The sequence below is a fragment of the Callithrix jacchus genome, chromosome 1 (assembly GCF_049354715.1).
Source record: "Callithrix jacchus isolate 240 chromosome 1, calJac240_pri, whole genome shotgun sequence".
Lineage (NCBI taxonomy): Eukaryota > Metazoa > Chordata > Mammalia > Primates > Cebidae > Callithrix > Callithrix jacchus.
In genome coordinates this window covers 74,764,703-75,053,060 of record NC_133502.1, presented here as the reverse complement: position 1 = coordinate 75,053,060, position 288,358 = coordinate 74,764,703, and the positions used below count along the sequence as shown (strand labels likewise).

Genomic DNA, 288,358 nt, shown 5'->3' with positions numbered 1-288,358 from the left:
ATTTTACGATCCAAAACAAAAACTGTCTTTTATGATAGTAACTTTTTTTTCTGCTTTTAATTTCCACAGAGAATTTCTATTAGCTATTTCCTTTCCGTCAGTTCTTATTCTTTTCTAGGTTTTTATCCCATAACAGTGAACTCACAGTCCTTTCTCACAAGGTGATCCATGACACCCTAATTGCTAAATTTAAAATGTTAAACATTGGCTGACTATTTTTACCATTCATAATACGCTCTCATTTGAAATTTCCACTTACCTTAACCAGTCAGACTTTCATCCAAAAAAGTCCACCCTAAGTACTCTATTTAACATCATCAACTTACTTTTTGCCAAATATAATAGATTCTTTTTAAATTTATTGTCATTGTTGGGGAAAAAAATTTGGAATCTACCCATAAGACGAAGGGGTATCCTGCAATCTACCCATAAAATGAAGGGATATCTCACAATATCCAGAATCTATGGAGAACTTAAAAAAATTTACAAGAAGAAAACGAAGAACCCCATCGAAAAGTTGACAAAGGATACGAACAGATACTTTTCAAATGAACACATTTATGTAGCCAACAAACATGAAAAAGTGCTCATCATCACTGGTCATTAGAGAAATGCAAATCAATACCACATTGAGATACCATCTCACACCAGTTAGAATGGTGGTCATTAAAAAATCAGGAGGCAACAGATGTTGGAGACGATGTGGAGAAATAGGAACACTTTTACACTGCTGGTGTGACTGTAAATTAATTCAACCATTGTGGAAGACAGTGTGGCAGTTCCTCAAAGATCTAGAAATAGAAATATTATTTGACCCAGCAATCCCATTACTAGGTACATACTCAACTGATTATGAGTCATTCTATTATAGAGATGCATGCACACATATGTTTAGTGTGGCACTGTTCACAAATTCCCATCAATGAGAGACTGGATAAAGAAAATGTGGCACATATACACCATGGAATACTATGCAGTCATAGAAAAGACCACCACACTTGGTTAAACATAACAGTTATTTCTTAGTCTGTCTCTTACTTGAATTATTCCTGATGCATTTAATCTTAATCTCCTGGTTATCTCTTCCTCTACAATGCATTTTTGAATGGTATGATGAGTCCCAAATTTATATCTCCAGTCTCTTACCAAAGCCCATACCATATATGACTCTATTGTACATACTCATGTTTAATAGGCAATTTGAACTCAAGGTGGTTTTACTATAGAATATATGGATTTGCATCCATTATTAAATATATGTTAAGTGAATATATGATGCAAATCCACTTCAACGGTATCATCATCGACCTTGGCCCACCTCCACACCAGTTGATGAAAACATTTATATTATGAATAATGCTGGTCTACTAACATTCGTATACAAATTAGCATAAATATACCTTAATTTTAGAGACCTGGGGTGAATGTATGTCCAATCTTATGGGTAACTACCACAGTACATTTTCTTTCTCTTTTTTCTTTCTTTCTTTCTCTTTCTTTCTTTCTTTCTTTCTTTCTTTCTTTCTTTCTTTCTTTCTTTCTTTCTCTCTTTCTTTTTTTGTCTTTTCTTTTTCTTCCCTCCTTCCTTCCCTCCTTCTTTCCCTCCCTCCCTCCTTCCTTCCTTCTGCTTCCTTCCTTCCTTCATTCCTTCCTTCCTTCTTTGTTTTTTAAAAGCAGTCTCACTGTATCACCAACCTGGAGTGCAATGGCATGATCTAGGTTCACTGCAACCTCCACCTCCTGGGTTCAAACAACTGTCCTGCCTCAGCCTCCCCAATAGCTGCGACTACATGCCCATATCACCACACCCAGGCAATTTGTGTACTTTTAGCAGAGACAAGGTTTTATAAAGAAGTCACCTGGGAATGCTAAAGACTTAATTGAAGCTGTAGGTCAAATGCGGAGGGTTGTTATCCAATCCATGAATATTAGATATCTTTTCATTGATTTTGGTGTTCTTAAATTTATTTCAGCAATACTTTTGCAAATTTGTTAAATTTACTCCTAAGTATTTAATTCTTCTGCTGTCTTTGTAATATAATTTTTAAATCTCATTTAGTTTCTGCTTTATGCAAAACACTTTCCTGATATTAGGAGATCTTTGTGGTCTCTATCACTCAGGATTCAGTGTTCTTTTTTTTTATTGCATTTTAGGTTTTGGGGTACATGTGCAAAACGTGCAAAATAGTTGCATAGGTACACACATGGCAGTGTGTTTTGCTGCCTTCCTGCCCTTCACCCACATTTGGCATTTCTCCCCAGGCTATCCCTCCCCAGCTCCCCCCTCCGCTGTCCCTCCCCATTCCCCCCAATAGACCCCAATGTGTAGTACTCCCTTCCCTGTGTCCATGTGTAATCATTTTTCCTCACCCGCCTATGAGTGAGAATATGTGGTATTTCATTTTCTGTTCTTGTGTCAGTTTGCTGAGAATGATGTTCTCCAGATTCAACCATGTCCCTACAAAGGATGCAAAGTCATCGTTTTTGATTGCTGCATAGTATTCCATGGTGTATATGTGCCACATTTTCCAAGTCCAGTCTATCATTGACGGGCATCTGGGTTGGTTCCAGGTCTTTGCTATTGTAAACAGTGCTGCAATGAACATTCGCGTGCATGTGTCCTTATAGTAGAAGGATTTATAGTCCTTTGGATATATACCCAGAAATGGGATTGCTGGGTCAAATGGAATTTCTATTTCTAAGGCCTTGAGGAATCGCCACACTGTCTTCCACAATGGTTGAGCTAATTTACACTCCCACTAACAGTGTAAAAGTGTTCCTATTTCTCCACATCCTCTCCAGCATCTGCTGTCTCCAGATTTTTTAATGATCGCCATTCTAACTGGCGTGAGATGGTATCTCAGTGTGGTTTTGATTTGCATTTCTCTAATGACCAGTGATGATGAGCATTTTTTCATATGTTTGTTGGCCTCATGTATGTCTTCTTTGTAAAGTGTCTATTCATATCCTTTGCCCATTTTTGAATGGGCTTGTTTGTTTTTTTCCTGTAAATCTGTTTGAGTTCTTTGTAAATTCTGGATATCAGCCCTTTGTCAGATGGGTAAACTGCAAAAATTTTTGCCCATTCTGTTGGTTGCCGATTCACTCTAGTGACTGTTTGTTTTGCCATGCAGAAGCTGTGGAGTTTCATTAGGTCCCATTTGTCTATTTTGGCTTTTGTTGCCAATGCTTTTGGTGTTTTGGTCATGAAGTCCTTGCCTATTCCTATGTCCTGAATGGTTTTGCCTAGATTTTCTTCTAGGGTTTTTATGGTGCTAGGTCTTATGTTTAAGTCTTTAATCCATCTGGAGTTAATTTTAGTGTAAGGTGTCAGGAAGGGGTCCAGTTTCTGCTTTCTGCACATGGCTAGCAAGTTTTCCAAACACCATTTATTAAACGGGGAATCCTTTCCCCATTGCTTGTTTTTGTCAGGTTTATCAAAGACTGTATGGTTGTAGGTATGTTGTGTTGCCTCCAATGCCTCTGTTCTGGTCCATTGGTCTATATCTCTGTTTTGGTACCAGTACCATGCTGTTTTGATTACTGTAGCCTTGTAGTATAGTTTGAAGTCCGGTAGTGTGATGCCCCCTGCTGTGTTCTTTTTGCTTAGAATTGACTTGGCTATGCGGGCTCTCTTTTGGTTCCATATGAAGTTCATGGTGGATTTTTCCAGTTCTGTGAAAAAAGTCAATGGTAGCTTGATGGGGATAGCATTGATTCTGTAAATTACTTTGGGCAGTATAGCCATTTTCATGATATTGATTCTTCCTAACCATGAACATGGAATGTTTCTCCATCTGTTTGTGTCCTCTCTTATTTCATTGAACAGTGGTTTGTAGTTTTCTTTGAAGAGGTCCCTTACGTTCTTTGTAAGTTGTATTCCTAGGTATTTTATTCTCTTTGTAGCAATTGTGAATGGCAGTTCATTCTTGATTTGGCGCTTTTTAAGTCTGTTATTGGTGTATAGGAATACTTGTGATTTTTGCACATTGATTTTATATCCTGAGACTTTGCTGAAGTTGCTTATCAGTTTCAGGAGTTTTTGGACTGAGACAATGGGATCTTCTAGATATACTATCATGTCATCTGCAAATAGAGACAATTTGGCGTCCTCCTTTCCTATTTGAATACCCTTTATTTCTTTTCTTGCCTGATTGCTCTGGCTAGAACTTCCGGTACTATATTGACTAGGAGTGGTGAGAGAGGGCATCCTTGTCTAGTGCTGGATTTCAAAGGGAATGCTTCCAGTTTTTGCCCATTCAGTATGATATTGGCTGTTGGTTTGTCGTAAATAGCTTTTATTACTTTGAGATACGTTCCATCGATACCGAGTTTATTGAGGATTTTTAGCATAAAGGCTGTTGAATTTAGTCAAATGCCTTCTTTGCATCAATTGAGATAATCGTGTGGTTTTTGTTTTTGGTTCTGTTTATGTGGTGAATTACGTTTATAGACTTGCATATGTTGAGCCAGCCTTGCATTCCCGGGATGAATCCTACTTGATCATGATGGATAAGTTTTTTGATGTGCTGTTGCAATCGGTTTGCCAGTATTTTATTGAAGATTTTTGCATCTATGTTCATCATGGATATTGGCCTGAAATTTTATTTTCTTGTTGAGTCTCTCCCAGGTTTTGATATCAGGATGATGTTGGTCTCATAAAATGATTTGGGAAGAATTCCCTCTTTTTGGATTATTTGGAATAGTTTCAGAAGGAAGGGTACCAGCTCCTCTTTGTGTGTCTGATAGAATTCAGCTGTGAACCCATCTGGACCTGGGCTTTTTTGTGTGGTAGGCTTTTAATTGCTTCCTCGACTTCAGACCTTCTTACTGGTCTATTCATAGTTTCAGCTTCCTCCTGGTTTAGACTTGGAGGACACAGATATCCAGGAATTTATCCATTTCTTCCAGGTTTACTAGTTTATGTGCATAGAGTTGTTTGTAGTATTCTCTGATGATGGTTTGAATTTCTGTGGAATCTGTGATTTCCCCTTTATCGTTTTTTTATTGCGTCTATTTGGTTGTTCTCTCTTTTCTTTTTTATCAGTCTGGCTAGTGGTCTGTCTATTTTGTTGAGCTTTTCATAAAACCAGCTCTTGGATTTATTGATTTTTTGAAGGTTTTTTGTGTCTCTATCTCCTTCAGTTCTGCTCTGATCTTAGTTATTTCTTGTCTTCTGCTGGGTTTTGAGTTTTTTTGATCTTGCTCTTCTAGCTCTTTCAATTTTGACAATAGGGTGTCAATTTTGGATCTCTCCATTCTTCTCATGTGGGCACTTATTGCTATATATTTTCCTCTACAGACTGCTTTAAATGTGTCCCAGAGATTCTGGTATGTTGTGTCTTCATTCTCATTGGTTTCAAAGAATTTCTTTATGTCTGCCTTCATTTCATTGTTTATCCAATCATCATTCAAGAGCCAGTTGTTCAGTTTCCATGAAGCTGTGTGGTTCTGAGTTAGTTTCTGAATTCTGAGTTCTAACTTGATTGCACTATGATCTGAGATACTGTTTGTTATGCTTTCAGTTGTTTTGCATTTGCTGAGGAGTGCTTTACTTCCTAATATGTGATCAATTTTAGAGTAGCTGTGATGTGGTGCTGAGAAAAATGTATATTCTGTGGATTTGGGGTGGAGAGTTCTGTAAATGTCTATCAGGTTTGCTTGTTCCAAGTCTGAGTTCAAGCCCTGGATATCCTTGTTAATTTTCTGTCTGGTTGATCTGTCTAATATTGACAGTGGAGTGTTAAAGCTTCCCACTATTATCGTGTGGGAGTCTAGGTCTCTTTGTAAGTCATTAAGAACCTCCCTTATATATCTGGGTGCTCCTGTATTGGGTCCATATATATTTAGGATCGTTAGCTCTTCTTGTTGTATCGATCCTTTTACCATTGTGTAATGACCTTCTTTGTCTCTTTTGTTCTTTGTTGCTTTAAAGTCTATTTTATCAGAGATGAGAATTGCAACTCCTGCTTTTTTTTGCTCTCCATTTGCTTGGTAAATCTTCCTCCATCCCTTTATTTTGAGCCTTTGTGTATCCTTGCATGTGAGATGGGTTTCCTGGATACAGCACACCAACGGGTTTTGGATTTTTATCCCTTTTGCCAGTCTGTGTCTTTTGATTGGTGCATTTAGCCCATTTACATTTAGGGTTAATATTGTTATGTGTGAATTTGATACTGCCATTTTGATGCTAGCTGGCTGTTTTGCCCGTTAGTTGATGCAGATTCTCCTTTTTGTTGATGCTCTTTAGCATTTGGTATTTTTTTAGAATGGCTGGTACTGGTTGTTTCTTTCTATGTATAGTGACTCTTTCAGGAGCTCTTGTAAAGCGGGCCTGGTGGTGACAAAATCTCTGAGTACTTGCTTGTTTGCAAAGGATTTTATTTTTCCTTCACTCATGAAGCTCAGTTTGGCTGGATATGAAATTCTGGGTTGAAAGTTCTTTTCTTTAAGGATGTTGAATATTGGTCCCCACTCTCTTCTGGCTTGGAGAGTTTCTGCTGAGAGATTTGCTGTGAGTCTGATGGGCTTCCCTTTGTGGGTGACCCAACCTTTCTCTCTGGCTGCCCTTAGTATTTTCTCCTTCATTTCAACCCTGGTGAATCTGACAATTAGGTGCCTTGGGGTTGCTCTTCTTGCGGAATAACTTTGTGGTGTTCTCTGTATTTCCTGCATTTGGGTGTTGGCCTGTCTTGCTAGGTTGGGGAAATTTTCCTGGATTATATCCTGAAGAGTATTTTCCAGCTTGGATTCATTCTCTTCGTCACATTCTGGTACACCTGTCAAACATAGGTTAGGTCTCTTCACATAGTCCCACATTTCTTGGAGACGTTGCTCATTCCTTTTTGCACTTTTCTCTCTAATCTTGGTTTCTCATTTAATTTCATTGAGTTGATCTTCGACTTCTGATATTCTTTCTTCTGCTTGGTCAATTCGGCTATTGAAACTTGTGCATGCTTCACGAAGTTCTCTTGTTGTGTTTTTCAGCTCCTTCAATTCATTCATATTCCTCTCTAAGTTGTCCATTCTTGTTATCATTTCCTTGAATCTTTTTTCAAGGTTCTTAGTTTCTTTGCATTGATTTAGAACATGTTCTTTTAGCTCACAGAAGTTTCTCTTTATCCACCTTCTGAAGTCTGATTCCGTCATTTCGTCACACTCATTCTCCGTCCAGCTTTGTTCCCTTGCTGGTGAGGAGTTTTGGTCCTTTGTAGGAGGTGAGGTGTTTTGGTTTTGGGTGTTTTCCTTCTTTTTGCACTGGTTTCTTCCCATCTTTGTGGATTTATCCACCTGTTGTCAGAGTAGTTGCTGGCTTTTCAATTGGGTCTCTGAGTGTATGCCCAGATTGTTGATGCTGAAGTATTTCTGTTACTTTAGTTTTCCTTCTAACAGTCTAGCCCCTCTGCTGTATGACTGCTGAGGTCCCTCCAGTCCCTGCTGCTGTGGACTCCGCCCTGCCATCCTGGGCTCCACCCAGTTGCCCATGGGCTCTGCCCTGCTTTTGTGGGCTCCGCCCTGTTGGCAGAGTCTCTCTGTTGTGGTGGTTTTCCTTGGCAATGGCAGGCTGCATCTGCAATGGGCATGTACCTCAGTAGGGGCAGAATGCCTCGGTAGTGGCCGATGCCCCTCCCCCACGGAGCTGCACCATCCTGGATTCAGCCATGTCCGTGGTCAAACTCTCAACCCCAAGTGTTTCCAATCGCTGTTTTGTTTGTCCCTGTGGGGGTGGGACCTGCCGAGCCTGATCACCTGGCTCCCTGCCTCAGAGCCCCTTCTCCCTCTTATTTTTTTTTTTAAGTTGAACGGTTGACTCTCTCCCTGGTGTTTTAGTCACCTGCTGGTAGGGCACTGGGATCTGTGTGATTTCCCATGCAGGGGCCCACTGCATCAGCTCAAATGTAGCTTTCCGGGAATCTCCTTGTCTAGCTCACTGTCCAAGTCCCGTTTAATAAGATGGATATGCTAATCTGCCCTCCCAAATCTCAGATTGCTGGTTTAACAGGGCATTCAGATCAGCACGTTTTGTGTGGAGTGCCACTGTACTGCGGTGCCGGCCGAAATGGCCCATGCTAGCCAGGAGGGTTGCGCTGGCTTCCAGTGTCTCTCCTACACCTGGGAATTTCCCCGTTCTGTGGGCAACAAAGATCCATCTGGAAATGCAGCTAGGACTCACCCTCTGTGCCTTCACTGAGAGCTGCAATCCCGAGTTGTTCCTACCACGCCATCTTGGAAAACTCCTCGGTCTTCATCTCTTGACCTTGTTATCTGCCCAACTTGGCCTCCCAAAATGCTGGGATTACAGGTGTGACCCTTCAACAGCAAATAGACAACCACAGAGTGGGAGAAAATATTTGCAAACTATGCACCTGACAAAGGACTAATATTCAAAATCTACAAAGAACTCAACAAGAAAAAATAATCCCATTTAAAAGTCAGCGAAAAACATGAACAGAAATTTTTCAAAAGGAGGCATACAAACTGCCAACAAACATGGGAAAATGCTCAACATCACTAATCATCAGAGAAATGCAAATGAAAACTACAAGGAGATAACATCTTACACCAGTCAGAATGGCTATTATTAAAAAGTAAAAAAAAAAAAAAAAAAAAAAAAAAAAGATGTTAGTGAAGATGTAGAAAAAAGGGAATGCTCATAGACTGTTGATGGAAATATAAACTACCTTTATGGATAATGTTATGTAGGTTTCTCAAAGAGCTAAAACTAGAACTACCATTAGATCAAGCAATCCAGTACTAGGTATCTCCCCAAAGGAAAACAAATCATTATATAAAAAACACCTGCACTCATATGTTTATCATATCACTTTTCACAATATCAAAGTCATTCAATCAACCTAAGTGTCCATCAGTAAATGACTGGATACAGAAAATGTGGACTATGGAGTACTCCTCAACCATTAAAAAGAATTAAATAATATATTTCCCAGCAACATGGATGGAACTTGAACCTATTATCCTAAGTGAAATAATTCAGAAGCAGAAAGTCAAATGCCACGTATTCTTACTTATAAGTTGGAGTTGAACAATGGGTACATATGGACATAGAGAGTGGAATAATAGACAGTGAAGATTCCAAAAGGTGGGAGAGTGGGAGTGTAGTGAGGGGTGAAAAATTACCTATTAGGTACAATGTACACTGTTCAAGGGATGGATACACAAAAAGCCCAAACTTCACTACGATGCAATATAGCCATGAAACAAAACTGCACTTATACCCACTAAATATATAAAAAATGAATAATAAACACAGCCAGGCACTGTGGCTCATGCCTGTAATCTCAGCACTTTGGGAGGCTGAGGCAGGGAGATCACTTGAGGTCAGGAATTTGAGACCAGCCTGGCCAACATGGAAAAACCCTGTCTTTACTAAAAATACAAAAATTAGCTAGGCATGGTGGCTCACACCTGTTATTGCAGCTGCTTGGGAGGCTGAGGCAGGGGAATCACTTGAACTCAGGAGGCAGAGGCTGCAGCAAGCCGAGATTATGCTACTGCACTCCAGCCTCGGTGACAGACTGAGACTCCATCTCAAATACATACGTAAATACATACATGCATACATACTACAAAGCTCTAGTAACCAAAACGACATAGTATTGGCATTAAAAAAAGAGATGTACACCAATGGCACAGGATAAAGAGCCCAGAAATAAATCAATGCATTTACAGTTACCCATTTTCTACAAAGGTGCCACGAACATACTTTGGGAAAGGACAGTCTGCTCAATAAATGGTGCTGGGGAAATTGAATATTCATATGTAGAGGAATGAAATCATACCCCTATCTTCACCATATACAAAAAACCAACTCAAGATAGATTAGACTTAAATGTAAGACCTGAAACTGTAGTGAAACTACTGAAAGAAAACACTGTGGAAATGCTTTATGACACTGGTCTGGGCAAAGATGTCTTGAGCAAGATTTCAAAAGCAGAGGCAACCCAAACAAAAATTGCCAAATGGGAAAACATCGAGCTAAAAATCTTCTGCAGGGCAAAGCAAAAAATCAGCAGAGATAAAAGACAACATATAGAATGGGGAAAAATATTTGAAAATTATTCATCTGACTACTTAATAACCAGAATATATAAGGAACTCAAACAATAACAAAAAAAACACATAACCTGATTTAATAATAGGCAAAAGATTTGAACAGACATATCTCAGAAGAAGACATACAAATCACCAACAGGTATATTTTTAAATGCTCAATGTCACTAATCATCAAAGAAATGCAAATCAAAACCACAATGACATGTTATATCAGCCTAGTTAGAATTGCTATTATCAAAAACACAGAAAATAACAAATGCTGGTGAGAAGGCAGAGAAAGAGAACATTTGTGCACTCTTGGTGGGAATGTAAGTCAGTACAGCCACTGTGAAAAACAGTATGAAGATTCCTCAGCAAACTATATATAGAGCTACCATATGATCCAGCAATCCCACTACTGGGTACATATCTAAGAGAACAGAAATCAATAGAGAAGAGATATCCGCATTCCCATGTTTGTTGTGGCATTGTTCACAATAGCCAAGATATGGAATCAACCTAAGTGTCCATCAATGGATGAATGGATTTTAAAGAGTCATATACATATACAATGAAATATTCAGCCATAAAAAAGAATAAAATCTTGCCATTTGCAGCAACATGGGTGGAACTGGAGGATATTATATTAAGTGAAATAAGGTAGGCACAGAAAGACATATATTGCATGTTCTCACTCATATGTGGGACCTTTAAAAAAATTGATCTCACAGACATAGTAAACAGAATGACATTTACCAAAGGCTGTGGGGGTAGTACAAAGAGGAGCTATAAAGAAGGTTGGTTAATGGGTACAAAGATACAATTCTATATAAGAAATAAGACTAGTGTTGAGTAGCCCAATTGGGCAACTGTGCTTGACAATAATTTATTAGATATTTCAAAGAAGATAGTAAAAAAGACATAGAATGTTCCCAATGCAAAGAAACGTTCATTGTTTACAGCAATGAACATCCTAGTTACCCAGATTTGATTATTACACATTGGAAACTTACATCAAAATACGACATGTAACCCAAAAATATGTACAATTATGTATCTATAAAAAATGTTTAAATAAACAAATGTTCTCACTGCACACAAAAGCAATAAGTGAGGTGATGCGTGATGTTAATAGCCTTGCTGTAATCATTCCATAGTGTACACATACATCAAAACACACTTCGCCCCATGAAAACATACAATTATTGTTTGTCAGTAAAAATTAAAACAAAAAATATAATCAATACGATAACAGCAGATGTGCATAGAACACCTAGGTGTGCACAAAGTCATGTGAGCATAATGTGGAATAGGCGAGCAAGGCGTTCATATGCTGTGAGACTGAGTCACCCAGAGTATGTGTGCAAGGTGCAGAAGTGGAGAGAACAGCCTATCTGTGCAACAGTTGTCCCCACTGGTGGCATGGCCATTTGGGGACAGTGATCTGAGGGCTAGGGAGAGACATGAGAAAGGCATCCTTGTCCAGCCTGGTCATCATGTGTGCCTCCTTACACATTTCCATCACCTCCCCACCAAGGTGGGGCTTGCTTGGGTTTACTTGACCAGCTGAACGCATTCCCTTGTGGGATGCAGTTATCAAAGCACCTCCTAAAAAGTTTTCTATGCACACTCCAAAGGACAGGACCTGCCTGGGCCTGATCATGGATGAGTATCTTGATAATTTCTTAAAGCCCATCTTCCAAAGGCCAGCCAAGCAGCGCCCTCCTTTCAAAGGAATACTTCGACATTTTCTGGGAGGCATATGCAGGGACCAGCCTCTCAAGAAACTTCAGTGGGCCTGGAAATCCTCCCAGTGCATGAAGAGTTGCTCCAGCTGCTGTCAACCGTGGCAGTGAGTTGGAAAGGTTTTCTGAAGGCATGTTCAACAGCAGGTGCTGCATGGGCCCACCTTGGGCCCCCTGGCTAGCTTCGCTTCCCCTGCAGTGGGAGACTTAGAAAACCCTTGGAGGTTCATCATGCAACAGAGCTCCAGGGCCCTCCATGGAACCGTCTGCCAGAGAGAGACAGAAATATTTTTAAGATACACATCCATCTGTGCCCAATGAGGAGCTGTGGCAAGATTGAGTGGCCCTCCTCTGGCCTGCCCAAATTGTGCTGGTCCTGCCCCCTGGATACTAACAGATTTGTTGGTCTAATTTGCCAAGTACTGGGACTCTGCATGATCGAGGCCAGATGTGTTCCTCTGGGTTCCTCTAGTCAGCCCACTGCTCCCACTCCAAGGGCCTACTTGGAAATGTTTCAGGGAGATTCATGCCCTGACCAGACCCACAAGGCTGGTTCTTTCAGTGGCATGGGCCAGTCCTGCCACTGAAAGGGACCAGGTCCTATGCAGCAATGTAACTAGTCTTGGCATCCCCAGGGCCTTCCTGTTCATGCCAAGATGTCCCCATCTCCAGAGAGGAACAGAAATCATCAGGGAGAGGCAATGACCAAATGGATCAAGCCTGTAGCCTGCACCCTGAGGGGGCTTTTCAGGCTGGCTAGTCCCCACCAACACAGGGGTAGGCACCACAGCCCAGAGGTGGACTTTGAAACGTTTTCTAGACCAGTAGCAAGTACACTGACACCACCCACAGGAATCTCTGGCCATCCATTTCAGAGACACGGAAAAATATTTTAGGAGCATCTGGCGACTGAGCCACACCTGGGACATGCCCAGGGTGGTGTTTTCACTGGGTCTCCCTCTTCATCCCCAGACAGTCTCTGTTTCTAGAGGGGGACTTAGATAAAATTTCAAGAGGCTCTTCCAGTGACCAGACCCCACATAGGACTGTGTTTGGACCTGGGGCACCATCTCACGGCATCCTGCTCAGTGCTACCCACAGAACAGAAATATTTTCCACAGGTAAATCAGATGGCTAGGACCTACCCCTGACCCTTCTTGGGCCAAGGCACTTCCACAGTGCTCCTGGTCCATCCTAGACCAGTCTCTGCCATCAAAGGGAGCCTAAGAAATTGTTGGGCATTGCCTCAGATGACTTGCCCCTTTGCAGGACCAGATGAGCCTGGGGTGTAGCATCAGGGTGGACCTGGCTTGCCTGCAGTGCCCCCTTTTCAGGTGGGAGATCTGAACATATTTAGGGGCTTACATGGGATGACCAAGCCCATGCAGGACTGACTACCACTTGGTTTTCACTGGCTCTCTGTCATGGGAGTGGGACCTAGAAACTTGGTTTTGGGGGTACCTCCTAGGACCACATCCCATGTGAGGCCATGGCTGCCCCATAAGCTGTCTTCAGTCCTCTGGCTGGCTCAGGCAAGTGTCCACCTTCAAGGCACATCTGGCAGCCACAGCCAGGCCTAGGACATGTTGCTGGGTCTCTATGTCTGTCATGGGCTGGTCCCTGCTTCAAAGAGTGTCTGAAGCAAGGGCCATGGCTAGGCCTGGGACTCTCCCTTGGTGACTCACTGGCCTGGGCCTGGGTCCCCTCCTCCAGAGGAGAACTCAGAAATGTTTTCTTGAGACACTGCTGATGACCAGGCCCACACAGGACCAGGGCCTGACCCTTCAGGCCCTGTGCTTTCCAGGCCTTCCTGACAGACCCACTGCAATCTTCCTAACATGGTTTGGATTTGTGTCCCTAACCAAATCTCATGTCGAATTGTAATTACCAGTGTTGGAGGTGGGGCCTGGTGGAAGGTAATTAGATCATGGGGGTGGTTTCTGATGATTCAGCACCATCCCCTTAGTGCTGTCTTGTGATAGTTATCCCAAGATCTGCTTGTTTAAAAGTATCACTTCTTCTGCTCTCTCTTCCTCTTGTTGCCACCATGTAAGACAGCTTGCTTCCCCTTTGCCTTTCCACCACGATTGTAAGGTTCCTGAGGCCACCTCAGAAGCAGATGCCTGTACAGTCCACATAACCACAAGCCAATTAAACCTCTTTTCTTTATACACTACCCATTCTCTGGAATGTCTTTATAGCAGTGTGACAAACAGATGATTACACTCCCTTCCCTTTGAGGAGGACTTGGAAGCATTTGTGAGAGGCACACCTATGACCAGGGGCCTTGCAAGACCATGTCTGTTTCCATTTCCCCTTCCCCTGACTCCCAGTCTGCCTTCACAGAGTGTACATAGGAGCACTGGGGTAGGTGTTTGCAAAGCCAGGGCCTTGCATGGAACTGCGGTGGGACCCAGGGCCTGCTCCCCAGGCCTCCCAGTCACTGGAAGGAAAGTGAGAGTGTTTTGGGCAGGCATCTTTCTGCTTCAGTGTGAAGTACTCACTGGGGTCAACAGGGAGGCCTGAGGAGCACAGCACTTTTAGCCTCAGTACCACTTGGAAGCTAGAAGTGGTCTATCAGAGCCAGGACTCAGGCCATGGCTTGCCCCAGTGACACTGATCTTTTCTCTGACATTTCCTTCTCCCTTTATCGTCTCTCCAAGTACCTAAAAAAGAAACCAGAAGAACTTAAGGCCAAGGGATATCAGAAGGACAGACCATCTGGGGCCTGTTTGGCCGACTGAAATGGCGGTGGCGGCGGCAGCGGCGGCGGGTACACAGGGGTACTTCCCGTGGGAGAACAGAGCGGCAGAGGCCGGGGTAGTGCGTGACCGCGGCCGGGAGGGAGAGGCCGGGCTGGGAGAGCCCCTGGCCTGGGAGGAAGGAGAGGAGGCGGAGTGTTTCCTGGCGCATTTCCTGCCCGCCCGACTGACTCATTTGGCCAAGGAAACTCCCAGGCCCCGCCCAGACTCCCAAGCCGCTGTGGACCCAGGTGAGGAACCCCATATGCCCGCGTCCACCCTGTGGCCTCCGTGGGGTCTGGATAGCCCTCTGAACCTGGGTCGGCCAGGGCGGCAGGCCAGGACTGAGCCCCTGCCCCGCCCCCCGCGGTGCAGCCTCCGGGATCGCCCCAGGCTCCAGGTCTCCCTACCCCTAAACCGGACTCCAGGTCCTTGCACCCCTAAACTGCTCCCGGGAAAAGGTACGTACCGATCAGAAAATGCACACTCCAGCCCCCGCCAAAGGACAGCGCCAGGCAGTACCTGGCACAGCGGGAGGTTGCACTGTCCCGAGAATAACTGCCAGAAAGCGACTGTCGGGGGAGCCCAAACTCTCGCACAAACAGCAGCCAGACGCGCTGCAGGAGCGTGGAGCGTGGCGTGGCATGGGCAGCTTTGGAGCCGGCTGGATCTACAGCAGGAGCGCGACTTGCCAGAGCTCGTCTGGAGTGTTGCCAGCCTCCACGACGAGACAGACCCCAACTTCTAGCTCACCCTAATCTTCGCCTGGTCCAACTTCAAGAGCGGGGCGGGGCGGGGCGGGGCGGCGCGGGGCTGGGCGTGGGGTCGTGGGGCGGAGCGGCGCGTGGGGTAACGGCGCGTGGGGTAATGGCGCGTGGCTGGGGGAGCGCAGGGCGGCGCGGCGGGCGGCGGGCAGCGGTGCGGCTCGGCTTGGGGCTGGGGGTCGCGGCCGGGAGGAGTGCGGGTTCCCTGGAACAGGTCGCGCTGGGGCGGGGCACGGGGCTGAGGCGTCGCGGAGCTTTCGCAGGCCCTGTAGCCACCCGCTCGATGCTGACGAGGCCCTCGGGGTAAGCGTGGGACTGGGTTCCTTTGGGCCGGGGCTCGCGCCTGCAACCCCAGGGCTCTTGGAGGCCCAGGCGGTACTCAAGGCCAGCCTGGGCCATGTATATAACTGCATCTCTCTATAATTTTTTTTCTTTTTAAGTAAAGAGATTGTATTCTCACTGATTCCTGCTCTCTGGTCGGCCAGTACAATTTCCCTCTCACTCTGCTTTCCTTTTTCCAAAACGCGTGTCAGAACACTGATTTAACCTGTCATTACTGTCTCCTCTGCTTCCACTCCAGGTAGAATGCTGCATCCCTGCACAGCTCCTGGCAGGTAGCACGGTAAGTCACCTAATACAATTGCTAATGCGGTTTCTCTTGTAACCAGTTTCTTGTTTAGTTGGTTGGTTGGGTTTTGTTTTGTTTTGTTTTTGAGACGGAGTCTCGCTCTGTCACTCAGGCTAGAGTGCAGTGGCGATGATGGCTCACTGCAACCTCTGCCTCCTGGGTTCCAGCGATTCTCCTGCCTCAGCCTCCCCAAGACGCATGCCACCACACTTGGTTAATGTGTGTGTGTGTGTGTGTATTTTTTTTTTAGAAGACATGGGATTTCACCGTGTTAGCCAGGATGGCCTCAATCTCCAGACCTCGTGATCTGCCCCCCTTGGCCTCCCAAAGTGCTGGGATTACAAGCGTGAGCACCATGCCTGGCCTCTTGTAACTAATTTTTAAAGACTTACAGTTTAGATATTTAGGTGGAGTGAGATCTATTTTTCTTTGTGGGAAATGTAAATTAAACAATACTTTAGTTCTTTGTTCATAATGAAGTTATTAGTAAAAGAATGTTAATGTTCTACCTGTTTAATTTCAGTAAAAATCTTCTTGAATAATGATTAGGTTTTCAAAACCTATAATCTTAGTTACCTTAATGATCATAGCCCGTAAAATGTCTAGTTAGTTGATTTATAATAGGAATACAGGGCTTACAGATTCTTTTAAAACATGCTAAGTTTTTGAAGTAATAAATGAATTCTTAACTGTAACTTATAAAAATATACAATGTTCTTGTGTCAGTTTGCTGAGAATGATGCACTGCATATTCTCACTCATAGGCGCATATTCTCACTCATAGGCAGGTAATGAAAAATGAGAACACATGGACACAGGGAGGGGAGTACTAAACACTGGGGTCTATTGGGGGGAAAAGGGGAGGGCCAGCGGGAGGGGGAGGTGGGGAGGGATAGCCTGGGGAGAAATGCCAAATATGGGTGAAGGGGAGAAAGGAAGCAAAACACACTGCCATGTGTGTACCTATGCAACTGTCTTGCATGTTCTGCACATGTACCCCCAAACCTAAAATGCAATAAAAAATTTAAAAAAATATATATATACAATGTGTGAAATAGGTTATACAATACAGAAATGTGAATGCTGAATCCCAAGTTATTTTTCTATTAATATTTCTAAATGACTGTAGTCAGATGTTCGTCATTTTAGAGCTGGGAGAGACATTAGAGGTTACTGTTTACCTTCATAAAATGGAACACCACGTTACCTATACCTAAAGTACCTATACCTACACCTAAAGTATAGGTAACATGGTGTTCCATTCAGCAGTTTGCTGGAATAGAATCAGATATGGTTTTCAGTAGTGAAATTTTATTTCTTTTAAGTACAGATTGCTGGCTGTGATAATAAAAAAGGCAAAACGTTTTTTGCATAGGCTATGCTATGTACGTATACATTAGTTGCATAGGCTATGCTATGTACGTATACATTAGTTGCATAGGCTATGCTATGTACGTATACATTAGTTGCATAGGCTATGCTTTAATGTTATGATGCTTTAAACCATCAGAAAAATGAATAGTTTTTGTTTACATTTTTAAAAATTGTGGCCGTTTAGAATTCTAGGCCCTAGAAATTCAAAAATGAGTAAGTTATAGCCTCTGTCTTTAAGAAAGAGGCAAAAGTTAATCACAGTATAATATATGATAGGGAGTTTTATAATTCAGATATTTGTTAATTTGGATGAGGAAAAAATTGTACTAATCTCTAACTGAAAAGTAGCATCTCATTCCATTATGAATGAAGGCAGAAAACCATAGGAGAAAGAGAACACTCCCCTTTGAGAATGAGTTAATTAAAATGAGTTAAAATGTTAAATGTCTTAGAATATCAATTTAATAAATGTTTAAATACTTTTAAATTTTTATCTGATTGTATTTTATTTTGAGTCTTGTTAGTCTTTTTTCCTTTAGTTTTGAGATTTTTTTCAAAGATAGATATAATAAAGCTGATGAAGTTCTTCTGTCACATTTTAGAAAAGACAGATGATTTTGACTCGGGAAAATACTTGATGGAAGGTGAAGAAGTGGACATTGATCCAGACATGGACACACCAGTAAGTGACAGTAGTTTTGCTATTAAAAATTTAAATACACACCAGGTGATAGAGATGATTTTAATGTGTCTTCCATCCTAGGTTAACTAAGCTAAAACAGGAACACTCTTAACTAATCTAGTCATTTATCATGGAAGTCTGGTTAGGATTTTGCACCAAATCACTAGTATTAAGAAGTTACAAGGGGGTGGGCATGGTGGCTCACACCTGTAATCTCAGCACTTTGAGAGGCTGAGGAGGGAGGATTGCTTGAGCTTAGGAATTTGAGACCAGCCTGGGTAACATAGTGAGATCTTATGTCTATTTCTTAAAAATAGATTTTAAAGAAAGACATTGTTTGGTCACACTGGGCACACTGGCTCACGCCTGTAATCCCAGCACTTTGGGAGACCAAGGCAGGTAGATCACTTGAGGCCAGAAGTTTGAGAGATGCCTGGGTAAGATAGTGAAACCCCATCTAGTAAAAATACAAAAAATTAGCTAGGCATGGTAGGACACGCCTGTAATCACATCTACTCGGGAGGCTCAGACACGTGAATATCTTGACGGTCAAGGTTGCAGTGAGCTGAGGTCCTGCCATTGCACTTGGTCACCTGGGTGACAAAGTGAGAGACTGTCTCCAAAAAGGAAAAAAGACAAGTTAAAAGGGTTGAGTATAAGTATCTCTTAAGGACCTGTGATCTTGGAACTTTTTGCCACCAAAAATAATTCCATTCCTTATTGTTTCAATGTTGCAGAAAAAAAGAAAAAGTAATAATTATATTTCCATTCCTATAATAGGCACTTCCAAGAGATTTAGAAAAAAAAATTCATTTGGTTTTTGTTTTACTGTTCCATGTTGCTTCAAAATTTTTGCTTCTCTTCAAATCTTCTTAGTCTTTTAATATAAATAGCTTTAAGTGTTATACTCTGTAAGGCTAAAGTGTATTTCTTTTTTAAATCAGAATTGGTCTGAAGAAAGTGACGAGGAAAACGATCAACAGCCATTAAGCAGAGAAGACTCTGGAATTCAGGTAGACAGGACACCTTTAGAAGAACAAGATCAAAACAGAAAACTGGATCCTTGTATCAGTTGGAAAGGTACTGTGTGTTGTGAGGTGCTAACATTTTCTAATAGACAAATTCCCCAGAAGAAAAGGCAAGCTTGAGATCAGTTCGATGTGATCAAGGTATCGGCTAAGCAGTATCATCTTTATAAATCCAATTTTTAAAACTATTAGTAATCTTTTCTATATGATGCTTAAGTAGTAGCACTATAAAATTAATGTTGAATTAATGTATGAAGAGTGTAATTTTGTAATTTTTTTCCCATAGTTCTGAGAACTTTCTTAGGCCTAAATGTTTCCTTTTTTTTTTTAATTGCCCAGGAGGCAAAGGTTTCAGTGAGCTAAGATTGTGCCATTGCACTCCAGCAACAGAGCAAGACCTTGTCTCAAAAAAAATTAAAATAAAAAACTATAAGGGAGGATATGCATACATTATATGCAAACACTATGCCATTTTTATCAGGGACTTGAGCACCTACAGATTTTGGTGTCTGCAGCATTCCTGCAGTCAATCCCTGGTGGATATTGAAGGACAGCTGTATTTATTCCAGACTTTCTAATCTGTGCTCTTGTGTCGGTGTGACCTGGAAACAGTCAGACTGTTATTTATGTGACTTTTTAATATTATGTCTTGATACATAGATGGCAGGTTTCCTCTCAGCTGCTTGGGAGACTGAAGCAGGAGAATCACTTTGCTCTGTTTTTCTCTTTTTGGAGAAAGGGTCTCACTCTGTTGCCCAGGCTAGAGTGCAGTGGCACAATCTTAGCTCACTGAAACCTTTGCCTCCTGGGCTCAAGCAATCCTCCCACCCCAGCCTCCTAAGTAGCTGGAACCACAGGTGAGTGCCACCACACAAAGCTATTTTTTGTAGAGACAGGGTTTCACCATGTTGCCTAGGCTAGTCTCAAACTCATAGACTCAAGCAATTCACCCACCTCTGCCTCCTAAAGTGCTGGGCTTACAGGTGTGAGCTACTGTGCCCAGCCCACTTTGCTCTTTTTTTTTTTCTCCCCATTCAGCTTCCCCAAGTAGCTGGGATTACTGACATACACCACCACACTCAGCTAATTTTTGTATTATTAGTAGAGACAGGGTTTCACCATGTTGGCCAGGTTGGTCTCAAATTTCTGACCTCAGCTGATCTACCCACCTCTGCCTCCCAAAGTGTGGGGATTGCAGATGGGAACCACTGCGCCCAGCCCACTTTGTTCTTTTTCAAAATTGGCTTAGCGATTTGTGAACTTTTATTCTTCGATAGACATTTTAGAAGCAAGATGGTAAACTTTTTTTAAAAAAGGCCCACCTGGCTCATGCCTGTAATCCCAGCACTTTGGAAGGCCAAGGCGAGTGGATCACTTGAGGTCAGAAGTTTGAGACCAGCCTGACCAACATAGTGAAACCCTGTGACTACTAAAAACACAAATGAGCTGCACACGGTGGTGCATACCTATAATCTCAGCTACTAGGGAGGCTGAGGCAGGAGAATCGCTTAAACCAGGCAGGCAGAGGATGCAGTGAGCCACGATCATGCCATTATACTCATCCTGGGCAACAGGAGCAAAACTGCATCTCAAAAAAAAAAATCCAGCTGGAATTTTTATTGGGATTGCAGAGAATTTATAGCTCTAACTTGGGGAGTTTGATTGCCTTAACATGTTAATATCTACATTTATTGTAACTCTTTATTTTTACTAGATGTTGGAAATTTTCTTTTTGAAGATCTCCAGTGTTCTTTTGTTAATTTCTATATCTGTTACAGTTTTTATTTTTGTGAATGATACTTCTTTTGTTTATTCCTGATGTAGAGGAAATAATACTGGTTTTCTTACATGCAGCCTTTGTTTGAATTCTGATATGAATTATAATACTTTGTTGATTCCATTTGGTTTCTTATATAGATTAGTATCATCTGCAAATATTGGTTTTTATATGCAAATATGGTTTTAGTGTCATCTGCAAATATGGTTTTATGTCCTCCTGCTAGTTCTTATGCCTGTGTCTTCTCTGTGATGTCGTGATCTAATCTCTTTTCTGGCCCAGCAGCCTAGCCCTCTACTCCATAGCAGAAGCAGCAGCTCATAGGAGTGGGCTTTCTGGACAACTAGGTCTCATCCTAAGCGGGGGGGTTATACCTGAAGCTCCTCCGTTAAGTGTGATGTTTGTTTGGTATCAGTTCAGGGTATGTAGCCTTTGTCAAACTAAGACAATTTCCTTCTATTCCTTTTTTTCTACAAGTCTTTAATCATAAATAAATGTTGAATTTTTATTAAATGCTATTATCTGGGAGATAATTTCATAACTTTTCTCTTTAATCCTGTTAATACATTGATAGACTTTCTAATATTGAATTATCCTTGAATTCTTCACCTGAACTTGTTTGAACATGTTATTTTTTAGTACATTGTTAGATTGGGTTCAATTTTGGATTCGCTTTTTTTTTAAAGACAGAGTCCTGATCTGTCACCCAGGCTGGAGTGCAGTAGCATGCTCACAGCTCACTCCAGCCTCAACCTCCTGGGCTCAAGCTATCCTCCACCTCAGCCTCCTAAGAAGCTGGGACTTCAGGTGCATGCCAGCACACCCAGCTGTTTTTTTGTTTGTTTGTTTGTTTGTTTTTGCTCTTTTTGTAGAGATGAGGTTTCACTATGTTAGAGACCAGCCCAGGCTGGGATTACAGGTGTGAGCCAGCAGGTTAGCTCTTTTCTAATGTAAGAGTTTTCATCTTTACTCTAATGAATTACAAAATGTCTTTATCTGGTTTAAGCATCACTGTTATATTAGCCTCATAAAATGTTAGGTGGCTTTCTCTTTTTCTGCTTTTTCAAACGACTCATGTAAGATAGACATTATCTAATCCTTCAAAATTCAGCACCAGTGCTGAGGCTTTGGGAGTGGTTGGGAAGGTCTTTGGTTGCCATTTTAATTTCCTTAATGGTTATTGGACTATTAACATATACAATTTACACCTTCTTATATGTGGGACAATTTTTTTAACTTTCTAGTCAGTTACATTAATTAAATTTAGTATGTGTTTCTTTTTAAATGTGTTGCTGGTCTTGAACCCCTAGACACAAGTGATCATCCCATCCTGGTTTCCCAAATGGCTGGTATTATGCACATGAACCATAGAACCCAGCTGATATATGTGGTTTAAAATAAATGATCATATGTAAGTAAATGTTGTTAGGTAGCTGTTATTTTTAAAAAGCCATTTTCAACTATACATTTGAATGGATCTGTAAGTCCAGATATTGTGACCCAGTATTTATTGTTGTTGTTAACTGTTATAACTCAAACTTACTATATTTCTTTCAAGCAAATGAGCCAGATGACTGAAGCTGGCTGGAACATCACATGGTCCATCAGTGCTGGACAGCCAGGCCTTCCCAGTTTCCTCATAGCTTACATTTGCACTCCAGTTTAGCTGCTGTCTGGTAAGAAGCTAAAGTTTTCATTTAATGTGATAATAGAAAAAACTTTGATGTTTAAACATCTGGCTTTGATTTGTGACTTCAGTTTCTCTCTGAAATTTAAATTTGTTTTGGTTTTGACAATTTCTTTTTTGAATAGAGTCTTACTCTAGTTGCCCACACTGCATTGCAGTGGTGACATCTCAACTCACTGCAGTGTTCGTCTCACCCAACTAATTTTTTATTTTTTGTTTATTGATTTTTGGCAGGGGGGAGAGAAAGTCTCACTCTGTCACCCTGGCTGTAGTGCAGTGGCATAATTGTGGCACATTGCAGCCTCTGCCCACCTGGTTCCAACAGTTCTCATGTTTCAGCCTCCCAGGTAGCTGGGATTATAGGCATACATCACCACACCCAGTTAATTTTTATATTTTTAGTAGAGATGAGGTTCACCATGTTGTCCAGGCTGGTCTCCAACTCCTGACCTCAGGTGATCTGCCTACCTCAGTTTCCCAAAGTGCTGGGATTACAGGCACGAGGCACTGTGCCCAGACCCAGTGTTTTAATTTATCACAGCATAACTTGAATTTAGGTTCTATCATGTCACCTACAATGTAAAAATCTTTGGAATCTAATTTTGAGAGTCTGTCCTAGGCATAGAAAAGCAGTAATCTGCTGATTTTAAATGTGGGGACTGGGAACCAGATGTTATTAAAAATGTGAGGAAGTGATCTTGGAATATAAGTCGCCTGGTAGATCATCTCAGTCCGCTGGTCAGGATCCATTCACTGCTAACTCATTGCCTTACACAGAGCTTGGGGCAGGAGCAGCTGAACCTTCACCATCTAGAGGCAAGACTGGAGTACTCAACACCCATCCTTGCTGTGCTCCTGAAGAACCAGGGTCGCAGGTGAGGGGGAGTGGGGTGCCTGGGCCACACGGAGTGTTTAGGGCCATTTTCCCGAGCTCGCCTGAAAACAGCTCACCCTGTTCAGTGTTTCCATGTGAGGTTTGGACCTCACAGGCCTTTCATGATTGTTTCCTGGGACAAGCTCACATCAGGTTTTCCTCCGTCCGCCCTTTCCCAGGTGTGACCAGGCCAAGGGTTCCCCAGTGGGCTCTGACCTGCTGCCCCCAGAGCCCGCCCGCCCAGCACAGGTGCACACCTCCTGCCCACAGGGTGGCCCCAGACAGGTGCCCTGGGAGTCCCTGAGCCTGCTACCCAGCACAGTCCTCCACTGCGCTGACCCCACCCGCTGCCCTGACAGGCCAGGACTAACTAGCACTAACAGGCCCTGTTAGCATGGCCTCCAGAATTGCCCTGGCCCCAGCGTTCCCAGCTCCTGGCCCTGGGCTCCTGGTCCCCCCAACCCTAAACTGGCCTCCTGGTCTCTGCACCCATAAACTGTTCCCCCCAGGCTCCAGGTCCATGCACCCCCAAACCACAACACTTGGGCTCCAGATTCCCATGCCCCCTAAACCATGTCTCTGGGCTCCAGGTCCCCACAACCCCTAAACTGTGCCCCCTGAATTCCAGGTCCCTGCACCCCCTAAACCACGCCTCCCCGGGCCCTGTACCCCCAGTCTCTTGGCCTCAGCACCAAGCCCTGGCTCCTGGATCCCCAATTCTGTGGCTCCTGTGGGGAAGGGACACCTCCATGTTTCACAGGTTTTTGTTGGAAAGTAAGGGGCAGGCAGATTGCTAGTGTTGCCCTAAGCTCGTGCAGTGGAATCTGAACCCATTTTTCTTTTGTGCCCTATGAGGACCTGAGGGAGCCTGGTCCGTGGGGCTGTTCCATGCATTCTTGGAGAGAGGAGCTTTGGGCTTTGTTGAGGAGGCGCGATTGTTTCAGGGGCAGCACTGTTTTGCATGAGCCTTCTGAATTGTGTATTTTCAGCCTGAAATGCATGAGCTTTGTTTGCAGTAACTGTGGGTATGACTAGAAGGGGGCAAGAATAATTGGGAAATGGGGTTGAAGGAGCATTTTTTTTAAGTCGAGAGGGGCATTGGGACATTGCCCGCTCTGCCGTGAAGTCCACTCAGGGAGTGGCTGCAGATGGAGCCCAGTGCTGTGCAGACACCCTGGGGACTGAGGCTTGGAGTGTTTGTTTTCTGGTGTTGGAGGGCACCATGGCCACGCCAGGAGCAGTGGCATTTCCTGGACTCGTCAGGTTGAATCCAGGTTGAGGCATGGCCAGAGCCATGGGGATGCCTGTGCAGATGCACGTTGCTGTGCCTGACAGCTTGGTGGCTGCGACAGAGCCCTGGCCAGGCCAGGACCTGTGGGGCCCCACATGTGCTGCCCTTTGCCTGCGCTGGCCAGTGCTTTCCATGTGAAGTCTAGACCCACAGGCACAGAGCCTGGAAGAACGAGTCACGTTGTGGGTGGGTGCGGGCCACGGCAGGTGTGTACTTGCAGGGTCCCTGCGACCGACGTGCCCTGTAGTCCTGCATTAGGACAATTGTCTCTGTGCGATGCTCAAAGAAAATGTATCCCCTAAGTTTGTGTGTGTGTTTAAATTTACTTTAAAATTTACATATAGTAAGGTTCACTTTTTGGTGTGTAGTTAGTTCAGTGAGCTTTAACAGATGCGTGGACTGCAGTGTCTACCACCACAGTCAGGATACTCAGGAAGGCAGCCTCTCTCCTCCTTCCTGCTCCTGCAGCCACCTGTCTGTTCCTCAGTCCTGCTCCTTTGCCTTTTCCAGGGTGTCACATGTGGGCTTGGAGTCTGGCTTGCTTTACTTAGCATAAGGAGTTGGAGATTCAGTCATACTCTGGTTTGTCCCTGAAGCATAAAGATACAAAGGTTTTAAAAGTGTGGCTCTTAGATACAGCCTGAGAGAGACTAAAATGATAAAGTGATGAGAAAAATTACGAAACTATAGTTCATTAAAAACATTAAATAGTATGGAACCTATTATACTTTTAAGTAGTATACAGTCTTTGCTGTGCATATGTAATTTTTTTTATAACGTAGTGAGAGCATATTGCATATGTTATCATCATACGTTTTTCACTTAATGATGTTTGGTTATTTAAACATCTTAGCAATCTTTACATGTTGATATATACAGTGTATACACACAGATTTCTCTTAGTCTTTTAAGTGGCTATATAGGTTTTTTTTTTTTTGAGGCAGAGTCTTGCTTTGTGACCCAGACAAGAGCTCGGTGCAAACTCGGCTCACTGCAACCTCTGCCTCCTGGTTCAAGAGATTCTCCCATGTCATCCTCCCAAGTAGCTGGGATTACAGGCATGCACCACCACACCTGGCTAATTTTTATATTTTTAGTGTAGATGGAGTTTCACCATGTTGCCCAGGCTGGTCTTGAACTCCTGACCTCAAGTGATTCTCCCACCTCAGCCTCCCAAAGTGCTGGGATTAAAGGCACTAGCCACTGTCCCCAGCCAGATGACTATAGTGTTCTGTAGTGTGGATGTTCCGTAATTTTATCAGCCTTCTGTTAATTGATGTTATAGTTATTTACTGTTTTACACCACTACAATCAGTGCTTGTGTCTGTGTCTTTGTGCACATATGTTTATCATGTGGAAGGTGACTTTGGGTTTAAATATTAGCTAACATTGCATGAGTATTTCTCATGCTCCAGGCATCATTCTAAGCCAGGGTTACCTGTCAAGGTCCAGGTAGTGACTGCTGACAGCCGTGCAGGCTGTGTCATCTCTGGGCTGTAGCACCCGTGCAGTGTGGACAATATGTATGGGGAATGAGTCTGGCTGTGTCCCATTGAAACCTCTGTACAGAAAGAGGCAGTGGTCTGTAGTTGTTGACCACTGTTCTACATTGTATACATCCTAATTATTCTGATAGTCCTCCAAGGGAGGTGCAGTTACTATCCCCTTTGCGGATGAGGAAACTGACACACAGAAAGGAGGAGTCCAAGGTGACATGGTTGATCGATTGCCGAGCCAGGCCTTGACCCATCCATCCGTCTTGTATGCTTCAAGTTTAAAGATTAGAAAGAAGCTGCCAAATGTCTTCTCCTAAATGTGAGACCTGGTGTAGGGACCCTCAGGCACCTGCTGAACCAGTGACCTCTGGTTCTTTGAGAGCCATGTGCTTGCTAGGTACCACTTGGGGCAGCGTTTGGATGCTGGATAGGCCAGCACCCTCTCAGCACCTCTCATTGTGTACCTGTCTATATTCCTGCTTTTGATAAATGTTTCCCCAGCACCAGCCTACAGAGAAGTCAGCTCAGCCAGTGCCTGGGACCACCCATCTGGCAGGCAGGAGGAAAGACAGACTTTTCCATCAGGGAAGATCAAGTTGGGTGCTGGCAAGGTTAACTTTCTTTGATGTCTGCTCCAGCAGTAATCACCTAGTCCAGGTCTGCATGTTACTTGGCTACCATGGCCCATTTTCCTTCAGTAATGTGGAGCAGGCAGGGTACAGGGGCTCATGCCTGTAATCCTAGCACTTTCGGAGGCCAAGGCAGAGCTAATCACTTGACATCAGGAGTTCAAGATCAGCCTGGCCAACATGGTGAAATGTTGTCTCTACTACAACTACAAAATTAGCCAGGCATGGTGGTGCATGCCTGTAATCCCAGCGAGTTGAGAGGCTGAGGCAGGAGAATCACTTGAACCTGGGAGGCGAGCTCACACCACTGCACTCCAGCCTGGGCCAACAGATTAAGACTCTGTCTCGAAAAACAAAAATTGTGAAGAATAAATGAGATAATGTATGGAAAAAATACTACAAGCTGGGTACAGTGGCTCATGCCTGTAATCCCAGCATTTTGGGAGGCTGAGATGGGTGGATCATAAGGTCAGGAGTTCAAGACCAGCCTGGCCAAGATGCTGAAACCCCATCTCTAATAAAAATACAAAAATTAGCCAGGTGCGGTAGCATGTGCCTGTAATCCCAGTTACTCAGGCAGCTAAAGCAGGAGAATCACTTGAACCTGGGTGGCAGAGGTTGCAGTGAGCTAAGATCACACCACTGTACTCCAGCCTGGACAACAGAGCAAGACTCCATCTCAAAAAAAAAAAAAATACTGCATAAGAGACACTGTTTATGCTATGTTTTCTAAAGATTTTATCTTTGTAAAACATTTTATAGTGTGAAGTTTTAACTAACATGTCCAAGCTATTTTCATTGTTTTCCCTATTAAATAATATTTAACCAACTTTTTGGTTGTCCCTAGGTATCTTTTATTGGTGGCAGCAGCAATGAAACAACTTTCTTGAAGTTTTATTATGAAGGAATGTTGAATTTTATGTTTTTCAGTATCTACTGAAATGATTATATTTTTTTTCTTGATTTGCTGAATGTGATGCAGCACATTTATATATTTGTGTTTATTGAATCATCTTCATATTCCTCAGATGAATCCCACTTCATCATGGCAGATGATCCTTTTATTGTCTTGTCAAATGCAGTTTTCATGTATTTTGTTGAGGATTTTTTGTATCTGTGTTCATCAGGGATATCTGCGTGACTTTTTCTTTTTTGTGTTGTGTTTTGGTTTTTGTACCAGGGTAGTGCTGGCCTCTTAGAACAAGTTTGGATTCCTCTTCATTTTTGGAAAAATGGCTTGAGTAAAATTGGTATTAGCTCTTTTAAAAATGTTTCATTGAATTCATCAGTAACACCATGATTCTTGTGTTTTTCTTTGTCAGGAGACTTTTTGTTACTACTTTAATTGCATTACCCATAATTGGTCTGTTCAGGTTTCTTATCTTTCTGTCATTTTATCCACACCAGCCCAGGGATGCAGGGGAGGCCCCAGTGAGTGACCACACTAGCTGCTGCCTTTCTCTCTGGCCAGTGACACATTCATTTCAGCATCCCCAGGTGTTCTAAGGGGGGCAGAGTGTGGCCTGTCCTGGCTTGGGAATGCACAAACACAGGGCCCCTGGGTGAGCCTAGAGCTGGGGCTGTAGCTAGAACTTCAGGGCAAGAGAGGCCCCTGACCTCTCACTTCCTGGTCCCGGTCATGAGGTTTCAGGAGTGGGGCCAGAGTGGGCTCACTCAATGTTGTGTAGTGACAGAACAGAGAAGGCAGTAGCCTTTGACACTTCACATGAAAATGTGGCATAAGAAGAACCACAGATCAATCCAGTCTTGGCCAGAAAGTCATTGCCATTGGCGAAAGAGCCAGTGTCTGAGTGCCTGTAGCTATGTATGTATGAATTATATATGTATATATATGTAATGCTTCTTGGCTTACAGTGTCTAAATATTTACCATCTAATGCATCAGAAGAAATGTTTGCTTTTCCCATTGCTAACTGATAATGACTGTGCATGACCCTATAAAAATTTAACCACTTTTGATAACAATAAACAATATTAGCTGCCATTTACTGAGGCTCAGAAATGTTAAGTAACTAGCCTAAGGTCACACAGCTAGTAAGTGGCAGAGCAGGATCTTACAGTTACAGTTTGGAGGGAAGAGGAGAATAAGTGATGGATTTGATTCCTGCCATGCAGATGCAGGTGGCCCCCTGGACTTCAGTTTCTCCAGGGCCTGGCTTAACTCCAGAACTGCCAGGCAGCTCTGTGACCCCATCTCTCCTCATGAGCTTGCTCTGGGATGGCCACCAAAGCTACTTTTTAATTACAATCCACTGAGAACACTGTGGCCAGAAGCTTCTATCTTCCTGGCATTTTTCTTCCTGTGGGGCCTCCCAACCTCAGCAATTCCTCTGTAACATGGTTAACTCCCCTCTTGTTTTCTCCTAGACTTTACCTTGTGGATTCAGAGAGGAGACTGCTGTTGCCAAGCCCTGCTGAGCGTCATTTCTTGTGTGGCAGAGTTGATGAGCCTCCTCCTTCTTGAATACTCCTGACTCATCTCTGCAGAGCAGACACACCTCACTTCTTGGAAATCACTGAAGAATGTTCTGGTAAGTAAATTTTTCAGGAATGAAAGCTTACTGCTCAGAACATTCAACTTTAGAAACCTGGAACTATGACACAATATGAGGCACTGCGGGGAGGAGGTGCTAAAGACAGATCTTAGGCTTACCAACTTTAGTTGAAATACTTCGTAAGAGCACAGTGTAATTTTTTTTGGCAAGTGGGTTTTTAAAATTGTTTTTCACCATGCTTATTTTTGGAGGTAACAATTAAGAGGGGTACATTTTTTTAAAAAAGTTGAGCGTTGGGCCTTTTAAAAACTCTATGTTTAAAGAACATGAAGGAAGTAGGAGGGAAATGTTCTCTTTGTAAACAAACTCTAATGGAGTACATTCTGTGGGGCTGAAGGAAAACCTCATTTGGGTAAGATTCTAATTGTATTCTTCCATATAGTGCAAGAGAAGCTGGCAACCTGTATTTTACTGCTCAAAAAAGAAAATACAAGGCTCAACTTGGTTCTGATGCAAAACTCAGGAGCTCCTAAAAGAGCAAGTGGAATGAAATGCTTCCTTTTTTATTTTCTTCTCTTTAGAAACCATTAACCCATTGTTTATTTGGAAATGGCTTATGTGGCATGCAGAATATATGAACACAAAAACTGAACATTTATTTATCCATTATATTGAACATGCTGTGACTGCTTCAAGCTGAGTGATGCACAACTTGTGTCAATGCAAAATTCAATATAGAATTCTGACATATGTTAATAAAACTTTGGTATAAGGCAAAAAAAAAAAAAAAGAAAGAAAAAAAGAAACCTGGAACTACTTTGCCCATTAATCTGTTTATGTTTCTGAGATGGGTGTCTTGTTCTTGTCGCCCAGGCTGGAGTCCAGTGGTACAATCTCAGCTCACTGCAACCTCTGCCTCCTGAGTTCAAGCAATTCTCTTGTGCTAGCCTCCTTAGTAGCTGGGATTACAGGTACCTGCCACCACGCTCAGCTACATTTTATATTTTCAGTAAAGATAGAGTTTCACCATGTTGGTCAGGCTGGTCTTGAATTCCTGACCTCAGGTGATCCGCCTTCCTTGGCCTCCCAAAGTGCTGAATCTGTGCTATGGTCAGGTCCAAGACAGGGCCCAGCCAAATCTAGAGTGATGGCTAGGATAGGGTCAAACCCAGGGTAGGGTCAAGGCGAGGGCAGGACCAGGGTGGTACCAAGACCAAGGTAAGGAGAGAGAATGGCCAGGTTAGGGACAGGACAAGGGCAAGGATAATGCAGGTTCATGGCATGGCCAGGGTCCAGGGATAGGGCAAGGGCCATAGCATCACCAGCAACTGGGCTGTGGCTAGGACAGTGACAGAGCCAGAGTCAGGGCCAGAGCAATGCATGGCCAGGGTAATGCCAGGCATTTCAGGGTCAGACAGGATCAGGACCAGGGAAGAACCAGGGTAAGGCCTCAAGCGGGGCAGGACCAGGACCAGGGTCTAGGTTAGTGCCAGGGATGGGCCATAACAGAGGGGCAATGCCAAGGCAGGACCTGAGTAGGGTAAGGATGAGGACCAGGACCAGGGTGGGGGTAGGGCCAAGTCTGTGACAAGGTAGGGTCATGGCAGAGCATGGCCAGAACTGGTTTATAAAGAAGGCAGGGCCAATGCTAAAGTAAAGCCAGAGGCTGAGGCAGGGTCAGTGAATATCAAGGGTGGGACCAGGGCCAGGGCACTGCCAAGGTACTGTAGGTCAGGGCATTGGTACGACTGGGATGTTGCAGTGTCATTTCAATGCCAAGACAGGGCAGAACAGGGAACGATGATGGTAGGGCCAGGGCAGGGACAAGCCAAGGCTGGGCCAGGTCAATTCAGGGTCAAGATACCTCCAAGTTCAGTTTAGGACCATGGCAGGTCCAGGGCTATTGCAAGACGAAGTTTAGAACCAGGGCCAGGTCCAGTGCAGGACCTAGTCAAAGCAAGATTAAGGACCAAGGTAGGGACAGGTCAGTGTCTAAGCCAGAGTAGGCCAAGGGCAGGGACAGGGCAGGGTGAAGACACAGCTAGGGTATGGCAGAGGAAGAGTGGTTCAAGACAAGGGCTATACCAGGACAGAGCAGGATCAGGGCCATGACAGAGACAGGGCAGGTCCTTGGCAGGACCCAGGACCTGGGAAGGGTCAGTCCTGGATAAGAGCAGGGTTATGGTCAGCGATATGGCAGGCATAGGGCAGGGCCATGGTAAGGCATGTCCAGAGCAAGGCCATACAGAGGGTAGAGAAAAAGCCAAGGTAGGGTTAGGACATGTCCAGGGAAGAACCAGGGCCAGGGCACAGCCAGAGTAGGATAGGACAGGGCAATGACACCACTGGGCCATGGCAGGGCCAGGTCAGTCCTGGAAGAGAGCAGAACAGGCAATGCCATGGTGGAGACAGGGCAGGGAAGGGTCAAGGCAAGGATGGGACAAATCAGGCCCACAACATGTCCAAGTACGGGTCACAGAACAGGACCAGGACCATGACCATTGGCAACCCTGGGGTCATGTCAGGACCAGGGTCAGGACAAAAGCAAGGTCATAGTGAAGGCATGGCCCGCCCAGGTCCAGGGAAGGGGTAGGGCATGTTAGGGCCAGTGTAGTGCAGGGACAAGGAAAGGGCAGGGCAGATAGGAATCAGGGCAAGACCAGGACCATGACAGAGTGGGGACAGGGAAGGCCAAGGGCAAGGGCAAGGCCAGAGAAGGGCCAGAGGAAAAGCAAGCCAGGGAGAGTCCAAGGCAAGAACGGCCAGTTCAGAACCTGAGCCAGGAGAGGCCAAAGGCAGGGCTAGGACAGAGCAAGACCAGTTTATGGAGGGACATAGCAACCCAGGGTATGGCCAGGGCAAGGTTAGGGACAAGGTAAGTCTAAAATAGCACAGGACCAAGACAGAGCTAGTGCCAGGGCAGAACCAGAGAATGACAGGGCCAGATCAGGATCAATTCAATGGCATCGGCAGCATCAGCACCAGGCTATGGGCAAGGCAGGTAAATGCAGAGCTAAGGAGGGGCCAGGGTCAAAGCAGACACAGGGTGGGTCCAGTGTCAAGGCACAACAATTGCAGGGTGAGTACTTTACCTGGGCCAGTTTAGGGCCAGGTCAAGGTTGGGCCCAGAACAGGGCCAGAACGGGTCAGGGCCAGTCAGGGTCCAGGGCAAGGGCAGAACCAAGGCAGAACCAGGAACAGGAGAAACAAAAGGTAGGGCCAGGGCAGGGTAGGGCTAGAGCAGAGTATGACTAAGGTAGGACAGGGCCTGGCCAAAAGCAGGGGAAGGGCTAGGATCAGGGCAAGGGCAAACACTGTGCCAGGGTATGGTGTGGTCAGTACAGGGCCAGGTTAGAGGATGACAGGTCAGACCAGGGCAAGGCCAGGGAGAAGGTAGAACCAGGGCCAAGGTCATGCCAATGCAGAGAGGGCTGATGAAGGGTCAGTGCAGGGAGAGGGCAAGATCAGGACATGGAAGACAAAGGAAGAGCAAGAGAAGGGCCAATGCAGGGCCAGGGTTCAGCCCAGGTCAGGTTCAGGGCCTGGATAAGGATACGGCTAATGCCCCACTGGTCCAGGGCAGAGCCATGGCAGTGCTGGGCAGTCAGAGCATGGCCGTAGAGAGAGTAGGACAAAAGCCAAGTCAGAGTCAGGGCAAATCCAGGAAGGGTCTAGGGCAGGCCAGAACCAAGGAATCTCCAGTGCAGGATAAGACAGGATAATGGTATGACTAGGCCATGGCAGTGCCAGGAAAGGGCAGAACAGGCAGGGTCTTGGTGGGGTCAGGGCAAGGACAGGCCAAGGCATGACAGTGACAAATCGGGCCCTGGACATGTGCAAGTCCAGGTCAAGGCCAGAACAGGACCAGCACCATGTCCATTGGCAGGCCAAGGCCATGGTAGGACCAGAGTCAGGATGAGGGACAGGTCGGGCCCAATGCAGGTTTCAGGGCAGGGACAGGGTAGCACGTTGCCAAGACAGGACAAGCGTGGGGCCAGAGCAGGGAAAGGCAATGCAGAGACAGGTCCAGGGCAGGGGCAGGACCTGGTCAAATGCCAAAGCCATGCTGAGAGCAGGTCCAAGGAAGAATCGGGGCCATTGAAGCAGATGGCCAAGGAAAGACTGGAGCAGGGAAGGGGTCAGCACAGGGCCAGAGTGAAAGCAGTGACCGGGCCAGAAGCATTGCAAGGCCAGAGGTAGGTCAGGACAAAGGCCACGTCCAGGTCAGGACTATGGCTGGAGGAGTGGGTAGGTTCAGGACCATGGCTGTAAGGGCCATGACAGAACCAGGACCGGGTCAGGATCCTCGTATTGGCAATGCAGGGCAAGGAAAATGGCAGTTCCCAGTCAGGACTATGCCAGGGCAGGACCAGAACTGGGACAGGGCCAGAGCAAGGGCAGGACGAGGGCTGGGTCATGGCCAGGAAAAATTCAGGGGCAGGGTCACAGCCAGGGACATGACAGGACCAAGATAAGGGTCAGGACTGAGCCAGAAACAGGGTAGGACCAGGACCAGGCAGGAACATGGCAGGGCTAGGGCTTGGGACAGGGCAAGTTCAGTAGCAGCACAAGGAAGGGCAGGGCTAGGGTTTTGCAGAGGAACGGCAGGATAGGGCCAGTTTAGAACAAGGATGCAGCCAGAGGATGGAAGTGTAGGGACACAGAAGGCCATGCCGAGGACATGGACCAGGCAGGGTCCACAACAAGGCTGGGCCAGAAAGGGGCCAGGACAAGGGCAAGACCACTGAAGGGCCAAGGAAAAGGTAGGGCCACGGAGGAGCCAAGGCAAGGACAGGGCCCTGTGAAAACCAGAATCAGGACCAAGACAAGACAAAGGGAAGGGAGGGCCACAACAGGCCATAGTAGGGCCAGGGTAAGGTCAAAGCTAAGGCAGGACTAGGGTAGCACAGGGTTAAGGCAGGGCCAGTGAAGGGCAAAGCTACAGCATCACCAGGGCAGACCCAGGGCATGGTCAGGTCCGCAGCTTGAACAGGGCAGGGTTAGTGCCATGACCAGGTCTAAGACAAGGCTAGGGCAGGACTTTGACAGGACCAGGACCATGGAAGGACCAGGGTTAGGAGCAGGGGTCAGGTCTGTGCTAGGGTCAGAGTGGGGGCCAAGGTAAAGCAGGGCCAGATCAAAGGGGCAAGACCAGGACCAGGGTGAGGTCAGGGCCAAGATAGAACTAGGATTGTGCAGGATCAAACCCAGACCGAAAGCAATGCATGGTCATGGTCGGAGACACTGTCATCAAGTCTAGGCCAGGGCCAGGGCCAGAGCAAATGCAGAGCCAAGGGGAAGGCAGGAACATGGAGGGTCTAGAGGAAGGCAAGATCAAGGCAGAACCAGAACCAGCACAAAGCAAAAGTGGGGACAGGGCAGCACAAGACCAGGTGAGGGCCAGGTCCAAAACAGGTCAGGGCTAGGATAGTATAAGGCATAGCAAAAAGCAAAGCAGTGGTCATAGCTGGGGTACCACTAGGAAAAAAAAGGGCCAGGGTATTTGGGGCCATTAAAGGCCCATAACAGAGGATGACATGCAAGACCAGGGTAAGGAAGAAGGAAGGGCCAGGGCCAAGACTGTGCCAAGACAGAGAGTGCCAGTTCAGGGTCATTTCAGGGTGAGGGCAAGACCAGGGAATGAAAGGGTAGGGAAGGTCCAGGACAGGGCCATGGTCCAGGGTAGGGCAGGGTCAAGGTCAGGGCCTGGAAAAGGGAGTGGCTGGGGCCAGGGATATGTCAGGACCAGATCAGGGTAGGGCAAAACTCAAGGCAGGGTCAGGGCAGATCCAAAAGTTGCTAAGGATGGGCAGGGCCAGGGCACAAACCATGCAGGTTAAGACAGGGCAATGGCATGACTGGTTCATGGCAGGAACAAGTACAGCATAGCAGAGGACCAAGGAAAGGACATGGCAGGAAAGGGCCAGGGAAACGTCAGGGTCATGGCAGTGCCAGGGCCAGAAGCATCAGCCTGGGGAAGGGCCAGGGAAAGACCAGGGAGAAGGTATGGCTAAGGTAATGCCAAGGCAGAGACCTCCAGTACAGGGCCAATGCAGGGTAAGGCCAAGGCAAGAGCATTGAAGGGCACCGAAGAGCAAGGGAAGGTCCATGGCAGGGTTAGGGGGATAAGGGCATGGTAGTACCAGGGCAGAGCATGGTCAGGTCTATGACATGGGCAGGGTAGGGTGAGCGCTGTGTCATAGCCAAGGCAGGTCCAGGGACAACACAGGGTCAAGGAGGGGCCAGGGCAAAGGCAGGCCTAGGGTGGGTCCTGTGTCAGTGTAGGGCCAGGACATTGCCAGGGCCAGTGTAGCACCAGGCCAAGGTGGAGCCGGTGAGAGTTCACAGCAATGGCACAGCCAACACAGAACCAGGACTAGGAAAAGTCAAAGGCTGGTCCAGGGTAGGGTAGGGCTAGGACAGAGCATGACTAACGTAGCACAGAGCATAGCCAACAGCAGGGCAGAGGCATAGCAGGGGCAGGACTAGGAACAGGGCCAGGGAAGCACTGGGTCCAGCACATGGCAGGGCCAGGGTAGATGAGGGCAGGGCAGGGCCACGGTCATGTAATGGTCATTGTAGGTCAGGTGTCAGTCCAGGGCAGTGCCAGGGAAAAGCAGAGCTAGGATAGTTCAGGACCAGTTCAAGGCCAATGCAGGGTGAGGTCAAGACCAGGACACGGAGGGAAGAGCCATGGCAGGTCTGGGTCAGGAGTAGGGTCAGGGCTAGGAATATGGTGGATCAGGACCAGGACTGTGCCAGGGCAGGGCAGGATCAGAGCCAGACCATAGAGATGGCAGGGAAAGTGCCAAGGCAGGGCCAGGTAGTGCCAGGACTGAGTGACACTGAGCCAAGTGCAAGGGCTGAGGCAGGCTCAGGGAATGTCCTGGGCTGAGTCAGGTTTGATCCAATACAGTGCTTGGGCCTGGCCAGGGAGGGTTCAGGGCCAGGATAGGGTTGGGGAGGGCAATGGGAGGACTAGGACAAGGCAGGGCTAGGTCAGCACTGGCACAGGGAAGAGCCAGTCCAGGACAGTACAGAGCAAAGGCAGGACAAAGGTAGGGCAGGTCCAATTCAGGGCCAGGGTCCAGACCAGTGCCAGAGAAATGCAGGGACATTTCTCGGGTTCCAAGACTGGAACCAGGACTAGAGAAGGGCAATGTCAGGACCAAGACAAAACCAGAGCAGGGTAAGGACCATGGCAGGACCAGCAACACGGTTGGGGCCAGGCTAGTAGATAGGGCCATGTATGGGGTTAGGGCCAGAACTGTGTACCAGGGCAGGGTACACACAAATGGAAAATGATTTGTTCTTCTATAATAGGGGATGTGGCATTTTGGAGTCCTAGCTGGGCTGGGTGGGCCATTAAGATATATATGGTTTCCTCTGTAATTTAACTTTGACAAAGTTATGTAATTATTTTACTAATATCTTCTTGAAGGAGTTGTAGGGTTTATGGTATTGGCTTGAAACCAGTTTCTGGAGATTTGAATCCTTCCTTTTTCGTTTAAGGTTTTACATAGGCTGATTCTTTGAATGTGTAATAAAAAGGGGGACAGCTGTAAAGTCATTCTAAGTTATTGTTTAATTGTTCAATGGGAAAAACTTTCATTGTGAGAAAGGCTTCTCAGACTATAAAGGTTATCAGTATCTCTGCAGTTAATGAGATGAATGAGCCTGCAGATGAAATAATATCTCATGCAGTGATGCATTGGGGTAATTGGATTATCATTGAGATATTCCAGATAGGCCAAGGAAATGTTGTGGAAGAAAGTTAAGTTTACACCTACAAATATAATGGTGAAGTGATTTTTAGCAAAGGTTTGGTTAAGTGTGTAGCCTGAAAACATGGAACCAGTGGATAAAGCCTGCTATAATGGCAAACACTGCCCCTATTGACAGGACATAGTAGAAATGGGCTAATATATCATGTGTGTCATGTAAAATGTCTAATGATGAATTGGCTAATACAATTCCTGTTAAGCCACCTACTGTGAAGAGAAAGATGAAGCCTAGAGCTCAGAGTATGGTGGGAGATCATTTAATGTTGCCGCTGTGTGATGTGGCCAATCAGCTAAAGACTTTTACTCCGGTAGGGATAATGATACTTATAGTGGTGGAGGAAAAGTATGCTCGTGTATCTAATATCTATTCCTACTGTAAATATGTGGTGATCCCATACGATAAATCCTAGGAAACCAACCAATATTATGGCTCATATTATACCTATGTCCAAATGGTTCTTTTTTGCTAGAGTAGTATGTTGTGATAAGAGAAATCATTCCAAAACCTGGTATGATAAGGATTTAGACTTCGGGTTGCCCAAAGAATAAAAATAAATGTTGGTATAGAATAGGGTCACCTCTGCCAGCAGGATCAAAAAAGGTAGTATTAAGGTTATGGTCAGTTAGTAATACAATAATATCAGTGGTTAGAACAGGGAGAGAAAGAAGTAGAAGAACTGCTGTAATAAGGATGGATCAGACAAAAAGGGGTGTTTAGTATTGGGTTATGGCTGGAGGTTTTATATTAATAATTATGATAATAAAATTTATGGTTCCTAGGATAGAACAAATACCTGCTAGGTGGAGTGAGAAGATAGTTAAATCTACAGAGGCTTCTGCATGTGCCAGGCTTCCTGCTAGGGGAGGATAGATTGTTCAGCTGGTTCCAGCACCAGCTTCTAGTATTGAGGACACAAGTAGGAGTAGAAAGGATGTGGGGAGAAGTCAGAAGCTTCTGTTATTTATTTTAGGGAATGCTATATCAGGGGCACCAATTATTAGGTTGCCGAAGCCTCTGGTCATGATTGGTATTACTATGAAGAAAATTATAATAAATGTGTGAGTGGTGACAATAACATTATAGATATGGTCGTCTCCTAGTAGGGTTGCTGGCTGACCTAATTCGGCTGGAATTAGGAGGCCTAGGGCTGTGCCTACTATTCCTGCTCATGCACTGAATAATAGATGTAATGTTCTGATATCTTTATGATTAGTTGAAAATAATCAGCAGTTGACGAACATAGGTAGAAAAAGGTAAAATGGCTGAGGAAGCATTAGACTGTAAATCTAAAGACAGGGGAATAGGCCTCTTTTTACTAGTCCTGAGGAGATACTATCATATTGAATTGCAAATTGAAAGGAGCAGCTTGAATCCTGCTGGGGCTTCTACTGCCTTTTTTTTTTTTTTTTTTTTTATGGCAGGAGAAGTAGATTGAAGCCAGTTGATAAGTTATTTAGCTGCTAAGTAAATATTTGTGGGTTAAAGTCCCATCAATCTAGGAAGGGCTTGGTTTAATGAAAGTAGTTGATTTGTGTTCAACTGATGCAGAGTAAAGTTTTGCAGTCCATAGAATTGATACAGAAATTAAGTATAATTTACTTCCTGAGGGCTTTGAAGGCTCTTGGTTGTGATTAACATTGACAGGGTTATATGTAGAAGGAGAGTGGTAAAAATAATAAATGGAGGAAGGAACAGTATGGGTTTTATGTTTTCAAATTGTCATTCTATTTTTATGTTGTTGGATGTAGGAAATATTGTTATTGAAATAGAGTAAATTAGGCATATGTAAAAGTATAGATTTAGTAGAGTTATCACTATAGTAATTGGAATAATGGGGTTGTTTTTGTAAACTCTTGTTAGATTGCTCATTTAGGAGAGAATCCTATTAATGGTGGTAGGCCTCCTAGGGATAATAGAATTAGTGGAATAATAGGTATTAATCATGTCAGTTTATTTCAGGTGTGAGATAGTGATCGGGTTTTAGTATTCAAGTTTAAGTTAAGTATTATGGATATAGAAGTTGTTAGAATATAGTAGATAAGTAAATTTAGGATGGTGATGTTTGGGTCATAGGTTAATATTGCTATTATTCATCCTATATGGGTAATTGAAGCATGGACTAGGATTTTATGTAGTTGTGTTTGATTAAGTCCTCCTCAGCTGCCAATTATAATGGTTAAAATTGAAATTAATAGGAGGCTATTTGTGCTGATTGATGGAAAGATTTGAAGTTATGTGAGATGGGAGGTAGTTTTTGTCATGTGAGGAGAAGTATGGCAGGTATTAGGGGGGTTTCTTGGCTTACCTCTGGGAGTCAGAAGTGAAAGGGGGCTATTCCTTGTTTTATTGCCAGAGCTATTATTATTATGGATGAACGGTGGTTAATGTGAGGAGTAATTGTTCATGGTCTGGAGAGTAGGTTGTTAGAATAGCTATTATAAGAATTATGGATGTGCTTGCTTGTGTTAGGAAGTATTTGGTGGCTGCTTCTGTGGAGCAGTGGCTTATGTTTTTTATTAGGATTGGCGTGATGGCTAACAAATTTATTTCTAAACCAGCTGAGATGAGGAATCAGCGTGAGCATAATATTGTAATGGAAGTTCCTGTAAAGATAGTAAGGGAGATGGTGAGTTGGGCTAGTGGGTTAATTTTTGGGGTATGGGCCCAATAGCTTGTTTAGCTGACCTTACTTTAGTGCATGGTGTAATACATAGCTTGGAAAGTTTTGAATTCTCAGGTGTGGCTTCAATTTCTATAGCCTTCAAGATAAGAGGATTTAAAACTCTATAATTTACTCTATCAAAGTAACTCTTTTTTTCGGACGTATTTCTTGTGTTTGGGGTGTGATGCTGATGTTAGGATAGGAATTGAGAGATATATCATATGCATAGTGCTAGTGTAAGTGATAAAAATTTTTTCCTAGTAAATGTATTAGTTGGTCATGGGAGAATTGAGGATTCATTCGAATTCATAAAAATAGGGTGGTTAAGAGAAGCGTTTTGGTGATTAAATTAATTGTGTAAAGTTCTGGTGAAATTATGGTGTGGAGTGCTCCTAGTAAAATAGTGGTAGTTAAGGCATTTATTATAATAATATTTATGTATTCTGCTATAAAGGTGAGTGACTGAACCTGCAGCATATTCAATGTAGAAACCTGAGACTAGTTCTGATTCTCCTTCTGTTAGGTTGAAAGGAGCTTGGTGAGTTTCTGCTAATGTGGAGATAAATCACATTATGCCTAGGAGTCATGGTGGTAGAAGTCAGAAATGTTCTTGTAATGATTGTATATAAATTAAATGAGCTGCTGATTAGTAGGACTGATAATGGAATGATGGCTAGGGTGACTTCATGTGAAATTGTCTGGGCTACAGTTGGTAATGCACCAATTGGTGCACAGTTTGAATTGGATGCTCATCCAGATCATAAAATGGAATAAATGGCCAGGCTTGATGTGGCTAATATAAATAGCAGGCCTAAGTTGAAATGGATTGGGAGATCTGGTATGGGGGGAGGAGCTCATAGGAGGAAGGCAAGGGAAAGGGCTGAGGTTGGAATGGTTATGTAAAGGGTTATAGTGGATGTGGAGGGTTAGAAGGATTCTTTTATGAAAAGTTTTATTGTGTTGGCGAATGGTTGAAGTACTGCATAGGGATCTATTATGCTGGGCCCTTTACATAGTTATATATAGCCTAGAATTTTTTGTTCGTTGAGTGTTAGAAATGCTGATTAAGGCAGGAATAATTAGTAGGAGGAGGTTAATCATTAACATGCTGTTAAGAAGAATTGAGCCTCTGATAATAAAGCTTTGAGTCTTATGTGGGTACTGGGCTCTGCCATCTTAATGAGCCCTGTTCTCAGGCAGGGAAAATATCATCTGTTGGGTTAGGGCACTTTGTGAAGTAGGCTCTATTACTCTTGTTCATTCATACTGGAAGAAATACTGAATAGATAAAAACCAACCTGGATGTCTCCAGTCTGAACTCAGATCATGTGGTACTTAAATCGTTGAAAACATGAACCTTTAATAGTGGCTGCACCATTGGGATATCCTGATTCAACACTGAGGTGGTAAACCAACCCCATTGTCAATATGAACTCTAGAACAGGATTTTGCTGTTATCCATAGGGTAACTTGGTCCATTGATAAAGTTATTGGACCAGTGTGTGTTAATTTAGTTAGACTAATGTGGTCTTCGTTTATGTTGTTTGGAGGTTATATTGTACACCCAGGTCACCACAACCAAAATTTTTAAGGCATGGATGATGAGTTAATGCCTGTAAGTTTTTTGAGTGTTGTTTGTATTAGGAAATTGAAGCTCCATAGGATCTTCTCATCTTATTCAGTCATATCTGCCTCTTCAGGGATAGATCAGTTTCACTGACGAAAAGTAAGAGACAGTTAGACCCTTGTGTGGCCATTCATACAAGTCCCTATTTGGGGAACAAGTGATTATGCCACCTTTACACAGTCAGGGTACCACAGCCATTAAACGTGTCACTAGGCAGGCAGTGCCTCTAATACTGCTAATGCTTGAGGTGATGTATTTGGTAAACAGGTGATGGTAAGGTTTGCCAAGTTCCTTTTACTTTTTAACATCTTTCCTTAAGGATATGCCTGACTCAGGTTAACAGTTTAATAAGGTGTTTAGAATATAAGTTATTATAATTGGGCTGTTAACTGGCAGTAGTTATTCCAGTCTGATACAAGCTTATGCAGGAGAGAATGCTTTTGTTACATATACTAACATTGTTGCCTATATTAATAGATTAGTCCAGTGTGATGTTAGGCCTTCAGTAAAGTGAGTAGAATTGAAATACTTAAATATTGAGCTTGAACACTTTCTTAATTGGTGGCTGCTTTTAGGTCAACTATGGTAATGAAGTTTTTACTCTCTTTGAAAGGTTATTTCCTAGGGAGAGAAGAGCTGTCTCTCTTTAACAGTTAAACTTAACCATTAGTCATACCTCCTATAACTGGTCCAGATATACCAAGAGGCAATATTTTTGTGCTTGAATCATCCCAGAGGCACGAGCCAGGCAAGTAGCCCAACGCCTGCTAAAATTGTTCAAGCTAGCCAATCCCAATCTTGCCCCTATAGAACCCTAAATAAAGGCAGTGGCCTAAACGTTCTTGCTCTTGTCTTCTGCCTCCTGACAACCTTAGTGTCTTTCCCATGAGGCCCTGTGTGGCATGATGTGCATCTTGTTTCTTCAGCAACTCTGAATATTAAAAATCTCTTAATGGCACCAGACTCTCCATGTTATCCCTCAGTCACCTTTGTAAGTTAAGACCTGAGCACAGTGCAATTGGAGATTTAACCACTATTTGATTAATTAGAAAAGGACTACTCGAAACATGAGTATTCCTATGTTTCCCTTTAAATTTAATATAGTTAGTTGTTGTTTTAGGAATAACTATACCTATGTTTAATGAAAAAATGAAACAATCTATGTGTACTAATGGAAAAGCTTAATGGAACTTAAGCTGTATGTTCTAATGGTAAAGTTTGTGACTCTTACTCAGAAGTAGACATAGATAATTTGGAGGATTTTTCCTCTCCTATGTGTGTCTGAAATTTAATTTTTTTAAGGAAAAGCTAGAAGTAGAATAATCAGCCAGCTGATTATAAGAGCTGGTCAGCATTGCTTCACACAGAATATTTTTTCATGTATTTGTAACTTTAGTTTTTTTTCCATTAATGTTTTATAGATTTTAATGTGCAGAAGTTTTACCTCCTTGGTTAAATTTGTTCCTTAGTATTTTATGTTTGGATGCAATTGTAAATGGGATTGTTTTCTTAATTTCCTTTGTGGATAGTTCATTGTGTATATAGAAACACAACCCATTTTTGTATGTTGATTTTGTATCTTGTAACCTTACTGAATTTATTAGTTTTAGTAGTTTTTGATGGAGTTGTTAGTGTTTTCTATATATAAGAGTATGTTATCTGCAAACGGATAATTTTGCTTTTTTTATTTCTGATTTGCATGCCTCATATGTATTTTTTTTTTTTTTTTTTTGGAGATGGACTTTTGTTCTTGTTACCCAGGCTGGAATGCAATGGTGCAATCTCGGCTCACAGCAACCTCCGCCTTCTGGGTTTAGGCAATTCTCATGCCTCAGCCTCCTGAGAAGCTGGGATTACAGGCATGCGCCACCATGCCCAACTAACTTTTTTTGTATTTTTAGTAGAGACGGGGTTTCACCATGTTGACCAGGATGGTCTTGATCTCTTGACCTCATGATCCACCTGCCTTGGCCTCCCAAAGTGCTGGAATTACAGGCATGAACTACTGCACCCAGCCTGCCTCATATATCTTTTTATGGCCTACTTGATCTGGCTATGACTTCTGGGTATAATACTGAGAACTGGCATGAGTTGGCTTCCTTGTTTTGTTCCTGATCTTTGAGGAAAAGTTTTCAACTTTTTAACATTGAGTATGTTAGTCTGTAAACTTACCATGTATGGCCTTCATTGTGCTGAGATACATTCCTTCTGTGTTTCATTGTAGAGAGATTTTTTAAAAATTATAAGAGGATGTTGAATTACATGGAATGCTTTTTCTGTACTATTAAGATAGTTATATTTTTATCCTACATTCTGTTAATTTGACATATCAAATTGTAGATATTGAACCATATTTGTACCTCAGAGATAAATCCCACTTGATCACAGTGTATAATTGTTATAATATGCTGTCGAACTAGGTTTGCTAGTATTTTGTTGTGGATTTTTGCAACTTTGTTTACCAGGGATGTTGGCCTGTAATTTTCTTTTCTTGTAGTGTACTGTCTGCCTTTGGTAGCAGGGTAATGCTGGCCTTATAAAATTAGTTTGTAAATGTTTCCTATTGTTCAATTCCTTTTGGTAGCCTGTGAGAAAGATTAACAATTATTCTACTGTAAATGTTCATTAGAGTTTGCCAGCATATCCATCAGTTCCTGGACCTTTTCTTTGTTAGGAGTTTTTGATTACTGATTTCATCTCCTTACTCTTTATTTGTCTCTTCTTAGTTTTATTTTTTTCATGGTTTAGTATTGTAGGATGTATGTTTCTGGGAATTTACCCATTTCTTTTAGGTTATCCAATTTGTGCATAGTTGTTCATAGTAGTCTCATATCCTTTGTTTTTCTTTGTTACCAGTTATAATGTTTTCTCTTACATTTATAATTATACTTATCTGAGAGTCATATCTCCTTTTTTTCCATGATATAGATAAAGATTTGTCAGTGTTATCTTTCCAAAATCAAATCTTAGTTTTGTTTATCCTTTTATTGTTATTCTAGATTCTATTTCATTTTTTTCTGCTCCATTCTTTATTATTTTCTTACTTCTGCTGACGTTGTATTTAGTTGCTCTTTTCTAGTTATTTGAGGTATAACATTAGATTGTTCATCTATGAACAATTTGAATTTGAAATATTTCTCTCTTAAAATATAGGCACTTGTCACTATAAACTTCCGTTTTAGAACTGCTTTTACAGCATCTCATAAGTGTTGATATATCGTTTTTCCATTTTCACTGTGTCAAGATCCTTTTTCATTTTCTTTTTTGATTCCTTCTCTAACTCAGTATTCAGGAGTATGTTGATTAATTTCTACGTATTTGTAAATTTCTGATTTTCCTCCTATTATTGATTTCTAATTTAATATCATTGTGAGTGGAAAGGACGTTTAATATTATTTCAGTCTTCTTAAATTTGTTAAGGCTTATTTTGTAGTCTAACATAGGATCTATCATAGAAAATATTTTATGTCCATTTGAAAAGAGTATATATTCTGTTGCAGTTCATTGAAATGTTAGGTTTATATTTGATAGGTTCATTTGGTCTATAGTGTTGTTTAAGTCAGCTGGGTCCTGATGGTTTTCTGTCTGGATGACCTGTATATTGTTGAAAGTGAGATGTGGAAATCCTCTACTATTATTGTATTGCCATCTGTCTCCCTTCAAATCTGGTAATATTTGCCTTATGTATTTAGGTGCTTCAATGTTGGCTGCATATACATTATAATAGTTATATCCACTTGATGAATTGAAACCTTTGTAATTATATAATGACCTCTTGTGACAATTTTTGACTTAAAGTCTATTTTTTGGGGTTTTTTTGTTTTCATTTTTAATTGTACTTTAAGTTCTGGGGTACATGTGCAGATCATGCAGGATTGTTGTGTAGGTACACACATGGCAACTTGGTTTGCTGCCTCCATTCCCTTGTCACCCACATTTGGTATTTCTCCCCATGTTATTTCTCCCCAACCTCTCCAAAACCCTGCTGTCCTTCCTTGGCCCCCCCAACAGACCCCAGTGTGTGATGATCCCCTTCCTGTGTCCAAGTGTTCTCATTGTTTAACACCTGCCTATGAGTGAGAATATGCAGTGTGTGATTTTCTGTTCTTGTGTCAGTTTGCTGAGAATGATAGTTTCCAAATTCATCCATGTTCCTACAAAGGAAATGAACTCATCATTTTTTATGGCTTCATAGTATTCCATGGTGTACATGTGCCACATTTTCCTTGTCCAGTCTATTGTAGATGGGCATTTGTGTTGGTTCCAGGTCTTTGCTATTGTAAACAGTGCCACTATTAACATACATGTGCATGTGTCTTTATAATAGAATTATTTATAATCTTTTGGGTAGATACCCAGTAATGGGATTGCTGGGTCATATGGAATTTCTATTTCTAGGTTCTTCAGGAATCACCACACTGTCTTCCACAATGACTGAACTAGTTTACACTCTGACCAACAATCTAAAAGTGTTCCTATTTCTCCACATCCTCTTCAACATCTGTTTACAGATTTTTTAATGATCACTGTTCTAACTGGTGTGAGGAGGTATCTCAATATGGTTTTGATTTGCATTTCTCTAATAATCAGTGATGATGAGCATTTTTGACATGTTTATTGGCCTCATATATGTCTTCTTTGGAAATATGTCTGTTCATATTCTTCTTCTACTTTTGGATGGGTTTGTTTTTTTTCCCTTGTAAATCTGTTTTAGTTTTTGTAGATTCTGGATATTAGCTCTTTGTCAGATGGGTAGATTGCAAACATTTTTTCCCATTCTGTTGGTTGTGGGTTCACTCTAATCATTGTTTCTTTTGCTGTACAGAAGCTCTGGAGTTTAAGTAGGTCCAATTTTCTATTTTGGCTTTTGTTGCCATTGCTTTCAGACATTAAAATGGTCAAAAGAAAGCTCAGTCTAATAGAAAAAGGTTAGGATTAAGTTTAATAACCCATCCCAGTGCCTGAAAGTCCTGGCCACAAATAATGGAATTCTAGTGGCCTTGTTTGGTGGACTAAACAATGTTACTCATGTGTATCTGTTCTCCCCTGCCTTTTTTATTCTATATCATTATATTTGTATGCACATGCACATGTGTGTCTCTGTGTGTGTGTGCATGACCACATGCAGATCAGTGTACACACACACAAAACTTTCACACCTCATATTCTGACCTAGCCTGAGGCTTATGTTAAATCGAGAGATACAGATTGGCCTCCAGAGAGAATAATTATGGTTTGGCTTCTTGGGCACAAGATGAGATGTGGGGATATCATACTCCCATCTATATGATTAATTGTTTTATCAGATTACAAGCAGTCTTAGAAATTATAACTAATGAAACATCTAAAGCTTTAGATTTGATAGCTGTACAATCTACACAAGTAAGAAATGCAGTCTGTCAAAAGAGACTAGCATTAGATTATCTGCTGGACTCAGAAGGAAGAGTCTGTGGTAAATTTAACTGTTGTTGAGAAACTAACAACAATGGACAGGTAGTTGTGGAAATCACTGCCAAGATGAGAAAGTTATGCACAAGTTCCAGTCTGAACCTGGAAAAGGTTGAACTTCAGACTCTGTTTTTGGTTGATGGTTCTCATCCTTTGGACAAATTCAAGACTCTCAGTACTTACATTAGGTGCTGTCTCGTATTCTCTTGTTTATTGCCACTCCTGTTTAGGAGTATACAGTTGACTGTAGAGGCAGTGGTGACAAAACACCACATATAATGGCACTAAGTGGGTATCAGGCATTACCCACAGAAAAAAGCTTATCTCATAAAAAGGGAGAAGGCTATGACATAAGTATTTTATAGGGTATTTTCCTTTCCTACCTCTCCCCTTCCTCACCTTCTATGTGGCTTACAAAACAGATGTGTGAGGATGAAGTAAAGAGGCTAAGCTTTAAATATCACTTATAAAATAACGTCCTAGAGTGTAATATATAAATCCTACCTAGGCAAAAGCAAAAGGCTCAGGAAAGAACTCTAGGTTTAACTCCTAACTGGCTTACTCATGCTTTTCTCCAAGAGAAAAGCCAAAAATGTGCCCCGAGGTGGATGGCTGGTTAGCCAATGATGAGTAAGACTTTCTGAAAGATGAAAGCAACCTAAGACAGGCAAAGCCGCGGGGAAGCCAGCAAAGGCTTAACTCATAGCAAAAGCTAGTCTGTTCCCATGAAGGAACTGAGCAGCACCAGGAGCAGATACACCAGCAGTGTAATTGAGAGGCAAGCAAGTTGCCTGTGTGCTCCCCAGGTGGATGCCTGGTTAGCCAATTATGGGTAAGACTCTCTGAAAGATGAGAGCAACCTAAGACAGGCACAGACACGGGGAGGCCAGCAAAGACTAAAGTGATAGCAAAAGCCAGTCTGCTTTCATAAAGAACCGAGCAGCACAGGAGCTGATGCACCACCAGCATACTTGACAGGCAAGGAAGTAAGTTGCCTGTGTGCCCCCCAGGTGGATGGCTGGTTAGCCCATGACAGGTTAGACTCTCTGAAAGATAAGAGCAACCTAAGACAGGCACAGCCGCAAGGAGGCCAACAAAGGCTAAATCATACTGGGAGCAGATGCACCAGCAGCGTAATTGACAGACAACCAAGTAAGTTGCCTGAGTGCCCCCCAGGTGGATGGCTGGTTAGCCAAGGACGGGTAAGACTCTCTGAAAGATGAGAGCAACCTAAGACAGGCACAGCCACAGGGAGGCCAGCAAAGGCTAAAATCATAGCAAAATCCAGGCTGCTCCCTTGAAGGAACCGAGTAGCACTAGGAGCAGATGGACCATCAGTGTAATTGACAGGCAAGCAAGTCAGTTGCCTGTGTGCCCCCCAGGTGGATGGCTGATTAGCCAATGACAGGTAAGACTCTCTGAAAGATGAAAGCAACCTAAGACAGGCACACCCACCAGGAAGCCATAAAAAGAACTATTGATACACATAACAACCTAAATCAATCTTTAGATAGTTATGCTGAGTGAGAAAAACCAATCCCAAAATGTTACACAGTGTATGATTCCATTTATATATCATCCTAGTAATGACAAACTTATAGAAATTGAGTACATATTACTGGTTGCCAGGTGTCAAGGACTGGGGACAGGAAGAAAGTGGGTGTGGCTATAATAGGTTAACATGGTCCAGGCTCTGTGGCTCATGCTTGTAATCTTTGTACTTTGGGAGGCCAAGGTGGACAGATTACGTGAAGTCAGGAGTTCAAGACCAGTCTGGCCAACATGGCAAAACCCAGTCTCCCCTAAAAATACAAAAAAGTAGACAGATGTCGTGATGGACACCTATAATCTCAGCTACTGGGGAGGCTGAGGCAGGAGAATCACTTGAACCCAGGGGTGGAGGTTGCAGTGAGCAGAGATTACACCGCTTCACTCCTGCCTGGGTGAAAAAGCAAAACTCTGTCTAAAAAAAAAAAGAAAAAGAAAAAGGAAATAAAGAGGTTAATATGAAGGACCCTGTGGTGATGCAAATATTCTGTGTTTGACTGTTTCCATGTCATTATCCTAAATATAATTATTTTTAAATAAAAAGTTCAATTTAAAATTCTGTTCCATGAATTTTTATATTGTTATTTGTATACAGGATGATGTTTCTTTCTTTTCTCTTTAATTTCAAATTTGGAGGTTTTCATGCTATTGCATTTTTTTCTCTTAAGTATGTTAGTGGCTTAGCAGTTTTTCCCTGTATGATTCAGTCTTAAAACTAGTTATTGCGTATTTCCAGTTTCTATTTTTTTGTTTCTTTTTTAGTATTTCCTTATTGGAAGGATTTTTTTTCTCCTTTTCTAACTTTTTTAATTTAGAGGTTAACTTCTTTATTTTGTTTTTTAAGTTTTAGTTCAGAATTTTCATATGCAGAATTTTTATCACCATTGTCTTCTAAATATTCTGCAATTTAATATTTTGTTTCTTCTTTGGCACAAATATTATTTGGCAGTTTTTTAATATGCATGGCATTATAGTTATTTTGATTTTTTTATTATTCTGGATTCCTAAATTGTGTACAGGGATTATTGTTTGTATGTTTTTAATATATTTTGTAACTTAATTGTTTGGTTTTTGTCCCAATATAGGGTACATTGTATAAAAGGTGAAGGAACACTTGAAAATAAAGTATATTCTCTTTTATCAAGTATGGATTTTATGTGTTTATTATTTTATTCATCTTATTAATTGTGTTATTTGGGTCACTATTACTTTTATTTATTTGAGCAAGTCAATATTTAACTGACAATGACTGCTTGATCTCTTGTTAATATTATTATTTTTTCTACCATTTTTGCCTTATTGATTTTAATGCCATATTATTTGGTGCATAATGATTTATAGGACCAGGCATACAAATGTTTGTTGTTCCTAAATCCTGCTTTTTGTTTCTTTAACAGTTTTTGAGTTGAATTCAAACTTGTAAAATAAGATTATCAAGATTTCAAGTTATCATCATCTCCACTCCTCTTCTTCCCCCATCTCTTCTTTTTCTCCTTCATTTTTACTTTTTTTAGAATTTTTCTGGAATGCTGTTTTGTTACCTTCTTAAGGGTTAAATGTTTAGTAGACCTGCTCTCTTGGTCCATTCCTGCACCTAAAACAAAATACCACAGACTAAGTAACATATAAATAATAGAAATGTATTTCTCATAGTTCTATAGGCTGGGAGGCCAAGATCATGGTACAGCAGATTTGATGTCTTGTAATGTTTTTTCTCTACTTCCAAGATGGCACCCACAATACCATTTTTCCCTCCTAGGCCTGCAGGCCCATTATGGGAAGGGCTGCCATGTCCTGGAGACATTTTTCTCATTGTCTTGGCAATTAACATTTGGCTCCTTGTTACTTATGCAAATTTCCACAGCTAGCTTCAATTTCTCCCCAGAAAATAGGTTTTTCTTTTTTATCACCTCAGAAGGATGCAAATTTTCCAAAGTTTTATGCTCTGCTTCTGCTTGAACACTGCCACTTAGAAATTTCTTCCCCCAGATGCCCTAAATCATGTCTCTCAAGTCAAAGTTCCACAGATCTCTAGGGCAGGGACAAAATGCACCAGACTCTTTGCTAAAGCATAGCAAGAGTCACCTTTATTCCAGTTCCCAACAAATTCCTTATCTCCATCTGAGACCACCTCAGCCTGGATGTCATTGTCTATATCACTATCAGCATTTTAGTCAAAGCGGTTCAACAAGTTTCTAGAAGGTTCCAAACTATCACATCTGTCTTCCTTTGAGCCCTTCAAACTATTCCAACCTCTGCCTGTTGCCAAGTTCCAAAGTTGCTTCCACATTTCTTGAGTATCTTTATATCAGCACCCCACTCCTGATACTAGTTTACTGTATTCTCCTGCTGCTCTAAAGAACTGCCTGAGCCTGGGTAATTTACAGGAAAGAGGTTTAATTGACCCATAGTTTTGCATGGCTGGGAAAGCCTCAGGAAGCTTGCAATCATGGTTAAGGCAAATGGGAAGAAAGGCACCTGCTTCACATGGCAACAGGAAAGGGAAGTGCAGACTAAAGGTAGGAAAGCTTTTAATGAAACCATCATCTCTCATGAGAATTCACTTAGCACCACAAGAACAGCATGGAGGAAATGCCCCTGTGATCTAATCACCTCCATGAGGTCCCTCCCTCAACATGTGGGGATTACAATTCCAGATGAGATTTGGGTGGGGACACAGAGCCAAACCATATCAGTACATACACATGGGAGTCCCACAAAATATAAGACTCCATGGTTGATAATTTTATAGCATTCTGAACTACAAGAAAGGATAGGGGCTTGGGGCTTCTAGCAGGGGTGGGGGTGATATCAACACAGGTCATGGAAGGGTGAGGGGAGGAATTGTACGTAAGTCATGGTTGTCTTGTTATGAAGATAAAAGCCTCTTAGGTAATAAAAGCAGCTGTCAGAAGAACATGTGATAGTCATTGTGGGCATGGTGTTCATGTTTCCTAGAGAGTTCATTTTTGGTTGATAAGATTTCCAGGGAGGGAATTCATGACACTTGAGATCTCTCTTTAGGCAGACAAGGGGGACTCCGAGAAAACCCGTCTGCATTTGCTCATTTCCATGAACCGTCAGTTTGAAGTAACCAGCATATGAAAGTGGCATGTGTTAGAGGTGGTGTTTCCTGATGTTCTTTGTCACTAGGGTTCTTAAAATGAAGGAGTGAGGCAGAAGATTTCAGAGTCAGAGTGATGGGAGGTGAGGAGGATTTGACTAGTCATTGCTGATTTTGAGGATTATAAAACAAAAGTAAAATTCTAAGGCTTCAAACAACTGAATGGAACCCTCCTTTTAGCCAAGGGCTCTCTAATGTAAACCTGAAACACGGATTCAGGATATGGTGTGAATGGGTGGTCACATGTGCCTCATTATAGCTTCCTCCCTTTTAAATTCAGGCAGCACTGATCAGGCTTAACATTAAAACAGAGACCTTATTATTGGCAGAACAGATTATTTGTCACAGTGAGAACCATTATGACAAATGGCAGGCCCTGAAGTAAATCAAAGTATGTTACCCAAAATACATTTCTTTCACCTATTTTGAAATGGCCCTGCAAAGCTGTCTCTTGTAGGGAAAATCTACATTCTATAGAGAATCCCCTTCCCTTTCCAGGTCTTTTCCCTGATCTAGGAGAGAATTAATTAAGAATCTGGCACCGGGAGGACTCAAGATGGCGCTGTGAGAACAACCCAGGATTGGAGCTTGCGTTGAATCCACAAACGGTGAGTCTGAGCTGCATTTCCAGACTGATCTTTGTTGCCCACAGAACGGGGAAACTCCCAAGTATAAAAAAGACACGGGACGCCAGGCAGTAGGTCTGCCTGGCGAAGCTGGCAGCCGGGGTGGCGGCGGCCGGCCCTACCCAGCAATCCCCACAGGGCACGCTTGTCCAGGTGCCTTGTTGAACCGGCAACCTGAGACTTGAGAGGGCTGGACTTGAGACTGAATGAGACTTGGACAGTAGCCCAGCCCAGGGGATTGTAGGGACAGATCGTTTGGGATACCCAGTGGGACGAACAAAACCGCGATTTCAAACTATCCCGAGCAGACGGCCCGAGATGTTCTGTGGGGGAGGGGCGTCCACCACTACCGAGGCAACCCGCCCCAACTGAGATACACGCCCACTGCTGACGCAGCCAGCCGTTGCCGAGGCAACACGTCCCTACTGAGATACACGCCCACTGCTGACACAGCCTGCCGTTGCTGAGGCAACACGCTACAACGAAGAGACTCCGCCGCAGGGCATGGCGGAGACCACAGTAGAGCCTGCAGGAACAGGGCGAATCACACCACAGCAGGGTGGAGCCTCGGCAGCCAAACAGTGGCTAGTCTGCCTTCTAACTGGGCAGGACACCTCATCGAACATCCAAAAATAAAGCCCAAACCCCTCAACACAGAGCATTTGAGAAAAAAAAAAAAAAGGTTTTTTAATGAGCTCTGTTGCAGCAGAATCAAACATAGCAGCCTAACAGCCCTGAAGGAACAACAGAGCGCAGAGTTCAGCAATTAAACCCCTATAAAGTACAAACTGTCTCCTCAAGCAGCTTTCTGACCCCTCTATATCCAAAAGACTGACATTAGGCAGGCATCATCCTGGGACAAAGATAGCAGAAAAAGAAACTGGTAGCATCCCTCGCTGTGCCACAGCTGCTAGAGGTGTACCCCAGACAAGCAGGGTCTGGAGCGGACCTCAGCAGTCATACAGCAAAGGGGCTAGACTGGTAGAAGGAAAATCAAGCAACAGAAATACTTCATCATCAACATTCTGGGTGTCTACTCAGAGACCCAATCGAAAAGTCAGCAACTACGCAGACGACCAGCGGAAAAATCCACAAAGATGGGAAGAAACCAGCGCAAAAAGGAGGAAAACACCTGAAACCAGAACACCTCGCCTCCTAGAAAGGACCAAAACTCCTCACCAGCAAGGGAACAAAGCTGGACGGAGAATGACTGTGACAAAATGACGGAATTAGACTTCAGAAGATGGATAATGAGAAACTTTTGTGAGCTAAAAGATCATGTATTAAATCAATGCAAAGAAACTAAGAACCTTGAAAAAAGATTTGAAAAAAGATTCGAGGAAATGATAACAAGAATGGATAACTTAGAGAGGAATATGAATGAATTAAAGGAGCTGAGAAACACAATACAAGAACTTCGCGAAGCAAACACAAGTTTCAATACCCGAATTGACCAAGCAGAGGAAAGAATATCTGAAGTCGAAGACCAACTCAATGAAATAAAACGAGAAACCAAGATCAGAGAAAAAAGCGCAAAAAGGAATGAACAAAGTCTCCAAGAAATGTGGGACTATGTGAAAAGACCTAAGCTACGTTTGATAGGTGTACCACAAGGGGACGAAGAGAATGAATCCAAGCTGGAAAATACTCTTCAGGACATCATCCAGGAAAATTTCCCCCACCTAGCAAGACAGGCCAACACTCAATTGCAGGAAATACAGAGAACACCACAAAGATATTCTGCAAGAAGAACAACCCCAAGGCACATAATCGTCAGATTCAACAGGGTTGAAATAAAGGAGAGAATACTAAGGGCAGCCAGAGAGAAAGGTCGGGTCACCCACAAAGGGAAGCCCATCAGACTCACAGCAGATCTCTCGGCAGAAACACTACAAGCCAGAAGAGAGTGGGGGCCAATATTCAACATTCTTAAAGAAAAGAACTTTCAACCCAGAATTTCATATGCAGCCAAACTGAGCTTCAGAAGTGAAGGAAAAATAAAATCCTTTGCGAACAAGCAAGTACTCAGAGATTTTGTCACCACCAGGCCTGCTTTACAAGAGCTCCTAAAAGAGGCACTACACATAGAAAGGATCAACGAGTACCAGCCATTCCAAAATCACACTGAATGCTAAAGAGCTTCAACATAATGAAGAATCTACAACAACTAACAGGCAAAACAGCCACTTAGCATCAAAATGGCAGTATCAAATTCACACATAACAATATTAACCCTAAATGTAAATGGACTAAATGCACCAATCAAAAGACACAGACTGGCAAATTGGATAAAAATCCAAAACCCATCAGTGTGCTGTATCCAGGAAACCCATCTCACATGCAAGGATACACGAAGGCTCAAAATAAAGGGATGGAGGAAGATTTACCAAGCTAATGGAAAGAAAAAAAAGCAGGAGTTGCAATTCTCATCTCTGATAAAATAGACTTTAAAGCAACAAAGATCAAAAGAGACAAAGAAGGCCATTACATAATGGTAAAAGGATCAATACAACAAAAAGAGATAATGATCCAAAACATATATTGACCCAATGCAGGAGCACCCAGATACATAAGGCAAGTTCTTAATGACTTACAAAAGGACTTAGACTCCCACACAATAATAGTGGGAGACATTAACACTCCACTGTCAATACTAGACAGATCAACCAGACAGAAAATCAACAAGGATATCCAGGGCTTGAACTCAGACCTGGAGCAAGCAAACCTGATAGACATTTACAGAACTCTCCACCCCAAATCCACAGAATACACATTCTTCTCAGCACCACATCACACCTACTCTAAAATTGACCACATAATTGAAAGTAAAGCACTGCTCAACAAATGCAAAACAACTGAAATCATAACAAACAGCCTCTCAGACCATAGTGCAATCAAGTTAGAACTCAGAATTGAGAAACCCACCCAGAACCGCACAGCTTCATGGAAACTGAACAACTGGCTCTTGAATGTTGACTGGGTAAACAACGAAATGAAGGCAGAAATAAAGAAGTTCTTCGAAACCAATGAGAACGAAGACACAATGTGCCAGAACCTCTGGGACACATTTAAAGCAGTCTCTAGAGGAAAGTATATAGCAATAAGTGCCCATATGAGGAGAATGGAGAGATCCAAAATTGACACCCTATCGTCAAAATTGAAAGAGCTAGAGGAGCAAGATCAAAAAAACTCAAAACCCAGCAGAAGACAAGAAATAACTAAGATCAGAGCTGAGCTGAAGGAGATTGAGACACGAAAAACCCTTCAAAAAATCAATAAATCCAAGAGCTGGTTTTTTGAAAAGATCAACAAAATAGACAGACCACTAGCCAGATTGATTAAAAAGAAAAGAGAGAACAACCAAATAGATGCAATAAAAAATGATAAAGAGGAAATCACCACAGATTCCACAGAAATTCAAACCATCATCAGAGAATATTACAAACAACTCTATGCGCATAAACTAGTAAACCTGGAAGAAATGGATAAATTCCTGGACTCCTGTGTCCTCCCAAGCCTAAACCAGGAGGAAGCTGAAACTATGAATAGACCAATAACAAGGTCTGAAGTTGAGGCAGCAATTAAGAGCCTACCACACAAAAAAAGCCCAGGTCCAGATGGGTTCACAGCCGAATTCTACCAGACACACAAGGAGGAGCTGGTACCATTCCTTCTAAAACTATTTCAAACAATCCAAAAAGAGGGAATCCTTCCCAAATCATTTAATGAGACCAACATCATCCTGATACCAAAACCCGGCAGAGACCCAACGAGAAAAGAAAACTTCAGGCCAATATCCATGATGAACATAGATGCAAAAATCTTCAATAAAATATTGGCAAGCCAATTGCAACAGCACATCAAAAAACTTATTCATCATGATCAAGTAGGATTCATCCCAGGGATGCAAGGCTGGTTCAACATACGCAAGTCTATCAATGTAATTCACCACATAAACAGAACCAAAAACAAAAACCACATGATTATCTCAATTGACGCAGAGAAGGCATTTGACAAAATTCAACAGCCCTTTATGCTAAAAACCCTCAATAAACTCGGTATCGATGGAACGTATCTCAAAGTAATAAAAGCTATTTATGACAAACCAACAGCCAATATCATACTGAATGGGCAAAAACTGGAAGCATTCCCTTTAAAATCTGGCACTAGACAAGGATGCCCTCTCTCACCACTCCTATTCAATATAGTACTGGAAGTTCTAGCCAGAGAAATCAGGCAAGAAAAAGAAATAAAGGGTATTCAAATAGGAAAGGTGGAAGCCAAATTGTCTCTATTTGCAGACGACATGATAGTATACCTAGAAGACCCCATTGCCTCAGCCCAAAAACTCCTGAAACTGATAAGCAACTTCAGCGAAGTCTCAGGATATAAAATCAATGTGCAAAAATCACAAGCATTCGTCTATACCAATAACAGACTTAAAGAAAGCCAAATCAAGAACGAACTGCCATTCGCAATTGCTACAAAAAGAATAAAATACCTTGGAATATAACTCAAAAGGAACGTAAGGGACCTCTTCAAGGAGAACTACAAACCACTGCTCAACGAAATCACAGAGGACACAAACAGATGGAGAAACATTCCATGTTCATGGTTAGGAAGAATTAACATCGTGAAAAAGGCTATACTGCCCAAAGTAATTTACAGAATCAATGCTATCCCCATCAAGCTACCATTGACTTTCTTCACAGAACTGGAGAAAACCACCATGAACTTCATATGGAACCAAAAGAGAGCCTGCATAGCCAAGTCAATTCTAAGCAAAAAGAACACAGCGGGGGGCATCACACTACCGGATTTCAAACTATACTACAAGGCTACAGTAATCAAAACAGCATGGTACTGGTACCAAAACAGAGATATAGACCAATGGAACAAAACAGAGGCACCGGAGGCAATACAACATACATACAACTATACAATCTTTGATAAACCTGACAAAAACAAGCAATGGGGAAAGGATTCCATGTTTAACAAATGGTGTTGGGAAAACTGGCTAGCCATGTGCAGAAAGCAGAAACTGGACCCCTTCCTGACACCTTACACTAAAATTAACTCCAGATGGATTAAAGACTTAAACATAAGACCTGGCATGATAAAAACCCTAGAAGGAAATCTAGGCAAAACCATCCAGGACATAGGAGTAGGCAAGGACTTCATGAACAAAACACCAAAAGCATTGGCAACAAAAGCCAAAATAGACAAATGGGACCTAATGAAACTCCACAGCTTCTGCACGGCAAAAGAAACAGTCACTAGAGTGGATCGGCAACCAACAGAATGGGAAAAAATTTTCGCAGTCTACCCATCTGACAAAGGGCTGATATCCAGAATTTACAAAGAACTCAAACAGATTTATAGGAAAAAAACAAACAAGCCCATTCAAAAGTGGGTAAAGGATATGAACAGATACTTTACGAAAGAAGACATATATGAGGCCAACAGTCATATGATAAAATGCTCATCGTCACTGGTCATCAGAGAGATGCAAATCAAAACCACATTGAGATACCATCTCACGCCAGTTAGAATGGCGATCATTAAAAAATCTGGAGACAACAGATGCTGGAGAGGATGTGGAGAAAAAGGAACACTTTTACACTGTTGGTGGGAGTGTAAATTAGTTCAACCATTGTGGAAGACAGTGTGGCGATTCCTCAAGGCCTTAGAAATAGAAATTCCATTTGACCCAGCAATCCCATTACTGGGTATATATCCAAAAGACTATAAATCGTTCTACTATAAGGACACATGTACACGAATGTTCATTGCAGCACTGTTTACAATAGCAAAGACCTGAAATCAACCAAAATGCCCATTGATAATAGACTGGATTGGAAAAATGTGGCACATATACACCATGGAATATTATGCAGCAATCAGAAATGATGAGTTTGTGTCATTTGTAGGGACATGGATGAATCTGGAGAACGTCATCCTCAGCAAACTGACACAAGAACAGAAAATGAAACACCGCATATTCTCACTCATAGGTGGGTGATGAAAAATGAGAACACATGGACACAGAAAGGGGAGTACTAAACACTGGGGTCTATTGGGGGGAAAAGGGGAGGGCCAGTGGGAGGGGGAGGTGGGGAGGGATAGCCTGGGGAGAAATGCCAAATGTGGGTGAAGGGGAGAAGAAAAGCAAAGCACACTGCCATGTGTGTACCTATGCAACTGTCTTGCATGCTCTGCTCATGTACCCCAAAACCTAAAATCCAATAAAAAATTAAAAAAAAGAAAAAAAAATTATTTAACTGTTAAAAAAAAAAAAAAAGAATCTGGCACCATTTTTAGTCCAATAGGAAACATTTACAATCTATTCCCTCTGAAGCTTGCTACCTGGAGGCTTCATCTGCATAACCAACTTGGTCTTCACAACCTCTTATCCTTACCCAGGCACTTGCTTCTATTGACTCCAAGTCTTTAGATAAACTCAACCAATTGCCAGTCAGAAAGTCTTTGAATCCACCTGGAAGCCCCCTACTTTTAGTTTTCCCAGCTTTCTGGACCCAACCAATGTACATCTTACATGTATTGATGCACGTCTTATGATGTGATATGGCACTTCCCACCCAAATCTCATTTTGAATTTTAGGTCCCACAATTCCCACATGTCATGGGAGGTACCCAGTGGGAGGTAATTGAATCATGAATTCTCATGCTGTTCTCATGATAGTGAATAAGTCTCAGAAGATCTGGTGGTTTTATAAAGAGGAGCTTGCCTGCAAAGTGCGCTTTTCCTTCCCACCATGTAAGATGTGATTTCTCATTCTTGCCTTTCATCATGGTTATGAGACCTCCCTACCTATGTGGAACAGTGAGTCAATTAAAACTCTCTTTTCTTTATAAATTACCTAGTCTCGGGTATGTCTATATTAGAAGTGTGAGAACAGACTAATATATCATATGTCTACCTAAAATGTAAAAAACCAAGCTGTATCCCAACCACCCTAGGTGCATGTTCTCACGACCCCCTGGGGCTATGTGGTCACTGACATGTGGCTCAGAATAAATCTCTTCAAATATTTTACAGATTTTGACACTTTGTCAACAAAGATAGGCATATTCCCCAAACACCATCTACCTCCGCCTTAACATAAAAGCTGCTGGCTTAAAGTTTAGAGCAAAAATGACCCCCTTGTTTATATTTGCAAGTAAAGTGACAATTTTTACCAATGAGCATAGCTTGTGGTGAAGACCTATTTCCATATGGGTGCAGACATATCGATGCTGAAAGTAGGTGTAGCCTCTTCATGATGAAAGCATCAGAAAAAGAAAAGAAAGACTTTCGAGGTTTGATCTTACTGCCAAATGCAAAACTGAATTTTGTTTCAAGAGATCCCAGGCTCCTGGGAGACTTGTTTCCACTGAGACAGCTGCTAAGCCTCTTAGGGAGGGTAATAGTTTAAGTCTAAAAATTTCTTTATAAGAAATCTTCAGCCAAACCTATCAGAGCTGCATGCTTTTTGCATTCTGCATCTTTGTTATTCAGATCAATCCAGTAGGCAGAGAGTAAGTATTTACTCAGCTATAATGTATAAAATTTGCATAGCAAAGAGATGGCAGCCTTGTTATTACCATAATAATATAGAATTGTTCTGCAAATATACATGGATTTGTGAATGTATTCATATTCTTAATCTGAAAGGGTCATTTTATAAGCCCAAATAATGTGGAAACTAATCAAACTTCTGATGAAAACTGCAAGGTTGCTTTTCATAAGAAATGTAGTTTACCAGAGAAATTAAGAAAATTTGTTCCCCAAAGTTTTGAATATAAAAAATACAATTAATGATGAGCTCCTACCTAGGTTAGAAGGCAAAATGTGAGAAATATTAGAAAAAAGTTGGTTGCAATGGGCATCACTGCAAGCTCACACTTTAATAATTTATTGAACTACTACTTGTGAATAAACTTAAGTAAAAAGTGATCAGATGTAAAGCCTGTAAATTCTGTGTTTCTTTGTAGGTGCATATTCTACCCAGTCATTTAAGAGGATGATCTAGAGGGATAAAAAATTTGAGAAGAAGGGAGATGGAGGAGAAATATTGCAGGAGAAATAATCAGAGAAACATCATTTCAGAGAGAAATAGTAAGGAGATAAAATAGCAAATGCTGAATCAGGGCAAAAGAGGAGGAAGAAGTGGAATGGAAAAGAAAGAGAAGATGTGACATAGGAAAGGAGGAGAAATGAAGCAGCCATCTTCACTTCCAACATGAAGACCCACCAGGCGGGCAACCCTGTCTCCCTGGGAGGTCTCCCCTACAGCAAAGCAATGAACGACTCTCCCCCCGACATTGTTCTGCCATTCTCTTGTTGCCTTGCTGTTGTTTCCCCTTTAGGGAAAGGCCCAGGTCTTCACGTCTCCCAAAGCTAGTCCAGTTTTTAGAGAGAGGAGTCCTCAGAATGAGACAGAGCTAGGACCCTTCTTAGGGGTCTGCCAGGTACCCTGCCTCCAAACCAAGCAGGAAAATAAGGAAAATCCTAATTTCTTTTGAGGGAAATTCCAGGCACCTAGCTAGCCCTGCAAAGTCAATGAAAACCTTCATAAGCAAGAAGGAAATTAAGAGCTAAAAATCATAGCCAAGGAAATCAGAGTCAGAAGATGTTTAGTTCCCTATAGAAACTGAAGATAACATCTTAACACATGTCTTTTCATTATTTTTTGGAAACCTAGACCCTCACTCAGTGGGTCTACTGGCCCAGACCTCCTTTCTATTGCATCTCCCTTATTGACCTCACATCAGGGAGAGCTGAGGAATGAACTCTACCAACCATCCTTCATTGCAAATTTCTACCTGAGGGGCCTAGAGGAGGTCACACCCATGACTCAGAGCTAACATTTATTTCTGTTGTTTCCAAATTTTTCCACAGAGCTTCACTTGCTTAACCTATCACAAATCAGAAAATCTTTGAATCCACCTGTGACTTTTGGGCCTCCCACACCATTAAAAATATCCCACGTTTTGGGGTCAAACCAATGTATAGCCTTTATGTATTGATTTGTGACTTTGCCTATAACCTCTGCCCCCTCACCTTTAAAAATACTTACATGTAAGGGAGATAGGGTCTTGATATGGTTTAAATTTTATGTCCCCACCCAAATCACATGTTGAATTGTAATCCCCAGTGTTAGAGGTGAGGCCTGGTGGAAGGAGATTGAATGTCGATGGTGGTTTTTAATGGTTCCACACCATCCCCCTAGTGCAGTCTCATGATAGTGCTCTCACCAGATCTGGCTGTTTTAAATTATGTGGCACCTTCCCCCTCTTCTCCTCGTGCTCCCACCATTAAGTCACCTTGCTTCCCCTTAGCCTTTTGCCATGATTGTAAGCTTGCTGAGGCCTCTCAGAAGTAGAAGTCACTATGCTTCCTGTACAGCCTGCAGAACCATGAACCAGTTAAACTTATTTTCTTTATAAATTACCCAGTCTCAGGTAGTTCTTTAGAGCAGTGCAAGAATAGATGAATGCAGGTCTCAAGCATGAAGTGCCCAATTCTCCTTGCTGGTGCCCTGCAATAAAGGCCTCACTTTGTCTTTCTGCAATCCAGGTGTCAGTGTTTGGCTCTGCCATGCCAGGAAGACCCCAGTTTGGTCAGATGACTAGAGCCAGAAGTTCCCTGGCTTTTGAATAAATGCTGATGGGAAAGAGTGTTGTCCACACTCATACCAGTTTACCTCTGTGTGAAGAGGTGGGCTGTCCTAGGCTGCTCATTATTCCACAAGCACTTGCATGCTTTACAGGAAAACACAAAGAATTCCTAGATTTAGGGTCGTCAAAAAAGTGCAATGTGATATTAGTGGTCCAAGAAACACTACCTTTTGTTAGAACATCTGGGTATTTTTTTTATTTTTATACATTCTCTAGCCCCCAAACATCTCATGTGGTAGACAGTAAGCCCTGTAAGGGAATTTTGATCTCTCCCCTCTAAAAGCCTTTGTCCTGAAACACCAGGACTTGATCTTCAATAGACCTGGAGATATGCCCCATATCCACTCATTACTTATGTGATATTTACCAATGTATGCAAAGCTTGAATTACAGGTTTTTTTCCCAGGTTTTTCAGCTATAAATCAGAAATCATGGTATACTAATTGACAGGGTGGTTGAGAGAATTAAACAGGAGAATGTGCATAAGCCACCCTAAACATCAGAGCAGCGTGACCCATACAAAACACCAGAATTATGGTACTGTTTGTGTTTCCTATAACTGTTGTAAACCCCTGGTTTATAGCAACACTAGTTTTGTTATCTTTGAATTCTGGAGGTCAGAAGTCTGACAAAATTCTCACCAGCCAACGTCAACCTGATGATAGGCTGCGTTCCCTTTGGAGCCTCTAGGGGAGAATGTTTCCTTCCCTTTCCAGCTGCTAGAGGACATAAACATTCCTGGGGTTCAGGTCCTCAATCCTTCCAACCTCAGCTTTTGTCATCACCTCTTCTCTGCCTCTGACTTTTCCACCTGCTTCTTTTCCCTCATAAAGATCTTTGTGATGGCTTTGGGCCCATGCAGATAATCCAGGATCATCTCCCTCTCTCAAGATCCTTAACTTAATCACATCTGTAATCTGTAAAGCCCCTTTTACCACATGAGGTAGCACATTCACGGGTTCAGGGAATTGAGGTGGACATGGCTGAGGCCTTTATTCTGTCACAGATACCAAAACAAAATTCAAATGCTATGAGACTTGAAGAAGTGAAAGATATGGCCAGAATTGAGAGGGAATTGTAGAACTGAGAACCCCTCATCTCACATGAGATATGGGATGGGAGGGGTCACTGGAGATATGTCAAAATGGACCAAACAAGGAATAGAGTCTTGGGATGATATTTGGAGTTACAAGATTACTATAGGAAAGACAAAAATAATTCATATCAAAAATTAAAAGGAGATGAGGATGATAAATATAGGCAAAAAAAGTTATCTAAGCGTCTTTACTGATGTGCAGTCAATGTATGAAATCTAAAGAAACAAATTGAAGAACTCAAGAAATGACAAACATATTTGTAGCTATGGAAATAACCACTGGCAAATTAAAATAATTTTGTGTCTGTCTTTCTCTCTCCCTCTCTTTGTTTGTTTGTTTGCACTTTTATTTTGCTGGACCAAAGCATCCAAAGAGAAGAAGTCATCTTTTGGATTCCCTGCTGGTTATAAATTCCCTTTGTTTTGCTCTAAGAGCACCTCTGTAGGCAGCGGACAATCCCTTCCTGATTTAGGACAGGTGAGCCCCCAAAATTAGGGATTAGCCCAGAAGTTTCTGGGCTTCACTAAAAAATGAATTCAAGAGTGAATTGGTAGTAGAAGAAAACAGCTTAATTTAAGTAGCCATGTTATAGCTCCATGACTGCTCCTGCAGAGCAGGCCTACCTCATAGGTGGTATTTGGAGAATAGCAGCTCAGAGGCAGTTTGGCAGTTGTATTTATATCTGCTTTTAATTACATATAAATTAAGGGGTGACTTATTCATCAATTTCTTTTGAGCAGTAACTTCCAGGTATTCCCATTGCAATGGTAAACCACCATGGCACTGGTGAGTGTGTCTTATGAAGAGTTGCTTTCAGTGGCTCTTCTCTGTTTCAGCCAGTCTTTCATCTGGTCTGGATGAAAGGCCAGACATTTTTCATCTGGTCCTGCCTCTTGCCTCGTTCCCTGCTCAGAGATTAGATACTTTTCCTTGCAGAAAGGTGAGGGCCCATTTTCTGTAACTGCTTCCTTCTGATTTTAGGGGAACAGGCCCTGCCTAGTATCAGAGGAGTAAAAATGTCTGGATATCTTGTCAAGGGGGCCCTGAGGCAGGACGTTTTTATTCTCTGGGTCAGTAGACAGAATGTGTTTGAAGCCTTGTGCCAGCATTGTCTTTACCTGGAACTATTATAATCTAGAAGACATAACGTTTACTAAAGGGTTAAAGTAGCAAGGGTCCAAGATTAGTAATTAGAAGACAGCTATCAGAGGCCCTAGGATTGATAAAAACCAGGTGAGACTTGGGATGGCACTTTCAATAGTGGACGAGACATAATTGAATTCAGCGCCCTAATTCTATGTAATTAGGAGCTTGCTCACAGATCTTTTAAATGCCCAGAGTTGTGAAGAAATGTGCAGCAAGTTTTATTAATAACTTTTTATTTATAATAATTTATTAATAGTCTTCACCTTGTTCAGCTAGTAAATTATCTAATACTAGACTGTTATTGAGAACTACATTTGCCAAAGAGTCTAGGGACTCTTGAATTCCTTTTATTGCCTGACCTGCATTAGTGGCTAAGGATTCTAGGATTTCACTCAAGTTCTTTAGGGTTGACTCATGGTAGGCAAAACTGTGCCCCAGATGCCACTAGTCCTATTTTTGTCCTAATTCTTGCCAGAATTGATCCTCTTGCTTGCTTCTTTCTGGTATTCCTGGGTCTTATGGAGTTATAGACTGTGACCCCTGAAGAGGCAAAGGTGGCCAACATACATTCACCTCTGCTCCAAGCTTTTGATCAACAAGGAAAATTACTCCTAAAAGAACAGGTGCTCATTGGGAAGTTGGGCATGGTTATGGGGTGTGACTTCTTCCCATTCATGGCCCCAGTGGGGCTCAAATGGAGACCCTACAGGGTATGACACCTATCCTTTGCTGCCAAACTGGGTCTATGAAAATATTCCTCCCCTGTTCTAGTGGAGGTGGTTGAACAATCTTTGTTTTCCAGAAGTGGGCAGTACTCCCACCTACCCAGATTAGGCAGTTGTCCTTCCCCTGTATGTTCTGATCTTGGATAAGGCACCATATATAGTCTCCTTGCTCACAAGTGGAATCCTATTTACCTTCCTGCAGACTTGAACTTGGCAACTAGAATTGGACCAGAGCTTCACAGGGAAGCTTCTTCTTCTGTGTCATTAACACAAAAGATGTGCAAAAGGGTGCAAAAGATAAAATCATTAATGCACTGGAGATATAGATACACAACTTCCCAGGTGCAGGTGATAGTGTTTGGGGAGGTTCAGGTGGAATCCATTAGGTTGGGGAGAGGTCCACATAGCAAGTAGGGGTCTGGAAACTTTGGGATCACATGGTTAGTTAGGAGGTCTGGGAATATGGCTGTGGAATTTTCCAGATGGGCCAGAAGGTAGAACTCTGTGTCCTGGGGATATTGATGAAAAGTCCAGCAACCATAAAGATGATTCTGTGATGCTATAACATTTGAAAAATTTACTATAGAGTTATGTTCCCATCCACACTGGATCAGGATAATTGAGAGAGCCAACAGAATTAACAGTGACAACATAGTATTGGGTTGGGCCTTTTTTTTTTTTTTAAACACAGGATTTTTATTAAAATTCTTACTTTAAAAAAATGGAAAGCTTTCAGCGCCTGGCACTCTTGGGGAAACTGTGCCAAACCCCTGAGCTCCAATTTTGGGGCTCAAGGCCCAGAGGATGGGGCACGGGGCTCCCTACCTACATGGTTTCTTTTTCCATATTTGAGAAATGTTTGCACTGAATAAAATAAAAAGAGAAAGAAAGCAGGGGAAAATGCAAATATAACCAAACTCCAACCACAAAGAAAGGAGTTGGACCCAGAAGGGAAACAGGCCCATCCTGAAAGTCATTTTGGCAACAATCACCACTGATATTTACAAAGAAAAGAGAAATCTGCCACCAGTTGTCAGAACATTTACATGGCCATAAATATTTAGCATTTTCTTATTTTTTAATAAAAGGAAGAAATTCTCTATAAAGTGTTCTCCACTTGCTTTAGAAGACAGCTGACAATATCGCTACTCACACAAACATATTTTACAAAATTCACAAAAGCAGGAGTGGGTGGTCGGTCTTTTTCTGGTTTTCAAGTGGCGTCATTAATGCTGGGACGGTTTGGTCCCCCCAGGGAGAGGCAAAGAAGCAAACTGCGCAAACGTTCTGTAAACACGGTGTAGAGTTCAGCCCTCTCCAAATGTTCAGAAGCAGAGGCTTGGGCAGAGCTGAGTGGGTGGAATATACCACTCTAAGGAGACATAGGCAACCTCCCGGTGCCTCCGGATGCCAAAAGTCAACTCGATTCCATAATATTTATTATAATAGGCTGGGCGCGGTGGATCAAGCCTGTAATCCCAGCACTTTGGGAGGCCGAGGCGGGTGGATCAAGAGGTCAACAGATCGAGACCATCCTGGTCAACATGGTGAAACCCCGTCTCTACTAAAAATACAGAAAATTCGCTGGGCATGGTGGCACGTGCCTGTAATCCCAGCTACTCAGGGAGCTGAGGCAGAAGAATTGCGTGAACCCAGGAGTCAGGGGTTGCGGTAAGCCGAGATCGCGCCATTGCACTCCAGCCTGAGTAACCAGAGCAAAACTCTGTCTCAAAAAAAAAATAATAATAATAATAAAAACCACCATGAGGACCGAGACCTCCTTGCTGCCGCCGCCGCCTTGCTGGGGTGTTGCCTGGGCCTGGTGCACGAGTCTGGTTGGGGTTGTGCTCACCAAGTCCACTGCTGGGCCTGGACCGGGGGTGTGCTGTCGGGTACTGGGGGGTGCAGGCCGAGCTGTACTGGGCGTTGTACTGCATGTGCTGCAGCGACTGTGCACTCTACGCCAAAAAGCGGATGCCTGACTGGAAGGTGGCGGCTGCCAAGTCCTGGGCTTTGAACACATGGCATGGTTTGCCGTGTCTGACCAAGACGGGCACGGCCACCCAGCACGGCGAGGGCAGGGGCATCACCTCCATATTTTCCTCGGCCCTGGCGCGGTTCATCTTGTAGTGGTGGTTCTGGAACCAGATCTTGACCTGCGTGGGCATGAGGCGGGTGAGGCTGGCCAGGTGCTCACACTCCAAGGCGGTACCGCTGCTGCAGAAAGTGCCGCTCCAGCTCTTAGATCTGCGCCTTGGAGAAAAGCTGCACTTCCGCTTCTTGCCAGCGTCCCCCTGCCCACCGCCCGGGGTCTCAGTATTGTCCAGTGACTGGTCGGCCGAGGGTTCCGGGGACTTGGAGCTTGAGTCCTGAGGGGGCGCACTGCCTTCCAGACAGTGCACTGGGGGAGGGGGAGAAAAAAGCATGTCAGGCATGTGGAGGCCATGGGCAGCTTGCACCAGACTCGGAGCACTCCAGATCCTTCGTGCGCCCCTGGCCCTCCGCACCTGGCAGCCCAGCCTGGCTACCTTTGCTGTGACTTCTGACCAGCTCCATGCCTGACAATGATGTCTAGGCCTCCAAGGGTAAAGAGAAACATCAGCAGGAGTGGGGGCTGGGGCTCACATTTCTAGGGGCTCGTATAGTGTGGGTGAGGATTTGGGGGGAGTGGCGCACCAAATATCATCTCAGCTTAAGGGCTCCGGCCCCCTTAAGCCATTTCCTTTTGGGAAAAGCCTGGGCAGATTTTTAAAAGAAAAACCCCACAATCCCAGCATTGATTTCCTCGGCCACTTAAGGCAGGTTTTGGGGGGCTTTGGTTTCTGCTTTCGGGTTTTCTAGAAACCCCTGCATCGCACAAAGCGTCCTCTATGATCACTCAGGGGACAGGGTGAGCTATTTATACCCGGTCCACCCGAAGCCTCCCCACCCGAACTGGACGAGGCTCGCTGGCTACCTCCAGTCCCTCCCATCGGCTGGAGTTGGGGGTCTGGCTGGAGCCCTCAGTCCCAGTTGACATCATATACCAGCCCCTGGGAGGTATAGCTCTTCTCCCCTCTTTCTCCTTAATTTCTGGCACTGAAAAAAATCTCAGAGACCAAGTCCTTTCCCGGAAATAAGGGGGTTTAAAGAGGAGGGCAGAGGGCGTCCTATACATACAAGTTTTAAAAATCTTTCCAGGGATCCGTGTGAGGTGGTCTGGACTTACATGGCCCCTTCCCCTTTCATTCCCAATGTCCAGCCCGAGTTGCTGCTGCAGGAATGGAGGCGACAACGGCCTCGACAGCCAAGTTTTGCGACTTATGGGAGTACTGGAGACCCTCGTGCTGGCCAGCCAGTGTGTGTATGGGTTGTCGCTGCTGTCACAGAAGGGGTTCTTCAGGAGCAGGCTCTGCACTGCATCCAGGGCACCCTGCCCCAGCGGCCTGGCCCTCTTAGTTGGCTCGGGCCCCTCATTCTCTTCCCCTGGCCCTTCGGCCACAGAGCCCTTCTCATTGTTGGTGTCCAGCAGGTCTAAGATGTCCTTGATTGAAAATCCCGTCTTTGGTGCTGGTCAGCGACATGGTTCGAGACCCCAAAATTTATGTTCCAAAGTTGTAGCTTCACTAGGTCAATTCGTGCCGCTCCCCAGCTTGGGCAGGTGAGGAAGGGGGGCGTTGCTGGGAGGGACTGGGGGAGGGGAAGAGGAAATTGGCTTTAATTATTGGTATAATTATGATTTTTAAAAAGAGAAAGAAACTGGGGATGGGGAGGAAAAATAATGGAAGCCCAACCCAGTGCCTCTGTCTTCTTTGAAAACACATGGAAATGGACATAGGGAGCTGGGATGCCTGCGCATTGAGCTCCGAGGACCCTGGCCTTAGTTTGTAATTCCAGGAGGGGTGCCAATGCAGCGTCAGTTCGGGCTCCAGCGTCGCTCCACGTGTGGTGGCAGCTAGTGGCAAGGAAGAAATGAGCCATCGCTTGAGCGATCAGTCCATATAAGCCTGGGCTCCACTCACAGATGCATGCACAGAGGCCTTAGAGTGCCCTCTACACACAATAACAGCAAAAGAGATGTTTCCCAGGGAGACGTGTTGGGCAAAGCAATAGAAAAGAAGTGTTACAGTTAGGAAAAAGAGAAAAATTAACGTGCCTATTCCCATCCACAACATCACATTACCACTTCTGACTTAGTGTTGATTCTTTTAAGTGGGTGGTGGAAGTCTTTTAAAGGTTCACAGGTGTAGTCATGATGTCCTCCTTTTATGCCTGCAACACATAAGAAATAGGTTTAGGATCAGGCATGGTGGCTCATGCCTGTAATCCAAGCACTTTGAGGCCAAGGCGGGCGGATTACCTGAGGTCGGGAGTTTAAGACCAGCCTGACCAACATGGCGAAACCCCGTCTTTAGAAAAAAAAAAGAAAGAAATAGGTTTAGTACTGGACAGGTGTACCCAACTAGTTACTCCCTAGTTTAACATTAGTAGGGTACTCAGCAACACTTCACAGGTGCCCTTCCATTTTGGTTGTGGTCCGTTAGGGTATTTTGCTTTTTAAGTTTTTAGTAAGACTGTGTCTTCTGGGAGGAGGCAATACTTTATTTCTATATTCTTAAAGGGCCTTGTAAACCTGGCTTAAATTGTAAAGTGGCATAATGAGGAGTGCCCAATCTCCTGTTTTGGTCATAGCCTGAGTTAGTGTTTTTAGAATTTTGCATGTGTGTGGAAGGGGGATTTCCTTTGGCCAAGAGACTTAGAATCTAAAGACTCAGAGTCAATTCAACGTTCTAGGCCAGATGGGAATGGAGGCAAGCAGGTAATCACTAGTCCTTAAAACCATTTTAAGTAATATGAGTCAAAAACTAAAAGTCAAAAATAAGAGTATAAAACTGACTTATCTATACATTCTGTGCACTGAGCTACTGCAATCTTGACTCATAGCAATTAGCTATACCAAACACAAGCATTTTATTAAGGCATCTGTGTGCCTTTGATTTGCAGGGGCTGAATTAATGTTAACCCTCAAAACCCAGCCCTTGCAATCTTGCATGCCCATTTATTCCACCATAGTTCCTGGGCCTGAAAGGATTAAATCACTTTAAATACTAGATGAAAAACAAAACAACGAATTAGCAATGATTTAAGCGAAAAGGTCATAAGCCCTGCCTAGTTTTGAGAATGAGAGGGAAGGAAGCTCATGGGTAGCTAAACATTTAAATTATTTTGTATTAAAGCATAGAATAAGTTATATTAATTCAGTTAAAGACAAAATTATTAAATGAATACAAGCTTGTCGCTGTCTCATGAAAGCAGTTTACTTTGATTGTCTCCTTTGCCCAGGTTTAAAGACAAGGCTTTGGTGAACTTGAGTTTGACGTCAGATACTGGCAGGAATTGGTACCATCTCTAGATGAGCTATGTATGCATACCCAGGACTCAAAGCCCTGTAATTTGGCAGCACATGGATTAGTTAATAGCACTTGATAAGGAACTTGTCAGAGGGTTGGAGGTGGTGATACTGGAGTTCATGACCTGACTGGAAGCTGTAAAAAGATTTTATAACCTTGTGGTGATTAATTTTTATAGCTTTAATAAACCCCAGCAACAAGCAGGAGATTTAAACTAGGATTTAATTCTGAGGTATTTTTCAAAGTTGATAAAAGGCCCAAAATATTTGTTCAGTGTGAAACTACAGGTTATTGTAAGCAATAGTTACTTATTTATCCAAAGTTAAATACCCTTGGCAGTGTGATTACCTCTCCTCATGGGAAGTCCACTTAAATAACCTGAAAGTTGAGTTTGATGAAGAGAAACATAAAACTTGAATTTAATCAGATGCAGGAAAAGTGTGTTTAAGATTATGAGTCTAGCAGGGGAACTGAGAAAGTTTTCTGTTTACAGTGAAAATTTAGAAATGTCAAGAAAAACCAAGAGTATAGAATCAAGTTATATTGGAGAAAAAAACAGCTTTTATACACCACTCAGACAAAACACTTTAGCATCAGGCCACAATAAAGTTGGAACCAGAAGAGAAAATGTCACAGGAGCTAACAAAAAGGCTAAAGGAGAGAGTTATGTGACTCTGAGAAGCAAGAAGCTTTTAAAAGAAATAGATTATAAAATTGAAAAGCAAAATTCTGGGTAATTTAGCAAATTAATACATTAAGAAAATTTGGTTTGACATGTAGACTATTTGTAGAAAGTCTACTATACACAATTTTTTTTAATTATAGCCAGCTTAATCACACACAAAATTCCTTTAATAAATTGCCATCATGAACCTTTTATATCACAATTTATATCACTTATCACGACATATACCATCTACCACATGCTTGGGTATTTTGACTTGTCCTATACTAACTCTTTCTTAAATAACCAATCATTTTACTATAGGACAAGAGTTTACTATGAAAGATCCTTTCTATATAAAATAACTCTTTCTTTGTAAACTTCCCTGCCTATATATATATGTATTAATCTAGAGCTTTCTTTACCTCTTCTTTTTCTATTCACTGGTTCCTTTATAATTTGAACCTCCCCTTTAATAACTTCTGAATTTGACAAAAATTATTCTTTTTCCCAATAAAGAATATATTTGCCCTGGCACATTTTATATAACCCTAGAAAGCAAGCAATCCTTAACTTCCCACCATACATTGGCATTCTGTAGATGAGAACCATTTCACAATTTTAAGGTTCTCATCTGTACAAAAGGTTTCCTATCTGAAGCCATTTTAACCAGTTGAAGGCCTACAAACAACAGTGCTTTACCCTAAAGTTAAATTGTAAAAGACACAACATTCTTTTCAAACTAACAAGTTCAAACCAGTCTTATTTGTGAAATTTATTCTTGCTCTGTTATTCATAAGCCAATCTGATAACACGCCAGACACAAGACACACCACAGTACTTGTCTATATACATGAACAAACACATCAAACAAAGCACCTATACAAGATAAAAGGATCCAAGTTATTTACTAAACTTGAACCTGTCTACCTGGCCAACCTTTATCTGCCCCAGCAGGTATGGAAGACAGGAAGAGGCAGGGAAGGGAATCCTGTAGCAGCCAATAAGGAAGGGAGGAGGCAAACTGTGTCACTCAAGGGGAGACCTGAGTCTCTGAGCTGCTGGAGAGATCACGCAGCAGCAGGAACACTGAAGAAAAATATTCAGGCGGCCTCTGGCCTGCTACTGCAGGAAACTGTCTGTGGGGTAACAGGTTACCTTTTACTAGGTAATCCCTAGTAAAATTACTTGAGCAAAACAGCATACTGGGGCCAGCAGGATAAGGTTAGCTCTAGAATTGGTGGGTAGCTTTTTCTGTCTCTCACCAGGGACAGTTAGGACAGTCTCATTGTCAATGGCCCTTGTGTTCATAGAAGTCACAATGATTCAGACTCACGGGCCAGTCAGCTAGGGGCTCTCATCTGGGGCTCTTATCTGGGCATTCCAGATGCTGATCTTGTGACACTTTCTTGGGATGGGTAACCCTGAGGAGGAAGGGGGCTTAAAGCATCTGCTAATAATTGTACTTTTTGGCTATTTCTTATGGTTTTGCCTCTTCCCCTCTGTCACTGTTGTTGTAAACACCAAAAGTCATGTCTAATTGTTGGATTACAGGGGTATGAAGCTCCTTTGCTGCTACTTTTTGTAGCATTTTTCCTGCTGTCAGGAGAAGATTGAGTAATAAAATGTGCATCCAGGAAAGCCTGCCCTTCTGGGGAGTCTGGATCTGTACAAGTATTTTTCTTGAGTGCCCCAATCAAATGACGTTGAAACAGAGTGGGCCTTCCATCTTTTCTCTGAGTTATTTCTCTAGCCTTGTCATAACTGACTGGCTAAACCACACCCTTTTCCCACTGCATTTCTTCCACAGCACACCAAGCAGATGATAATACTTGCAAGTCATGACAAGTTAAGTTAAAGAACATCATCAACTTAAAAAACTCCTTCACAAACTTTTCTGGATTCTCTGAAAACTAGCCAAAATTTTTTGTTAAATAAAGCCAAATCGGACATAGAAAATAGCATGTACTCTAAGTGCTCCCCAGTTTTCATCAGCTCCTTCCTACAATGGGCACAGCGTTGACTTTTAGGGGCTGATATGGGGTCCACTTCTGAAGGTATTGGTTGGACTTACTCTTTTGAGCAGTAAGAGATATAGGCTGGATCTAGTTGGATAAGAATGAGTGTTGCCTGATGACCTTGGGATGGAATCCTTTGTCAGAGAACTGGCAGGACCCTTCTCAGAAATGGGGCACTGAGGAGGCTCCTTGGAGGGCATAGGCTGGGAGATCAGCTAGGAATGCCATTTGATTCAGGGCAAGCCAGCCCCAAATCGGGGCTTAGCTTGGGAAGGTTCTTAGCTTCACTCAGGGAAGGATTCGATAGTGAGCTAGTGGTAGGAAAAAACAGCTTTATTGAGGCAGCAGTGTCACAGCTCTGTGACTGCCCTTGGAGAGCCAGGAAACCCCAAAGGCAGTGTGTTGGAGTAGCAGCTCAGAGGCAATCCAGCAGTTATATTTATGTGTACTTTTAATTACCTTCAAATTAAAGGGTGGATTACTCAGTAATTTCTAGAAAAGATGTTGCCATTGCAATGGTAAATCATTTTCTGATGGGCATGCCTCTTCCCTGTTTCGGTGTTCAATCTGGCCTGCAGTCAAATCCCACCTGCTACCTCACTTCCAATGGTGTCTGCAGTGACGTTTTGTTCCCTCTTTTGCAATCATTATCAGTGGGGTCTCTTGTGGGTGGGGAGGTAAGCACAAGTGCTCAGCCAACTGCACTGAACCAGAAATTCTACATCTGTGCTGACTTGAGATGCTTTCTGGAAAACCAGGAGTCTAAATAAGGTGGACCATGGCTCACACACAGCACTGCCCTCTCACACCTCCATGCATGTTCTTTAGTGCTATGCAGCAGCAACCTCTAAGGAAAGCAGCTCTGAGACTTTTTAAAACATTTTTACTATCTGATTTGATTTCTTACAAGATGTTTTGCTGGGGAAAAAAAACTATGTAGAAGACATTCCTGGGTGTGTATTATGAGAAAGAGGTCAAGTGCAAATGAGAAAAAGAGGAACTCATGAACCTCTTCTGCCTTTTGGTAAGTGGCCAGTCATCTGAAACTGTGAAGCAGAAGGTAGTGAGGGTAAGTTGTTCCTGTGGGTGTCAAGGGAAAACTTGCTCTTTGCCTTTGGAAAGGTCACTGAAAATAAACTGACAAGAGACAGGTTAATGGGAGAAAAGGTGCACATATTTATTAATGTGCACTGAATCTTATAAATAAAGATCTCCAAGAAATGGTAAGGTGGTTGACACTTTTATAGTATCTTCTTAAAATTTTATTTGATATAGGGTCTCACTCTCACCCAGGCTATAGTGCAATGGCAAGATCATGGTTTACTATAGCCTCAAACTCCTGGGCTCAAGCAATCCATCAAGCCATCCCACCTCAGCCTCCTGAGTAGCTGAAACTGTAGGCCTGTGACACCATGCCTGGCTAATTCTTTTCATTTTTTTGTAGAGATGGGGTCTTCCTATGTTGCCTTGAACTTGAACTCCTGGCCTCAAGTGATCCTCCCGCCTTGGCCTCCCAGAGTTTTGGGATGACAGGCATGAGTCACCATACCCAGCCTATACACAGCTTATGGTTACAGAAAAAATGTGGGCTTGGAGTATGGCCAAAAACTGGTTGTGGTGGTAAATCAGGTTATGATGGCAAGGCAGCTTATGGGAGGAGAGGAGGAGGTCTGGCTCCCCAAAGGTGGTCTTGTTAGGCAGGCGAAATCTTACACGTAGCAGTCCTCAGAGAAAATAGATGGCAAATATTTATTTCATAACTTAAGGTGTCAGACTCTTTTTATATTTTCTTGATCTGGAGAAGGGAGAGCCTCAGAAAAAGCCTGGCTGCACCATGCTGATTCTGAACAGATGCAAATCTCCCCACAAGGACAGCTCTGCAGGGCTACCTCTGTTTGCAGGCCCTTTAAACAGCCATCTCAAAATATGTCTAAGAAGGATATTTGAGGGTGAAATATTTTGGTTCAGATTCCTCATCTGAATCTGACATAAGATAGTATTGTTTACTCACTGTATAGCTTGGGCCAAGTGGTTTGAATTATCTGTCCCTCAGTTTATCTGTAAAATGAAGAAAGTAATAGCAAATACTTCACAGAGTTTCATGATAATCAATTAATGTAAGCAAAGCACTTCTAATAAAGCCTGGAACATAGTAAATAACCAACCAGTTATTAGAAGACAGAATCCATGGATTTCCTGTTAGCATAAATAATGTGCTCTCTGCTATGCAGAAAAGCAGTCTTCAAGGGGAGCATTTGTTTTCCATTGGGAATCCAAGCAGAAGCTTCTTCCATTGGTCAGGAAGGTGGGCCACAAAGAGGAGGTGGATCCATGTGTGCAGGACAGGGCCTTGGCTGCAGCAGCCATGCTCATTCCTGGCCACAAGCACAAATGAGGGTGCTACCAGAATCCAGAACCAGGCACTGAAGAGGGAAGTGGGCCATGTAAGTGATCACAAAGCACTTAAGTCATGAGAAGAGGGTCCCAACGGCAGTGACCCAGACCCCACTCCCCTAAGCATTACAAGAAGGAAGAACCAGCTTCCTGCCAAGGGGAGCTTTTTTATTAGTATGTTCATTTCACTGATGCCAGCTCTCATTACAGAATGTGAATTCAGTCTTTTTCAACAAATCCTTGGATATCTTTAGGAAGTCCCAAGTTACTGTTAAATGTTGACACTTGTATCCCTTCTATCTTTACTTTTTCAGAAGTAGGCACAGATTTGAGATCCCAGTAGAAAGAGTTTACCTGGCAAGTGCAAGGTACCCCAGCAAAGGAGCAGGGACATGGTACCAGGAGCATGGGACCAGGAGGAGAATGTGAGACCGGGAAGGGAAGGCAGCCTGATTGTGAGCTGCTGGAGTTCAATCCCACAAGGAAACTGCAGAATCCCCTGTGCTTCTTCCTGAGAGGTGAGGGAGCTGGGGCATTCAGACACTGGCCTGTCAGTCATTGGTGAAGGGCTGCCAGGGCTATTAATTTCCCAGCACTCAAACCACCCTGGACTTGGGCAGAGAGGCCCCCTGAGGTCTAAGAGAATGTCTTCAGGCAAAGAAAAAGTTGAAACTCAGATAAAACCCACAGGCCAGAGGCGTGTGAGTGAGTCGCCAACAGTTTCTGTTACATTTACATTTAGGGAGAAGATTCTGGAACCCAACATAGATAGAGCAAGGTAAAGAGCATCCCTCCCAGAAGGTTGCTGAGATGCTCCAGAGCTCCTGAGATTTGCACTTGCTGACACTGATAAGCGGGAAGGAGTGGGCTCGGAAATCCACTCATCCAGGACTACATCCCTGCTCCACTCTCAGAGCTCTGTAATCTTGAGCAAGGTCTGTAGCACCTCTGGGTGAGTTTTCCCATCTGTTCAATGGGGATGATAATACCTGTAGGGCTGTTGTGAAGACCTAACACGTTCATACAGATAAAGCACTGAAAAAGCATGTAGCCCTTAAGTCCTCAAACGTTTGTATTCTTTACCTTTTGTGAAGTGCCTTTGTTTATAAATGTTCTGGCATGCTGGGTGCTCAAAAGGGGCTGACAATGAGTTATTCACTACAATGCACCAAGAATTAAGTGAAATGTTGCAAGGCAAATAAAAACTACTGTTCATTGCAACCTGCGCTGGGCTTCAGAGAACCAGGAGAGGGTGTGGCCAATGAGTGGCTGTGGAAGACACTGTCAGAGTGGCTTTGTCACCCACAGAGCCCCTACTAGTTTATTAGGGAAATCTGACTTTCAGATCTGAATCCCAGCAGTGTACAGATATTAAAAAAAACCCTAAAAATAATAATTATAAAGATATTAAAAATAACCTGTGACACTCACAAATCCTTTTGATTGGTAATTTTTGAGACACTGGACCATATCTAATACTTGGCAATGGGGGCACCACTGTGCTATCGTGAAACATCATCATCAGTTCCAGTGAAGGTGAAATGGTGTCTATTATAAGCATGTTAATAACTTCTATTAATAAAGGTGAGAAAAAGCACAAAATCTTTATCACTTCTTTTCATGCCTGGAATAAAATGAGAACTTTATATTTAAAGAAAAGAAGGTTCCCTTTCTAATGCCATCCAAGGAACAATATTCTAAGTGTGCCTACTGAGACAGGATTTCATCTGAATTTATTGCTATGCATCTTCCAACATCCTCTCCAGGAAAATTAGGCCCTATCCAGCTGAGACTCATTTTTGCTAGAAGTGGTTAAATTTTCACAGTTCCCGGGCCAGGGGAAGGGAGGAAGCCTCCCTGAGATGACATTGCCCTCTGCTGGCCATCAGAGGCCAAGTCAGGTAGGGAAAGCCTCTGGGGAATAAACTCATATTTTTAAAAATAAAGTTTATGAAAATTATACATGACATTTGCAAAAAAAGGTGAAGTGAGGCTGTTACAGTTGCAAAGTCTCTCACTCTCCAGGGGCATAATTAGGCGGTCAGAAGTGCATTTGGAACTATTGGGATGGTGGGGGTCATACAAGCAGCGGGCTTGGAGTCAGGCTCCCGTTGGGCCCTGGTCTGCTGGTCCTAGCTGTGCCATCATGGGCAAGTTGTCAACCTCTCTAAGCTTCAGTCTGTCATATATGAGATGCAATAATCCATGGTGCAACTTATCTGAATATTAAATAACAAAATGCACAAAAAGTCATAAGCAGAGTATGTGACACTTCATGTTCTAACAAATGTTGGTTATTATTACTCCAACTTCCTCCTTGCAGATTCAAAAGCTGAAAACTCTTGGGGCTTAACATAGTAACCCAAGGTCACCTGTCTGCCTAGGGGTGAGGAGGCAGTCATCCCAGGCCAAGCCTCCTGCCCTCCCCTATAACCCATCTCAGGGGACACATGTCCCTGATGCTGCGCCTGGCCTACCCCATCGCCCCACACAAGGAAACGTTCCTTGTGGGCTGGGCCTAATGCTCTGCTCACATTTGCCCCCACAGAGCAGTTCACCTGGAGGGTAGCACAGGTGTTATTCCTGAAAGGCCATGTCAAGCTAGTGCAACTGTCAAAGTGAGAAAATTCCCTTCCATAGGCCATGAGCAGTTTGGCTGCGGCAGTAGGCTAGAGGACAAGGGCTATTAATGACTGAACGATAGAAAAGTCCATGTCATTTTTCTGTTCATTCATTCCCAAGTTTTTTTTTGTTTTGTTTTTTTTTTTTGAGCACCACATGCTAAGCAAGTCTTCTCAGCACTCACATTGAAGAGAAAGAAAAGATGTGACCCTGGGACTTTGGATGGGCTCTGCAACACCCTTGGGCACCTGGTGGGAGGCCTGGTTCCCCTTTTATGTGGTTTGCCACACTCTCAGGACTGTGACCAAAACCATATGAGGGCATTCCCATTAGATCCTGCCTAGTGAGCCATGCCTCCAGCAAACAAGTTTAAGCAGGTGGGGTTCATGTTCACTGAGGACCTCATGCCACCAAACAACACATGTGCTAGCAAGCGTTGCCCACATGCTGCCTCACCACCCATGCTTGTCCTTTCTGTGTCCTTCTTTCTGAATAACCACATAGAACCAGGGCCATGGCACAAGAATCATTCAAATCACCACCACTAATGGGTGTGGATTGAAATTCCAGAAATAATCCCAGCTTGACTACTTGCTATGTGTATTCCTTCAATGGAGTGATTAATCTTTTCTGTCTCCAAATTCTCACTGAATCATGGGACTGACAATACGTATTGTGCAAAATTGTTGTAAGAATTAAAAGCAATAAACATAAAGCCCCTGGTGGCCTACACAAAGTGGACACTAAGGAAATAGCAGCCATTGTTACTACCTCACACCTAAGCAAAATACACATACAGACTGAATATATGTATAAATTCATATATACATATTAATGATATAAAAATGTGCATACCAATTTCTGTTGCTGTGTATAAAATACATAGTATTATACTGGAAAAGAGCAAAGAACATACAGTGTAGAGATTACAAAAACTAAATATGTTTATCTTGCCAACTAAAACATTTGAAAAGAAACTGTTTTGGGTCATGATGACATTTGCTTTCTTATCTTTTGAGTTAAGGAAAACATATATTTTATGGAAAGCTATGGAGGTAGCCACTAACAAAAATAAGACTTAAACTTGTTTTGAGGAATAAAATCAATATCCTCATTTAAAAAAATATTCTGAGGAAATAAGAGAAATCAAGTGTAAGAATATGTAGTTTAGGTCAACTTAACATTTCTGCAATGCAGTATGCTATAACTATGCTGTAGAAATGTATTCTTACTAAAACACTTAGCAGTCATCTCCCCCCCCACCCCCAAAAGAAGGTGTTTTTCAGTAGCATCTGCTACTTTCAGATGGGCAAGTGATGGCAGAAGCAATTTACAGAAACCACATGCATGAGGTTATCGGGGCAGCCTAGCCTATGATCTCAGGAGCCAGACTGTCTGGCTCTGCCACTTCCTAGATGTCTGACCTTGAGAAACTTCTCTGCCAAGCTGTGCCTCAGTTTCCTCTACCAGAAAATGTAAATAATAGCACCCTAACCTTATTTCAGGATTAAATGAGTTGATGCTTAGAGAACAGAACATAATTAGCACTCTTTATGAAATAATGCTTTTTTACTTAATTGGCATTTTAAACATCCTTCAACTGAAAATAGACCTCAAAGATTCTTGGAGAAATTATACTTAACAATAAGGAAATAGAATACTTTATGAACCCAATAAGGAGCATCTACAGAAAACATATAGCTAGAGTCATATTGATGGTGACATGAACACTTTTTCCTAAGATGAGAAAGAAGGTAGAAATGTTCACATCCATCAGTTCTACTCATGGTTGTACTGTAAGTTCTAGGCATTGCAATAAGACAAGCGAAGAAAAAAAAAGAAACAAATAAAAATACAAAGCTGGAAAAGGAAAACAATTCTTCCATTTGCAGATGACATGACTGTTTACATAAAAAATTCCAAGGAATTTACAAAGAAACCACTGTAACACACAGGTGAATTTACTAAGGTCTCAGGATACAAAGTAAATCTATAAATTTCAATTGTGTACTTATATACTATTCATAAAATGTGGTAAATGAAATTTACAAAAAACTACATATCATTTTAACATAATATAAAATACTTAGAAATAAGTAAATAAAGATATGTAAGACCTGTACACTGAAAAGTATAAAGCATTGCTAAAGAAATTTAAAAGAACCTAAATTAATGGAAAATTATACAGTGTTCGTAGGTTGAAAGATGAACTATTGTTAAAGTATCATTTCTCCCCAAATTTACACATATATTCAATACAATACCAATTAAAATCCAAAGAGGACTTGTTTATAGAAATTAACAAGCTAACTTTTTAATATTTATATGGAAATGAAAAAGACCTACAATAACCCAAACAGTCTTGCAAAATAAAATGGAGAAATAAATAGCTAATTTCAAGTCTTGCTGTAGTATAGTAACCAAGACAGTATGGTATTGGTGTAAGGATGAATAGATCACTAAACAGAACAGAAAGTCTGAAAGTAGACCCACATGTATAAAATTAGGAGATTTTTGACAAAGGCATCAAAGCAATGAAAAAAGGAAAAGGAAAGTCCTTTCAAGAAACAGTGCTGAAACACTGGATATTTGTGTAGAAAATTAAAAACTTACTCCTATTTTACACTAAACACGAAGATTAATTAAAAATGGATACAATTCCTTAAAAAAATAAGAGAATATATAATGTGGTAGACAAAGTATTCTTGGGCTGATGAAAAACAGCACTCATCTTAAACTTAGAAAATTGTTCAATTTCACTTAGCCAAAATTAACTTCTATTCATCAAAAAGCAATGATAAGAAAATGAAAAAGGCAGCAATAGACTAGGAGAAAATATATGCCAAATATATTTTCAAAGGACTTTTTGAATATATCTAACAGAGGACTTCAATCCAGAATCTGTCTTTTAAAGTTCTACAAATTAATAATCAAAAGACAAATAATCTAATTTTAATGGGCAAAATATTGGACAAACACTTTATAAAAAATAATAGAGGAGTTGGTAAGCACATAAAAATATGCTCAACATTATTGGTCAACAGGGCAACTAAGACCACAGTCAGATAGTACCATCCCCTCACTAAAAGATAGATAACATTAAGTGTTGGCAAGGATGTGAAGCAATTGGAGCTCTCATACATTGCATAAATCTTGTACACAAAATGATACAACCCTTTTGGAACCTTTTTGGCACTTTCCCTTGCACAGCCATCTGCTCCATGATTCAACAATTATACTCATAGATCCTGGGGGCGGGGGAGAGAGAGAGAGAGAGAGAGAGAGTTGCTGTCTTTGCTCAACAGCACCTGCTTGATGAAGAGTCTCAAGATCTGACTTGGGCCTCCCAGCTCTCAGGAACCCATTCCCCACCGGCAGGGGTGGCATCTTCACCCTATTATTCATGGAGCAATTGAACCCAAACATTTGGGGATGTTAGGTCGAGAGCCGGAAAACCCAAAGCCTCTGGTGCAAAAACTCAGGCGTTGCTAGGAGCACTTGCAGGATACACCCATGTCCCACCACCTGCCTAAAGAAGCCTTTGGGTGCTTGTCAGCTGCTTGGAGGTGAAGTCAGATCATTTACTTGCTCAAGCCAAAGAGGAAACCAAAGAGCTCATTGACTCAAGAGACATCATAGCAACTGGGGCTGCACATGAAAGGGAAGAATCAAGCGCATGGTCCACAACTAAGGCCTGAGGAAGTGGGGCCCATAGTTAACCTGCATAGCAAGAGTCATGACCCATGTGCTGGGGCTCTAGTCATTAGCGACGCCTCTTGCCTTTTCCAGCTTCCTCCTGCAGAGAATGGGTGTTAGTTCATTGCTCATAACCTCCTCAAAGGCACGGGCTTTAGTTTCTGCCATCCCTGAATCAAGTCTTCTACATTGCAGTTGCTGTAACTAAAACTATCAGCAACAACAGAGTACTACAGAAGCCAGCTCCTTGTTAACAGTAATTGCTGATGCCATTGTCTTCTAGAGACCACTCTAGTGGCTCAGCAGCCTTGGTATAGAGCTGATGATAAAACCTTTTCTTGCTTCTGCCTGTCATGAGGAGCATTTCTTTGTCTAGATAAAGGAACTGAAACCCACTCAGCCAGCCTGAATATACTTAGAGCAGTAACTGGGATACTAATCCCACCATCATCTCTCATGTTATCACTTTTGTTATCTTTAAATATGGCCCCATTGACTCAGAACCAATATTCTCTCGTGTGGAGAGCAGGACTAGTGCCCTTGAGTTATTTACAGTGACTCGTTTTTGGTTGGGGGATATATTAGTATTTTCAGCAAATGTTGGCTGTGATGAAACATTTGCTAAACTGTCTCCCAGTTTCAAAACAAGCTAACAGCACTCAAAGGGCTCCATTTACAGCAATGGGGCAGAAGAAAACAATCATAAGCCTTTCTGGAAGCTCAATAATAATCCAAGGATTGCAGTAATTTCATCTCTCCTGAAAATATCTCCAGAAACTCAGACTTAGTAACTCCCTTCCTGAATGTCTTTCCAAAGCCGCAAGTGAGCTTGGTGTTCCACAGACTATGCCTTACACAGCAAAGTGCTTCTTGGGGTGGGAGCCAGCTGACCTTCCATGGAATACTGACTGCAGGTTCTATTTAGAACATGCATGCTCATTTTGAGAAGCTCTTAGTAGTTAGCATTCACAAGAAGTTCACAGGCTCCCGAGAACACAGGACAGCATTCAGGGGAAAGAGAAGGAGCAGAGATGGAGACACCTGATCAGTGTGGCCAGAGAATCCTGGGGGAAGTGCACTGAGAGATAGCAGAGCAAATGCACGTGGTTGGTGGGAAAAGGAACACCACAAATGGCAAGGACACTGTCCAGACAACCTCCCAACTCAGGAGAAGGGACTGAATCCAAGAGGAGAAGAGGAGGGATGAGGCTGGGTACTGAGAAAACCCACAAGTCAGAAATCATTTGAATCAATGAAATCAGACACCTGTAGATGTGACTGTGGTTTCCTGATAGGAGAAACAATGCTAGCCATATTTATTTAAAACATCGATATTTGGGGGCTAGACTTAATTTTCCTTCTATCTGAACAAGGGTTTGCTCATGATTTATATTTACATTTTCCGGCTTTGTAATAAGTTGAGCTGGTTGATACATTGTGCAAGATATTTACTAAAACAACAGAAAAAGAATAAAGTCCTTAAAAAGTCTCAACATGAAGTGTTTCTGCAGGGAAACTAGGAATTCCCACTCCTGTCCCAGAGAGCCACAGATTTTTCTGGACTCCTTAGGGGCCACAAGGACACTGGCCCTGATAATTCAATGGACTATGAGATGAAACAGTGGCGTGCAGTGCCACCATTATGCTTCCAGTCCTTAGGTTTTCAGGGGAGATACTATTCACTCATTCTACAAATATTTATTTATGATGTACTTTTTGTCAGGTAAGTTGTAAGCACCATGGTTGATAGGCAGAGACATACAACAATCAAATGAACGAATAATGAGTAATCAAGATGACTGATTTTGGAATTAAATAGTTCTGAGAATAAATTATGGTTCAGATTCTTCATAGGCATGTAACTTTGAGCAAGTCTCTTAAAGGCATGGAGCCAATATTTCCCCATTTGTAAAAGGGGAATTAAACTGCCTACCTCTGTGAGTATTTTGAAGATTAAAGGGATTAATTGTGGCTAGCAAACATTCCCTGGAATAGAGCTACTAAACTATTCTTCTTCTTAAAGGTTCTTTGGAATCTAATATCATGGAAAGACCATTGTTGGGTTTTGCCTTAAAATTACTTAAGGTTTTAGACAGAATTGTCAGAAAAAACAATTTTCTGTTGTTTCTGTTTTTTTGTGTCCTTAAGTATGTATGATGCACTAAAAGAGGTAAAAGCATTTTTTAAATCAACTGATTTTTAAAATGCTGACTTAAGACAAAAATTTTAAGGATAGTCATGCAAATTAAAAAATTAATATTCAGCAATAGACTTCCCAGATAGCCTTCTGTGTCCACAATGGTCCTGAAAGTCAAGCTCTGAAGAGAGAGTAAAACATTCTTAAAATGTAGGAGCCAATTTAAAAATCTCCCCTATAAACTGAGGTCAAAGTTATCAAGAAACTAATTGTTCATGGCCGAGTGCAGTTGAAGGAACACAGGAGAACAGTTGTCCCCAAGACTGGGAAAGGGGAAGAGGTTTCTGCAAGAGGCTGAAGATTATAGCCTGCTGGCACTCATGCCTTGGTGGCTGGGCTTAGAGCACATAGGGTCTGCGTTATTTCCACACCCAGGCTTGGCATGGAGGATGGGGAGGCAGGTCAGACCTCTTGGAGTGTCCAAAGGCAGCAAAACACAGACTGCTTAGAAGACCCCAGGATGCCTCATAACCACAGGGAGAAAGAGTGTCTCCTTGAAGAATAAAAGAGACTAGATTTTTGGGGGGGTGACATTTAAGCCAAATTTATTTTAAGAAGACTAAAGGAATGTGGTAGTTCTGGAAAATTGTGGTGGCTTAACTGAGCTCAAGTGTAGCATGGGTGAAACACAAAGGAGCTAATTGGTTCCCAGAAAATGAAAGAACAGGGCAGATGGTTGATGAGGCCTGGAGAATTTAAGTTTATAATTTCTCCGTAGGGCTGTACTATAATTCCCAGGGCCACACTTTAATGCCCAGTGTCTCTTCAGTCTCTTTGCCGGGTTAGGACATTTTCACTCATCAGCCAGGTGCACTCAGCTGTGGGGTGATGCTTCCTGGCTGGTGACCTTTTTCCCACAGCCCATCCTCTTCCCCCATGAGTTCTCTACCTTGCTGTTACAGAGGGAGCTGTTCTTGGCTGATGTCTCACAATTTGCATGGCAGAATGCTCAGTGAACGCAGGGAGATCTGCACAACCTAGGGGTACAAGTCCCATCAAGGCTGAACGAGACAGTATTCCTAGAATAATCAGGGCTTAGGGCCCAGGATCACCCATCCAGAAGCTTTGCAGGGAGTGGACAGACATGGCCCTGAGAACCATAGCTTGAAGAGTTGGGTGTCGGCTGAAATTTGGGCCCCCACAGGATTTTTCTCCAGGCATCTCTCTGCAGGCTACAAAGTCTGCAAAGACTGACAGATAATTGGTTGCAGCTCGCAAGACCCAGAACTCACCCCTGCTTTCTCAGAGCTCACCTTCTACAACACTTTGGGAAGGCAGAAGTCAAGGCTGGCTTGCCACATTCACAATCTACAACCAGGTACCTGGACGTGCCTTTGTTATACTCACCCGTCTCCCAGTCTGTCATCACTGTTTTTAGAAAAGCTCACACCATCGGTGGGCCCAACTTTTTCTTGTACTCTTTCCAAGGGGTGGCAAGAGTTTTTCTTACTCACCTGCCTACTGGGAACCAACTTAATATTTTTATTGTGGTAAAATGGACATAACATAAAATTGACCATTTTAACCATTTTTGAGAGTACAATTCAGTGGCATAAAGTTCAGTCCCATTGCTGCCACCATCACCACCATCCATCTCCAGAACTTTCTCTTCAACCAAAACTGAAACTCCTAACCCATTCAACACTAACTCCCCACTCTCCTCTCGCTAGCCCCTCAATTTTAACTGGAATGAAGATAATAATAATGTTTATATATTTTTTCTTCATATTTATGCTTTCAACAAGTATTTATTAAGCACATTTTATTAGGCTGTGCTGTGCTGTGTTAGGGGACAGAAAAGTGAAGCAAGTACTCACACCCCTTTCCCGTGGAGCTCCTCTTCCATGTGAACAAGCAGAAAGCACATCCAAGCCTGGCACAAACCATGAGAAAGTGCAGCACTGGTGAGCCTCTCACAGGAGTCCAGTGGCAGGCAGGGTGCAGGGCTGAGTAAGGACCATCTTATCTTTTTTTTCTTTCCTTTTTCAACTTTTATTTTAGAGCCAGGAGTACATGTGCCGGTTTGTTAGAGGCATATTGCCTGATGCTGAGGTTTGGAGAATGAATGAATCTGTCACCCAGACAGTGAGCTTTTACTCAATAGGCAGTTTCTTTTTGAACCCTTACCTCCTCCCTCTTTCTCCCTCTTGTATTCCCCAACGTGTATAGTTCCAATTTTTATGTCCTTGAGTACTCACTGTTTAGCTTCCTCTTATTAGTGAGACCATGTAGTATTTTACTTTCTGTTTCTGCATTAGTTTGCTTAGGATAATGATTTACAGCTGCATCCATGTTGCTACAAAGAATGTGATTTTATTCTTTTTCAGGGCTGCATAGTATTCCATGGTGTACATGTACCACAGTTTCTTTATCTGTTGATGGGTACCTGGGTTGATTTCATGTCTTTACTACTGATAATAGTACTATGATGAACATGTTTACTAGAATGATTCATTTTCTATGGATATATATCAACAGTTGATGTTGGCTATTTATCCTGTATCTTGTGAGTACAATAGTTGACAGGCAGAGACAGACAATAATCAAGTAAACAAATGAAGAGTAATTAAGGCCACTGATTTTGAAATTCAAGAGTTCTGGGTTTAAATCATGGTTCAGCTTCCTCACAGCCATGTAACTTTGGGCAAGGCACTTAAACTTGTAGAACCCCCATTTCTTCACCTCTGAAAGGGAAATTTAAAATGTGGGCACTCTGAAGATTAAAGGGGATGATTCAGTAGTGCTTAGTATCCAGTCCCCAGTCCCCAGCATAGAGCCACTATTATTCTTCTTAAAGGTGTTTGGCAACCTAAGAGTGCCCCTATATCATTGAAACATGCTAGTTGGGGCTTTATTTTAAGAGACATCACTGTATATCACAAAATATACATGAAGGTAATATGACATGTGACAGGCCCTTGAGATCTGGGGAGAGCTGGTCACCTGAGGTCTTGAGACAGAGCAGAGGTGGACAGATTAGAAATCCAGGGCCATAAACATGACCAGGAGCCATGTTAACACTCTGCCTCTGCTGAGCTCTCTGCTATGGTTTGATGTAGGATTGTAGGATTAAGAAAACCCTGTGCCTGAAGGTTTCTCAGCTGAATGAGCTGTCATCATTATTGCATTCTGCCCTGTTTATCCTCGGTTATTGAAACCCATATGTGCGACGTACTGAAATTCGTCAACTATGAACACATTATGTGGCTAAAATCCAATCTTGCCAGGCAGAGACCCATCTAGGAAGCCTGTGTTCTTCCCATCTTCCTTTGCATTCTCTCAGAAGCACAACAAGCATGTAGAAAATCACTTTCTTGACTGTTAGCAAGGAAATGACTCTCTTGACTTCTCGTGGACTGATCTATTCTGCTTTGCTGACAAACTGGAGTTGAAGCACACATGCATGAACATTTGTCTTAAAACTTCAGTCACTGGAAGGCAGCCTCGGAGCAGTGCTGATGTTCTGAACCTAGCCCTGCTTTTATCAGTCATGAGGGTTTTCTTGTCCTGAGAGAGGAACTGAAACCAGCCCTCATTTGCCCAAAGCAGCAAGAAGGATACTCATCACACCGCCATATTCCATATTATCTCTTTTCGTAGTTTAAAAATGATTCAATTTCTACAGCACCAATACTTACTTATGGGGGAGCAGAGCTAATGCCCCTGAGTTACTTGTATTGACTCCCTCATTAGATGGGGAATGTGCCAGTACTTTCAGCAAACCTTGAATGTGATGCAACATGTGCTAAACTGTCTCTCAGTTTCAGAACAAGCTAACAGCACTCAGGGGCTCTAGCCAGGGTGGAGTCAGGAGTGGAAATGCATCTTGCACTGTCACCTTGCTTAACAATATCTCTGACCTGTGGGAGGATGATCAAGTCCTGTCTCCTGTAACATGGGGGAGTGATGGCTCAGGGTTATGGCTCCTGCATTTGGCTGAGGCCTTCTCATCACTTTTAGACAAGCAAGTGCAGGGCGACTGCACACCTTCCCACTTCCATCTGCATCCTCCATCTTCCCCCCTTGACCTCTCTCATTCAGAGATCCAATGCTGAAGGGCTCAAAAAAACATTCCTTATCCTTTCTAGAAATTCACGAGCAATTCATGAATTACATTGAATTCATCCCTACTATAACTATCTTCAGAAATTCAGACTTGGTAACCTGGTAACCCCCTGCCTCAATGTCTTTCCAAGGCCCCAAGTGACCTCTATGTTCCATACATTACGCCTTTCACAGCAAAGTACTTCTAGGGGTGGGAGCCACTGACTTTCCCTGGAATCCTGACTGCACGTTCTGTTTAGAACATGGAGGCTCAGTTTGAGAAGCTCTTAGTAGTTATCATTCACAAGAAGTTCACAGGTTCCAGCAAACACTGGACAGTACTCAGGGGAAAGAGAAGGGGCAGAGATGGAGACACCTTACCAGTGTGGCTAGAGCATCCTTGGAAGTGCACTGAGAGACGGCGGAGCAAATGCACATGGTTGGTGGGGAGAGGGGCAACACTGATGGCAAGGACACTGTCCAGACAACCTCCCAACTCAGGAGAAGAAACTGAATCCAAGAGGAGAAGAGGAGGATGAGGCTGGGTGCTGAGGGGTACCCACAAGTCAGAAATCACTTGAATCAATGAAATCAGACACCTGTAGATGTGAGCTCAGTTTGTTTACAGGAGAAGCATTACTTGCCATACTTTTGAGATAAGCTGTCATTTTGGGAAAAAAAAAATCATTGGTGGCTAGATTTAGTTAACCCTCTGAAAAACATTTTTTAGATGAATTCTATTTAATCCTGATTTTACAGCTTTGTAACAACTTGAGTTGTTTGATTTCGGATGCAGGAGATATATATGTATCCCAACAAAATTCTCCATATGAAGTATTTCTGAACTAAAACAAAAAATTTCTTGTTTACCACAGATGCAAAAACTTGTCTGGACTCCTTGGGAGCCACAAGGACACTGTCCCCAATATTTCAACAAACTTTGAAACAAAACACTGACCTGCCATTCCACCATTATGCCTCCACTCCTTAGATCTTGAACTGAAATTGTGTTCATGCATTCTACAAGTATCTACTCAGGATGTGATATTTGTCAGGTGAGTGATGAGCACAATGGTTGACAGGCAGAGACAAACAATAATTTTTAAAAAATGAATCATAAAGAATAATGAAGGCCGGGCATGGGTCTCATGCCTGTAATCTCAGCACTTTGGGAAGCAGAGGCAGGCGGATCACCTCAAGTTAGGAGTTCAGGACCGGCCTGGCCAACATGGTGAAACTCTGTCTCTACTAAAAATGCAAATATTAGGCAGTTGTGATGGCCTCTGCTGAGCTCTCCTTTGTGTTTTAATGTAAGGTTAAGGAGCTCCTGGGCCTTTGGAAATTCTCAGCCAAACCAGCTCCCATCATCATGGCTTTCTCCCCTCTCTGCACAGGTGATCAGAAAATCTGCTGCTGCATACAGGACACACAGAGCTCACCTATCTCTGCTCACTCAGGTGCACCTTCAAGGACACCTCCTAGGCAGGCAGAAGTCAACACCACTTGCCACACTCACACTCTAGGACCCGGGACCTGCGCCTGCCCTTGCTACACTCACCAGTCTCCCAGGCTGTCGGCACTGCCCTCAGAAGAGCTCACACTGATGATGGCCCATTGTTTCTCAGGCTCTTGCCAAGAGGTGGCAAGAGAGTTTCCTCTACTCACCTGCCCACTGGGAACAAAACTTTATTTACTTTTTATTGGGGTATAACAGATTTAACATAAACTACCATTTTAATCATTTTTGAGTACAGGATTTATTGGCATTTATTCACATCATTTTCTCTCCATCATCAGCCAATCCAGCCCCAGAACTTTCTCATCATCCCAGTATCAGACACTGAACCCATTAAACACCCAGCTCCCCAATCCCTTCTCCAAGTCCCTTAATTTGAAGTGGAATGAGGATAATATTTTTGAAATTAGAAAGTTCACTTTTTGTTGACTTTCTCCTTGACAATCTTCCCTTGATTTAGTCAGAAGTCCCCACCCCATGGTTTCTGGGACAGATTCCTCCCAGGCCTCTGTGCCCAGGAGACTGTGCCCCATCTGCTGATGATGCCATAGTGGGAGGCCCAACAGAACAATCAGGATATCTAGTGTACAGGACAGGATTTTCAGAGGAGAGGAGGGGGTTTCCCAAAAATTCTGGAAGCGTGTCTGGAACTAGTCCTGTTTGGGAAGTGCAGTATTTTTCTATCAGTGAAGCACTAAATATGGGGAGACGCCTTCTGAGGGGACATCACAGCAGGGGAGAGGAGAGGGAGACAAGCACTGGCTGCACTGATACTCAGGCCTTTGAGCAGTGGAGAGTGTGTGGTACCACTTCCCCATTGGGACGTTGTTTTCTTACCAATTTTTGAGAAGTTTTTTGAATATTATGGATAATATTGTGAATAATAACGCTTTATGTATCTAATGCTTTGGGAAGATATTTTCCCAGTTGATTTCACCTTTCAACTATGTTTATTGAATGTATTTGCCAGAAATGAATTTACAACTTCTTATGATGTCAAATAGTAATATAGTCCTTGAAAACGTCTGGGGATTTCGATCTTGGTTTAAAAGGTATCCTGAGTGCCAAGTTATTTTAAAAATACATTCTTTTAAGTTTTCAATCTAGGTACATATTATTTTCTTTTGTTTTGTTTTACACTTAGAAGTTCTTATCCATTTACTTCAGGGTGAGATGGGGAGTAGGAGGTCAATATTGTTTATTTCCAGAAAAAATAACCACATCTACCAGGCTCACCTACTACATAAACTTTCCCCTACTTAAAGTAAAATCATATCTTTGTTTACTATCAAATTGTGAGAAATACTGTCATTGACTTTGATACCCTCTAACCTGTACCTCTTATTTAATTGTACTGATTTTATGTATATATATCAATACATACATATATAGCCTTATATATATATACATACTTAACAATGTATAGCCTTAACAATGGCTATATAATTATATATATATATATATATAAAAATATGACTATATATAAGGCTCTCTCAATATATATAGCTCTCTCTATATATATATGTATGTTTAAGGCTATATATGTATATGTTTTCTTTTGTCTTCCATCAAAATTTTAAAATAAAAATTTTATTCTTCTTCATCTTATTCAGTTGCTTCCTGTAATTATGCTAAATTTGTATAACTTGAGAAACATGAAATGTTTAGTCATACTCTTTCATCTAAGAACAGTCTCATTCCATAGGATCATCTACTATTTTATATACCGCAATAAGTGTCTGATTTTTCAGTTTTCCAAAGTTTGTAAATATTCTATAAGTCATCTTTGAATTGTTTTTGCAATTTGTACAACAAAATTTTAAGCAAATCATTGAAATAGTAAGAATTTCATGAAATCAATGTGGTCCAATTTGCTCATAACAAGCCTTCGTCACCTGCCTTCTACTTGTTTCTCTACTCTTCCTTCCTAGTCCTAGAGCACTAGGATAAAAACATGTCCATGCAGCCACCTTATACTGAGTCCCACCAGAAAGGAGTCCCCTGAAACTCAAGCCAAATGCCAGAGGCAACACAGGCTCACTGGGTAATGCTGGTGAAGTCTGGGTACAGGCCCTCTCTGGGGTGTACTTACTGAAGCAATCTGCCTCTATATGTCTTGCAAATGATGTCAAAGCAGCTACAAATCCTTAGATCTGAGAGCCCTGCCATAGGGAACAAGCAGCTTATTTGAAATACAAAAATTGTTCCCAGTCCTAAGGAAAGAGGAGCAGCCTCCTCAGTAGTGAGTCAATCTCTCCAGCTCTTTCTATGGAAGGCACAGGCTCCGCCTGGCCCTGAAGGCAAGGAAAGTTCTAGTGATCTTGCAAAGGCCCCTTCATCGCTGCTGTTTGGTGGGATTTGCTTTACCAAACTGGGTACAGAGGTTTGAGGAAATTAGCACATAATCCAATCATGAGAAATGGAGCTTCAGGTTTGCAAAAACCAGCATGAGCACAGCATGGATCAATGTCACCTTCTCCCAATGCAGGAAAAGTGAGGCCTAAAACCCTGACCCTATGAGTGAGGACAAGAGATACTGTGGTAAGTGGAGGGACTGAGAATAGATGTATAAATGTCAAAGTTATACCACTGATCTAAATATATTAATACAAGCCCCATTTTTATATAAAAAAGGCAACAGATCACTCCCTCATGTTGGCATTTCAACAGGTTTATTCTATAGTGCTGCTACTAACATATTATATATGCCTAAAAACTCAAACTTTTTGATCCTAAGTAAAAATAGAAAATTTATATTGTGTCTCTGAATATCCCCATATATACAAGTGAAACAAAAGTTTTATGAAATAATCCTTGATGCTATCTCATATATCCAATTCTATTCTACACGATTGCATTCTCTTCAATTTCATTCCTCCCACTTTTTAAAAATAAGAACATGGATGGTCTAACAAGATGGCACATGAGAGGAGGGGAATGCCTGTGCCCTCCAGAATAAAGGACAAAAACAGTGGCTAAACAAATTCATTTGAACTGGAGTGTTTGAGAGAAAACCCTGGACAGCAAAGAAGAGACAGAAAACCTGTGGGTCAAGGAAACCTGTAGAGGTGGTCAGATAGAGAGGAGATCCAAATACCCTGCTGTGACACACCATCTTCCTAGTCTGGACCAGCTGGGAGCAAGATGACCATTTCCTTCATGGGAAAACGTAAGCAAACAGACTCCAGCAGTCCCATTAACATTGCGGATACCTGCATTCATTGTTGCTGGGAACTCCTGTAGTCTCTACAGATTCTGAGCTCAGTTTAGGGAGCTGCTTGATGCCCACAGGGCTATACTGCCCCAGAGGAGGAGCCCACATGCAGCACCATCTGGAAAGCCAAGCCATAGCTGAGTCTATTCTGCTCCATGAACTAGTGGTCACTGCCTCCTTCCATCCCAGAGGCTACCCTGTCATGACAACAGAATTCTCCAGGAAAGCAGCTATAGCTCTCTATATCATAGAAACAAACTCTAACTGTGGACTGATTTCTTGTGCCATCAGTGTGCTCATCAACTGGGCCTGTTGCTTCCCAGAGATCCCCATACAAAACCTGCAGACCAGCCCCAGTAACCCACAGCCAGGAGTGTTTCCAGGAGAGTCTCGTCTGAAACTGGTAAACCAACCCCTGTGACTCAGTAACACTCACTAGCTCGGCATGCAGCTTCCTGAGACCGCCTTCCTGCAGCCCGCAAGCAAACAAACTGCACATGCGGCTGCAGTCCAGGTCACCGGGGCACTCGCAGGTATCACCAAAATGGATTATAGCAAAAGAAAAAAAAAGGCAAGAGAAAAGCACAGATACTACATTACTGTGTCCTCCTAGAACTAAAGCAGAGGCAGCCCATCCAGCTGACACCCTAAGATACCTCTCTAGGTGAAAGTCCCTCTCACATAAGCCACTCTATAGTTAGAAAAGGTGACCATGTCAACAGTATCATAAATGTAAATATAGGAGATAAGAAACATGATAATGCAATGAAACTTGACACCACCAAAGGTGCACAATAATTCTTCAGAACATTACCCTAAATAAATGAAAATTTCAAATTGCCTCAAAAGGAATTTGAAATATTGATCTTAAGAAAATTCAATCAGATACAAGAGAGTACATATAGACAACTTAATCAAATAATAATTTTAAAAAGCCATAACCTGAATGAGAAATTCAACAAAGACACAGATATCATCACAGAAAACCAACCAGCCAACACATACCTTAGGAAGAGGAACTGAATGAATGAAATAAAAAGTAAAACTGAGAGCTTCCACGGCACACTAGATCAGACAAAAGAAAGAATTTCTGAACTTTCAGTCAGGACTTTTAAAATAACCCAGCCTGAGGGGAAAAGGAGAAAAAAAAGAATCAAAAGAAAGCCTACGAGACTTGTGCCATGCCATTCAGATAACAGATTTTGGTGATATAGAAGAGAAACAGAGAGAAGAGACAAAGACACAGTAAACTTATTCAACAAATGAATAGCTGAAAATCTCCCAATTCTCGGGAGAGATACGGACATCCAGATCCGTGAAGCTTCAAGGGTTTCATCCCTAGTCAAGCCAAAAAGGTCTTTTCTCAGGCACATTATGATCAATTTGTCGAAAGTCAAACATAAAGAAAAAAATTCTAAAATTAGCAAGAGAGAAGCATCAAATCACAAGTAAGCAAGTCTCCATATGACCATCAGGAATTTTCACAGCAGAAACCCCGAAGGCTCAGAGAGATTAGGATGATATATTCAAAGTGCTAATGAGAAATCTGTCGGCAAAGAGTACTGTACTTAGCACAGCTACCCACCAGAAATTAAAGAAATAAAGTCTTTCCCAAACAAGCAAATGTTGACGGAATTCCCCATAAGACCAGCCTGATAGGAAATGCTTAAGGGAGCGCTTCAATCACAAGTGAAAGAACAATAACTACTAATACATAAAAACACAGGACACTATCAACCTAACTGTTAAAAGTAAATTCACATAAAAATTGAGAATTGTACATTACTGAAATGATCCTTCAGAATCTTTCAAATCACCCTTGAGAAAGTTGAACATCCTTTATTTTTATATTTACAATCAGTCTTTCTATATCCTTTGGCCTGGAGCAGCACCGAGGCCGCCCTGATGAGTAAATGCAGAAAACCAGTGGCTCCAGAAAAGGTATAACCCATCTCACATCCTCAGATAGGTCCAGCATACCACAGGGAAATGAAAATGTGCAGTGAATGCCATTGGGCAGAGTGTCATTGACAAGTATTGGCTCAGGCACCCAAAGCTCTGTGATTTGCCACCTGTGTGCCTCAGGGCAGCCGACTGACCCCTCAAGGCTGCAGCAAAACAGTGGTTAAAACACCCCAGAAGCTGCTGTGTGCATTAAACGAGGCCTCATTGAAAACATATTTTTCCTAGTTTCTGGCCTAGTGCTCTATAAATATCACTATATGTATTAGCAACATTGTAATTGTATTAATTAAAAATCTGTTTTTGTTACTTTCTCCCCATGTGTCAATTCTATTTCTGTCAGAAAAAAAGAAGTTGAATCTCAGGCAACTCTCTGCAGCTTTCAATGCTCCCCAGCATTCTCCCTCATTGAGGGGAGTAAAGAGAAACACAAACTTGAACACATTTGGCCTCAACCTGGGGAACAGATCTGACTCTTCTGTGGCATCATGTACAGAGAATGAATCAAGGCACAAAGCACAAAATTGGCTTGGTTTAGGAAACTCTTTGAAGGTCACCCTTTCTTTCTTTTTTTTTTTTTTGAGAAAGTTTTGTTCTGTCGCCCAGGCTGGAGTGCAGTGGCATAATCTCTGCTCACTGCAACCTCCACCTCCTAGGCTCAAGCGATTCTTCTGCCTCAGCCTCCTGAATAGCTGGGACTACGGGTGAGCACTACCACGCCCAGCTAATCTTTTTTGTATTTTTAGTAGAGATGGTGTTTCACTATGTTGGCCAGGCTGGTCTCGAACTCCTGACCTCAGGTGATCCACCCACTTCAGCCTCCCAAAGTGCTGGGATTACAGGCGTGAGCCATCATGCCCAGTCAGGTCTCTTTTCTAATCTTTCAAAAAATCAACTTCCTCTTCCTAAGAGAGGATTCAGTAGAAATCACACCAGAGATTGCAGTTTTTTCTTCCTCACTGCAGGCGTTTCCCTCTGGGGAAGAAAAGGAAACTCTGAGGTTCTAGGTGTGAATCCTGACAGCGTCTTCTTGTGGTGAATTGATAACCCTGCCTGTGGAAGGTCCAGGAAGGCAGCAAAACTTCCCCAGAAGGGTGGATGTGACAGAACAGAGCAACACTGACAACCGCTAAGGAGCTTTCGGACACCAAAGGCTCTCTCGGAGCTGAGCAGGAATGGTGCCCCTCCGGGATGCCATTGTGTCGCTCTAGGTTCTCACAATGCTGGATCAGCTGTCTCCTTCCAGAGCATGTGAGTTGCCCTGAAAGGAAGCTCTGAACCCATGAGCAGTCACTTGCTATTCCCCACTCTGCTCAGTCCCTAGCAACCACAGATCTGTTTTCTATCTCTAGGCATATACAATTTCCATTGCATTTTGACATCTAACAAATTGGTTGGAGCAATTGTGAAGCCTTTGATTTAAACATAAAATAGTATCAGCCCTGTCTAACCAGCAAAGGTACCTGTCTCTTTCTGTGTGTGTGTGGGGGGGGGGGGGGGGTCTGGGTCCTTTTAAGGCTGTTAACAGGGCAAGAGGATGGGAGAAGGGACATCACAAGGTACAAACTCTATGCTGCAAAGGGGGCCAGGGACACAACATCCCCGTCATTTTCTCCTTTTTCAGTCCCACAGGGAGAAGTAGGAGGCTCTATAGCATGAGATAGTTCACTCCTTCATTCATCAACTAGCATTTAGGGAGGGCCTCCCTGAGCTGAGCACAGTGCTGAGAACATGAAGACGTAGCCCGGATCCCTCATCTTAGGGAGATACATACAATATGAACAATTTCACATCAAATATCACATAAGAGCTTTTAACAGGATTGTGTAGGCAAGGTGCTCAGTGCACTCAAGGGAACCTGTTCAAGGTCTACATGGTGAGGCAGCAACTATGCCACTCTAGTGTCATTCCCTCTCACATGCCACCCTCACTTCCTCCATCCCCGTCCTGTTCTGCTCCCTAATAAGAACTTGCATGGAGCCATTGGGTGCAGCCTGAGGCCTCTTCCTCATTGCTACCCAAAAGGATCCCTTCTGCTTGGTCAGGCTAATCTCAAACTCCTGACCTCAAATAATCCACCCACCTCGCCCTCCCAAAGGTCTGGGATTATAGGCCTGAACCACCACACTCAGCCAGTCAGGACACTTCTAACCACCTGCTCATTCCCTCAGGAATCCTGAAAGCTTTCAGAACTCATGTGTCCATGCCAGTGGTTTAGAATGGGGAAACCACTTACTCAGCCTGGAAATTCAGTCCCAGGTTTTCTTTCAATCCATATTTAATATCAGGAATAAAAAGAGAACACGGTGCTAAAATGGGCAGCCCTGTAACTTCCTGGAGGCTGCTGTGCAAACCTGCTGTTAGGAAATCGGGCTCAAAGGACTCCAGCAAAGGAGAATGATGCTGTCAAACTCGTTCTGCTCCTTGTAGATCTCCCGTGTTTTTACTCCAGAAACGCTGGGACTTGATCCTAATCAAGATATTTGAGAAACCACAGGACACGCCTCCTTTCCTTGGCTCCTTCAACTTTTCCCACCCAAGCAAGATTCTGTCAGGGTTCAGGACCTGCATGACCACACACCTGGACACTCACATAATTGGATGAAACAAGAGTGGTCGTTAATGTCCTCCAGCCTGTGGCATAAATAACCAGCAACTCCGTTTGGGAGCCTAAAGTTTCAAACACAAAGTACCATAGAGTTTTGTGTTAAAAATCTAATGGAATTTTCAATTGAGAAAAATGACGATGCAAGTCTCAATCATTTCAGAAGGTTTATTTGCCAAAGTTAAGGACGCGCCCAGGAAACAGGTCCACATGTTTCTCTGAATATAATTTTGAGGACTCCAAATTTAAAGGTGAAAGGGCGGGATATTAAGAACTACACAATTTTCATGTAAGAGGCGGATAGGGAAAAAGAGTCATTCATGTCTTTGGCTGGCTCCGTGAATCTGCACTTTTTTTACGTAAGGTGACATAAACAAATGGGGCAGAGGAAAAATGCAGGGAATCTGCATTTTACACAAGAAAACACAAACAAAATGAGGCAGGGGGACAATCCAATATGCATTTGTCTCTGGTGGGCTGGGGGTGACTGCACCTGTAGACATAAGCTATCAATTTACATGACCATGGTGAAATTTTAACAGCTCACTAGGAATTTCCTTGTGGGCAAAATATGGCGGAGGAGGCATGTGGCTTTTTTATCTTGTAGCTATCTTATTTAGGAATTAAAAGCGGGAGGCAGGTTTGCGCGAACCAGTTCCCAGCTTGACTTTTCCCTTAGGCTAAGTGAGTCTGGGGTCCCAAAATTCAATTTTCCTTTCATAGGATCCAACTCAGTCTGGACTCTTTGTGAAGGAGGGGCTTCAGGGCTCCATCTGTGTAGGGGCTGGACCACAGCTGTACATCTCCAAGTTAAGTACTGGTAGGAGTGGGGCAGAGGACTCATAAGGCTTTTGAGGAGTACAGATCACCCTCAGGTTCCCCTCGGCTCACCCCTGCTCCCACAACCCCCCGCTCTTGAACCCCTCTGCAAGACCCTCCCAATTGGACAATCACACGGCAGTGCATTATGGGCTGTCATGGTGCCCTCTGCCCATCTTGCACTTGGCTGACTGTACCTCATCTTCCCAGGTAGATGCAATTCATTTCAACCAATCCCAGGGCTCAGCCATGGAGACCAAGGCCCTGTGGGGGCCACAGAGGTGAGCTTGTGGGGGACACTCAGTGGGCATGCTGCCAAACCCCCTTTATGTACAGAGCAGGACACTGAGGTCAAGAATGGTAGAATGACTCACCTGACGTCCCCAAGGAAGGAGTGCCAGGCACATGGGGGTAAACAGGCACCAAAGGGCTCAGGATGAGCACTCTTGTTACTGGTGTCAAGGTGAACTATGCCAAAGGGTAGACTCCTTCCTTCAAACACTGTCCGACGTGCAGGAAGGAAGAAGGGAATGGAAATCATAATGCTGCTCCAGGCTTCTTTTGTCTCATCCACTGGCCGCTTTTTGTTCAGGCTATGTGCGAATGCTTTCTTCACCCAGGTGACCTGATGAAGCCATGTGTGTGTGAATCTGCTCTTACCTTGGCTGGGATCATGTTGGATAACGAGGAGAGAGTCACTCCCTGAGCTGGTTCTGAGCTCACCATCTGGCATCCTGACAAAGGCTCCCTGCCCTCCTGTCCCCAGTCTGGAACGTGTCTAATTGTAGGGAATCCGTGAGCCCCACATGCCAAAATGTAGAAATCCATGAGTCCCACAATGGGCACCAGAATGTAGGGAGCCAGCCCTACATCACCCATGGGTACCCCGAGTTTGGTGGCAACAAAGAATGAGAAAAAGACAGATTAAGAGAAAAAGTTGGACCAGGGTGCCATCACTTACCGGAGGCGACAGTGAAGGCCCTGAGCTCTGATCATCCACACTCTATTGATTACAATCACTTTGATCAATAGAGTAGGGGTGGAGTGATGATGGGATGAATCAGTGAGCCGGACATGGATCAGTGAGCCGGAACTGGTGTGTCATCCTAAGGACTGATAACAGTGGTGGTTTGGGAGTTTCACAAAACAAGAACATGTGGTTATCTTTAGCTTATTATCAATGTACAGCTGATGGAACTCAGGCCTTACAAGGAGTCTACGGGAGGCCTTACAAGGAATCTGGCTACAACGTAGTGCTATGAAGGGGTTTTATGTCCTTGAGCACAATGTTTCTGGTAACAGAGCCAAGGTCACCCTGCACTGGAACATGAGGCATGAAGATGCCTTCCTCCTCAGAGGCCTGCTGCAGCCTTCATTCCTTGTTTATATGTTACTTATAACCAATTTATGTAGGCATCTGTGAGTCCTTACTCCTCTGCTGTTTTTCCCAACATCTAATGATAATAGCAGCTGCCAGTCATCACTGTCTATTACTTCCTGCTGGGTGCTTCTTATTAAACCACTTTATCTTCACGGTTATCCATCCCCATTGTATAGACAAGTGAACCAAAAGGACAGAGGCACTTTTTTAATGTGCTGAGAGCCTTAAAGCTAAGACTTGAGGCCAAATCCATCTCACTGGTCTTAGGTTGTATTGGTTCTCCCATGCTTTGCTGGCTGTGGCCTCCTTCCCCAGCCCAGCTCCCCTAAATGTGAACCCTCTCAAGAGAATCTAATTTTAATTCTCTCCTCCTCCATGCTCACACCACGTCAGGAACCCAAGCTGGGTCCAGAGCCCCATGATCCTTGACAATCTAACAAGGAGGACTGCCTCAATTATTTCATGCCCAGGGCCTTCATCTAACAAAGAAATGTATTAGATGGGAAGGAGAGAAAAGAAAGGAGAGATGGAGGAAGGGAGAGACAGAGATATTAAAGCAAAACCTTCTTTTATCAAGATATTTTATTACCCTAAAGATACTCATAGTAGTGTATCAATAGAATACTGATATATCTGTATACTCACATATATATATATGTGTGTGTGTGTGTGTGTAAATATATGCAGGTATGTGTAGAAAATATGAATATATAATGTATTCTAATGCACAAAATCTGTAAAGACCCCATTGAACATGCGTGCAAGTCATGTTGAAATGGAAATGCTAAAGGCCTTTGAAAAGCTACTTTTTGCATTTCAGGGCAAGTCACCCATCTTAGCCAGCAGAACAGGAATAGGAGACACTTGGGCAACTGAATTCATCAGTGGCATTCAGAGACAGCTGGTGGATCTGGGGAGCTCTGATTTCTTCCCTGGGGAAGGTGGCCTGGCTGAGCGGGTAAACGGTCCCCATCCCTGTCTCCACCTCCGCACCTTTGCCCAGGCTGTTCCCTTTCCCTGGAAAGCTTCCTCTGCCAGCCCATTACCCATCCCTTCTCAGTCACCCTCCACCTCCCAGATGACCCACCTTGAGTCTTATCTAGTCCAGGACAGCGTCCCTGACCAATACCAGCTCACAGTCCTACTTTTCTAGTCTGCAACCCTACGCACCCTGTGAAGAGTAACAGAGATGAGCTACGTAAAAACTCCCATCGTCAAGCCTAAAATGTGACAGGCACTCAAAAATCAAAAGTATCATGACTATGTTGAAAATCAGAACAGGAGGCAAAATGGAAGTTAAGATAGAGGGTTTTTTGTGGAAATTTTTCATTCTGAAACGTTAGGATTTTTCTCGGCCATCATAATAATAGCAGAGGCCTACGTGCCAGGCGTGGTCCTAAGTACTTCCTAGGTGCCATCTCCTTTGTTCTCCACGCAGCCCAGGAGGGGAGTCCTGCTCTGTTCCTGTGTGGCAAGGGGAGAAGAGCAGGGGGCACAGCCGTGGAATTTAAACGCAAGCTCCTAACCCTTCCTGCAGCCTCTGGCTCTCTCCTGACCTGGCAGAATTGGAAGGTCACCTTCAAAATCAAATTTCCTTTCACCAAGGCCCAGAGACCTAGTTACTTTAGGTTCACTGTTCTGTCTGGTGTGGCCAGCGGAGTTAAAAATGGAAATGGGGTTCTTTCCTCTCTCACATGTATTCATTTTAACAGTTCAAATTCATGATTAACGTGTCCTATAAGCAGTTTGACTGTTCAGTTTGTCTCCTTGGACTTCATGTGAATCTTCACTTTTTTCCTTCCATAGGAAACTAGATTTATTGTATTTGTTTTGGAAATTAGATATAGATGAAGTTTTGTTTTCTTTGTAAGAATAAAGTGGCATTTAGACTTGAAAGGTGGGTAAGATTCTGTTCTTTCAGGAGGTGGAGGGGATTTTCCCAGCAGAACCGAGCAGGTCTGGGCTGCTCCAGCGACAGGGCATCAAGGTCTGCTGCAATGCCTGGTTCAGGAGCAGCCACATTAAGCAACAGCTTCTCAGGTGAGAGACAGAATTCCAGGACTCTGCTGCGGCGGTGAGTTGCCCCAGCCGCTCCAGAGAGGTGTGTCGGGTCCTGGAGTGGCCCAGCTCCCTAGTGGGGATCACTCAGGGGTCGCTCATGACTCCCATCCAGGTTTGGCTCAATGAGTCTTCAAGGAAAATGAGGCATTGGGACCATTTTCCACATTCCAAATACGTATCAGTTTCCGCCTTTAACACTCTTTGTAGATATTCTCTTCACTTGCACAATAGTAATATTAAAGAGTGCTGATTTTTAATTGACTAATTTTCATGAAAAACCAATATAGTCATTCGAAAGAAGCCAGAACTCCCGGCCCTGGCAGCCTCTGCTCCAGGCCCTGGGGGGGGCACAGCTGCCCTGCCCCAGTGTGCTGAGCCCCTCTTCCACAGAGGACCCATTGTCTGTGACAACCTTTGTAAAAGACAGTTGAGGAGTGAGGGGGACTGGTGAATGAGATAGGTTTATGCCTATCCTCTGTACCCCACTGCGTAACAGCAGGATAACAGGAAATGTTTCCAAATTCTAGAGTAAAAGATACTACGCCACTGCAAAGTAACACAGTGGAAATGTAGATGTTATCACAGAACACAGCTACACATGATAGTTTTCATTCACAATATGGGTTTTGTTGTCTTTTTCTCTAACTAGTGGGTGCTTTTGAACAAGTCACTTCATCCCCTCTCCCTTGGGCCCTGGCTTCTTGCCTCTGAAAAATGACTGAACTTGAACTTGATGGCTTCCTAAGGTCCTTCCTACCCGAGAGTCTGACAAGCTCTGGCCTGGCATTCCTGGACAATGGCTTATAGGTGGACAAAGCGTCTCAGGAGCCATACCAGGGAGGGAGGTACAGTGTGTCAGGCACACTGTTTGATAAATATGCTCAATTACTACCATATACTCAATTACTAACAAAGTTTAGGCCAAAACCAGGATTCTAACCAACAAATATATATATATATATGGATGTTACCCTTTTTAGCCTGTCAATGCAGTCTCTTTTCAGTCTCTCCTCAGCCTGTTGTAAGCCCAGCAGCTCCTTCGTTGAAAGCACAGACTCGTCGATCACAGGGCCCTCCAAGTCTCCATCCTGTTCATTTTCCTCATTTCTAGTCTTCCGTAGCTTCCTAGGTCTGGACCTCTGCTTCTTGTTTTCTTAAGTTGGGAGAAAAACATTACTGGCAATACTGAATAATGCTACTCCTGAGTAAAAAGCAGACCTTACATATACATTAAATCATGTGGGAGAATAAATCACATACGAATGCAGAGCAGAAGGAAAGCTAGCTGTCCCATGTACAAAATGCTTCAATACTGTAGTCAGTGAACACATCACCTGCAAACATTAATCCATAGAAATCATCATTTTGGAAAACTTAAAAGAATTCTACTTCCATCATATAATTTATTTTTATTATCTCTTCCTGGTATACTGTTGAGCATACTCAAACAACAGAACAATTATACTCTGAAGGCAAGTATATCTATAATTCTATTATATGTAATGTATTATAATACATACTGTAAATATATCTAATATAATCTAATAATACCTGAAAGTATACCTGTTATTCTAATTAAAACCATCCACATTTGCTTTCATTTTCTCTAAGTGAACAATCTCAATAAGGCAAAATGGACAATGTACCCCTGGACAACTCAGAAATTAACTACATCCTCATGTGGAGTGAAAAATCAATAATTTAGTTGCAAATTTAGCCTTGAATAACATACAAGCCGGGTCCCTCCATTAATATGAAGAAGTAGAAGCCAAAACTTTGTTTACTAAGGACAACTATCTCTCATTTTATCTTTACTTTCATTTTGGCTTCTTTGAATGGCCTGTATACTGAGCATATTTCAAAGGAAAAAAACAACTGGCAATTGAAACAAAAGTTTTCTCTAAGTACATTTGTTTATAAACCCTGCTATTAGTTCTACAATCCTTATAATGAATAATTCTCTTCCTTTTTAAAACTTACAACTTCTCAACTTTAAAGTGATTGTGGCATTAAACTATAAAAAACTGTTTTATATAGCTTTGATAATTTCTTTTGAGTTTTGAAAAATGAAACAATTAATTAGTAACACATTAGTGCTTGGAAATATAAACCTACTGAAATGTCCTACATGAAGCAATTCCTCTATCAAGTTTTCAGAGGAACTCATTATTAATAGTAGGGCAATTACAATGAGCTGGCTGGCTGAAAAAAAATCTGTCCAAAAAGGAAATATAAGACCTGAAATTTTATAAAAAGCTTGCTGAGAGCTCTAAAGGATAGCCAGCAAGCATTGCGCTAAAACTACCTGAGATGACTACCATGATATTCTGCAAACAACTTCCACAATATGAGAAAATTAAAAAAAAAATTAAAGTGTTAGAAAAGTAGTTTTAAAAAAATCAATCAAAAGGCACTGAACAAATAAATACTAAAAGGTTAAGTTGTCATTTGAACAGAAAATCAGGCTACCTTGGGCTTCCTTAATACTTCCTTTTTAATACTTCCCCTACTCCCAATTAAACTTATTGCAATCTTTTAAGGCCAGTATTCCTGGTCTGAATACTTTTTTTTAATTCAGATAAGCACTTCTTTTACTTAGAGACATGTCCACTCTCATTTAATTTGCTTACCATTATAAACGTTATCAAAAAAATTACATCTGGCTTTATTATTACAGGTTTCTTAGGCAAAAACTCATTACAAATTTAGAATAATATTGCAACACCCTTTAGAAAAACCCCTATTAGTTTGCAAGCCAGTAACTCATAGGGAACTGAATTTGTTTTTAAACCCTTCCTCTCTTCTGGTCAGAAAGCCTTCTCCATATTACTGTACTTGCTGTCACATTCTAGAAAGAGTAACTTCTCTCTTCCTCCAAAGACCACAAGTAACTAACTCCTATCACTTTTATACAGAAGTGGATGGCTGCAGAAATTCTGTCAGATAACGGCAGCTACCAGGATGGTGTATCTTCTTATGCAATAGATTTAAAGCACTTTATATGTACTGCCTCAATTTAATCCCTATAGCAATCCTGCTAATACTAATATTGTCCCCACTGTACAGATGGGGACAATGCTAATCTAAGAGAACAACTTCTCCAAAACCACATGGCTAAATCAAAGTAAAGGGATTGAAAATATAGATTAAAATATGGATGGGGCCAGGTGCAGTGGATCATGGCTGTGATCCCCAGCATTTTGGGAGACTGAGGTAGGAGGATTGCTTGAGCTCAGGAGTTCAAGACCAACCTGGTCAACATAGTGAGATGTCCTCTCTAGCAAAAATGAAAACAATTAGCCAGGCAAGATGACATGCTCCTGTGGTTCCAGCTACTCGGGAGGCTGAGGTGGGAGCATTGCTTAAGCCCAGGAGGTGAGGCTGCAGTGAGCCATGATTTCACCATCGCACTCCAGCCTCAGTGACAGAGTGAAACTGTCTAAAAAACAAAGAAACAAAGGATAGAATCCTGAAATTCAGCCTTTTATCTAACAACATAAAAACTGGAAAGAAATTACTAAAAGCCCTTCTTGGAACATACCCATTCACATCTACAGTGGACTAGCACTGACAAGGCAATATAATCTTCTAAACTGAGTTTCCCAGGAATGCATGGTAAAAACTGTCAAAAACTCTCACTGGAGGGACTCTTGGAGGGTAAAGCTAGGTACTGATGAGAAATTCTCATAATTAGAGGAAGACTACCTAACTCACCTCAGATTTATTGTAATAACAGTTGTCTATATTCAGCATTCCAAGTTTCCCGTATTTTATTTGCATATGGTTCACAAAGGACATGTGTATTTGAGTGGATGCTTTCCAGCTAAGATCATTAATGGCAATGTCCCAAATACATTAAATTGGCAACCTAGGTCATCTGAGGGATAAGGTAGGGGCAGTAATGTAGAGCTAAAAAAAGAAGGTACTGAATTTGGGGCACACACAAAAAAAGGCAACTCTAACATAATTTCCATTATATCTTCTCACATTGTTGAATAAGATCCTTCCTTATTTTTTATTTATTTATTTTTTTGAGATTGAGTCTCACTCTGTCGCCAGGGTGGAGTACGTGGCATGATCTCGGCTCACTGCAACCTCCACCTCCCAGGTTCAAGCGATTCTCCTGCCTCAGCCTCCTGAGGACCTGGGACTACAGATGTGTGCCACCACACCTGGCTAATTTTTGTATTTTTAGTAGAGACGGGGTTTCACCATGTTGGCCAGGCTGGTCTCGATCTCTTGAGCTCATGATCTGCCCACCTCAGCCTCCCAAAGTGCTGCTATTACAGGCGGGGGCCACCGCGCCCGGCAGACCCTTTCTTATTAAGGCACAATTTTGATTAATAAATTTCAATCTCTTTAATGAGATCCTTTTTTACTTTATACTTTCAGTTAAATATTCTCTAAGTAAATGTTATACCAAATCTTAATACTTCCAATATGAAGCCTTTACTTAATAACCGTGAAAGCATATACCTGTATGTCACACAGGGAAAACATGCAAGCTTTTGAATTACCTCCAATGAAAAGATTGCAAAATGTATTTCCTATTCAAATACACATAAAAGCAACTTTAAGTTGCTTTTATAAGAACACATATAAGATAAAAATACATACAAAAGTTTTCTAGTCAGCAACCGGTTGCAAATTTTTGATCTATAAACATTCTGTTTAAAATGCTTTTCGGCCAAGCACAATGGCTCATGCCTGTAATCCCAGCACTTTAAGAGGCTGAGGCAGGCAGATCACGAGGTCAAGAGATCAAGACCAGCCTGGCCAAAATGTTAAAATCCCATCTCTACTAAAAATACAAAAATTAGCTGGTTTAGTGATGTGTGCCTGTAGTCCCAGCTACCCATGAGGCTGAGGCAGAAGAACTGCTTGAACCTGGGAGGCAGAGGTTGCAGTGAGCCAAGATTGCACCACTGTACTCCAGCCTGGATGACAAGAGTGAGACTCTGTCTCAAAAAATAAAATATAAAATAAAATAGAAATAAATAAATAGATCTGACAACTAGAAGATCTCCAAAAAGCCCATTTCCCCCCATTTAATATTAACAAATGCTTGAGACTTATTTTTATCCTAAGACCTTAGGATAATGATAAGAGATGACCTTTTTGATTTTAAGTATTCTATATGCATGGGACACAAATTCAAACACCTTATAGGTAACCTATGTATGAACTGACCACTGTGAGATAACATGAAGGGAAAAGGCATGGGGCGATATAGAAAGTGGCCACATTGACAATGCATTTAAACTCAAAAAATGTATTTAAAAGTGCTGGCCAGTTTGCAACACATTCTATGTGACCAGTAAGAGGCTTTCAGCCAATAAACTTACAAAGTCCATGCTTCCAACTATGATACTATTGTTTCATTTTTTCCATTCAATTTATGTCTTTACTTCATTTCAGTAAATATTGCCCATTAGTTAAAAATAACCTTGCTATTTGTAGAAATCACTGCCACATGGACAAAATCTACCTTTTACTTTTAGGAAAACATATTATCTCCTTATTATCCCTTTGGGGCAATTAACCAAGCATGTGAGGGAACTGCGAAATTAGTTTTGGTCTTATTGAAACCAAACAGCAAAGCTTGAATCTGTATTTGACTTTCTAAACTTGTTTCTCAACCTGTCATGATCCCTTTTGAAAAACAAAAATCTGAGATTATCCTTCTCAGGACACTGACATAATACCCAAAAGATGTATCTCTTGTTGCAGGAGATAAACAGCGTCTATATTGTGTTTTTACATCAACAGATAAGTTTTTAAAAAAATGTTTATATTCTGTCATTTATATTATAAACACATTCATTATTCAAATGCAAAAGTATAATCATAATTTTTAAAATATACACACCACTGAGCAATTATGATATGGTCCCCTGAGGCATATAACTACCCTCTTCTTAAAAAACATGTTACAGAAAATACGTTTACTAAAGTAAAATGAGCCTTGAAGCAAAATAAACTTTTAAAGGGATCAGTATGTGAAATGTGTTGAAGCTGCCCAAATATCATGATTACAGTCCTTAAAATAATCACAATAAGTGACCACATCTTAAAACAGAAACGATGAAAAACTGCAACTAAATTGCTGAAAATAACAAAACTCATTGGGATTAAAAAGAATAAGACAATGCTGACAAGTTGGAAAACATTACCAGGACTTCCTGCTTCCATTTCTGACGTGGTTTCTAGGCTTGTTAGGTCTTTATGAAACAGTCATCTTACAGTTCTGCAGCCTCTTGTGTCTTGCCACCTATAACCATCTTCATTTTCTTGAAAGAAGTCTTTTCTTGGTCGGTTTATAACAGGAATTCTAGGTCCAGGTTTGAATTCTCTCCAGTTGTCTGAATTACCAGTATGTTCATCAGACAGCCATCTCTTACTCTGATCTTTGTGGTTGTCATTTATCCAAGCGGGTTGACTGTAGATTGGGTTTTTAAATGCATATGGATTGCTGGAAACAGCACATGGTCCTTTTCTGGGGGTATTCCCATAGTTCCCTGGTGTTATCTTTTTTTTTGAAGGCCCTTTTCCATTTTACTGCCATGGTCTTTAGCATAGTCATTCATTATTAAATAATCTTGTTGGGGGTGACCCTTTCTGAAATCACCATCATCTATAGTCCCTCGATCTTTAGTGCGCTTCACGAAATAAGGTTTTGCTGTATCTCCCATGGTCTGACGTTAATTTTCTTACTTTGCACCTGAAAGAAGGCATTTTGGGGAAATATCAAACTATATAACAAGATATCATACAAGTATACAAAACAACACGTTTATTGTGCAGATGCCCAAAAGCCTGTAAGAAAGAAACTTTCCCTATTTTTTTAAAATAAAAATTCTATTACATCCTTAATAACCAGTGCATTACCCTAGAGGTTGAGAGCCTTGGTCCTCTAATATCCTTCATGGAAATTAATACTATTTGGCATGAAGAATAAATTTGTGAATAAGAGATTCACAAATATAGATTCGAGAACTGTAGCATAGTAGAATATTACTCATAACAAGTTTGGTTGGCTTTTCCCTATGTAACAATGCGTTTCTCTTCAAAGAAAACCTCATCCCAAGCCAATATATTACTAAACTCCCGAAACAGTCTTTTTTTTTTTGAAGTGGGCAATTATTTGTAAGTGTTATATACCGAAACTTTACATGAACGGAATACTACATCTCTTAACTCCAATTTTCCGTCCCTTCACCACCACTATTCTGGACGACCGGCTTTGAGCGCTTAGATTACGGAGGCACTGGGCTTCAGACCAACGTGTAGTTGTAATCAAAGGGGCTGGGTTTCCGATCAAGGGTCAACTCCAGTTAACCTCGTCAATCCCCGTTCTCCAACCACAAACAAGTCTGGTTTTGTCAGGAACAGCAATTCCCTGAGGAATGACACTCATCTGAACACTCCACCACTCATCTGAACGCTTTTCAATCCTCATCTGAACGCTCCATCACTGATCTGCCTCAGTTTCCACCTTTCTGAGCCTGACGCGGAGAAAGAGGAGGCGTCCCTGCACTCCTGGCTAAGAAGCCACCGTGGGGACCTGGAAGCAGGAAGTGACCTGCTGCCTCCATGGGGTTCCGAGATTCCCCTGGCCGGCCAGGGGACCAGAGTCAAACGCCTTGACCCAAATCCCATCTTCTGCTCCCTCAGAGTGTGACAAAAAGTGAAAACACGGACTCGAACCGAGAGCTCAGTCTCTGCCGGCCTGGGGGTTCCTCGGTTACCTAAACTGGTGCGAGGAGGCCGGCGGGGGATGGAACCAATGTACCTCCGGGGCCAGGCCGGACCGCTACTCTGGAGTCCAGGAAACCCACTAGAGAATCAGCGCGGAGGCGAGTCTGGCAAGGACTTGAGGAGAAGGCGCCCAGGAGCACTCACCACCTTCGCCGCGGTCCCCAGCCTCTTCCTATCCCGGCCGGGATCCCTCTCTGTGTTTTCCTTCGGCCCCACTTCCGGCGCTCAGCGCTGTCTCACCGTGCGCTATTCCGAGCCGACTGTGCCCCCGCCTTAGCGTTCCGCCGTGCACACCGGAAACGCTTGCCGAGCCGGGAGGGCTGCCCGCGGTGCCCCGCCCCACGGTGCCCCGCCCACGCTCCGGGGCCAATGCCCTGGCCCCGCCTAGTCCGCGTCCCAGCACCCTCCCTCTCAGTGTCCGGCGTCTGGTCAGGCCCTGGGGCGCGCCCCTCGGCGCGGGCGGATTACTGGCTGCTTGCGGGATAGCCGGTTCGCCGGTTTTTCCGGCGCGCGGGGGCCAGGCCTCCAACTACTTTCGAGAGTAACACCAGCCGCTTCTCCCGGCTTCGACGCGCCTCAGGTTCCCCCTCTGCTCTGGGCGCTGAATGCTCGGGAGAGGCGCGGGAGCCGAGACTTATGCTCCCGCAGAGGGACGCAGAGCCGGCGGGAAGGCACAGCCGAATTCCCCGTACTCGGGGCCTAACTTTGCCGCTTTGTGCTACCCGGTTGCTTCCAGGGGGAGCGAAGGCGCCGAGGCCTCATAGCGCTCTTGGTGTTTTTCTGATAATTCGGCGTGATTATTTTCGTGAATTCTTCATTGCCGACCTTGTAGAAATGCCAGCATTTAAACGTCCACTGTTCACCCAGATCTCAAAGTGGTCAAGGAAAATGGTCTGCTTTTTTTCTTAGGTTGTTTAGGGATAACTTTTACTTAAAAAAAAAGTGCGTTTCGAAGAGTATGTGTAATGGCAAGGGATACTTTTGAACTGTAGAAACCACACTTCGAACTCAGGTTCCTTTTTTTTCTTTGTGACCTTCCTATTTGCAATGTTCTAAATGCTTTGAAAAGCATCAAGCAACTTGTGAAATTAGGGAGCATTGGGAAAATGTGACAGTTTCGATTTCTCTGCTTTTTTAAAGCATGTAAATTGAAAGCTATCAGGTGCTATGCGGCAGTGATCTTAAAATAATACACAAAGTACTGCCTATGCTAGTAACTGTTTTGAAGGCTTTTCTAATATTAACTCCTTCGTTTTATTTTTAGTTTTTATTTTTGTAGAGACGGGGGTCTCCTATGTTGCCCAGGCTGCTCTCCAACACCTGGACACAAGCCATCCTCCCACCTCGGCCTCCCAAAGTGATGGGATTACAGGGATGATCCACCATACCCAGCCTTAACTCCTTTAATCCTCACAGCTTCAGAAAGACTGCATCGTTATCCCAATTTTAAAGATGAGGCGATGTATTTAGCACTTGCAGTGAAGTAAATGGCACTGCCGCAATCCAAACCCTGAATATGAGGCTGTTATTAACCATGTGGCTATAGTAAAAGTGATGTAAAATACGTCTCTACAACTTTCATAGAATTCCTTACTTAGATATTGATTCTGAAAATACATGAGCATCAAACTAATATTATCTTCAACAGGCAGAGAGTGGCCTTGAAAATACAGTCCAAAAGGGAGTGTGGTGATAACATGATTACATTAATTCTGAGACAGCAGTGTCACCACACCCCACCCAAGCCCGTGATTCCTGTACAAAAGAAATGGTTTAGAAGTCTGCCTCTACCTGGAGTTCTAGAGTAGCAGCAGAGGATACATCTTTTTAAGGATTAAAAAAAAAATTTTTTTTGAGACGGAGTCTCTGTTGCCCAGGCTGGAGCCCAGTAGCACCATCTTGGCTCACTGCAACCTCCACCTCCCAGGTTCAAGCAATTCTACTGCCCCAGCCTCCTGAGTAGCTGGGATTACAGGCGTGTACCACCACACCCAGCTAATTTTTGTGTTTTTAGTAGAGATGGGATTTCACTATGTTTGCCAGCCTGGTCTCAAACTCCTGACCTCAGGTGATCCACCTGCCTCACCCACCCAAAGTGCTGGGATTATAGGCATGAGCCATACCTGGCCGGAATTTAAAATATTTTTGCTAGGCACTTTTGCTCATGCTTGTAGTCCCAGCAATCCAGGAGGCTGAGGTAAGAGCCCAGGAGTTGGAGGCTGCAGTGAGCTGATGGTGCCATCACACTTCAGCCTAGGCAACAGGGCATACCCTGTCTCTCGCAAAAAGAGATTTAAAAAATAAAACATTTTAAATTTGCATTTTCTTCAACATCTTTCCAAAAGCCCAGCTTCTGTTATTCTAATAGTTGCTTGCTTTTAAGATTCATCTTGAGGACAAATGAGGCTCTCTAAAATAAGATACAATACTAATCAAAAGATATTGACAACTTAATATACCTTTTTCTGTCCACATTATGCTGTAATAGATATTTAAATTGGTTCTAGGAATCCTTACAATCCAGCCGGAAATTATTGTTTGATTTTTCTTTGGCTGCCACTGGAAGGACTAATGAGTTTCTCAGAATCTTTGTGGTGATTGCTTCATGGTCTTGACCTATTTCCAACAACCTGGAGCGGAAATGTGAGGGCAAAGGCTGCTATATACTGTTAAGCATTTCTCAGAGGACATTAATACTGCTTCGTATTTTACAATATATTTTCTATCTTGAGCTTAACATTATAATACATCTTAAAATTCTTGTGATTCTATCTTGAAATTAACATTGTAATACATGTAATACATCTTGACACTCTCATAATTCTATCCTGAAACCAGCATTGTAATACATCTTGACAAGTCAACTTTTAACAAACCCAGTGCTCTTTTTCTATTAGAGCCATAGAGTCAGAAATGCAGGAATTATATTCATAGCTTTATCAGCCAGCTTTTTCCCCAGTGGTTTATTTGGTTTGGTTTGGTTTTTTAGAGCTCTAATGCTTAAATGTCAGTCGTTTATATCCATGTTGTTAGCAAGTTATGTTGGTTCTGCCTTCAAATCTGTCCAGAGTCCAAAAACTTATTACCACTTTCACTGCTTCCAGCCAGATGCTCACTACTATCACTTGCTTCCACCTTGTCCTCCAATTTACTCCTGACACAGTAGTCAGAAAATGCATGTTAAAAGCCAGACTAACTGATTTTCCCCTCAGAACCCTTCACTGGCTCCCAATTTCTCTGGGAGTAGAAACCAACGTCTTTGAATGGCTCAAGGCCTTTCCCTTTACCTCCCGATATCAGACCTTATGACTCTTACCCCAGTGGTATAATTTAAAATATATTTGGCCTTTGTCCCCAGTTTCTGTGATGGTTCTGTCATAGAGCTCTTAAAATCCTTGAAATTTCCTGAGTGATAGAAATGTCTTTTTGTGTTCATAGTGAGCCCCTAAACTCCTGGGTTTATGCTAATGAGGTGATTTAGGATGGGGGCCCTACATGGCCTCAGCCTGGGGCTAATCACCAGAAAGACCAAGTGATTGGAGGATTAGAGGGTTAGAACATTGAGTTCTACCAACTGACCTCTGTGAAGGGAAGGAGGGGGCTGAAGATCAAGCTCTCTAAGTAGCCTTGAACAAAAAGACTTGATGAGGTTCCCTAGAGTTGAACACAGGTAAGTGCTGGAGGTTGGCTCACCTCAAGAGAGCATGGAAGATTGGCTCACCTAGAAAGAGCATGTGCCCTGCCCCCCAACCTTGCCCTTTGTACCTCTTCATCTGGCTGTTCATCTGTATCCCTTATAATATCATTTATAATGAACCAGTAAACGTGTTTATCTGAGTTCTCAGGGCCGTTCTAAAAAGTTACTTGAACCCAAAAAGGGGGTCACAGGAACCTCGGAAACCAGTCAGTAAGAAGTATGGGTGGCTTTGACTTGTGATTGGTACCTGAAGTGGGGGCAGGCTTGTTGGGCGGTGCCCTCATCTGTGGGATCTGACACTATCACCAGGTAGATAGAATTGAAATGAATTATAAGACACCCAGTTGCTTCTGTAAGGGCAGAAGGAAATTTATACCCTCAGAAGTTTTGATGGTTTGAATCTATAAAACAAACTTGCCATGGAGCGATTAACAGGAGAAAAGGCATATCGATATATTAACTTGCAAGCTAACAAGAGCCAAACAAAGTATGAAACTCAAAGAAGAGCCAAATGGCTGAAGTTTAAACAGGACCCTGAGCCACAGAAAGAAACTGTAGTGGTGGTGACCAAAGTCATTGAAAGGTGAGGGTACAGTAAGTACGTGGTGAACAAAACTTTTCTTGTTATACAGATAGTCTTTCAGACTAGAAGAATGGTTTTAAAAAATAGGTAAAAAGTCTGTCCAGCCAGATGTGGTGGCTTACACCTGTAATCCCAACACTTTGGGAGGCTGAGGCCGGAGGATCGCTTGTGCCCAGCAATTTGAGAACAGTCTGGGCAACATGGCAAAACCCTACCTCTACAAAAAATACAAAAGGTTAACCAGGCATGGTGACACACACCTGTAATCCCAGCTACTCAGTGGGCTGAGGTGGGAGGATCACCTGAACCCAGGGAGAGGCACGATCTCAGCTCACTGCAACCTCTGCCTCCCAGGTTCAAGCGATTCTCCTGCCTCAGCCTCCCCAGTAGCTGGGACTAGAGGTGTGTGTACCACTATGCCTGGCTAATTTTTTTTATTTTTTATAGAAACAGGGTCTTATCAAAAAGGCTGGTCTCAAACTCCTGGCCTGAGGCAAGCCTCCCTCGTTTGCCTCCCAAAGCACTGGGATTGAAGGTATGAGCCACCACATTTGGTCTAGATAACATTTCTACTTGATCATATTATATATCAATTTGTTAGCGTATTTGTGGGGGAAAGGAAAATTTGAAACATTCTCAAAGTTTAGCTTTTTCCTGCTCTGGACTACTTCCCCAGAGAGAGAATGAATCCGTGGATGTTAATGTAGTGTCAGACTTTATGATCATCTCCAGAAAGACTGTATTTAAGCTCATCAAAAATCCATTTTCTTTATATAGAGTGTCCTAGCTGTTAAACATAAATGATCATTGAGAGTCACCACAGAATTGAGGAAAGCCTCTGGCGTGAAAGATCCATTCCAGAGTAAAAAGAGCTTGGCAATATTGGCAGTTCACTGTGACAAAGGTGCCATCCTAATGCAAGCTGTTAATACTAGAAGAAACTGGGTGAGGGGTGTACTACCTTTGTAATTTTTCTGTAAGGTTAAAGCTATTCTAAAATAACAAGCTTATTTTAAAAAAAACTTGGGGAAACAGAGTTAATTCACAGAGCAGAAGGAAAAATATAAAATTAATTACCTTATTTACATTACGCCCCTGCAGGATTTGGGATGGAGAGAGTAGACCCTTGCCCTTGGCCATCAGCTGGTTGCAGAGTGTTAAAATTATTGCAATACGTTTGCTTTTTTTTTTTCTTTGAGAAGAATATATTGTATATAGAATATAAAGTAGCATTTAGATAAGAAAGAGCTTGTGGGGCTGGACATGGTGGCTCATGCCAGTGATCAGGCAGGTGGATCACTTGAACTCAGGAGTTGAGACCAGCCTTAGCGACATGGCAAAGCCCTGTCTCTACAAAAAATACAAAAACTAGCTAGAGATGGTGGCATGTGCCTGTAGTCCCAGCTACTTGGTAGGCTGAGGTGGGAGACCTGGAAGTCGAGACTGCAGTGAGCTGTGAGTGTGCCACTGCACTCCAGCCTGGATGACAGAGTGAGACTCTGTCTCAAAAAGAAAAAAAAAAAGAAAGGAAAGAAAGTTAATACTGAAATTTCTTTAAATCTCTCATAAATCTACAGCATTTTGGGATACATGTAGTTTTGAATACACACCCCTGATTCCAGTCCTAAAGCTTTTCCTTACATATCTCTTAAGTGCCTTCAATTTATCATGGTTATTTTACATTTAGGGGTATAAAACTGAGTTATTCAGACTCAAGTTTAAAGTAATTTGTAGTTCATTTATTTATCCACCCGTGCATTTTCCCCTTTGCCTCAGAGCCTCATTCCCATTCCCATTCCTTCTCCTTCTGGATACTCACTCTAATGTCTTTGAGTAGACTTGTAGCTTTGCAAGACATGCAGTGCCATTCAGTGTCCCAATTAGTCATGTAAAATTTAAAAAGTGATGTTCAGTCCACCCCACAATAGCTCTAGTCCTGTGGTCCAACAAAGCCATTGAAGGCTCTAGTTCTTTTGAGATCCTTGCTCTTCTACCTACCAGAATGTTAACTTCCATTTAAGACCAATATCAAGATCATTTGAAGGCCAACATTCGTTATTGGTTATAAGACGTCAGTCAACAGTCACCGGTTCTGCATGATTGCATTTACACCCAAGCAGAGAGACTGGTTTCCTGAGGTTTTCCTTAAAAGCAAGTAACCAGCTTTCTCAGAGACTCTCAGAGCCCTGCTCAAATCTCAGAGGCTCAGATTGGCTTAGCTCTGAGAAAGGAAAGAATGATTCTAACAAGGTTCACCTTGGAGCTGAAATCTGTCACTTAGATGCCACTATTGCTACCCAATGGGAAGGATAGAATGAATATTGGGAGTCACAGTCTAAAGCCACCTCACTGTCTCCCTGGCTTTATTATGCTTTCCTCCAATTCATACAACACAGCAACCACCTGACTGTGTAACTCATCACTTGCAATCCTTCCGTGGTATGGTAGCTAGTCTTTAAAGATGCGCTCCCACTTAGTTATACCATATAGTATTCAGACAAGACACAGCTTGATTTCATCCGATCATCATTTTATCAGGTAGATATTAATACACCTATTTCTTGGATGAGAAAACAGAGGTTTAGAGAAGTTAACTCATTTATCAAACAGTGTGCCTGGCACCCTGTACCTCCCTCCCCGGTATGGCTCCTGAGACTCTTTGGCCACCTACAAGCTGTTGTCCAGGAATGCCAGGCCAGAGCTTGTTGGACTGTTGGGTAGGAAGGACCTTAGGAAGCCATCAAATTCAAGTTCAGTCATTTTTCAGAGACAAGAGTCCAGGGTCCAAGGGAGAGGGAATGAAGTGACTTGTTCAAAGGCACCCACTAGTTAGAGAAAGAGACAACAGAACCCATGTTGTGAATGAAAACCATCATGTGGTTTGTGAAAAGACCTAATCTACATTTGATAGGTGTACCTGAATGTGATGGAGAGAATGAATCCGAGCTGGAAAATACTCTTCAGGATATTATCCAGGAAAATTTTCCCAATCTAGCAAAGCAGGACACCATTCAACCCCAGGTAATACAGAGAACACCACAAAGATATTCCTCAAGAAGAGCAACCCCAAGGCACATAATCGTTAGATTCACCAGGGTTGAAACGAAGGAGAAAATACTAAGGGCAGCCAGAGAGAAAGGTCAGGTTACCCACAAAGGGAAGCCTATTAGACTTACAGCAGATCTCTCAGCAGAAACCCTACAAGCCAGAAGAGAGTGGGGGCCAATATTCAACATCCTTAAAGAACAGAACTTTCAGCCCAGAATTTCCTATCCTGCCAAACTAAGCTTCACAATTGAAGGAAAAATAAAATCTTTTATGAACAAGCAAGTACTCAGAGATTTTATTACCACCAGGCCTGCTTTACAAGAACTTCTGAAAGAAGCATTACACACAGAAAGGAGCAACCAGTATTAGCCTTTCTAAAAATATACAAAAAAGTAAAGAACATCAACATGAAGAATTTACATCAACAAATGGATAAAATAGCCAGTTAACATCAAATGGCAGTAACCCTAAATTTAAATTGATTAAATCCCCCAATCAAAAGATACAGCCAAAACCTAACAGTATACTACATCAAGACCCATTTTATATCCAAAGATACACAAAGACTCAAAACAAAGGGTTGGAGAAAGATTCACCAACCAAATTGAGAGCAAAAATAAATAGATAAACAAAAAGCAGGAGTTGCAATTCTCGCATTTGATAAAATAGATTTCAAAGCAACAAAGATACAATGGTAAAAGGATCAATGCAACAATAAGAGCTAACGATCCTAACACCCAGATACATAAGACCCATAAAGAGATTTAGACTCAACAAGACAGAAAATTAATAAGGATATCCAGGACTTTAACTCAGATCCGGAACAAGCAAACTTAATAAATATTTATAGAGCTCTCCACTTTAAATACACAAAATATACATTCTCCACTTTAAATACACAAAATATTGACCAGACATTATTAATACTCATTTTTAGAATAAAGCAATATTCCCGTTTTCTCTCCCTCTTTTTCTTCCTCTTTCTTCCTCTCTTTCTCTCCTTTAAAAAAAAAAAGATCTCCAGGCAATTAAAAAAAAAAACTATCATGTGTAGCTGTGTTCTGTGATAACATCTACATTTCCACTGCGTTACTTTGCAGTGGTGTAGTATCTTTTGCTCTAGAATATGAAAACATTTCCTGTTATCCTGCTGTTACACAATGGAGTACAGAGAAATTCCTCCTCCTTCTTCTGATCCCTTTCTCTCTCTCACCTTCTGTTTCTCCCACTCCCTCTCTGTTTCTCTCCCTTCTCTCCCTAATTGGATCCACTCCCTCCTCTCCCTGTCCTTCTCCTTTCTTTCCTCTCTCCTCCTTCCCCTTCTGATCCCCTTCTCTGGTTCTTTCTCTCTCTCCCTCCTGTCCTTCTCTCCTTTGTTTCTTCTTCAGTCTTACACACTTACACACACACACACACACACACACACACACACACACACATACACACATACCTATAGCCATTATCGCCTGAGATAATTGCATCAGAGAGATGGACCTGCTCTGAGGCTCTGCATGTGAGGGGAATGGCGAGGTCCCTAAGATGCTTCTGAGAGTGTGGCCCACCTGCCCATTTTTTCTTATCTCCATTTGCAGCACCAGGGTTTCAGCACCTCTGGCAGCCTGGACTCTGGGCCTGGGAGGAAGGTGGGGCTGTGCTGGTGCAGGGGCTGGCCCTGCTTAGAAGGTGGCATCAGGAGGAGGCTATGACAGGAGGGCAGTCTATGTGAGCTTGGGGTGCTCCTGAGGAACTGCGTGCTTAGCATAGCCATCACCAGGGTCTCTAGAGATGTTTGTGAGTGGATGGGATGGCGTGGCCAACTTGTGGGTGGATTGGATGGCATGGCCAGCTGTGCCCTGGCAGGTGGAGCCCTCACCATCTCTCCCAGTGGCCCAGCTCAGCCACTGACTGCTGGAGCCTGGGAGGAAGGAGGTTCCACTTTGCTCCAACAGCTACCATTGTAGGCCTGAGATTGTACGAGTGAGGACGGAGCCCGCAGGCAGAGCCCTTCTCCTCGCCTCCTGTGCATTACTTTCCCAGGTGTTTATTTTGAGCCAAAGTGCAACCGTATGAAAATGGAGTTCACTCTTTCGGCGGCTGGCCATGGCTATGAAGGAGCAGAACTGGATAAAAATAAATATTGGCTGGTGAAGAACAGGTATAAATTGCTAAAAAACACTTCTATTTGAAACTCAAAGGGAATTGTTGTTTAGAATCAGTATTCTGGATACAGGTCTTAGATTCTTTCTCCTATTTAGGTTAAACACAGAAGAGTAATGTGTGATTATATCATTAGGATATTGTCACAAGAGATATCAATGTAGTATCTTTACCTTTGCATTGCTAAATTCTGAAAATTTTCTTAATCTTGAGACATATCTGGATGGAAAACATCCAATTATTTTTCTGCCTCTGATTTTGCAGTTATGCAAAAGGTTTTGAGTCTGGGATGGAAGTTACATGTAGGTTAAAACTCAAGAATGTGTAAAGAATGAACAAAAACATTGGCCTTTCCTGATTCTTTCTGTGAAGCCTGTGGCCTCTGGCACACTGTTTAAGTTGGGTCTTCCTATTAATAGCCCAATGGACTTTATTCTTTCACTGCAACAGAAAATCTCCTTTTCTTTCAGCTGGAGTGAAGGCTGGGGCATGCGTGGCTACATAAAAGATGGCCAAAGACTGAAAAATCAACAGTGGAATCACTAAGCCTGCAAGCCTTCCCATTGCATGAGCTGATGGACGGTGAGGAGGAAGGACTTGACTGGGGATGGCACGTGTACGGGAGAGATTCATCTTCAATCTACCAGCCCCTGCTGTGTGGGGGGATGCACCCCTGAATCACTGAAGATCCGAGTGTGATTTGAATTCTATGACATTTTCATACTGGTAAATGTTACCACTATTTTGATTACTGCTATAATTGCATTATTGATTTACTGAATGACTTTAAATTTTTGGCTTTAAAAGGATGGATAAAGTTTGACCTGTTTAAATAAAACTTAATTTCAGGTGGAGTGGATGATGCACTGATGTTTGGTAGTGTAGTCAAGCGTGTAATTGGGCTCTACAGATGTAACTGCTGTGCCAGTGGTTCACTAGGAGGAAGAGTGGGTGGCCTGCTTGCTCTTCTACTTACAGATACGTAGATGTCATGGCAGTTGTGCAGGGGCTATGTCTGACCCAATCTTTGATTGGAGAAAAATTTGACAAATGATCTATGAGGACAAAGGGAACACATGGTCTTTGCAGTGGAGGCAGGACAGGGCACTAGTGCCTTGCCAAGGCTGTTTGTTTTTGGATCCTCAAGGGACAAGGGATAAACTCCAGAGTTTGAGGCTGTGCGTCAAAGGTGGTGTGCTGGCTTTGGAAGGTGGAGAACCAGTGAACCAGGAATGAGGATCTATGGATGCATTGAAACCAAGCTGCCCTATCCCTGATTAATTTCTTAATACCTAGGAAAAACTTCCGCATTGTACTGGTTAAAAAAGCACATAGTTTCATCACCTGTGTGTTTTCAACAATCTCATGTTCCCACTCAAGAAACATAAACAATAAGTCGGAGTATTTAGTGAATAGACTCCATATCCCAGTGGAGGGTAACCCAGTATTTAGTGAATAGACTCCATAACCCAGTGGAGTGCACAGTGGGGTCTCAGCTCAGAAAGCCTCCAGCAGGCCCTGCCCAGGTCCACTTGGATTGGACCATGTGTCATGCCAGACTCTCCTGAGTCCCTCCTGAGTAGTTGCTAAAATTTCACACTTTCTGACCTAAAATGACAGATGTGGCATTTGAAGCTAAATAATTTGGATTTTGTAATGAAAATAGCCAGTGTGGTAGCAAGAAGGTTTGGGAGACTCTGAAGCTAAATCTATTGTACCGACTGGGATCTAGATTTGATATAACTTGAATTTATGCAGCACCTGCTATGTGCAGGTCATCATCACAGTGGAAGAGACAGGCCCCGACCTCAAGGAGTTGCAGCTTTTAGAGAGAGGGAGTTCACTAGGGAGGGCTTCCAGGAGAAAGGGAATGCAGATATCAGCCAGAGCAGCAGTCAGTACAGGAAGGTGAAGAAGTGAGCATCTTGGCAGAGACCAACATGTCAGCCACCCTATGTCAAGACCCTGTGGTTAGAGACCCTGAGAAAGTAACTGCATCTAGGGTTTGGGTGATGAAGCTTGTGCAATGGAGTCTCTGGACACAGGGGAACCACTGAGGGGGCGGGTGCAGTGAACAGACTGTTCTGGTTCTCTCTTGCTGTCAAACCACCCAGAAACCCAGCATCTTGGAAGAAACATCTTTCACATTTCCTGCCTGGACTCAGCTGTGTAGTTTTTACATAGGGTCTCTGTCTGTGCTGAGAACGTCTGGAGGTTTAATGGGACTGGACATCAGTGAGGGTTCACTCACTTGGCTGGCTACAGATGCTGGTGTCAGCTGGACATTCGTCTCGAGCTGTTGATCAGAGCACCTGCCTGGGGCCTCTCCATGGCTTGGGCTTCCCATAAATCAACATTGGGAAATGCATGTATATGTGTATTCAAGGTTGATAAACTTAAAACACTTAATTTCACCAAGTAATAATCACCTCTATTCATAAAAAAAATAACAAGTATTACTAGGAGATTTGATCTCGTCCCTTTAGTACTAGATTTGAAAAGTTTCATAATTCACATATAGAAGATTTGATCTCGTTCCTTTAGTACTACATTTAAAAATTTTCATAATTCACATGTTTAAATATTTTTTCTTCATATTTAAACTTTTGACAAATATTTATTAAGCACATTTTATTTAGGCCATGCTGTGCTGTGTTTGGGGACAGAAAAGTGAAGCAAATACCCACACCCCTTTACCATGGAGCTCCTCTTCCATGTGAACAAGCAGAAAGCACATCCAAGCCTGGCACAAACCATGAGAAAGTGCAGCACTGGTGAGCCTCTCACAGGAGTCCAGTGGCAGGCAGCGTGCAGGGCTGAGTAAGGACCATCTTATCTTTTTTTTTGTCATTTTTCAACTTTTATTTTAGAGCAAGGAGTACGTGTGCAGCTTTGTTACAGAGGCATATTGCGTGATGCCGAGGTTTGGAGAATGAATGAATCTGTCACCCAGACAGTGAGCATTTACCAAATAGGCAGTTTCTTTTTCAACCCTTACCTCCTCCCTCTTTCTCCCTCTTGTATTCCCCAATGTGTATAGTTCCACTTTTTATATCCATGAGTACTCATTGTTTAGCTCCCACTTATTAATGAGACCATGTAGTATTTTATTTTTTGTTTCTGCGTTAGTTTGCTTAGGATAATGATTTCCAGCTGCATCCATGTTGCCACAAAGAACATGATTTTATCTTTTTCAGGACTGCATAGTATTCCATGGTGTACATGTACCACAGTTTCTTTATCTGTTGATGGGCACCTGGGTTGATTTCATGTCTTTACTACTGATAATAATGCTGTGATGAACATGTTTACTAGAATGATTCATTTTCTATGGATATATATCAACAGTTGATGTTGGCTATTTATCCTGTATCTTGTGAGTACAATAGTTGACAGGCAGAGACAGACAATAATCAAGTAAACAAATGAAGAGTAATTAAGGCCACTGATTTTGAAATTCAAGAGTTCTGGGTTTAAATCATGGTTCAGCTTCCTCACAGCCATGTAACTTTGGGCAAGGCACTTAAACTTGTAGAACCCCCATTTCTTCACCTCTGAAAGGGAAATTTAAAATGTGGGCACTCTGAAGATTAAAGGGGATGATTCAGTAGTGCTTAGTATCCAGTCCCCAGTCCCCAGCATAGAGCCACTATTATTCTTCTTAAAGGTGTTTGGCAACCTAAGAGTGCTCCTATATCATTGAAACATGCTAGTTGGGGCTTTATTTTAAGAGACATCACTGTATATCACAAAATATACATGAAGGTAATATGACATGTGACAGGCCCTTGAGATCTGGGGAGAGCTGGTCACCTGAGGTCTTGAGACAGAGCAGAGGTGGACAGATTAGAAATCCAGGGCCATAAACATGACCAGGAGCCATGCTAACACTCTGCCTCTGCTGAGCTCTCTGCTATGGTTTGATGTAGGATTGTAGGATTAAGAAAACCCTGTGCCTGAAGGTTTCTCAGCTGAATGAGCTGTCATCATTATTGCATTCTGCCCTGTTTATCCTCGGTTATTGAAACCCATATGTGCGACGTACTGAAATACGTCAACTATGAACACATTATGTGGCTAAAATCCAATCTTGCCAGGCAGAGACCCATCTAGGAAGCCTATGTTCTTCCCATCTTCCTTTGCATTCTCTCAGAAGCACAACAAGCATGTAGAAAATCACTTTCTTCACTGTTAGCAAGGAAATGACCCTCTTGACTTCTCGTGGACTGATCTATTCTGCTTTGCTGACAAACTGGAGTTGAAGCACACATGCATGAATATTTGTCTTAAAACTTCAGTCACTAGAAGGCAGCCTCGGAGCAGTGCTGATGATCTGGACCTGGCCTTGATTTTGTCAGTCATGAGGGTTTTCTTGTCCTTAGAGAGGAACTGAAATCCATATGCCAGCCCTCATTTGCCCAAAGCAGCAAGCAGGATATTCATCACACTGCCATATTTCATCTTATCTCTTTTCGTAGTTTAAAAATGATTCAATTTCTACAGCACCAATACTTACTTATGGGGGAGCAGAGCTAATGCCCCTGAGTTACTTGTATTGACTCCCTCATTAGATGGGGAATGTGCCAGTACTTTCAGCAAACCTTGAATGTGATGAAACATTTGCTAAACTGTCTCCCAGTTTCAGAACAAGCTAACAGCACTCAGGGCCTCTAGCCAGGGTGGAGTCAGGAGTGGAAATGCATCTTGCACTGTTACCTTTCTTAACAACATCTCTGACCTGTGGGAGGATGATCAAGTCCTGTCTCCTGTAACATGGGGGAGTGATGGCTCCTGCATTTGGCTGAGGCCTTCTCGTCACTTTTAGACAAGCAAGTGCAGGGCGACTGCACACCTTCCCACTTCCATCTGCATCCTCCATCTTCCCCCCTTGACCTCTCTCATTCAGAGATCCAATGCTGAAGGGCTCAAAGAAACACTCCTTATTCTTTCTAGAAATTCATGAGCAATTCATGAATTGAATTGAATTCATCCCTACTATAACTATCTTCAGAAATTCAGACTTGATAATCTGGTATCCCCCTGCCTCAATGTCTTCCCAAGGCCCCAAGTGACCTCTATGTTCCATACAGTACGCCTTTCACAGCAAAGTACTTCCAGGGGTGGGAGCCACTGACTTTTCCTGGAATCCTGACTGCAGGTTCTGTTTAGAACATGGAGGCTCATTTTGAGAAGCTCTTAGTAGTTATCGTTCACAGGTTCCAGCAAACACTGGACAGTACTCAGGGGAAAGAGAAGGGGCAGAGATGGAGACACCTGATCAGTGTGACCAAAACATCCTTGGAAGTGCACTGAGAGACAGCGGAGAAAATGCATGTGGTTGGTGGGGAGAGGAGCAACGCAGATGGCAAGGACACTCTCCAGACAGCCTCCCAACTCAGGAGAAGGGACTGAATCCAAGAGGAGAAGAGGAGGGATGAGGCTGGGTGCTGAGTGGTACTCACAAGTCAGAAATCACTTGAATCAATGAAATCAGACACCTGTAGATGTGAGCTGTTTGTTTATAGGAAAAGCATCACTTGCCATATTTTTGAAAGAAGTTATTTTGGGAAAAAATATCATTGGTGGCTAGATTTAGTTAACCCTTTGAAAAACATTTTTTAGATGAATTCTATTTAATCCTGATTTTACAGCTTTGTAACAACTTGAGTTGTTTGATTTAGGATGCAGGAGATATATATGTATCCCAACAAAATTCTCCATATGAAGTGCTTCTGAACTAAAACAAAAAATTTCTCTTTGTTTACCACAGACCCAAAAACTTGTCTGGACTCCTTGGGGGCCACAAAGACATTGGCCCCAATATTTCAATGAACTTTGAAACAAAACACTGACCTGCCGTTCCACCATTATCCCTCCACTCCTTAGATCTTGAAGCGAAAATGTATTCAATAATTCTACAAGTATCTACTCAGGACGTGATATTTTTCAGGTGAGTGATGAGCACAATGATTGACAGGAAGAGAAAAACAATAATAATAATAAAAGAGTAATAAAGAGTAATGAAGGCTGGGTGCAGGGGCTCATGTCTGTAATCTCAGCAGTTTGGGAAGTGGAGGCAGGTGGATCACCTGAAATCAGGAGTTCGGGACCGGCCTGGCCAACATGGCGAAACTCTGTCTCTACTAAAAATGCAGATATTAGCCAGGTGTGACCATCATCACCCCTCCTATTCAGCATTGAAGGGAAAGTAGCCTAGCCAGTACATTAAGGCAAGGAACAAGAAAAAAAAGAGGCATCTCACAATACAAACAAAACCTCTCTGGTACCTAGATATAAATCTATTAAAAGATATGCAATGTCAATTTCCTATCTGTGATGTGCACTATAGTTATGCAGGACATTACCATTGTGGGAACGTAGGTAAAGGACATAAGGAATCTCACCAAAAGGAGTCTCCCCACCTGCTGAGACTCCCTGCCCCAGGCCACCTACAGGTCCCAGCTCCTCCTCATGCCTCCTCCTATCTTTGGGTAGGAATCTTCTCTTGAGACAGTTCTCTTTGGTTCCACGACTCTTCTATCCACTTTGTGTGACCTACTCCTACCCCCTTGGCACACGTGGCTGCTGGGCCCCTCATCCTGCTCGTCCCTTCACTTTTGACCACACCAAGAATTGAGTAAGAATTGATATCTATGGCTGGGCACAGTGGCTCACGCCTGTAATCCCAGCACTTTGGGAGGCCCAGGTGAGTGGATCACCTGAGGTTGGGAGTTCAAGACCAGCTGACCAACATGAAGAAACTGCATCTGTACTAAAAATACAAAATTAGCCAGGCATGGTGGCATATGCCTGTAATCCCAGCTACTCAGGAGGCTGAGTCAGGAGAATCGCTAGAACCCAGGAGGCAGCGCTTACGGTGAGCTGAGATCGTACCATTGCACACCAGCCTGGGCAATAAGAATGAAACTCCGTGTCAAAAATAATTAATAGGCATTTCTGCCCATGGATGCCACTGAAGAAGCATCATTAAAGTCTCTCTGCTCCCTGTGATCATGTCTAAGTGAGAGTCTCCTAAAGAGCCAAATAGCTGAGGAAGTTCTTCGTTGGAGGGTTGAGCTTTGAAACAACCAACGGCAGCCTGAGAAGCCATTTTGAGCAATGGGGAATGCTCATGGACTCTGTGGTAATGAGAGATCCAAACACCAAGCGCTCTGGGGGCTTTGGGTTCTTCCCATATGCCACTGTGGAGGAGGCGGATGCAGCCACGGGTGCGAGGCCACACAAAGTGGATGGAAGAGTCGTGGAACCAAAGAGAGGTGTCTCAAGAGAAGATTCTCAAAGACCAGGTGCTCACTTAACGGTGAAAAAAAAATTTCTTGTTGGCATTAAAGGAGACACTGAAGAACATCACCTAAGAGATTATTTTGAACAACATGAAAAAATTAAAGTCATTGAAATCATGACTGACCAAGTCAGTGGCAAATAAAGGGGCTTTGCCTTTGTAATCTCTGATGACCGTGACTCCGTGGATAAGACTGTCATTCAGAAATACCATACTGTCAATGGCCATGGCTGTGAAGTTAGGAAAGCCCCGTCAAAGCAAGAGATGGCAAGTGCTTCATCCAGTCAAAAAGGGCCACGTGGTTCTGGAAACCTTGGTGGTGGTCATGGAGGTGGGTTCAGTGGGAATGACGAGTTTGGTCGTGGAGGAAACTTTAGTTGTCTTGGTGGCTTTTGGTGGCAGCTGCGGGGGTGGCAGATATGGTGGCAGTGGGGATGGCTACGATGGATTTGTTAATGATGGAAGCAATATTGGAGGTGGTGGAAGCTACAATGATTTTGGCAATTATAACCATCAGTCTTCAAATTTTGGACCCATGAAGGGAGGAAACTTTGGAGGCAGAAGCTCTGGCCCCTGTGGTGGTGGTGGTGAATACTTTGCCAAACCACGAAACCAAGGTGGCTATGGCAGTTCCAGTAGCAGCAGCAGCTATGGCAGCGGCAGAAGATTTTAACTAGGAAAGAAAGCTTAGCAGGAGAGGACAGCCAGAGAAGTGACAGGGAAGCTACAGGTCACAACAGATTTGTGACCTCAGCCAAGCACAGTGGTGGCAGGGCCAAGCTGCTACAAAGAAGACATGATTTAGACAAATACTCATGTGTATGCGCAGAAAACTCAAGTACTCTGTTTGTGACTAATTGTATAACAGGTTACTTTAATTTCTGTTGTGTGGACAGTGTAAAGCATTCCAACAAAGGGCTTTAACGTAGATTTTTTTTTGCACCCATGCTGTTGATTGCTAAATGTAACAGTCTGATCATGACACTGAATAAATGTCCTTTTTTTTCAATGTGCTGTGTAAAGTTAGTCTACTCTTAAGCCATCTTAGAAAATGAATTTCCCCAACAGTGTGAAGTTAGAATTCCTTCAGGATGATGCCAGATTCTATTTGGAACTTTCATAAAACTTGCTTGGGTGGAGAAGCTATTGTCTTCAGAAGCCTTGCTGTAGGTGAACTGATAGTTACTGTTGTGACCTTAAGTTCACCAATAAAAGGGATTACCCAAGCCAAATCATGGAATTATTGGTTATAAAAATGATTGTGGGCACATCCTATGCAATATACCTAAGTTGAATAATTGTAGTAGGTAAAATTATAGATGGGAATGAAGCTTACGTATCATCCATTATCATGTGTAATCATTAAATGATTTCATTCTCTTGAAAAAAAACTAATAAGAATTGATATCCCAAATTCCTAACTCTTCCCTGGTTGTTGCCATTGACCTTGCTCCCATTTAGGGCTTCCACCTAATGAGAAAGGAGGCTGTTCTCATTCAATTGCAGCTTCAGCCTCTGACCTCTGACCCTGCCCCACACCTCCTAGCCCCACATCTTTCTCCTTCCAGCCTCCCTTCAGAAGGGAGCCTCCTACACTCAATGTGTGTGCATTCCTCTCCTCCTCTTTCCTCCCCAACTCCTCTTCCAGCCCCTTCCACTGGGATCCCTGCTCACACCCATCAGCAGATGGATTCCACAGCAGTCAATCATTTCCACCATCACAGCAAGGGCATCTGCCCACCTGACCTTGCAGCCTCCATTAGGCCCTCAGCTCTTTGCTATGGGCACTACTCCCGCTGGTAATGCTGTGATTTTCAGATCTTCACCAAGCTCCAGATTCAGCACTCTCCAAATTTCCCAAATTCAGTGCACAGTAGAGGCACCCTAGAAAGACATCAGCCTATGTCTGCCCAGCTACACTTATATTCTCCAGCCCCAATCCTTAGCCCACACTTGGGGACCCCTGCTAGGCAGCAACAAAAAAACCTCTGTCTCCAGTGCCCCTGTTTTTCCCAGCCTTCCCATCAGGGCTCCTCCAGACACCTGCAGTTTAGGGAGCAGTGCCCTGCAACATCCTCCTCCAGAACAGATGGTGCGACGATGGACAGCACCACACCTGCTGTGACTGGACACAATTAGGGTCCCCTTCACAAAGAGCACTGGAGGCCCACCTTGTATAAATGGGGGTACAATGTGAAAAAATGAGAAGCAAGTCTCCCTCACATATGGTGCCCATGAATGAACATTGCTTCTGGAGGAAGGGGCTCAGTCCCTTGAAGTTAAATTTAAGCTGCTCTCTTCTTATAAAGCCAGAGGCCCCAAACCTCAAAAGTCTGTGTGCGTTGGAGGGTGTGGGGCTGATAAGCCCCATCAGAACCACAGCGTGTTTGAGACACTCCCCTATGGACAGAAGCATCAGCAGCATGTGTCATCATCAGTGTGCCCTCCCTGGCCTGACTGTCAATCTGGTTGACTCAAACCCCCAGCCCGGTCCCTATTCTTTGAACTGGCAAAATGCCTGCTGCTATTTCTAGGTGCCCATCTTCCCCTTATCTGTTTACTTTGATGGGCCCTTGTCTCTCCTGACTGAGTGTATTAAAACCTTATTTTTGTTACTCTACCTCTGCTCATGTGTCCATATATTTTATAATATATTATGTATCTTATATATGATTTTAATTTTTTATTAAATATTATATATTTTAATTACATGTAATCTTAAAACTAGATATAAAGAATGTATGCATGTAGATATCTTGCAACAATAAAACATGAAGAAACTTGCAGATCAACAAATGTAGGGACCTCATAAAATTCAAATGACAATTTTAATGTATTGGAAGAAAGGCAGAACAGTCACTTCCCTCCACCGTGAGAAAGTGGTGCTTCCTGACCACTTGCAGATTCTCCTGAGATCCGCGGTGGCTTGCTTTGCAGTAACTGGATGCTTCCACCACTCATCCCTAAAGTTACACAGAGACTTTTTCTACATCCTTTGGCCTTCACTTGGTAAGAACACAGTATTTCATATTAACTCCTTATGCATTAAAAAAATATTTTCCTATAACAAAGAAAATGTCACTCCCTGCCCCCTCCCAAAATCTTAAATAGCTAAAAATGCAGGTCTTGAGAGCATAGGGAAGCTCTCTGTTAAATTCATCATCCAAATGAACCAAAATATGTTGATCTTGATCAGTTACTCACATCTAGAGCAATATGACTGTGTACGTATCTGATGTCCTCCAATAGCATTTTATTTACAAAACCAGGCTGCATTCCAAAGCTGGCTATGGTTTGCTGACCCCTTTTCTAGTAGAAGAGTTTGAAAAAATTGTATGCTTCCTCCTGGAAGTGGTTTATCGGGTTGATGTGTACTCACTTCAGGTCCCTGGAACATTAAAGAACAAAACTAGCAGCAGGGCCTTCAGAAGCAGAGAGACCTGAGTTCAAATCTCGACTCTACAATTTCCAGCCTATGTGACACTTGACAAATAACTTAACCTCCTCTTAATCAGTGTCTTCATCTATGAAATGGAGACAGTAATAGTACCCACTTCACAGGCTATGTTAAAGAAAAATTTGATCACTTGCAAAGGTCCTGGAGCTTTCATACATGTTTATTTAGCATCTCTTATAAGCAAATGTCTGTGATAAGTATTCTAAATGCCATTGAGAAAAGGGAAGGGCCTCATCTTGAGTAAAAGATGCTGTAGAAGTTGTATGTATATGGAAAAAAAAGAAACTGCAATCTAGGGAGCTGTAAATATTCACTGATGTCAAGGATCTTACACAAGTGATCTCTTTTAGTTTTCACAACAACACAATGTGGTAGCATATTTTTCAGGTACCTTTCATTGCTAGAGATGAAAACCTGACTCAAAATGGCTTACAACAAAAAGAAGAAAGAGACAGAAAAACAGAGAAAGGATTTGTTGGCCTCTACAACTGGGACATCAAGGTGGGGATGGAGCTTTGATCAAGCTAGGAAACATGCAGGTTAAATAATGTGTGAATGGTTTTCTCTCTTTCACCTGCTCCAGTTCCCAACTACACTCTTCTCTGTCTGTCCTTTCTCTTTCACAGGCTCTCTATAAGGCAAGAAATATGCCTCCGCAAGCCCCAGGGCCATGTCCTTACAGTGCACTGCCCAACAGGAAGAGACCTTTCTATTCCTGTGATTCCTGTGTCAAATCTCAAGGATGCATCTAGGTGGCCCCAATTGAGTTATATGCCCACCATTTTTCCAGTCACTGAGCGCAAGGGCATTGGATGTCTGATTAGCCAAACTTGACTCACATGCCCACCATTTGCACGAGTCATAGATTTATAATGGGTTCATAAAAATTTACACAAAGAGGTAGCCACACCTAGGATCAGCCCACAACCACATAGACATACAACACACACAGCCACATAGGGACCCACAGTTAGGTTAATGCTCTGCTGTCGTCTTCTTGAAATTCTTAATAATTATATTTTTGAACTTGTGTTTGGTAAGTAGAATCCAATGGGACAACTCAGCACTTGCATGAGCAGAGGAGGTATACACAACATGCATGTCCACCTCTGTGCTTTGCTACCCATTAGCCCACTCCACTCATAATGCTCATGAGCACAGAATGCCTGTGGACCCAGGATATATGGAGTTCAGTGAGACTGAAAACAAGTATAAAGGAATCATGTTACACCTATGACTGGATAAAAGGAGTATGGAAAGCCACAGGAGGCCACACCTATGACTGGATAAAAGGAATATGGACAGCTACAGGAGGCCATTCACGCTTTTAGAACCAGTACATGCTTCAAAGGCAGAAAGAAGGCAATGGCAATATAAGAAAGAAGACAACCAGAGCACCCTAGCATATCCTTCCTTACCTGGGCTACTTCCCTGTAATTAGCCAACCACTTACTCTGAAATTCATGGCATAGACAGAAAGGGAAGGATAGAGCAATCTAGAGCTCCTGTCCTCTAGTGCTTTCTCACGCATTGGTCAGCCACAAGTAGAGAGGGTGCTGGTGCTCGTGCACATAGCAGGAAGTGGAATAGAAATGACTGAGTTAGTTTTGTGCAGCATCGCCACTGTTCCGGTAAAGAATGAAATGCATAGGCACATAAGAGCTACAGAGTACAAATTGTGTAATTTTGGTGATTCTGCATAAAAGCCCAATGTTTTTATATTTACATATAAAACCAGCAGAGTAAATTCTGTATAAAGATAAATGATAAAGTCCATGCTAATAATTTATAATTTTGATTTTTATTTACTTAGAATGACTTTAAATAGCAAATTTAAGAAAAACACGATGACAACGTGAAAGAGACAACAGAAGAAAAAAAGTTTTCTATTTTAATGCTTTTAATGGCCATTTTATCTCGCTTTTTGAGCAAGGGCCCATTTTTTATTGAACTGGGCCCCACAGATCATGAAGTTGGCCCTACACACACCCTCATATCACTACCTGTTCTGGTTATTTATTACTAGGTAAGCTATGTAACATATTACCCCAAAACCTGGTGCCTTGAAACAACAATGATTCTTAACTATCTCATGGTTTGTCACTCAGAAGTTCAGGCAGAGCTCAGCTAAATGATTCTTCTGCTTCATGCGGCATTAACCAGGTGCGCTCTGGGGAAATCAGGTGGCTTCCAGGCTGCTAACACATCTGGTCTTGGCAAGGATTGGGAAAGACTGGCACCCCCAACTCTGCCCCACCATTTGGCCTCTCTGGCAGTCTTTGGAGTTCTTACATGGCAGTTCAGGGCTCCAAGAGACCAAGACCTAAGCTGTCCATCCTCTAAAAGGCTAGGCTTATAATTAAAATGCCATCATTTCTGCCACACTTTCTTGGTCAAAACAGTAATAGGGCAGCCCAGATGCAAGAGGGAGAGTCTATTACATAAGAGGAAACCAAGGCCCAGAGAGGCTCAGTAACTTGCACAAGGTCACATAGCTAGTAGGTCATAAACTTGGAAGTTGAACCTAATCTGGCTCCAGGGTCAATGCTGTAGGCCACTTTGCTATGCTGGTAATAGTAGTCTCTGAACAACTAAACTGTGTGACAATAAAGGACAAAGTCTTAACCTCAGAAGGCAAATTTAACACACACACACACACACACACACACACACACACACACACACACACACACATCTTAGGAAGTAAAATTTGTGCTTTGGGAGGCCAAGATGGGCGGATCAAGAGGTCAGGAGATCGAGACCATCTTGACCATGGTGAAACCCCATCTCTATACTAAAATACAAAAAATTAACTAGGTGTGGTGGCATGTGCCTGTAGTCCCAGATACTCAGGAGGCTGAGGCAGGGGAATTGCTTGAACCCAGGAGATGTAGGTTGCCGTGAACTGAGATCATGCCACTGTGCTCCAGCCTGGCGACAAGGCAATACTCCTTCTCAAAAAAAAGAAAAAAAAATTGTGAAAGAACTTTATAAATATTAGAATTCTCCAAAACTGTAACTTAGAGATTCTAAAACCTCTTCTATCCCAGAGACAGGCCCCAGGAACAAAATTGCTGGATGTACATCTGACCCCATGGATGGAGCAAACTGGCCCCAGAGCAGAGCTGACACCTCAAGGGGATCTGTGCACCCGTGATGACGTGCACACTGAGGTCCTGAGTGCTGTCCATCCCACTCTCAAAATAGAAAAGTGAATCCCTCAACATGGTGCCAAGTAATGATTGGTGGGTTTGAGTTATCCCTAAAACGGAATCAGAGAATCTGTCATCTATGAATCCATACACTTGGTATTTTCTGTGTGTACTGATAATAAAAGTTAAGATCTTATCTTGTGAGGGGAGAAGCTTTCACCCTCAGGGTTTTTCAAATCCTGGTAAAAGAATTATAATGAAGCAAAATTACAAAGCTTTGTAGTAATTAAAGGCAGCAACACCTACTGGATATTAGATAGATCAAAGAAAAACAAAAGAAACACTAGAACTAAACCCAAGTGTATAAGCAATTTGGCATTTGATAAAGTTTAATTGCTAGTAGTGAGGAGAAGATGGACTGTTGGATAAACTGACTAATCACTAGGGAAGAAGAAATAGAATGTCCACCTTGCCCCTTGTGACCAAACAAAATCCCAGATGGATTATAAATAATCAAATGTAAAAAGGTAGCCGGGCCAACATAGTGAAACCATATCTCTACTAAAAATACGAAAAATTGGCCGGGCATGGTGGCAGGTGCCCGTAATCCCAGCTAGTTAGGAAGCTGAGGCAGGAGAATCACTTGAGCCTGGGAGGCGGAGGGATTGCAGGGAGCCGAGATTGCACCATTGCACTGCAGCCGCGGCCACAGTGTGAGACTCTGTCTCGAAAAATAAAAAGGTGTAAGCATTTTTATATATTTGGGGATAACAAAGGCATCAAAGCTAGAAATCAAAGCTAGAAATGTTTCCATATAAAACATTTAAATCATATCGTTGATGCAAGTAAATGAATAAGAGAAAACTAAACAGTGAACTCAAGAAAATGTTAATAACATAATTGATGAACATAGAAGCCGTTAAGACTTTGTAAATCAATAAAGATTCGTATATCATAAAAATATTGAGAAATTTGATGAATAAGGATTTTACCAAAGAAATAAATATGAATAGTCAACAAACATGTAAAATAGTATTCAAACTTTATAGTTAAAATGATACAAATTAGAAACAAAAATGAGATCGCCTTTACCTTTTACCCTGCCCAGGATGAAAACATTGATAATGCCCGGAACTGAAATGCTCTGGGTAGCAGAATGCCTGCCCTCACAGCCTGGCACCAGGAGCTTGCCTGCCCCTATAGAACCTGTGTGTGATGAAGGGACAGGCATCTCTTCCTTGGGGCAGATGCAGCTCCCTGATGGTCAAGCAGAGTGTGGTTTAGTTTTCAGCCCCACCAGGCTCAGAAAGGACCCCTGCGCCAAGCACCACCCATACCAGGTGGAAGTATAAACCAGAATTGAATCTTTCCTGAGTGCAATTTAGCAACAAGTGTCACAAGTAAGACAGCGCCTCCTCTGACTCTCAACGTTTCTCCTAGGAATGTATCTCATAGAGAGATTCACCAAGGATCAAAGATGTATAAACAGAGGTGTTTCCTGGCTCCGGAACTCCATTCCCAGCAAGCCACAGTGTTGTCCAAGGAGCCTGTCACAAGCTTCTGTTCATCAAACTTCACCGCTGCACAAATGTGGGTCTGGATGCCGTAAACTCACTGCCCTGTGCTCACATCCCACAGCTTTGCAGACAAGTCATCTGACCCTGTGCAGAGAAGTCCATCTTTGTAGTAAAGTGCATACACTCTGGCACTGTGTCCAGTTAATGATGAGGTCTCAAAGACTTCATGGTCCTCCAGTTGCTTCATTCTCAAAATAGCCTTCAAATAAACCTTCTTCCAGTGCAAAGCATCCTGAACAGAATCATCTATCTGCCAGACCAAATTTTTACATGCAGTCTGCCATACCTCTGTACAGGCACTTATCACCTTATTCCACTGTTTAGAGACGAGGCAGCGTGTGAGTAAAATCTGAGGATCAAGCCATTTTAACAAATAGAAACTGAGCTCCAGGGGAAGAAGTTTGAGGAAGTCCCGCTTGAGGAGAGTCTCTAGGTTATTGGAGAGATGCCTGAACTGGACTGCCCCACACATACTAATCAGGTGATCCAGAGTTTCATTTTTCTGCAAATCCATCAGAGAAAGAAATGTAACAGAAATGTTATCAAGCCATGTCTCAAAGTCCTTTCTCTCCATAAGGTTATGGAAAAATTTACCTGAGCGAGCACCCCGGGGCCCGGGACCTCGCGCCGGGTTCACAGCTACTAAGCGCACTCGGGCCGCCAGAGCCTCGCAGTGGCCTGGTCCGCTCCGCAGCCATGGCACCTGGACCTGCGGCCGCCACACCGGGTCCGCACCCTCACAGGGGAGCGGCTTCTTTTTTTTTTTTTTTTGAGGATAGAAACTTGATTTACTATTGATTGTTTAACATATTTTGAAGTGACACAGAATGAAAATTAGTTACCTAATCAAGTAGCAACAGAAGAGTAAACTAAGGATGAAGACAAATAGCCGTACCAAAAACCACAATATATATGTTGAGAGGCAGATTCTGGAATCCAATATTAGGCATCCTGAAGTTGTAATGTGGGAAATCTGAGCTCATGGATGAACCCCCCTAAGACCGGGAACAAGGCAGGATATCTGCTCTCACCACTTTTTTTTTTTTTATTTTTTCGTGAGACGGAGTTTCTCTCTTGTTACCCAGGCTGGAGTGCAATGGCGCGATCTCGGCTCACCGCAACCTCCGCTTCCTGGGTTCAAGCCATTCTCCTGCCTCAGCCTCCCGAGTAGCTGGGACTACAGGCGTGCACCACCATGCCCAGCTAATTTTTGTATTTTTAGTAGAGACGGTGTTTCACCTTGTTGACCAGGATGGTCTGGATCTCTTGACCTCGTGATCCACCCGCCTCGACCTCCCAAAGTGCTGGGATTACAGGCTTGAGCCACCGCGCCTGGCCTCACCACTCTTACTCAAGTGCTGGAAGTTTCGGACGCGCGGGCGACAGCGCCAGAGGTGCGGAACCTTCAGCGACCTGCAGCGGGCTACGGGCTGCAGGCGGCGAGCGTCTTTCCCGACTGAGCGCAGCTGAGGCGGCGGCGGCTGACTGCGCTCAGCGGCCCCTCGCGAGGGGCGGGCCCGGCTTCCCCCCATCTCCCCCCCGCGACAGACTAGTTTACTGCCTACAGTGGACACTCCAGCTCAGTCATCAAGCAGGATAGGAAACAAACAAAAACACCTGATACAACATTCACAAGTAACACAGGCCACCTGCTTTCTTCAGGAACCCCACATAGATGTGTGGAGAAAAAGAAAGGGCCCTCCCTCTTCCTTCTTATATCAGCCAGACGAGCCTACGCAGGGGAAACATCTGGCTCCCCCCCTCAGTCTACAGAGTCCACACTCTCCCAAACCTCCAACCCCTATCCTCTGAGTGGACCCAATCCTATCCCACCAAGCAGTCCCTTTTCACTCTTTGGCCCCTGCAACTAGGGGACATGGCTATTCTTGTCGTCCCCTCTGGCCTCCTCCAGTGCTGAGGGCTGATCCAGGGAAGCAGCCAGTGGTTCCTCTTTTGCCTTGCTGAGTAAGGGCCTGGTCCCTGGCCTGGCCCCTTCAGGCAGCCAGGAGAGACCTGACAAGTCTGCCTGCCCAGAGCCTGAGTGCAGAGAGCTAGAAATAGATCAGGAAAGTAGCCATCACCTCCTGGGGGGTGCCCCAGAGCTTGCAGACAGAACGGACCGGGTAAGGGCAGTTCTGGAAAACAGGGGTCACTCCAGGAGGCTGCACCCATATTCCCAGGAGGCGGCTGCATCAGAATCTGCCCCAAGGAGGCGCCTGGGCAATAGCCCTATGATGTGCCCCCACTGGAGCCGCAGGGAAATGTAAACAGAGAGTCTTCAGGCCGTGGAAGCATCAGTGAACTGGGCATGGAGAAGGGGAAACTGGGGAGGTAGGGAAACTGGGGCTGAGGGGGTTGGAAAAGTGGGGTCTGTGGAGCCTGGGAGAACTGGAAGGGCCCTGGCTGGTTGTTCTGTTGGTAATCCTAGGGCTCCAGCTCTTCCAAATATGAACGGGGGGGCAGCAGGGCAATGCTTGTCCCCCAGGACACACAGGGGCCATTCTTGTGGCTGCTGTCACTACTGGCAATGTCCATCAGCAGCGGCATCAGTTGGGGGGTGTGGACAGGGCCAAGGGGGAAAGGAAGGTAGGCCCTTCACACAGGTGGGGGGCTGAAGGGGGGGTTGCCACCCTCTGAACACCCTCACTGGGTTGGGTGGGGGTCAAAGTCTGGTCAGAAGTCAGCAGCATGGGGGGCTCTGGAAAGGTATCCAGAGGGGAGACTCCTGAGGGAAAGGGTCGGGCTTTGGCTCCATGGGCACAGGAGACAGGAGCTCAGCTGTAAGCTGCACTGACTGCTGGCAGGGCCAGGGGCTGCAGGATTGTCCTTGCTTTCTTTCCCATTCAGTTTCTCTGTTTTTCGCCACTTGGCCTGGAGATTCTGGAACCACACCATGATGCACTGGGCGGGGGGGGTGGGGGGTCACCTCCACCTTCTGGGCTATCTCCGGGCCTTTATTACTTTCAGGATAGTGGTCTTCCTGGAATATCCTCTCTAGCTCCTTCAGCTGATCTGAGCAGTATAGGGTTCATGTCTTTTTCCTAAGTTGGCAGGTCACTTCCAGGGACCCCTGCTTCTGTTTTGTGTTTTGATTGCTCTGGGCCAATGTGCTGAGGAGGTTGGCTGGGTGACAGGGGCCCTGGCCTGACCCACAAGGCACTGGGTTGTGTGTAGCATGGACTGAGCTAGGGACACCAGGAGATGACATTGGGGCCAGACCCATGGCATTAGGCTTTTTCTGTTTCCCCGGGGCTGGAGGATAGGACCCCTTTCCTGTCTTCGCCCCTTCCACTGGGAGGGAATGATCTTCCCCCTGAGGCTGGGGTCTGGAGCGGGCTAGAGTTCTGTCTTCGTGGGGAGCCTGGGAGCTGAGGTGTGGGCACAATCTCACAGCATCAGCCCCAGCGGATTCTCCAGAGACTCCTGGCAGCTTCTTCTCTCCTGAGATGGTGCAGAAGGGTGGCAGTTCCTCCCTCTGATTATCTTGAGCAGGAGGGCCTGAGTCCTGTAGCTGTTCCTCCTTTTTGTGTCCTGTGGTCAGCGGCTTGCCTCCAGCTTCCTGGCCCCGGGGTCCCTGGCAGGGACCCTTCATGGGTTCCATGGCCTGGACTCCCACCTCCTGCCGGGAGGGCCTGGCTGCCCTTGCCCATTCCGCAACCTGGGACTCTGGCTTCAGCAGGGGCTGAAGACCCCCAGGGCAGGCCCTCCCCAGGTGTCCGAGGGGCTGAGGGTCCTGGGCAATTGGGGGAACCCAAGCAAGGCTGAGGGTTCTGGGCACTCGGGTGACCCCATGCAAGTCCGAGGGTCCTGGGCCTTGCGTTGCCAGGGGACCTGACGGCCTCGTGCGGTTTGGGAGCAGGGTCAGAGGTCTCATGCCCCGAGCTTCATCTGGCCCTGGAGAGATAGGCCCTCCATCGCTTTGGGACTTTCCAGGGGAAGAACCCTAAGCTCAGGCAGGAGAGTGACGGGGATCTGGGTGGGTTCCCATCCCACTGTTTTGCTCATGGCTGGAGGAGCCTCAGTTTCCCTGTCTGAGCCAAGAGGGTGGCTGGGCAGCTGCTGGAGGAGACCTCAGCTCACACTGGTGTTGGCTGCTGGGGCCCCATTGAAGCCACCCTCGTGGAGGAGGGGGTCCCAGGCTTCCTCCAGCCCCCAGGTTCTACTGGGACTTCACCATGCTGCTGTTCATGGTAAGGAACCTCATCATCCCGCTTCTTCAAGGACGAGACTACCTTCCCGTGGATCATGTTCAACGTGGTCTCCGACACCTTCTTCCTCATGGACCTGGTGCTGAACTTCTGCATGGGCATCGTGATCGAGGACAATAGGGAGATCATCCTGGATCCCGAGAAGATCAAGAAGAAACACCTGCGCATGTGGTTCATGGTGGACTTCCTGTCCTCCATCCCCGTGGACTACACCTTCCTCATTGTGGAGAAGGGCATCGACTCCGAGGTCTAAGGACGGCGCCCTGCACATGGTGCTTCACCAAGATCCTCAGCCTCCTGCAGCTGCTGTGCCTGTCGCGCCTGATTTGCTACATCCACCAGTGGGAGGAGATCTTCCACATGACCTATGACCTGGCCAGCGCTGTCATGCGCATCTGCAACCTCATCAGCATTATGCTGCTGCTCTGCCACTGGGACAGCTGCCTGCAGTTCCTGATGCCCATGCTGCAGGACTTCCCGCGCAACTGCTGGGTGTCCATCAACGGCATTGTGAACCACTCGTGGAGCGAGCTGTACTCCTTTGTGCTCTTCAAGGCCATGAGCCACATGTTGAGCATTGGATACGGCCAGCAGGCGCCCAAGAGCACGACAGACATCTGGCTGACCATGCTCAGCATGATCGTGGGCACCACCTGCTACCATGTTCATCGGCCACAGCACCGCACTCATCCAGTCGCTGGACTCTTCACTGCACCAGTACCAGGAGAAGTACAAGCAGGTGGAGCAGTACATGTCCTTCCACAAGCTGCCGGCCGACATCCGTCAGAAGATCCACGATTACTACGAGCACCGCTACCAGGGCAAGATGTTTGACGAGGACAGCATCCTGGGCGAGTCAACGGGCCCCTCCGGGAGGAGATTGTCAACTTCAACTCCCGGAAGCTGGTGGCCTCCATGCCACTGTTTGCCAATGCCGACCCCAACTTCGTCACGGCCTTGCGGACTCAAGTTCGAGGTCTTCCAGCCGGGTGACTACATCATCCAGGAGGGCACCATCGGGAAGAAGATGTACTTCATCCAGCATGGCATGGTCAGCATGCTCACCAAGGGCAACAAGGAGATGAAGCTCTCTGATGGCTCCTACTTCAGGGAGATCTGCCTGCTCACGTGCGGGCCGACACCTACTGCCACTTCTATTCGCTGATCGTGGACAACTTCAACGAGGTGCTGGAGGAGTACCTCATGATGCGGCGTGTCTTCGAGATGGTGGCCATCTACCGCCTGGACCGTATGGGCAAGAAGAACTCCCTCCTCCTGCACAAGGTGCAGCGTGACCTCAACTCGGGCGTGTTCAACAACCAGGAGAACGCCATCTTCCAGGAGATTGTCAAGTAGGACCGGGAGATGGTGCAGCAGGCCGAGCTCGGCCAGTGTGTGGGCCTCTTCCCAGCGCCGCCTCCGCTGCAGGTCGCCTCCGCCATCGCCTCGCTGCAGCAGGCCGTGGCCATGAGCTTCTGCCCGCAGGTGGCTCAGCCATTCGTGGGGCCGCTAAAGCTTGGCTCTCCGCGCCTGGTGCGCTGTCCGCCCCCGGGGCATGCACCTGCCGCCACCTCGCCGAGGCCCCCGCCCCCCGCCAGCTCCCCAGGCACCCCGGACCTCGCCCTACTGGGGCTCACTCGCCGCCCCCCCGCCGGGCCCGCCCTGCTTGCGCGCCATCTGAGCCGCGCGTCGCGCCCACTGTCCACCTCACAGCCCTAGCTGCCCCACGGAGCGCCCGGCCCTGTGGCCTCTGCGCGCCTGACTAGCAGCTCCACACCGCGCCTGGGGGCCACGCCCGCAGCCAGAGCCGCCGCACTCAGCCAGGACCGCAGGGACTCGGCCTCGCCCGGCCCCGCCGGTGGCCCAGATCCCCAGGACTCCAAGCACTCGCGCCTCTCGTCCAACTTGTGACCCTTACCCACCGCCCTGCGCGCCCAGACGGGCCGGGTGCGGGGCCGTCATCCAGACCAAAGCCATCCCATTGCGCTGCCCTGGCCGCCAGCCTGCCCAGAAGCCGTAGACAGACATAGGTAGCCATAGTCTGACGGATGGGCCAGTGGGGCAGCCCCCTCTGTGCCCCCTGCCGTTTTCCTTCATTGCCCTGTGACCACTCCCATCGCCCCTGCCCCCGGGCGTTCATCGTATGCCTCAATGAACATACGTGTGCATGTGTCTTTATAATAGAATGATTTATAATCCTTTGGGTATATACCCAGTAATGGGATTGGCTGGGTCAAATGGCATTTCTGTTTCTAGATCCTTGAGGAATTGTCTCATTGACTTCCACAATGGTTGCACTAATTTACACTCCCACCAACAGTGTAAAAGCATTCCGATTTCTCCACATCCTCTCCAGCATCTGTTGTCTCCAGATTTTGTAATGATCACAATTCTAACCGGCATGAGATGGTATCTCAATATGGTTTTGATTTGCATTTCTCTAATGACCAGGGATGATGAAGATTTTTTTCATATGTTTGTTGGCCATATAAATGCCTTATTTTGAAAAGTGCCTGTTCATATCCTTTGCCCACTTTTCAATGGGGTTGTTTGTTTTTTTCTTGTCAATTTGTTTTAGTTCTTTGTAGATTCTGGATATTAGCCCTTTGTCAGATGGTTAGCTTGCAAACTGGATAAAGAAGATGTGGCACATATACACCATGGAATACTATGCAGCCATAAAAAAGGAAAGTTTCATGTCCTTTGCAGGGACATGGATATATCTGGAAACCATCATTCTCAGCAAACTGACACAAGAACAGAAAACCAAACACTGGATGTTCTCAGCCATAAGTGGGTGTTGAACAATGAGAACACATGAATGCAGGGAGGGGAATATCACACACTGGGGTCTGTTGGAGAGTTGGGGAGATTGGGGAGGGATAACATGAGGAGAAATACCTAATGTAGGTGACGGGGGGATGGAGGCAGCAAACTACCATGGCATGTGTATACCTATGAACAATCTTGCAAGATCTGCACATGTACCCCAGAACTTAAAGTATAATAATAATAAAAACCAAAAAAAAGAAAAAGAGAATAGATTCCACTAAAAGCAAATTGATCTCTAACAGCAAATAGTATAAATACTATTTATTTTAGTGTTGAAAGTTTTGATTCTGAAATTTAATATATGCCTGTCATTCCAAATATTTTTCCTGTTATATTTACAAGGAAATGGGTGAACTTTAGTAAGTAGTAAATACATTTTTAGATGATTTTAAAAAAGGAGCAACAAGTAAAATATAGATGCCAGGAACAACAATGATGCCAGGAGCAGCAAGTAAAACATAGACCAGCTGGAATATTAACAGAGGAAAAGATGCAGCTCAGAGGTCTCCTGATGTGGGAGCAAGCTGCCAAGACTGGTAACAGCTGTCCTGCAAAGAGCACTGACCTTAACAGGATCTGACTGGAGGAATTTATACCTTAGGGCATTGTTGAGAACAGCAGAGAAATCAGCAGGCCATTAGAACAGACCAAGATCTGGTGTGACACCAATAACAAACCAGACCTAAGCTCAACAGGGAGATCAGGGACAGAGAGAGCCAAAGAGAATCCCACTCAGACAGCAGTCATCCTGGTGGTCAGAGAGATGGCTTCCACAACCAAGATACCAAGATGGCACTCACAGAAGAGTAGCATCATAGGCTGCACATTGGTACAGAAATAGATCTCACTGAACTCCAACCCTAAACCCATGCTCAAGCAAGCAACAACAAGAAACCCTTAGAAGGCAATCAGTATCAGACGTGCTATAATATCATATCAAAAATGTTGAATTTCCTTTTCTTTTAAGACAGAGTCTCACTCCATTGCCATAGCTGGAGTTCAGTGGTATGATCTAGGCTTACTGCAACCTCTGCCTCCTGGGTTCAAGCGATTCTCCTGTCTTAGCCTCCTGAGTAGATGAAACTACAGGTGTATGCCACCATGCCTGGCTAATTTTTTTGTATCTTTAGTAGAGACATGTTTTCACCATGTCGACCAGGCTGGTCTTGAACTCCTGACCTCAAGTGATCTGCCCACTTCAGCCTCCCAAAGTGATGGGATTACAGGCATGAGCTACCATGCCTGGCCTAAAATGTTGGGTTTTCAACAACAAAACAGTGAGACACATGTAGAACTGGGAACATATCACCCATACACTGGGACATAAAAAAATGGGCAATGGAAACTGCCTTTGTAAGGACTCAAATGGTGGATTTAGCAGATTTCAAAGGAGTTATTATTATATAAATTTATTATATTATATATTTAATTATTATTAATTAATAATAAGTATTATTATGTAAATATATATAAATACATAATATATAGTTGACAAAAAGAGTAAAACTCTATAAAATATTTGAAGAGCTTTATTCTGAGCCAAATATGAGTGATCCATGGCCTGTGACCACAGCCTTTAGGAGATCCTGAGAACATGTGCCCAAGGTGATTGGATCACAACTTGGTTTTATACATTTTAGGGAGACAAAACACATCAATCAGAAAGTGTAAGATGTGTATTAGTTTGGTCCAGAAAGGTGGGACAACTGGACGTGGGAGCTTCCAGGTCATAGGTGTATCCAAAGCTTTACTGATGACAGTTGGTTGAAAGAGTCATTATCAATAGAAAGGAATGTCTGAGCTATAATAAGAGGTTGTGGAGATCAAGGTTTTAATCACGTACATGAAGCTTCCAAGTAGCAGGTTTCAGAGAATCTATTGTTAATGCTTCTTGTCAGACTTAAAGAGTCTTTTCTGTTAGTAGTTTCAAAAGGGAGAAGGGTATAATAAGGTATGTTTAGCACCTCCTTCCCATCATGGCCCGAATGAGTTTTTCAGGTTAATTTTGAAATGTTTTTGGCCAAGAGGGCGTCCATTCAGATGGTTGCAGAAGGAAAGGGTTAGTTCATTTGGTTTATAATATGTTCCAAGAAGTAAAGAAAACCATATTTAAAAAAGAAGATAAAGAATATCCAAAAAAGGACCACATTTATGGATAAGAATATTTAATATTTACTCTCAAATTGATCTAGAGATTCAACACAATCCCTGTCAAAATCTCAGCTTTTGTTTTTCACATAAATGGACAAGCTTATCCTAAAATTCATATGAAAATGCAAAGGAACCATAATAACCAACACAATCCTGAAAAGAAACAAAATTGTAGGACTCAAACTTCTCAATTTCAAGGCTTACTACAAAGCTGCGGTACTAAAAACTCTTTTGTACTTGTAAATGCCTGATGGGTTCATCTTGCTTACTGCACAGGAAAAGCCAATTTACTGAGACCACGGCACTGCAATACAGAAAGAGTTTAATTGACACAAGGCCAGCCACACCACTTGAGAGATGGAATTACTACTCAAATCAATCTCGGAAAATTCGGAGGCTAGGATTTTTCAAAGATAGTATGGAAGGCTAGGGAGTCTGCTTCTGGGTGGGGCCACAGGACTGGTCAGCAGAGTTGGTGGGGTCAGGGAGGTCAGTGGGTCGGCAGGGTCAGTGGGGTCAGCAGGGTTGGTGGGTCCAGATCAAGCCGCTGGTTGTCAGAAATTCAAAAACCTAAAAAGATATCTCAGGAAGCCAATCTTAGTTTCTACGATGGTGATGTTAACTGCAGATGTAATTGGAGGACTTGCAAATCTTGTGACCTCTGAATAATATCTGGTAATCAATTATGTCTTCACCTTAGCAAAATTCAGTCTTCTCACATCCTCTTTACCTGGTGGCCTTTCATTAGCCTTACAAGGGTGGTTTAATTGGGGGAAGGGCTATTATCATTTAAAGTATAAACTAAATGTCTCCCCAAGATAGCTTGGTCCAGATCCAGGAATCATTAAGGGCAGTTTGAAGGTTAATGGCAAGATGGAATTTGATTAGATCAGATACCTTTTGCTGTCATTTTTTCTCATTGTTATGATTTTTGAAAAGGTGGTTTTATAAAGATAATTATACAGATCAGTGAAATAAAATTGAAAGTCTAGAAATAAACCTTTACATTGATTTTTAAAAAGGGTATCAACTCAATTAATTGGGAGAGACTAATTGTTTTAACAACTACTGTTGAGTTGGTACAACTGGAAACCTACATGCAAAAAAATGAAATTGGACCTTTGCCTCACATTGTACATAAAAATTAACTCAAAATGGATGTTTGGCATAAATGTGAAAGTTAAAACTATAAAATTCCTAGAGGAAATTATAGGAGTAAGTCTTCATGACGTTAGGTAGTGGTTTGGTAGATACATCATCAAAAGCATAAACAACAAAAGAAAAAACTGATCAATTGAACTTCATCAAAATTAAAAACTTTTATTCTGCAAATGACACCATCACAAAAGAGAAAAGACAACTCTCAGAACAGGAGAAAATACTGGTAAATTCTATGTCTAATAAGAGACTTGTATTCAAAATATGTAAAGAGGTCTTACAACTTAATGATACAAAGACAAGCGACTCAAGTGAAAAGTGGGCAAATGAGCTGAATAGACACTTCTCCTAAATTATACATATGACAAAGAAGCATATGAAAAGATTCTCAGCATTGTTAGTCATAAATGAAATGAAAATCAAAATCATAAGATACTATTTCACACCCACTAGGATGGGTATAATCAAAATGACAGACAATAACAAGAGTCGGCAAAGATGTGGAATAATTGGAACCCTCCTATTTTGCTGGTGGAAATCTGAAAATGGTGAAGCCGCTTTTGAAAACAGTATCAGTTCCTCAAATGACAAACATAGACTTACTATATGACTCAGCAATTCTGCTTGTAGTTACATATCCAAGAAAAAAGGAAAACATACACCCACACAAAAACTTGTATAGGAATGGTTGATGCAAAATTATTTATAGTAGCCAAAAAGCAGAAACTGCTGGGTGGATAAATAAAATGTGGCATATCCATACAATGGAATATTATTTGGTACTCAAAAATACTGATGTATGCTATAACATAAATGAAAACATTATGTTAAGTAAAATAAGCCAGTCACAAAGAGCACATATTATATCATGCAATTCATATGTAATGTCCAGAATAAGCACGTCTATATAGAGAGAAAGTAATGGGAGGTTTTCCTAGGGCCATGGCTGGGGAGGAGAGAAAGGGTTGTGTGGGGTGGGAAGCATGAGAAGTGGTATGGGTATGGGGTTTTGTTTCGTGGTTTAAAAAAGTTCTGCCAGGTGCAGTGGCTCACATCTGTAATCCCAGCCCTTAAGAAGGCAGAAGCAGGAGCATACTGTGAGCCCAGGAGTTTGAGACCTTCTGAGGCAATATAGTGAGACCCCATTCTTCGCAAAAAGAAAAAATGTAAAAAAGTTCTAATTTTGATAGTGGTGATGGTTGTACAACTTTGTGAATACACTTAAAATGATTTGATTATATATTTTAAACAGGTAAGCTGGATACTATGTGAATTATATCTTTCAAAAACTTAAAAATGGAACTGCACTTTGAAAAATATAAAAAAAGGAAAAGAATGAGAACATCTTAATATGAGAAAAAACATCTAATCTTTGCTACAATGAAAAATAACAGCTGAACTTCTTTCCAATTATATAATTATATTTTATAAGAGTAATCTGCTAAGCCAACGAATGGTTACCAATTGAAATAGATGAAAAGGAAGAGTTATTTTTGAGCATAGGTTTTTTTCATCCTTTTGTATCTCCAGTGGCTTGGGTCATGTCTGGCAAGTAAAAGACCCTAATTCAATTATTTAATTGTTTGCTGCCTTGAATTTCACACACACAAAAATAAGGAATCAGGTATACTGAAAACTTGACTTGCTCAGAGCTGCACAGCTACAAAAGTTGCAGAGCTGAGGCTGCTATAGCCCATGCTTCCTGACCTGTGGCCAGTGCACCCACCACTGGGTTTAAACACATGTGATCACACCTCAAACACTATCCTTGGTCTTTAAGTAACTCCTCTCTTTGGTTTGTTCAAAAGAGTACTGACAAAAGAAAAATGAGGAAGCTTATCATTTGTAGGTAAAAAGTCACTTTTACATCTGGTTGAATTGGATAGGGAATACCAGCAGAAGGAAGTTGTTCCTCTGGCTACATCCTGTGCCATTTTGGCAGCTGGATGGATGTGATGAGATGGTGAAAATCACTGAGATAAGCCACTCACCTCCATCATTGCCATCTATCAAAATTAACTTCCCTTCATAGGACAGGATAGATAGGGTTGTTACCTACATATTAAAATAATGAATTTTATCTCAATTTAATGTAATATGTATAAAAGTACACCTGATGCTCTCTTAACTATGCAATTTTTTCTTTTGTTGTCAATACATGTTTATTGTGTCAATACTTGGTTATTCTTTTACTTGCAACCTAAAGCACATTAACAGATATATCACGTATAACTTGTGTATTTTTTTAATTTGGAAGAGACAAAAATGAGAACCTTACATTATAAATATTAAAATGTGCAATGCTGGCTGGGTATAATGGCTCACGCCTATGATCCTAGCACTCTGGGAGGCTGAGGAGGGTGAATCACTGCAGTCCAGGAGTTTGGGACCAGCCTGGCAATGTGGTGAAACTCCATTTCTACTAAAAATAAAAAAATGACCCAGCTACTCAGGAGGCTGAGGTGGGGGAATCACTTGAGCCTGGGAAGTCAAGGCTGCAGGAAGCCATGATTGCACCACTGCACTCTAGTTTGAGTCACAGAGTATGACTCTGTCTCAAAAAAAAAGTACAACGTATATTCTATAGTAAAAAACATGTGTGGCACTACATTCTGAAAAACATAGTGAAATATTTTCACACTATCAAGGCCTCACTATCTAGAAAAAAAATAATCCTCCCTTTCCTTATCTTTCTCCCTCAAGAAAAAAGGATGGGGGAAGAAACAAAAACACTAAAGTTATCAGTAGTAACCAAACAAGAAAAGGAGAACCAGGTAACAAAATGCACTTTGAAAAGTGCTGGCTCATATAAAAACCAGAAGTTTTAGAGTATCACAACGAGGTCACACTCCACCATCCCAGACAGTATATCTTGTGACTGTATAAAATCCTGAAAATTCTCACTCAAATCTTGAGAGAAGAAGGGGCCATTGTTTATCCTTAGTGTTTCTCATTTTTGACTGTGGGGTAGTGAAAATGGATGCAGTGGAGATCAAAAGGCAATGTCAGCAATGTGGCATGATTTTGTCAGAGTGTGAGGACTCCAAGGACCCACATTAACTGGGGGAATGAGCTGAAGCTCACAGATGCCCACCAATGGACAGGATAAACTCAGCCCTCTTCTTCCCTCAATGAAGAGTGAAGCCCTTATGTTCCTTACAATCGCACATTGGAGGGAGGAGCCCAGTGTGCCCAACACAACTCCAGCTAAGCCCACTCCCACCCTTCCCATGCTCAAAGGCTGTAGAAAATCAAGCTCAAACGGAATATTAAGCCATCAAATGTAATCCACAAAAGGGGTAAGAAAGGGTCTGACATGAGGATTAAGGAGCTGCCACACACAAAGGGGCAGAGCAAAGTGAAAGTCTGAAGAAAGCTGCCAAGTGTGGACAAGATAAAATGAATGAACTAGCAGCTAGGCAAACCTTAAAAATATCATGCCAATGTTAAAAATAAAATCCAGTCTGAAAGAATTTTAAGTGCACAGGCTACAAAATTTGATATATGAGCATGAATTCACTTTTTTAAAAAACTCAAGAAACAATTGAATAACCAAGAGAAAATAACTAAAAAGAGAGCAATAGAGGGAACAAGAGATAGGGAAATAATTTGAGGACCAATAATTCTACCTGCAGGTAAGTTAGAAATAACAAGAAATGAAGCAGACCCAGCTGAACATTTAATTACTGAAAAAGAGAGAGAGAGAGAGTAAGGGAGAGAGAGAAAATCACTGTGAACCAGGGGAAAAAATAGATTACTACAATCAGAGAAAAGATAATAAACATCGATGACAAAAAAATTAATATACTTAAAGAGAAGAACCTAACAAATTAAAAGGTTTGGGAGGCCAAGGCTGGTGGATCACGAGGTCAAGAGATCGAGACCATCCTGGTCAACATGGTGAAACCCTGTCTCTACTAAAGATACAAAAAAATAGCTGGGCATGGTGGCGCATGCCTGTAATCCCAGCTGCTCAGGAGGCTGAGGCAGGAGAATTGCCTGAACCCAGGAGGCGGAGATTGCGGTGAGGCAGAGATTGCGGTGAGCCGAGATCACACCATTGCACTCCAGCCTGGGTAACAAGAGCGAAACTCTGTCTCAAAAAAAAAAAAAAAAAAAATTAAAAGGTATTTATAATCATACGATATAATAATATTTGAATGAAGATCTAAATCTACTAATAAAGAGTGCATTGTGCTAATAAATAAAAGATGGCTGGGTGTAACGGCTTCTCTGTAATCCCATCACTTTGGGAGGCCAAGGTGGGAGGATCACCTGAGGTCAGGAGTTTGAGACCACCCTGGCCAACATGGTGAAACCCTGACTCTACTAAAAACACATAAAAAATTAGCTGGGCTTGGTGGTGGGCACCTGTAATCCCAGCTACTCAAGAGGCTGAGGCGGGAGAATCTCTTGAACCCAAGAGGCAGAGGTTGCAATGAGCAAGATCACAGCATTGCACTCCAAATGCCTGGGCAACAAGAGCAAAACTCCATCTCAAAAAAAGAAAGAAAAGATGCTGGTTGAGCTCTACCAGTATATACCTTTGTCAAGTTTCCTAATATCTCAGGTAAAGAAAGACTCCTTCAGTCACCTGGAAAGAAGAGAAACTCATCCAAAAGAGGGCAAAGGACCGGCTCCTATCACATTCCTCCAAAACAGCACTCAATGCCAAAAGGTCAGGGGACAAACATCTACTGAGTCTAGGACAAAGGGAAGTAGGATGGAGAAACAATGTGCCCACCTTGATGTCACTGCAATACAACAGCAACAGAATAACATCCTGAAACTGGTGAGCATTGATAGATGCAGTAAGCAAGATCACTTCTCAATGGAGTCCATCCAACTAACCAATAGAGAAGTTAGGAATGAGATGTGGTGGTAGAAAGGTCTGGAGGTGAATGTGGCATCCTTTAAATGGAGAACTAAGAAGAAACCACTGAGGATTTATGGTTGCAATAAATCATGCAAAATTTTTTTATTTAACCACGTAAAACTCATATAGCTAGCAAAACTTGAGAGGTGAACTGAGCGAGAGAGGTAATTGGCTCATGTACCATAGCAGAGTTACTGATACTGTCTGTTAAAGCTTATGGTTTAGATAAATTATTAAAACTGCTTATTATTTTCATTTATCTTTTCCTTTAAGCATAGTGGGATCATGCCAGCAATGATACATTTATAGCAAATAATCATTTCTATAAAATCAGCAATTCTTTAGATCCCATTTCAGAACTTTTTATTCTGTTAAATTTAAGTAGAATTAAATGTCATATTTAATGCTCATATTTAATATGCATGAAATGTATAATAAATGTATTATATTTAAAATGATGCCCATTTTTATATCTATTGTCATGTGTACATATAGAAAGAGAATTTTATAATGATCACCTAATGTTAATGATGATTATGTCTGGAATTTGGGATGTTTATATTTCCTTTGTACTTTCATTCATTTAAGGGATTGCCTATTAGGAATACTTGCCACTGCTACCAAAAAAAATCTATTTTTTAAATTAAACACTATTTTTAGAGCAGTTTTAGATCCACGGCAAAAATGAGAGGCAGGGGCAGAGGTTTCCCATGTATCCACTGACCCCACACATGCACAGCCTTCCCCATTATCAACATGCTCCACCGGACTGCTGCATTTTCTTACAATTGATGAACCTACTGTGACACATTATAATCACCCAAAGCCCATAGTTTACATTGAGCTTCCCTCTTGGTGTTGTATATTGTATGGCGTTTAACAAATGTATAATGATGTGTGTCCACCCTTGTAATGTCAGACAGAGTACTTTCACAGCCCTAAAAAAACTTCTGTGCTCCTTCTATTCATCCTGCCCTCCCCACCAACCCCTGGCAGCCACTGATCTTTTTACTGACCAGATAGCTTTGCTCTTTTCTGAATATCACCTGTTGAAATTATATAGTATGTAGCCTTTTCAGAGGGCTTCTTTCACTTAGTAATATGCATTTGGCCGGGCGCGGTGGCTCAAGCCTGTAATCCCAGCACTTTGGGAGGCCGAGGCGGGTGGATCACGAGGTCAACAGATCGAGACCATCCTGGTCAACATGGTGAAACCCCGTCTCTACTAAAAATACAAAAAATTAGCTGGGCACGGTGGCGTGTGCCTGTAATCCCAGCTACTCGGGAGGCTGAGGCAGGAGAATTGCCTGAACCCAGGAGGCGGAGGTTGCGGTGAGCCGAGATCGCGCCATTGCACTCCGGCCTGGGTAACAAGAGCGAAACTCCGTCTCAGAAAAAAAAAAAAAAAAAAAAAAAAAATATGCATTTAGGTTTCATCCATCTCTTTTCATAACTTGCTAGTAGTGCATTTCATTTTAGTGTGGAATAATATTCTGTTACATTGATGTACCACAGGTTATATAACCATTCACTTACCAAATGACATCTTTTTTGTGTCCAAGTTTTGGTGATAAATTTAGTAAATAAAGCTGGTGTAAACATTTGTGTGCAGGTTTTTGTGTGAACATAAGGTTTCAATGGGAAACCATGTACCCACCTTGATGTCACTGCAATACAACAACAGAATAACACCCTGAAGCTGTAGAGCATTGATAGATGCAGCATGTGGGATCTCTACTTGACAGAGTCCATCCAGTATTATATTTGTACTTGGGTAAATACCAAGAAGCACAATTACTGGATTATGTAGTAAGAGGATGTTTAATTTTGTAAGAAATTGCCAAACTGTCGTCCACAGTGGCTGTAGCATCTTACATTCACAGCAGTAATGAATGAGAATTTCTATTGCTCCACATTCTCACTAGTGTTCAGTGCAGTCGGTGTTCTGGATTTTTGTCATCCTGTTAGCTCACCGTCTTCATTTGCATTTCCCTGATGATACATGACGTTGAAGCATCTTTTCATATACTTATTTGCCATCTGTATATCTTCTTTGGTGAGCTGTCTCTTAAGGTGTTTGGCTAATTTTTTGATCAGATTGTTTATCTTATTTTTTAATTATAAGAGATCTTTGTGTATTTTGGGTAACAGTCCTTTAACAGATGTGTTTTTTCCAACATTTTCTCCCAGTTCTTAATTCTTTTGACATTGGCTTTCAACAGTAGCTGTTTTTAAAACTATGCTTTTGGTCCAAAGAAAAGCAAACTGGTCAGAAAAAGATTAGAATTCAAAATAGGTACGATATATGATGAAGCACTACAATCAATGTATGAGAAAACTGGCACTTCCATTTAGTGGGAAAAGGATTGTTTATGAAAATTGGTATAATCATGTGTATCCATCTGGAAGAAAACCAAGTTAGTTACATATGTCATGCTACATACAAAGTTAAAATAAATCCCAGAGGAAAAATCTAAGTATAAAAGCAGTTAAAGAATATAAATATTAGAATAAAATATAAGAGACTGAGAAGGCAAGACATTTTAAAAATGGTTTCTTTTTATTGGCAAGGTTAAGTTTAAGTGCTGAAGTTTATTTTATTTTAAATTTTTTCAGCTTTATTGAAATATAGTAGACAGATAAAAGTTGTATATGTTTATAGAATACAATGTGATGTTTTGATATATACACATTGTAAGGTGATTACCATAATCAAGCTACTTAACATATCCATTACCTCAAATAGTTATTGTGTGCATGCATGCATGTGTGTGTGTGTGTGTGTGTGTGTGTGTGTGTTTTGAGAACACTTAAGATTTATTTTCTTAGCAATTTTCATATAGGCATTTTTAAAAAGAAATATGAAAAACAGAGAGATTGTAAAATTATATTTAATTGTATAAAACCCCAAGTCATACAATAGCATAACAAAGCCAAAATAAAAAAAGGGAAATGCAGATTGCATCTACAAGCATGACAAGAGATTGTACTTTTCACATGAAGAAGCTCCTATAAATGGATAAGGAATCAATTAGCCACCAAGTAGAAAAATGAGCATAGGATTTAAACAAGCAATTTATAAGAGGACTGAAAATGTTCAAAAATGCATGAAAAGATACTCAGTCTCCCTATGGGATGAGAAATGCAAACAGAAAATGGAGATGTTCCCATTCATCCGTCATATCACAAAAACTCTCAGTTCTTGAAACATGTGAAGAGGTGAGACTTCTCATAGGGAAAGTGCAAATCATTACAGCTTGCTTACTAACAAAAAATTACATTTAAAAATTTAAAAGGTATGTAACATTTGGCTCAGCAATACCATTTTTAAGATAGTGTACTATAAAAATAACAGCAAAAGCCCATAAGAATATACCACAAAGACAAAGGCCCAACAGCCAAATATAATAGTTCCAGAAAGGCAAAATGGAAAAGTGAAAGGAAGGAAATCATCAATAAAACAATTGAAGAAAACTTCTCATAAATAAAATGCATATTTTTCAATTTGTAACTAAAAAATAATTTAATATTTTACACTAAGCTTGCATCATGCTGATAATAAAGAACAATTTGGTCCTGTAGCCCTCATATTATTACCATATATCATTCATTTCAAAACACTTCAGACAAATAGAAGATCTAACTTCCGTCAAAGTAGAAATAAGAGATTAAAAAATCAGAATTGTTTGGATTTATCAAGAGTGACACCTGAAGCAAGAAGATAATAGAATAATGACTTAAAAATTGTGAAAAACAAAACTTCTAAACTAGAATACTATATAATCCAAGCCATCGGCCAACTTGAAGTTTGATATTTTAGAAATAAATGGTCTTAAAAATATCTACTTTCATTTCTCAAAGAACTACCGGGGGTGGGGGATTGTGTCACCAAAATGAAGGAGTAAACTAAGGAAGAGAAAGACATGCATACAAGAAACACAGATTTCAAGAATCTGAAAATGTGAAAGGAAGTGCAGAGAAAGAAAGGAAAAACAATCCCCCCTGAGAAACTGTAACTATGAGTTGACCAAAATTGTGCACCAATTTACAGCCCAAATTTAGATCACATAGAAGGTCCAAAAAGCATAAATGAAGAATTTACCTTAAATTGTCCAAAGACTAGTTCCACCCTAGACATCTGAAAGAAGCAAAGACAAATTCTCTTCAAATACCTTCCTCCTAGCCTGAACTAATCCCCACAAATAACTATTTAAGGACAATTAATGGCTCATAGTCAGATATAACTGCTATGGTCTGGCTGTGATTTGTTTGGCCCTGGCAAGTCTCATGTTGAAATTTGATCCCCGGTGTTGGAGGTGGGGCCTAGTGGGAGTTGTCTGGGTCCTGGGGGGTGGATCCCCTGTGAATGGTTTGGTGTCTTGCCCTGGGAATGAGAGTTCTTGCTGTAATGGTTTTCTCGAGAACTGGTTGCTGAAAAGACCTTGGCACCTCCCTCCTCTCTCTGTTCCTCCTTCCGTGACCATGTTATCTCTGCATACGTGGGCTCCCCTTTGCCTTCTGTCATGTATGGAAGCTGACTGAAGCCTTCCCCAGAAGCAGATGCTGGTGCCATACTTCTTGTATAGCCTGCAGAACTGGGAGCCAAACAAACCGCTTTTCTTTATAAATTACCCAGCCTCAAAGATTCTTTCATAGAAGCACCAACTGACAATAACCAAGTGCACAAATAAACAATACCCTAAGCAAGCAACAGTAGAAGCATTTAGACAACATCAATAGGCACGAAGAGACTTCACATGTTGAAATTAACATAGCAGAATAAGAAAACAAATATATGTACTTTTCCTTTTTTTGAGATGGAGTCTTTCTGTTGCCTAGGCTAGAATGCAGTGGTGTGATCCCCATATCACAACCTCTGCCTCCTGGGTTCAACCTATTCTCCTGCCTCAGCCTCCAGAGTAGCTAGGATTGCAGATGCACACCACCACACCTGGCTAATTTTTTTGTAGAGACGGGGTTTCACCATGTTAGCCAGGCTGATCTTGAACTCCTGACCTCATGATCCAACTGCCTCAGACTAGCAAAGTGCTGGGATTATGGGCGTGAGTCACCATGCCCAGCCTTTAGGCCTTTTTATACACTGGCCCCCCAGTGCCCATCTCCAACAATATTGCCAACTCTGAAAACCACCTGTAGACATGCTGCAGCCTCCATCTCAGGAACAATGGCCATTTTGCCTGCTAATTGAAGTAAAATTAAGTCCAATGATAAACAAATATAACCATAATAGAAATCTTCCATTTAGGTTTGTTAAAGCAACCTAAGTATGACCTGAAAAGGACTCCATATTTGATATTTAAGTCTTTGTGGATGAACTGTAGCCTAGCTTAATAGGCAGACAAGATTGAAAACCTAATTTAGGAGTTTGTGCCTGTAACAATAGCTGAGTCTTGGCCAATTGCAGTGGCCATACTTCCACCGCTCATACACTGCTGAGTGTTCAAACTGTTCAAATAAGGCAAATGCCAACCGGTAACCCATCCAGCTGTTTCTCTACCTCACCCAATTTCCGTATGCCACTTCCCGTTGTCTATAAATTTGCTGACCATGAGGCATCCCTGAAGTCTCTGAATCTGCTGTGATTCTGGGCACTGCCCAATTTATTAATCATTCTTTGCTCAATTAAACTGCCTTAAATTTAATTCGGCTGAGGTTTTTCTTTTAATAGATGGTGTCAGAAGTGGGGCCCAAAGTAGAGCTTCTAAGAACCCCTAGGAGCACTGAGTGAACAAGCAAGGTAACTGCAGGACCTGCATGTGTCCTTTGGTCTCTCACAGCAGCTGGGATTGTGGTAATTAATTATCTCTCAAATTTTGGATTACCATAGATTTGTGTTTTGAGCTCTCCAGGTATCTTCAAGCAAATTTCTATTCCAAACTAGGTTTGGAAATCATGACAGAAACTGGACTGGATCTAGGATAGGATTTTATCTGGTAATTAACTGGCTTGGATTCAGTTAGAGACCTCTTACATCTGACTGGGTCAAAAAGAAACAGGTAGTAAATGTTAATATTGCAGGGGTTGTAAAATTTGGCTTTTGAAAATGTGCAGGGATTTTTGTGTTCTACCCCATTTGTTTCATTTTTCTTGCATGCTTAGGTAGGAAAAAATCACTGGCTAAAGTAATCAAGGAAATCTGAGAGCAAAGCCAATATTTTAGGTAAAAATGGAATACTTAATTTTTGGAAAACTGAGTTCCTTCCAGCTTATACATTAGACCTAGAAAGCAATGAGTCTTACAGAAATGGCAAATGTTACTAAAGATAACTTACAGAGGAATGTTCCAAATGAATTACAGTGCACTAAAGTGCATTTAAAAAATAAAAAATGTTCTTTAGTGTTGCAGCTTGGCCCCCAGGGCTATGGTATGGTGAGCTGAGTCACTAGGGCTGCTCCCTAGGGAAAGGGAGCCCAGAAGTCTGGCATGCCAGAAAAAGGGTAAGAATTTCTTACCAGTCAGACTTCTGGCCTCTATCTCTCTCTGTGCAAACTGTTTGAATAAATGGTAAAAACCACAGATTATCTCCTCTGTAAAGTTTTGATTAATGCAAAAAAGAATTCTGAGGCTAGTCTTAAGCTTTAGTGAATCTGGTGTTCTTTTTGCTATGAATTCGTCTAGCTCATTCTTTGATCTGTTTGATTTTAGGTAGTTTGGTTTATGGGGATCCTGGGTAAGGAGCAAACTCTTGGTATTATCCTCCTGGTAGTCACAACAGTAGTCTCCCTGGTGCACTGTATTCTCTCAAACGTTTTAAATGTTTGCACATGGCCATCTCTAGAATGCCAAATGGTCTTTCTTCAACTGGAATAGCAAAAGCTGAAAGAAATATGCAACCATGAGGACACCATAATCTATGAATGACATGTTGATTGTCCTCAGCATGTTTTGGTCACACTTTCACCTAAGTGAGAACCTGAACCAAAAGGGGGAATTTTATTAAACAAAATTACGGGAGACCATTGTTTTGGACTGAGCTCATGCACTAGCTCCCAACAGACCAAACCAAACCAAACCAAAATGGAGTCGCTTGTGCTAAATGTGCCCAGAACAGACCAGGTTTTGTTTTTCCCTGCAAACAGGATGTTCCAGCATAAGGAGTTACCCTCTAACTACTCCCTGTTCCCTCCTTGCAAAACCCACTGTTCTACTATTTCCCAGTGGGTTTGAAGACCATATAAATATATTTACAATGGTGATAGTGACACCAGTGCTAAAGTTTTGGTCAATCTCTCAAAATCGAGAAAATGACCAAAAGAAGGGGAATTGTTAAAGCAAACTAAATGTGGCCTGAAAAAGACTCCAGACTTCTATATTTGAGTCCTTGTGGATGAATTGTAACCTAGCTTTAACAGGCAGGCAAGACTGAAAATCTAACTTAGGAGTATGAGGCCTGTAACAACAGCTGAGTCTTGGCCAATCCCAGCGGCCATACTTCAAACACTCATAAACTGCTAAGTATTCAAACAAGGCAAACGCCAACTTGTAACCAATTCAGCTGTTTCTCTACTTCACTTCTGATTTCTGTCCATATCTTCCTCTTTTTTTGTCTGTGAATTTGTTCTGACCATGAGGCATCCCTGGAGTCTCTGAATCTGCTTTGATTCTGGAAGCTACCCCATTCCCAAATCATTCATTTCTCAATTAAACTGATTTAAATGTAATTCAGTTGAAGTTTTAACAGGTTTAAAAAATTAATTGCAAAAATGAATTAAAATCTAATAACGCTGGAAACAGAAAAGGCTGAGGGCTCCATTAAGTATAAACAGTCCCATCTTTATAATTTCTCCATGGCAATTACAATCCAGCACATTATACGTATTTTATTTTGCTTCTCGCATTTTGGCTCAGGGTAAAGCTTTTTAAAACAGACGCTGCCAATCGGTTTTATCAAGAAGGTCTGGATACCGTTTTTGTGGGAACATTTTAAAGAGGAATGTCCAACAGGAAAAGGAGGATAATTGAGAGAAGTGTATCAGGCAGATAAGTCAACACCGTTTTTAGGACTATAGGAAAGGATTACGTTTAATTTATTTGGCTGTAGACGTCAGAGCCGTCGTGTTACAAAGAAAGCAGTCTTTAGTAATAAGCCCTCAGAAGCAGCGCGCTCCATTGCCCACTAGTGCTCCGTGAAGTCTGTTGTTCACCTACCGGGCCCCTCAGCACTGCCCCGGCCTCCTGAGTGCTCCAGCACGGTGGCTTGCAGCCTGTTGGCTTGGTGACCCAGATACCCCCTCCAGGGACTATGCCCTGCAGTGGAGTCTCTACCCCATTTGCTGCACAGCAAATGGAAAGGGCCGCTGAGTGTTCCTGGGTCCTGGGCAGTAAGAGAAGTTACCGCGCTGGCGGGGATGAGGGCAACCGATGTGGTTCGGGTCGCGGGCAGTCCCACCTTCCCTGCCTGCGAAGGGCCCTTACCCGGCGGGAGGAGAGCGGCGCGCCGCACCTGGATTCCTCTGCCGGTGCAGCCGCCTAGGCGGATCCCGCGGGCCGGCCCAGCGCTCCAGCCCGTGCCCGCCCAGCTCCGGGCGCACGGGCGCGGTCAGCAGGGCGGGCCAGGCGGCGGGGCGCGACATCGGGAGGAAGTGCGGGCCGCCTGCCCGGGCGCGTTAAGGAAGTTGCCCAAAATGAGGAAGCGCCGCAGCCGGGCGGCTGAGGCCACCCCGGGCGGCAGAAGAGCGAGGAGGAGCTGGCGGCCCCGCGCTGCGCCCCGGCTGAGCCCCGGCTGCGCCCAAGCGCCAGTCCTTGCCTCACCTGGCGCAGGTAGGTGTGGCCGCGTCGCCTCCCCGGTGAGAATTTTCTGGTGAGCGGAGGGGGTTTCGGGGGATGACGCGCCGCGTTCATGCCCTTTCTTGTTCTGCCTTTCTCGTGTGCCCAGTCACACCGGGAAGGTGCCCGCAGGGCCTTCACTGCGGAGGGAAAAGTGCTGAAACTACGTGAATAAATACGGTGGGGTCCGCCAGCCTCGCTCCTGAATCTGCCGGCTCTCGGGATCCAGAAGCTGCGCCGGGAGAGGGGCCCGGGCCTGGGCGGAGGGGACAGAGGTCTGAACCTGCGGAAAGTGACCCTGGACTAGAGCGCGGAAAGTGCGGTCGCGGCCCCGCCGGGGGAGACGCGAGGCTGGGATGAGGCACAGAGCGAGGAATTTGATCTTGGAGCTAGAACAGTGTCCTTTGTCCATTTACACCAATCCATGGGGGAAATGCCGCAGTATTGATCAAAGTGACTCAATGTAGAAATGTCCAGATGTCTTATAAGCTAAGACAAATGTTTTACTGCAGAAAGAAACAGCAGTTGCATTCAAACACCAAACTTTCTGAACCACTACTAAAATTTAGCATAATTACTCTGGTGAATACATTTTCATTGTCAAGTAATTTACTTAGCCAATGAACCTGGAGAGCAAGAAAGTTTTACGTAGTAAAATGTAAACTTGAGTTAAGAGGTAAGGTGATTCTTTGTTTTTTGGTTTTGTTTTTGTTTGTTTTTGGCAATACAGCTCCAAAACCTTAAGCCTACCTGAAAACTATACAAATGCGATAGCTTCTTTGGTTTTTTCAACGTTCAGGGACTAGAAAGACAATTGGAGAAGTGGGAGTTAGAATCTTTTTTTACGTTGGAAACGCTGTTGCAAAATATTTTATGAGTTTTGCCTGACTTACCGAAGATTCAGTTGAACTCAAGTAGAACTGTTGACTGGAAGTTTTTCTTTTTCGTCTTCTTCTTTTTTAACCTTCAAAGCATTGCAGTCTGTAGCAAAACAAGGAGTTGGAGATATGCCATATCTGATTCTTCATATTAAAAAATAAAAAAGGAATCTTTTAATCCCTGAGAATTCCTGGAAGGAATTGAATTGATTCTAGAATCTGACTTCGTCTTAGTAGGGACAAATTCATTGCCTTTACACAGGCAGCATTTTGATTGAATGCAACTAAATACATTGATGTCCTTCTCCCCAATGAAAGTCTGAGCAGTGCATAGATAGAATTACATTTGAGCTAAAAGGTTTAAATACATGTAAATTATTAAGTGTTTAAAGTGAGAAATCTTTGTCAGTGAAAATTATTTTATCAAATCACTTTGTTCTATCCGAATGGCACTTTTAATGTACTTAGAAAAATCTTGCATTAAAATAGAAACTTATTTGTCTTACCCCCTGTATTTGAAGTGCACTTTGAAGTGTATTTGAATGAGAGATTATAATCAAATTGCTTGATTTGTGTCTTATCCTCTTACTCTTCTTCCTTGGATTTGAACACTAGGAAAAAAGAGATTTTTTTTCTACTGAGGTATCGTGGGGAGACTTTTTTTAAAAGCCTCTGTATTTGAAGTGAAATATACAATAGGATTTTAGAATAGTCTTAATAACCAGAATGCTTTAAGCTAGGATAAAGATGGGGTGTATACTTTAGGTCTTTACCTTTCCTGAGAGATGAAATTGGTAGAAACATTATTTTATTGCTAGATTTGCACTTGAGAAATGATTTGCCTTGATCTTTGTTAGGCCCCTATATATATTCTAAATGCAGGTCTAATCATTCTGTTTTTTAAACTGATGTCTTCTTAGTAGAACTTCACTTATTTAGCACATTGTTTGCCCATGGTTATTATCCAGCATGCTTGTGCCAAAGTGTATTTTGGAATTCAAGCTTTTTCCGAATTTGGAATTAAAATATAGAACTAAATTTTAGAATTGAGAAAGACATCGCTCAGAATTTAGGGAGGTAAACACACATGTTGATGCTGCTGATTACTTGCCATTCCAGTATAGTCTGGAGAGAATCCTGTAATTCCACGCATTAATATTTCTGCACTTTCACATTTAACAACATGCATATTCTCAGTAAGTGGAAAAATGAAGACTATAAATAGCTGTGTGTCTGTTTAGAGCAGGTGGTATCACTACAAGAGCTTCTCTAAAATTTACCAAAAAGAAAAAAAAGGCTTGTTTTTCAGAGTTTTTTAGAGCTGGAGATGATGGACTCAGTCTGTATTAGACTCCACTGAACTATGGTTTGCTTTTGAAAGCAAAGTGCATTCATATTGCTCAATACCTCACACTTTCCAGTAATTAGAAGGGCAGTTCCTCTCCCTTAAGGGAGTCTAAAATAGCAAGATTTTACTGAATTTTCAATCATATCGATCAAAATAAAGGTTCTTCAAGTAAGAGCGGATGTTTCCTTTGTAATATAATTTTGAACAGCGGAGTTTCTGACAGGCTACGATTTTAGAGAAAGAGAGCAGAAGTTACTCACAAAAGGGGTTACCGTCACCCTTTACAGCTGCAGTCTGTCCATGGAAGAAATTTTATTTCCTGTTAACTTTGCAACCAGCTGGGTTTGTGTTAGTTGTCTACACCTAAGTGATGGCTAATTTTTACTTTCTCAACTTTCCCTGTATAGATGTATAGACATTTTTTCCAACTACCCCCTGACTTTTCTACTCTTACATTGCAGGTTTCAACATTTTCCACAACTTCTGGACTGGTTTAGCTGTAACTGAGTGGAGAAAAAACAAAAATTTAGGCCTTTTGGGTAGAATTTGTTTCAAAAGTCTACATGTTGAACATGACTTTTTCTTCTAAAGAACTAAAAGCAGAAGGCAGAGTCCTAATGAGAGATTGTAATCACGTTGCCTGATTTGTATCTTATCCTCTTCTAGTTAGACAGGTTGGATTTGAACCCTAGGAAAAAAGGGTTTTCTACTGAAGGATTCTGGGAAGATGTTTTAAGAACTAGTATGACTGGATTTTAGGAAAGTTAATTCATTTTGATATGATGTTATTAGGGAAATTTTCTATTTGCTTATAATTTTATCTGACCAAATATTAGCTTTTATCCATTTGAATATTTTTTCCTTTATGAGTCCAATTGTGTAAGTTTTGCCCTACCTCTCTTAAAAGGTGGTTAAACTGGAATCTTAAAGACAGTTGAATTTAGCCAAGACCAAAGATACCCAAAATCAAAATATTTTGTTTAGGTTATAGTACGCCCAACAAATCAAAAATGACTCCCTTGATTCTTTTCTTTCTGGGAAACCACGTGTTGATTTCTGGCAGCTGACCAAAGGCAGATGGTAGTAGAACAAGCAAAGACGGTTAGGATGGTGATGATGACTAGATTATTGAGGAGTACTGTGAGCTTTCCTGTCTCTGCTCAGAGGTGTCTGGCTCTGAAACTGGGATCCTGGCTCTGAGCTGGAAAGGCGCTTGCAGTCACTGCTGTCCTGGAGCGCTGGAAGGAAGCACAAGTGTGGAGAGACAGTGGATTTCTAGGCTGGGTGCAGAGTGGGAGATATCTTGACCCAAGTGAAAACCATGTAGGCAAGCTGCAGGTCCACCCAGGCAGCCTGGACTGGAGTCTGGGTGAGGGAGGCTCTTGACCTGGATACTGTTAATTGGGGAGAGAATGTAAATTCAACAGGAGGAGGGCCAAGGGCAGAGATTTAGTTTAAATATTGCTTTACTTAGGTATACTTTGCCTGACTATAAGTAACATTTAAGTGTTGAGCATGCGACCTTTCATTTTTTCCCCTGCATTGGTTTCTCTTAACTGATAAATCCTTATTTTACCTTGGTCAACCTGGTAATTTATTAACATGACATCTATCAGTTCCTGTTGAGTTGACATGAAAATGTTCGGTGTGACCTAAGTTAATTTCTCTTTTTGCTTAATTTTCATTTGTAATGCTTTCTTCTTTTCATTCTTCCCATCCTCTGGTACTGCTTTGAGTTATTTCCTCTAGAATTCTCATTATTTCCTTATGATTGGCATATTTGCAATTTTATTTTTGGTGTACTAACTTTAGACAGTGTTCGTTGACACTGAGAATTGAGGACTTGGCAGTCCTGTACCACCATCACCTTCCACTCCTTCCCACACCATCCCAGGACAAGTATTCTCTCATTTGAGGTTAAGAAGTTATTTGGTGTTTACTTATTATGGTTATATAAATATAGTTCACTGCTAAAGCAAGGCATATCAGTTCATTTTCTTTCTTGTTCCCCTTTTTGCTGTTTCTGGGGCAAACCTTTGCTTTGTTTTTGTGTTTTCTTAGTTTGTACTGTGCCAATTGACACATTTTCTACAGGGTCAGATATGCCACGTAATCTCACAGTTCCATTTTTCTCTCTTTTTTTCTGGAAACTTCCATCTTTTTGTTCCAGTCTAACAGTTGCTTTTCAGTCTTACTATACATATAGTAATACCTGAAGAATATTTGGGGTGGTATTTGGTGTGTATTTTTTTTTTTTGGTAGAGATGGGCTCTCTCTATGTTCCCCAGGGTGGTCTTGAACTCCTGGGCTCAAGCAATCCTCTTGCCTCAGCCTTCCAAAGTGCTGGGATTATAGGTATGAGCCACTGTGCCTGGCCCTATGGGGAATATTTGTCAACCAAATATGTTTTCTGTAAATTGTTTGTCATACCCTTTGTTGTACCAATGCCTCTTATCAACGTTCACCTACATTTTACCTATTGTAAATCCACTGTCATCATTATTGAAAACATTTTTCCAGAGCTTTTTATTTCTATGGTTATTTATTCATTGCAGCATAGAACTTCTATGATTTCTGCCATCAGGGTGCATTCTGAATCATTAACGAAAGATGATTTTTAACTCTAAAGGCATCTATGTTTTACATCAGTGTCAATGTCACTTTTGTATTTGATACAACCCTGCCATTTTATTATCTGAGTGACGAAAATGTTTATTTTGGGGGACATGGAGATCCCACGAGACCTCAAGCAGATTGCTGGCTTTCTCCTCAATTTCCTTGATTGATTTCTGAAGTGGACACTGTGCAACGCTAAGTGGAATTCCCTGGGAAGCTTGCTCAAGTAAGCGTGAGAAATGCTGGATGGAATAAAGTGCAGCAAGCAGGGATGAATATCATGGGCATCTTCAGAGCCTTTGTGCAGGTGACATGCACAGAGGTTCTCCGAGAGGACCAGTCTCAGCCGGTGGTCCTAAGCTTCTGTGACCCTGCCGTGCATTTTTTCTTAGGCTTTCAGGACTGGCTCTGCTGTAGCCTCTTTGGGAAACACTGTGTGACCTCTTCCTGCTCCTTTACAAGCTCCTTAGGCTTTGCTTGGTAGAAGCAGAATGTTGTGATCGTTTTCATCTTAAATGCTAACAATATATAAATTATTTGATTGATACAGTGCCTCAAAGTCACATTCATTGAATATTTTTGTAGATAGTAGTTGAGAGTAAGGGTCTGAGGCCCCATTGGGTTCAAATCCCCCTTCTTTATTTGTAAGCTATTCTTGAAGGCTTTGTCAATGCAGCAGTCACAGAGGGCTGCGCTGTGATACCTAACGGAGACGTGCCTGCAGTGCCAGGTACCTGGTGTGTGGTTAAAACTGACGTAACTGTCAGAGCCTCTCAGGCGGGCTGACTCTGGGAATCTGCCCTGCAGTCTTGAAGGGAGGGCACATCCAGATAGGCTTCAGATGAGCAACTACAATTGCCAAAGTTGGTTTCTCTGACCTCCAAGATGGGAGAACTTTCTAATATTTTCTTTTAGAAGAGTTGCATATCCTCTTTCCAATAGCATAACTGGTACATGAGCATATATCCTTTAATACAGGATTCAGATACAGCGAGCAACAGAAAAGCCCTTCTCAACCTCCACGCTCAGTCCCAGCTCCACCCCCAGTCCCACTGTGCAAGAGCAGCTGGGGCTCTTCTCTTCTATCTTTCGTCCTTTCTAAAGTGGATTCATGTGATGTGCACATCTTCAGAAGATATAATAGTGGGGTGTGTATGTCTTAATACCTTTATCACTCAGGAACTTTCATATCAACAATATGTTGAGGTGTGGGAGGTCTCCATATTCAGTGATTATTATATTTTATTATGACAGTCCAGAATAGCATGTCAAAGTCTTTCTAAATTTTGATATTATAAACAGGGCTGTAGTGAATGCACTTTTTCTTTTCGTTCTTTTCCTCTCCTTTGCCATTTGCACTGTGTTTTTATGAAACCATCAGATTAATCTTTATCTCAAGAAAGTCCCTCATCCCTGTCCATCCTGTTCTTCAGTCCATCCACTTGGTTTTCCTGTGATTACTTCAGCGAGCAGGCGGTTAATTTCGAAGGAATGGAGTTACTTCTTTGGGATTTTGTTAAGTGATGTATTAGATTCCTGTGTATTTTATTACTTGTTTGAGTCCACCATTACCCGTGTCTCCTCAGGCATCAAGTCATCTGTTTGCATGCTTGGTGCCTCTCTCTCCTGGTGTCAGCTTTCCTGATGTACTGGGCATTTCCAGGTGTGTGCTAGTCTTTTTTTAGGTACCCTAGGTGTTAGTGTTTTAAGGCTGCAAGAATGCAGCCTATCCCGCATAAGATAGGAGGAGGGCAAGGATGTCCGCCGGGCAGGATGGGCTTGTAACTGGTGTGTGTGGTGTAAGGGTGGGAGAAGCCCACTGTTCTTTGTGGATGTGGCCGAGCCTTCCCTGTTCAAATGAAGCCACACACACATATGTTTTCCTGCGAGGGGCTTCTGCCACTTGCTTGCAGCTGAAGAGCTTTTACTCTTCCCTTCTCCTCCTGCTCCTCCTTATTCCTCCCTTGGGTCTCTGTCACTTCTAAGGCACTCCACCTCTGGTCTTCTCCCACCTTGAACCCTCACACTGCTGCCTGCCTGCACTGGGGGCTGTGATTGACCCCATCAGTGTGAGCCTGTCTTGCTCCATGCCTTTCAAGGACAGCATTCATTGTCAAGCTACTCATGGAATATCTTCCCAGCTCCTCAACATGCCATGACTGCATTTTCCGTAATATTGTTTTTTAATGTTGTTTCTTCCCCTTCTCTGCATTTACAGCTGTTCATATGCTTGAGGTGGAAGGCCACCACTTCCTTTTTGTTAGCAACACCAATCAGCTGATGGTCATGGCTATGTGAAGGAAGTCACAGTGAGGACGGGGGGAAGAGCCTGGCTAGAGCAGGCTGCATCGCAGGCCTCGGTGTTAGATTTCCCCAAATTGGTTCCGGTGGTCATGTAGCTCTGTCATAAAGTCTGTCCTGCTTATTAGGACACTGAGGGTCCAAATTCATAGATTTCTTAGAAGCCTGTTTAAATATGCATAGGATCTAGTTCAACCTGATTAGAAATGGGCTCAGAAAGGCAAAGGGATTTGTCCAACTACTATGTGATGCTACTGGGATTAGAACTGTTGAACCTAGGTGTGTCTAATCAATCCAGAACCAGAATCCACATCTGCTACTCTAATAAGGTGTAAAAGAGGATCTGCTGTCCAGCCTAAGTGATGGGCAGGTTTGCAGTCCTGTCAGCAGCTCCAGAAAGCCTGAAGAGGCAGAGGGAGGACACAGGCTCAGTGTTAGATGTGCCGATTTTACTCTTTACTGATGTTTATATAAAACGTACTGTGATCTTTATAGCTTTTGCATTGAGAAGTTAAGCACATACAATAGGAATTAGACACAATCTCAAACCAATGAGAGGTTCATGTGAGAACAGCTGAAGCTTTTATGCATGCCTTCCTTCCACAGAGATAAATTTACTATCCAGGGTGAACTAGAGCCACACATGAAGTGAGCACCAAGCCCCGGGCAGCAAGTGTCCCTGTGCTTCCTACATCTGACCTCCCTGTCAGTGTCTGTCCCCCTATGAGGCAGAACTGCTGCTTTCTGCCTGCGTTGCTGTTGTGAGGGTTAGGAGGGGAAGTATGAAGTGCCATGAAGGCTTGGAATGCAAGTGGGGATATGGACAGATTTCAGTTCCTTTTCCCTCCTGTTATGGAAATGTTGGTGAGGTAGGTGGGACTCCAGTGATTTGGTCAAGGAAAGGCAGCTTGGCAGCTGGGGAGAAGGACTGATGCTAGAAGGAAGACAGAAAGGCAAGTATTTGTGAGGGATGATATCCCTCAAGAAGCCAGCAGTGTCCGCAAAGACTTATGTGTAAAGTATTCCCCAGAGCTTATCTCTTCTAAGAATACCCTGGAAGCTGTGTCGATGTCTGTTATGGCGGAATTGGAGTATCAGTCAGATTGGGCTTTCATAACAAAGCACCATGTGCTGGACGGCTTGAACAGCCCAATGCGTTGCCTCTTTAGATTTACAAAAACTTTGTTTTCTTTCTTTCACTTTAGATTTACAAAAGTGTTTCTTTCACTTTAGATTTACAAAAACTTAGAGAGAGACTTATGAGACAACTCAGGGAAGAAATGTAAGATAAAGTTGTTAAGGGAGATAAACTCCACAAAATTGTAAGGAGAAGCTGCTGTGGGGAGTGGAGCCCCAGGCCCAGATAACATGCAGGCTTGAGGGTAAGGGAGGCTTTCCACACCGGGCAGGGGAGGCGCAGGGCCGTGGATGAATGGTCTTGGGAAAAACACAGATTGTTTGGAAAAAAAACCAAACTTTGCTCTTTATAGCAAAATAAATTCCAAACTGAACAAAAAACAAAAATATAGCATTGAAATCATAAAACTATTAAAAGAAAACTTAGGTGAGTTTTAAAATAATCGTGAAGAGGCCTGTCTAAATCTGATAAAACGTGAATTTATAATCATACATCACCAGATTGATGAGAATGATTTTCTAAAATTTTAAGCAAATCCCTATAATAATGAAAAAATATATAAATAAATGAAAAAATGATAAGATATATATAATTTCAATGCTTGTTGGAAAGCATCAATAACTTTTATATGCAGTGAGTCTTTTCAAATTAATAAGACAAAAATATAGGCGGGCGCTGATGGGGCCATTTGGTAATAGTTTTTAAAATTTAAAACACAAGTGCTTTGACTTAACAATTTCACTTTTAGGAACCTATTACACATATAAATTGACAAAAGTAGAGAAATGTATATGCATATAGTAATTCATTGCAATGTTTTATTTTATAATTGCAAAAAAAAAAGAAAAAGAAATATCACTAAGGGAAGTGCAGTTGATTTATATATTGGAATCCTATGCAGGCTTCTAAAAAATGTGGAATTGTCATATACCAAAGATGTCCAACTTATACTAGTGAAAAAGCAAGATGTAACATATTATATTTGTTTAAAAAACTCCTGCTGGGTCGGTGCAGTGGCTCAGGCCAGCACTTTGAGAAGCCGAGCTGGGCAGATCACTTGCACTCAGGAGTTTGAAACCAGCCTGGGCAACATGGCAAACCCCACCTCTATGAAAAATACAAAAAAAAAAAAAATTAGCCTGGAGTGGTGGTGTGCACCTGTAGTCCCAGCTACTTGAGGGGCTGAAGTGGGAGGACTGCTTGAGTCCAAGAGGTCAAGGCTGCAGTGAGCCAAGATCATGCCACCGCACTCCAGCCTGGGTGACAGAGCAAGATCCTGTCTCAAAAATAATAGTAATAATAAGTAAAGAAATAATAAATAAAAAACTCATGCACGTACATAATTGAAGTGACGTTGGATAGTTATTTACTATGTATAGATGCATGTCTGCCTATACAAATGTGTCCAGGTGTACATATGTGTGTGTAAATATGTAGAATGACCTAGAATTGTAAGCGCCAAATTAAGAGCAGAAGTTATTTGGGGGGAGGGGAGAATAGGTTTCGAGAAAAAGGTGAAATTTGTATTTTTATTCTGCCTGCTTTGGTGTGCCTGCAGTATTTACAATGATCATGAGTGCGTATTTTTTTCAATTAAGAAAAATGATAATAATAAGGTTCGCTTGGGGGAAAAGAGTGAGTAGGATGAGACCAGGAAAAGAAGTAACTTAGAAACACATCATGCCTCATGACTATTGGCACCATTCTGTCCTCCAATGAAGAGTGAGGCTTTGAGAGGTTCAACAGCTTGCCCAGAGGTGTACAGCTGTGGTCTCAAACATACTTGCACCCTCTGTCACTCAGGTCCTAAAGCCCAGGCCACCTCCAAGGAGACTGGGGTGCTCTGGTGTGCAGCCTGCCTTCAGATATTTCTTAAAGCTATTCCTACTCCACCTCACCCAGGGCAGCAGCCAGGATTGAGGTCCACTGTTGGAGAGCTAGTTAGTGGGATTTTATGACACACAAACACATCTTTAAAGCCTGACAGGGTTTTCACCACATTGAGCTTTATTGATATGCTGGGTATTATGGCAACTGCGTGTACCTTTGACTGCAAAGACACTGGGCAGGCCAGAGTGACCCTTCCCCATTTGATGCGTGCGTGTGTGTGTGTTAGATTGAGAGAGAGAGAGAGCTTGTGTTTTTCTGTTGCGAACACCCCTTTCCCTGGGAACTTATATTCTCCTAAGGTCTGCCACTCTGCAGAAGTTTTGGAGGAGGGTGGTAGAATAAGAATGTCGGCATGTTCTCAGCACACAATTGTAAGACTTGCAGGAGGCGAAGGCACATGAAATAATTCTTAGGAAGAATGTGGGCACCAGTCAGACAGGAAAACCCACCTGTAACATTTTCTTCACAGGATGATTTGAATGGCTTTGGTCTTTAAGATTTTTTTTTTTTTAACATTATTCTTAGTCCATTGTGCTTGGTTCTCTCAGACCATTTGTTATCTGCATGCTTCGTGTGAAATGTTTTTTTCTTATGAGAAGGATGTAAGCAATTTCGCTTCTGGTTGAGAGCTTGGGCCATGGTTTCTTGGTGTCTGTGGCTTGGCTTCTGAGCCTCATTGACTGCAGATGATGGTGACCTGAAGGGCTGCTCTTTTTGGTCATTAGGGGATGGGCTGCTGCTGCTCCCTCCCCACCGCAGCTGCCTTCACCCGCACTGTGCCATACTCGCCCAGGAGAGCCCCTGGACTCATCACCTGCCCTTGTGTTTATAATAAAATCTCTAGAACTGTGGCTTTGACCTATAAATGTCCAGTTCCAAGGAGTGTCTCTAAATCCCTTTCTGGGGGCAGAGTGATTGTTAGAAGCAGACCAGGCCCCAGGGTCTAGATTCCATCCTTCACTTGAAACTGCTGGTGGTTGGTACTACCCATCTCCAAAATGATGTTACATATACATAACCCTTGGGTTGTGATCAAGCTTAGAGATGCTCTATGCAAAACACCAGTCAGACTGGCTGGCAAAGAATAGACCTTCTGCCAAACATTCAAGTTGAATGCAGGATGTCAAGGACACATAGCTACTGGTTACCAGGGAATTGAAGAGAGGGTTCTTTTACAAGCAAAAAGATTTTATGAGAGGGTCACAGAAAGAGAGGGACTCCTGCCCAATAGTATCATAGACAAATAAGTTGTGTCTAGATCCTAATCGTGTGTTTAGGGCCCTGCTGGGTTTAATAAGCAACACATAGGGGTGCGTCGTCCTCCGCTTTCACATCCCCAATCACTAGACGAGGTCACTTCCCCTGGGTGGCATCTTATTCAGAAGCTCTAAAAGACTTCATTGCATGACTTTGGCCCTTGTGCTTTTAAAATGTCTAGTTGGAGAGTTTTGTATACCATGTCCCAGAGAGTTTTGTATATTCTGCTCCCAGCATGACACCCTCTTTGCATATTGTGGGTACTCTTAAAGTTATTTCTCATATTTTAATATATCAGATATAGTCAGCTAGATCGTCAATGAAAAATGTGTCACCCCCATCATAAAAAGAAAACCCAGAGCCTTCAAGTTTGGCCCAGGTATAAGGGGTTTTTGAAAGGGAGAGGTACCGGGATCACACACTGTGGTCCTAGGGGTGTGTTTATAAGATGCAGCTCATCATGTTGGGCTCTGTCATCCCTGCTGAGGATGTTCAGTACGGAGCCACTAGCCACGTGTGGCCATTGACTGTTCAATTACGTAAAACCATTTAAAATAAATGTTAGATTTCATTTAAAATTCAGTTCTAAGTCACCCTGGTCACCTACCACCCAGTTGCCACATGTGGGTGGTAGGTCTGTGTCAGACAGAATAGCACAGGTATTTCCATTGTTGCAGCAAGGTCAGCCAGACACCAGGCTGCTCTCAGGCCAACCCTTGAGGAGCCCAGGAAGGACATGGGCTTCCACCCTCCTCTCTCCCAGATTTCAGTGCCACCTCTTGTCTAAATGCATGGTAATTCTTGCCACTATTCCACGTGTTGATACCTGCAGCTCCCAATCTTCTTAAGAGGATCTGATCCTGGGAACTGATGAGGGCACCAGGAGTACCCTCTCCTTAGACGTGAGACCTTCAGTCTTGTCCATGGGGTTCTGGCCTGGCCCTTCATCCTCAAGCTGTAACATTCTACTGCACAACACAATGCATGTGCATACACACACACTATAATGTTACCACTCAGTCACTGGGAACTGACATGGTTCCCAGTTATTTTCTTGCAGAGTCCTCCAAACAGTCACACAGCCTGGGAGAAAGCTACAAAGTCACATATCCTTGGAATAAGCACTCTTGGTTCAGAATAGTTTCTGAAAGAATAAACCAATTTTTTGCTCAAGAGGGTTTTGAGGGAAGGGAGAAAGCCTTTGTCCTGGTTTCTTTCTCTTCAGTTAAAAAAAATCCAAAATAGTTTCCTTGAAACTGATGGATTTGTCCATTTTGAAAAGAATATGAGAAAGGGAACGTGTTTCTCATGAAGGCAAAACAAAAAAATAGAATGCCAAGCAACTGGCCCTGGTCTGTACTTTCAAGTCCAAGAAACAAGATGTTTGTTTCTGGGAATGCCTTCTATTTGCTCATTTTGTAAGTATTCAAGGCAGGCTGAGAGGGGAGCATCCTGAAGCACCCCAATGGGCAGAGGAAGGGATCAGGTAGCAGCACCACTGGGGACCCCCAGGCTGGATCCTGCCACTGACCCCTGGGCTCCAGCCTTGCCTCACTCTGGGTGCTGGGACAGAGATGTGTGGCTGGCCTGTGCCTGGAGTTCCTGTGCTGCTTCATTTGAGTAGAGATAAAACACCACAAGAGAAGTCGTTTTGAAGGGCTTGTGAATTATAGGACTTCCTTTCATGATTCAGCCTGACTCCAGGAAGTGCAGTCACGTGCTCCCCTCCTAGGGGAGCTTCCCCCCACAACTAGCACTCAGGCTCCACTTACCACAAAAGGCACAATCAAGATTCTTCTTCCTGAATTATTGTTTTAACAAAATTGATATGTCTAAAAATGGAGTCAACATTTTCATTCACTGAAAATGTTTTCCTGAATGATGCCTTTCATATGACCTCTTATAGGTCCACGTGAATCGGGGAATGTTGTGCTCAGCTCTGTGGGTATTTCCCTCTGTTTGGGAGCCTGGGCTGCTGCTCACTTCAGCAGTCAGCTCTGTTTGGATCAGTTTTGAACCCAGAACCTTCCACATAGATGTAATAATTCTAGAGCAACTTCTTCTCTATCCTGGCTGGTGCCAGTGCTGCTGCTGACTTGGGTAGTCAGCTCTGTTTGGGTCAGTTTTGAACCACAGAACCTTCCACATAGAGGTGATAATTCTAGATAATTCTAGAGCAATTGCTTATCTATCATGGCTGTATACTAGGCTCTCTAGAGAGTGTTACAAGCAATAGCGATGCCTGGGCCCATTCCCTAGAGATTCTGAGTGTCAGGGCTGAGAAAAGAGCACCCTGTCCTGGGTGATCCTAACCTGAGGCGGGGATGCAGAGCCACTGTTCTCAGCTGGAGCTTTTCCTTGTTTTTTTTCTGTGAATTGAGCTTACTAATGGAAGCAGGAGCTTGTTCTGTTTAGTGGCCATGAGAACCACTTAGGCAGCAGAGACTGCCCTTAGCATCTGCTTCACTGGGCTGCACTGGGCTGGGCACTGGCAGGTTTAGGACACAACTAGATGGAGGGATTTTGAAGCAAGTGTTTAGAAGGCGGATAGCTGTGCTTCTGTTCTTGTCATTCTTGACAGAGACGTCAGAATCTTCCACAGTCATTTTGGTCTAAGACCTGAAATTGTTCACTGCCAGCCCTGAGCCCAGCCAGACTATGTGCCTCTGATTGGACACGTTTGCCTCCTCTGAGAAATGTGTGGATGTTACTCTTCTGTCTTCTGGCTTGATGCGTTTCCAAGGAGAAGCCTGAGGCCCAGTAATATTTTAAAAAATTTTTGGACAAATTTAATCTTACATAATTAAGATTGTGTCTATACGGTGGGAAGGATTGAATCAAGCCAATTAACATACCCATCAACATAAATGCTTATCATTAATTCTCTCTATCTGCGGCTTTGTCTGTCATCTCCTCACCCTCTCACTCCCTAGCCCCAGGTAACTATTATTTTGTTCTCTATTTCTATGAGTTCAATCATTTTTGAGTGAGATAAATATGAGGTATTTGTTTTTCTGTGCTTGACTTATTTCACTTTACATAATTTTCTCCAGCTTGTATATGTTATCACAGACAATATGATTTCCTTCTTTTTCATGGCTGAATAGTATTCCATTGTGTGTGTGCCACATTTTCCTTAGCCGTTTGTCTCTCATAGACTCTTAGTTTGATTTTGTATCTTGGCTATTGTGAATACTGCTGCAGTGAACATGGGAGTACAGATATATTTTTAACATAAATTTGTAAACTTTCTAAAAATATTGTGAGGGGTTTGTTTTTTTTTTTTGCAATTTTTTGTTTTTTACTCATCAGGTATCATCAGTGTTAGTATAGTTTTTGTGTGGCTCAAGACAACTTATCTTCCATGTGGCCCAGGGAGGCCAAAAGATTGCACATCACTGCTCTGGAGGTTCCTGGATAAAGGGGCTCTTTTACCCTGGAGACAAGACTTTTTTGATTTCTGGAAATTTCATAACTTTAAATTTCTACTCCTTTATTTCAATTCACTATTCCAGGGGCATTAATTTCACTTATTTTAGATCTCCTCTGTCTTTCTAGTATTTTTCTGTTGATTCCCTGAAGTCTTTGTTAATTCCCATTTCATTTTTCTCAAGTTCCTCAGATCCTGTCCCCTGTGCTGCCTGCAGTGTTAATGTCCGTTAACTTTTCCCTGCTTGATATAATAGCCATCATTTCTGGCCTTTTCCCCGATCCCTGCCAGCTTGTCATTTTTGTCTCTTCTTGCCCCTTCCTCTCTTTTGAGCTGTTATTTTAACCAAGTGATTATTCTGTTGATTTCTTTGATTCCACATCTGTGTGTGTGGTCATGACTTCATCTGCCTTTTGAGACATTGTTCTAGTGAATATCCGTTGTCATTTTTTCTCCTGTTGCTTCTCTTCTTTAATTCTTTTAGAATAATTGTAGAGACCCAAGGTAGGATTCTCATTTTTGAAACAAATCATGGAGGGGCCTGGGATGTGTTCTAGTCTACCAGAATATTTCCTCCATTTTCAATAATGTCGTGTGCGTGTGTGAAAGAGGGAGACAGAGAGTGACAGAGGGAGAATGAATTGGCTTAATACATATTTCTCCCCAGTGAGTCTGCCAGCCATTCAGAGCCTCCTCTCTCCAACACTCTAAGAAACGGTTGGCTTTCCATTGCTGTGTAGATCCTTCCACTCCACAGGCCTTGGTTGAAGTCTACGGCAGCCGGTCCCCACTAAGGGTCTTCATGATTGCAGAGTGAACATAGCTGTGTTTGGCTCTGCTTGCGGTGCGTTGTTCCTCAGGATCAGGGGTGCCTGCTGGTTCCATTGTATTTCTCTTTTGGGTTCTCATTGCAGGGTCATTTCAGAGAGGAGGAGGTAGTGTCCCTGCCAACTCAAGCAATCTGATATTTTGATATTTATCTTACAGAGGGAAATCTAGAGCGTGTGGCATCAAAACCGATGCTTCCGCCAGCCTCTCTGATGGCCAACCAGGCCATTTTGTTGGCTTTGATCCATTCTGTTGGCATGTTGAGTTATGGGGCGCCTCCCATGTGTCAGGGGTGGGGTGAGGTGGGCGGGGGCTATCACAGCAGCCGGGATGCTTCCATGCACTTGAATTGTTTACGGTCAGATCATAAAAAAGCATGGGAGCTGCCTGGGTCATGTGTAATCTCATTTCTTCGTGACAGCAACCATAGGTTTTTTTCCAGCTGCACCCTTTTATGGATGAGGAAGTGGAGAGTAATGTGCTCAAGGCTGGCTAGCTGGTGAGCAGGAGGCTGGGCTCAGGCCCCTCTGGTGCCCCTTATTTAGGCTGCATGGCCTTCTCTACCCTGCAGGAATTATGCTGACTTAGCTGTGCAGCTTGGGTACAACAAATATCAACCCCTCTAATAGTAAATCAGGCAGAGTTTTCTCATGCCATCAGCTGATTTTTGGCATATGTAAATAAAACTTATGTTTATTAATATAGCAGGAACCACTTTGTTAGAAAACCAAATGAATACAGGGAGATGCGGCTATCAGGAGCTGAGACTGATATTATAATTTTCTAAGTATTAGTATCTGTGTATTGATTTTTACAGTAATTTGTACTTTCCCATCCAGCTTGTGACCACTGAGGCCCTTTGTGAATATCTTAGAAGTCACTCAAAGAATGAATCTGAGTCACATGCAGCAGTCTTATGTGAGATAACATATGGTTGATCCTTAGTATACATGGCTTCTAATTTTGAGAATCTGCCTCCTCACAATCATTTATCTGTAATCCCCAAATCAATAACCTTGATGCTTTCATGGCCATTTGAGGTCCTACACACAGTGTATTAGTTTGTTTTCACTCTGCTGATAAAAACTAAAGAGGTTTAGTTGGACTTACAGTTCCACAAGGCAGGGGAGGCCTCAGAATCATGGAGGGAGGTGAAAGGCACTTCTTACACGGCAGCGGCTTCTTGTTCCCAGCTCCAGGGAACAAGAAGGATCTCCAGGTTAGACAGGAAAGCCCCAGGCTTGCATTTGGATGGGTTGACTATGAGTGCCTTTTCACCACCACCTGAAGATGGTAGCTAAGAGAAGAGGCGGGCTTCAGATGTTGGCTCCACCACTTACTGTGTGTTCAGCAAGCCAGTTGACCCTCCTGAGCCATGATGTCCAGCTCTTTAAATTGAGGATAATGGTAGTATCCATCACTAGAGATGTTTTCCAGATCAGTTGATACCATGTGAGTCAAGTGTTCACAGAATAACTGTTTTGCATTATCCTCATCACCTTCATCATCACGGTTATTCTGGCCAGCACTAAAGATATGCACCCAACCTCTTTGTGGCTCAAGTTTATCTTCTATAAAATGAGAAGCTGTTTTTTACAAAGCTGTCCTTTTCACAAGTTTGGGGTACAGGTGCAGATTGTCTACGGTTACTTTTCTGAACACTTCCCTCGCCCACGTGAGGCTCCTAATCCCACCCCAGTAAACTCATCAACATGATTCCTTCCAGCACCCACGGGTCTGGAGAGGATTCCTTCTTATCTTGCATTTCTAGTGATGTTTTATGGCCTTTTGTGAAGTGGACCCTGGCTGAGCTTCTAGCTCTTTTTGAGTATGGGGAATATCACAGACTGCAGTGGGAAGTTCAAAAGCTGCTTGCTTCATAGAGCATGGGAATGTTAGTAGATGCTTGAAAAGTACCCTGAGGTAGCTGGTCAGAGGCACTCTGTAAAGTTGCATCTGTGGCTAGCATCATGAGCAGCTGTCTGCCTGGATGCCTGGGAACAGAGAGTGCTGGCATCTTTCCTTCCTCTGCCCTACACATTGGACTTTCTGCCATCAAGACCATCTCTGCTTAACTTTTTCAGTCTCCTGTCTGGGAATTAGCATCTTGAGGTCTCCATTAAGATCTTTTCGAGGATACTCTTCCTATTTGGTTCAATCTTCTGGTTGAATTTGATACATGTTATGATGTAGGACTTTTTAAAAAAAAAACAATAATCAGGAAAATGTTGCTATACCCATCCTAGCAATTCAAGACCAAGTTCATTTTGGTAAAAACAAAATTTCCAGGCTGGCCAAGTGCTAAATGGCACAGCCATGTCCACTGATTCACTCTTAAACTGGTGTGTACTCTGGAGGGATCCATGTCTCAGAGCATTACTTCATTTTGAATGTGCAATTAAAAGAGGCCCCATGCTACTGGGGACCTCACACTTCTGCTTTCTGGTTTGTTTTGCATGCTGACACTTTGAGGAAAAGCCCACTTCCCTAATTGCAGGCATCGTCCAGCAGCAGGAAGCACTCTGGCTTGTTGATACCTGTCTTGTGCTTTCTCTCTGTTTCAGCTGTTTTCCTTTAAAATACTCCTCTCAGATTTGTGTGTTTCATTCCTCCCCACATTCTATACTCCCCAGCGCCTGGGACTCCAGATCTACGTTTGAATCCAGGAAAGGGAGGTAGGTCAAATCTGTGGGAATCAAGCATATTTAGAAATCCTAACCTCAGGCTCTGTGCATCTGTGGGTATCTATAGGAAAGATATTTTGGTTTCATGCCTGTGCCTGCCTTTCCTCTCCTCTGCCGCCAGCATTTTCCCATGGAGCACATGTCTGTCTTGAGCTGCAGGGTTTAGCGGTTTGCCATCTTGTCTTGCTTGCAGTTATGATGCAGCTAAACCATCCCTCTCTCCTTCCTATAACCTTGACTACTTTTAAGCATGGGGTACATTTATGTCTCAGGTTTATGAAAGACAATTATAAAATCTCAGGAGACCATCATAAGCTTCTGTAATATCTTTCAGTCCTGAATCACCCACAATTATTTTTTAACTGGCTGGAAAATAAGACTGCTAGTGATTTTTTAATAGACATTCAGTAAAACTCTACATATTTCTTAATCCATATTCACTGTGTCCTTTTTGCTGAAGTCAGGTATTTTGGTTTCTCTGGCAGATACAGGGTCCCCATAAAGGTTATGATAGTGAGGTAGCTATAGAAAAGTAAAACAGAGCCTGAAAGCTGGAAACTTCAGCAAGGCGTGAAGACACAGATGAGCAATGTCAGGTCTGCTGGCTGTTGTCATTGCTGTCCGCTGTGACCTCACCTCTCTGTGTTGAGAGTTAACATTTATGTTGACACCAAAGCATAATATTTGTTATCTGTGTTAATTATGGCCAAGAGGGCATAGAAAAGAGATTTCCGAGTGTCTCTTGAGGAGCTTGAAAATTTCTATGTGTTGGTTGAGATAGATCAGCATTTACTGGAGTAGCAAAGGGTCTTGGGGTGGGTGCCAGGGCAGGATCAAGGAAAGCCTGTGACTGTGCTGCCCTTCTCATCATCGCTGTGTGATTTGCCTAGATAAAAACAAGGCAGTAAGATCCATCAGGCATTTTCAATGTGAGTTCTTTTGTCTAGCATCTTGTTGGTTGTTTGTATTTTTCCCCAGAGAAGACTGAATGACGAGGTGGCCCTGTGACATGGTAGATGGTGTGGTTCACTGGGGAGATGTCCTTGGCCCCACTCACATCAATATGGTTCCCAGACTGCTGGCTGCAACCCCACCCTGTCATCTTCTGCTCAAGAGCACATGCAAGGGACATTGCTAAGTGGTGACCTTGGTTGCAACCTAGTGTTCAGTTAATTATTCACAAAGGCTGGCTCTTTTTAATCACCAGTTGAGTGTGTGTCCCTTCCCCCTCCTCTGTGCACACCTGTGTGATGAGGCATGTACTTATTCCTGGTGGAGAAGAACTGCAGATGTCTCCCAGGTGGAGCCTACAGCCCACCCGATCACCAGCACAGCACAGTGACTTGACTGTCCTCCCTGGCTCCCTTCCTCATCCATGGCAAGTGGCAGCCCAGTTCTGGCTCACCTCCTGACTGCTTCTCTCCCTGATCCTGGAGGTGAATATGGTCAACTTGTTTCCCTCTCACACTGTAGCACTTGAATAGGGCAATACTGGATTATAGCAGAGGTTCTCAGGCATTAGAGTGCTTAAAAATCACCTGGGAGGCTGTTTGAAATGTATACTTCTTGTCTGCATGCCCTGTTTTCTGGGTCTGAGGTGGGCCCAGGACCCTGTTTTCCAGAAGGGAGTCTGAGGTTGGGGCAGCCTGAAGACGACATGCAGGAAGAACGACATGAGGGCTTTCATGAGCCAGAGTCCCGCCAAGAACTAGAATCTGCAGGTGGCTTTGGCCAGTCCCACTTAGAGGCAGGAAGAGGTGTGGATGGTAGAGAACCTGGAAATCACATAGTCCCCAGGATGAAAGTGGAACTCTTGGACCAGTTCCTTGTTCTCTTCCTTTCATGAGCCAATTCTACCTGTTTTCAGGGTCACAGGAGGTTCACTTTTCTCTCACATGGCACCTAACATAATGACTTGCACTTGATAGATGCTCAACAAGCATATTGAATGAATCAGTCATTTAGATTGTAAATTAAATGCACCATATGGGCTGGTTGTTTATTTATAACCAACTATGTTGAGAGTTAACATTTATGTTGACACCAAAGCATAATATCTGTTATCTGTGTTAATTATGGCAAAGAGGGCATAGAAAAGAGATTTCTGAGTGTCTCTTGCGGAGCTTCAAAATTTCTACATTTTGGTTGAGATAAATCAGCCTTTGCTTGATGCATTTTCAAGTCTTTTAAATTCTGAAGGCACAGCAAGAGAATTTGGTGTTGAAGGTTTGGATAATATTTGTAAGTATTTCAATATCCCTCTATTTCTAAACATTAGTAAAAATCATGCCTCATGCCTGCCATCCTTAGCTTCATTTTTTGTTTCTGAAATGTGTTTCTCTGTATACTAAGAAGTCTCCTATGCTTCCTGCAAATGTGGCAAAGTCAACTGCTCAGCAGAATGTGCACAATGTAAGGCTGTGCCTTGGAGATCAGTCGCCCTGTGCAGTGTGATGCACAGGCAGGCTTCAGGGAGGCTTGGGGACAGGCCTCAGGATGGTGTCCTGGAGGGCAAGTGACATCTGCTAATGAAGCCAGTGGAGTGGATGTGAGGCCACGTCAGGCCCTGAAGCTGGGTCTGTTCCTCAATGCTGAGGCCACAGGTCTGTGTTCACATGTTTTCCTTTGCACCATGGGATCCTGCCACACAAGGCAGTGCCCCCAGCCCTTTGCAGACAAGTCAAACACGGTTGTCTGCAGAGCTTGGTGCGGGGTAGGGTGGTCCACCACATCGCCCCTTCCTTGGTCATGGCTCTGTAACTAATCAGCCAGTCCCTGACCAGCCCAGCAAGATCGATTTTTCCCTCTGGGTAGGCTCATTCCTCTTTCTTATGAAAATTAATCTAACCCACAGATGAAGTTTCCTTTCACCCAAGTTTTTACACTTAATTTTCTCAGCTTCAAGCTTCAGAGAAAATTCCCAGGCGCATCTTAACAGGGCTGCTTTGCATTGAGGGGGCTGTGTGGTTAGAGTGTGATGAGCCTAGATATCCTTCTGCATGGTGCTGATTTTGTTCCCTTAAATGGTATGGATTTGGCAGCAGTTGTTTCCAGGTGTCTTTTCCCAGAGAACCGTTTATCTCCCCGACTGTCACCTCAGTCTGCGTGATAGGAGGGCTCTGATGGTCCAGGGATGTGAAAGTGAACCACCTTCAATTGCCAAGCATTGCTGGAAATGTGCACTACAGGAAGTTGAGGGGGCTGGGGGAGGAGCAGCACCTGCAGGAGCCATGCTTCAGTGGGTCTTAAGAAAAGCAGAAGCTGGAATCTCAGGGCTGAGGTCCCTTGATAACTAGGACAGATTGGGTAATAAAGAGGGGTACAGAGACATAGGCTACCTCTTCTGGTTCCATGTCAAGCTAGAAAATGAACACAGATTTATGAGATAAGAGTAATATATTTAAGAACACAGTCTTACATAGAGAAAACTATTTTCCCAAAACATCCAAGGCAAATTTATATATCTTTATGGATGAGGTTGGGTCTTTTCAGGGAAGGTTGGGGAGATGGAAAGGAAATTACTTATCATCAGTCCTCATTATTCATGGATTCCATATTTCCACATTCACCTACTTATTTAAATTATTTGCAACCCCAAAATCCATATTCACAGCACTTTGTAGTCATTTGTGACATGCCCAAATCAGTGACAAATTTGAGTCACCCAACACAGATGCTGAAGTCGCACAGTGACACACTCTGCTTTCTTGTTTTGGCTCCTATAAACACATTTTCTTTTGTCATGGCCTGTTTAGTCCATGTTTTTTGCATTTTTGTGCTTTTTCGGGGTGATTTTACTATTTAAAATAGCCCCAGACACAGTGCTAACATACTTACTGTCTGGTGTCTCTAAGTGCAAGAAAGCTGTGACGTGCTTTACAGAGAAAACATGTGTGTTAAGGAAGCTACTTTCAGGCATGAGTTACTGTGCTGTTGACCATGAGTTCAAGGTTAATGAATCAACAATATATATGAATTAAATATCTTTAGATAGAAATACACATAAAACAAGGTTCTGTATTGACTGATTTGACAAAAATGTTGTAACCAGAGGATCACAAGAACCTAAGCCCATATTTCCCTAGGAGCAACTGTTCAGGATTTGCAAACTCAATTTTCATGGTGCTTTATAGAGCATGACTACTGTGAATAACAAGAAGCAACTGTATTTTGTTTCATACGTAAGATGGAAAGAGAATAGAGTGAGAAGTGGTGGTATTGATAAAATTGAGAGAGGGCAAAGAAGAGAAAGAAATGACACTATGAAGATTTATGAGTTAAAATGTTATTAGTGACAATAAATTAACCTGAACTTTGGCATCAGCCTTTGATCTTCGTTCCCATAATCTGTAAGTGCCAGGCACAGATACTGTGGCCTCTAACCATTTTCTACAGGTAAACGTGGACATGAAGGAAGATAGGTTGAGGCAGGCAGCTTCCGGAAGCATACCCTGGGCTCAGCTCCTTGCTTCCTCACCTCTATTTTACCTCCACTTACCTCTTCAAAACCAGAAAGTGTTCTTCTGACTCTGCTGGAGCCCAGCTTCTAACACCTAGTTCATTCACTCACCAGCCTTTATTGTCAACAATGCATTCACATATTCATTCAAATATCTATTAAGTACTGTTGCTTCTCTTGCCAAACTCCATTGCACATGCTATATTAATTATCTGTTGCTACATAACAGATCATTCTAAACTTAGTGGCTTAAAACAATAATCACTTATTATTGCTCATAATTTCTGCAGGCCAAGCATTTGAGACAGCTGGGCAGGCTGAGGCCCCCTGTAGGGTTGCAGTCAGGTGTGGTCCAGGGCTTCAGTCTCATCTGAAGGCTTGACAGAGGATGGAGGATCCTCTTCCAAGGTGGCTGCTTGTACGGCTTGTCACTGAGTGCCAGCTGTTAGCTAGAGGTCTCAGTTCCTTACCACACAAGCCTCCCCAAAGAGCTACTTGAGCATCTTTCCAACAAAGCATCTGGTTTTTCCAGAGTGAGCAATCCAAACACTGAGGAAAAGTGTTAAGGGCTTTCATGAGCTAGCCGCAGAGAACCCACATTGTCACTTTGCAGTCAGCCACTCTGTTCAAGGGGTGAGAGTACCCAGAAGTGAGGATTGTTGGGCACCATCTTGGAGGCTGCCTGCCATGTATACATTTTAACTCCCCAACAAAATTTGAAGGCTGAAGACCCATACTTAAAGTGGCCTCTGTTCTAGGTGGTAGGGAAGAAAATGGTAAACATACTTACACTAATGGGGTGTCTATTCTGGTGGGTTTGGGAAACATAGACTAGAAAAAAAAACAGAACTAAAACTCCCAAGGTGGACAGGGAGCTGGGTGGATTAGTGTTAGGTGGGCCTGTAGAGCTCAGCCCCTCTTCATCCTGTTGGCATTCATGCTGGCTGTTCCTCCATAGGAGATGAATTTTTCCTCTGCCAGAGGAATGGGCTCGGGACAGCTTGTTCCTCTGCTTGCCCGGGTGTGAGCATCTGTGCCTAATCTTCCCATCAGACTGCCCCTAGAAATATGACTTCTTACTTAGCTCAAAGGGTAACTGAAACATTGTGCTTATGGTGGCAAGCATAGATCTATTGCTCTTCATCTATAAAGTTGCTGCCTGATAAGGTAGAACTTTATAAATGATAGATTCCCAACTAAATGCATTTTAAAGGGCAAAGGTTGTAGAGTCAGCCTTAGTCCTGACATAGGGGAAATGGACCATGGAAGTCTGGTTGGAAGAGAAGATTGAAACATGCCAGTAAGTGCAAAAGGATACAGTACAATTTAAATAAAACATATGGAAGACATGCGAATGCTCGTGGGATATGATAGGCTCATCCATTTCTGTGGGCTCCAGGCAGGTGGCTGGCAGGGCTCCTTGTGTATGAGGCAGAAAGAATCAAAGCCTGTAGAATAAATCTGGCGCTCCTCACGTTGTGTCATGTGCAAGGTAAAGCCTGACTGGCACTAGGGAGGATTTTGAGGTTAGAAGCATTGTCTTTGGTTCAGTCTAAGCCTCCATTGACTTTCTCCACCATCTTCAGGTAGGGGTGGGCATGTCTGTCTGTCTTCTGACCTCATGCACACACAAGTGTATACACACACACACACACACACACACACATTCCTTCTTATGACGTGTGGGGCCGCCCATGCTTTTCTCTTTTCTTCATCTCACCATGACTTAATCCTTCTCTGCTCTATTCAAAGTTCCTACTTGAGGGTCCAGTTGCCCTGGGAACCCCTCTACACTCCACATGCATGACTGTAATTAATTACAGTGGCTTTGGCATACTGTCATCCCCTTTTACCAGTGAGGAACTCTGGTACTATGGTCCCCAGGTCACAGGGAGCTGGGACAGGTCGCCAGCATTCTTGATTCTCACCTCTGCACCCTGGGTTTGCTGCCCTCTGGGTCAGTAGAACCACCTCTATGGGGTTCCATTCCTTACCAGCCCTCCTTGTTCTTTGTTCATTGGTGATGATGTTAACAAATTATATAGGGGAATATTTGTTCATCTAATTTATTGGTAAAAAGGCTAGAACAAGCTTACCCAACCTGTGACCCAAAGGCCACATGTGGTCCAGGCCAGCTATGAATGTGGCCCAACTAACATTTGTAAGCTTTTTAAAAACATTATCAGATTTCTTTCATTTCTTTTTTGTAGTTCATCAGCTATCATTAGTATTAGTATATTTTTTATGTGACCCAAGACAATTTTTCTTTTTTCAGTGTGGCCCAGGGAAGCCAAAATATTGGACACCCCTGGGCTAGAGCAACAGAAGGGGCACATCAGATTTGTGTCCACAACAGCTGACGCAGTGGTTTCCAGTCAGGGGTAAGTTACCCTGAGGGTAACTTAGACTTGTCAATATATGGAGATGGTGTTTGGCTATCATGATTGGGGAATGGGGTGCCACTGGCATCTAGTGGGGAGAGGCTAGGAATGCTACTAAACAGCCTGAACTGGACAAGACAGCCCTGACCCTACACACGTAACAGAGAAGAATCCAGCCCGAATGTCAGGAGTACCAAGGTTGAGTAACCCTGAGCTAATGTGATGAATGGTGCCAGATGGAAACAAGTGAAACCATCATAAGGAGGGGGTGCAGGGTAAAGACAGCATCTTAATTTGTAATTGAGGGTGGGGGATATGTTTTGACCACATACTTTTGAAAAGGGAAGTTGTTCATTCTTCAGAAGCCCAGCGGGGATGCTGGACGGCTGGGGCACCATTGGGGCTGGTGCACTTTTAAGAGGGGCTTGGGCGATGTGAAATTGTTTGGACAAAATGACCAGGACAGTGAGAGGTCTTGAAATAATGTCAAGCCAGGAAGAATGCATTGACTTAGAGTGACTGCCAAGAGCAAGCATTTGCAGGTTGTTTTGGGGAAGCATAAACTGGCTGTGTTCTTTGTCCCGTGGGCAGATGGAAGATGGAGGATGGAGGAGGAGGTGAGATGGGGAAGGAGAGGCGGGGAATCAGATAAGAAAGTGTTTTCTAATAGAAACATCAGGCACAGTGGAGTGAGCTCCCTTTCCTTAAGAGGCCAGGAGCTCATGTGGGAACCAAGCTCCATCTGATGCAGCTGCAGGGCTGGGGCATCTAGAAGTTTAGTTTCTGGGGCTCTCTGACTCTGACCCTGTGAGCCTCCATCTGGACACACAGAAATTTCATGTTTAGCATATTTATTACAAAAGCAGCATACAGTTAACCCTTGAACATTATAGCTTTGAACCGTGTGGGTTCACTTATGCAGATTTTTTTCAACAAAAATATTGGAAAATGTTTTGAAGGTTTTTGACAATTAAAAAAACTTGCAGATGAACTGCATAGCCCAGAAATATAAAAAATGTTAAGAACAAGTTAAGTATATCATAAATGCACAAAATACATGCAGTCTGTTTTTTCATATACCACCATAAAATATACACAAATCTATTATTAAAATTTATCAAAACTTACACACACAAACACTTGTAGACCACATATGGTGCCACTCACAGTTGAGGGAAATGTAAATAGATATAAAGATGCAGTATTAAATCATAACTGCATAAAAAATAAACTGCAGTACCCACTGTGCTACTGTGATAATTTCATAGGCACTTCCTATTGCTATTGTGATGAGCTCAAGAGTTGCAAGTACCTGCCTAAGTTACCGTGTGATGCTCATCATCTCTGCGCGAGCAGTTCCTCTCTCAGGTAAATTGCATATTGCAGTAAAAAGTGATCTTTAATAAGTGATCTCTTGCGGTTCTCAAGTATTTGTCATGTTTAGTGCAATACCGTACAACTTGAATGACACCGTGGCTTTCATATGAGGGGACACAGTGAGGCTGGAAGTGCTCCCAAGGAGTCATGACATTATAAGAAGAAGCTGAATTGCTTCATGAGGATTGTAGATGGATGTCCATAGCGATGGTTGCCTGACATTTCAGATGGATGCGTCATCTTATAAACAGATGACAATAAATTTATGGTATTAATAAATACAGTATTGTAAATATTTATTATATTCCTTATGATTTTCTTAGTGACACTTTTTCTCTAGCTTACCTTACTATAAGAATATAGTATATGATACATATAACATGCAAAATCAATTATTTATGTTATTATAGGTAAGCCTTCTGGTAAACAGTAGACTATTAGTTGTTTTGGGGAAGTCAAAGTTATATATGGATTTTTACCACATGTGGAGGGGTCAGTGTCCCCACATTATTCAAGGGTCAACTGTATATTCATTGTGGAAACCCTAAAACGCAGAGAACAACATGTTTCCATTGAGCAGGATTTTGCCAGCCTCTGGTTAAACCCTGAAGCATGAGCAAGGCAGTAAAATCTCCAGACCTTTGGAGTTCACATTTTAGGGCAAGGCAGGTTTGTGTTGAAGCTATGAAGGTAAGAGATGCTTTTGAGTGGTTACTATGCGTGGGAGCAACCAAGGTAGGCGGAAGCAGCACCTGAGACTGAATCATTATGATGCAGCTGTCTGAGGGGCGACATTGAGCTGAGTACAGGCTCGAGAAGGAAGAGGCCTCGACCTGGAGGCAGAAGCACAGTGTGGTGGAGACAGTGAGCAAAGTGAGGCTGCAGCACTCAGGCCTGCTCAAGGAGAGCCTTGTGGGCCAGGAAGGAAGATTTGCAATGTGATGTGGATGGAGAGGTTCCTTGTGAGCCTCACTCCACCTTCAGGGTAGGGAATGGTCAGCAAGGAAAAGAAGGATCAGGTGAGATTTCCATCACCTGAGAGATGGTGGTGGCTTCCATCAGGACAGCATCAGTGGCTATGGGGAGGCACAATGGCTTGGGAATATATTTTAAAGAAAAGCTGCTGAGAGGACCCTGGAGACCAGCCCATCTAACCTGATTCGAGGTTCTTTAGCCCTGTGGCTGCATCAGATGGAGTTCAGCTCCTGCACAAGCTCATGGTCTCCCTGCATCAGTGTGAGTGGCCGACACTTCTGGTAGAAAGTATGCTTCTTTCTGACTCCGTGAGAGGGAAGACTCCTGAAAGCCTCTAGGGCTCATCCTCAGCAACTGCAGTGCTCAGTGTCATTTCCTCAATTCGCAGACTGAGGGAGGAATAGGTTTGCTGAGGGACTGGCATGGAGTCAACAGCCTCATCTAGGGTATGTGGAGGTCAAGTTACCACATCCAAGGGGGGACATAAGCAGACGTGCAGATCAGGAGCTCAGTGGAGAGAATTAAAATACCCGTCAACCAACAGATATTTTTTTTTTTTTTTTTTTTTTTTGAGACGGAGTTTCGCTCTTGTTACCCAAGCTGAGTGCGATGGCGTGATCTCGGCTCACCGCAACCTCTGCCTTCTGGGTTCAGGCAATTCTCCTGCCTCAGCCTCCTGAGTAGCTGGGATTACAGGCATGCGCCACCATGCTCAGCTAATTTTTTGTATTTTTAGTAGAGACAGGGTTTCACCATGTTGACCAGGATGGTCTCGATCTCTTGACCTCGTGATCCACCCGCCTCGGCCTCCCAAAGTGCTGGGATTACAGGCACAACAGATATTTTTGATGACTTATCCTGCACCAGAAGATGTTCCAGGCATAGTGATATGGCAGTGAACAAGGTCATCTCATTCTTGCCTCCTAGAGCTGACCCTCTGGTGGGAAGAATAAGACAACACTCAAATTCAATACTGAATCATGATTTAAAGGGCTTCTGCCTTATGGAGATGTGCTGTGGAGAAAAACTAGGCATGGAAGGGTGGTGTGCGGCCTAGGACATTACGAAAGATCATTTCATGTGAAAAAACACTTTTCTACTACTAAGTGGACATTTATCTTGTGTCACCAACAGGTCTCAAAAGAGCAAGGGATTTGCAGTGCTTTGAGGAGCTCACCTGACACCTGAAGACCCTCCTTGCTGAAACGCTACCTGCCCAGGTGTGCACTGAGGTGCCAGGCCCAGCAGACTGAGGGGTACAGGTGGAGTTAAGGAGGAGCTGAGGGCCCTAGTTTGTTTCTCATTTTTGTGCTTTGGAATGAAGTAGTTTCACACGTGGAAAAAAACAACTGGAATGTTGAATTAACAAAAACTAGGGGGCAAGTTCAAAACACTATTGAGATGAAAATGGTCTCGGGGAATGCTAAAGAGAATTTGAGCCATGGGCTATTCCTGTAGTCAGAGTGCGGTGTTGTGAGCTGCAAAAGCAGCAGGTGGAAAGGCTGAGTCTGTGCGTGTGCATACAGGTGAAAGTCACTGGCTCCGTCCCTGTCTCAGGTGGTGGGGGTGGCAGAGATGCCACAGCTGTGGCCGAGACAATGGCTGAGTGAAAAGTGAGACTCTGGATTTTCCACACTGACTGAGTGCTGATATCTGAAAAGCGGAGCTGAGAACAGCAGCCTGGGCCGCTGTGGGCAGTGGCTGGAATGGAGATGGCCATCTCTTGCCAAGCTGGCCTGTGAAAGAGGAGGTTGGAGACCAGAACAAGGCCCTGGGTCAGTGCCGGTGGGTGTCTGTCCCGAGAAGGTATGCACAGCAGCAGACATTGTTTATTCCCCCAATTAAATAGCCCAAAAATGTCCCATAAACTGTCCTTGCAGTGAACCACTGATTCTGCCCAAACCGTCACCACCAACACAGTCAGGTCAGCTCCAGCACAGGAAGTCACATGGCCAGAAAAGGGCCATCAGCCACATCAGTGCTGACACTGAGTGCAGCGCATTCTTCTGCCACCTGCTTGGGAATGTCTCTGCAATGCACCATCAAAGCCACACAGAGTGTCCCTGGCATGTGGCTGGAGGCTGCTACAGGTCTGCAGATGCTCTGTGAGACCTGGCCATGGCCTGTCTCACTTCCTTTCCATTCACTTCAACATGGGATTCATGCCTAAGTGCCAGCAGCCATGTAATTATTAGTGACAAGCCAATGAATTTTAAAAATAGTAGCTATGTTAAGATTTTTATAAATTAAAAAGTATTTGCTCACATTTTACTTAAAATTTTGTTCCTACAAAATGACTATCTCAGTTGGAGCTGATGGTGCAGTCTGCTGTTCTGCAACTACATAGAAAGTAACCTGGGCCCTGCAGAGGGGACATGAGCATCAGGGCCAGGTACATAGCGAGAGGGGTGTTTGAGCTGGGTCTGCAAGGATGACAGAGGTGGCCGGGGGAAGAGCTGCATTCTCCAGCAGAAAGCATATGTGGTGAGGACAGAAAGGGCCAGCCACAGCATCCCAGCACCGTCCAGCATGGTTTGTGGACTGGGCATGTTGGAAGAGGCAGGGAGGGCTGAAGTGTGCCTTGAGGGGGGACTGGGTAGCTGGAGAGGGAGGCTGGGTAGTTAGGAAGCAGGAGGCAGAAGGTAAGGGGTGGAGGGCAACAGTGGAAGGGACAGGGTTAGCCCAGGCAGGGGTCATGGATATAGGCAGTAAGGAGCATGCACCAAGGGTGCTTGGAAGATGAACCTCAGAGAATGCAAGGCCTGCAGAGGACTCCTGGGTTCCTGGCTGGGGCACCACCTGGGCAGGGAAGGCAGAGAAGATGGAAAGCCTGGTCTCAGATGGTGTCAGAGCCCAGCATCCTCATGGTTGGGGTTGCAGGAACAGCAGTTCCCTATGCCCTGGGTGTATCAGAGCCCTCAGGCCATGTGGAAGTCTGAGATGTGCTGGGCTGCAGGGAAACATTGGAAATGAGGTTGGAGGCCTGAGAAGACCCACTGCAGGAAAAGGGTGGAATGGGGGAAAGGCAGGCTGAGGGCCATGGCTGACCTGCAACAAAAGCACTGTAGAAAGTTTAGCCTGAGGGGAAAGCAGTCGGAAGAGAAGTGTTTCTTCCAAGAGACACAGAGCACTGTTTCCAGAGATGTCTTTTTGTTACCAGCATTCTTAGACTCAAAAGTAAATGTGGATATACTTTTAAAAACAAAAAGACCTTGCTAAGAGATGCATTTTTAGAAACTTGTTGGACAAAGACAAGTAATTGATAGTCAACTGCTATGAGAGGCAAGCCAGGAAATGATTATTAATATCCTCAAATTATAAGAAAACCCTTGCCTCATTAGGGAGAAAACTGACATGAGGATACTGTCTGGGGAAAACTCACCTGTGTCAGACTGACACTCTGGCATTTTGTAGCCCCTTGTAGGAGAGTGTGGATTGAGAAGAAGCCGCTTCACATTGTCTTAGTGTGGAGTCTGCAGTGTGGTGTGCTTCATGTGTGTGTTTTGTGTGTGTAGTGTATATGTAGTGTAGTGTGTGTTGTGTATAGTATTGGTGTGTGTGTGTGGTGTAGTTTGTGTGTGGTGTGTGTGCAATGTGTGTGATGTGTAGTGTGCATGTAGTGGTGTGTTTCCTGTGTGTTTTGTGTATGTTGTGTGTATATAGTGTTGTGTGTGTTATGTGTATTGTATTGTTTGTGTAGTGTGTATGTAGTTTGTGTGTGTATGATGTGTGTGCAGTGTATGGTGTGTGTAGTGTGTGGTGTGTGTAGTGTGTTTGTAGTTTGTATTTGGTGTGTGTGATGTCTGTAGTGTGTTGTATGTGTGGTGTATATGTAGTTTGTATGTGACGTCTGTGATGTCTGTAGTGTGTGGTGTGTATGTAGTGTATGTGTGATATATGTTTGTAGTATGTGTGACCTGCATGTAGTGTGTGTGTGTGGTATGGGGTGTGTGTGTAGTGTGATGTGGGTAGTATGCATGTAGTGGTGCAATATGTTTCATGTGTTTTGTGTGTACAGTGTGTATGTAGTTTATCATGTGTTATGTGTAGTATGTTTTGTGTGTGTGGTATGTATGTAGTTTGTGTGCTTGGTGTGTGTGTGATGTGCACAGTGTGCCTGTAGTTCACAGTGTGTGTGTGTAGTGCATGTGTGGTGTCCGTAGTGTGTGTGGCACACATGTAGTGTGCATGTGGTATAAGGTGTGTGTGTGTGGTGTGTGTGTAGTGCATGTGTGGCATGTGTTCGTAGTGTGTGTGGCATGCATGTATGTGTATACTGTAATGTGTATAGTGTGCATATCGTAGTGTGTGTTTCATGTATGTTTTGTGTGTATAGTGTGTACATAGTATAGCATGTGTTGTGTGTAGTATATTTTGTATGTGATGTGTGTATGTATTTGTGTGGTGTGAGTGTGATGTGCACAATGTGCTTGTAGTTCATGGTATGTGTGTGTAGTTCATGTGTGGTGTGTGTCTGTAGTGTGTGTGGCACCCACGTAGTGTGCATGTGGTATAAGGTGTGTGTGTGGTGTGTGGTGTGTGTGTGTTATGTGGAGTATGAGGGGTATGTGTTTTGTTCTTTGGATAAATGGATGAAGTCATCTAGATAATTTTCCATTCATGACTAGCCCTTTTAGTTAAAATGTGCCTTGTTGGATACTTTTGGGGCTGGCAATATGTAGTATTCTCATTTATAACCATGACTGAGAGGAAACATTCTCCACGTTAAATATGCATTGGCCACCTTCCTTTTTGCTTCTGAGATATATTTATTTACTCTACTGCAGGCAGTCTCTCCTTCGTCATATGTCCTCCTGGGCTGGGAACCAGCACTATCTCTTTAACGCGGGCCCTGCTGATGGGAAGTGGCGTTGCCCAGGAAGTGGTCTGGAGAAGCAGGGAGGGGACAGCCTATGGGCCCCAGGCCCCAGGAGCTGGGAGGGTGTTACTCTTCATGCCTCAGGCAGCAGCTTGTTGCTGTCGCAGCCCTGGGCCGAAGGTGGGAAGACCTTGTGGTGACCACAAGTCGCAGTTCCGTTTGGGCCCTTAACGTAGCCTCACTTCACCACTGGGGCTCAGAGCCAGCGTGTGACTGACTGCTGGATGCAGCGTCTCATAGCTCCGGTGGGTGAGGCAGTGGTAGCGTCCTCCCTGGTACTATCACTGTGATGAGGAGCGAGCCTTCTCTAACTACCTGGACTCAGGAGGAGCAGTTGGCTTGTGCTCAGGTCGATTCTGCCTCCTGTGTGCTGCTGGGACCCTGAGGGTGAGCCCGACAGTCCTGTTTTACAATTGTCCTTCTGTTTGCTTCTCTTTGTGGTGTATGTATTTTTAGAATTCTTTGTCTTCCCCCATCCCCCAAAAAAGAATTATTTAATTTGATCACTTTCATCAACCGCTCTGATTTTAGCTTATTTAGAGGCCGTGCTGGAAACTAAAACGATGGTGTGAGCAGAAAGACAACTGCGTGTTGGGAGGGCCACAGAAGAAAGCGCTTCTGTTCAGAGCTGGAAGGGTTTGTCTCCACTTTAAAAGGGTGTGAGTGGTTTTAGCAAACGTTCCCTGCCATGTGGGTTCCTCACCAAAGTTCTCTCTGTCTTGTCCAGGTGGACACCTGCGCAGGTGTGCTCCCTCCGGCCCCTAAAGCATGGCCAGCAGCAGCATGGCTGACAGCGCCAACCACCTGCCCTTCTTTTTCGGCAACATCACCCGGGAGGAGGCAGAAGATTACCTGGTCCAGGGAGGCATGAGTGATGGACTCTATTTGCTGCGCCAGAGCCGCAACTACCTGGGCGGCTTCGCCCTGTCCGTGGCCCACGGGAGGAAGGCACATCACTACACCATCGAGCGAGAGCTGAACGGTACCTATGCCATCGCTGGTGGCAGGACCCACGCCAGCCCTGCCGACCTCTGCCACTACCACTCCCAGGAATCCGATGGCCTGGTCTGCCTCCTCCAGAAGCCCTTCAACCGGCCCCAGGGGGTGCAGCCCAAGACTGGGCCATTTGAGGACCTGAAGGAAAACCTCATCAGGGAATATGTGAAGCAGACGTGGAACCTGCAGGTGGGTCATGGCTGGTCCTGCTACCTGGGTGCAGGGGGCCCTGTGACCCCACACAGACTTCCCAGCTATGTGCAGCACCTGTGCCTAAGTGCCCTGTGTGGCCAAATAACACAACCATCTCCTTAGGCATCAACTTTGGCCAATAAAATGCCTCTCTCTAATACAAGCCTTTTCTCTTTTGCAGCCAGAGTTGAGAGGGTGGGCCCCTTTGTGCTAGCAATGTGAGTTTCTCCACTGTAGGGAAACATCATTACTCAGCGTGTGAAGGGCCTTTTCGGAGAGGCATTGATAGGTATTGATTGACTTCTGTTTAGCTGGCAAGGTCCTACTGTACACACTGATAGGAACTTAATTTTATAGCTTTCTAATATCTCTTGCAGAACTTTCTGTGTCAACACATATAGTAGCTGCATTGCCCATTCTTTGGCTATCTGGTATCACTTGCTATGCACCAGTTTATTTAACTAGCACCTATTGATGGACACATTTGCTGTTTATGAATAAACGCTGTTAATAACATTGCTCTAGACCTATCATATACTACACTTGTATGTAGCATCTGCAGGATAAAACTTTGAAAGAGTTGGGTTTGCCACAGCAAAGGTTATATATGTTTGGTTTTTTATTTTTTTATTATTTATTTTTTTATTTTTTGAGAGAGAGTTTCGCTCTTGTTACCCAGGCTGGAGTGCAGTGGCACGATCTTGGCTTACCGCAACCTCCACTTTCTGAGATCAGGCAATTCTCCTGCCTCAGCCTCCTGAGTAGCTGGGATTACAGGCACACGCCACCATGCCCAGCTAATTTTTTGTATTTTTTTAGTAGAGACGGGGTTTCATCATGTTGACCAGGATGGTCTCGATCTCTTGACCTCGTGATCCACCCACCTCAGCCTGTGTTTTTATTTTTTTGAGACAGAGTCTGACTCTGCTGCCCAGGCTGGAGTTCAGTGGCATGATCTCAGCTCACAGCAACCTCCACTTCCTGGAAGGTTCAAGTAATTCTCCTTCCTCAGCCTCCTGAGTAGATGGAATTACAGGCATGTGCCACTGCACCTGGCTAATTTTTGTATTTTTAGTAGAGACAGGGTTTCACCATGCTGGCCAGGCTGGTCTCAAACTCCTGACCTCAAGTGATCCACCCTCCTTGGTCTCCCGAAGTGCTGGATTGCAAGCACAAGCCACTGTGCCCAGCCATATTCTTTTTATTTATACACTTGAAAGTACTTAAGTAATGTGTAAAGGTCTTTCTGGTTTTATTTATTGAATGAATGAGTGAATAAGGTTTGATCTCGTTTTACCATGCTAGGACTTGAGATAAGTTGGAAATGCCTTCTGCGTCATTTTCATTTTTCCTCAGTATGGTTTACTCTGCTCTGCTCTCCACACTGCAGGGTCAGGCTCTGGAGCAGGCCATCATCAGTCAGAAACCTCAGCTGGAGAAGCTGATCGCCACCACAGCCCATGAAAAAATGCCTTGGTTCCATGGAAGAATCACTCGGGAAGAATCTGAGCAAATTGTCTTGATAGGATCAAAGACAAACGGGAAGTTCCTGTGAGTATTCTGCCTTCCCCTCACCTCCTGCCACCAGACCTATGTGGACAATTGAGAATAGTTCACCTTCCCCATGACTGGCCTCACATGACCCTGGGAAGGGGCCATATATTGTCATTGTCAGGGCTCGACCTCACAGGAAGGCCTTGAGTTGGCCATAAGCAGTGAAGTAGATGGCAGTAGCTGGCACAGTTATCACCAGGGTAGCAGGGAGGCCACTCCAGAGGGTCCGGGTGCCTTCATGCTTCACAATCTCACCAAGGCGGGCCCATACCGGCTCTGCCACATGTGCGGGTCCACGCGCTAGCCCGAGGCCATTGCGGAAAGCAGCGGCGTGGACCCCGCCCCCCGCCCCCACACTGCGCAGCGAAGTCCTTTATTGGGCCGGAAAGGCGGGGAGCTGCTCTAGGAGTGGGGTCCTAGGCTGGTGGCAGCCCTGTCCGTTCTGGCCGGGGCGGGCGGCCAGCTGGCTCGCTACTTGGTGCGTGCCTTCACGTACTCCCAGCCCTCCTTGGAGTACTCGCAGGCCTTAGAGGGGGCCATCTCTTTTTTTTTTTTTTTTTTTTTTTTTAGAAATATGCTTTTATTATCTGCACAGAGATATCACTGCCCCCCTCTAAAGCATCACTATTTGGGGGAAGGAGTCTTGGGGGGGCGATGGGAGGTCCTGAGTCCTGGCTTCCACATACCATATGGGCAGGAAGGCATAGGGTGCATCTCGGTGTACAGACACGGTGACTGTCTGCAGTTTTGCCCAGCGCCCCCTCCTTAGTTGTTCTCTTGACCTAGGTTCTTATTCCACCTTACATTGCAGTTGCCCAGTTATCACCCTATATTTGCCAACCTCCCAAATAATAACTTCCATGGCTTTCTCCCTTGCATTGTCCACAGCTCACTCCCACACCTTCCCGTATTCCCTCCACACCTGCGGGGCTCACCCATGGACTGACAGTGCATAGCACCCCATGCCCAGACCTGGCATCAGGTAGGGCATTAGTGAGAGGAAAGAGCAGAGCTAAGCCTGGGCAGCAAGAGCCAGCTTCAGAATGCATGTTCCTGTGACATTTGTAGAACCTTAGGCTATGGGGAAACGTTCCCCAGGCCCTGCTCCTCTGGGTCTGTGACTGTCTTGAGGAGTCAATGAAAACACACACCATGTGCACAGCACAGCATATGTGGTCATCACGGGTGTAGCTTTCCTTCTTTCTTCCATGCTCTTTTGCCATCATGAGCACCGGCAAAGTCTCCTTGTCAGGGTATCTTATGGTGTTTTTAACAGAGAAAATGTGGGGAAACACCCTGGAAATTTCACCTCTTGGCAAACTTTCATCTCCTACAGAATCTGGCTGGGGTTCTTAGCTGTTGCTGGGTGTGTAAACCTTCCTCTTTGAAGGGTAGTGGGCGTGTTATACTATGAGTGTTTGAATATGGTCATGTGTGCTTGTGTACAGTATGGGTAGTTTGCCACTGTACTGAATACAATGCAGATCTTCCCTGCTTCCAGCACAGGGCAAGGTCTGCGTCCATGAATACAATGTCTCCCAAGGCCAGGTTGCCTAGACATTGGTCCAGATGTGTTTCTTTCATGGGAAATAGAGCTCAAAGTCTCCAGGGAACTCTTGTAAACCCTCACTAGATCCTGTGGCTCCCCTCTCGGTGTGAGTGCATCAGCTCCTGATTCACTGCGGGAGTCTGTCCTATACTCCCCTGTTGGGTAGGGCCAAAGTTGCAGGAAATCCCAGACCTGGTTTTGAATCATCCAAATCTGCCCTATTTGCAGAGAGTTTTACAAAGTGTCCCTTATTTGCAATGAATAGCCACAGCACAGGGTCTTTGGAGTCAGAACTAAATCCCGGTCACTGCTGAATATCCTCAGTGAGCCAGGTGCTGTTTTTCTTCCACTGTTCTTGGGCTCTCATTCAGATTCTCCTAAAGAATGCGCTCATGTCTACTTTCCAATCAACATGTCAGCTTATCTGTCCAGGGACCAACATTACTGGAGTCTGTACTTGCGTGAAACCCTAAGGGCCAGGCACCATTCTGGACTTCGGGAAGGGAGAATTGAGTCAGCAAACACCTGTCCTCGTGGAGTCTGCATTTCAGTGAGAGAAAAGACACTGAACAGTGAGAAAGAACTGCATTTAAGGGCATAGAGACACTGGGGTTGGGGTGCTGGGGCTTTTTAAATGCTGCCTGGGGAGGGAGGGCCTTGCTGCTAGGGAGACCATTGAGCAGAGGCCTGAAGGCAGCAAGAAACCATCCCCGCCCAGGGAATGGCACATTCACCTGCAGTGGCCTTGACTGCACTTGGATGCATACACGGCATACACTAAATGTCCAGTCATCTATGCAAACTCTTCCCATCCCTGTATCACAGCTGAACCATGACCTCTGCAAGTGAGTCATTCTTCTGCAGGTGAGAAGGCCAGGCAGGTCCCTCTTATCCTTCCCTTCTGTTCTTCAGTCTGCAGGACGTGTGTTTATTTCTACTCTGTGGCTCTGAATATACAGAGTGAGAGTCACCGTCTGATCATAAAAGGATTCACACTAGGCTTTTGCTTTTATGAAATGACAGACTTAAATAAAGAATAACTGTTTCACAGAGGGGGTTGGAAATTTATTTTTGCATTGCAAGCCATAAACTAATCAAGAGGATTTTACTAGTTTGGTGCGTAATACGGGTCAACAAAACCCCAGCAGTTACTCTTCACGCTTTCATCATGAGTACCAATATGCCATCTTCACCATTCAGATGCCACCATTTCAGCCTGAATATCACTTTACATGGAAAGTGGTATTGATAAGAATTGGATTAAAAGGTAGGAAACAAAAAAAGAACTCCTAAAACACATGCACCACCATGGCCATCACAAAATGCCTTTGCTCAAACAGACCTTGAAAACACTGACGGTAAGGCAGCATATTTTGGAGGTCTAGATCTGATATAAATCCTTGGTAAAGCAGAGATGCCGTTCATCTCGGATCCCAGTTTTCTCTCCTCATGAACCATCCATGAATTCCACTTAGTGTCAGCACACCTGAGCCAGAGGGCAGTCACCACTTAATAGGGCTAAATTCCTTGTTTTTCAAACAAGAACTCAGGTGTGGAGGAGCTTGTCTAAGGTTGAAAGGCAAAACCTGATGTTATCTGAAGCTAGGCAGAAACAGCAGCCAGCAACCAAATCCATCTCCAGAGACTCCACAATCACGGACCCCACCCTATTCCCCATGTAAAGTATGGTGCTGGGGCGTGTTCATGTGAAATCTCAGAACACGTAGAGGCATCTGTCAGCTTTTCCCTCTTGTGTCCTGACCACACAGCTCACTCATACCATTCAGGAGTGACTTTGAGGAAGTAGTTACAGGGCCTTTGCACATGTACTTGAAGAATAACAAATATAAAGAGGCTTTGTGTGGAGGGCTGCACGGTGCTGGTCGGTGGTTTTCCCTCACAGCTGTCTGCAGCATTTGTAGAGGTGATGCTCATCACCTGGGCTTTGCGATAGTGGCCCTGCCCTATTCTGGGGTCTAGCTGGCCAGAAGCGAGCACTGGAAGGGGAGTCCTCCAACCCACATTTGACAGGTGAGGGTCAGAGTGCTGCCTCATTGGTGATGTCAGGGACCAAGGCAAGGGAGAGGGGCTGAGTGAGGAGAGAGATCCCCTGCCCCTAGAGGCCTTGTATGATAGCACAGTTTGCTATTTTGAGAAGTTAGTCACAGCTCTCTGAAAAATGTATTTGTTAGGAGAAAAAGGCCAGGCTCAGTGGCTCACTTCTGTAATCCCAGCACTTTGGGAGGCTGAGGTGGGTGGATCACCTGAGGTCAGGAGTTCAAGATCACCCTGGCCAACATGACAAAACCTCTTCTCTACTAAAAATACCAAAAATTAGATGGGTGTGGTGGTGGGCACGTGTAATTCCAGCTCCTTAGGAACCTGAGACAGGAGAATTGCTTGAACCTGGGAGGCAGAGGTTGCAGTGAGCCAAGATCATGCCATGGCACTCCAGCCTGGGCAACAAGAGTGAAACTTCAGAAAGAAAGAGAGAGCGAGAGAGTGAGGGAAGGAAGGAAGGAAGGAAGGAGGGAGGGAGGCAGGGAGGGAAGGAAGGAAGGAAGGAAAGCTTACTTTCCAAAAAAGAGAGAAAGAAAAGCTTACTTTCCAAAAATTATATGACACTTCCCCAAAAGGGAAGATCCAGTATTGAGGTGTCTGAAGCATATACAATTTGAAGACTCTTATTTTTGAAAAAATGTAAATTAGGTATAAATAGAACATGTTTTTTAGACTAAGAAAAAAATTCAATAAATTAGAATTTTTAAAAAGCTGGTAAATACTCCAAGCATACAACATTTAGAAAAGATAATGTAGGCCGGGCATGGTGGCTCACACCTGTAATCCCAGCACTTTGGGAGGCCAAGGCGGGTGGATCACAAGGTCAAGAGATCAAGACCATCCTGGTCAACATGGTGAAACCCCATCTCTACTAAAAATACAAAAATTAGCTGGGCATGGTGGCGTGTGCCTATAATCCCAGCTACTCAGGAGGCTAAGGCAGGTGAATTGCCTGAACCCAGGAGGCAGAGGATGCAGTGAGCCGAGATTGCGCCGTTGCACTCCAGCCTGGGTAACAAGAGTGAAACTCCGACTCAAAAAAAGAAAAAGATCATGTGATATTTTAATTAACTGCTTGGCACATCTCTGTAACCCCTTTGCTTTATGTTCTTGACTTCACCGTGTTTGACTGCATCTTAGCGCAATCATAATTTAGTAATATATTTGTCTATATATAGAAAAAAAGACCATTCAGTCCTTCCTCTAGGTTCACACTTCATTATTAGTAATGTCATGTACATTTTTAGAATCCTTGTCAAATTTGGGAGGGGAAGTTAAAGTAGAACAGAGTGATCTTCTCTGGCTGTGACTAAAATATCTTTTACAAACTGTAAGGAACCTAAGGCCGTGTAGTCACATTGCTGGGCTCCCTTGTCTGGAGGAGGCTGAGATCAACCCACCTCTGACCCTCATGCACTTGGTTGACACAGTGTGGTTTATCACCATTGTGCAGAGTCAATTCTGCACGTATCTCTCTGCTAAACTGTAATGGGAAGTGTCCTTCATTTCATCTTATAAATGCTCTTAGAATGGAAATGCTCTTAAAAGTTCATGTCAGGCAAAATTTTAAAAATAAAATTATTGTTTTCTTTGTGTTTAGCCTCCAGGTAAATATTTTATTGTTTTTGGCTAAGAGTCCTTGTAAATCTTACAAAGCCAAGAACAAGTTCAAGGTGACCTTTAAGACACATAAGTGGCTGCTCTCCAAATAGCTTGATTCATGTTAAAAATAAAAGGTAGTATTTCAGATTTGTGGACGGAGTTGTCCAACCTGTAAGCCACCAACACCTTTTTAACTACAGTTTCTACCTTCTGACTTTAGAAGTGTACTATGTTAAAAAAAAAAAGTTACAAAAATAGTCATTCATTCAACAAAAGATGCATATTTTCAAGCAGACATGCCACAGGCATTGTGATGGGACTTGGATACTGTGAGCAATCTCAGACCTCAGTCCCTGCCCTCACCCAACTTTGATTGCAGGGCGAGAATGACACGTTCAAGCTGACCTGCTGCCAAGTGTGCAGTGCATAGCAGTAGGTCCCCTCCACCATGACACTGTGCCTACCCTGCTTGATCTTTTTTTTGTTTTTATTTATTTGTTTATTGTCCCCACTCCCACTTGCTCTGGATACACCAGGGCAGAGATTGGGCTGTTGCCTTCACAAGTGCAACCCAGCACCTAGAACATCATCTTGGTGTGAAACATCTCTCTGCATAGAGGAACATTCTGGCTGTTAACTTGAATGGGGCTACTACTTGGATAGGAGGAGGGACAGCATGGGTCACCAGGCCTGTCTCAGGTGCCCAGGCTAAATGATCTTCAAGTGTGTTGCTAACTGTGGGAATTGGGAAGTGGCCTTCAGAGCAAGTGGGCTAACTGGGTTTGGCAGAGCTTCACACCTCACTAGGCAGATGCAACACAAGAGCAGTGCAGCTAGAGATTCAGGGGGTGACACGGGTGTGGTGGCCAGGGCGGGGCTGGGTGTCAGCAGGAGAGGGAGGGAAGTGAAGCAGTGGATGCCCCGGTCAGAGCCCCAGGAGGCAGCACCATGGGCCAGGAGTCAGGTCATGTGGTGCCCTGAGACCATCTTGGTGCTTTGAGATTCTCTGGGTGGCTGCAGAGTTTTCCTGGATGGTGGCAGACTGTCTGAGTGGTAGAGAGAGTGGCACCTGGCTGTCCCAGGCCACACCATGAGGTGTTGAGAGAGACTCTGATTGCTCAGCTGCCCTGAGTGTGGAGCATGCAGGAGGGTGGCCTCTCTGAGGGCTCACAGTGGGAGAGGCACCTGGAGAGCTGGGCTGTGATCAGGCCCAGTAGTTTGCAGATGCCTGGAGAGAAACAGTCAGAGAGGAGGCTCAGGAGGTTGTGAGCCTTGGTGACTTGAGAGCCATGTGTGTTGAAGACTGAGTGTGGAGGATGCGGAGCTATGGCCTGTGGACTTGCTGGGTCCTAAAGTTGCAAGAACGTCACTGTTCCCTGCAGCTAAGTGGGCCCAAAGCCCTCCAATCAGGCCGTGGTTGCTATACATGATCTGGGTGGGACCCTGGAAGTGCTCCTTTGCATGATAGCTCTTTAATATATTAGCTAAAATCATCCCTAGAAAGCCCCTGTTCCAAGTATTCTGGACAAGATAGAAAGATAGTGCAGAAATCCCTCAGAGCAGGGACCAATCACGAGTGCGACTTGTCCTCGAGGCCTCGGTAGCCACCCCTTCCCAGCCTCCATGCAGCCATCAACTCCCTGTGTGGATGGTTCTTATGTGCTCTGCAGCTGAAATTCAGGTGCCTTCCTGACCTTTCTTCCCCTGTCCCTTTTGAGAAGAAATAAACACTGTCATCTTTGAGTCACCCCTTTTGTGCTAGACATTTTCCAGGTGCAGTATGACACACTTGATATCTCCACCTCTCTTCTCCCCTTCCTTTCCTGCACGTCTGTACACACTCCCATCCCCTCACTTCTTCCCCACCCCCCACCTCTCTCTCTCTCTCTCTCTCACACACATGCACACACACACACACACGCACGCACACACACGGACACACACATTTACTCACTAGCTCATTTGTGTATCTTAAGTTAGAGGCTCCATGGGTGACCCTGTAGGATAAACCAATGAACCATAAGAACAGACAGTCCAGAGAAGCTTTGCCTACCATTTTTTATGTAGCTGAGGACTAGAAGATGCAGTGACTCTGGCTTTTCAAGAAAAACGGTTGTGTCCACCAGAACCAGGGATGTGCAAATCAGAGCCATTTAGCCCTCGTCCAGGAGCATGCCCTGGGTGGGACCCGGCTTGAGGACACCAGATGACATACCTGTCACCTTGACCATCAGAACAACACCTCTCACCAATGCCCACACCTTTCCTCTTCCCACCCCACCATGTGGCTTGCATAGAAGGAGGCATCTTGCTTTGCTTTGGAAACAGGTGCCATTAATCCTTTGCAGTGCAAGAGGGACTCAATATTAAGGGAGTCATAAAAAATCTATTTACATATATCCCATTTCTCTGAGAAACTGAGACAGTTCCTAAGGACACACATTTTAGTATTCTTTTTTTTTTTTTTTAATTGCATTTTAGGTTTTGGGGTACATGTGCAGAACATGCAAGACAGTTGCATAGGTACACACATGGCAGTGTGTTTTGCTTCCTTTCTCCCCTTCACCCACATTTGGCATTTCTCCCCAGGCTATCCCTCCCCACCTCCCCCTCCCACTGGGCCTCCCCTTTTCCCCCCAATAGACCCCAGTGTTTAGTACTCCCCTCTCTGTGTCCATGTGTTCCCATTTTTGGTCACCCGCCTATGAGTGAGAATATGCGGTGTTTCATTTTCTGTTGTTGTGTCAGTTTGCTGAGGATGATGTTCTCCAGATTCATCCATGTTCCTACAAACGACACAAACTCATCATTTCTGATTGCTGCATAATATTCCATGGTGTATATGTGCCACATTTTCCCAATCCAGTCTAACATCAATGGGCATTTGGGTTGATTCCAGGTCTTTGCTATTGTAAACAGTGCTGCAATGAACATTCGTGTGCATGTGTCCTTATAGTAGAACGATTTATAGTCCTTTGGGTATATACCCAGTAATGGGATTGCTGGGTCAAATGGAATTTCTATTTCTAAGGCCTTGAGGAATCGCCACACTGTCTTCCACAATGGTTGGACTAATTTACACTCCCACCAACAGTGTAAAAGTGTTCCTTTTTCTCCACATCCTCTCCAGCATCTGTTGTCTCCAGATTTTTTAATGATCGCCATTCTAACTGGCGTGAGATGGTATCTCAATGTGGTTTTGATTTGCATCTCTCTGATGACCAGTGACGATGAGCATTTTTTCATATGATTGTTGGCCTCATATACATTTTAGTATTCTATATGACCAGGAAACAACCCTAAATTAGGATAAACGATGGAGAAAGGATGCAGTAGTTTAAGCTGGGCTCCACAGGTTGTGCACAGGTCCAAAGGAGTGTGTGTGTGTGTGTGTGTGTGTGTGTGAGAGAGAGAGAGAGAGAGAACCATCTGGAGGACTGGCAAAAGCACAGATATCTGCATCCCACACCCTGAGTTTTTAATTCACAGGTCTGGGTAAGGACTCAGTCATTTGCATTCCTGCCAGGCTCTCAAATGATGCTGTGAGGGGGACGTGGTCTGAGCCTGTTTGAGATACCTGTTACTTACATGGGATAGATAAACAACTATGATCATTTGAGATTTTCACAGTTTATTGGAGGGTCTATAACTACATTTGTAGTTGCAATTCCTGCAAAATGCCCAAATACTGTATTATTGGATTGTTTCTGATAAAGTTAACCTTGAAACTGCCTCTATTTGTAGAAACTTATGTTAGATAGTAAAGAAATTCAGGCCATGAATCAGACACGCCCTGCCACTTAATAGCTCTGTGATTTGGACAACTTAATTTTGCTCTCTGAGCCTCAGTTTCCTCAGTTATAAAATGGGGAGACTGATGTTTTATTTGAGTCATTGTGGAGATGAATTAAGTAATGTGTATGAAGCTAAGCCAATGGTTCTCAAGTCTCTGCTTCCTACATCCCTGAATTATTTTCTTTCATCAGTTCTGAAAAAACGTTGCTACTTTTTCTTCAAATATTATCCTCTGTTGCTCTTACCATTTCTTCCCTCAGAGACTCCTATTAAACATGTTTGACTTTCTCAGTTCATCCTTTATTGTTTATTTTCTCTTGCCTTTTCTGTGTCTTGTGCTATGAGTAACATCATTGCATTTGTCTTCCAATTCACTAATTTTTCCTTCATTTGTGTCCAGTCTGCCTTCATGCTCATTCACTGAATTTTTTTAGTTATATGTATTTTTAAATTTCTATGAGTGCTGTTTTTTTTTTTTTTTTCAAATATTTCTGGGGCACTTTTAGAGTATCTTATTGGTTGCTAATTTGTATAGTTCCATCTTTTATTAAACATTTCATAGTATATATTCTACATCTGATTATTCTACTACTGAAAGTTTTGGGGGATTCAAATCTCTGTCTCTTTCCCTCCTTACCTTTTTTCTCATAACTCATGCTTCCTTATGTTTTCCGTGATGGTTCTGAGCTTGTGTCTGATTAATGTTTATCTGTGGGAATTCTGAATATCCAATGCTGGGGACACTTTCCTCCAGCATTGAAGGGGATTTCCTCTTTACAGGTCCTTGCTTTAAGATGGGAATCCCACATCCAGGTACCCACTGTGCTGCTGGCCTAGGCTTCTGTCCCCGTCCACTGCTGTGCTGTGGATCTTGGCTAAACACACTTTTAATGCTCTTATTTGCCACTCAATTTTTGTTGTTCAAGTTTCAACTCACTTTTTGTCCTATATTTCAATTTCAAAAGTGAATTTGGAGCTTAGAAAAAACCATCTCCTTGTTCATTGATGAATGAGACTTTGCTGTCAGGAGCCTCCCTTCCCACAACAAAAACTCCATTCCATCAGCACTCTCATATGCTGCCATAATTAATCAAAGTATGCCATTTTATTTGACAAATGCGGTTTTGCAGACCTAGGTCATCATAAAGAGTCATGACCTGTCTGAAGTTAAAAGTTCAAAGAGAGTTGTAGGCTAATGTCAATGTCACTTCATTGATGCTGATCAAAGTCTCCTTGAAGCTGGAAGACAAGATGCATTCACTATTTCCACCTTCATGAACTAAAGCCGAGGGAGAGAACAAGAATGCTTTTGTAATAACATGTTTTAAATGGTAGGTGTGTTAAAATAGCTTGGCATGGCCTCAGATAGGGCTTGTGTACTGATGTTGCTCTTGTTGTTTGTACGGAATGCACATGTGCCTCGGTAGTGCTATGGTGCAAGGCAGAGGCACTGAGAAGTTGCATTGTCTGTATCTTTCATGGATCAGTAAAGCTGGCATTTCTCCTCCCTCTTACTGGCATGCACGCTGTTCAGGACCTCATTCACTCCCACGTCTTTCTCTTCTCCTCTCCCAGCTTGTCTTGAGAAGCCATGATTGGGAGATGGCTGAGGACTACCTACCTGATCCAGCGCAGGCCCCTCTGTCCATCTGCCCAGCCCAGCTTAGCCACAGTGAGCATTCATCCTTTGCACATCTGATGCACACAGCCAATCCCAGGCATCTTCCTTCCCCTTGTGTGAGTTGGACAACTGATGCAGTGATGCTCCACACTGCTGTGGGAAAAAAAAATGGCAGGGGAGAGTGAGAACACCTAGTGGGCCGGAATGTGCCCAGCTTTTCTGTTTCTGTCTACAGCAGATACAGGCAGTGTCCCAGTAGCCCTGGGGAGGCCACCTTCAGTGTCCCACTATTTCTGTGTCCTCACTTTCTTCTTGGTGACCAGGCATCTCTTCTGTATACTCTCTCTCTCCCAGGAAGGTCCAGAAGGGTAGAGAAGGGGTCCAGGCCTTCCAGGTCATGCCCCAGCAGAGTCAGCATGCCTCACCTTTGCATAGTGCTGTAGTGTCTATGAGGCTTGAGGCCTGCCCACCCCAGAGGCCAAGGCTGCCCACCCTGGGAAAGTAGCCATGCCACAGGTTAAGGACAGTCTCAAGGCCAGTTAGGACAGCTTCTCAGCATCAGCTCAAGCTTAAGCCCTGGAAATCTCAGGCTTTGCAGTAGCAAAACACAAATCTGTTAACTTACTCCTCCCAAGAGAATTACTTGGGAAAAGATTTTATAAATATTCAAAGGCTTTTGTGAACAGCCTGAGTCCAGTTGACCCCAAAAGCAGGCAGCAAACCAGACAGGAGCTGGGAGTCTTGCTTGTATGCATGCCCTTCTCTGGGTGTCTGTGGAGCCATAAGCCTGGGTAGGTGTGCTGATGCCACCACCAAGGCAGAGCTCTCAGCAAAAGGACACAGCCAAGAGGAGGAGCAAGGCTTCCAAACCAGTTTATCTCCCATATTTAATTAAAAGTAGCCTGGTCCAGGATCTGCCTGCAGCCAGCAGATACCTCACAGTTGCTAGTGGTTAATGTCATGAGCCTTCTGGTCTTTGCCACCTACAGATGCTGGGCCTGTGGGTTTCCCTTCCCTGCTCTCATTTCCTGCCACCTGCCACGGGGGCTGCACAGGTTGCACGTCCATGGTCAGTACCTGTACCTGCCAGTTACCTGTCATCAGGAGCTGGCCAGGGCTGCTTGGTGGAGCACAGGAAGAGAGGGGATTGCCTGCGGGACCCCTCCTCTTGAGGAGCCTCAAGGAAGTGGGAGCCTTTGCAGAAACTACTTGTTCAAAAGTAAAGGGCACTCTCCTTTTCCCCTGGGTTGCTCTGTGTCCTCCTGGCACTAGCTCTCTTTTTATACTGCTTTTATTATGAAATATAAAACACATAAGAGTGCATAACTAAATAGATACAACTTAATGAATGATCAAACAAACACAGCCCAGCCAAGAAATAAAATGTACCCAGCATTGTAGGAGATCCCTCCGGCCTCACAAACTTATACCCATCTGTCCGGCCGGCCTCCTGGGAGGCACCACCTCCCGAACTCTTGTGTTCATCACGCCCTTGCTTTTTTTGTTGTTGTTATTTTTCATTTGCTTATTTTTTTAAGTTTTACCAACTAGGTGTACATCACTAAATAAAACAGGTGGCTTTTGTCTGCTGGGGACTTTGTATATATGGAAGCATGGAGCATGTTTTATGTTTGTGAGACTCATCTGTGCTTTGTATAGCTGCCATTTGCTCATTTTATTGCTTTATAATATTGCATCATGTGAATTCCTACAATTTATTTACTTGCTCTGTGGTCAGTGAACACTTAGGTTGTGTGCAGTTTTTGATAAACACAGATGAAGCTGGTATAAGTAGCCCTGGGGTGCATAGTGTACACATTTCATACACCTCGGGGTAGAATTGCTCATTCACGAGGGCATGAATAGGTTCGGTCTCAGGAGACTGTTCCAAATTGTTTTCCAAAGTGGGTGAACCTGTTTATGCTCCCACAAACAATGCAGGAGGGGCCCTGCTGCTCCCCACTCTCAGTAGCACTTAGAATGATCTTTCTAACTTCCACCAGTCTGAAGAGCGTGGAATGGTGCTGCCCTGTGGTCTTCATTTGTGTTTGCCAGATGTCTAATGAGGTTGATGGCATCATCTTTCAGGGCAACCTGTGCTTGTCTGTCTCCGTCTTAATAAGAAAATGTCAATCAAGGCATATGGCAAGGTGGAGTAGTACAGATTGGACATGGATTCAGAAACCAGAGTTCAGATCCCATTTATTATTACTTTTTTTTTTTTTTTTTGTAGAGATGGGGTCTCACTCTGTCACCCAGGCTGGAGTGCAGTGGTACAGTCTTGGCTCACTGGAGCCTAGACCTCCTGGGCTCAAGTAATCCTCCTGCCTCGCCCTCCCAAAGGGCTAGGATTACAGGTGTGTGCCACTGTACCTGATTCAGATCCCATGTATTATCTACATGACCTTGAGGTCACAGACATGAAAGATTAAACCATAGGAAGTACTTTGGAGTGGTATATGGTCATCATTCTTTCAAGGCCAACTTTTATAGACATATGCATCCACTCTTACTGCTGTGGCATTTGGACAGCCCTTTACACCTCCAAACTATTAGGGACTGGGACTTCATGGCTCACTCTCAGAGTCTCAGATCTCATGATCCAAAGGGCTGCAGCTGTGGAGAGGGGAGAATGAGGGGAGAAATGGGATCTGAACTCTGATCTGAACACTGTGGGTGTGACTACGAAGCTAAATTGGGGGATTTGCACCCATTTCATGCCCTTTCAGCCTCCACAGAAACCTCGACTGCCCCTAATCCTATGGGTCTTCCAGGGCATCTCTCACCTACCCATGAGTCAGAAGCCTCTCGTTGCATGCACTGCAGTGGGTGTGTTGTTCCCTGCCTGGCATCAGACTCCCGCATCTCTGTTCACCAGGCCCCAGGGGCAGGGGGTGGTGCTGAGTGTAGCCCAGCATGACCTTGAAGACAGAGCCTTGGCTGGTCAGCACAGCCGGCACAGCTCTGGTTTCACTTCCATCTCTTGACCCCACAGTAGATGTCATTTTCTTCTCCTGGGGATCTTACCTGACAATATCATCATTTGAAAATGTTTTAAGTCCAGCCCTGCTGCCCTTTCCTGCAATGGGAGTGTGGGAGGGAGTGAGGCAGTCCCTGGGGGACAGCAGCTTCTGCATCCCTCCATCTCTGGTCCAGAAGATGGCTGGTTAAAATGCCCACCAGACACCCCACCCCTACCACAAGCTAGGTGGTAGAGATGCCCATCTTGGCTCTGACCCAAATGCAGGCCCTGGTGAAGAAAGGTGAGTCCAAAGGGCTCCACAGATAATCATGGCCCATGGATCCCCCATGCTCATCGCCCTGAGCAGCATCACTGCTACCAAGCAGCATCACTGCTACTGAGCACCAGGCTCTCCTGACCACCACCCAGGGATCTTGGGCCCTGCTAGATCTTAGCCATTGTCCATTCATTGCCAACCTGCTGGGATTTCCTTGTTGCAAGCTCACCCACTGGCATCATCACTGAGTGGTGAACTGGGCATTCCTGTGTATGTTGGGCAAAGTCCTTGACCCTGAGGCTCCAGACACTGCTCTCTGGCTGCCTTGCCAGGTGACAGGACCCAGAGAGCTGCTGCTGACCACTCAGGCCAGGTGCTTCCTCCCAAGGTCTTACTGGGGACTGGCAGGCCTGGGGATGATGCAGCTCCATCCTCTTTTCCAGGATCAGAGCCAGAGACAACAACGGCTCCTATGCCCTGTGCCTACTGCATGAAGGGAAGGTGCTGCACTATCGCATTGACAAAGACAAGACTGGGAAGCTCTCCATCCCAGAAGGGAAAAAGTTCGACACACTGTGGCAGGTACCCAGCCTCCTCTCCCCACCTTGTGGGTAGAGTATAGGGCACGTGTGGCTTCTTGTCCCTTGGACTCTTATATATAAGAGAAACTGGACCACCCACTGTCCACGGTGTGGTCCCCAGGCCAGCAGCAGCCCTGGAGCTCTTGAGAAACATGCACCGGTACCCACACCTGGGCTCCTGTCCCACCTGCCCATCAGAGCCCTTTTTCAGCCTCCAGATGGCTTCTGTGTTTGAGAAGCACTGGTCCAGGGGCCATCACGTGAGATGAATGAAGGTTCCATGGCTTGTTAAGGGCTACTCAGTCCTCAGTGTCACAGGGTGATGTACGTGCAGGGCCGTGTTCAGAGTTTAACAATACACCCTCTTTTGGAGAGCTAGAAAATATTTCTTCCTAGGATAATCTGGATAGACTCCAGAACAGCCTTTCAGACAAAGACACACAAAATAGAGGCATGGATGGCCAGGGAAGGAGGCCTGGGAACAGCTAAGCAGGCCTTTGCTGGTGGTGCGAGAGGCTGAAATAGGCAGTAAATGTCAGGTGTCCTCCTCATTGTAAACTGAGTCTCTCTCCTGTGGAAACTAAGTCAATTTAGGAAACACATCCTTAATTTAGGAAGCGTACTCCCCAGGCTCCAGGCTGCTGCTCATATGCATTGCCACAGCCCTAGTTTAAAAAGTGCTTATTCCTGACCCAGCTACTAGCAAACCCTGAAACAACTCGCAGTTTGGAAGTTCCTTAGGCACTAATGAACACTAAAATAATGTTCATCACCGCTTTTCCTAAATTGCAGTGCACACAGATTGCTTGTCTTAATTTTGCATCACAACTACACTGGCTGATGATGAAGGAAATGGCAGTAACCGTGCTTCATGCACATGTTAGCAGAGCATCCTATAAACTGTAGTAGTTTCAGAGACAGGGAGAAAAGAAAGCCAACTGACTCTGCCACCAGCACTCCACTGCCCCAGAGCACCAGCTATCTTGAACATGTATGGGTGAGGATCGTAATCAGGGTGCATTCAAATTTCCTTAGCCAGGCCCAGCTGGGGCCACACATACAGTCAATATTGGGGAAAGGACTCAACTGAAAATCCTGTCTTTTCAAAAACTGAGACTACGGAGCCTTAGTCCCTTTAAAGCACTTAAGGTTACTACATCCAAATGTGATCTGGTTTCTAATGCTGTAATTGGAAAATCAAAATGCTGGATATGGTCATATTAGAAATATTAGTCACAACATTTACATTTATATTGTCTTTTGATCTTATGGCTCATTGGCACGTGTTATCATCGACCACAGGCTCTGCTTTCTTTTAATGATATTGATCCGAATAAATATTTAACTTTTCTACACTTGAGGCCCAAAGCGCACGAGGGAGGTTTGTAGGGGATGTTGCCTTCCGGAATGCAAAGGCACCTGGAGTCCTCTATGCTAGCCTAATGCTCCAGGGTCCCAGGCTCCATCACTTACAAACAGCCATTCATTTGCCTTCTCCAGAAAGGGCGTTCAAAGGCTGAGCACTCAGATAGTGTTAAGCATCTCGAATTTTTGAGAATGTCCTTCCCAAGACTCCTTATGATTTTTATTGATTCCCCTGGTAGATCATAGCATTCAGCCCTAATTAAATTCTTTCATTGTGTATTTTCTAGGCACTGTGTTTAGGAAACTACATCAAAAATACCAGCAATACCTTCCAATTTTCCATGCATGGTTTTGTTGATTTTTCTTGACAGTATCATAAGGTACCTCTGTACCCTCTCCCAACTCCAGGGCCCCAGTGCTGTTTCACAGAGAGTTGGTGATTCGATACCACCCTATTTCAGTATTCTTTACTGTAGACCAGGGATCTGCAAACCCGCACACCAAATCTGGCTTTCAGCCTGTTTCTGTGTCATCCTTGGCGGGAATGGTTTTTAGGCTTCTAAAGGTGTTTTAGACAGACAGACAGACAGACACAGATATGGTATGAGGCCCACCAAAACCTAAAGTACCTCTTTCTCACCCTTTACAGGAAAAGTTTGCTGCCCCTTGCCCAAGAGGGAAGATCCCTAGCTGTGGGCCCACTTCCCCAGCCACCCTTGTGGAGTGGACTTATGCACATAAAAGCATTTACCTGTCTTGGGGTCACTTTAAAGCCCAGTAGTCAGTCGGCAGCTCTCAGTCCCTATTTCTCTATTTCCTGACCTTGTTATTTACCACACTTTCTTACTTTTTTCTCTTTCAGCTGGTCGAGCATTATTCTTATAAAGCAGATGGTTTGTTAAGAGTTCTTACAGTACCATGTCAAAAAATTGGCCTACCGGGTAAGTTCCCGAGACACTGGAGTCTCAGTTTTTGAGGTATCAGTGACAATCAGCCTCATTTTAGACTTAACTGATTGCAGATTTGGGTTGGATAAGGACTTCTTTTTATGGATTGATTAATAATGATGTCAGATAACTCCAATTTTGCATATTATGAATCAAAAAATAGCCAATTGCAACTAGTAACAATTTTTCTTAATTGCATGTGGGAAAAAGTAAAAGAGGATCAAAAGAGGTACCTGCAGAAAGTGTGCTCCCTTCTCAAGAAGAGCGCATCTGATCTCATTGATTGATCTGCAGTGGGGAGGGGAAGGAAGTGGTTTCCACGAACAGAGCAGTAATTGTCCATCCTCTCTCTAAGCAGGAAATAATGTTCATTTTGGAGGTCGTCCACAGCTTCCAGGTTCCCATCCTGCGGTAAGTGTCGTTAGGAACACCACGGAATGAGAAGCTGCTGCATATTCATAATCACAAATTAAAATAAAGTTTTAGCTCACAGGAGTAGTGGTCATTGAGATTTTGATTGCCCTTCAAAACATACTCCTTGATGCACTGGGATTGCTAATGCATATTAGGCAGAATCAGCCTACTACTAGTGATAAACTAGCCACATTTTCCTTGTTCCTTTTTTTTTTTTGGAGACAAAGTCTCAGGTCATGCAGACTTGAGTGCAGTGGGGCAATCACGGCTCACTGCAACCTCTGCCTCCTGGGTTCAAGCCATTCTCATGCCTCGCCCTCCTGAGCAGCTGGGCTTACCGGTGCCTGCCACCATGCCTGACTAATTTTTGTATTTTTTAGTAGAGACAGGGTTTTGCCATGTTGGCCAAGCTGGTCTCAAATTCCTGGCCTCAAGTTATTCCCCCGCTTTGACCCCCACAAAGTGCTGAGATTACAGGTGTGAGCCACAACTCCCTGCCTAGCCACATTTTCTTAACTTCTTGTCCAGGTGAAATTCTCTTCATTTTTTGGAGAATATACACAACAAGGAGGAAACCCAATATTAAATCAGAAGTAGACCTCTTGCAATATCTGAGAAATGGGAACATATTTTTTAGCTTCATCTTTGAGCTGTCTATGTTAACACACATGTGTAATCCACAGAACCCCAGCTCTCTCCTCCCTCCAGCCTGTTAGGAGGTCAGGCACAGATTTATGCTCTAAGCAGGAATTCTCTTCCTGCTCTTCTCTTGGGGACTTCATATGGACTTTCTATGCCTTTTAATGCCATCTGTGAAGTCTGGCCTCTGCAGCTCATTTTTTGCTTCGTAACACTTGAAAAACAAAATCTGCAGAAAGCCAAAGATACGCCCTGCCTCTAGTAGGGACAGTGGGCTGCTCAGTGCTGCGCCCGCCCATGTTTAAACAGGGGAGGCCGCCCAGGGGCAGCACTTCTTATCAAAGGCAGGGAACTTGAATTTGCTAAGCTACCAGTGAACTTTGGGATCAAAATGGGTGTGCCTTTATTTTCCCCTTTACAAGGCTCGCAGGCCTGGCAACTCTATCCTTATATTATAGGCTCCATGAGACAGATCCATATACTTCAGATGGATGAGGGCTTAGGGCTGGGAACTCTTAAAAGAATGTCAAGCCCTGTGCTTAGCCATCATCACCCAATGGCTTCAAGAACTTAGATATTTTGGAATAACTTTTTAATTGACTGGTAAAATACATATGGAAATATGCAGAGGCCCCAAGTATACAACTCAATGAATTTCCACAGAATTTTCCATCATGGAACCAGCACCCACCAGGAAGAAGCAATACAACCAATACAACTGAGAACTCAGATCTACTTGTAGTTTCTTTAGGGTGGTTTGTCTTGAGCTTGTGACTTAGTAACTCCACAAGAAGCATGAGCTAGTAAATGTAACAGCTCTAATGTTTTAGCCTTTGGTGGAACATGTTTCCCAAATATATTTCTAGATCCTTCTCCCCAAATGGCAGGCCTTTCCAGAAGCCTTCCCAATGATCAGATGTTGCCCGTGGTAGATCTCATGGGCAGGGGCAGGAGGGCGTTAGCAGTGCAATTACAGAAGCGAGTTTAAGTAGCATGTCATGGAAGGGATCCTGTATTTGTTTTCTGAAACATTTACTCTTCCTCTTTGCTGTTGTGGTTTCTAGACTTGGTCAGCGGGTGGAATAATCTCAAGAATCAAATCATACTCCTTCCCAAAGCCTGGCCACAGAAAGGTGCTAAAGTATCCCCTGCTTGCTGTCCAACTAAGTGGTAGGACCAACCTGCACTCAGCTCCCGCCCGCCCAGCCTGCCCTACATGTGCGCTTCCCTCCACCTGTTGCCACCCTGCTTCCAGGCCTCTTTGCACTTGCTCACACCTGCGGATCCTGGGCAGCCATGCCCCAGGTACATCCTGTGCTTTTCATGTGGGTCCTCAGTGTGTCAGCTGGAAGTCCATCACTGTGAGCATGCTTTCTCTGCCCAAGCATCATTTTAAAGTCATTTCAGTTGGTGTCATTTGTCGTAGCTAATTGTCACATCGGAAAAGCTTTTCAAAGATGGCCAATTTACTATTTGGTGGCTGGAATCACATGTTGCAGTGTTCTGGTAATTGATTATGTAAGTTACCTTGTGACAGAGGGAACGCCAAGGTCTCGTGAGGTGTGCTGCACAGTGAGGTCAGGCAGTGCGTGGTGGCTTCATTATGGCTTAGACGTCTGACACAGAACTGCTAATGTGGTATGTAAAGAAGTGGTGCAATCTGAGGACTAGAAAAACCAGTTTTCTTTTTGAGGCAGTAATGTTGACATCTGATTGATTTCCACGTTTTGTTCTATTATTGGATTTTGAGGGAGAATAGAAATAAGTTCTTTTTAATGACTTCTATTTATAATGACTCATTCATTCCTTCCTTCAAAATATGTATATGTAATGTGTTTGAATTGCTTTTTTTCCCATTCTACTTTCATTATCAGTGGGATAAAATTGATTCTTTGATCAGTAATTCTTTTTATTTTTATATTAACTGGTGTTTTTACAACATTTTAGCATCAATTGAGCTTCCACTCACGAACTAGGTTGCCTAAAGTATTTATTAGAAGCAATGGAAATAAAAGGCATAAAACCCCTGAGAGTTTATTTACTAAAAATTTTCCAAGTTTAGTCATACTCAAAAAGTTCTCAATCATGTTAACTATAGAACAGAAAAAATTTAATGCAGGAAGAAAAGGTGTATCTTACACCTGAATAAAATAACTATGTCTGTTTTTTATGTTTATCCAAGGCAAAACACGCCCACAGATTACTCATAGTGGCTAAACAAATACCTAGAAAATAAGTTTTAGCATATCTTTAGACTACAGGAGAACATATTGGAAAAAAAATTGAATAAAATATCAGTAAGTGTGACAATCTAAAAATAAAGAAATATATGTATGGATAAGAACCATAACATCATCGAAAGAGAAATAAGACACTGGGAGTAAGTAGCACTAATGTTGACACATAGATTAATAGCTTTAATATACAAAGAGATTCTATAAATCAATAAGAAAAATATTAACTGTCTACTAGGTTAATGGGCAGGGAATATCAGTAGTTTACAGTAAAGCAAATATAAATAGTTCTTAAACATATGAAATGTTGTTTAACTTCATGAGAAGAGAAATGCAAGTTAAAACTATGGTGCTCAAGCATCCACCTATGAAACTGATCCACATTTTTAAAGCTTGATAATACTGTAGTAAAGGTGTGGTAGATAAACACTTTCACTCTTCCTTGGGGAAGTCTGAAATGATGCAATCTGTAAGAAAAGCTCTGCAATTTTATTTATAAGTATGTACAGATATTCTTGCATTTATGTGAAATCATGTACATGTGAAGGTGTTTATTCCAAAATTACATAATTGACAAAGTCTGATAATAATTTAAATGCCTATCAATGGAAAACAAATGAAATCAGTTACAGTAAAATTGCTACTATGGGAGGCAGCTGAGATCTAGAATTGTTTCCAAAATGTAATTTTAACTGTAAAAGACAATGTCATGCACACACACACACACACACACACACACATACAGAATGTGCTGAGATCGTATAGAGTATCCTAGAAAAATACAGAAAATACTGGCAATGCTGGTTGCCTCCAGAATAAGAGATGGGAATGTTAAGAAACCCCACTTTTCATTGTAAACTCTGTTGTATCTTTTAAAATTTGAACCCATAAAATTTTTAATCAATTTTTAAAAACAGAATTAAATATTAGAGAGTAATTAATCTGATTAATATTGTGAAAATACCTCTCTGGCAAAAAATGAGTTTGCTTTCTATTTAAATTTATAACCAACTTTAAAGTATACATTGAATGCTTTATAGAAATGAGAAACTGGGAATAAGTATTATTAATAATGATAGTAAGTATTCGTAATAATTATTCCCGGTTTTTTATTTCTATAATAAAAAACCGGGAATAAGTATTAGTAATAATATATAAAGTCAAAAATATTGATAGATAATTTTTAAAAGATCAAGATTACATAGTTTAAGCTATAGATTATAAATATTTTAATTGCTTATCAGATATATTTTAGAGCTAATAAGTGTATTTTCCCAAATACATGGGGAATTTTCTATTACGTAAGCAGTCATGGGAAAAGAATTGTAAGAATTATGTCAAATATCCCATCTGATTAGCTAAGAGGTAAATAACTTTCTTCAACTTGTTAATTTGCTCAATGCAAGTAGTTGTTTTAATAATTCAGGCACAAAAAAAATGTTAGAATTTGAATTACCTACAGCATCTAGATAGTTAATGAAAAGTATGTTTAAATTCGAAGATGATTATGAATCAGATAATTTAAATTTTTCATAAAATTACTAACAGGCTGATGCATTTTTTTTTTTTTTTTTTTGAGACGGAGTTTCACTCTTGTTACCCAGGCTGGAGTGCAATGGTGCAATCTCGGCTCACCGCAACCTCCGCCTCCTGGGTTCAGGCAATTCTACTGCCTCAGCCTCCTGAGTAGCTGGGATTACAGGCACGCACCACCATGCCCAGATAATTTTTTGTATTTTTAGTAGAGATGGGGTTTCAGCATGTTGACCAGGATGGTCTTGATCTCTTGACCTCATGATCCACCCGCCTCGGCCTCCCAAAGTGCTGGGATTACAGGCATGAGCCACCGCGCCCGGCCCCAGGCTGATGCATTTTAAACTTGTCTTTAGAAATCACTAACATACTGCTGAACACAGTGGCTCACACCTGTAATCCCAGCTCTTTGGGAGGCTGAGGCAGTGGATGACTGGATGTCAGGTTTGAGACTAGCCTAGCCAACATGGTGAAAACCCATCTCTATTAAAAATACAAAAATTAGCCAGGTGTGTTGGCACGTGCCTGTAATCCCAGCTACTCAGGAGGTTGAGGCAGGAGAATCACTTGAGCCTGGGAGGCAGAGGTTGCAGAGATCATGCCACTGCACTCCAGCCTGGGCAATAGAGCAAGATTCTATTAAAAAGAAAAAAAAGAAAGAAAGAAAGGAAAAAAAGAGAAAAGAAAAGAAATTACTAACATACATATAAACAAACTTAAGGATACAATTAGTAATCTTTAAATCAATTAAGCCCCTCCTAGTATTAGTCCTGGAATTTGTTTCTCCACTGCTTTAAGCACTGAACCTTATCCTTTTATGGAAAATAGGTGGAAATTGGACAGCAGCATCCTAAAGACTTCCAGGGAGCTTTTCAGCTTCACATCTCAAAGGTAAATCCTCTAAGAAGATTAAACTGAAATGAGTCCCAGAATTTCCAATTAAAACCCATTTTTCCTGTTTTATTCCAACACATACGTTGGTGATTATAATATTTAAAACTTACGTTTAAGTACAGGGTTCAATGGGAAGAGAAAAAAGAAAGAAACATTCTCAAATCATACCCTTTTTGCTTGGTAATGCCTTAGTAGACCAGACCCTTGAGAAAATGTGTTTTCATATAATTATAAAGGAACAGATTTTAGATCTTTGCTGTAAGAGAAGAGTAATTGCAGAGGTCAGGTGTTATTTTCACTGATCTCAGTGCAAGGCTAATAGTAGCTTATTTCCCAACCAACAGTCCACCCTCATCTGTGGGGATCTACTGGACCAGGGTAATTCCACCGAAAAAAAGGAACGCACACATAGTTTATTGCAGCCAATATTTCTAAAGCCAACTGGCTGTTTTGTCACTGTTACTGTGATGACTGATGACTGTATTGCCATCTACATTACTGCTGGAACAAATTCCAGGACTAATACTGGGAGGGGTTTAATTCATTTAAAGACTAGTAGTTGTATTATTAAGTAAATTTTGTTTATATTTTATAAGTATGTTACTGATTTCTTTTTTCTTTTTTTTTCTTTTATTGTGATGACTGATGACTGTATTGTCATCTGCATTACTAATTTGAACATGTCCCAAGAATCTGGGAGTAAAAATTAACATCTAATAAATGGATGTTAGGATACTTGGCCATCAGGAAACTCTGAATGGGCCTATCAGTTACATAGAGCAATAATTTTTTCCTATTTTGTTCATTTCTAGATCCCCAACTTTTAAACATAGGCACTGAAAAAAATACTTGTTAAATACATTTTCTACTTGCAGTTAAACCTTACCAATAGGAAATCGGGGACAATAATTTTTTTTTTTTTTAGACGGAGTTTCACGCTTGTTACCCAGGCTGGAATGCAATGGCGCGATCTCGGCTCACCGCAACCTCAGCCTCCTGGGTTCAGGCAATTCTCCAGCCTCAGCCTCCTGAGTAGCTGGGATTACAGGCACGCGCCACCATGCCCAGCTAATTTTTGTATTTGTAGTAGAGTCGGGGTTTCACCGTGTTGACCAGGATGGTCTGGATCTCTTCGTGATCCACCCGCCTCGGCCTCCCAAAGTGCTTCTTATTGCAGAGTGATGTCATTCCCTGAATTTATAAAATTTAAGGAAAAGTCACCAGTTGCTCTTTCGGAAGGTAGAAAGCTAAGGTGGCTAGTGCCATCTAGTGGTGGACTGTGGGTTTGGGCCTGTTCTGAATATTGGTTAAAAATGAGGAAAATGGAATGGCCAACATTTCATATACACCTGTTGCTCACTGTGCAGAACAGATGACACTTACTGATTGCGACAGAATAGAGCTCTCAAATGCAAATGCAGACATAAAGAATAAAAGGCAAATAATAATGTAGACCAGCAATATATTTTTCATTAAAATTAAACATTATTTTTATAAAAATAATTAATATTTTTACAATTTATCATTATGCCTCTGTGCTCATTCTTTACAAACTCCTCGGATTTTTCTTTATAACTGAGCATTATCTTTTAGAGGTTGTTTTGGTTATTGTTCTACTAAGTTGCCTATTCACCAAGTGCTTTGTGAAAGATGAAATGTGCATTTTGCACCTTCATCTTTATCATAAGGAAACCACTCATTGTTCTTTCAACAGACTCAATAGGAAGGCTCCCATTTCTTCTGCATTCTTCCAATTGTGGTATCATCCTTTGCTCTAGTCTCATTAGTCACCAGAAAGAAATAGGGGCAGGGAGCCCAGGACTCTGGGTAGGAGAGAGCTGATGTGGTGTTATTGAGAGACATGAGGGTTCTTTGTGGATTGGCTTAAAACACTCATTATCCCATAGTGGTCTGTGCTTGGCAGCATGGAAATGAAGCTCAGAGCTACCTTAGCTGTAAATGTGGAGTTCTAACTTCCAAGGAAGATCTCCCATCTGTCTCCCTATCCATAAGCCAAGATAGACTGGGGTGAACAACATACTGCTAGTGAGAGTATAAATTATTCCTGCCCAGTAGTTTAGATTTTCTGTGTCCATCACTACTAATTCTTACTGATTCCTGACATCCTAGTATCCTTTTCAGCATATTTTAACAACCCCATCTCTGTTTTAAAATTCTTCCCTACAGGATTCATATGTCAGGGAATTGCATTCTGGTTTAATTGGAACAAGCCATTTGGAAGTCCTCCTGGTCTGGAAAACAGTAGAGAGGGTGTAGCCCCAGGAAAATGTCCTCAATGAGAGGGAGAGGAGTCTCACATCAAGAAGCGGTGATGGTCCCTCTACTTGCCTGTGATGGCTAATCTGAGGACATCCTTTAATTCCATGTCTGTTCAAGTTTTGTCTTTGGATCTCAGAACGTGCCTACTTGCAAGGAAAATCAAAGGAGTTGAAATGACAGTAAATGTTAACCCTGAAATAGGCTTAAAAAAAAAAAAAAACTATTTTCAGCCTAGAATTGGTTGCGGGAGGCAGCTGAACAAAAGAGGAGGATGGAAAGCCTTGGTAATCACCCAGTTTCTGTTAGGACAGTTTTCCAGAGGCAAGGTAATTGTATTATAAGCCAGAAGTGAAACCACGGCACAGTCCTGTAATCATACGTAAATGTTTAAAAGAAATAGATTGTCATTTGGAATTATTCATTCTTATTTCTCTTCATTAGCATAAAGACTTGAGAGAGCGCTAATTTTTAAAGCACATTAGTTTATACTTCGCATATCCTGGTTTTAGAAGTGATTTTCATTCATTCACTCATCCATTCATTCATGTATTTGTCCAACACATTTCTATTGAGCATCCTTGTGGACATGGCACAGCTCCCAATGTGGTGAACAAATGTGTATGGCCCCTGGAACTTATATTCTATTTTCATTTGATGTATCATAGTTACTTCTGTTAATCAGTTCAGTAAGAATGCTGAAATCGCCTGTGAGAAAATGGATGCCATTGACATCATTTTTACAAATAACAACAGATGTCCTTTACCCTCGTCAGTGGGCTCGGGCCATGGTGAGCAGTGCCTGCCTCTGAAGTACTCAGCAGACCGAGTGAAAGAAGGAAGTCTGGGTGTTTGGAGATAATGGCTTAGTGGCCATAGAGGTGCATTGTGACTTCATTATTCTGCTTTTAGTTTCTGGGCTTGTAATATTAATAAGGCAGATGAGGATTTAGTGTGCGTCATGAGATAAGTGACTGTCATGTTAAGCTTAATGTCTCTGTTTCTTTAACTTTCTCCAAAATCTGGCAATATCTCATTTCTTCGTGGCCAGTGTTCGGGCACTGAGAAGGTCAATTGATGTATAGAATTGCGACTCAACTCACTCCAAAAAAAAAAGCATCTGAATCATGGTTCTCCTGTGAATTAAATATAGTAGCAAGAAGCCAGAATCTTGTTTTAATTTGGAAGAAAGGGTGGGTCAGGAAAACTCAAGGTAGAGACTTGTATAAAGGGAAAAGGGAAAGTCCTTAGGATAATAAGGAGTAGATTCCCCCACCCCATTGTTTCATGATATAAACTGATGTGGATCAAATAAATAATAGGGAAGAATGCTGTTAACAGGCTGCAAAACTTTGTCTCAGATATGCCACTGTTACCTGCTGTGGGTATTTGGAAGAACTGTTTTCTTTCAGCTGCACAAAAAAGGAGCCCCAGTCTCTCGGGGACACTGATTTCCAGCAGCAGCCCTAGCGGCAGGTGCATTGCCACCTAGGTGGCAGCAGCTGGCCTTCCCTTGATACCTGTAGTCACTGACCAATGCCACCCTCTGGCATCCACCCCAATGCTGCTGCATCTCCACCGAAGATAAAGACTTGGGAGGAGACTAGGAAAACATGCGTGGTTTGGAGTTGGGAAGTAGGTGGGAGCAGCTAATAAGTACTAATTCCCCCCTTTAAATAACTTCTATATAATATGAAATTGAGGAGCATGAGTTAAAGAGGAAAATGCATCCAAGGGGAACATGCAAATCGTCAGTGACATTCGGCAGGCAGGAATAGGATGTTCAAGGGGGTGAGTGGGGAAGCAGCTGTATCCAGGCCAATAGAGTTGACTCATCACATCCTCTGAACACCCCATAGGGTCCCTTGAGTTGCAGCAGCACAAGCTTGCTTTCGCTCTTGTAGTATCCAAGTAATTGCTCGAAGAATGAGATCAGCCTTATTTTCTTTTTTGTTTTTCTTAATTCTTTTCTTTGTCTTTCCCGCAAAAGTTAAAGCGTGATTTCTAAAAACTAAAAATAATTATGCAGATCAACTTAACATTTGTATGGATGAAAAAAATGACCCGTTGTCCTTTCTGTACTTTAGCCCTCCCCTGCTCAAGGGAACCGGCCAGAGAGTGCTGTGTCATTCAATCCGTATGAGCCGGAACTTGGGCCCTGGACTGCAGAAAAAGGTGAGACTTGCTTTCATTCAAGGGACATTCACAGAGCAAAGCGCGTGGTCACTTGTCAGTTTGTAGAGTTGGTTCACGAATCCACCCCATGTCCGTGATTGCAATACAGCACAGTTAGCCATGGAGACACTCACATCTAGTGGCAGGCAGCAGACACCATGCCCATGAGCAGTGGTAGTACTTTGGAATAAAATGGTCTTTCCCACCTCCCTCACCTAGTGACACTGGAAACGTCCATGCCGCTCTTCAGAATTTTTCATCCCTTGTAACCTTGATGGTGCTCTGAGTTCACACTTCCATGAAGATGATGTTCTTGGAAGGATCAATCCTGATATGGGGTCCAGCCCCAGGTTGTATGATTCTTGACTGCATTGCAGGCCCCCAAAGAGAAGCACTGCCCATGGACACAGAGGTGTATGAGAGCCCCTACGCAGACCCTGAGGAGATCAGGCCCAAGGAGGTTTACCTGGACCGAAGTCTGCTGACACTGGAAGACAAAGAACTGGGCTCTGGTAATTTTGGAACTGTGAAAAAAGGCTACTACCAAATGAAAAAGTAAGTCACCATGCTCCACTGAGTCGCTCTCACCCTCACATGAGCCCAGGTTCTAGACACTACCGAGAATAACAAAATATAACTTGGCATGACTAACCCCTTTTTAAATTAATGTTGTCACTCTTGTTAATTTCTGGTACACTATAATGAAAGTAACCATTACTTTTAATGGCAAAAACTGCAATTACTTTTGCACCAACCTAATAGTATGTGCACCTTATGAAAAATTAGAAAATAGAAACACAAGAAAATGAAAACATCAATCTAGCATAGTAGCTCATGCCTATAATCTTAGCACTTTGGGAGGCTGGGGTAGAAGGATTGTTTGAGGCCAGGAGTTTGAGACCGGCCTGGGCAACATAGCAAAACCCTGTCTCTACAAAAAACTTTAAAAAATTAGCCAGGCATGGCAGTGCACACCTATAGTTCCAGCTACTCAGGAGGCTGAGGCAGGAGAATAGCTTGAACCCAGGAGGAGGAGGTTGCACTGAGCCAAGATGGCACCACTGCACTCCAGCCTGGGCAACAGAGTCAAACTCCATCTCAAAAAAAAAAAAGAAAGAAAAAAGAAATGCTTACTTTCCAATCTGTCCCTTCCATTTGTTTTAGTGCATATGTATGTGTATACATATATAATACAAAGACGTGTATATACACACAAAAACATGCATATGTATATATTAACAAGTATATATAGGAACATATATATATATACACACAAAATTGGTTGTGATACTTATTTTAAAATATGTTTGTATATCACGGTCATTTTGTGCAATGATTAAGAATGTTTCTGTATTAATCATAAACTTTCAGTTTAGGAAAGATTGTGATCTTTAATTCTCTGCTTAAATTTGTGAATTAACAGAGACAGGACTGTGGACATAATATCACTTAGAAAGTTTGGGGAGAGGAGAGGCTCTCTTGGTTAATCTGGGGCAAAATGATGTCTTTACAATATTGAGTCTTTCAGTGTAGAAACACAGCTCATCCCTCCATTTACTAGGTCTTCTTTAGCCTCTCTCAGGAGAGTTGTTTACCTTTTCAGTGTATTGCATTTAAATGTATGCTTTTACATTCTGCAGCTAGAAATTCACTTGCAACATTTACTAAAGGCATTTTATATCCACCTATTCATTACACATAATCCGAGATGGTGAATCACAAGATGTCACAGGAATTCATGTATGTCACTGTTGGTGAGGTTTATTTACAAGTTATTTAAATATTTTATAATTTAGCGTTTTTGCTTGGTTGGGACATTCTTTAGTACTGTTCTTCACCATTCTTTTTATTTTATTTTATGTTTTTTAGAAACAGGGTTTCGCTCTGTCACCCAGGCTGGAGTGAAGCTCACTGCAGCCTCAAACTCCCGAGTCCGTGTGACTCTCCCACCTCAGCCTCCCAAGCAGCAGGGACTACAGGCTTGCACTGTCACACCTGGCTAATTTTTTTTAGAGATGGGGTATCACTATGTTGCCCAGGCTGATCTTGAACTCCTGGCCTCAAGCAATCCTCCCCATTCAACCTCTGAAAGTGTTAGGATTATCAGCATGAGCCACCATGCCCAGCCCCAGCCCCAGCCCCCACCATTCCTTTTTAGTAATGGGGCACTACTCTCATTGTCTATAAAGTCAGTGAGTATCGTTGGAACGCTGGCCATTCATTACAGGCTTCTGAAGACACACTTCCACTCTGTGGCAGGTATTTCCATGGGACTGTTTCTGCATGGGGATTATGCTTCATAAAAGAAGATTATCTAGAAGTGAGGCGTTTTGATTATTGATTTAAGCATTACGATTTCTCTTGCAGAGTTGTGAAAACAGTGGCTGTGAAAATACTGAAAAATGAGGCCAATGACCCTGCTCTTAAAGATGAGTTATTAGCAGAAGCAAATGTCATGCAGCAGCTGGACAACCCGTACATCGTACGCATGATCGGGATATGTGAGGCCGAGTCCTGGATGTTGGTCATGGAGATGGCAGAACTTGGTCCCCTCAATAAGTATTTGCAGCAGAACAGGTATTGTCGGGTACCCCCACGGGCCTGGGATCTATCCCCTGAGGGGTGGGGCCCATGACTGGATGGGTCAAGCAGCCTGATTTCCTCAGGGAGCCTTCCCACCCTTCTGTGCCTTCCCTTACTGGTTCACACTCAGGCTCCTTGACAGAGGGACAGACGGAGACACAGTCTTTGGCGTCAGCTCTGTTAGCTCTACTCATTCAGAGAAGAATTCATTTGAGAGTTTTGTCTTTTTCTTCCTGTGCTCATTCAGTCTTGGCCCAGGGATAGACTCCACCTTAGAATAATATCTTGATGATGAATCTCCTTTCTCACTGGGAAGAACACTTTCTTTTTAAAGAAACATTTAAAATAAATGTTTTTCTAAGAGGTGACAGTTAAGTCTTATCTGTTTGGCTGACCTTATATCCTCATGAGTAATGACTTCTGAAAATACCAATCGCTGCTTATTGATTACATCTGTCAAGGGAGTAGTCGTGTTCTCATCTAAAGCTGTTGTTGAGATGGGGAAACTCACTTGGAGTAAAATGGAATGACAACCACCAAGGAGCTTACCCCGTTTGCTGCACTACGTTTCTTAGATTGCCTCTTTAGTCTCCGTGGAAGGGAGGTGTTTTTACCCTTACCTCATAGGTGAGAAACTGAGAGTCAGGGTTCATTCTGTGACCTGTGCAATAGTGGAGCAAGGATTTGAGGTGTGTCTGGCTGGCTGTGAGCCAGGTTTGACCACCCTGTTATACTGCTTTTCCTGCAATTCCAAGCATGCCAGGAAACTCAATCCCAGGAGAATGACATTCATGAACACCAGGAGAATGACATTCAGTCCTGAACAGCTATATGCCGATAAAGTTATTTGTCACCATTTATGAGTTTTATTGTTAGAGAGAAGCAATAGATTTGCCTACTGCCTTCGTGAGGGGCATGGTTGTTTGTTGTGAAATGGGTCACTGTCTCCTATAGCTGATGATATTGTTGTGACTTTCAGACATGTCAAGGATAAGAACATCATAGAACTGGTTCATCAGGTTTCTATGGGCATGAAGTATTTGGAGGAGTGCAATTTTGTGCACAGAGATCTGGCTGCAAGAAATGTGTTGCTGGTTACTCAGCATTATGCCAAGATCAGTGATTTTGGACTTTCCAAAGCACTGCGTGCTGATGAAAACTACTACAAGGTGAGTGCAACTTAGCTAATACTCAGAGCAGTGGACAGTAGAAAATACAAGATACATATATGTTTGTTTCATTAGTGATACAGTTTCAAAAAGCAGTTTTTCTACTTAAAAATAACTAAGAAATGTTCTTATAATCATTGATTTTATTGTTTAAAAAAGAAAAATACTCTAATATATCACACCTTGAGATTTACTCAAAGTAGCATATTCTAAATTATGTTTCATGGAATGATCAGGAATCCAGGTATTAAGTGATGCTTCATTTTGGAAAAAGAGAAGAATGGGATTCCTTCATTAAGCTCATTTGAAAGATTTGTATTGGACAGCTTGATTCTTGCAGGATTTCCCCCAAGCCCTTTTCAGGCTACTCAACATGGCAAATCTCAGCGGAGGGTTTTGCCACACTGCACCTCTCAAACCAGATTCATCCACGGCATCCTTTTCTGATAGGACATTTCATAACATCTGGTGGAACACTGTTCCAGGGCAGGCAGCTTGGAGTGATTCCAAAATAACCTTCTAATGGACACCTATCTATACATGTAAAAGTTAGGAAGTGAAAATTTATCAAATACTCTCATCATCTGTGTATGTCCACTAAGTATGTAGAAATTGTTCTATTGCCTTAGTTTGTATCCAGAAGAACTGAAGTGTCAAAGAACAAATGCAGTGCTGGAAAGAAGGATCTAGAGTTACGTGACTGAAGCTGAAAGAAATCTGCCCCTTAGTTTGGTGAGGCAGAGATTATCAAGAATTAAAGATGGACTTTCAGCAAAACATAAAGTGGAAACTCATTCTGGGTATAGGTTTGGACTTCTAAAAAATAATTTCACAGTGACCAATCCCCTTGCTGATATGACTTGACCCCTCTCTGAACCCTCAAAGGAACCAATAACAACTAATAGAAGAAAAAATTAAAAAGCTTCATGTTCATATTAACTCATCCATGGTGTATATATAGGGTCTATGTTGACCAACTGGAAAATGTGATGGAATTGGGACCCACTGAGTCAAAGAGGGTGCCGAGGGTAGTTGACAACTCTTCTGGTCTCTGGTGAAGTCCACATGCTCAGAAATAGACTGCAGACCCTGAAAATCTACCAAGTGCATGGCAGATGGGGTCCTGAGTTTCATACCCTGCAGTGGTCACAGACCCCACCATGAGTGACAATACCTGTCCACTCACCTTTCCCTGAGAGGCAGTTCATGGACCAGTGGGTGATGCGGAATGCTGGACCTCAGCCAGCAAAGAGACTGCATGAAAGGTGAGTCACGAGAGCAGAGCTTCCAGGCAGGCAGGTGGACACCATTGTCTTGAGCACAAGGGCCAGATGGGAGAACAGCAGGGCTCAGGCTGGCCCTCCTCACCCCATACTTCATGCAGTAGCTTCCCAGAGGGAAGCCCCTTCAGAGGTGAGCCACTGTAAGAAGGGCATCAGCAGGGGCCTGAATAGATACAACAGGAAAACAGAGCAAAGAAGACAGCAGCGTAGGATGAGCAGCACAGGACATGCTGGAGAAAGAAGCCTGTTGCAATGCTGGATGTACCTCATCATGACCTCATCATGATCATTAGAGAGAAGACAGCCTGTCTGAAACAAGGACACAGAGGAGATAGAAAAAATGAAACATGAATGCTGGTCCCCTTATCCACTGCTGCATAACAAACCACCCCATACTTAGTGCCTAAAACACCACCAGGTGTTGGTTTCCTTGCAGTCCTGCTGCGTGGGCAGGGCCAGGTGGGCAGAGTTTGGTGCATCTGCTCACACAGGGGCTTGTACGGTGGCACAAGGGGCAAGAGGACCATTTTCACTCTGCTCACTCACACTACTCAGCCACTGAGCAGGTGGTTAGACGTGGCCCATGATGGGAACCTCTGCAGGGCTGTCAGCTCACCTACACACAGCCTCTCCTTGGGGTCCCTGGGCTTCCTCACAGCATGGCAGCTGTAGACTGAGAGCAGTTACCCAAGAGACAGGAAGTGGGGGCTGCCAGGCCTATAAGGCCAAGCCCAGAAACTGCCTCAGGGTCACTTCCACCTGATCCTATTGGTCAGAGCAATCGCAGCCTGCCAGCTTTGAAGGATGGGATAGATAGAACCATCCTTGAGAGGAGAAGTGTTAGGTTATTCCAGAGAGAGGCTAACTTTCATTGCATTTAGTATTTGTCAAAGATTTACTCTTTTCATCAGTTCAAAATTCAGAAGAAACTTGAAATAACACACATGGCTGTATCGTTCATGACTTGTAAGATCAAAATTTTAAAATAGTGCAGGACAAGGTGATAGAAATAGAAGTATAATCAGCATACAGATGGCCAACAGGTATATGAAGAAATGCTCAGTATCACCAAACATCAGGGAAGCGCAATTTACAAACACAATGAGATATCTTACCCCAGCTAGGATGGCTATTACTAAAACAATAAAAAAAAATAACAGCTGCTGGCGAAAATGCAGAGAAAAGGGAACTCTTCTACACTGTTTGTGGGAATGTAAATTAGTATAGTCACTATGGAAAATAGTAGAGATATTTCTCAAAATAAAAGTAAACTATACATAGAACTACTGTGTGATCCAGCAATCCTGCTAGTGGGTATTTATGCAAAGGAAAATAAACTTGTGTATTAAAGGGATACATACACTCTCATGCTTATCATAGAACTGTTCACAATAGCAAAGTTGTGGAATCAAGTTAAGTGTCCATCAATGGGTGAGTGGATTAAGAAAATGTGAGATATATATATATACACACACACACACACACGCACACACACGCACACAATGGAATTCTATTTGGCTGGAAAAAGAATGAAAATATGTCATTTACTGTAACATGGATGGAACTAGAGGTCATTATATTAGATGGTATAAGCCAAGTACAGAAAAGACAGATGCCACATGTTCTAGCTGATGTGTGGAAGCTAAAAAAAAAAAAAAAAAAAAGAGAGAGAGAGAGCTTGATCTCATGGGGATAGAGAATAGAATGATGGATACCAGAGGCTAGGAAGACTGTGTGGATGGGAGTGGGGATGAAAGAGGCTGGTTAATGGGTACAAACGTACAGTTAAACAGAACAAATGAACTCCAGCATTTGATAGCGGAGTGGGGTGGCTATAGTCAGCAACATTATATTGTATATTTGAAAGTTGCTAGAAGAGAGGGCTTGAAATGCTCCCAACACATAGAAATTATAAGTACTCAAGGTGATGGGCACCCCAGGTACCCTGACTTGATCATTACACATTCCATGCATGTAGCAAATACATGTACCCTATAAATATGTAAGATATTTGGTATCAATTAAAAATAAAACAAAAAAATGAAATAATTGTCATTGGCTTAAAACTGTGGACAAATGCACAATAGTACTTAAATACACTTATGAACAGCCCAGTATTTCTTGGAGCAAAACCATAAAGTAATATTTAGGCTTGACTTGTCTGTTGCTATCTACATGCCCCATGAAGCTATGTGTGGCCAAAAGAAGAGATGAGAGTAGACTAAAAGATGCAAGCATTTTATCCTGAATCTTCAAAAAATAATTATATATATATTTACACACACACACATACATGTACACACACATATGTATATATTCAAATTTTTAAAAAGAATTTTAAAGCTTTTAAGATTTAATAAAATCTTTAAAATTCAAACTAAACACACACACACAGCATTTTGTGGGTCACGATTTTATTCTTTGTTAAAATTGAGATAAAATACACGTAACATAAAGTTTACCAGCTTAATCATTTTTATGTGTACAGTTTAGCAGTGCTAAGTACATTCATGCTGGACAACCATATTCAGAACTCTTCATCTTACAAAACTGAAGATCTCATGATCTTCAAGATTTATTGAAAACAAAAGTGCCCTCCACAGGGTGGAAGCAGGCCAAGCATAGGGGCTCAACAGACAGGTTACAGAATTTGCTGGGGTTTAAATACCCTCTAGAGGTTTTCATTGGTCACTTGGTGAACACACTATGTAAATGAAGAGGATGAAGTAATGTTACAAAGTCATTTACACCTTGTGTCTACTTGGTGTACACCTTGTGTAAATGAAGAGGGTATTTCCCGTCACAGCTCAAGTGTTTCCATTTGATTTAATTCTAGGAAGTCCTTAGGTTCCCTGCCTCAAGGCCCTATTCTTCTGTCTCAATTTCACTCAGCATAATGTCCTCCAGGCTCATCCTTATTGTAGTGAATTCCCTTCCTTTTTAAGGCTGAATACTATTCCATTGTCTATATAGATGGTGTTTTGTTTATCCACTCATGTGCTGAAGGACACTTGGGTTGTTTCCATGTTTTTGCTATTGGGAATAATGCTGCTATGAACCTAAGTGTACACAATTTTATTCTTTTGTTTTGTTTTTTGAGATGGAGTCTCTCCTTCAGTCACGTACGCTGCAGTGCAGTGGTGCGATCTCAGCTCACTGCAACCTCCGCCTCCTGGGTTCAAGCAATTCTCCTGCCTCAGCCTCCCAAATAGCTGGGATTACAGGCACCTGTTATCACACCTGGCTAATTTTTGTATTTTCAGCAAAGACAGGGTTTCACCAAATTGGCCAGGCTGGTCTCGAACTCCCAGCCTCGAGTGATCTGCTCTCCTTAGCCTCCCAAAGTGCTGGGATTACAGGCATGAGCCACTATGCCCCGCCCACAATTTTTTTCTTTTTTCTTTTTCTTTTCTTTTTTTTTTTTTTGAGGCAGAGTTTTGCTCTTGTTACCCAGGCTGAAGTGCAATGGTGCGATCTCGGCTCACCGCAACCTCCGCCTCCTGGGTTCAAGCAATTCTCCCGCCTTAGCCTCCTGAGTAGCTAGGACTACAGGTGTGTGCCGCCATGCCCAGCTAATTTTTGTATTTTTAGTAGAGACGGGGTTTCACCGTGTTGACCGGGATGGTCTCGATCTCTTGACCTTGTGATCCACCTGTCTCAGCCTCCCAAAGTGCTTGGATTATAGGCATGAGCCACCGTGCCCGGCCCACAATTTTATTCTTAATGGAACTTCTCCCTCTGCTTTGCTTTTAGGCCCAGTCCCATGGGAAGTGGCCTGTCAAGTGGTATGCTCCGGAATGTATCAACTACTACAAGTTCTCCAGTAAAAGCGATGTGTGGAGCTTTGGAGTATTGATGTGGGAAGCATTTTCCTATGGGCAGAAGCCATATCGAGTGAGCCGCCCCTGCTTCATTTTCTCACTGTGTGGCCATTAGAACAGATAAGCACCAGATCGTCTTTACAGGAACCTGAAAATCCTAAAATCTGAGCACCTCTCTGAGCCTCTCATTATCTCTTACCAGAAAGCAGTTAATGTGCCCTCCAGCTATCTTAAACTGAGAACAAAATCTACGATGCTCACTGAAGAGTGTATTTTTCCATAGTGTGTTAATGCATGTAAATATACACATAATATAGACCCAGATCATTATTCATTAGAGTTGAAGTAGAAATAATGACTATTTACAATATCTTAGTTATATTTTTTAGATATTTTAATTAAAACGTATTTACCATAAAGGGTACAACTCTTAGGATGAGGCACAGTGGTTTTCCAAAAATGAAACATACCTCTGAATTCAGCCCCCAGATGAAGAACAGAACCCCAAAGCCCTGTTTCCTCTGCACACACAGGCTTCCCCAGGGGTGAGACATATGACTCCAGCATCACAGATTAAGTGCTCCTGTTTTTGTATTTTATGTAACTGAAATCATACAACGTGTACTCCTCCTCCGTGTCTTGGAATGGCTGTTTTGTTTTGTTTGGCTAACACTTTAAAAAACAAAACACAAAATGAAAAGCTTATGTGTATCTTGCATGTTGTAGGGAATGAAAGGAAGTGAAGTCACCGCTATGTTAGAGAAAGGAGAGCGGATGGGATGCCCTGCAGGGTGTCCAAGAGAGATGTATGATCTCATGAACCTGTGCTGGACATACGAGTGAGTACCTGACACTATCTGTGATGTATTCACATGCTCTGGAGATAGGTGAAATGGCTGGGCATCTAGAAGAAGCATAAAGTTCATCTTTTCATGAATCAGTAATGTGCTCCCTTGCTAAACAAACAGTGGCAGGGCCTGCTTTAAGAGACCTTGCTTTCTGGCCCATCTGGTAGAGCCTAAACAGCCAAGTCTAGATGGGGACTCTAACCCAAGTGTCCAAATGTAAATGTAGATAAGGTGGGGAGATGGGCCAAGGGCAGTCAAAGTAAAAAGGTGTTTGTAAGAGGTTGGGGCTGGATACTATTTCTGGCATAGAGGGTGGCTCGGTAGCAGATGTTACACTTTCCTGACTTTCTGATTACCTTGGACTCTGTACAGCTCACAGATGGATTGGCTAAGGTTGCACTTCCCTAGAATCTATGTAGTCCTTGAAGTGGAAGTGCTCAGGTGATGTTCAGGACAGCTCAGCAGGGAAGGAAAACGCATTGCCCCTGAAAATGAGGAGTACAGCTTTCCTAGGCTCAGAAGCCCACGTGTGCATGTATAGCGCGGTCACCCCAAGCCGCCATCTCCGGCTCCCTGGTACTGAACTGTGCACACACAGCCCATGCAGCTCAGAGTTGATGTGGCCTGTGATCAGGAGGACATCACAAATCCTGGCCATGGATTTGATGTTTTGTGAAATCAGGTTTGCCCTCAGATACAGCTGGCATTGCCAGAGCCTCTGAAAGCTGAGGGCTATTCCAAATGCTGCAGATACCACCTGGGATTCTGAGACCAACCCTCCCCACCCTGGGAGTATCACTCTACCACAATTGTGAGTGGCAGGGAAAGAATCTCTATCTAGAAACCACCCAGGGGGCAGCCACAAAGGCAACAGGCAAACTGTGGGCAGATGCTCTCCTGCCCCTGCTGCTGCCGTGGCTCAGGAGAGGGGCCTGGTCTCAACCCTCAGGCATCTTCTCCAACCCCAAGTGTTAGTGCTACAGGGCAGCAAAGCTTCAGCAAGAGGGGAATGTTATTCATGGATTTAGGGTGACGTTTATTCCTAACTCTTGGCTTAATTCTCTCAGTGCCCAAACTAGAATCATCAGAACCATTGGCAGGTAGGCATTGGCAGTACTGGACCTGGGGAGGGCAGCCCTTGGGCACATGCTGGCCTTTGACCCTTTTCTGCTAGTGTACATTGGTCCTCCCTGTGGCTCCCTTTGCAAGGCTTCCCTTCCTGTAGAGGGTGAGGAGGATAGAGATTAAATCATTGTGATAAAATGCAAAAACTTGAAATTAAACATGAGCTCGCTGGAGGAGAGGTTTTACATTTAATGTTGATGCTGATCTATTTAGTTCTGTCAACTCTTCTTTGTGGCGTGTGTTTAACAGTGAGGAGTGAAGGGTGGCAGGGGAGAGGGCTGGGTGCTGGTGCAGCCGGGGGAACCACCTCCCACTTGGCTCCCAGGGGGGTGCAGTGAGGCTGCTGAATACCCTTTGGGCTGTGGTGCATTCTTGAGACTCAGGGAATCAGGATGGGGGCTGCTGGGCCCACCTCTGTCCTCCATGGACACACATCCCTGTTATTTCCAGAATGGTCCACCAGGGGGAGAACAGGGAGGGAAAGCAGTCTTCTGTGATATTCACTGGGTATTCACCAGAATTACAGCAAAGTAGAGCAGTAGAACAGTCTCCTTAAGAGAGCACTCTTTCAAAATGTATTTTCCAGCCTGGAGATTTAAGATGGAACCTGAATGAGGTTCACAGGCAAGCAATGCCTTTCCCCTTGGTTCCCACCCCAGTTCATGCTGCAGGGGTGCATTTCAGTGAGTTCTGCAGGCTTGGAGGAGTCAGTTACAGGGCACAAGCCCCAGTCAAAAGGAAATCATGATGATGGCCTATGCCCCAGATTAGAAATCACAGCTCTTTATCAGACTGTGATTTATTTGCCAACAAAGCTATATTTCTGAAGGTTACTGTGTTTCTAGTAGTGACTTCCAACAGGGTTGGGGGAGGTGGGGAGATATTCAGAAACTTTTGAAGCAGCAGCATTTGTCTGGGGTAGTACCTGAATTCATTGCCTCACACCAAGGAAATGGAAGATGCAGACACACAAGAAGTGAGTTTAAGAGCAGAGGTTTAATAGGCAAGAGAAAAGAGAAAACTCTCTCTTCTACAGAGAGATAGGGCCCCCAAGTGGTTCTTTGGTTCCATGTTGAAATGCACAGGGTTTTGTAGAGGAGCTTGAGTCTGATTTACATAGGTCCCAAAGACTGGTTGGACCAGGTGTGTAATTAACATAGCACACAAAGAAACTGGCTACTCCACCCTAGTCTTTTATTATGCAGATGGTGTCTCTACTCCGCTGGAGCCCTGTTGCCTGCTTTTTTACTGCACATGGGCAACAAGGAAAATGGAATGGGAACCTCCATGTTGAATTTTCCTGGCTTCCAAGTATCTCTCTTCTATTGGCACAGCTGTCAAGATTTACCTATACGAGCTTTTAGCTTGCTTATCTATGGTTGCAGCTTGATTTTTCAGGCTGTTTTTTGTTAGAAAAAAACATGATTTGGGGGCTGCTTTTCATTAAAAGGAAATCATACCAAGGACTCTGTTACCCTCACTATCTGCCTAAATAATTTCTTTCTAGCTCCTGTATCACTTTGTCTAAACATAAGAAATTCAATGAGGTGCAGCTGAATGAATAAAAGGAAAAGATTCCTTGGAGCAGGGCCACAAGGAGAACTCAGAATCGCCAGGGGCTGGTCCTGGTAACCTGGGCTATTGCCTGAGGCCTCCCAGAAAGTGCAGCGGGTCCCCCACTGCAGGCCTTGTCATCAATTCTAGGATGTGGTCCTGGAGGGAATTCAAAGCCTCAATGACAGAACCCATTTAAGAAGAAATGACAGGACAAAGGAAATCTGACTAGAAAGAGTAGATTTTCTAGAGAAGTCACTAGGAGATATGAAGAGGGTGTAAAACGAGTGGAAGATAAGGGATACTTTCTTAAATAAGTTTACTAAGGACCATTGCAGCTCCAGTGCCCAGCCTCTGATGATAAGGGCCATTTTCTCATCCTGGTACAGGGTCTCCTTTCCAGAGGAATCTTTATGGTTTGCTACAGGCACAAAGAGACAGGTCAGCTCATCATTTCTGAAACTACAATTTATCCAATATTTTCAACTCAAAATAATCAGTATACCAAGCTGGCATATTTGGTGATGGCAAAGGCTTCACTCCTTCACTGTCTCACTTTGCAAAGCGGAAAGACAGCATTAGAGTTCTGCCCTGTGCAGGTCACTCAAGCCTCAGCCCCAAGGCTTTCCTCTGAGCCCCACGTCCTCTGAGAGCACTGGGTCATTCACATGGTCTGTGGCCATGGCTGGAGCCCCTGCTGTGCAGGCTGTCACCCCAGGTACAAGCCTCACAGACGCCTCACACCCTGTTCTTATCAGACCTTATAGTTGGGGCTGGGGCAGACAGACAATAAACAATAAGTAAAAAGAAGTGTGTCCTATGGTGCGTCTTAGGAAAGGGACGATTCCTGTGGGAATTCAAAGCAAGGAGGGCACGGGGGCATGGAGGATATCATGCAGAAGTGTGGGGTTTTTAAAGCTCCCTTGTGTTGAAGTAGCTTCTCAGTTGCCTGTGGCACAAAAGCATATTGGAGCTTCTAGAAACTGTGGATTCAACGAAGAAAATACAGGTGGTGCTAGTATACTCTCTGTTTTGTTTTGCTTTGTTTTTTCATTTTTTCCTCAGTTGTAAACAGCCACCTTCTCCAAGGTGATATATAGAAACAGACAGAGAGAGCGGGAGGTAGATAGATGAGGGAAGAGAAGGAGGGAGGAAGAGAAGGTCTCTCATTAGCACAAACCCAGGTTTTGAAGGGGGTTTATCATGAGTAACAAAAGATGTTGCTTTCAGCCTGACACTCAGGAAATTCCAAGGGTTTTAGGAACTCTGTGCCAGGAACCTAGGATGAAGACCATATATTTTATATAAAATCACACACTTGTAACTTTAAAAGAGAACAGAGAATTATGGGGAAGGGAGGGTTACACTTCCAACAGGGGCTCCAGATAGGCCACTTTGAGGGATTGCAGCTGAGACCTGTAGGCTAAGAAGTGAGATTGTGTATAGGGATGAGGGGAGAAGAGGAGGGTCGCTGGGCGTGAGGGGCAAAGCAGAAACTGCACTCCGGCCCGAAAGCAGAATGGCAGGTCAGAGCAGGGCAGGAAGCTGGGCACGAAAGGGCACTGCATTACCCTCTTGCTGCTGAAGCTGTGTCCCAGCTTCCTGGAGGCAGCGTCTCCCATGGATGTACAGGAGAGATTGCCTAGGAGACCTGACCAGGTGTTTTTCCTGAGGACGAGTCTGTATTCCTGGTTCCTTGCATTTGTTTGCTGCATTGCTGCTGGGCAGGTGAACCCCCAGAGCAAGATCCAAAGGTGCACTTTGTGCCATTTGGCTCTCCAAAGTTGGAGCAGAGCCCCCTGTTTTGCAAAGATGCTAAAGTGCATTCTCTTTGGCTGTAGACATTTAGGAGCAAGACAGAGGCTGTCCCTCTGGGTGTACGCACGTTTCTCTGCATGCTCCTGTACCATAGTGTTGGCCACCATATCCCCTCCTGGAACACGCTTGGTGGCAAGAGACAAGGCCCCTCTCAGTGACACCCTGGGAGGCCTGTGTCCCCAGACATCACCACAGATGGCTGACCACACTGATCAATTTGAGCAGTTTTATCATTTTGCTCGGTATTGAAAGCTTTAGGGAAAACTATGTATTTTGATGCCATTTGACAATTTGTAGAAGCCGCTTTGCTCTTATAATGATGAGTGATTCTTGGTCCTGAGGCACGTTCTATGGCTGTTCTCTTGTGTTGACATTAAACCATACACAATTGCCATTGACATAGGTCAGAATGGTTGAATATGGATGGTTTCATACAATTTAACCTCACATTCTATTTCACTCTTTGACTTACTGTATTTCAACTTCATCCACTTGCACTACATCCAGAAATCTTGCAAAATCAGAAAAATAACTTCTAAGTGAGGATAGATTATCAGGGTTTTAATGCTTGCTTCTAACTGATCTGTGCAGGACATCTGTGTAAGAGAAAACGGAAGTGTCTGTAAATGTTTGTTTAGAGACTGCAAATTGTTAGCGCTTCTGCCTGTAGTTCACTGACGTCAGTGCCTCCCTGGCCAGCAGGGGCAGTAAGACCTGGCTATATTAAGGTGGATCATAGACAAGCCGTGAGTCTTTGCTTCTGCCCTGACATGTTTTGAGTTTTAATAAGAACCCATATCAACAGCCATTTTTCACAAAATCCAGAGCCATCAATTAGAGCGTGGAAAGGGAGAATTAAAGCTGTGTTTATATTTCTACTCTTAACAAGATTATGGTCAAACCTTGACTGTATCTGCAGTACATTTGCCAAGTATTTTCAGACACCTCTGTTGCTAAAATCACAAAGTGACTGCCTCTGAACCTGAAGCTAAAAGACTGCCTGTTCTAATGCAATATGTCTTCTACTTTAAGGTGGATATGAATCACTGGAGGTCTTGTTAAAATGCAGATATGGGTTCTGTAGGTCTGCAGTGCACTGACACTGTATTTCTGACAGCCTTCTGGTCACCCTGGGGTGGGGGACACAGGGACCATGCTGTGAACTGCAGGCCCTAGTGCCACCAGGGAGTGGCACTACTGGTACTCTGCCTGCAAGGCCCTGCTTGGGATGGGCATTTTTTCACAAGCACATTGACACAATAATGCATTTCTTCCCTTTCCAGTGTGGAGAACAGGCCCGGATTTGCAGCGGTGGAACTGCGGCTGCGCAATTACTACTATGATGTGGTGAACTAACCGCTCCCATATCTGTTGGTGGCTGCCTTTGATCACAGGAAAATGTATCCAGAGGAACTGATTGTTGGCCACCTCCTTCTGCCAGTCAGGAGAGCCAGCTTGGATGGAACATGCCCAGGACCTGTCACCCAAAGCCTGTCCCACCACTCATACTCTGCAAAGCAAAGGCCGTCCCAGGAGAAAAGGCAGATGGCAGGGTCAAAGGGGCTAGGTAGATTTGTTTGTTTTTTTTTGTCTGCGTGATTTTCATACAGGTTATTTTTACAATCTGTTTCCAAATCCCTTTCATGTCTTTCCCCGTCTCTGGATTCTGGGCTATATTTGTTACTCAGCAGGCCCAGGGGCATTGCAGGGTGGCCAAGAGCATTCTCACCCCAAGCAGCCTTTTCCAGATGCTCAAGGACGCCTTAGCATGTGACTCCTGAAGGGAAGAGAAAGGCAGAGGAATTTGGCTGCCTCTACAGCGTGGCTCTGACAGCCCATGAGACTGATCCTTGGCCACTGAAAAGCTTTCCTGACAATAAAAGTGTTTTGAGACTTTAAAAAGAAAATCAAGTTTGACCAATGCAGTTTCTAAGCATGTAGCCAGTTAGGGAAAGGAAAAAAAAAAAAAAAAAGCCTGGATACTGCTTTTGCCGTCTCTGTTATGAAATGGAAGACATGTTTGGATAAAAGGGGACCATTTGAATGAATTGGCTTGGTTTACTTTCCCCCCTGAAATCCTCTCTCCTGCAGACTGTCTTGAAGACCTGGTGACTGGTAAATAAAGCTCCGCATGGAGGCTATATAGCAGGGGCAAGAGGTCTGTCCCCCAGCATCTCACTGAGAAGGCAGGAGGCCTGTTCCCCGGCGTCTAGGGACAGTGTTAATTCATAGAAAGAGTTAATTCATAACAAGCCAAAGATGCTGAACCACACCACAAATAGGTCTTTTGGAGCGTGAGTTTGGGCTAAAGATACAAGACTAGAGAATTTTTTTCTGGTCTTAACTAATCCTTGACTTAATGTTTGATCTTATACCAGTCATCACCCATTGATATCAGTTTTGCTATAGCTCTTAAAAGTTAAAGAGACATCCCAGTAATTTGGGAGGCCAAGGCAGCTGGATCACTTGAGGTCAGGAGTTCAAGACCAGCCTGGCCAATATGGTGAAACCCCATTTCTACTAAAGATACAACAATTAGCTGGGCCTGGTTTCACACTCCTGTAGTCCCAGCTACTCAGGAGGCTGAGGCAGGAGAATCACTTGAACCCGGGAAACGGAGGTTGCAGTGACCCTAGATCATACCATTGCACTCTAGCCTGAGCATTGCAGCAAGACTCTGTCTCAAAAAACAAAAGTTAAAGAGATAATTTAGCCATTATTCTTATGTCAGCAGATATAAATAAACTTGGACCCATCTGGCCATGAGCTATATCTGAGACATTTTCAAGTACATGGATAGCCACGGACAGCAGGGGACACCCTCCTCTAACAGGGGATGCAAGGCATAGGGAAAGACAATCAGTTCCCATGCTCAGCCACAGGAGACAGGAGTCACTCACAGAACTCGTGGTTAGAAGGTTTTAGAAGCCACACACACTTTTTGAATCACACTATCTGGTGGTTTAATCATATTTTTAAAGACAGAAGCCCCGAGTGCTGAGAGTGCTGAGCAGTCTCTCAAAACATGTTTAGAATCGCTGAAATTAGACAAAATATCTGTCTGCCGGGCCACAAACAGGTGTAGAATTATGAAAGGAGAGGCTGGATGTGCCAGGTTTGGTAAAGTGGTGACCGCATCTGAGAAAGAAGCTGTGAGGCTGAGCTCTTGGTGGCTTCCTTCTGTAACTTCCTGAGGGCATCTGTAACACAGGCCCCATGCTCGTAGGAATACAGTAGCACCTATGTAGGAAGTGTGTGGAGTTTTCTGTCTTCTTTCTGTGTGGTGTTTGGCCTGTTTTTCAGTACTTCTCCCCTCTCAGGAGCCTGGTGTTGCCAAATATCCAGAATGTGATGAGGTGAGAAGGGGACAGGGGCCTCACCTCCTTGCAGAGGTCCAGCCGGCTCTCCTTGTCCTTGACCAAGCTCCTGAGTGCTCCACTTGGTAGAGCAGGCTCCTGTGTGCAGAATTCCCACCATGGCCAACACAAGGGAGTATTTTCTAGTGAAAATTGTGTCCTGTGGTCAGGAATAATTATCCTTTCCTCTGCAGCCACAAAGGAGGGAGAACAGAGAAAGGAAACTTAATTGAAGAAGGATTGGTCATATGAAAAGGGCTACATTTGGGAAGCTGGGAAAGGTCTCCAGGCTTCTAGAGCAGCTAGCTTGGGCTGGATTCTCACACCCAGGCTGCGCCTCGGTTTACTCTAACCAATCTTTTCCCTGGGGTCTGGGCTCACTGCATAAGGTAAGGTGCCTTTTACCTTAAGGTCCTTCTTTAGCAGGGAAGGAGCATCATGAACAGAGAGACTGTCCTAGCACCATCACGTTGGCTGCTGAGGCCATGAATATCTTGTCCCCCAGCAGGGCCGAGTGTGTCTATGACAGAAAACAGTGTGTTCGGTGCTAAAATCATTGCATGCGTGTCTTCATCTGAGCGTGTCCTCCTCCCATACTCCCTATCACCCAGCCCTGCCTGTAGTTGCTGGACGGTGACTTCACTTGGATGTCTGCAAGTCTGCCTGGATTTTCACTTGCAGAGGCAGCAGCTGCATTATCAGGCCTCCCAGCCCTGCAAAGAGCTCCCTCCACTGGTTAGCAGTGTGTTCTGTTTTCCATTCATTTCAGAAGATCTACATTGTGTCACTGGACACTTTTAAAAATTGTGATTTTTAATAAAAATTTAAAATTGGCTTTGTGATGATTTTCATGGAAGTTACTAGGATGTGTTAAGTCACACTGTCAAACAGTGCCAAGCAGCATTGTTAAAGAAGTAGCTAAATATGTTCTAAAACATGAAGTCCCTGCCATGTCCTAAAGGAGTGAATGGGTTGGCTGGGTGCAGTGGCTCATGCCTATAATCCCAACTCTCTGGGAGGCCAAGGCAGGATCTCACACATGAGCCCAGGAGTTTGAGACCAACCTGGACAACATAGTAAGACTCTGTCTCTGAAGAGATCAAAACATTTGCTGGGCATGGTGGTGTGTACCTTAGGCCCAGCTGCTTGGGAGGCTGAGGCAGGAGGATCACTTGAACCTGGGAGGTCAAGGCTGAAATGAGCCATGTTGCAGAGGGGGTAACTGCATTGATAGGCCTCCAAGCCCTGCAAAGAGCTCCCTCCACTGGTTAGCAGTATGTTGTGTTTTCCATTCATTTCAGAAGAGCTACCTTGATGGCATCACTGTACTCCAGCCCAGGTGACAGACAAGATCCTATCACCAAAAAATAAAAGTAGATTTGCACAGGCCACTCAAAGTTGTCTGTGAGATTTCACCACACAGAAAGGGGAGGCCCAGCAGGGATGGCCCTGTCCTGCCTGTATGTTTTATTCATGGGCAGAGCATCTACTCAGCAAGGGCCTGACAGCCCATGGCCTGTTTAATAAAAGGCTGCCTGAGGAGACCCAAAATCCCCTTTAGGCCAAAGCAGGGTTGTGGGTTTTGAGCTGTCCCTTTCTCTATCCAGACAGCCTAAAGGAACTGGGGTAGACAAAGGATTCCAGAGCCCCAATCTCTGCCTCTTCTAAGGAGGTTACACACAAGCACAGATATGCATACATATATATCCACATGCATGCACACATGAATGCCGGCACACATGCATATGTCTCAATGCATACATGCATATATACACATACACACATGCACACATTAACATGCAAACATGCATCCACACATATAAGCACATGCACAAGTGCACACATACACATTTACACCTGTACACATACACGTGCACACTTGTACTCACATGAACACATGCAAACACGAGCACACATACATGCATATGCACACAAATACACAGAACATGCATGTGCCACAGTACACCAATACACCAAACACACATACCACATACAAATTCACACACCACACACATACATACGCTGCACGTATACACTATGCCATACATACACACCACGTGAGCACATACACATAATACACACAGCACTGCACATACCGAACCTCACTCCAAACATCCACTTAAAAATCCACCTGAGACAGCTGTCCTGCAGCGGACACACCCTCGTGTTTGTATCCATCTTCACCACCACCCTCTCCAGGCTCAAGCAGTATGGGACTCTGCCTCACAATCTTCCATCCCAGCTTCCCCTGGGTCCTCTCTGCTCTTGCCAAGCCAAGTCAGGTTTGGAGGAAACAATGAACTTGGCCGGGCCAAGGCTCTCTTCGTCAGCTAGGAGATGGGAAGGACACAGACTGCCCAATAGCCCACTGAGCTGGAGGAGGCCACTCCAAATACAGTGGGATGGTGAAGCGCCCCGAAGTCAGAGAAGAACACAGCACACAACAGACGGGGCTCCAGCAGTGACCTTACGCACGTCCTATAAACTGAGCCCCAGAGCACCACAATTTCAGATGAGGGTGCCTGCACGGACACATGTAAGTGACGGCACAGTGGCCTTATTCAAAAAATGTCAGTAGATGCCATGGTTTGTGTTGTTCATGCTAGTGGCCAACTGCTGGGAGGAATCCTGTGGGCAACAGGCGGTGCGGGCTCTGGGATGGCTCAGGAAATAGCACTGGCCTTTGGCTTCAACCCCAGGGAGGAGGACCTCTTGTGATAATGTGTCACTGCACTGCAGGGTGAGATGGCTTTACCACTAGCCTGAGCTGCAGCAGAGAGGCGGTTTAAATCCCCCAGGCTTGTCCTGGAGATTAGCAGGGGACTTTAGATAGAACTCACCAATAAATGTGTTCTCATTTTGGGGAGGAAGGGAGCACTATGATAAAGGAAGATTTTGTTTTTCAAATTATCTTTTAGTTTGGGATAAACAATACGGTGTCTCTTTTCTTCTCTTGGTTACTGGCTGGTGGCCTCAGGGTGGAAATTTGTCCCTGCTTCCGGGCAAGCAACCCTCTGAATTAGTACCTCCCCTCCAGTGTTAGGCTGCCCAGAGGCCAACACCTCTGTTCTGTGGAACCTCCCACCCCTTCTTGCCCCATGCTCTGTCTCCTGTGCCTGAAATTTCCAAAGAGAAACCCCAAAAAAAATGCATTTCTCTAAGTGTCTTCCAGGATATGAGTCTGGAAGGTGGAGACACGCTGTACAGCATGCAGTTTCCCTGATTAAATAACCTAGAAAACATGGCCAACTACATTCCCAGTACTCATTAACCTCCGAAGAGCTCCAAGGGGCACTGCAATCAAGACCTCACGGAGCTTTTCTAGCTCAACATTTCACTGACTTCTTTGGCCACAGAACCACTAGGTGCTCAATACCTGTTAGCATGATAGTGTGGTATTACTCCACACTCACTGGGAAATGTGCTCACGGAGCATTAGGGAGGTATCTCTAAAGGGCCATGGTCATTTGGTCCACTGAAATCACACCAAGGAAGCAAGTATCTGTGTTCTTGTTTTTTTCTTTTTGAGATGGAGTTTCACTCTTGTTGACCAGGCTGGAGTGCAATGGCACAATATCGGCTCAACCTCTGCCATCTGAGTAGCTGAGATTACAGGTGCACACCCCATGCCCAGCTAATTTTGTGTTTTTAGTAGAGACAGGGTTTCTTTATGTTGATCAGGCTGGTCTTGAACTCCCGACCTCAGGTGATCCGCCCACCTCAGCCTCCCAAAGTGCTGGGATTACAGGTGTGAGCCACCATGCCCAGCCCTGTGTTCTTATTAACTGGAAAGCCAGCCCTGTCCTGTCAATTCTCAAAGGTTAGTTTACAAATCATCTCTCTCTCTCTCTCTCTCTCTCTCTCTCTCTCTCTCTCTCTCTCTCTCTCTCTCTCTCTCTCTTTTTCTCTCCACGACATATAGAATCAATCTTTCCTCTAAAGAAAAAGAAGAAATGATGGCATTTTGGTACAGAAGTGTACATAATTTCATGTTTCATTAGAGAGTGTTTTTTAAGGCCACTTGTGATTTTGGTAGCTTTGCAAAATTAAGCTGGAGAAAGGAAGAACGTTTTCTCAGAGCCCCTCCCACCAAACCCAGCAAGCCTGCACTGCAGTGCCCATCACATCCCGATGGATGGCTGCACACGCCGGCATTTGCCTGAACCCGCACCTCACAGCCTGTTGCTGCCACCGCCCCCTCATGGGGCATTAGACAGCTAAGTGATGCTCACAGCCCAGACATTGCTCAGCTGGGGCTGTTTCCAGGAGCTATTTTTCCTTATTAAGCATTATTTTACCACAGCCATGAGTTATAAGACTTTAAACTTCAGCAAATCTTTCAGGTCTTTTAATAGCTCAGTTTTCCTTGACTATCATCAAACTGTGGAACAATGAGTGAAAAATGTATTTTGTTCGTAAACAACTCTTCCTCATTCATAAAAATAAAGAGCCAACGTCTCATAGTGTTTGTTCTCTGCAGCTCATATCAAATGACATCATAAATTTCTGTCAACCAAGCTCGCTGGGACACAGTGAGGTGAACACCTCCCTGCTTGTAAACAGCTGCCTTAATTCTTTCCTTCCCTGAAACAGGAGTAAAGGAAAGACCTCAGCCTCCACGGGTAGTGAACAGGTGAGGAAATGGAGGGCCCATCCCTATCAAGAAAATGGTTTTGCCAGAGTCCTTATCAAGTGGATTGTGCCAGAAAGAAAGTGTTCATCATGGGAGCAGGCAATTCAGCCTCACCAACTGCACAGGACATGATTTTTCCATTTCCTGATGAACCCAGAGGTTGTAAGGTGACACCCCTAGCAATGGTTCCTCTCATACCAAAAGCACCTGGTAAAACACATTTTCCAGACACCGGATGTGTTCCTGGGGATGTCAGAGAGCTCCCTGCACCTGGCAGCCTGCAGGTGCATGGACTTACACAGCAACATGCTGTCCCTCAGCATCGGTCAGAATTTAGGGACACGAGCTGCCCAGTGCGCCTCCATCCATCACCTCTCTTCCCTCTCGTCTTGCTTCCTTCATTATCCAACCTCAAAATAAAAAAGAAAACAAGGCCGGGCACGGTGGCTTCTGCCTGTAATCCCAGCAGTTTGGGAGGCCGAGGTGGGCAGATCACAAGGTCAGGAGTTCGAGACCAGCCTGGCCAACAGGGTGAAACCCTATCTCTACTAAAAATACAAAAAATTAGCTGGGCGTGGTGACACGTGCCTGTAATCCCACCTACTCAGGAAGCTCAGAGAGGAGAATTGCTTGAACCCGGGAGGGAGAGATTGCAGTGAGCTGAGATCGCACCACTGCACTCCAGCCTGGGCGACAGACTGTCAGAGTGAGACTCTGTCTCTCACACACACACACACACACACACACACACACACACACGAAAACAAGATGCTTGGTCAAGCCAATCCCAACTACTGAGTCTTTATGCCTCACGCTTCTGTGTACATGGCAGGAATCTCAACAGAAAGGAGATGAAGAAAGACTCCATGGACAGACATCAGCGGACCAGGATCTGAGCATGATTTGCTCACTTCGGAAACAAGGTAACCCTCCCAAGATGGAGGGAATTTAAGTAGAGGAGATTCATGAAAATAAAAATATCACCCAGTTAAAGCATGGCAGTGAATAAACAGCAATTTTAATTGGCTTATTTTTCTGCATTCGAAACATTAGACACTTATTCATTCAATCTTCTCTTAAAATTAATAAGATATTCGTTCCTTAATGTTGTGCTATGAATGCTTTTCTCAGCACCACCCTAGTTCTCTGCTATTGAGGGCTAAATAGTAATCTTCTACAGCATGATTTTTTTCATTTGCTGCCAAGGCTTCCCCTCATGGGCCGGTGGGTTCGTCCTGTTCAGAGTCGGTACTTCTGTGTGTCAGGATTTGAAAATGCATGGTCTGAAGTTGGCTGGTGTGTCCTGTATGTTTTTGTAATGTCCCCCCAGGAGTCCGTGTGTGTGTCTGTGTGTGGTATGTGTGCATTTGTTCGTGGTGTGTGTGCATGTGATTTGGGGAGTGTCTATATGTGTGCCCATGTTTGCATGCATACATGGTGTATGTTTATGCGTGTATCTGTGTGTGGTGTATCTGTGTATATGTGTGGCATGTGTGTGTCTGTGTGTAGTGTGTGCCTGTGGTATGTGGGGATGCTACTATATATGTATGTATGCATGTTTATGTGTGTGTGTGTGGTATGTATGTATTTGTGTGTATGGTGTATTTGTGTGGTATATGTCTAGTGTGTGCATCTGTGTGTGGGGTATATATGTGTACTTGTGGGTATGCATATCTGTGTGTATACCTGTGTATATCTGCATGTATGTGTGTAGGTGTCCTGTGTGTGATGTGTGTACGTGTACCTGTGTGTGTCTGTTAAGCAAGTGTCTTTGTCCTTTTATTTTTCAGATCTTCTTATGCTGTCAACATTCCTCTCAATGTGAAAATGACCTTTCATTATTAACAAGCTTGGTCGTTTTCCCCCTTTGGGATCAGGTGTGCAGAACCAGGTTTCCATCTCACTGGCACCCACAGCAGTTAGCCCTTCTCTGGCCAATCTGGACGTGATGCCCCCACTCCCATCTCAGACCACCTGCGATTCACTCTATGATAGATGCCACCATTACCACAGTAAAAATGAAAGAATGAAGAGGCCATGACTTAGGTCCCTGAAGCCCAAACAGGCCCGTACACTTTTACCTAAGGCTTCATGAGAGCCAAACGCCTCCATCACGGGGAAATGTCTGCCTCTCCTGCACTGTCCAAAGAAGGAACCCTGCCCCTGCCCCTCTGGGGCATGCAGAGGGTGGGAGGGTGCTGAGCAACGCCCTCTTCAAACCTGCGGGTGCTTTCTCGTGGAACCTGGACTTGCCAGAACTGCCTGTCCTCTTTCAGACAGTGTCTGCCCTGCCCGAAGCCCGGCGTAAGAAGCAGCCAAGTGGAAAGCGGGCTTTGAGACTCAATATAGGCTCCATCCCTCTTGCTTCTCATGTGGTCTCCTGCTGCGTGGCCTGAAGGAGGGGCACCAGCCCAATGGTTCCCAGCACTCAGCAGTGTCAGCAGCTGCCAAGGCCCAGTGTGGCTCAAAACCATGCCCTGCCAGGCTCCCAGTAAGGCTAGTGCGGCAGGGACCCTCCCCAGGTTTCGGCTGATGCTTCAGACCACTGGCAGTTCTTGGAGATGCTGTCTCAAAGCTAGAACAGGCTTCTGTAGGAGAAAAACCAGTTCAACTGTTCATCCACGTCACTTGACGGTGACATTGGAGTCTGGCTGTCACTGTCTCCCTCTCTCCCCATTCTCAGCGTTTGGAAAGCACCCACGTGAGTGCCCAAGGATCAAAGTACACTCAGTAATGCCCTCCAGCGGCTCATCGCTAACATGCAGATGACTTTACAATCAAAACATCAAAACGTGAATGCCCAGAACATTGCTCACACACGCAAATGCCTTAGCTTGCTGTAATAGAATCGATGCATGCTATGTTATTTTTGAACACTCTGTAATAGAACTTGCATTTGCATAATATTTTGCAGCTCACAAAGCCTTTTCAGGTAAATTTTCTATTTTAAGTCTAAAAACAACCAGCTTTAGAAATAGCTGCTATTATTAACTCCTCATTTTACAAATGAAAAAGCCAGTAGACTGACTGCTGACTCGGTAGACAGCACCGAAAAGAAGCAGCAGACCCCATTTCTTCCTAGAACATCACTGGTTCTCAGGCCCAAGTGCCCATTAGAAGCAGCCATAATATAGCCTTAACAATGCTGGTTCCCAGGCCCTGTTCCCTCAGAGCCTGGTGTAATGGGTCTGGACGGGGTCCAGAGACCAAGCACAGAAAATCTTTAAAAGTGTACTGGGGCTGGGCGTGGATCATGCCTGTAATCCCAGCACTTTGGGAGGCTGAGGCAGGCAGATCACTTCAGTTCAGGAGTTTGAAACCAGCTTGGCCAACATGATAAAATCCTGTGTCTACTTAAAATACAGAAATTAGCCAGGCTTGGTGGCACGCATCTGTAATCTCAGCTCCTCAGGATGCTGAGGTGGGAGAATTGCTGGAACTCAGGAGGCAGAGGTGGCAGTGAGCCAAGATCATGCCACTGCACTCCAGCCTAGGCAACATAGTGAGACTTGGTCTCAGAAGAAAAAACAGAAAAAGTGTACCAGGAAGTGAGGCCATCACTGCTACTCTTCCCTGATCTCAGGGCTTGGACCTTAAGGATGAGGAACCATTTGGGACCCCGGTACAGGAAATTGAGGGTCAGACCCAGATCTAACTTCCAGCAGGTTGGGTTTCTTCATTCTTGGCCTGAAGTTTTGAATGCTGGATCACCGAATGCCCCATAAATTCCAAACTGGGTACATGATCAAGGTCTCTGATTCTTTTGGTTGATAGAAGAGCCAGATCAGTAGTTTTCCCTATGAAACCTCATCTCCTTTCTGTGACTTAGAGACCTATACTCTGTGAAAGAACAGGAATCTACAGACAATCTGTAGCATAGAGAGGTCCGTGTCATGCCCAGAGTGTTAGCTCAGCATGTCCGGGAACAGAGCTGGGAGCTTGGCCACATGCTCTCACCTCTGTCTGCAGAGTCACACAGATAGAGGGCTTGGACACTGGGTGGGGCCTGAGCTGGGCATCAGGAATCCATGGTTACGCTAGTATGACTCTCTGTAAGGAGGCAGATCACTAGAGGTCAGAAGTTCAAGACCATCCCTGACCCTGGATAGCTTTAGGGGTGCCCCAAAATGAGCAAATCCCAAGGAAGTCTCAGCTGGAAGTGATTCCTTTCCCAACATTCCCCTGGAGATCTGCAGCTTGAGTGCTGAACTGCAGCCAGCCCCATTTCAGAGGCCCTATTCTCCTGGGATGCTCCCTCACTCACCAGGACTACATCTCATTTATGGCTCTACCCAGACCAGGGCAGACTCAGGCTTCAGGAGACTCATGCTTTCACGATTTTGAGGTCTGATGCTCACTTGATTTTTCTTTTACTTTTTCCTTAAGTTCTGGGATACATGTGCAAAACGTGCAGGTTTGTTACATAGGGATACATGTGCCATGGTGGTTTGCTGCATCCATCAACCCATCATCTAAGTTTTAAGTCCTGTGTGCATTGGGTATTTGTCCTAATGCTCTCCCTCCCTTTGCCCCACAACTCACTTGATTTTTGAGCCCTCTTTAGGAAAGAGAATTTTGAGGACCATTTTATTAAGAATGACCATAACTGGCTCTAGCCAAGCTGTATTGTGGAGCTAAGATACAGCTCTTGGTCCAATAGTTGGGAGATACAACTCCTCACACTGTCACTGAGGACAGGACAGCTTCAGGCTTGGGATCAACAATACAGTAATGCTGGAAAATTCAATTACACATGATTCTATGTGACTCAATCCGAAAAAGAAAAGCAAGAGTGTGGTGTGTGTATAACTGAATATGTTAGATTGTATCAAGTCTACCCCTAAGTGGGTGGTGGCCTGGGCTATGCTACATGGTTAACAACAATGAATGACTGTAACCCACAGTATACAGAGCTCACATTGCATGTCCTCTAACTCAGCTCTCTTTTCCTTAAATGGTAAAGCTAACCAAGCCTGGCCAGCCGCCCTGGCTCACACTTGTAATCCCAGCACTTTGAGAGGCTGAGGCAGGCGAATTGCTTGAGTTCAGGAGTTTGAGACTAGACTGGACAACATGGCGAAACTTCATCTCTACAAAAACTGCAAAAATTATCAGGGCGTGGTGGTACATGCCTGTAGTCCCAGCGACTCAGGAGGCTGAGTTGGGAGGATCACTTGAGCCCAGGAGGTTCAGTGGTGAGCCATGATCACACCACTGCCCTCCAGCCTGTGTGACAGAGCAAGACCCTGTCTCAAAAAAAAAAAGTTGCTACCGGGCACGGTGGCTCATGCCTATAATCCCAGCACTTTGGGAGGCCGAGGCGGGTGGATCACGAGGTCAAGAGATCGAGACCATCCTGGTCAACATGGTGAAACCCCGTTTCTACTAAAATACAAAAAATTAGCTGGGCATGGTGGCGCGTGCCTGTAATCCAAGCTACTCAGGAGGCTGAGGCAGGAGAACTGCCTAAACCCAGGAGGGGGAGGTTGCCGTGAGCCAAGATGGCGCCACTGCACTCCAGCCTGGGTAACGAGAGCGAAACTCCATCTCAAAAAAAAAAGTTGCCTGAGGCTATTCCAATGCTTCAGCAAGGAACATGGAGGGGGAAAGGCAGTTGTCTTAGCAGATTGCAGATAAAATTCCTTACTTTTGGAAATTTTGTTTTAAAAAGCGACTTACTGCTGGGTCCCCTCCAGGATCTTGGTAGGAGCCCATTCAAACTGAGGGTCTTGAAGTGAATTATATTGCATTAGCTTTCTGGTGAATCCACCTATGCCCACGGCCAACATGATGGTGAGGACATGAGTGTGAGGAGACAGCGAGTGAGAGAGGAAGAGGGAGGGAAGTAGGAAGGGAAGGGGGAGGTAAGAAGGCAGAGAGAGAAAGAGGGGCAGGAGGGAGGTAGAGGAGGTTGTGACTGGGTAGATGGGAGAGAGGCAGCTGGGGAGTGACCAAAACCAGGAAAGCAGTCATGTCCTGCCAGGGACATGCTCTGAAGAGCCCAGCAACAGTTCCACCTGGATCCTTAGACCTTCCTTCTGCATCACCAGGCTGGGACCCCTGGCGCTTAGTCCCCACTGGTTCATCATCAGCTGCATGTTCCCAGAAGGCCCCCTGTGGGCCCCACACATTCGCACCCTCTTTTTTCCCAGGCCTTACCACCTGTGGATAGAACCAAGGTCAGATTCATAGCAGGGGTCCTAGCGCCTCGCCACTCCCCTCCTACCTGCTGAAGCAGAACCCACATTGCTGGGCATCCCAGGGTCTTACATGTGGCTCCAACAGGCTTTGCGTTCTTGAGGGCAGAGACACTGCTGGGCAGAGACATGCGGGGTCACTTGCCCTGGAGTCTGTACAGAGAACAAGGCCCAGCCTGGCTACTCTGTGCTCACATCTCACAGGCCTTCCCCAAATGGGTTCTTCAGATCATGTCTGCTCCATCTCCATAGAGCTGGGTGTGGTGATCAGGCCAAGCTTCAAGATCTTGGATCCAGTGACACCCAGTCCTCCCTGTCAGCCTCTCTGCCAGTAGTAGTCTGATAGGGCTGCCAAGACAAAGCAGTGCAGACAGCAAACATTTATGGTCTCGGCTCTGGAGGCTGGAAGTCTGAGATCAAAGTGTGGCAGGGTTGATTCCTTCTGAGGCCTCTCTTCTTGACTTGCAAATGGCCTTTCTCCTGCGTCCTCATGCGGTCTTCTCTCTGTCCCACCCTACTCCCGTATGACCTTATCTTAGTGAATTACATCAGCAAAGGTCACACTCTGAGGTTCTGGGAGTCGGGACTGTAATGTATGATTTTGGCAGGGGGTGAGGGGCAGATGTAATTGAGCTCACAACACTGTGCAGATGGACCCTGTCCTGTGCACTGGTTCATCTCAAGTGCTTGTGAACGGCATGCCCCCAGGTGGACCTCACTCGTAGCTCAGAGATGACTGAGTGAGACAGTGAATGAGAGAGGGAGAGGGAGGGATGGAGTGGGATAAGAAGGCAGAGAGAGAAAGAGGGGGCAGGGGAGAGCTAGAGGAGGTTGTGACTGGGTGGGGGTGGAAGACAGGCAGATGGGGAGTGACTGAGTGTGGTTGGTTCCCCCAGAGCCAGACCCTGGGTCTGTGCAGCAAGCCGTGAAGATGCCTTTTGAAGACCTGGGGGGAGCTGACATGAGGCTGGGGCCTTCCAGGAGACTGGCTTCATTGTCCTTGGCCTTGGGTGGCCCCAGCACATCAGGAGGAGGGGACGCACAGGCCCACCCACGCTGAGACATTCTGGGTAAAGTGGTGTTGAATCATGTGCCCTGAAAAGATGATGAAGTGCCCTGTGGATGTGGCCTTATTTGGAAATAGGGACTTTGCAGACCTATAACTTATTTTTGATCAACTTAAGATGAGATCATAAAGGTGGCCTCTAATTCAGCAGGACTCTGTGTCCTCAGAAGAAGGGGAAACCTGCATAGGCAGGACACAGGAGACAGGAAGACACCAACTGTAGGCCAAGGAGAGAGTCCTCAGAAGAAACTGGCAGCTTCCAAACTGTGACACGATCAACGTCTACAGCTTAAGCTGCCCAGTCCCCACCACCAGGAAGTGAATCCAGGCATTGACAGGAAGCCCCAGGTCGGCTGCCCCGCCATGCTGGCCGTGCTCCCACCTCCCCGCATCCCCGAGGTAAGTGCACAGGGAGACTCTGGAAAGAGGCGAGGGGATCCAGGGCTCACAGTTCACACCTCCCTGTGCTTGACGATGATTGGAATCTTACTGAAAAGCCGATTCTGCCTCACTGGGTTATAACGAGTCAGCCATGTGGGAAGGGGTCCCTCAAAAAACTCCAACTACCCTGCCTACTGAGGTGGAGCCTCAGGAAGTTCATGATCTTTGCAGCAGGGAGGAGCCCCGCCCCTCCTCTTCAAGTGTGGAACCTGGGATTCGAATGGCAGCAGGGAGCCTCTCTGGTGGGGACTCTGGCCTTGCAAGAGTCCCTGTTTTCCTCTTTTCTTCTTTTTTACCCAATGAAACCCTGCTTTACTCATCCTCTCCAACCATCTGCAAGCCTAAATTTTCATGGCCATGGATGGACAAGGACCACATCTTCAGCTGAACTAAGGAAAGTTTCTGTAGCAGTGGAGGCTGGGGGGCTGCAGTTCTCATCTCTCTCGGGGGATGCAGATGGGTTCCACCTGAGTACAGGCACTGGGGACTCACCTGTGAAGGTCCTGGAGGCTGGCTCCCAGTTCTGGGCTGTGGCCTGGCAGCTGATTTTGTCTAAAGCCTACTAGGCAGGTCAAATTAGCAGCTAGCTGATTTGAGACACAGGGCCTTCAGGAGGGAGACACTCCCAGGTGTTCAGGTGGTAAGCACCTCCAGTTCTGTGGGTCCTACACCTCCTCCAGTCTGGAGCTGTTTGTAAGAATAGACATATGTGGATATACCACCACCCAGGAAGCTGCAGAGGAGAGGCTGAGGCTCAATGACATGAGGCCAAAATGCCTCTTTTATTCTCAAATACACAGTCACGTGAACATACGTCCCAGGAAGAAGCGGAAGATGGCCCCCAGCCTGAGTGCCTTCAGCTGTACAATAACCACGAGCCAGGGCCACTGGGAAGAGCACTAGAGACTAAGCGGAAAGTGTCCCTGGGTTCTCCCAGGGCCCAAGGGGATGCCTGATCATTAGGGCCCTGAATTCTTCTGGTGAGATGTTAAACTACCTTGCAGCCTCATGTCACAGGCTGGACCTCTTGCTGGAGGCCGGGGTTGAGGGGGGTGCTCCTGCTGGAGATGGGGCTGTGCAGGTGTGTGCAGGTGGGCCTATCTTGGCCCACCTGGGGCAATTCTGCTGGACCGCATTAGATCCAGAGCTCCTGTGAGGGTATCCAAAGCTGCTGTTCACTTCTGCTGTAGCATGCATGGATGCCAGGGACTGTCCTGGATGAAACCCTCATCTCCACTGCCTCCCAGAGCCAACTTCCCGGAACCAGCCGCCACAAGCTGCCTGCGGCCCTGTGGGGGAGCTGGATGCTCACCTGCTGTGTGCTGCATGTTGCAGTTGGGTGTTGGCTGTTGCTGGGTGAGAAGGCACATGCCCTCACTGAAAATGATAACTGCTGCCCAACTGTCCCCAGGACACCTCCATCAGTCGGTGAGGGCACCCCGCCCCATGCCCTCCTGCTCTCTCCACCACTTGGGGTACACTGAGGCTCAAGAGAGGAGAAGAAACAAGTGTCTGCCACTACAGACCCCCAAACCTACAGGATCAGAATCACGAGCAAGCAGGAGGGGAAGGCAGCAAGCCCCTGGCTCTGTGGACAGTGGTATGTAAGTGGGGGATATTGGGAGGGGACCCAGCCAGAACTGGCTGTCCCTACACCCCAGTCAGTCCTGGTAGTAGCAGCTCAGCAGAGCCACCTTAGCAATGGAGCCCTGGAAAGCATGATCTCAGAGCCAGGGGCCTAGGCAGCCCACCTTGCCACTCTCTCCTGTGTTACCCTAGCTGCCTGGTCTCTTCCTGCAGGGCGTAGGGAGCGTCGTCCACATGTGCAGCCAAGCCTTGGCCATCCCTGGCCTGGTGAGCTGGCCAGGTCACTGCAGCATTGGGGTGGGGGTTCCAGGTGGGATCACTGTGCCAGTAGTGTTCTATCCCTCTGCCATTGTTACCCCTGCCTAGTGGTGTCTGGGCTGAGAAACACTGATGTGTGAGGATGTCTGAATTAAGAGACTGATTCAGCCAATCTCAGCCATGGTTAATTAGCATCAGTAAACTGTTTTATTGTGGATGTTTCCTGATGACTTTCAACCCAGCTGTTCTGGCAGGACACCATGGTCCTTCCCTTCAGAACAGCCCAAGACCCTATTTTCTCCCTTAGCCCCCACTTCCAGCCATGATGGGCCCCAGGGTGCCCATCATCAGACAGAGAATTGGGATCATCCAAGTCACCTGACTTTCATCTCTTAGCAGCTGTATTTAAACCTAGATGCCCCCTCATAGACACTCTCCTCGGTGGCTGGGGCAGGTGCCCAGAAGTCACTGGGATGGGGGTGGAGGATCTCTCCTAGAAGCCAGTTTCTTCCCCCTGCCCCCTCGGGGACTGCCCCACCCCATGCAGACCCCATGGGGTTTTCAGGGAAAGGACCCATGAAGCCGCTGACATGGAGGCATGGAGCTGTGCTAGGACCCAGAGAGGCCAGGTGAGCAATGCTGGGCTCTGAGGCTGCCCTGCTGTCTGCTACAAAACCTGATGGTCCCTGTGAAAATAACACACAATGCCCAACATGAGACTGTTCCTGGGGAATGGGCAGATGAAAGGCACAGGTGGGTGTTTTCAAGGTCCCCTCTCAAAAAACAGTAACGGAATGAGGATCCCATCTGCCCAGGGCCATGTCTTAACCAGCTTCTGCTCCCTGGGTGTCAGGCCTGTCTGTGTGGCAGAAAGATCAGGCCAGGTCCAGCTGGCATGTTCTGGCTTTGCCCTCTAACCCTGCAAGGCCAGGGCACGCCCAGATGGGCAGCTATAATCCCAGAGCTGCCTCCACCACACAAGCCCATGGATAGAGCGGCCTTGCTAAGTGTCACTCCATCCATGTCACCTGGTGCTGTGGGGAGGAGCCAGGGAGATGCTGTCCCTCAAGTCTGACCAGAACCTGAAGCTGGGGGAAGCCCAGCATGGCACCATGTCTCCCCTCCAGCGCTGTCCCGCTGGCCACCAGCTGAGGTCACAGGCACTCAGCAACATCTGCAGCACAATTTCTGGGTCTGTTGGGCATGGGGATGGCAGCTGGGTCACTGCTAGATTAGGAGAGCACCTGCGTTCCCAAGCTGTGGGCCCCTTCCAGCCCATTGCCCAGCCCTAAGCACCCTGTTACAATGACCAGCGACTGATGTGACCCAAGGCAGCCTCCCATCCAGAGTTCCTGGGCCCAGGGCGTGAATCTCAATCCCTGATGAGTGCTTATTCCTGAAACCCCAAGGTAAGACCAAGGACCCTGCTTTCCACTTTTCACGGTGTAGACCCCTCCAGGGCTGGGGTTAACATGTAGGAGGTCCGTCCCCAGGGTAGTTCCTCAGAGTAAGCAGTAGTGGCAAATACTGCCCACTGCTGCTGCACTCTCACCCTGGGGGGTTCATTTCCTTAGTTTGGGGATTTAAATTGGCTTGCCAATGTTAAACGACAAACATTACCAGGAGGACAGAGGGAAAGAAGAGCCAAAGGACAAGAAGTGGGGGGTAGCCATGGAGCCAAGTCCCTGGCATGGGGTGCGAAGGCCGGTTCGGGTGCTGCAGGAAGGGGGCCGCTTGCAGGATCTCTCCGCACAGGGACGGCTCACTTGGGACTAGAGAGCAGAGCTTTGGACGGCAAAGCCGCTCAGTGCTACTCCTCAAGTGCCCACGAGATGGCAGCCGACACCTGGGCATGGCCCTCCACCTGGGAGGAAAGGGAAAAGCTACCTCCTAGGTTATGCCTATCTTTATGAAAGAAGAGGCACCAACTGCATGCACTATTGGGAATCATGTTCCAACAGGCACAGAAATAATGTATTACGTGATTTATATTCAAAGTAAGTGATTGGCAGATGACTGGTCTATTCAGGGAAGCCATTTCTAATCTTTGAGATCTCAGTGTTGTCCAGCAGAGGGGATTGGAATGAGTTTCTCTAACTCCTCTCGCTAAAGATCAGCTTGGTATGGGCTTGTTTCTGTTAGTTTGACGTTGAGATGTGGTCATTTTGGAGTCTTTGGTCTCTGGAGATGGGATGTAGGATGCTTTAGCTGAAAGGGAGCCCTCACTCAGGCCTGCTAGCCTCCTGCCTGGAGCCCTTCCGCTGCAGGAACCGAAGGATTCACCCTTTCCCCAGAGGCATTCCAGGTGACAGGAGTGCTCAGATGCCCTTACTGGAGCTTGCTAGTCCAGGCGTCGATTAAGGGAGATGTGAAAACAAAGTAATGAATTTATGTACTACTGGATCGAGATGGTGTGGAGGGACCCTACCTTAGAATGTACGGTCCACAGAGGTGACAGAAGAATCTCAGATCTAATTCAGCCTCTGCTTTCCAGGTGAGGACAGTTAAGTGGACTGAGAGCAGGGATCCTGTTTTGTTTTGTTTTGTTTTTTTCTCTGAGCTCAACTGCAGTCCCAACCCAGTCTTCTAGCTCCTTCCCAGACCCGGCTCATCAGCAGTCTTGAGCAGATCCCACTGCAGGCTGGTTCACAGCTTTTCTTGATTTCCAGGCATGAAGCAAAGCCAAAGGTGAGCCACTTTCTTGGCACATCCAAAAGAAATGTGAGGAATGTCAAGAGGAGTGACTGGCTGTCCCTGGGTGGTGAGAAACTGTGTGTTTCTATGCGTGTATTCTCACCTCCTTTCAGCTAACTTATAAGGAGTCCTATCAACAGCACCAAACAGAGGGAAGGGGTTGACTCGGGCACATCACCGTAAAGCCAAACATGTTGCTCTATGCATCAAATCAGCAGCTCCCCACGGCTTTTCTGGGAAGTTTCCATCCATGTCCAGGGAGATTTGGCTCTGGGACATAAACTATACACTTTAATCAACCTCCACTGGATGCTGCTGTTTATCCCATAGCCAGGACGCACCGATCCAGGAATCAGGGAGTGGAAATAGGAGACAAAACCCTCACCATTACCCCTAGTGACCCACTGGCAACATTTTTGCTTCCTGTTCCCCCCACTTTATGCCCTGCTAGCCTAAATGTCTTCACTCCAGAGGAAAGGATGCTTCCACCAGGAGACGCAACAATGATTCCATAATTTCTATGACTTCCTTAACTTTTAACTGTAAGTGAAGACTGCCACCCAGCCAATGTGGGCTCTTCCTGTGTCTGAGTCAAAAGGCTAAGAAGAGAATGATGGGTGCTGGCTGCGGCGATTTATCCTGACCACTAAAGGGAAATTGGACTGCTACTCCACAATGGAAGCAAGGAAGAGTATGTCTGCAATACAGGAAATTCCTTAGGGAATCTGTTAGTATTACTACGCCCTGTGACTAAGTTCAATGGAAAATTCAGGAATGAAGTTTTGGATCACTCCACCAGGTAAAAACTCATAACCCTCATATCCACCTGAGGGGCTTGCTGAAAGCAAAGGGAATATAGACTGAGTTAGTGGAATAAGGTGGTTATACTTACTGTGGCCATTAATCTGTCATAGAAATTGGGAGTGTAACTGTCCTGAGTATTTTCTCCCTATTTTGTTAAAAATGCATTTGTGTGTATGTAAAATAAGCAAATACTTTTGTTTTCTTTCCTCTCTTATTCTCTTTTCCTGTAACACACAATACACTGACTTTATATGAATATTTAAGTATTGTCAATCTTACATTATAGTATTTAAATTATGAGATATCAAGGAGAAGAGTAAACATCACTCAAGGCTCGTGCCTTCTCCTGTGGGGAAGGGATAGGCGAGTTTTGGATTGTATGCAGTATAGTTAGGCAGAGAGCAGGTCGTTGGTACTGTCTGTATTTGAAGATTAGAGTGCTTTAAGAAGATGCGTTTTGGTGTTGAGTTGACAAGAAATGGACTTAGGATGATTAATTGTATTTGTCAACTTGCCTGGGCTAAGGAATGCCCAGATAGCTGGTGAAACATTGTTTCTGTGTGTGTGTGTGTTAGGGCACTTTGTGAAGAGATGAGCATTTGCATTAGTAGACTAAGTAAAGAAGATCCATCCTCGCCAATGTGGGTGGGCACCATCCAATCTGCTGAAGGCCTGGTTAGAGCCAAAAGGCAGAAGAAGAGCAAATTCACTCCCTCTGCTTGAGCTGATATACCCATCTTCTGCCCTCAGACACTGGTGCTTCTAGTTCTAGAGCCTTTGGATTCTGAGACACACACCATCAGCTCGCCCGGTTCTTAGGCCTCTGCACTAGGAGTGAGTTATATCACCAGCCTTCCTGGGTCTCCAACCTGCAGACGGCGTATCATGGGACTTCTCTGCCTCCATAATCGTATGAGCCAATTCCTACAATAAATGTCACATACCTCTATATGTTCTCTTGGTTCTGATTCTAGATCAGAGGACACACATCCTCCTAGATCTGTAGAGCTCCTTATAAATCATAAGATCCCTAGAAGAGCGGCAAAACTAAACAAATTCAGTGAAATAATAATTAACTATTTTGGGGGTAATTAGTGCTTTTACTTTTCACTTTCAGTTTTGTCATGAGGTAGACTCACTGGAGGCCCTGGAGCTGGAGTTAGGGCACAGTTGTCAAAGGAGAGGAGGACAGGGTGGGGAGGGAGACAGTGCAAACTTCCATTGTCTCCAGATTATATCCAGTGGCTTTTCAGATGCTATAGGAAGGTGAGCTATGCCCATGGATTCCAGAGCACCTCAGTCTGAGGATCTTTTAAAAATGCTTTTTTACTGTCTGTGTGAAACTGAGCAATTTGCTTAGCCTCTCTGCGCTTCGGTTTCCTCTTCCGCACAAGATGTTGATGATGATAATAATAACACTGGCCTTCTATGTATTTGCACATCACTTTGGCTCTAGAAATAATAACTCTTAGCAGCTACCATTTTTCTATGGCCACTTGCAAGGACCAGGGTGTGGAACCTTGCGGGACAGAAGCTCATATGGGCTCTTCAGGACATGGGTTCCATAGACCAAAGCACCCAGATACGTGAGGACAAGAGTTAGTGGCCAGATGACCTGAGCCCTTACCTATGGAGAGGTCACAGGCATGCCACCCTGTGCCCACCATACCACCTGAGCCACAATCACTGCATAATTCCCTGTGGAGTATGAAACCAGCCATGCCATCTTCCTCACTGGGTGCTGGCTTCCCAGAGGGCTTCCAGGCTGAAAATGAGTGCCCTAACTCCAGTTTACAACCCCACTAGGCTCACCTTGCATCCAGGTGATATGTAAGGTACTGGGGGTATCCTCTCAGACCACCTTTGGAATGAGAGGCAAAAATACCTTGGTATGGAGAGCTCATGGCTTACTGGCATGACTCCTGAAGGGTACATAGCTACATGTGAAGGGGGGACCTATGCAGGGAGGACAGTGGTGGTCATCAACATTAATTTTTTTTTTGAGATAGAGTCTCGCTCTATTGCCCACGCTGCACGATCTCACCTCACTGCAGCCTTTACCTCCCGGGTTCAAGTGATTCTCCTGCCTCAGCCTCCTGAGTATCTGGGATTACAGTGGCGTGCCACCACGGCTGGCTAATTTTTCTATTTTTAGTAGAGATGTGGTTTTACCATGCTAGCCAGGCTGGTCTTGAACTCCTGACCTCATGATCCACCCACCTCAGCCTCCCAAAGTGCTGGGATTACAGGCATGAGCCACTGTGCCCGGCCAACACTGACTTTTTAAATACCTCTGAACCATCCGTATGCTGATGATTGTTACAGAAGAATGTCTTACTCCGGCCATATTTCATGTGTTTATTATGGATAAGGACGTACCTTAGAATAAAACAACCAAGGGCATGAATGGAGAGATGCCATGATGAGTGAAGGAATAAGTCATGTATGGAAGTTCTCTATGTGATTGGAAAGAAAGCATGCACAGTAGAACCTCCAAGTCCAGTCATTCGGAGACGACAAGCATTAATTGAGCTCTGCCCTGTAAAGTCTGCTCCAGGCCACCAGCATCTGCGGGGTTTCTGCTCTGCTGCAGGCACTGCCCTGGGCCTGGAGTGTGGACTCCCACCTGGTATAACCTCTGAGCGTCCAGCCCATGGTGGCCCTGGTTCTGGCAATGCCCTGCAGTTACATGGCCCAGCCCAGGGGTCCCTGTGGATGGAGAGCCCTTCGCCGCCCCAACCCCATCCTGGGAAGCCGGGCCTGCATGAGCGTCCCCGGTGCCTTGGCCCTGTTCTTATATGATCTGCACGGAACCTGCTCCAGGCTTCCCGTTGCCCCCAGATGGCTGAGGACCACCTGTTCTCTGCAGGCAGAGAAAGGGACGCTGGGGTGTAGCTTAAAAATACCCACTTGCCTCACCTGGCCTAGGCCTGCCGTGGGGGTCCACCCAACCACGTGCTTGCTACCCAGGAAGCCACATTGAGGAAAGAGATGGTGGGCGCAAACCCAACCTGGGTGTTTGTCCTTTGTTACCCATACAATGGGCTTTCAACTTCAGCCCACTGTGGGCCTTGCAGGGTGGGTTTAATGTGCAGTGCATTAGGGCAAGACCCTCTGAGGCTGGACCCTCTCCCCTACCCCAAGACCATTTCAGCATCTGCCATGTTCTTGCATGGGTATTTTCCACACCGTTCTGCTCAGCGGAAGAGAAAGCATTCCCTGGTTGGAGACTTCTGGAATTCTCTGTGGACTGCGTTCCCTCGGTTGGAGATGAAGCAGCTTCCAGATGCACAGACTTCTGACAGCACGCAGACCTGCTTGTTCTCATTTCTCCCAGCATTTCCTCTGCATCTTTGACTCCTCACAAAGCGGCTGTGCAAGGCGCTCTCCCATGCCGGGGCTCGCTGTCGGCCTGGTGTGGGCTCCCACTCAGCCCGTGCTGCTCCAGGGAGTTCTTCCTCGGGCCCAAAACCTTAGCTCATGCCTCTTTCCCCATATGGCTTTCCCTCCAGCCCCAGAACACTGTGTACCCACCACTTTAAGGCTGCCAGCTCTTGGGAAATGGGTAGCACTGTTCCTGTCCTGGGCCTCCCACAGCCCTGGAACAGTCTGGGTGTCCTGGGAAGGACCTAGTCAGCCCCTCCACCCTGGCTGGACTGTGTCCAAGCATTGTGCTCCATGTATCCCCTCCTGGACAGCCTTGGCTGCCGTGCGCATCAGTGCTCTACCAGGGCAGTAAAGGAGAAGGACGGCAAGCAGAACTGCACTCTCCGCATCGGCCCCCAACTCCTAATGCCGGCACAAGTTGGCTTGGCCAAAATGAACTGTTTGGATGATTTTTCTGTATTTGAAGAGACAAGGAAAAAGTTTCCATTGTCATATGCCTGTGTGTGTCTCTATATACACCTGCATGTCTGTCTGTGTGTGTGTGTGTGTGTGTGTGTGTGTGTGTGTGTCTGAGTGTCCCTGTATGGGTCTGTGTGTGTGTGTACATGTGTATGCCTGTGTCTGTGCATGTGTATCTGCATGCATGTGTGTCTGCATGTTTCTGTGTGTCTGCGTGTTTCTGTGTGTCTGTATACACATGTACATGTGTGTCTGCATGTACATGTGTGTCTACATGTATCTGTGTGTCTGTGTGTGTCTGCATATGTTGTGTCTCAGCACATGAACCCATAGCCCACAGAATTGGTCCTGCTTGTCTACTGACACAGGAAACCTGACCCTCGAAGCAGCCCATGGCGTGCTCCAGTGCTGGCCCACTCACCCTCTCCAGCCTCCTGAGCCTTCCATGGCACCCAGCCTGGGAGGAGCAGAGCTCAGGAACACTGTGTTCCTCCTGTCCTCACATGCTGAAGCCCACCACCTTGCCAAACTGTGTCCACGCACGTTCCAGGAACCTGGCTTGGCTCCAACACTGGCCCTGCCAGCTCTGTGCAGACAAGCTCCCAGGAGATGCCCCGGGATTTCACAACCAGCCCTGTGTGCCCAGCTGCTATCCGCTCCACCTGCCTTTGGTTTCCAGACCAAATAAGACACAGGATGAGCTAACTCAGAAGCCCTGAGCCACACACCAGCCCTGGCCAGCCACAGTCGGTTAGCTGTGCTCAAAGAGCCCCAGAGCTCTTGACCCAGCTCTGTGTTGCTGGCCTCAGGCACTTCATTTCTTGTAAATTAACCCTTCTTTCTCTCTGGAAACTTCAAAAACTTCTCTTTACCTTTGAAGTTCCAAAATAAATCTTTTAAAAATGCTTTCTGACATGCATTGGTGAGCCCTTGTAAATGGAACTGGTCATCTGATCTGCAGAAACCAGTACTAAACTAAAGCATGGAACTCCTGTTTAAAAAGCAGAGAAAAGGCCTAGCGATGCTAAAATACAGTTTTTTCTTCTCTTCCACAGTCTCTTTCTTGATGTGCTGTGTTTTTCATGTTATTTAATTTCATTCCAAGTAAAGTTAACATTTTAAAGTATTAGCATAAATTTTATCATTTGTGCAATGCTAGTTTTAGATGCAAATACAAAGCGTTTAACTCACATGAGGAATCACTGAAATTACGGTTTGTGTTATGTAGCTCGGGCATGCATGTGTGTTTCATTTTTTACCATAACAGTGGCGATGCTGCTCAAATGCAGCTCAACTGTTTGTATTTTACTTCTTGCTACCTGCTCGTGCACCAGCACCCTTTCCCTTTGGGTGACTGATGAGGGAGAAAGCACTGAAGGACAGGAGCTCTGAGTTGCACTGTGCTCATCTTTCCCTGTACGTCATCATTTTCAGGGTTCATGGCTGTCTAACAGAGAGAAGTAGCCCAGGTAAGAAGGGATGGGATAGGGTGCCTTCACTGTTCTGTTTCTTAGAAGGCCATTGCCTTCTTTAGGCATTTGAAGCAAGGTCTGGTTCCAACAGATCGTATGTGGCTTGGTGGGGCTGTCTATGTGTCTCTCCTTCAGTGGATGAGCACGCTTAACCTTCTCCTCACCTTCAGTGTTGCTGAACTCCACCAGAATCCACTGGAATTCTGTGTGCCTGGGTCTTGGGAAAGTGAATGAAGCAGCAAGGAACAGGGACGTATATATTACCTGTGTCTCTGCATATGCACATGGTTTGTGGTCCCATCGAACTTCACTGACAAAGCTCAAGTTTAAAGATCAAATTATTAAGCATTTCAAGATGGCAACAGATGAGTATCAGACAAGCATAGAGTCCTTCAGAGCTCAGAGCCTTATGTGACCCCGGAGGCCACATGCCCAGGAAGCCGGCCCTGCTTTTGAACTGGAAAAGTTCTGATCAATTTTCTTCTATCAGTTATTTAATTACTTTCCTCCCTTAAGTCTCTCTGTTCTCTCCTCCTGGAGATAACTATTTCCTCCTAGTAAATACGTAGAGAAACATCTCGCTCCCTCTCATGTGTTGATTGTCTCTTACTTTATTTCTTTGTCCCCATGAATGACATTCTACAAGAACCCCGTGGTCTTTCAGTTACTAATTCGTTCTTCAATCAAGTCTGTTTTGCTATTGAGCCTATTTTTTGAGGTTTAACAATCATCTTGTAAATTTCAAAGTTTTATAGTTCTTTTTCATAACAGCTTCTTCTTGTTTCATGGATAGTTTACATTCTCTAGTCTTCTCATATTACACATGATCACCTTTAAAACTTTAAACTGCTGTGTTTAGCTGTTTCCTTGAGCAGGGAGAGTTCCGTTTGATGAGTTTGAATGCCACTGTTTCATAACGTTCATTTTGCTCACATGTTTCACAGCTCTCATCTCCTTATCTTCCTGTTTGAGAATCCCTCACCAGTCATGTTTCTCTCTGCTCAAGTACCATTTTACTTGACAAATAGGGCCTCAAATACATCAGCAGTTTTCAACTCTTTTTAGCATTGATAAATGTTGTAAAATAAAATTTTATTTGTAGAAACGTAGTGTGTAAATCCGCAGTGGAATGGCAGTAATTGAGGCAGAGGTGCCCTGCAACCCTAAAGGTGTCCATTTGGACCCTTGGGGCTCCCTCTGCAGCCTGACCATGCAGCAGGCCTTCTCTGTGATTGCTGGAATGAGCGATCCTGGACCCTCACAACCCATGCCTCAATAGTTAATGAACCAGGTGATCTGCACACGTATTTCAAGCTCTATATTATCCCTGTTGAGGATATCTAGATTTCAACTTCTTTGAAATTGCTTTCTAAATATTTATTTTGTCATGGTTCTACATATGGAAGGGTCCTCACGGCAGACGGACTCACAGGAACTTACGCACCACCACACTCTTCAGTGGCAGCAGAACTCCCATTAGCAGTTTCCTGACAAAGTCTTGGAAAAGAAAGCTGCAAATGAAAATGAGGATGCAAATCACAAGGGAAGGCAGAGTAACGTTCCTTTTATTTAAGTGGACTTGCTGATTTCAAAAGAACCATTTCCAGAAAAGACTGGGCTAAGCTCCAATCTTGGCCTCTGTATATAATACAAAAGTAGATGCTGTAAATTAGTAAACTGGTGGCATTCGATCATAAAAAAAGAAGAAAAGATGCATTTTCTGTTACACCCCGAGGCTGTTCTTTCCAAACCGCTGTGCAGAGCAAACACCAGGTGGGGAGATGGCTTTGTGGACATGCAATCCAGTTTCTGATCCAGAAATAGGTCACAGCACCAATGTGAAAATACCTGTTGTTTTTTAAATAGATCTGTGTGTCTCAGTGCGTGTGTGTGTTCTTTTTCTTCCTTAAGCGCACTTGAGATTCCGCAAAGAAATGAGGAAGTGGAAGTTTTGAATCGGTTTGTCTTCTTTTGTCTAGAGAGGATTTTTTTAAAGAGTTTCTAAGAGGTAAATTGAATTTCTTCCTCAGGAAAGGTCAGTTTTACATGAATCAAATGTATTAATAATGATTTTTTTAATCCTGGACTATAACTTCTAGAAGTTTGCAAGTTGGGAGCCTGTTTCCTCGGCTCTGTGATGTTCCCTCCTCTTCCTGGGGTTCTCTCCTCCTAGGACCCTGGGACCAAGCACTGACCCTCAGGTCTTCGATCTCTCTGATCTCATAAACTCTGATCTCTTTGTCCTTTGGAATACATTCTAAAAGAATCCCTGGATACCCCTCTTCAAAAGTCCACATGCTCTTGGGGGTTCCCATTGTTCTGGCATGTTGAAAACAACATCCACCACACGAACATGCTTTTTAATTGTTGTCTTCTTGGAAGCTTCAGAGCCATGACACTGTAGTGAAAGCTCTTAAGGATCCCATCCCAGTTTGAGGACCAGGGCCGGCAGCCTCCACCAAGTGCCAGGCCCTCCTATCCCTCAGCAAAACACTCACATCTTCTGGGAAGGGACACAGGGATCAGAGCACAGGGCAGCAAGGGACGTGAGCCAAGGACAGTGGTGTCTGAAGACAGCTCTGCCTTTACAAGACCCCGTGGAGCTTAATGTCTGCATGCCCAACAGCAGAATTGCCCTTGCTCTTTTTCATGTTTAAATTTACGGTGAGGTGGGAAGATTGATTGAGCTCAGGAGGTCAAGGCTGCAGTGAGCTATGATCACGCCACTATACTCCAACCTGGGCAACGGAACAAGAAGCTATCTCAAAAAAAAATTTAAGGGCTGAGCGCAGTGGCTCATGCCTGTAATCCCAGGACTTTGGGAGGACGAGGTGGGTGGATTACTTGAGGTTAGAAGTTCGAGACCAGCCTGGCCAACATGGTGAAACTCCATCTCTACTAAAAAAAAAAAAAAAAAATCCAAAAATTAGCTGGGTATGGTGGCATGTGCCTGTAATCCCAGCTACTCAGGAGACCAAGGCAGAAGGTTGCAGTGAGCGTGGGAGGTGGAGGTTATAGGGAGTTGAGATTGTGCCACTGTACTCCAGCCTGGGTGACAGAGCAAGACTCTGTGTCAAAAAAAAAAAAATTAAGGTATATAGATACACATTTAAGGTATCTAAACACATGCATACACACACACATAAATGCGGCACCTTTCCTAAGTGTACATACAGTTTGTTGAATTTTCACAAACTGAGCATGTCCATGTATCCAGCCTCTCAACAAGAACAGTGGGTCACCCACACCACACATAGAAGCCCCCCATGTCCCCCTTCCTGGTTACAACTGGGCCCATCATTGTCCTCAGTTCTGACAGCATAGCCTAGGTCCACTGGATTTTATACCTAGTATTAACAGAATAATACAATTTGTACCATTTTTGTCCAGCTTCTTTGGCTCAAATTACTTTGCAAGATTCTCATACACATTGTCTCAGAGCACTGCAGATCGTCAGCTTCTTACACCATCTTGTATCATTCCTTGGTTGGAACAGACCATGACTCAGTTACACATTCCACTGCTGATGGTCAGTTGTGTGGTTTCCTGTACTTATTCCTACTAGCTGGTGTGAGGCACGGATGCTTCTGTGGGCATTTTCAGGCCAAAACAGCTGCTATTGTCCAAATAATTTAAGGAACGAATGAGGAAGAGGGGATGGAGAAAAGGAGATGTTGGTCAGAGAGTGCGAAGTTTCAGTTAGACAGGAGGAAACGTTTCAGTGATCTACTGGACAGCATGATGACTCTGGTTATAATAATGTATCATATATTTCAAAATTGCTTTTAAAGAGTAGATGTTGAATGCTCTCACCATGAAAAAATGACAAGTATATGAGATGATGGATATACTAATATGCTTGATTTAATTATTCTACAATGCGCACATATACTAAAGCGTCAGAATGGGTGCGGTGGCTCATGCTTGTAATCCCAGCACTTTGGGACACCAAGGCAGGTGGATAGTTTGAGTCCAGGAGTTCAAGACCAGGCTGGGCAACATGTGAAACCCTGTTTCTATGAAAAATATGAAAATTAGTGACGCATAATGGCGTGCACCTATAGTCCCAGCTACTCAGGAGGCTGAGGTGGGAAGATGACCTGAGCCTGGGAATTAGTGGCTGCAGCAAGCCGTAATCATGCCACCATTCCAGTCTAGGTGACAGAGTGCCACCCCATCTCAAAAAAAATTTCATTGTACCCCATAAGTATGTACAGTTATGTGTCAATAATTTAAAAAATTTAAAAGTAAGTAGAAACAGAAACCACACCAAACTTTTTCAATAACAGAAAAGGAAGAAAGGAAGCAAACCTAGCCTCAGAAAAATGTGCTGTTTGATCAGTTTTACCCAGATAGCACAAGAGCAGAGTAACAGGTTCTTTCTAGATTCATTGGGTAAGTGCGTAGCTTCTTTTCCTTTCAGGGCAAGCAGTGTGGATGGAGACCTTAAAATACAGAGAGTTGGTGATGACTGGGAAGTTGCTTGTCAAGCCCCAGCCTTGATTTGCTGAAAGATCTCATCAGAAGAGGAGAGAGGGAGTAGGCAGGATTGGGACACTGGAGGCGGGCAGATGCCCTCATTCACAGGGAGCAGTTTCAGAAACACCTGAATACTGGGCTCCACAGGTGCTTCTCCCATATAGAAGACTGAAAAAACACATTAGACTAACTGGTCCCACTACGAGGAAGATGCAACTAGGTCCCCCATCCTCTCCTCCAAAACAGTCCCCTTGGATTCAAGGTGGTAACAGTCGGCCCTAAGGACTGACACCAGAAACCTCAGAAAGACGTTAAACTATTGAAGGAAGTTCAGGAATGTGCTGCACAGAAACTTCTGGCAGGAATTTTCCTATCTAGATGAGTCCTAAAAGACAGAAAATCACAGAGGTTTTCGAGGTTGGAGAATTCAAAAGTCTGGATGTTTGTATTCTTTGGTTGGTGCTAATATAACCCTGACATGACTGCTTCTGTTGAATGCATACTAACTACATGGTATTCGTTGGTATTTGCAAGCTCCAGGGAATGCTTCCCTCAAGAGAGCATCATTTTGTAAATTAATTCAATAAATGCAAAAATAAATGCATCTGTTTAATGGGGGAGGCAGTTAATGTTTCTAGATTCCCCTGACCTCCAGCTGGAAATCTGGTTGAATTTTGAGATGTGCTTCAGTCCATCCCCCAGTGGGCAATGACTTGAAGTCTCAGGTTCTGGAGGCACTGGCTCACAGGGGTCAGGCACTGTGGACCTCACTGCCAGGTCCCGTCTATGTTCAGGGAGATACCATCTCCCAGGATTACTCCATTCTCATGCAGGAGGCTGGGTCTCCTCTTGAGGGGATGTTAGGTGGTACTAACTCACCCCTGGGCCAATGGCAACATCAATGGCAACTCAAGCTGTGGCTTCCTCTGAGTTGGAAGCTTGTTGGGCAGCTTCGCCCTGAGGCTGGGCTTCATCTGGGGCAGCTGGTCCAGGCCTCGCAGGAACAAGACAAAGATGCTCTGGTTCACTACGTCATTCAGGAAGTGCTAAGGAGTGTGGTAAAACAGGATCATAGCATAGGAAACACAAGTCTTGGAAAAGAGAAGGCTTACTTTTAGTCATTGTGGGCAATATTCTTAAAGCCAAAAGAAAGCCCTGAAAAACAGACTCTCTCCAGAAAGTAGGGAGTAGAGTGTGAGGAGGAGGGGCCAGGTGGGTTAACATGCATAACCTTCTCCAAGAGAGCAGGCTTGATATTGAAAGTGCCAACTTCCTATCTGCTATGTAGATCAAAGATGTCGATCCACTTAAGGGCTTAGTTTAACACACAGCGCATGAGAAATGCTCAACAGATCCTTGCTATTCTGCTGGCTTTTCATTGTCTGTCCTGCTAAGCAAAGATGTTCAGGATGTACTAAATGTTACAGAATAGTAAGCTTTCTAAATAGTAAGCTTTGTTTTACTTTATCTTGTGTAAAGATAAAGTAAAACAAAGCCTATACTTTGTATATCTGTGTATAATTGTGTATGCAAAAATATTTCCTTGGGAAGCAAGGGGTGCATAGAGATTATGTTAACCTTTTACACTTAAAACCTGCAGATAACATGTTTATTGTAGTAACCTTGGAGAACACAGAAAATCACTTGTTATTTAAAGTACACAGGCTAAATGTCAAACTTGTTTAGGACTTAAAGTAAATCCCTTTAATGAAAGGAAATATGGTTCCAAGTAATTAAATCCATGGGGTGCCCTTGTGCTCTAGTTAGAAAATAATCTAATATAGAGGAGAGAAAGGAGAAAGAAAGGCCAAATTTCAGGGACAGGACAGCAAATCTGATTCCACCTAATACTCACCTTCCAAAAGTTTTTTAAAAGCCAATGAAGACATTCCTATTATTAATAATAAAGAACATTCCCAAGACTAGTGCTTCCAATTTATTGTGACTTGTGCATAGAGACTTACCAACTCATGAGATATGTGCCTCTTTTGAAGAGTCCTCCAGATAAATGCATCGTTTATTCACTCAAGATGTGTTCCACTGAGACATTACCCACCACCTGCGGAAGTCTGGCCTACAGACCTTGACTCAACGACAGATGAATAAATGCATACTTACACCATAACGGTGGTACAAGTGGGCTAGGGATGGCTGTTGGCTGCTTTCAGAGGGTGAAATGCAACCAATTGACCAAGACGCTCTGTCCAGCCACACATTTATTCCTAACAGAGGGTCTAAGTAGGATTGACCAAGACCCTCTGTCCATCCACACATTTATTCATAAGAGAGGTTCTAAGTAGGATTGACCAAGACCCTCTGTCCATCCACACATTTATTCATAAGAGAGGTTCTAAGTAGGATTGACCAAGACCCTCTGTCCATCCACACATTTATTCATAAGAGAGGTTCTAAGTAGGATTGACCAAGACCCTCTGTCCATCCACACATTTATTCATAAGAGAGGTTCTAAGTCAACACACTTGTGGATAATTAACACGATTGACAGAGAGGTTTTATGAATGATAAAAGCTTTAGGTTCTGGGCCCAGAGTAAACTCTATTAACAGGTAATTCCCTTTTGATCTCCCCCTGAGAAGACCATCCAGCACAAAGTTTATGTGATTAAACAGCAGAGACAAAGGGATGTGGAGTAAGCAGACTTCAGCTGGGAAAGCTTCTTATCATCCCTATCTCTTCCCTAGTGATGGACCCGACAGCTGCCTTTGGCCTGCCCCAATAAAACCTTTGGCCTTCCAAAAGGTTTGAGATTATAAACTATAAATTTTACTAATATTTTCCATAACATTTTGCCACCTCCCCAAGTCAATCTCACATTCCAATGTGCATAGAGCTACTCTAGGCAGCTCAGTGGATGTGCCAGATAACTCCACCCATGGTGTCCTACAGCTGCTTTGAGCAGGAAGTTGGATAATGGTTGGGGAGAAAGGATGCTGGGCCTCCTCTGGCTCTCAGATCACCCACCTTTATTACAATTAGGAAATTGGAAAATCAACCACAACCAAGTGCTTCAGGAATACCTTAACTTAGGAGCTAGGAATCAAAAAAAGGCCCCAGAACTATGTATCTGCTATGTGCTCACCAGCAAAATGGCTGCACCAAGCCCTGCTCTTGACACTTATGGAGGCACTGCCCAGAAATCGGGACCTCTTGCTAAAAGTGCTGCAGAAAACCAGGACCTCTCCTCTGTGCTTAACAATGGAAACAGCAGACACAGCGAAGCACAGCCGCACTACCTTGTAAATGGAAAACACATGCACCTAGTCAAAATGGAATAAAATCAGGCCCAGAATCTAACTGCAAGGGAGTTTAGAGAATGCCATTTTTAGTATTACAAGTTCTGGCTGTAATACCCTGGCTGGAGAGTAGAAATCATGCAGAGCTCTGGTTCTCCAGGATCCAATGCAACTCAGGGTACAGATGCATTGATTTCCCAACCAGAACTGGTGTTGATTGGCTGTGGGGTGAGCATTCTGAATCTCTTGGGACTGCACTTGTCTCTCTTCTTTGCCTGTGGGATCTCCCCTAGCCCCCAGCTCCTGTACTCAGCAGTAGTCACCCCTGAAGTAGGTACTGTGAAGGAGGATGTCTAGGTCAAGGAAGCATCATCAGTCTCAGAAATGTCATTGCTCGTGAAGTCACAGAAGCTGCCTGGGTGGCAGATTGCTTGTGCACTGCTGCGCAGATCAGGAACCCTATTCTCGCCCCACCACAGGTCGGTGAGAAGGCAGACCTACAAATCAGCATGTGCTTGTTTGATATGACTCATCTCATTTAACTGGCCACACAGCTGAGGCTTAAATGGTGTTATCAAAATACCAAGGCTAAAATAAATGGATATAACAGAGTTTTAGGATAAATGATCAACATAAAGATAATTAAAAGCAAATACATAATCTGAAATAATTGGGGGAAAATAATTCAGGAACAGAATGAAGAGGGAAACCCTCAGGGTCCTCCTCAAAATATTACAAAGGAAAGTCAAGTGTGTCAGACAACAGGACTAGTAAGGGCAAAGGCAGAATAGCGGCAGGAGAGGGCGGTTACCCCACAGCAGGACGCTGCTCTGTGAGGATCCCCCAGCGGGTGCCCCACTCCAGCTGTGGTTTCTCTGCAGGTGGTCAGCCTCCCTGAGCCTCTGCAGAAGGCAGGGATAGCAGACTTGCCCTTCGAGACCCATGCAGAGCTGCTGAAATGATAGTATTGGTATTCTGGATACAACTGGAAGTTGATTAGGGCTGATATTGATGGTACTCACTGTCATATTTTCAGTTGCTTTCAGCAGTATTTGGGCTCCAGGATACTGATATTTGCTCAATACATGAGCCTGCAGAAGTAACTGGGAGCAAACACCCGATATCAGTATTAAAGATATGGTGCCAAGAACAATATGTTACAGAATACTGCAGACCCACTTAAATCATTCTTTTCTCTAAGAATGTGGGGTGTTCAGCGGGTGAGTGAGAGTCCAGGGATTTTGCTCTATGGCTGATGAAAGGAATGCGACATGTGATGTTTAGCACCCATATCAGGAATTGCTCTCCTATTGACAAACTGACGTCACATGTGCCTATTCATCATTTATCCTGGGCACCTCGCTCAGGTCCTGATGAGCCCCCTGTCCTCTCAGCAAGCATTACCTCTATATTCAGACCAAGGCCTTGTGAGGGATGGAGGGTCATTAAGATGCACTTCCTGTCCTGAAGACGGACTTCAAGAGAACAAAGATGAACATGGGATCCCTGCTGGATTCAGAGGTCTATAGAGATGGCCGCATTTTGTCCAGACCTTGGAGTTAAAAATGGCCGGAAAATGCAGGGAAGGAGGTTCTAACCCCAAGGAGCTGTATCAGTCAGATGTTCAGTATGATGCTGCTGTAACCAACAGTCCGCTTGGAACTGACACATGTCATATGTGTCCCTAGCTTATTATACACAAGGGCCAGGAGCAAAAGCCTCCCACAAACCCAGAAGGACATATTTAATGCACAGCAATGATTGCTACAGGGACCCAGATGGGGACGTACAGGTGCATTTGTGGAAGAAGGCACTGGCCAGAAAGCCAAATTCATATAATGTGTGGGTTTAGGGAGGAGGCATGTGTCATAACAGAGTTCCCAGGAACAGCCCCTGACTTGTATATAGGCAGTAGACTAGGGGTGCCCCCAGGGTCAATCCCCATAGAGAGTAAAGAGGCAAGACTGGGCAGCAAGAGAATTTGAACTGTGGAGGCCCAAGAAAAGGCTCAGCCGGGGGCACTTCAGGCTTGTCCTAATGTACCAGGCTAGACCTTCATGCACCACCTCCTAAACCAGCCATTGGATGGAAGCAGCTCAAGGATAGGGTAGACCCTGGCTGAGGGCAGGCCCTGGGGTGGGCTCAGCTAGAGACTTCAGCAGCATTGCTTCAGCAGGAAGAGGGTATGGTGCTGGCCATAGAGGAGTGTCCTGTGGAGGACTGTGGTCTCCAGCACAGAGGAACTCCCAGGGGCTTGGAGATGCCAGGCTAGAGATTTTCAAGCAGTCATTCTTGTATTTCTAGAACCACAGGGACAGAAGATTTCAGAAGTGTCAATGGGTTAATGCCTTTCCTATGGGCTTGACCAGGATGTACACTTTCCATAACGCATATGCTGTGAGAGTTTAACAACACACAAGGGACACCTGCATCTCAGCAAGAGAGAACGCACACAAGGGACATCTGCATCTCAGCAAGAGAGAACGTAAGAGTATGTGTAATATATCATCTGCTTTTCAGGTGAAGGACAACTGTATGCAAAAACAAAACCCAACAAGGGCCTGAATTTCTGCCCCAGTTATAGTGTGATGTAGCAGGCAGACCTGGCATACCTGACACCTGAGCAGAAAATTGCCAACACTCCTCTCTTCTATAAGACGAAATTATTGTCAGTCATAATTATGACATGAAATAAATATGCATAAACTAAAATCCGAACTTACCAAATAAAATGGTGCACCTCGAAGTTCTAACCTTAAGTCACTGTCTGGGATTTTAAACACAAATGCAGATTCCAAGTGGTCACACTGAAGGAACTCCATTGTCTCTCTTCTGTACCTTCACTGCATGGTTGCTGCGTAGGTCATACCTGCTGCTTCCATGCAGGAACAGGAATGTGTAGCTCCTCAGGGCTGAGGACCCCACAGTGCCTGAAGTGAGTCTGAATGATCCAGGGCCCTGACAAAGGTCTCTCGAGATGTGCCTGTGGAAGTTCAGTCCCTGTGTGTCAGAGGTGACCGTATTGCTGGGAGTTCTCTGAACTGACATGGTGTTTATTAAAGGATCAGTAATGAATTCATGCTCACTTGAAGCTTATGTACCTATCACTGAAGCTCTAGTAACTGCAGCAATTCTTCAGAACTCTCACCAGAAATGATTTTAGGGGAAAACAGTATGTCATGATTGACATTGTGGGGAATTCCTAGTGTGCAGTGACAAAGAGCGGGCTCATTGGTACTTGGTATTATTATTGTTTTAAAATCCCCCACGGATGATGAACCCCCTTCTAGCCCACACCAGGGCAGACCACTTGCTCACCCTTTCCTTGGTACTCTGCTGGGATGGCACTTCTCACTGTCCTTCTGATATTTCCTTGCCCCCACGTTCCACTGAATTCTGGTATAACATCTCCAAAATCGAGCAGCATGGCTTAAGAATGAAAGCTGGAATAATTCAGAGCAAAACCATTGTGAGCCAAAAACTCCCTTCTTAGTGTCTAAAGGGATGTAAGAGAGAAACTGAGGATGTGTATATGTGTGCAAATGTGAATGTGTGTTAGACGTCAGTGGGAACCAAAGGTTGTGGGAACAGAATCAGGAGAAGGAGGTTGTGCTGGAAAATTGAATCCAGTAAGCAATGTATTTGGCTTCCCTAAGCCTTGTTTTCCTCTTCTATTAAATGTCAGGGAGGCATTGTAAAAATTAGGAGATAATCTTCATGAAGGCCTTCAGCACTTTAGCTGTCTGATAAGCAAGCACTCAATAAAAGCTAGCTCTGCAACAACAAGGATATAGTATATCTATGTACCTCTCCTAGGAAAAAGAAACCACGGAAAGACATTGTGGCCACTAACTGGGGAGGCCGCCATGCTGACCGTGAGTCTGCCAGTGTTCCACCTCAAGGGCTCTTCCACTGAGCGAGCCTGAGAAGTGCTGTCGTCATGGTGCCATGACATTAACCACATTCCACACAAGCCGTGGGACGGTGATTCACAGCGACAGGTGGCCAGGTGGTTTACACAAGGAAGGTGAAGTCTCTCAGATCTTGGAGGGCTAAGCATTAGACAGGTACAAGCACAGTTTCAGTATAAAAATCTGTCTAGGAATCAGGTCCTTACATTTCTTTGGAATCTTCTACAACTGGGTTATAAAACTAACCATGATATGATATAAGGCATTTCCAGAATGCAGTGATAGTAACAACTGCTAACACTTATTGGACACTGGCTACATGCCTTCTCCAGATCCCCAGACCAAACTTTCATCTTTATTTATGTGTCCCCCAAAGCAGATGCTGCAACAAGGACTCAAGAGGAGGTGGTTTACTTGGGTGGTGATCTGGGAGGCCCAAGCAGGGAGAGGAAATGCAAGACAGGAATGGAGAGGAGGCCCCAAAGGGTGTACTCAGGAAGAGGTCGCTGCTGGGGCAACTGGGCTCAGTCCCCAGTGGATCTTCCAAGTTGTGACCTACACTTTGCCCCAAATCATCCTGACATAAGATAGGATCCTGAGGTTATCTACTCCCTCTTGTTACCCCTTGGCTGAGGATGCCATTGATGCCTTTGTTGAATTACACAGCTGGCACTTCTGGGTCACCTGCACACATGCACAAGCTCCTGAGACACCCAGGAAAGGCTTCAGGCAATGATGCAGAGCAGGCTGGAGGTGGGATGTCATCAGGATACGGGGGCCTATCCACCTCGGCTACAGGTTGACTCAGAGGTGGATTGTGGTAGATTAAACATGACCATACTCTGCAATTTCTCTATTGATAGATGGGAATTTCTCTATTGAAAGGTGGGAATCTAGTCACCCACCTTTCTGAATTGCTTGGCCCATAGAATGTGATGTAAATAATGCTCTGAGACTTCAGAGTCTATATCTTAGGAAGGCTTTCAGTTTCCACTCAGGACAATGTCTCTTGGCACTTCAAGCATCCATGGATAAATTTGACTATCCTAAGACTGCCATGTTGTGAGGAAGCCCAAGCCACCACATGGAAAGACCATGTGAAGAGAGACAGATGGAGAGAGAGATTCTCAGTTTTCATTATCCCAGTTGTAACATATGGGAGATATCCATAATATGGAAGTGAAATGAGGCAGTCCAGCTGTATCCAGTCTAAATTTCTGACTGAAGAATCAAGAAACATCATAACATATCATTGTTTTAGTCACTAAGTTTTGAGGTAATTTTGTATGGCAATGAGTAACTAGACATGGGTTGATGGAATCTGAAGGAGAACATGACACAGCATTTGCTTAGCTCAGGATCTGGAAGGAAGGACCATCAGAGATTTTCAAGCCCAACCCTCTTATTTAAGAGTTGAGGACATTAAGGTCCACTGACACCAGCCTGGGGTTCTTTTGCTCCTGGATGGCAGCTCCTACGGCCCTGGGAAGAAGGGCAGTGCTGTGTCTAGCAGTTGCCAGCCCTGAGCAAGGCATATAAAAGGATATGTGATCCAAGTGGGAGGAATCTGAGAATAATCAAAACCCCTACTGACCCCCTGCAAACCAGGCCTTTGCTACTAGTCCCCTGGGCTGTTGTCCAAACCCTGCTGCAATGTGGATGGGAAAGACTAAGACATCACTCACCCCCAGGGGAAGTGGGGAAGCTCAAAGACCTTGGCATTTGTGCTGCTCTGTGGTTCTCAGCATGTTGTCTTGACTGGCAGCATCCCCATCTCCTGGAACTGGCTAGAAATGCATAATCTCCAGCCTCTCTCTAGGCCTGCTGTCTCTGGAGCTCCAGGGTGGGGGCTTCACATTATCCTCAGGAATTCTGAGGCTTGCCAGCATCTTTTGGTGTAGTAGAAACACGAGGGACAATGTGGCCCTGCAGATGGCCAGGCCCTGATTGACAATTTCCTCAGCAGCTCACTCAAGGTCCAAAGACTGAGCCACCTGCACCATCCTCTGATAAATAACTTCCCCCCACATGCTAGACTAAACATACAGCACCAGGAAATGGGGATGGCTTGAACAGAACTGTCTGGCTCACAATATTCTCTCTTCTAGAGTCAGAGTCATTCATGGGAAGGATAGATGAATTTCGGTCAACTGGCTGGGACACTTCTGTGAGAGGGGCTATCACTTAGCAGGGTCTCTAAGGGGAGCTTAGGGAAGTAGTAATGGGAGGGGCTTCCTGGGGTCTCTGCCCTCTCACTGCAGTGGGGAAGGAAGGCCTGGATTTCCCTTCTGGAAAAGGGAAGCTTGTGACACTGGCAAGTAAGGGATCAGAAGTGTCACAGTGGGGAGTGGAGCAGTATGTCACTGATGCCATTGGTGGGAAGGTGAGCCTGGAGTCACTCATGTGGAAGGTGGACACTGGTTGGGAAGGTGATCCTGGTGTGTCTGATGCAGAAAGTGGACCCGGAGTCACTGGTGGGGAAGGTGGACCTGGAGTCACTGGTGGGGAAGGTGGACCTGGTGTCACTGGTCAGGAAGGTAAGCCTGGTGTCTCCAGAGAGAAAGCAGACCTGGAGTCACCAGTGGGGAAAATGAACCTGGTGTCTCTGGTGCAGGATGTGAACCTGGAGTCACCAGTGGGGGAGGTGAACCTGGAGTCACTAGGTTTTCTCCTTACCTTGGTGATAAGTTTCCACGGATAGCAGAGCACCTCATTTTACAGCTTTCCGGTGTTTCTAGTCAGATTACACAGAAAGGGCACTAATCAATTCTCTTCCTAACTCACCCTTCAATTCTAGAAAACAGTAGACAATTTTGAATACCATTGTCTCTCTGTTATCCACATTTGTGTGAAAAAAACTGCATGTCAGTGGACCTTCAAAGTTCAAACCCGTGTTGTTAAAGGGTCAGCTGTAATTCCGTTCATGATATTAGCTACACCTGGAGATAAACACCCAGGGACCCTCAAGTTCAGTGGGGGATGAGATTTTCCCAAAGTCTTATCTTCAAGCAAATATGGAGCAGAGCAGACCTCTGAGGGAAAGCCCTGGGTGGGGTTTGCTCCATGTTCCTTTCGCTGTCAGAGTGCGGAGCCCCTGTAATCTCTCAAACATGGAGAGAGTAAACCGAAGCTCACCGTCCACTGAGACAGAAGGATGCTCCACCTGTAGGTAATTGACAGTCCGATGAGTCTGTGCTGTCATGGCAGGTGCTGAAGGGCCAGCGCTGAACTCTGCTCAGTGTCTGGCATCTACCACAACTCCCTCATGTTGTCCTTTTTTCCTAACGATAGTTACAAAGCATTCAGCTGTGAAGCCAGTGCCTGAGGAGGAGAGAACCCACTTGCTTTCCCTTGTTTAAGACCTTCTTGGCCATGGCTTCTTCTGGTTTTTTTGGCATAAATTACTGGTAGTGGACCCACATCACAGCATCTGAGCACTTGCTGAAAATGAAAATTTTAGAACCCTTCCCTAGAGCTTCTGATGCACTAAGCCATGGGGTGTCCCAGGAGTCTGTGCTTTAACACATTTCCCAATTATTCGTATAAATGCTGAGGTTGGACACACATCGACTTTAGCACGGGTGTGGCCTACCCACTCAGGTATCCCTTTCTCTGGGATCTTGGCAGAATTCATCTCTTCCTAACCCCAGGACAAGCCAACTACAGGACCCATCAGAAACCACATATGGGGGCAGTAGCCTTAGTGTGTGTTTAAATAATAGATTCTAAAAGGTTTTCTGCATGGTTGAAATATAGTGCTGGGATGGATTAAGCAGAGTGCTATGGGCTGAACTGTGTCCCCCAAAAAGTTTATACATTAAAGTCCTAACTTTCAGAGCCTCAGAATGTGACTGTATTGGGAGATGGGGCCTTAAAAGAGTGGGTTGCATTAAAATGAAGTCCTTAGGGTGGCCTGGTGTACTTCTAAGGAGAGGAGATTAAGACACACACACAGAGGAAAGGTGACATAAAGAGGCATAGAGAGAAGACACTATCTGTAAGCCAAGGAGAGAGGCCTGAGGAGAGCCAGTCCCATCAACATCTTGATCAGACTTCCAGCCTCCAGAACTGTAGGAAATAATTCCTGTTGTTAAAACTCCCAGTGTGTGGTACTTTGTTATGGCAGTAGAGCCGACTACAACACAGCAATTCAATTAACTCCAAGTATTCTACGGAGAGGTAGCTTTTGAGTTATACAACACTTAAGGAAAGAGGGAGCATGATACTGACCATTTCATAAGATGAAGACACCTGCCTGTTGTAACCAGGCTCTGTAGACCCCAAACTCACAGTACAGAACCACTTATTACCCAACTCATGAGCAAAATGTGAATCACTCCATGGCAGGCTTCTCATCACTGCACCCATGTCTGACAATGAGTTCAACTGTATAATTAAGTAAATTAAGATGGCCAAGGCCACTGGATCAGATAGCTTATCTTTAGATCCATGAGTATATTTGGCAGGAACATTAAGGCTTCATACAGATGGCTGCAGAATGTTTAATCTGAATTTTTATTGGCAGCCGTATCTAACACAACCAATTCACTGTGAAACCCAAAGTGCCAATTAGACCTTGTTTGTCCCCTGCTGCAGCTTTATGAGGCTGTTGGAATGAGAGTTGCCAGGGCCCAAGAGTAGGGTGGTGGGCAGAGTGTGGCTGACACCTATTTAAGCTTAGTTGGCCACCCAGGAGTCGCGTTTTATTGATAGTGACCCATTCTGGCATTGACGACTAAGGAGATATAATGTTATTCCCCATCTCACCCACACAAGCCAAACCATGGTGTCTAAAATGAACCTCCCACGTGGAGGAGATACTAATGACAGTGCTATAAAGAAACTTACCTAATGCCCACCTGAGACAAGCAGGTATTGAGTCACTGTTTACCCTGACCTACAAACTAATTTGTGGAACACGTAAGACAAGTACCATTAGTGGCTCCCAGATTCTACAGCATAAAGCTGATCGCAAATAATTTAAACCAAATTATATAACTGACATCTAATCTGTACACATATCTGAAAGATGGCAAAAATCAGAGCTAGCCTGTATTGACCCTGCAGTCACGCACGTGCCCATGTGTGCCCATGTGTAGATCTAAACGATATTCTCTCCAGTGCATACCATTCCACAGGTGTCAGGGAAAGCCAAGAAAAGAATCCACCAGTTCAATTCTCATGTAGACAAGGTGCAAAGGTCTATAGTTATCAATGTACTCGTTTCAAAGACTTGTGCTCAAAGACGTGTGCTGCACAGCAAACGAGTTGACAAAGAGGAGGGAAGTGAAGAACACTTACCAGGCACCAGCTTGTGTCAGCACTGGACCCAAACCTCACATCACACCACAAGGCAGGAGTCAGAGCCCATTTCACAGACGAGGACCCTGAGACAGGCCAAACACCTCTCCCAAGTGGGAAGAGATAGCACCAGACACAGGTGGTCTGACTCAAATCCAGCCCCGCTGGTGACTTGGGGATAAATCACACCACAGACAATGTCACCTCTGGCTTGAGTGCCCTTCCAGCCAGTAGAGACAATGTTATTTGCCTTTTAGGCAAATCAGAGTATGCTGTGGTCACTTTGCCTCCTGGTATTTGGTCCTGCACTACTGAGGCTGGCCTGCTGTGACAAGTTGCATGTGGCAGGATCATGGTGTGTGACCTCCAAGGCTAGGTCATAAAAGGCCTTGCAGCCCTCACCTCTGTCTCTTGGATCACTTACCCTGTGGAGGCCAGCCACCATGTCATAAGGACTTTTAACTAGCTCTGTGGACAGGTTCACAAGGAGAGGAGCCAGGGCCCTCATGCAGCAGTCAGCACCAACATGCCAGCCACATAGCAAGTCACACTGGAAGTGGATCCTCAGCCCCACATGAGTCTTTAGATGAGCAACATCCCCAGCTGACATCCAACTGCAATTGCATGAGCCAGATCCTGAGACAGAAGCACCCAGCCAAGCTGATCCCAAATTCCTAACCCATAGAAACTGTTTGAGTGACTTTTTGCACAGCAACAGATCATCAATGCCCATAAACGTCTTCACTTCACTTTCATGGAAATATCCATGAATTAAAGGCAGTGATTTAGTAGGATGTGGCACCATCCCTGGCAGTAAAAATAAGTGGTAAGAAACACTACCTGCTCCACCAGTCAATGACAGAGTAGCAGGACCCCAAAGAGCTCAGCAGCTCCCAACTTTTGGCGTTACCATCCTCCAGGTGTTAAAGAGCCTGTGGTTAGGAACCACAAAAGCCCCATGCACTCTGATAGCCTTACATATACATCACTAAAACAGGTACCAGCCTCAATTCCTCTCTTCCTCTTACATCCCTAAATGCGCCTCAACAGAACCTGCTGCAGCCACCTTCAAACCTATCCCAAATTGACCTGCTTTTCTCCATCTTAAAACCACAACTATGTCTCTCCCAAGGACAACTCTCCCAAGGCAGCAGCCTCCTAAATGGCACCTAGGCTTCCTCTCTGGCTCCACTCAGCAGCCAGAAGGGCCTAACATAAATTCCACCCTAGCTCTCCTCCGTCAGGTGCTCCTGTGGGCTCCTGCTACCTGGAGAATCAAATTCACCACTTTCCCTGGCCTTCAGAGTGCACCCCAGCTGAGCTTACTACTGGGCCTTTGTCCTGCCAGTCCCTCTTTCTGGAACATTCTTCTCGTGGATTCTATTTGACTTCTTCCCTTCATTTTTCCTCACTTCATGGTCACCTGACCACCTGCCCAAAAGAAGCTACCCAATGACTTCTTTGTCTCTCCCTACACTGATGGTCTCAGTCAACTCAGGCTGCCACAACAAAACACTGGAGGCTGGAGTCTACGACCAAGGTTCTGGCGGGGTTGGTTCTTGCGAGGGCTCTCTTCCTGGCTTGCAGATGGCTGCCTTCTTGCTGTGTGCTCACCTACGGGAAACGGAGAAAGGGAGTGAGCGCTGGTGTTTCTTCCTCATTCTACAAGGGCACTGGTCCTGTGGGATCAGGTCCTACCCTTACAACCTCATTTCACCATTGTCACCTCCTCACAAGTCCTACCTCTAAATGCAGTCACACCAGGGATAGGGCTTTGGCATATGAGGAGGGGGCAGCGAACATTCTGCCCATAGCACTTGTTTTCTGCATCGCCTTTTTGCATCTGCTGTTTTTCACTGATTTAATCATTTATGGATTTGCCTCTCTACCCCGCCTACCTTAACATCCCCAATCTCAAAAGCTGTTCCTGGCATGCTGCAGGTGGCCAGTAAACATGGGATGGGTGCACGAGTGGTGAACCTGTGAAGCTGGAGAGAATCACACATGGATGAGATATCAGGAAGACAGAAGTGAGCTCCTGTATGTATTGAGGTGGGGAGGTGAGGGCTGTTTATATTGATTTGCATCCTCCGCCTGGTCTCAATACTGATAGAAACGTATGCAATCGATGGACAACTTATATTTGTATACTACTTAGGATTCACAAAGCTTCTAACGCACAAGGCCTCGTTTGCTCCCTGCCACATTCTGAGATACAGGGAGAGTCAGCACCCGTGTAACAGCTATTGTTGCAAAGAAGAGCATCCCCAGATTTGCTAGCTTCAAACAGCCACTTATTTGGCTCAAGATTCAGCTGATCAGCAATTTCGGCTGAAAGCAGCCAGGCAGTTACTGTGGTTTGGGCTGTGTTCCCTCATGTTGCTCCTGTCTGGGAAGCTGGGGGTCAGTGAGAGGGTGTGCTTTGGCAATGTGGCCCACTGTCAGCTGGGACGCCTCTGTTCTCCTCCACACATTGCCTCCTCTCCCAACAGGCCAGCCCAGACTTGTTTGCAGGCAGAGACCAAGGAGTGAGAGCCAGCAAAGGGCACCAGGCTCAGGAGGCTGGGCAGAACGATGCATCCTGTTAGACAAAGGGAGCCATGAAGCATTCCATCTTGAGGGGTGGAGAGTTAGACTCTGCCTCTTATGGAGCTGAAGAGTCACAATGGAAAGGACACAAGGAAGGGATGGAAAGTGGGGACATTTTTGAAATCAATCCAGCATATTCACACTTTAAAAAAGAGAGGCTCAGAGAAAATATAATGACTTGCCCAAGGTCACAGTGCTCAAAGGCTTGAACGTGAGTCGCCTGCCCCCCAAACTACTCAGTTCTCAGTGAGCAGTTCTGAGGATGCAGTAAGCTCTCTCTAATGTTAGTTACTGACTTACTTTACCAACCTGCTGATGCTAAGAACTTTCCCCTATGCCGCTTCATCCAAGGTTTATGGCAATGATTTCGCACCTCCATGCAAACACTGCACCGACCTCATGCCAACAACAGAGAGGCTGTCTCTTCTGGAACAAAAACGCTCAGCTTAGATTTAACTATTAATGCCAAGTGAGGAGTGCCACACTTCAGGCTTTAACACAACGCTTCTCATGATGGTTCAGGCAGGCTTTTTGCTCTGCTTTGGTGACACTTGATTGGCACCCTGAGCATGCCTTCAGAACTGTGTAGGTGGCAACCCTGAAAAGTGCAGGGCTGGTGGATTTAAAGAGAGTGGGTGACAAGCCGGAAAGTCCACACTCTCTTCAGAGTACAAACAAAGACAGAAAGAACGATTGCAAGCTGACTCACCCAGTGCACAGCTCCATTAGAAATTTCCGGTGCAGTTACTTAGCAAATCAGACTTAAAAGACCAGATGCTGAAAGGATAGATTTTTAACCTCCACATACACACACAAAATAAATACATATATAAGTTGGTGAGATGATGGATAAGTTAATCAGGTTGATTTGACCTTTCTACAATGTATACACGGATCAAAACATCACATTGTGCCACATAAATATGCACAATTATTATTTGTGAGCAAAAACGTATTCATCAATTTCTAAAAAAAACCAAATGCCTTACCTGGTAGGAAAGATCTGAGATTGCCTTTTCCTGTTTTTAGCCAATTAGAAAAAGATTAAAATGTAATGCATTACATTTACCAAAAATGGCAATTAAAAACCATCATTAACAAGTGTTTAAATCAAATAGCGCATTAAGATGAAAGAACAATTAGTGTACAATTCTATCAAGTTCTTTCTCTCATAGAAAACAGTATTTCTGGTTAATTTAGACCAAGCGTTGGCAAACCATATCTTGGGGCCAAATCCAACCTGCAGCTTGTTTTTGTAAATAAAGTTGTATGGGAACACAGCCTCACTCATTCATTCATTCATGATTTGTCTATGTCCAATTTCATCCTACACCAACAGAATGGTGCAGTCCTTTTGGCCTTCAAAGCCCAAATGATTTACTCTCTGGCACTGTACACACAGAGTTTGCTGGGGACTGATCTACTTCCTGAAGTGCCAAGTTCTGCAGGAGGTCCTGGGATGCGGAGAATGGGGAGAAGGGGGCCAGTGCATGGGTCTGTGTGGTACATGAGGCAAGTGTGATCTGCTATCCTCCAGATACCTGGAGCAGTGTGTACTCCCGGGGAGAATTTGCTGAACTGAACAGCATAGCATCAAGATCTAGCTGATCGTTGGAGAACATGCAGAATGTGCCTCTTCTCAATCCAGTTAACTAGAATCTCAAAGAACCAGCTGAACCCAGGCCCCAAAGTTCTGCCCCCAAGCCCAAATTAAAGCAACACTGCAGTCTGATACTCCTGTTTTTCTAGGGTGCCTCTGAATTACTGCCTGAGTCACAAACTGCCTTAGATTAGACTCTTGTTACACTCGGGGAGGGCCTGGACTGTTAGAAGGTGAAAGAACCAGGCAGGTCGATCCTTGGGAAACTCAGCTCACTCACAAGCCTGCACCCAAGATGGCCACAATCTAAGTTCGGGCACAGATGGATCCCTGGTTCCAGGCAGGCCCTCCTGTTGGGGTTGCTGCTGTCTCTCATGTATGGTTGTGTCTCACAGGGCCAGAAAGGGACCAGGGGCCCCTCTCAGGCTTGATTTATACAAGGGCTCGCATCAGTCTGGATGATCCTTCTGAGACAGGAAAATAGGGAATTAGGGCAACCAAGGGTTAAGGCATAAGCAAAGGAAACGCAGTGCAGTCAGTCTGGGCAGGACTGGGCAGTGTGCAGGCCACATCTTCACTCTGTGATAACAAGACAGAAGTTTCCACTTCAGCCTCTGACTGACCGCGGGCAGGGTCTCCATCTTAGCCTCTGATTGGTTGCAGGCCAATCCTTCCTGGGGTTGGGCCTCTGAAAGGCATCTAGGGGTGTTACCAGATTTTTTGGCTTAATAAAAACCCTAATGAAAGGGTGCTCTTGAGGGGCTTGCTTGAGCCTGCTCCCACTTCTATGAACTGTTCTTTCACTTTGCGAAATCTGTGCTTTCGTGACTTCTTTCCTCTGTCGCTTTGTTTGTTTTTCATTGCTTCATTCCTTTGTTGCTTTCCTTGGGCACTTCGTTGAATTCTTTTTTGAACATGCCAAGGACCTGGACAACTCACAGTCAAGACCTACCATCCAGTATCACTGGGGCTGTCACTATGGCTAGCCCAGCTTAACGGCCACCCCATGCTTTTGTTCGACATGAGCTAATCCCATCACCTCCCAAGCCTCTGGGTCTGCAAGCTGGGAGTAGAACTGGACTGCCTACACAAACGTGTTAGCAGCTCAGGGCCAGAACCCTTTAGACTGGCCCCATGGAGCTGCCCAGGTGATGAACACAGAACTGGGAGGCAAGGCTAAGAATACTTTTCCTAGGAGTGAAGCAACTCTGCAGTCAGGCCTTTCTACCCCTTGCTTGGTGGCCGTCAGGCTCTTTTCCCTTCTGTTGCCTTCCTTCCATCCCTCCACCCAACCTCCCTTTCTCTCCATGCACTCATAGCCCTCACTTCTGACCTGGACTGTATTAACAGACCTGTGTGTGTCCAGGAGCCTCTGATTCCTTTCCTTGCTTATCCGTGCATTCTTCAAACATAAGGAACCTCCCACCGCCACCTAAAAGAAGCTCATTGCAGCTCTTTGGGAGAACACTGCTGGGCACATCCCTGTCTCAAAAGATGATTCATAGGAGTTGGAGCCAAGCATGGTGGCCTCTTCCCTTTGCGAGCGATGGAATAAGATGTGACAGGAAAGACCATTCCGATCCAGGAGACATGAGGGGACATTTTCAGGAAGGACCCCTGGGGAAGCTTGTCCCTGCCATTGAGAAGAGGATGGGGGAAAAGACAGTGCTGGGCAGCTCATTGTCCACCACTGTGGCTGGACATAGTTCCTGGACAGTGGCAGGTGGTATGTAGGGAGGCAGCCCACCACAGACCAACACCACTGAGACATGGAGAGACCCGGATTCTCGATGATATTGGCAGGCTGATGAAATAATTGTCTCTGGAATCACACTAATGCCAGAATTTGCAATATGTGGGAAAATGTACTTTCTTTGGTCATTTAAACGATTTTGAATTCATCTGCATGCTATTTGCTTAGACAAGCTTGAAGTAGCCGTCACCAGTGAAACACCCTCCCTGGACCCTGGGGTCTTCTTTCCACTAGGCACACTTGCTCTGCCTCATGGGGGTTCCCTCTCAGTCTTAAACATCCTGAATTCCTTTCCACATTGATGCTTAAACTAGGCTTGATTTTGAAGTATTCCAATTGGCCTGCATTGTCTCACAATTTCTCCTACCATGTCCAAAGGTGTTAAAAATTTTATTAAAACAAATCACTACTGCTGGAGGCCAAAAGTTCAAGACCAGCCTGGAAAACATAGCAAGACTCTATCTCTACAAAAAAATTTAAAAATTATCCAGGCATGGTGTCATGTACCTATAGTTACAGCTACTCAGGAGACTGAGGTGGGAGGATCCCAGGAGTTCCAGGCTGCAGTGAGCTATGATCACACCACTGCATTCCAGCCTGGGTGACAGAGACCTTGTCTCTAAGAAGAATAAAAAATAAAACTGACTCACCAGACTTCTGCTTCTGGTAATGATGAATTAGGTCATTTGAAACAAAATTCTTGCTGAGGACATTATAAAAGCAGAATAAAAATATTAAATCATCCATCTAAGGGCATCAGAAAACTAAAAATAGAGAATAAAGTAGAGCCAGGATTGTGTGAAGATGGAGATCCCAACAGGTGAGTTCAGCATTGGGGCTGCTTTTCCCTGAGGGCATTTTACAGTTTGAAGAGGGCATTTGAGAAGCAGAGCAAGAAGTTCAACAGGCCCAGAGAACAGTTCCCAAAGTTCAGGACGGAACAGAGCATGAAGCCAAGGAGAAGCGTGGTAGAGAGGGAAGCTTTACTCAGGACCAAGGCACACGGCGATGCAGTTGAGAAAGAAAAGTCTTTTCAGTAAGTGGTAGTGGCTCAGCTGCAGATCCACATGGAAATAAGAGAAAATTGCTACTTTATACCACACACACATATTTGCAGGTCTAAATGTGAAAGTCAGAACACATCTTTTGAATAAAAATGTAAAAGAATACTTTCTTGAACATGGACTAGAGAAAGCCTAGTTAAACAAGTAGTAAAACGCATGATCCATACAGAGAAAAACTTGATAAATTGTCCTGCAGTCATTCGAAGACCCCCAGTCATTGAAGACACCAGGAAGAAGGGAAAAGGTAAGCCACAAAATGGGCGGAGTTATCTGTATTGTGTTTAACTTGAAGAAGATTTCTGCAAATTATTAGGATAATGACAACCATGTAGAAAATGAAACAAGAGACTTAAAATGACCAATAAAGATATGAATAGGTAATCAAGGAAAATTAAATGAAAATCACCATGCACCATCCCTCAGAATGGCCAACACATAAAAGCCTGGCAGCACCAAGGCTTTGGCGAGGTGTGAAGTGATAGAGCTCTCCCACCCTGGAAAGGGTTTAGGTCAGTACAACCACTTGGGAAGACTACTTGGTGTAATATTAAAAAGAAAGCCATGAAGAATAGAGGAGCCAGCACATTCATCTCTAGGTATGTTGGTTCCCAACAGCACTGCATGGACAAGTGCACCAAGAGGTAAATACGGTACTCATGGCAGCAGCATTGTTTGCATCCCCTAACTGAAAATGATCCAAATGTACATTAATAATAGAAATCTATTCTTAGGTATGGAAGCACACAGGGATGATCTACAGCTAGCAAGCCAGATACACCAGAACGCTTGCTGCATGATTTCATTAAGATAAAGATCAAAACCCAGCAAAACTAAGTCAATTATTCAGTTGATAAAGGAGATCAAGAAAACGATTTCTATTAAAGTTGGGATAATTGTTACCTTCAAGGGCAGGTCCTCTGGGAGTGGCAATGTTATCCTTTTGACTTGAGTACTGGTTATGCAGGTTTACTTTGTGGATAAATTATCTTGGTTTTGTGTACTTTTCTGGTTGTATTTTATATTTCACCATAAATAGAAGAGAAACGGAAAACTGCCACTCAACCCTCATTCAGTGAAGGCTTTGGGAATAGGCTCTGCTTGTCTTTTTACATGCCATGCCAGCATCAACACCAGTGTCTATATATAGAAGTGTAGTCCAAGGAGCTGCTGCATTTCTTTCTTCTAGGTGCTAGATCTCATAGCTGATCATGTCTCTGGGTTTGACTTCGGCACACAAAGCTAAGCACCACCTGCCATCATTCAGGATGCAACTGCAAGCCCTTCTGTGAGACAAACATACTTTGGGCTTTATTATTTCATCTACTCAGTTTCCCATAAAACTTCCTCAGAGATTCATTTGATTCTTGTTATATATGCATATATTTTTGATGTTACCCTTTTTATTTTTTGCATTTTGTAGTTGCTTCAGTTTATATAGGTAGCACTGTCTTTGTTATCTATTGCTATGCAACAACAGCCCTAAAATTTAATGAACTGAAACAATGACAACTGATTATTCCCCATGACTCAGCAATCTGGGCTGAGCTCAGCTGGGCTGGGTAATGGTGTTTGATGTGGTTGGAACATCAAAGATGGCTTCTTCACTTGGCTGTGAGCTGCCCAGACATTCTTTTTCTCTATGCGGCCATTTTCCCAGATGGGTAACTGAATTTCTTACATGAGGCTCAGCACTGTAAGAGAGGGTGTTCCAGGAATATAAGCCCAACGTGCATGATCTTATCAAGCCTGGGTCATGTTTGCTGACCCAGACTTGATAAGAGCATGCACGTTGGGCTTATAATGGCCAAATCAAGTCAAAAGCCAAAGTCACAGGGAGGAGACAACACAAGGCAGTGAATGTCAGAGGCACAAAAATAAGCCCATCATAGATATACTGGAATGATCAAATGCGTATGTTCAGGAATGCGTACGGCAATAAAAAATGGAAAATAGATATTCTGTAAAGTTTCCCCTTCTTTGTCAATTTGGCCAACAGCTTACCAGTGAGCAAACCTCCACCAGTTTTAGCACATGTTCTTCATTTTTAGCATGACTGCTTAGACAGTTTTCTCCAAGATCAGGCATATTTATGAACACTGTGATGCTCATAAACCTCAGAGGTGGGAGAGCCAGAGTAAGTCTCAGGTCTCAGGGACCTAACATTGAAGGATGCAGCCCCTCCAAAAAATGTGCAATGAGCTGAGAATTGAGTGAGGTGCCATGGCCTTGCTCAGCGTCTGGATACTCCAGCCACCTTCCCTGAAAGCTGGCTCTGACCTCAACACCTTTCCTGAACTTCTCACAACAACCTCCTTGCCATGTTCTCCCCTCAGCCTGCCTCACTATTAGAAATCACTCTCTTAGTATTATGGGATTTTGAGATGAAAACCACAGACGACAGTAGGAACTTCTGGGACACTCATCTGAACAAACATGGAAAGCCCAAGAATAAGGCATCATCCTTAGATAAGGGTGCCTATAGTCTGGGGAGGAAAGTGTCTGGATCTTCCATTACCCAGCAGCTACTTCCTTTGAAACCCTCTATAGCACCCCTCCCTTCTTCACCTACCCTCATAAGCAGTTCTAAATTCAGTGCTTGTAGATGGAGTGGCTGGCCAGAGTTCCACAGGCTGCTTGCCACTGCTGCTTCCAAACAGCTACAAGCTGTTGAGTTATTCCTCTTGTTGGTTGTTCATAGAGCCACCAGAGATACTCGCCATGGTTTCTGATCCCTGCCTGCCTGGTTGAGCTGTTACGTTACGCTGCATCATTTCCCTGAGTTGGTCTCTGTTCAGGGAAACTCGTGGCATCTTATTTAACTTGTGCTTCAGGACTGATGCTGGCAAAACTATCTAAACAACAAATAAATGTCCTTTAAAAGTCCTTTCATTTTGTCAAAAGAAGGAAACTAACTAGCCATTTATGAGGGTTTAGTGTGCGCTAGATGCTTTATGTATTCCCTGACTTGGTTCTCACAGAAACACTTGAAAGAGATATCATTACACCCATTTTCACAGTCCTGCAAACTGGAGTGCAGAAAGGCCAAGTCAGTGGTATCAAAGGCTCTGCAGTCCTGATAGCACTGTAAGAACACACTTGAAAATGTGTTCCTGACAAATGTTCTGATCTGCCAAAAATACTTGAGTTTCTTTGAAAAAAAGAAACCATTATTGACCTTAAATCTAAGAAAGAAAGTGTTCTGTTCTGTTTTTAAATACTGGGAGCCGGTTTTAGGTAAGAAAGCCCATGTGATATTTGATAAAGATTACTAGTCCTTAGAAAGAGACACGATTGGTGTCAATAAATAAGGTCAATAAGGATAACAGAAATCAGTGTTGATGCCAATTAGGAAAAAAATAGTCTCAAGACGATGGTTAGGATGAAGCCTCCTGCTGTGTTTACTTAAGGGATTTTCCTCAATTATCTGTGAGGCAAGAAGGCAGAAAACATTGAATGAAAACATGAAACCACTGTTAGTCAAGAATTCTACTCTCTCTCAACAATCAGAAACCAAATTGCCAGGGGAAGCCCTTCTCCATGCTAATTAGAAAAGTCCGGGAGATGAAAGTGAGACTAGACTAATATAAGATAACTATGAAAGCATAGGGGGTCCCAGTGTCCTTACAAACACTCCAGAAAATTATGCCCTGTGAAACTGTGCAG

General features: G+C 44.0%; 1 protein-coding gene, 3 long non-coding RNA genes and 5 pseudogenes across 16 annotated transcripts; 4 read left to right on the top strand and 5 right to left on the bottom strand.

Moving 5' to 3' along the window:
* The first annotated feature begins 15,804 nt into the window (after window positions 1–15,804).
* On the top strand, window positions 15,805–19,180 carry LOC128931726 (uncharacterized). Its single transcript, XR_008480584.2, has 3 exons — window positions 15,805–15,925; window positions 17,908–17,987; window positions 18,932–19,180. It is a non-coding gene; the product is annotated as an uncharacterized LOC128931726 (long non-coding RNA).
* Window positions 19,181–21,717: 2,537 nt separating this feature from the next.
* LOC118153711 (uncharacterized) lies at window positions 21,718–29,902 on the top strand. Its single transcript, XR_004743175.3, has 4 exons — window positions 21,718–22,468; window positions 23,257–23,354; window positions 29,157–29,320; window positions 29,727–29,902. It is a non-coding gene; the product is annotated as an uncharacterized LOC118153711 (long non-coding RNA).
* Window positions 29,903–66,480: 36,578 nt separating this feature from the next.
* On the bottom strand, window positions 66,481–92,616 carry LOC144576529 (homeobox protein Nkx-2.2-like; annotated as a pseudogene).
* A 4,613-nt stretch (window positions 92,617–97,229) lies between these two features.
* Window positions 97,230–109,321, bottom strand: LOC100396956 (terminal uridylyltransferase 7-like; annotated as a pseudogene). The gene is made up of 4 exons (XR_013525994.1): window positions 109,239–109,321; window positions 107,510–108,057; window positions 102,308–102,489; window positions 97,230–99,007 (listed from the first exon to the last, which is right to left on the bottom strand). The product of XR_013525994.1 is annotated as a terminal uridylyltransferase 7-like (transcript).
* A 24,631-nt stretch (window positions 109,322–133,952) lies between these two features.
* On the bottom strand, window positions 133,953–134,755 carry LOC100397324 (F-box/WD repeat-containing protein 2 pseudogene; annotated as a pseudogene).
* A 1,180-nt stretch (window positions 134,756–135,935) lies between these two features.
* LOC100394302 (homeobox protein NOBOX pseudogene) lies at window positions 135,936–137,669 on the bottom strand (annotated as a pseudogene).
* A 189-nt stretch (window positions 137,670–137,858) lies between these two features.
* Window positions 137,859–140,187, top strand: LOC100397690 (potassium/sodium hyperpolarization-activated cyclic nucleotide-gated channel 2 pseudogene; annotated as a pseudogene).
* Window positions 140,188–157,954: 17,767 nt separating this feature from the next.
* SYK (spleen associated tyrosine kinase) lies at window positions 157,955–238,581 on the top strand. 10 transcript variants are annotated; one of them, XM_078348316.1, is made up of 16 exons: window positions 157,955–158,075; window positions 183,186–183,291; window positions 186,778–186,863; window positions 191,250–191,707; window positions 193,101–193,261; window positions 207,575–207,713; window positions 209,940–210,018; window positions 210,383–210,435; window positions 212,142–212,210; window positions 220,103–220,190; window positions 220,568–220,745; window positions 222,558–222,767; window positions 223,753–223,942; window positions 228,979–229,119; window positions 229,773–229,885; window positions 235,675–236,439. In XM_078348316.1, exons 4-16 carry the CDS (start codon window positions 191,291–191,293, stop codon window positions 235,745–235,747), a joined length of 1,911 nt encoding a protein of 636 aa, XP_078204442.1. In that variant the 5' UTR covers window positions 157,955–158,075; window positions 183,186–183,291; window positions 186,778–186,863; window positions 191,250–191,290; the 3' UTR covers window positions 235,748–236,439. The 10 variants fall into 10 exon arrangements, with proteins under 10 accessions (XP_078204442.1, XP_035155733.1, XP_008990899.1 ...); XM_035299842.3 differs by having other exon boundaries at window positions 210,380–210,435; XM_008992651.5 differs by lacking the exon at window positions 183,186–183,291 and having other exon boundaries at window positions 235,675–238,581.
* Window positions 238,582–264,621: 26,040 nt separating this feature from the next.
* Window positions 264,622–278,008, bottom strand: LOC118153709 (uncharacterized). 3 transcript variants are annotated; one of them, XR_013525992.1, is made up of 5 exons: window positions 277,690–278,008; window positions 275,065–275,122; window positions 271,796–271,920; window positions 271,201–271,477; window positions 264,622–266,270 (listed from the first exon to the last, which is right to left on the bottom strand). It is a non-coding gene; the product is annotated as an uncharacterized LOC118153709 (long non-coding RNA). The 3 variants fall into 3 exon arrangements; XR_004743173.3 differs by having other exon boundaries at window positions 264,622–269,580; window positions 271,201–271,460; XR_004743172.3 differs by having other exon boundaries at window positions 271,201–271,460.
* Window positions 278,009–288,358: the final 10,350 nt, after the last annotated feature.

Coding starts and splice junctions, on each gene's coding strand:
- SYK (XM_008992646.5), top strand. CDS start 191,291: ATGGCCAGCAGCAGCATGGCTGACAGCGCCAACCACCTGCCCTTCTTT. Junction 191,708..193,100: donor AGCAGACGTGGAACCTGCAG/GTGGGTCATGGC, acceptor TCCACACTGCAG/GGTCAGGCTCTGGAGCAGGC. Junction 229,886..235,674: donor AACCTGTGCTGGACATACGA/GTGAGTACCTGA, acceptor TTCCCTTTCCAG/TGTGGAGAACAGGCCCGGAT.